The 277,253-nt window shown below is 48.2% G+C and overlaps 4 protein-coding genes, 3 long non-coding RNA genes and 1 other non-coding gene across 21 annotated transcripts; 2 read left to right on the forward strand and 6 right to left on the reverse strand.

The window, feature by feature from the left end:
- Positions 1-18,990: 18,990 nt before the first annotated feature.
- On the reverse strand, positions 18,991-30,957 carry Gm31434. Of its 8 annotated transcripts, none has more exons than XR_871114.2 (3): positions 28,051-30,957; positions 23,998-25,519; positions 18,991-20,459 (listed from the first exon to the last, which is right to left on the reverse strand). It is a non-coding gene; the product is annotated as a predicted gene, 31434 (long non-coding RNA). The 8 variants fall into 8 exon arrangements; XR_001779269.2 differs by lacking the exon at positions 18,991-20,459 and having other exon boundaries at positions 23,991-25,061; positions 25,433-25,519; positions 29,233-30,957; XR_379789.3 differs by lacking the exon at positions 18,991-20,459 and having other exon boundaries at positions 23,991-25,519; positions 28,051-28,181; positions 29,233-30,957.
- Positions 30,958-35,791: 4,834 nt separating this feature from the next.
- Positions 35,792-124,733, forward strand: Slco2a1 (solute carrier organic anion transporter family, member 2a1). Of its 3 annotated transcripts, none has more exons than XM_006511731.4 (14): positions 35,792-37,446; positions 75,416-75,553; positions 78,875-79,037; positions 96,556-96,783; positions 97,876-97,974; positions 98,959-99,095; positions 101,290-101,365; positions 101,879-102,043; positions 103,107-103,296; positions 105,655-105,820; positions 108,180-108,343; positions 111,060-111,124; positions 113,549-113,672; positions 114,361-119,183. In XM_006511731.4, exons 1-14 carry the CDS (start codon positions 37,351-37,353, stop codon positions 114,395-114,397), a joined length of 1,848 nt encoding a protein of 615 aa, XP_006511794.1. In that variant the 5' UTR covers positions 35,792-37,350; the 3' UTR covers positions 114,398-119,183. The 3 variants fall into 3 exon arrangements, 2 of the variants coding, with proteins under 2 accessions (XP_006511794.1, NP_201571.2); NR_157194.1 differs by lacking the exon at positions 103,107-103,296 and adding an exon at positions 124,475-124,733 and having other exon boundaries at positions 37,218-37,446; positions 114,490-114,684; NM_033314.4 differs by having other exon boundaries at positions 37,218-37,446; positions 114,490-116,996.
- Gm22595 lies at positions 51,068-51,197 on the reverse strand. The gene has a single exon (XR_003948509.1). It is a non-coding gene; the product is annotated as a small nucleolar RNA SNORA17 (small nucleolar RNA).
- Positions 124,734-133,234: 8,501 nt separating the features above from the next.
- Positions 133,235-141,998, reverse strand: Gm46128. The gene is made up of 2 exons (XR_001779270.2): positions 141,257-141,998; positions 133,235-133,417 (listed from the first exon to the last, which is right to left on the reverse strand). It is a non-coding gene; the product is annotated as a predicted gene, 46128 (long non-coding RNA).
- Rab6b (RAB6B, member RAS oncogene family) lies at positions 140,398-214,007 on the forward strand. Of its 5 annotated transcripts, none has more exons than NM_173781.4 (8): positions 140,805-140,957; positions 169,113-169,171; positions 189,551-189,604; positions 189,795-189,900; positions 191,273-191,384; positions 192,541-192,634; positions 195,837-195,903; positions 209,913-214,001. In NM_173781.4, exons 1-8 carry the CDS (start codon positions 140,888-140,890, stop codon positions 209,975-209,977), a joined length of 627 nt encoding a protein of 208 aa, NP_776142.1. In that variant the 5' UTR covers positions 140,805-140,887; the 3' UTR covers positions 209,978-214,001. The 5 variants fall into 5 exon arrangements, with proteins under 5 accessions (XP_030100263.1, NP_776142.1, XP_006511800.1 ...); XM_006511737.3 differs by lacking the exon at positions 140,805-140,957 and adding an exon at positions 156,649-156,760 and having other exon boundaries at positions 209,913-214,007; XM_006511736.4 differs by lacking the exon at positions 140,805-140,957 and adding an exon at positions 164,870-165,105 and having other exon boundaries at positions 209,913-214,007.
- On the reverse strand, positions 143,469-161,701 carry Gm51658. Its single transcript, XR_003948080.1, has 3 exons — positions 161,470-161,701; positions 160,920-161,038; positions 143,469-143,955 (listed from the first exon to the last, which is right to left on the reverse strand). It is a non-coding gene; the product is annotated as a predicted gene, 51658 (long non-coding RNA).
- Positions 214,008-216,763: 2,756 nt separating the features above from the next.
- On the reverse strand, positions 216,764-230,796 carry Srprb (signal recognition particle receptor, B subunit). The gene is made up of 7 exons (NM_009275.4): positions 230,643-230,796; positions 230,018-230,112; positions 227,520-227,597; positions 226,269-226,351; positions 220,944-221,080; positions 219,800-219,854; positions 216,764-219,152 (listed from the first exon to the last, which is right to left on the reverse strand). The coding sequence occupies exons 1-7, from the start codon at positions 230,788-230,790 to the stop codon at positions 218,939-218,941; spliced, it is 810 nt and encodes a 269-aa protein (NP_033301.1). The 5' UTR covers positions 230,791-230,796; the 3' UTR covers positions 216,764-218,938.
- A 6,810-nt stretch (positions 230,797-237,606) lies between these two features.
- Trf (transferrin) lies at positions 237,607-259,017 on the reverse strand. The gene is made up of 17 exons (NM_133977.2): positions 258,905-259,017; positions 256,627-256,799; positions 255,569-255,677; positions 254,692-254,868; positions 253,774-253,906; positions 252,315-252,370; positions 251,666-251,844; positions 250,782-250,959; positions 249,624-249,775; positions 248,533-248,623; positions 247,954-247,986; positions 246,094-246,264; positions 244,545-244,674; positions 243,924-243,988; positions 240,543-240,727; positions 239,226-239,409; positions 237,607-237,809 (listed from the first exon to the last, which is right to left on the reverse strand). Exons 1-17 carry the CDS (start codon positions 258,945-258,947, stop codon positions 237,775-237,777), a joined length of 2,094 nt encoding a protein of 697 aa, NP_598738.1. The 5' UTR covers positions 258,948-259,017; the 3' UTR covers positions 237,607-237,774.
- Positions 259,018-277,253: the final 18,236 nt, after the last annotated feature.

Below are 277,253 nucleotides of genomic sequence, written 5' to 3' on the forward strand. Positions count from 1 at the left end.
TGTGAATACATAGAAAGCCCATGGCTGAGTCTGGGAGTCATTGCCTGGGAGAGACAAGGACCACCAGACTTCCTCGTGCCAAGCACACACGACCCTTTTGTATTCAAGGGTCTGAGTACAGGAGATATTGAGGCTAACACTAAAGGACTAGGCCATAGGTCAAATAACTTGCCCCAGTTTCCCCTGAATTTCTCTGGTTTTAGTTCTGAAAGTCCCTGCTCTGGGAACCCCCTCTGTCCTGAATAAACCACAACAGATGGCTTCCTTATTGGAGAAAGAGACCTGGATTGAGGGGTCCTGAGACCCCTCAACCAAGTTGGAGGCAGCTACCTCACCCTTGTCAAACATTCATGTAGCCCAGTGGCTCTCAATCCTTCCTAATGCTTCGACCCTTTAATTACAGGTCCTCATACTGTGGTGACCCACAACCATAAAATTATTTTTGTAATGTAAATATCTGTTTTCTGGTGGTCTTTAGCAACCCCTGTGAAAGGGTCCTTTGGGCCAAAGGGGTCATGATCCACAGGTTGAGAAACACTGACATAGCAGAACAAAACAAACATAGCTATTGTTGCCGAGGGGGCTGGAATTGTCTTGAAGCTAAAGTGGAGCTATCACCTTGAGGAACCAGTGCCTGGTTCCTTTCTCCTGTCTGTGGCTGGAAGCAGACTTAGAAACGGTCTCTGTGGGGTCTAGGGAGATAGTTGTCTGTAAATTGTTTGCTTTGCAAGCACAGGGATTTGAGTTCAACCCCCCAAGCCCCTGTAAACATCTAGTCTTGGTGGTGCACACTTAGGATCTCAGTGTTGGGAGGCAGAGACAGAAAGGTTCCCTGGAGATCACCGGCTAGCCCGTCCAGCACGTGGCAAGATCCAGGCTAATAAGAGACTGTCTCAAAATAAAAGAAAGGTGGATAGCATCTGAGGTATACCAGTGAGGCTGCCCTCTGGCCTTCGCATGCGTGCTTACATGTGTGCATGCCTGTGGACACACACACACACACACACACGGCACATGGATCTTTGGCCTCTTGGTAGCAATATTAACTGGAAAGACAGCCAATCTCTTTCAGGCTGACGGAGGCTAGTATTTTATCAGTAATAATGGTGAGGTATGCATCAGCCTTTAGCTGTTCTGAATTATGGCTTTCAATATAAGAAAAAGCGATCCCTGGAACTGAATTTTCTCATTCTTATTCACTAGGGGTTAGTCATGCCTTCAGAATGGCCAAGTGAGAACCTTGGTATTTGGCAGCCTGGGCTTCAGGCCTCAAGGCAGGAGTAACCATGCCAGACTTGGGTCATTGATGGAGTTTCTCCACTCTGATTATTTCATCATTTTTATGAAATCACAATGTCCTTCCACGGATTATTAAGTGTCCCCAAGATTGCCAAAAAGGAGGCTACTCAGCCAGAAGGTTGTGAGTTGTACTGGGACCTCACTATGTCCCCAACATCTTGAGCTTCCAACTCCCTGCTCTTTTACTAGAAACCAAGGAACAGGCTTGGGTGTGGCTCCTCAGACCCAAGGGGGGGATTTATAACTTGAGTCATGCATTCTAAATCCTATTAGTTGCCTCTGAAGTGTAACTTCACCTTCCAAATAGCACAGTCAACCTCCAAAGCCTGGGTTTTCATCCCTGTGAATGGGAAATGAGTGTAGTCTCCTGTGGCCTATTACACACCCTTTGTTCCCTTTTATTTGACCATCCACTCACATTTCTTCCCCCTCCAATTTCAAGTGCATTTGTTCTGCCCCCACCCTCACTCTCCTGTGGGGATGTGGGACCACTTGTGGCTTGGTACCCTCCTGACACTGCATAGAACCGATTTCCTTCAGAAATGAAGCCATTCCACCATCAATGACCCAAGGTGGTCCCTCTCTTACTACTTAGACACAGCCCAGGGTAGCACCAGGCACAGGACTGCTCACTGGGTCTTTCTCTCCAGAGACCTTATTCTCCAAGACAACACCAAGAGGGCTGAGCAGTGTTTACACTTGAACCCGCTCAGTATAGCTCCCGGAGTGGTGCAGAAGCAGCCTGTCTGCAGGCTCTGACCTCCTGGCGGCTACCGTGTCTCTTCCACTCTTAAGGCTCTGCACAAAGACTTCCAGAGCCTGGGGTGTGCTGGGTACTGGGGAAGGTGGGCGTTGCTGGGTGAAGAAAGTCTGTGGGCAGCCATGATTGACGACTTGCCCACAAAACAGCCTGGCTCCTCGGAGCCTGGAAATTGAAAAAGGACAATTTTTTTTTTTTTAAAATTAAGTGCTTCTTTTCTTTATGCAGTGTACAGCCCGATACAAAACACAAGGCACATCACAGTAAAATGTTATCAGTCTTCTGTTCCCATCCCCCACCCTCATCCTAGTTTCCTACAGATTCGACTCACATCCATGAGAGTGAGGGGTGAAGTAATGGCTGGGAGGCACAGCCTCCTCAGGCATCTTCCTCGTGCAGCCCTTGTGACCACAGCTGACATTTCTCGGTGGTTCAGATAGAAACAGGTAGGTATGAGGTTTTGTTGGAAGAAGCAGGGTCTCACTGGAAAAAAATTGTCTGGAGGTGAAAGGTGATCTTGGGCACTGGTGGGCAGGAATGGCTGCAGCCTGTGAGTTGTCCCATGGGTCTTTAGCACTGCAGCCCTTTCTATTGGGAGATGAAGTAAAAGCCACACAGAGGTCTCAGTTGAGGATGTCTTTGTGATGTGTGCATGTCTTAGTCAGGGTTTCTATTCCTGCACAAAACATCATGACCAAGAAGCAAGTTAGGGAGGAAAGGGTTTATTCAGCATACGCTTTCACACTGCTGTTCATCACCAAAGGAGGTCAGGACTGGAACTCACACAGGGCAGGAACCTGGAGGCAGGAGCTGATGCAGAGGCCATGGAGGGGTGCTGCTTACTGGCTTGCTTCCCCTGGCTTGCTCAGCCTGCTTTTCTATAGAACCCATGACTACCAGCCTAGGGATGGCACCACCCATAATGGGCTAGGCTCTCTCCCCCTTGATCACTAATTGGGAAAATGCCTTACAGCTGTATCTCATGGAGGCCTTTCCTCAAGGGAGGCTCCTTTCTCTGTGATAGCTCCAGCTGTGTCAAGCTGACACACAAAACCAGCCAGTACACTGCGTGACGCTGGTACCTGCTGTCCTGTAAATGGAGTCAGGAAAGCAGATCTTTTCCATCCTGTTAGCACAAAGGCCCAGCACACAGTAGGCATTCTGGAAACCTCTTTCTGCCCATGCCCACAACACAAATACTGCAATCTGGCCAACTATGGGATTGCATCCTTGCCAGTCCTTGCTCAGGAAGCAGGTGTGTGTGTGTGTACTGCTAGGTATGAGGGCTACGGCTGTGGATGACATAATGTCCAGTCCTAGGGAAGCTTCCGTCATGGGGAGGAGTGTGATCAATAGCCAGATAGCTGTGTGTCCGCAGTGCCAGTCCACAAATGGCATAGCAGACCAGGATGCAGAGTAGGGGTACCTGCCATTAATTTCATCAGGAGGGACTAGGTAGGCCTCTGAAGAGGACACGAAGGAGGTGGGTAATGGGCAGGCCATGTCTGGGAGCTGATCCTAACTAAAACCATCCAACCAGAATGGCTGAATGTGCTGGGAGAGGGGGTGGCAAGAGTCTGGGAGCAGGAAAAAGGAACCTGGAGTGCCAGGAGATGGAAGAGCAATGGGGCAGAAGTATGGGGGTACAGGTAGGGCAGAAGTGGGGGGCTGGCTTTACTCTGAGATATGGGAAAGGTCTCAGGGGGCTACAGCATCCCAGGTCAGTGACAGCATCAGACTTGAGGACAAAGCCATTTGCTCTGCAGCTGTGTAGCGGCTGTAGAGGTTGAGGGCAGACACAGAGAAACACTGAAGAAGAGGCCCCAGCAGTGACTGGGCCTGGGGAGGAGAGTGCCTTGGCTAGGGTGACCCTGGATGTAGTGAGGGATGATCTAATATGGGCAAGATCCAGAGGCAAAGCCAGATGGATGTTATGATGAGTAAGATGTGTCTTATCCACCCATCCACCCATCCATCCATCCATCCACCCATTGTGACAGACATTGGTGGGACCTCAGACTTTGCCTTAAGTGCCTGAAGGTACAGGGAACAGCAAGACCAGCCACACTGGTGAGGTCTGGGTTTGACTGAAAGTCTCCACAGCAGTTGCATCTCAGATATCCTGTATATCAGATATTCACATCATGATACATAACAGTAGCAGAATTACAGCTATGAAGTAGCAATGAAATAACTGCATGGTTGGGAGTCACCACAACATGAGGACCTGTATTAAAGGGTCACAGTGTTAGGAAGGTTGAGAGCACTGTTCTACGTCAACTTCAGATCTCCACAGTATGCATATACATGCATGCATGCCATACATGCACGTATTTTACACACACACACACACACACACACACACACGGAAAAGGAAAAAAAATCTCAAAGAATTGGTCAAAGCAGGCTACTTATGTGTGTTCTTTACAGTCTAGAGTCATGATGGGGTCTCTCAGAGGAGAAGAGCAATAGCCCTCCCAACCCCCGTAATTGGGCAGCTGATGTTGCTAGGTAACCAGACTCAAAAATGTGAGCAATAGCCCCTTTCCAGCTCCTCAGTGAAAGATGGACTGTGTAGAGTCCATGAGAGATGAGAGAAGGAACCTGCTCAGGACAGCCAGCACTAAGGGCGATGCTTACATTTTAGCAGGCTCCAATGTTCTTAAGGACACTTCGCCCATGTTGAAAGTAGGTCTGAATTCCTGAACCTTGCAATTGAGACCTGACTGTGAGTTTACAGCAAAAGTCAATACTTAACAAATATAGCACCTGCCAGAATCTATAAACTGCCTTCTGATTCAATATTGAGAAATTTAATTTAAATAGGTCATAAAGAAATGGGGCAAGAACCTGTCAGGAGTCCTGAAAGATCTCTCTCCTCACAGGAGACCCTGTTGATCAGTTAGGTGAATCCTAGATAGTGTAGGGACTTGGTGTTTTCTTCATGAATGTGTCTTGAACCACTGTCAAAGTGTGTGTGTGTGTGTGTGTGTGTGTGTGTGTGTGTGTGTGTGTTGGGGGCAGGGGGTCTTGAAGCTGTGAGGAGGGTTTTTCTGTGGCCATATCAATCATATTGAGAATGAGTGAAATGTCTGTTCTTGACACCTGAGTGTCTGTCCCCTCTGGGAGCAGGGTGCAAATCACATGATCCAATACAAGAGCCTTCAAAGTGACAGCTGCCCTTGGTTAGGGCATTGTTCATCTTGTCACCAAAGCTAATTCTTTTCTACACACCCTCACAAGATCTCTCTGGGTGTCCCAGGGGGATGGCACATAGTCTCTATCCTCAGGGAGTTTGTAGACAAGCAGAGTAACACCTTTAATGAGTAACACCTTTGCCCTTGAGACGCCCACCTCTAGAACTAGATGATAAAGCTACTTTCTCTCTGTGTGTGCAAGGTGTACCCTGAGAGGTGTGTATCTCTTGGGCTCCCTTACAGGGTTGCAGACTGAAGCCACCAGCCCGTCTGGCCATAGACCTTTCTATCTAGATTTAAGACAGAACAAAACAAAACAAACAAACAAACAAAAAGTTGTTTGTTTGTTTTTTTAAATCCATTTTCCTTAGGACCAGCAAGATGGGTGCTTACTGCCAAAGCCTGACAGCATAAGTTCAATGTGTGGGACGCACATGGTAGGAGAAAAGCAATTTGTAACTTCCACATGTGGTACACGTGTGTGGGGGTGGTGGTGGGAGGGGTGCATATGCACCCGCAAGTACACACAGAACAAGCACACACAAATCAATAAATGTAAAAATATAAAAATGAATCTCACTTAGAAGCCTAAGTCAACAGTGGCTTATTAACATAGTTTTATTCAAGGTCTGTCAGAGAACAATAAGGTAGTCTATTAAGTTAACATAGACACTGGAAACCCAGGGGGACAGGAAGCAGGCAGTCTCAGACCAGCCTAGACCTGCAGTGCCTTCCCATGTATTGATTCTCTCTATCTCAGCACTATCAGGTGCCAGGTGCCCCAAAGTCACTGGCTGGCCTGGGCCTTGAAAGACATTTACAGAAGCACTGATCTCTGCCAGACACCAGGAGTGGCAGCCACTTTGTTTAAGTCAAAAATGTTTCCAGACATTTCCCATGTCCTCTTGGGTTACACGATTACCCCAGTCAAGAACCACTGCTCTCTATTTTGAATGAAAAAAAAATGTATTAATAGGGATCTCTCTCTCTCTCCTGCCCCCCTCGTGTGTGTGTGTGTGTGTGTGTGTGTGTGTGTGTGTGTGTGTGTTCACTGTTCCCAACACTCTTGGAATTCCCATGAATTACATAGACATTTTATTCTAAGGTGGGCCTACAACCAACCCACAATACAAGTTATTAAGTTGGTAGTTTTCAATGTACTAAAATTTGTATGTAACACATTTGAGTGGGTGTGTTGTTTTTATTACAATTTTTGAGGAGTAGGAAAATCTTCATGTTAAAAACATTCAAACCAAATGTTGGCACATCCCTTGAAAGCCCTTTGAGAGTCAGCTTGGAGCCAACGGTGCTGGCTTGGATCTGAACATGGTCACAGGTTAGAATGGGAGGGCAGCCTAGCCATTGCCCCTGGGACCCCTTGGCTCTGTCCAATACAGGCCCGAGGAGGAGGAAATTGTATGTACCGGCCTGGGAACCTCTCAGAGGGTTTGGAATTGAAGCAAGGAACTCAAGATTGATTTAGGGTGTGAGCCCAAGGGAAAAACAAGCCCCTGGCCCCGAGCAGCCCTAAGATTGAGCCCGAGATCCTGGTGACGCAGGGCCAGGAGGTTAAGCCCAGAATAATCATAATGAAAACAATCTGTTTGCACCATTGATGTTTCCAGAAATTCTTGGGAGCAAGTCCAAGGTGGAGAACCCCAACCGGAAGTGCTGCTGGTTGGAACTGAGAGGGTAGCGGTGGGACCAAGGGCCAGAAGAGAGCATCTTCCTCTGCTTCCAAGAGCAGGGGCAGGGTGGGAGGGGAGGTGGCAGGCCCAGGGAAGCAGCAGCCAGGGGAGGGGGAAGGGGGTCTGTGAGCTGCAGAAACAACAGCTGGATTTAATGTTCTTGGAAACAGTCCTTTGCTGGAATCAATTTGTTCTTCCTCTTCTGAAATTTCAGGGCTGAATCCTCAGGAAATCTGCCTACAATGAGGTGGGACAGCCGACCACAGGCCACCTACCACCACGTCCAAGGGGATATAAAAGACACTAAAATAAGGCAAAGGTCTGACAGGGCAGCCAACTGTCTGCTTGTATCTCCACAACTTCAAGGGTAGTTCTCAGCAGGAGCCTGGCCTGGGGCTAATGAGGCAGAAAGAGGCCTTGCTTGATCTTAATGGAAGACACCTTTCTCTCCTCCTCACTAGGGCCACTTAGGGGAAATCCCATTCTTGTCCTAGGCTTGATCCATTACCATGTATCAGAACTTTTTTAAAAAATTATTTTTATTCTATATGTGTTGGTGTTTTACCTGCATGTATGTCTGTGTGAAGGTGTCAGAGCTTGGAGTTACAGAGTTGTGAGCTGCCAAGTGGGTGCTGGGTCCTTTGGAAGAGCATTCAGTGCTTTTAGCCACTGAGTCATCTTTCCAGCCCGTGTGTCAGAATTTTGTGCTAAGAAAGACCTTGGAAAGAATATGGTTAGAGGGGTCATTGAGATTTTAGCAAGATGACCTTTCTAGCTACCTGCCCAGGCTTCCTCCTGTCTCCTGGCTCTGTCTTCCTTTAAACCTGCCAAATTCTTCCCAGTAGGAAAGGTTCAGGGCTTCCAAGCTTGACCACCCTGGGTCTCCTTGGAGCCGTGGGTGTGGATCTGTATACATTGGGATTGTGTGGGCTCTAGTGTGTGTGAGTCTCTGCACACTGGAGGACACTCACCTGCTAGTACATATGTAGTGTTAGGCCCTGGAACTAGGGTAAGGCTTAGGGTGGGACTAGACACTGGAGTCTTGGGACTCAGGTTGGTTCCTGGAGGACTTTGGCTGAAGCTGATATTAGATTGAAGGCAGGCCGGTCAGATAAGTCATCCCAGAAAGAATGGCTCAGGGAGGACATTTAGAATGTAACTGGAAGAGGGACTTGGGAGGACACCCAAGGCAAAAGGAGTGAGCCAGGGAGCCAGAAACCAAGAGCACAGTTGGGAAACACCCACTAGTCCTTGCTGTCTGCAGGACTGGGTCTACATGAGGCTCAACAGCCATCTGGCCACCATCTGTTGAGTACCCTCTGTATGTGTAGTGTTGTCCTAGGTTCTAGAGGCCAAGCTGGAGGAGACAGTTGAGAGTTCAGCATGAGTTCCTGCTTTCTGTTTCCCACACACACAGGGACCCTGCTCTGTGGGTTCTAGAAGAAACGAGACATGGTCTATACCCTCTAGGATTCCCTGAGCTCAGGCAAGACTCCATAGGTCCATTACAAAACGGAGTGCAGTGGGATGTGGGAGCTGCCAAGGCAGGTTGTTGGAAATTGTACTTACTTTCTTATCCTAATCTTAATCTGCATACACCAGGGCTGCAGAGCCAGGTCTGTGCATCATTCTACCTGGGAACGAGCATCCAGACTCATGGGATATACACGTATGTTTTCCTTGCCTCCAAGGAAGATTCTCAAAGGATGGCATCCCGAACAGACGCCTGGGCCTCGGTGTGCTCTGGGAGCTCAGTGTTCATATCTCCTTGGGAGAATGTGGGCCTGAGTATCAGAGGGTTTCCATGGAGACCTCTGGCCTGGCCTGGTGTGAGAGTTCCAGCGAAGGGAAGCGAGTGCGGGCAGGGAGGGGACATCGTTTCTGATGCTTCTGTTGCTGCAGTTGGCTCCACCTCCGTCTCTGCCGTGCTTTGCTTTCCAGGTTACTCAGTAACTCTGCACTGAGTCGGGTTGGACTGGGCCAGTGAGAGACCATCCGACTAGTCAGTGAGGAGTGTGGTGGAGCTTCAGGCAGTGTTTCGGGAGAGCAGACCTCTTTTCAAGTGTTACAGCTCTTAGGACAGAAGCTCTTGGATGAACACAGTCGTTCTCACACACCTCTAATCCTTCCAGATAGGATTCTTATATACAGTTTGGGGGTGGGTCAGGGTCTGACAACAGGTTCTTCTCAATGGTTTGGTCTGAGAGCTTTGGGGAAACCTTATTTGCATGTGGGAGGGCTTGGTGCTGCTGACTGATGGCCACACACCTCTCTGCAGGGGGCTATGGGAGGCTGTAGCTGCAACAGGAGCCAGGGGCCCAGGAGTCATGATCGAACACCTTCTATCCAATGCAAGTGGAAATCACCACCCACTGGGTCACCAGGGTTTCAGACCTTTGCTCGACTGGGGACCAGGCTGCCTGTGCACAGTTCACCGCCCCACAGGTGAACAAGACCTAGCACACTAACTTCCCACACTGTGGGTGTTATCAGGTCCCAGGCAAAGAGAAATGCAGCCTACCAGCTCCCTTGCTTCATATCTAATGGCCGGCCGACCCCTTAGGCAGACCTTGGTATCTCCCTAGGATAGCAGGGGAGATGTTTTGAAAACACCTTCCTTTTCCTGCCACCACAAAGTCCTCCACAGGACTTGATAGAGCAGGTTCCACCTTATGGACAAGGCTACAGAGGCTGGGGTGGTAGAGTAGCTATCTCAGGAGCATGCATTGCCACTACTGTCTGCCTCTGGCAACTTCCCCTAAATACAGGTCATATGTGCTGTGCTCCTATGTGACTGACTGACCCATGTCCAAAACCAACTGTGGGGTTTTCTGAAATGTGCTTTGGAGTAGCCAGCAGCTTCAAAGACTCCTGGCAAGGCCCTGCCCAGGAAGCGATGAGCCAGCACTTCCCTGGCTATGTGCTTGTGGCTGACCCTGGCCTCAGGGTCCCTCCCCTCCTCATTAGGGAAGGATGCTGAGGAGGGTGGAGTAGGCTCCGGAGAGAGCCAAAAACCTTCTGGGAACCATCTTAAGGGAAATGGATGCCCCAGAGTGGCTCTGCCCTCCTCTAGACCTTACCCACCCTCGGCTTCAGCAGCATTTGGTGCTGGAAAGAATGGACCTTGGTTCCTGAACCATGCAGAATAAAGAGGTCAGTACATTCCAGGGCTTGGCCTCTCTTCTTCGGTCAAATACTCTAGCAGATGGAAGATCTAGGCCTTGTCCTATCCTTAGATTAATCAGGGAGTTGTCAGGTCTTTCTCTGATGGACAGAGGTGTTGAAGAAGTGCCTCGTGGTGGGAACTGAGGCTAGACCCCCATATCAAATGCTGCTGGGCCCAGGATCACTGCCTGCTCCCAGGGCCCAGCCACATGGGACAAGCTCTTGTTCTAGTCCTGTGGCTCTTAGGACATCTCTAGCTGTTTTGACCTTCTGTCAGGGCACAAGGGTCTTCTTAAGTCCTTACACCCCTGTCCTTGCCTTCTCCTCTTCTAGGATCACCTTCTCACCCATCTTTCTCTTGATGACTCCTACACATTCCCTAGCCCAAGCCCTACCCAACTTTCCCATGATCCTATGTATGCATGGGAGGGTTGGTCCTTGGGTCCCACACTCTGGGTTTCTGCTCTTTTTGTCTTTCTGGAGCTTCATACTCTAGGATAATTCCAGTTAGTTCCCTTTCCTAGACAAACATAGAGTGAAGGTGATAGCCCCACTCTAGGCCTGGGCACTCAGCCCAGGCTGGCTCCGCCCTTTTCTGAGAGGATGGATTCTCTGTCCTTCCAGTTGCGCAGGCCAAAATCCTGGAGTCATCCTGACCCTCCTCCCCTTTCTCTCATAACCCACACCCAGATCCATTAACCAGCCCTGTCAACTTGGCCTTAAAATATGAGCAGAGGCTAATTCATGGAAGCAGGAAGCAGCCTTGTGGTACCTGGAATATGGGGTGAGGGGTGGTGACAGAAAGGCTTAAGGAAACTTTGATGACGTGGAAACCTAACTATCTCAGTAATAGAGATGGTCTCATGGCTGTTATATACATTAATGTATACATTACGCTGGGCTCAATGGTTGCCACTAAGTTGTTGGTTATTTAAATCAGAGGTTCTTCATGACCTCTGCAGTTCTCTGGATAGATCTCTTTCTTCCTCTTGAGCTTGCTGTACTGGCTGGTTTTGTGTGTCGATGTAATAAAAGCTAGAGTCCTCAGGAGAGAAAGGAGCCTTAGTTGAGGAAATGTCCCCATGAGATCCAGCTGTAAGGCATTTTCTCAATTAGTGATCAATGTGGGAGGGCCCGGTCCATTGTGGGTAGTGGCATTCCTGGGCTGGTGATCCTGGATTCTATGAGAAAGCAGGTTGAGCAAGCCATTGGGAACCAAGCCAGTAAGCAGAACCCCTCTTTGACCTCTGCAACAGCTTCTGCCTCCAGGTTCCTGCCCCACTTGAGTTCCTGTTCCGACTTCCTTTGGTAATGAACAGCAATGTGGAAATATAAGGTGAATAAACCCTTTCCTCTCCAACTTGGTTACTGGTCATATTGTTTTGTTGCAGCAATAGAAGCCCTAACTAAGACACTTGCCCACATATAAAGTGGGATCCCCATAGAGTCTTCCAGCCGGGCCATCTGCATTAACCAAGCTTATCATGTCACCCGGAGAGGCTGCAGTGAGTGGGCCGTGTCTGTGTGACTCAGGTCTATCCCAGGACTCATCAGCCCTTCCGGTAAACGTGGTTTAGACCTAGCTAAGGGATTAGTTAGAGATGGGGGTTTGCCAGGGCGCACAGCAAAATCATGCAGGGAAAATAAGGACACTTCCTAGGGTCTCTGCTGCATGGAGCTCTCTTCAGGCTCCCCCAAACCTCTAGAGCTTGGGGAGAGGATCAGGGACTTTCATCAATACCCATATTTGACTGATAGGAAAACAGAGATCATCTGGCAAGTCCAGGCATCATCTGGGTACTGATAGAGCTTATACGGGAATGTAGACTGGTAGATTCTTTCTTTCTTTCTTTCTTTCTTTCTTTCTTTCTTTCTTTCTTTCTTTCTTTCTTTCTTTCTTTTCTTTCTTCCTTCCTTCCTTCCTTCCTTCCCTCCCTCCCTTCTTCCTTCCTTCCTTCCTTCCTTCCTTCCTTCCTTCCTTCCTTCCTTCCTTCCTTTCTTTCTTCCGAGACAGGATACCACAAAGCTGTCCAGGCCTTGAACATGAAATCCTTCTGCCTAGGCCTCCCAAGTAGCTTAAGTGGCAGACCTATGCTACCAGGCCAGGTCAGGCTACTAGATTCCTAAGCTAGTATCAAGTCACTCCTTCCCTGACCCCTGTTTCTTTGTTTGCATAACATCTTTTTTTGCATTGTTTTGTTGCAGCAATAGAAGCCCTAACTAAGACACTTGCCCACATATAAAGTGGGATCCCCATAGAGTCTTCCAGCCAGGCCATCTGCATTAACCAAGCTTATCACGTCACCCTGAGAGGCTGCAGTGGGTGGGCCGTGTCTGTGTGACTCAGGTCTATCCCAGGACTCATCAGCCCTTCCGGTAAACACGTGGTTTCTTTCTAATGTATAACATAATTTACTTATTTATTCCAGGTAGTCTTGCTCCTTGGGAGAAGGTAAGATCCACACGGCTAGAGGTGGGTGTCTGTTCTGTAAACCGAAGAATTCCGAAAACTTAGAATAGCATCTTTCACAGGCCGGGCCCAGAACCAGTCCTTAAATAAATGTCTTAGTCAAAGGTCACTTCTCTGCAGAGCAAGGACTTCTAGACGATTCTATTGCACTCAGTGGTTCACTCCAGCACTAGCTGCTTTATCTCACCCCCCTTAATCCTCTGTTTTTTGACCTCCAAAATATGGTTTCCCAGAATTTTTACAAGTAGTGAGATGCCTAGCAGGGGCCAACTGTAGGGAGAAGGGTCTTTGTTTAGCAAATAAATGTACAAAGCAAAAGCAGGGCAGGCAGAGGAGTGGCGGGCTTGATTTAGGTGTGAAGCCCTCAGATGAGGTATTTTCTTCTCTCCTCGTAGGAAAATGTTCCGGTTTGAGACCCAGGCATTAAAACTGTTCTGCAGTGGGAGAGGATACACGGCACTCAACCCTGGTGACCCTCACTTGCTGGCAGCCAGGTTTGGGGGTCAGCTAGTTCTTTGAGGACCTTTGTCTTCCTCTCTGTGAAATGGGACATGAATGTATTCTCCATTGACTTCAGAACTGATAGGAGGGTGAAAGTGCTCCTGAGAACACTCTATGAGCACTGTGGGGCTGTGCCTGGGGCAGGTGTCTCCAGCTAACAGCAGGCCCACAATGCTGCCTGCCTGGTTTGAACAATGTGCTTGCTGCTTGGGCAAGTCGTGTTCCCTGGAATTCATATGTTGAACTCTAACCCCCCAAGACACTCCACAATGTTTCCATAATTGGAGACAGGGTCGGTCATTAAAGAGCCAGAGAAATTACAGATAGGCCATTAGGATGGAATGTAATCCAACCCCGATGTTCTCCCTGTAGGAAGAGGAGTTTTGACATAGATCTTCACAGCTAATATCAAGATAGAAAGGTGACCATCAGTAACCAAAGAGCAAGAGAGACACCAACACCACTACCATCACAACCACCACCAAGAAACCTGCCCTATCAATACCCTCACCTTTCAGCCTTCCCAAGGCCTAAGCTGTCCAGTCTGTGGTACTTTGTCACAGCCGCCAGGAAACCAGAGGAGGGACTGCCTTACTCTTCTACCATGCAGATCCCCATACCACACATTGCTGCCAACACCCCATCTCCAGGAACCACTCTCCTCCTGGATTCCAGAGTGAGGCAATCGCAAAATCCCTCTTCCTTCCACCTGCCTAAGGTCTTGTGTAGCCACACAGAGCTGTTAGGGTTGGGGACTATTTCTGCACTCAGTGAATGCTGCATCCTGAGGGATGCAGGGACTCTCAGGTCACCCACAGGGGAGGGCAGGGCATGAACCAGCTGCCAGGCCTGTCCTGCTTTCTCTACTCAGTAGGCATCCTTGTTGGGCAGCTTATCTGGACACCCTCTGTTCTGATCTGGGCCTTGACTTAGTCATGAGATGTCACAGTGTCCTCTTATCAGGATTACCCCATCCCCCATTCTGGCCATGAGAGCTCTTTCAACTTCAATAGACAACAATACAGGCTAAAGGCCACAGGAATGAGCTCAATATATCATCACTATTGTGAACATTACTGACATCTTTTTGGAAGAGCGTCCAAATCAAAAGGTGGGGGCAGTAATTGTGAACAACCTAGTAGAAAGGATCTTACTTTCCTTTCAGGATAAGGGGAAAAATAGAAAGAAAACAAGGCCACCCACATACATTCTATTCTTCTCAAAAATCCAGCCCTGCCAGGAGTAGCTATGAGTTTTGGTTCATTGTCATGTGACCATCACTCTGCAGCCCCTGGTCTGTGTCTGTCTCATTATTTGACACAGTCTTGATTTAAGAAAAAGGAGCTGCCAGGATCCAACCTGTCAATTACACTGTCTCCACCCTTTACCCCAAGTTCCCCTGGCTTTCCCTGTGTATCTGTGACACACCCAGGGGTATGTAGGAAGAGTGGATAAAGTCCCAGGCCTACTACCTTGCTCCCACATACTTCCTGAGTCTGAGAACCCTAAATTCAGCTGGGGGGAGGAGCAAGCCCATCAGAACTGGTTGGTGTTCAAATAGCTGCTGTCGCTGGGTAGTGTGCAGAGCCCCTAGGAGGTCTTCTGGGTGTTGGAGGAACATTCAGCTCTCAGATGGATGTCCGGTTCACTCAGGTGGTTTTAATGATGTTTTTCAATCCTTCCATCTTCCTATGTTACATCCCGTCTGCCCTACATCTGGATGTTTTCTTGTAGAGGCAGAGCAATGCTCAGATGTCAAAGTCTATGACCTCTAATCTGTTTGTACAAAAGGTCAGGCTGAAATGGGCTTTTCCTGGCAGTTCCAAGAGTGGATTAGCAGCCTGTGTTTGCCGGTCTTATGGCTGGAACGACCTGGGTAATCCATCTTTCATCCTTCTGTCAGTGTGGATGGCTCCCAGGAAGGGAGATGATGGAGGTGCTGGCCTTGGTCCCCAAATGTCTGAGAACTCTCTAGATGTCCTCCACACCTATGGCTGTCTCAGCAACCCACGCTAGAAATGACAAAAGCAGCCCACAAAATGTTTGGACCTGCCCGTATTTGTTGTGGACGCCATAGCACCCAAGTTCATTGGAATCTATTGCCAGGGACTTTTTCTCCCCAAGTTGCCTCAATAGACAAGGTGGGGGGTGGGCAGAGAAGCAAGCAGGAATGCATGTGTCAAAGATGTCGAGGGAGTTTCCTGGCTGTCGCCACACACTGACTCCTTGTTTCTTTAACAGCTTGGTCTAGTTGGCATTCAGAACCCTATCCTGGAAATCCTAAAATTCTGACTAATTTTGTAAAAAGTGAGAATGTGTTGGCTAGATGAATCTTACAGAGTCAGAAAGATGTACTCTTTCTGAATAAAGAGTACCAGTCATGGTCCAGAGGACCAAACAGTGGCTCTGACCACAGCCGAGGTCTCACTTGAGGAAGAAGCTGGCTGGCGAGACAGGGGGTCACGGGCTCATCTGGGTAGGTGCTTTGCTCTCTTTACTTCAAAGTAGCTCCACGCTGGCTGACCAAATGCTTCTCTCTCTGGGACTGTCTAGTCAGAGACTATCTTAGTTACTTTTCTGTTGCTGTGAAAACCACCATACCCAAGGCAACTTATGGACTCATGGTTTCAGGGAGCTGGAGTTTATGGTGGCTGAGCAAGGTGCTGGGAACACCTGTGAGCTCACATCTGGATCTGAAAGCAGGAGGCAGAATAAACACATAGGCAATGACACAAGAGTTTGGAAACCTCAAAGACTACCCCCAGTGACACAACCCTTCCAACAAGGCCATACCTCCTAATCCTTCCCAAACAGTTCTACTAATTGGGGACCAAATACCCAAAACATATGAGCCTATGGGGGCCATTCTCGTTCAAACCACCACAGGGACAAACAGAATAGAAAACAGAGGAGGTGGGGTGTAGATGGAGGGATGAAAGAGATGCAGAAGTACCAGTAAGTTATGTCCCATGAGTGGCAGATCTGTCAAGACTTAAGTCACAGATCCCAGCCTAGGGGAACAATGAGATAGGCATTATACTCCTATTGGCAGAATCCTTCCCCTAGGCTCCAATAGGTTAGGCTCATATTCCAGAGCTGAACACATTGCTCGTGAGACTTAGAGGAACTCACAAAGCTCTCCGAGTCTCCACAGGCTTCCAACATGGTTGATGGCTGTGGCTTGTCTCCTCAGCTGTAAGACTGTAAAAGACAATGCCCATAGAGTCTCTGGTGCCTTGTCAGAAACCCAGGCAGAGCAAGTGTTTGACAAGCAAAAGCTATCATTATTGTCAACCTGGCCTTAGGATCAACCTCCAACCCCCAAGTCCTTGCTATAGGCACTGCTGATGTTCTGTTTGTTAATGGATCCATTTGTCCAGCCACCCATCCATCTGTCTATCCAAACTTCCTTCTTTTCAAATAAACAGCTTTGATGTGAAGTAACTTGCATGTCTGTGTTTCTTGCATCTTGGAGGAGGCTGTTCAGAATGGAAATAAAAAGAACCTTCTAGGTGCACTGAACCCAGGTTACCACACCACTTAATCCATGTAGCCCTCAGAGGACCTGGGCTTCAAAATGTCTTCAGTATAAACAGGATAGACTATAAATAATGTTGAGAGTGATGCCCTGAAGGCTAGGGTAAGGGACATTTTAAAACAAACTTTGGCAGGGTGCATCTAGGGTCTTGGGGCTTTCTGAAGGAATTCTAGAAGCATACTCAGTGACTTAGTGTTAGTTCAGAGACCATCTACTTGGTGTGTGTGTGTGTGTGTGTGTGTGTGTGTGTGTGTGTGGTGGGTGTGTGAGGGACAGGAATGGTGGGTATATAATATGGATATCCTATGTCCATGGATATCTATGTTTGAGGCTAGGATGGATGAGTTCATGGGTGTCTTCTGGAGAGGGGTGTTATGCAGTTTTATATCTGGGGAGGGATATGTGTGCAGGTAGGGAGGTGTGGGTGAGGGCATCTCCTGTGAGGATGGGCACACTCACATGTGACCATGGGGAGTGTTCCCAGTGTGTGTGTGTGTGTGTGTGTGTGTGTGTACTGCAATCTCTGTGAGTGCCTGGTGAGGGGACAGCTCTGCTTTACCCTCAGGAGCTCCAGCCACCAGGTAAAATGGTGCCGGCCAGGCCACATGGTCACTGGCCATAGAGCTACACTGACAGACTTTACAATGGCCGATTGCACCCAGGAACCAAACTCATTCAGGAACCCGTGCCAAAGTCCAAAAAGGGGGGAGTTCCAATGACTTTCCTGGGATTTCATCTCAAGGGGCACAAAGTGACCTTTGACTCTTACACCTGGCCAAGTTCCTGGTCCCTTCCCTCAGTGAGGGAAGAGAGCCCAGGTTCCTGGTTCCGCCCCACAGCCAGGGAGGGGAAGAGGTTTCACTTTTCTTCTTGTCATTTTCGCTTTCAGACTCTCTTGCTGAAACGCTGAGGAAGAGAAGCCCAGGGCCACCGTGAGCAACGCTGGGTGGAGATGTCCCTGCCTCAGGAACTGGCCTGGTGATCAGCCTGATCCAGCTGACCTGGTAAGACAGGCTATGACCTCACTGAGCATTCTACACTAGCTCTCTGTGCACTTAAGAAAGCAATTTCCAAGAAGAGGTGTAACATGGTATGGACATTATGGCCCAGGCCAGGTGGCTGTCAGACCTAGCACTGAGAAAGGACATTAGCTGCTGGTTGGCCCAACCTCAGGTAAAGGAAGATGCTAGTGTCCAACCTCACATGTTAACATGTGAGTGTCAGGGATTGCGGCCCCCAAGAAAACCTGGCTCCCAGAGATCCCCATCCTGACCTTCAGTAGTCATGTCGTAGAGCCTGTGACTGTGTTCTCATGCCTGGCCAGGTGCTAAGAAGTTGCTGGCCACTCTCAGAGCATCTTATCATACAGGTCACATCTACTCTCTGGTAAATCCACCTTGTGGCATAGGCTATGAAAAACAGAACCAGCCTCCCCAGCTGCCCACAGCTAGTCTCACTGGAGTCTGAGCCTGGCCCTACACTCTGTCTTCCCAGGGTCTGCATCAGATCACATCAGCACACACAGACATAGACACAGATACACAGATGCACAGAGGCACAAACACAGGCACAGACACAGGCATAGACACAAACACACACACACACACACAGGCACAGGCACACAGACACACTTAGACACACACACACACACATACCATAGATATTTCATACACATAAGCACCACACACATACACACACACACTCTCATATACACATACACAGGCACACACACACACACACACTCTCATATACACATACACAGGCACACACACACACACACACCATAGGTATTTCATATCCTAAGATGTCTAGTCTACTCTCGAGCTGCTACCCATCCCTCACGGTCCACCCAAGCTGTTCTTCTCTCTACCCTCTGCTTGTCCTCCTACCCCCAACCCTCCTTTAAAGGCACCCTTTGTTAACAGGCTGTACCAACAAAACATGTCCCGGAGGACTCTTGCCATCCCTCCAGCTGCATCTCAGAGAAAATAAGAATAGGCTTAACTCAGGAGAAATGAAATTCCTGTAAGATCCGCATCTCCTCCCATCAGGCACTTGGCATTGCAACCTCAAAGGCAGAAATCATCACAAATTTTACGTATAGCATCTAGTTCACCAACTTCAACCTTCAATCTGTCCATTCAAATTGCCATTAATCTTTCTACAGAAATACTCCGTATGCCCGAGACAAAATATCAGAACCATGACATCTCCCCTCTGGAATGAATTAAATTAAACTGAGGTTCCCTTAGAGGTCACTTGAGAATAGCTTTCCTGTCTCCTGCTGATCAAAGAAGCTTGACTGGAGTAGATGTTTATCAGTAGCATCTTGGAGATGGCTCAAACAGCCTTTTGTCACTTAGTAAAGGGCCTTCGGGTTTAGTATTTTATTGTCAGGACATTTTGAATTTTAGACCAGCTTTTAGTATAAGCATGAACCCCCCAAAATGGGATAACTTTCATGGTCTGCTATACACAACACAGAACATATGGTTTATCTGAAATTCAAATTGACCTGGCATCAGGTGTCTTATCCAGTGACCTTAAGCTCCTACATCCAATGGCTGTGCTATCAGGCATCAGAGGCTCAGCAAGGGAATCTGTTGCCATAGCAACCACTAAGCTTGTCAATGATTTTCACTGAGGACAGAGCCAGGTTCTTCCTAGCACTCACACCCTCTCCAGGGTTCTAGAAAGTAAGCTTAGCCAATACCCTGGATGCCTGGTCCTGAGGTCACTCTGGTGTCTTTATGTAGCAACTGCAAGCCTGGTAATGCCATAAGCTCACACTTCCAAGTTCCTTCTGTTTTCCTTTCTCTTCTTCCTGTGAACATGTTTTCCAGAAAGAAGGCAAGCTCCATCAAGAGAGTGGTGAAATCAACCATCCAGCGACACTGTGTCTGAGCAAGGGCGACCCCTGTGAACACAGCGGGTATAGCTTCCCCACAAGGCCAGAGTTGGGCTTTGGCTCAGCACCATTCAGGATAACACTCATCTGTAGGTTAAATTACAAAGATTACTCCCTACATCATCTTCAGTGATGCTTCCAGTCTCACTAAGGGCATCAATGAGGATAGGCAGCCAGATTAGTACTCATTGAAAGTGAGGTATTTGCGAGTTTAGATTGATGTTGCTCATCCATCCTGTAAAACATGACATTTTGGGTTGATTTGTTTACTCGTGTAATTGTGAAAGGGCTTTGGCACGTATGCAGCTTCCAAATTCCACAGCTGTGGCAGGGTCTGCTTTGCTTCCCTGCACACACAGGATTTTGGAGACATGCTGACAGCTGGGGTGGACCTGTGAGGGGCTTGGGGGGCTGACTGGCACAGAGCATTGCTGAGAGCTGTCCTTTCCACAGCTTTTAGAACCTCGCCAGACATATATCCTTCAACAGCAGGCTTTGTTGAAACCACAGGCTGGTTAATGCAGAAACCTGCTGGGAGCTTTCTATTCCTTCTCGTCGAGGTTTTCCTTGAACTAGGTCCACTGTTGAGAGATCTTGCGTCTTTAACTTGGGCTGGCAAAGGGTCTGGATTGGGAAGGCAGTGGACAGACCCTACCTTGGGAGATTTGGAGAATGCACACCATGTTCACCGTCCTCAGTGTCTCTGAGGCACTTGGGAATCTTATTGTAGATAGGCAACTTGGGCTGCAACTTTGGATCACACAGTCCAACTTCCGTCCCTGCTAGCTGGACTTGAACAATAGTAGTCGTTGGCCACAGCTATATATGGGAAATCTTCTATGCCCAAAGGCCGTGGAAGTAATATCTCTCAAGGAAAGCCACTCGTTCCATTGTACCGCTTGATGTAAGTTTAGTCTATAGAGGCTGGTGTTTCTGTAGAGGATGATGAATTAAAGCAAGCTAGAAAGAAAGGTTTGGTCCCCACTCCCACATACCCATGCCTTACATCATGACACACTGCAGAGTGAACTGCAGACCACGCTGCTCTGCCGTATCTCTTAGCTATTTTAAGGAACTTGGACGCATCTCCTAGTCTATGGGATGTGGGGGCAATCTGGCTGCCATATCTGTCACCCCATTGATTGACAGGGTGGGTTTGACTGACCTGAGTGGCTAGGCGGGGGTTGCTTTCTTCTCTCACTGTTCCACATATGTCTATCCTGAAGCTATGTGCTTGGTTGAAGAAGATGACCTTCTCTGAAGAGAGGAAGATTGGTCTCTGGTCAAGGGTACCAGTCAAGGGTATACAAGTAGCTGCATTCCCCTGCTAGAACTTCCAAACAACAAGGTCAACCAAGCATGAAAAGAGACACAGCTCTGAGTGGCTCTTCCTCATCATTGCCACTAGGCCAGGAGCTTGATTGCTATGTACTGATGGCCAAATCAACCCTTGAAAAACATATGCATCTCTTTTTATTGGCTCCTTCAATCGTTCATATCTCTGAAGCCCGGGGAATAAGGAGTACCACTTTTTGACTGAGGAATTCACAACGACAGGCGGAGATGCTCACAAGCATCCCCTTGCAGCTTCCTGAGCCTAAGTGTAAAGAGAAGCATCTCACTGGGGGCTCAGCAGAGACATCAGTGGGAAAGATCCGTTTCATTCCAGATAGTCCTGAGGCCCACAGTGAAGGAATTTTAAGTTATGTATTGCTGAGTGACACTGTCTACTGACTCCAAGTGACCCATCCTTTGTTCCCTGGCAAGCCAGACTGCAGGATAAAAGAGAATCTGTTTTATGTCCATTTTGGTCCCTTATGAAAGGGAAGGGTGAAAAGAAGAAAAAAAAAAATCCTACTGAAATGAGAGCAGCCAGGATCACCTTGGATCTGCTGGAGTGGACAGACTGTCCAGGAATGAGCACGCTCATTTACTTGCCCTGAAATTATTTATTGACCACCTTCAGCCAGCTAGGTGATGATGACCCAGGCCCTGCTGCCTCGACATTAAAGTATGGCTGTTTTGAATAATTAAATCAGATCTGGATCTTTGGGAGAAAGCAAAGACCATTTTATTCTAGCATTCACCAAAGAAAATAGCAAATACTTTTAGGCTTCCTCCAGGGAAACGTAATCCCTGCCCCCGCACTTGGTAAAATGTGAGTCCCTGTACCTTCCTTCAGCCCTCTGGGTATCAGCTGCCTTCTTCCTGTGCAGATAGGATCAGCCCTGGGCTGTGGAAAACAGGGCAGGCATTTGGCACGCTCTCGAGGTAAAGCCATGTGCAGACAAAGGCAGAGAAAGGAGCCAGTGACTCGGAGGCTGTGCCCCTAGGGAGCTTTGCTGACCTCTGTGCTGAGGCTGGCCATGAGTTACTTACATCAGCAAATGCCTTTACCTCTTTCCTCTCTGGGGCTGGTATCTTTCTAGGCCTCAGCACAGTATCTGGGGACGGGGCAGAGGGGACTGAGGGGTGCTAGAGAAAAATAAGAACCTAAGCTGGGTGCAATGTACAACACTGTGGGCCTCTGGAAATGTGGCTTTGTGTCCTATTAAAACACACAAGGATGAGGCCTAGAAAAAAATGCAACATGAGGAACCAGCAAGATGGCTCAGTGGGTAAGGGCATCTGCTGCCAGCTCTGACAACCTGCATACCATCCCTGGACCTACTTGGTAAAAAGGGAGAAGCAACAGGTTACACACACACACACACACACACACACACACACACACACACACACAGAGAGAGAGAGAGAGAGAGAGAGAGAGAGAGAGAGGCATACACAGACATACACAGACATACTCAGGCATACACAGATTCAGGCATACATACACAAACACAGAGACACACACACAAACACAGACATATATACAAACACACACACACAAACACAGACCCACTCACAGGCACACACAAAAACACAGACACATGCATAGACACATGCAGAGGCATACACAGACACCTGTACAGGCACACACACACACACGAACACACACACAAACACAAACACATACACAGTCACAGACACACATACATGCATACACCCCCCCCACACACACACACACTTTTTAAAATGCAATGTGTAAGGTCTCTGGGGTAGGGACAGTCACCACCACTCATGCCTTGCACATGACTCATGCCATTCTCTGCTCTCGAGTCACAGCAGAGGTGAGCAAGAGTCAGCTGGGAAATGAGGCAGAGGTGAATCTAGTCACTGAAACAGATCAGTAACAGGGGACTCGCCTTCGTCAGTTAACAGAGAGGGTGAACTGCCCCTCCCACCTAGTCAGCTCCTAGTCCTCTTGTGTGGGCCCTGTAGTACTCATTGACAGTACCCAAAACAGCACGATTTCCTCTAAAATCAGGATGCTGCATTGTGCTTGTAGGACCTGCAGCAACCACAGCAACATCTGCTAACTTATCGGAGCTGCATTGACTCCACCTCAGACCTCCTGAGTTAGGGGCTCCAGGCAGGGCCCAGAGACCTATGTCTGGATAATCTCCAGGAGCTTGTGGTACACACTCAAACATGGAAGCCACTGCTCCCCACATGCCACCTCACTCTGAGGGTTTTACAGTCACCCGGGCCAGGCCACGCAAGCACTGCTGCAGACTAGATCTCAGGTGCAGCCAGGGCTGACAGAGTGATGCTTGCGGGGCCTGGCTGCTACTCTCTAGACTTTCTTCTCGTAATTTTCATTGCAGGGCTACAGGGTGTGGATGGCGGTGGGGGAGAGATGACCGCAGCCTGGGTATACTAGAGATCTAAGGGGCTATCTTCTCTAGAATTCATGACTCCTCTCCTCAGGATCATGGACAAGGAGATCTCGGAACGCTGGACCCATGCCAGAGAAGGGGAACAAACTGGGTTCTCATCATAAATCAATGTTAGGCCTGCTGAGGGCAACAGACTTCATGTTACCTACAAGGCATTGCCTTTGGAATGGGCTGCCCCTAATTGATTTTAGGTCATCTGACACTTAAAAAGAGAGAAGCGTTTGGGCTAGGGTGGGGTGGACAGGTGTCTCCTCTCTTTCATCATCAAGAGTGTGATGCCTCCTGCCTTGGAGCGATGCTTCCTTACCGAGGAAGAAGCACCAAGGCTCATGGAGAAGCCCATGCTCTATGTTCACATGGAGCAGCGAAGCGTGGACTTGCGCTTATCCTCGGTAGGACTTCCAGGGACTGAGTTTGAAGAAGCCAGAAAAGGGGGTGGAATTAGAGGCAGCATGGAGTCCAAAGGTGGGGGCGGGGTCAGAATGGGCCACCTTCTCTACATCTGCAATGCTCCTGAGGAATGTCACTGTCTGGGAATGTCACTTGTACACTTGCCACCTATTCAGTTCCAGCATCATCACTGGCCCAGAAGCCCCTTTATCTGCAGGGGTTACCTCCAGGACCCCTTATAGACTGATCCTTGAAATGGCAGACAGTTTCTAGCTCTACAAATGTACTATACATATACTTACATAGCCACGATGAAGTTTAATTCCTAAATCAGGCACAGGTGACTCACCACGGTGACAGTAGAATGGAGCCGTTGTTACAACAGGTTGTAATGAAAGTCACAGGACTAGCCTCGGTCAAGAGATCCCTGGTCAGTTCATTATTATTTCTATTTCTGTGACAAAATGCCCGACGGAAGCAGCTTAAAGTTATGTGAGTGTTGTCTCTCCCTCCCTGCTGGTGAGATTGTAGAATGGAATGTCTTCCTAAAGAGATGGGGTAAAGGGGGCGAGGCAGGAGCTGTGCTAAAGTCCTGAGGCACTATTAACCTTAAGTAATCTTGAGTAGACGTCATTGAGCCAGGATGGTGCTGCTGAAAAGCAGCCTAAGGAGGAAAGGACTTTGAGGTTTGGTTGGTTGGTTGGCTGGTTATTTGTTTGGTTCACTCATATTTCAGGTTTATGGTGTGTGGTGATAGGGGAGTTACCATGGCAGGGAGCACGAGGCAGCGGATGCATTGCATCCACGGTCAGGAAGCAGCAGTGACTGGTGATGCTTAGCCTGCTTTGACTGTGTACGCAGTCCACGACAGCAGCCCAGAGACTGGTACCTTCCTAGGTACCATCTCAATGAATCCATCCTCATACGATTCCTCACAGGAAGCTGAGGTAGTCCAGGTGACTCCTCCCATGAGGGCCTGAAGCTTTGCCTCCTGGGAAATTCCACATTCTGTGAAGTCAGCAAGCAATATCAACTGTCACAGGGTAGAAAGTCTGGCAGTTCTCTGCGAGTCATTGAGCAACAGGTGGCAGCTGAGCTCGTGGGATATGAAATGAGAAAGGATCTGAGATGTATCAGACATGTTTCATGCACAGTTAACATGACAATATATTGTGTTGTTGTAAAGTTTATGAGAAGTAGAAATAGACTATTATGACACTATAGCCCTTTTTAGGCTATAAGTAGAAACTGTGGTGTATCCTGCATACCGCCTATGAGATGATGGTCCCATGTCCTCAGCAGGGTACGTGCGTTTCTCTTTGTCTGTTCTGAGCTGCAAGGATGGGCTGGTATCTCAGAGTTCCTCCTGTGCAAACAAGAGTCATGATATGTACATAACTGGTGCTCAGCAAATATTTGTGCAAGGAACAAATAAACATGTCACCCAGGAATGTTCTAGAAGGGAGGCAATGTCAGTGTGGACAGCGGCTTGGACTTTGGAATAGGCCAGATTGCAGCTTGAGTTCCAACCCTGCCTCCAATCAGTCCAGTGAAGCAGATCCCATAGTCAGCCTCTTCCAGCCTCAGTCTTCACTCCTACATGAAGGACACGAGGCCCACGGCTTCTCGCCAGCTTGGTTTTAAAGGCAATATACAGCACAGTAGCTATGAAGGCAGGATTAGGTAACATGACCCGTGCTCACCGGGAGCTAACAGGAGTAGCAGACTCTAACTCACCGTCTAAGGGGTGGGCTCCCCTAGGATGCAGAGGATAAATGTGAGGCTTGACAGTCACAGGAGCTAGAGCATCAGCTTGGAGGCTACCTGGGTGTATGGAAGCAACAGAGAGGAGCTGTGACTGCTCCAGAACCACAAAGGAGAGAGAAAGGCAGGACAGGACCTAGAGTGTCCCCTTGACCCCACCTGAGGTGGGGACCCTGGTGATGCTTTCCATTCCAAAACTGGGTAGAGAAGCTGATGCGTGTTCGGGAGACTGCTTCTTCCTCCTCCCCCTCCTCTTCCTCCTCACCCATCTCCTCCTCTCCTTCCTCCTCCTCTCCCCATTCTTTTTATCAAAGCCCATTATGTTTGCTTCATTATACAACAATGCTGCTAAGATTCAAAAGATAAAGAAAAATGAAATTATACAAGAGCAAAAGTCCACTAGATGCAATTATAATCTTTATACCATACTTTACTGTTTCTCCTAGCCTTACATTGCCTGTCATAGCTCACGTGTGGTAGGTGTACATGTGTATTCGTGTGCACATGGATGTGTGAAGGCCAGAGCCCAATGCTGGGTGTCTCCTTCAATCACTCTCCACTTTAGTTTCTGAGATAGGCTCTCATGCTGAAACTGAAGCTCACCAATTCAGCTAGGCTGGCGAGCCCCAGATCTGCCTCTCTCTTTCTCACCAGTGCTAGGACTACAGACACACATACTTCTGCGTCCTCCTGGAACAGCATTTTGAAATCACAAATGGCACATATTATATATGAAATATATAATTTTAGAAATTTAAATCGCATTATTAAAAATATCTAATAAAAATTGTGTGTGGGTGTGTGGGTGTGTATGTGTGTTGGTGTGTATGTGTGTAGTTATGAGGATAACTTGGGGAAGTTCTTCTCTCCTTCTATCATGTGGCTCCCCAGGATTGGACTCGGGTCCTCAAGCTTCATGGCTAACAGTGAGCCATCTTGCCCACCCAAATTGGCCTTTTTATTTGACATCATGATATAGATGTTTTCTTTGTTATTATAACTTTTTTTGTGATAACTTTTAGTCCTGCAGATAGCCTATGGAGCTGTGTTTCTGAACACTTTGGATCCCCTCTTCTCCAGGGGCTGGGAAGTCTTGCCTCTGCCCTGGTAACCTCTCAGCCATGAGTGCTTGAGGCCAGCAGGGTCTAGTGTGTCTGTAGTATGTGAGACCAGAGAGACAATGGCTGTACTCAGAAGACCTGAGAGCCAGGTCACATTGACCTCTCCATGGGACAGGCCAGCCCTTGGCTTCCAGTCTTCTTTGAAATGGGATCAACAACCTGCCTCACAGAGTAAGTGCTAGGCAAGTGAGCTATCAGCTCAGCCCAAATCTTGGTTTATTGGATTTACCAGAACCTTCAGAATCCAGCAGCAGGAAATGCAGCCCAGCAAAACTTAACCATAAAGAGAATTTATTAGCTCACAGAATTGCAAAGTCCAGATACAGTGACCCAGGAGGGACACAGAGCCTGGAGGATATGGCTGTGGGTCTCAGTCATTGTGGTCCCACCTGCCTACCTTTCTTGTCACCCCTTTCTAGGGAACTTTCTCTCCAGTACTCTCCAGACCAACTTCTGTATTAGTCAGGGTTCTCTAGAGTCACAAAACTTATGGGTAGCCTCCATCTAGTAAAGGAATTTGTTGATGACTTACAGTCTGTAGTCCAACTCCCAACAATGGTCAGCAGCAGCTGTGAATGGAAGTCCAAGGATCTAGCAGTTGCTCAGTCCCACAAGGCAAGCAGGAGGAGGAGGAGGAGGAGGAGGAGGAGGAGAAGAAGAAGAAGAAGAAGAAGAAGAAGAAGAAGAAGAAGAAGAAGAAGAAGAAGAAGAAGAAGAAGAAGAAGAAGAAGAAGAAGAAGAAAAGAGAGAGAGGGAGAGGGAGAGGGAAAGGGAGAGGGAGAGAGAGAGGGAGAGGGAGAGAACTGAGGACAGCACTCCCATTCCTGGCATCCCCAAGAGAAACATTGGCCTGTCTGCTTCATTAGAGGTCCCGATGACTAGGCCTGGCCTATGTCCTCCTGCCTCAATTGTCATCCATTCACTTATACCTCCTAACCTGTGAGTGGGTGAGGGTGGTGGTCCCAAGCAGGGTTAGGAGGTGCTTTCATCAAAAGAGAGGAAGACTTGGGGAGGGGCAAATAGTAGCCATGCCCTTCACAGACTACCAGTTCCACTGTGGCTAGAAGGAAGTTCTCAGAGCAGGGAGCCCAGCATCCCCTGTGGGTTTGACAGTCACAATCCTTTGTGATGTGCTCAGAATCTGTCTTGGCCACTCTCTTCCTCTGCCAGCTCTACCCTAACACAGTAAGCATTTTCTCTCGAATGTCCAATGCAAAGAACTGCACCCTCAGTGCCTGTGACCATGAACTGGGAGGAGGGGCCTTCAGTGACCACATCAGGTGACTCACTCCACCTTCACAGATATGGTCCAAGGTGTATTACAGTCCCAGACCCAGCTGAAGTGTCCTGAAACAGGAGGAGGTTGGAACTCTGAGATGGGGCTGGAAATCCCTGTCCAGTCTCAGCGCCCAGGACCTATCTGTGTTCAGCAGGGAACAAAGATGTGCAGGAAGGTACGTCTCCCATCACCTTGTGTGCTTGAGAGGCCAGGAGAGGCAGGTGCTCATTGGATCCACCCAGCTGAGTGTTCTGCAATGGCCTCCTGCTTTCTGCTCTTGTGTGCACTTGGTTGGTCCCTGTCCTGAAGTCTCACAAGTCACCTGGTAGGAAGTCGACCCAAGCAAGGCAGTGAGGATCTAATAATGGCAAAGCAGGGCACCGGTCCCTTCAGAAGTGAGAAAGTCAGGGCCCCACACTAAGGGGGTAGGACCGTGGCAAAGATGCTGAAGGAGGGGAAGGTGGGATGGGTAGCCCAAGGCCCTTCCAGGAATGGAGGACACCACAGATAAAGGGAAAAGAGATTGCAGGCACTGAGGAAAGACTGAGGAACAAAGGTCTGAGAAGAGAGGGGCCCACCTAGATCCAGAGCCAGGGGACAGGGCACAGAAAGGACACCTGCTGCAGAGAGGTCAGGAGCTGATCCAGGTGTTTGTGGGAAATCTAGGAAGTAGGCAAGGATCCTCAGGCCTCCTCATGAGGACTTCTAGGGTTGACACAAGGACAGGAGGGGAAGGTAGGCATTCTGAGAGGACTGAGGAAGCCTGTTGTCAGGAAGAGCTCTCTCCTTTCTGTGTGTCTTTTGTGTGTCTGTTTCTGTCTGTCTGTCTCTCTGTTTTCTGTCTGTCTGCCTGCCTGTCTGTCTGTCTGTCTCTGTCTCTTTTGCATGCATGTGTGTGCATGTCTGTCTGTCTGTCTACATACTGCAGGTAAGACCCACCCTAGCATGGCTGGAGGAAGAATGGAATTTGAGGCTGGTGCAGACTCCTAAGCTCGCCACATGAACTTAGGGAGAAATTATGCCAGCTGTGGAGAACACCTGGGCCTGGAACTACAGCCATCATGGGTTTGGAAGGAGGCTATGCCAGCCGTGGAGAGGACTTGGGTCTAGTCGAGGCAAAAATCAACAAACAAAACAAGTTGGGTGCATCCAGGGAGGGACCAAGAGGACAGCACCTAGAAGACAGCCACAGCTCCAATAATGGTGACCTGAGAGTCCAGCCACAGGAGGGAGTTAAGCGACTTGCTTGAGAATATGGAGGATAGAGCCAAGAAGGTAGCCCCGCTTTGGATCACAAAGCCCAGCACTTAGGGTACGTAGATCCAGGAGGGCAGAATCCTTCTTCAAAACTGGATCAAGGCAGCTTCACTTACCGCACTCTCGGTCAGCTTCAAGATGAATGTGTGACCTTGAGCTGCAGAGCTTCACAAGGAATGTTGGGAACAAAGAAGACCTGAGGACTCCCTGGGAGGTCTTCCGCAGCTGGCTTAGTCAGGTTACGCATCCCACTACACCCCACCCTGGAATGTTGGCCTCGCACTGTGGAGGCCAGAAAGATGTTGCCACTAGGAAGAAGGGATGAACATGCAACAGGAAAGGTGATGTTAAGTGAGAAAAAGATCCCCAGGTGAGTTCATGCCCACTGGACTTTGCCAGTTACTGCTGGTCCTCGGTCCCCAGTCAAAGGGCTTGAGAGGGGAAAAAAAAATCACTATACAATAAGCACATTAAATAATTTTCATCATTCTAACCCAGCAGGTGGTTGAATAACTCCTGTTTGCTGGCACAGCCATTCATGAGACCAGGAAGAAAAGCCCCTATCATGTATAGCAATGCACACAGTAAAGCCCCTATCATGTATAACAATGCACACAGTTAAGATAACAGCTGAAAGCTGCTGTTGCTGGCTTTAGTTTGGTTTCCAGCACCCATGTCTGATGGCTCACGACTGCCTATAACTACAGCCTGGGGAAATCTGTATTGGGAAAGAATTAGGAGAAGTAGAGAATTCAGCAAAATCGTGACACAGAGTGATGGGATTTCAAAAAACCACAACCTTCGCAGCAGAGTTAAACCACTGTAAACCGTTTTTAGAAGACTATCAGGTTCAGATCATCAGCATGTTAGAAACAAGTACCGTGGCAGAGACCAGCCGTAGCTCTCTATTCACTCAGCAGCCTTGGGACAGCAAGACCCGTGGGTCTTCAGTCCTCTTCCTGTGGAGGACTGAGAGAGCATAGAAGCTTGCTGAATGTGTGCCTGCAGAGTGGATCCCTCTACTCACAGGAGTGACAGCCAGCCTGCCTTAGCATGGGCTGGGGCTATGACCTGGCCATGAATGGGCAGTGTGCAGATGGGGCAGGCTAGACCCCCTTCTCCAAGAAAGAGTGAGATCACTGCTAAGGGAGTGATTTCGGGAGATGTGTGGGAGAGGCCTGTGGAAGTTTCTCCTTTCTTTACCAAATGACCCGCTCTGGGTAAGACCAGGAGCTAGCACAACAGAGCCAGATCCTGAAAAAGTCATCGTGAATGACCACTGACATTATCCTAGGGGTGTGTGCCAGGCCCTGGTACATCCCAGAGAAAACGGAGAGCAGCAGGGGGCATGAAACTCTGGGGCTGTGATAGGCCCCACTGGTCACACTGCACTTTCTTGGGGGAGGGGAGGCTGGGGTGTATCTGAGAGCTGAGAGGGGGAGACAATGACAGGTAGGAGGCCTCCAAGGACACCCATGTTGGAGGACCAGAATCTCAGGACAGCAAGAGCAAAAGAGTGGTCTTGTGGCTGGACCATCAGGGCCCACCAATGGCTATAGCTTCCCTTGGACTTTTGTTTAGAGAACTTACCAGGCTGGTTGTGATCGTGGCAGCAGGGTTTACATTTTTTCAGTAGAAGGGAAGGGCTTTCTAAGGGGCAAAGATGGGAGATGCATCCCTCCATGGGCTCAGGACTTGGCTAGCCTATAGCTGTGACCCTCAGACTGTGTGAAGAGCCCCCAAGTGCTCAGACTCTGTACCTGGCTTCCATGTTTCTATTTGGGCTCTGCCACTTAGAAGCTCTGTGACTGACCAAATTATTGTACCTCTCTGTGCCTTAGTTTTTCTAAAAAAAAAAAAAAAAAAAAAAAAAAAAAGTTCATTATGTGTATCTACATGTGTCTGTGTAAGAGTATGAGCATGGGAGTGCAGTTGCTCATGGAGGCTAGAAGAGGGTGCCAGATCCCCCACGCTGTACTTACAGGCAGTTGTGAGCCATCTGACATGGGTGCTGGAGACTAAACTCCAGTCCTCTGCAAAAGCTGCACTTAGGCTTAATCACTGAACCATCTCTCTAGTCCTCTTGCCCCAGTTTCTGCAAATGTAAACCAGAACTACAAAAAAGCGTTATCTTTCCTTGGATTGTTTAGAATATCCAATGAATTTTCCATTGTTGGAAGTATGTGTTAAATAAAGATAGAAAACTGTGTAGGATATCTCATGAGTTGTTGGCCAGGAAGGACCCAATGGTCCTCAAATCAATTCAGGCTATTGCCATTGCTCTTGATTGCCCACTAGAACTAGCTGATAAAGACCATATTGCTGAAGGTATCATATACTTTAGTTGCAGAACATAGAGAAATCAGTCTAAACCTGAACTAGGAGTGTCTTACTGCCAGCTGGTCTCCAGAGGGAAAATGTTCTAAGTGCAGCCCAGGCACTGGAGAAGGAACACTGTCAATGGTCTTATCTTGCTGTGAACCCTGAGAGTTACACCACCAACCAACAGTGCTGTGACTATCATAGAGGTAACCAACCACTTTCTTATTGGTTTGTAGACCTGCTTCACAGGAGGAATTCAAACCAGGTACTCTAAACCTGGTCAAAATCCCACGGCTAGGGAGGTCATAGGCCCTAGAGGGGTACCTGTGACTTTTGTTTTGCTAGGTGGACATGGTGTCAAACTGCCCTGTAGATATCTCTGTTTCTACTAAACATCAGTACTGTTCTCAGCCTTGGTCAGAGAAGCATCTGCACTGATAATAGAGATTCAAATGGCCAAAGTGCTGAGAAGTGACCATTGAGCTCGAAGCACTAAACGGGACAGCCCGAGGGCAAGAAGGAGTACCATAAAATGCTGTCCGTGGCATCATGGACATGGCTTTTGGCATCATGAGCTCACAGCTGTAGCGGCTGCCTGCACAAGACTGGGTCCATCAACATTCCGTCATGGACAAGGGAGGGACTCACAAGGCCCCACCCCTCCCCGAGGAACCATAGGCAATTAATGGTTGCTGAGGCAGAGAGAGTCCTCAGTGGTCTAGCCACTGGTAGGTTGTTCTTGCTCAAGTAAATAACTCTCCACCCATGCTGGTGCAAGCAGCCCTAATTAAATGCAGTGGGTCCCAAAAAAACAAAACAAAACAAAACAAAACAAAACAAAACAAAACAAAACAGCAACACCAGAGAGAAAGGTATGAAAGTAGGAGGAAGGTTGCTGGGAACACGAAGGGGTTACTATGAGGGGGCTGGAAGAGAGGATATGGGGGGGTGGGGAGATGTGGCCAAAGTAAGTGTGTGTATGTGTGTGTGCGCACGTGTGCACAGGTCCCTGTAAAAGAACAAAGAAAAAGCAGTTAAGATAGTGAAACATATACAAGAAAGACTTGTGCCTTTAGCCATCACTCAATTTGACCCAATTATGACCTGTGACTAAAAAAACATCTAGGAACATTGTGCGTTTACACTTGCTCCTTTTTTGAGTTCTCCTGGACCCATAGAATTTGGCCTTCGACCCTATCATCCACTGTTAACACCCTTGCTTGGCTCCGCAGTGCAGGACCTGGCCAGCTCAGTAGCTGCCCCTCAGGTCATACCTTGCTCACAGCATGGACAGTCTTTAGTCTTCCTCTTTGAACATGACCTCTGGTCTCTCCCCACTCCTCTCTCCCCTGGCTTACCGCCTTCTGCTCTGGGTCTATTTCTTGGGCAGATGTTTCTGCAGTCTTTTCTGGATGTCCTTCTCCCCACACTCTCACGGAGAGACTTCATCCTTCCTGGAGGGTTAGCATCACCTCCACCCACCCTTTTCTTGACTTCTGTGTCTATCTGGGACATTGAGTCATCATAGCCGCCCACCAGCTGCCCACTTTAAAAAGAATTTATTTTAATTTTAAAAATTATAATAACACTTTCCCCTTCTACTTCCTCCAACTCTTCCTCTGTTCCCTCTCAAACTCATGGCCTCTTTTGCTTTGTTGTTTTACACACACACACACACACACACACACACACACACACACTATATGTAAATATATAAATGTAAACCCAACTGCTCAGTCCATTTGGTGTTACTTATATGTATATGATTTCAGAGCTGACCACTCCGAATTGGGCAACCAAGTAGAAGGCTCCTCCTTGGGGAAGACAATTTCTCCCACTCTCCGCATTCCTTAGCTGCCAATAATTCTTTGCCTATGGGCGGGGCCCTGTGAGATTCCCTCTCTCTGTGTTAGCACGTCTGTTGCTATCATCCTTGTACAGGTCTTGTTTAGACACCCATATTGTTGGGTATCAAAAATGAAGCTTTCCTTTTGTTTTTAGGAGGCAGTCTCACGGCAGATTTCCCGGTCCTCTGGCTCTCAGATTCAAGTGCTCCGCCACATCTTCCAGAACTTTCCATGAGCCTTCAGTGCAAGAGTTGTGTTGGAGACCTATCCCCTGGGGATCACTTGCTCTTAGTACTTTGACCAGTGGTGGTTTTCTGAAATGGTGTCCGTCTGTTGCACAGATAAGTTTATTTGCTGAGAGACGAGAGCTACAATTATCTGTGGCCATATGGATAAATATTTAGAATCCAGCTGCCCGTCTTTACTTGTATGTAGTTCATACTGGGTAGAGCCTCAGGACACCACTGGCTTCCCCCACCCCCACCCAGGGCTGCTAGTCCTTCTGGGTCCCCTCTGCTGGGAATGAGCATGGCAAACTCATGGCAAATGCTGTGTTGGAGTCCTCACTGACGTGGGTACCACCAGCATGTGAGTGCTGACTCCCTGCAGTATTCCCTGAATTTTTCCTCCCTACCTCTTGCGCAGTCCAAGCTTGTATCGCTGTTTCCGGAACTCTTTCCGGATCATGGGAAATGCAAATCAGCTTAGAGCCCATGCTACTCAGAAATCTTCAATGTATTGTCCCTGAGCTCTCGAGATAAGGCCTCCGTTCTTAGCATGCCAGTTGGTTTTCCAGTCTCTCCCCAGCCTCAAGTATTCCTGTTGTTCCTGGTTGTGTACTCCAGACAGAATGACACCAGGGAGTAGATGTACCCTCCTTCCCTCTATCCCTCCTCCTCATCCTTATTCTTAGGGGGTCACTTGACAGTTACCTCTTCAGATAGTTCCCCAACCTGCTGTCCTGAGTGCATTGGGGCCCCTCTCCTGCATGTTCGTAGCTCCTGTGTGCAAGTCACTCTGTAACATGGCAGAAGCCTCCTCTCTCCCCACACAGACAGAATGGCTTAGCGACCAGGGCCTGCCACTGTGCACTGGGACTGGGCTCTTGTGTTTTTAGCACTAAAAAATATTTCCTGAAACCAAGGGTTGGGAAGTCCAGCAGAGAGATACTGGTGATGCTCTTTTGAGGATGCGGATAGCTCCACGTGGAGACACTCAGTGTTGATACAACAACCTTTCTCTTCTTTTCCCTAGCAGAACTTCAATGTTACCCTGGAGGGCACCATTTGTGTGAAGCTCGTTTCTTAGTATCCTTTGTAGGAGGTTACTCTGTGGTCCAGCCAACAAGATTTAAGGCAAAGTCAGTGTGTGAGAAGTTGCTTCTCGGCTGTGAGCCTGGCCCTTTCCTGTTTCCTGTCTTCTACTTCTTTCCTGGAATAAAGAGAGGAGGCTGGAGGAGGAGCAGCCATCTTGTGACCATGAGCTAGCCCTAGTCATGGGAGCCACATAAGGAACCCTGAGGGTGTCAGGTCATGACCCTCTAACTACCAACAGCCAACCTCTTACAACAGACTGTGTTCCAAGGGAGCTCCTTTTCCCCCAAATCCTGGTGGTTACTCATTCCCTTTGTAGCCCTGCAGGTTCAACTACGATCCCTCTTTTTTGATTCCCCTCCCCCCATCTCAATCTCTTTGTCTCCCCCCTCCTCCTCCCCCTCCTCCTTCCCTTCTCTAGGTTTCTCTGTCTTTCTGCTCTTCCTCGGCTTCTCTCATGGCCAGGTCTGGGCTGCTGGCCATGTTCAGTCTACTGCTTTCTCTCTGTGCTCTGGGCCTTTCCAGATGTCTCTGTCAGTTCTCTCCCTCACATCGACAACAAAAACCTTCCCCTTAACCATACCGTAGAGTATCCATGTTCATACACAGACAAATAAGTCTCACTGGAGTCATTGCGGTCAGACGCCACTGCATTTAGCTGAACTCTCTTGATAACATTTCTGAGTAAGCATTACCCTTGGAGGTGACACACTGGCCGTGATACCAGGCCGAGGGCAAAGTTAAAGGAGCAGGACAGCATCTACACGGGAGAGCTGGATTCTCCCTGGGAGTCTACTAGAAGGATCTACCTGGGAAGGACACGTGTTGAGGAAGAAACTCTAATCACTGAGGCCCCAGGGTGAAATGCAATTGCTGTACTAGATAACTTTAAAAGTGCCTGAGGCTAGAGAGATAGCTGTCAGTAGTGGGCCTGCCTGGCAAGCAGGAGGACCTGAGTTCAATCCCATGTAATCAAAGAGAACAATTATGGCAGCAGGCACTTATAATCACAGGCCTGGGGAGGCAGAGACAGGTGGCTTGCTGGCCAGCCCCAGGTCAATGCCAGGCCAGTGAGTCTGTTTCAAAAACAAGATGGAAGACATCTGAGAAACACGTGGGGCTGTCCTCTGGCCTCCACCCTCCTTCATTCTACACAAGAGTGCTTCATGGCTGGGCTTTGGCATCAGGCAACACTGAGTTCTGGGTCTAGTTCTATTACTTCCTTGCAGTGTGGCTTTGGTCCCTCTAATTGATCCCTCTGGCATCCTTACCTGTAAAGTCCAGATCATCAAAGCAACCCTCTCTCACTTAGATCTAGCACTGGTGGTACAAGAAATCTACATAGCATCAGGCACAATCCACCATGGATGGGGCCTTCTGTGTCCAGTGTACACTGTCACCTCTAACTACCTGTGTCCCACGGTGGTCCAGTGAGCCAGTCTGTCTGTACTTTTCTCTGCAGGTGAACAAAGCAACGAAGAAGTTGCCCACTGTCCAACAGCCTCTGGATTATTGCTGTGTCCAGAGTCCTTGGCCTCGCTTGCTAGTGCGTAGGAAGAAGTCCCCAGACCGACCAGACCAGAGTTGAGAAAACATCAGCCTTCAGAAATAACGAAGCAGTGGGCTCCATCCTTCACCCATATTGTTCTCCATATTGACAGCATCTTTTCCTGGGCTGGGCTGGAAGAGGTGGTTCTGCCCAAGACAATAGAGTAGGAAGCTGGAAGGGCGCCTCCTCCGAACTGCCTCAAGAGCTTTTGCGGGATCTATTTTGTCTTTTTCTGGAAAAGGCTCACCTTCTTTCCCTAAGGTCCCAGTCCAGGAGAGGAAAAAATATCTTGCTCACTCCAGCCTCGCAGAGGAGGTCAGGGTTGGGGCAATCCCTGTCAGACCAGCGCTTCCTTTTGTCCCAACCCCCAGCACTTCAGGCCAGACCCGCTGACACTCGACAGCGCCTGCAGTTTACCTTGGCTCCGGTCCAGTGAGTTTGAGCCCAGCCCTGGGGCGGCCCCCACCTCTCCACCTTGTTACGCCTTCCCACCCTCCTCTGCAGCGCAAAGAGCAGTTTAAATATAAATCAGTCCTCAGCACAAACAGAGCTTGGGCAGCGAGTCTCAGAGCCATCACCGGAACCGAGGGCCCAGGTTTGCGGAGCGAGTGCAGACACGCAGAGCCCTGCTCTGGACAACCCCAAGAGCCACAGAGACTCCTCGCTCCCTTCCATCACCCCGTGCCCCTCGAGTCCACTCTAGCTCCCCACCCCTTCCCCAGTGCCGCGCCCACCTTAAATCCCCAGGTTTCTCCTGGCCTGCAGCCTCCTGCCTCCTCCATACGCGGTCTCCTCTTCCTCGGGGACCCGCCATCTCCCCACACACTACCCCCAACCCTCAACCCTGGCCAGCAGGACCTGATAGGCAGCCAAGGCTCACCCAGCTCGAGTCCCAGAGCCTCTGGGCTTCCGCAGCCGCGACTCCAGGACCCAAGACACCTGCCTGGGGGAGGCGACAGCGGCTGGGCGGGGGCTAGCAGCACCTCTGACACCCGAGGAAGAGAGGGAGGAGAGAGAGCGCGTTTCATCATCGCTGCCACTTATAAAAACTTCTGGGCGCTCACTCTCTCGCTCAGTCTCCACGTCTCGCTCCCCATAGCCCGGCTACCGCCGCTGAAGCCTGAAGCACCCAAGTCCCGCAGAACCTGACCCCGGCCTGTCGCCACCACCTTGGCCCGGTCAGGGGACGTCGCCTCAGTCACGATGGGGCTCCTGCCCAAGCCCGGAGCACGCCAGGGCAGCGGCACCTCCTCGGTCCCAGCCAGACGTTGCTCCCGCTCGGTCTTCAACAACATTAAGGTGAGTAGTGTTGTGAGTAGTGTTCGTGTTCGGGGCAGGAGGGCGGCAGAGTGGGTGACACAACCTAGGACGTCGATGAGGCCAGTCCGGGAGCTCTGGGTTGCACCCGGCTCCCTTCTCTGTCCCCGGTGCCACATCCGTGGGGCCTGGCCCGGCGCGTGAGCGTGAGCGTGAGGGGGCGACACCTCTCTCTCTCTCTCTCTCTCTCTCTCTCTCTCTCTCTCTCTCTCTCTCTCTCTGTGTGTGTGTGTGTGTGTGTGTGTGTGTGTGTGTTGCGCGCATATGCTCATAGGCTCTCGTGGGGAGTAATAATCAGAACAGACGTAACTTTGTAAAGGGGAACTGTCCTGTTCTTCCATGGAGAAAGAACACCTCCAGGGAATTCTGTTGGGTCTCTGCTGTGGGTATGCGCTCTTCCTTAATGAGAAGGGATGCAGAGGAGTTTAGCCAGCACCTTGTGGGCAACAGGCTGTGGGCAGCCTGAGATGCAAGTCAGAGCACAGGCACCTTGTCTCAGTGGATGGTAGAAGCCTGCATTCCTTGCCTGGGTTTTCATCTTTGCAATAGTTGGGAGTCGCAGATTAGATTGCTACCTGGCTGCATAGCTCCCAGCAGTTTTGAGGATTCCCCAGCTCTCCTGGTCTCAAGAAAACAGCAGGCACTCGAGGTTTATGGAGAAAGGCCACCAGAGGTGCCTGTGGCCTGAGAGTTATGAGGAGTTAATAGAAAAAAGAGGAAGCTGTTAGCATGAGAATGCCTTCTTTGGTAAGGGTCAAAAGTAGGGTCCACTTCCCCCAGGTCTTGAAGGACCTGGAATGGTTGCGTCCTCACAATATTTGGGAGAGAGGTTCCTGAAGAAGGTATCTCCTGGAAGGGGCTAGACGACCTTGGTCAGACATCCAGGCGCCCTGGGGTCCGGCAAGCATATGGTGCAGAGAGATTATTTCCCACAATTCCTACCTTAGATGTAATGGGTGCCCAGACCTCACATGGAAGGATTGGAGAAATGTGAACAGGCTATGTGTGTCTAACGGAAAGAGACTGGGGTTTGGGGGGTGGGGTGGGGCAGAGCGAATGCCACCTGCATGTTCTGCCTCAGGCTGTTACTGGTAGAACTGGGGTTCCTCGTGGGGATCCCTCTTTTGTTACTACCACCACCACCACCATGGTTTTAAAGGGCTACCTTGATTTCCCATTGGAATATTCCTAACACAGAAAATTGGAGGTAATTGAAAACAGTCCTCAGATCTCCTCCCCTCTAGCCAGACCTGGATGGGAATTCCATTTATTATTTTGGTTCTACCAATTTAGAGGGACTTGGAGAATTATGGAGATTTTTTTTAAAACTTGCTAATTAGAAGGAAAGGGTGTGTCTAAAGGATGGGTGGTCTCAAAGGAATGGGATTGTGGCAGCACGAGAAGGAGGTCACTCTCATTTTCCCCAAGAATGGAAAGAGAGGTGGCTGTCCCAGGATTCCTGATGGTGAGGGTGACAAGAGTGACTCAGCACCTCCAACCCCTAAGAATAAGTGGGTGGCAGCCATTTCGTTGAAAAATATAAAAATAAGATAAAACCCACATTCATATGCTGAGATTCATGCCTGAGACCTGGACCTAGGCCAGTTGGCCTCAGAAGGGAGAGTCAAGAGCTCTTATCAGTCAAGAGGTTTTGAGTCTGTTAAAACATTTCCTTGGTTGGAGGATAATAAGCATCAGATGACAGGCAATTTGGAGAGCCCCCACCTTAGCCAGGTTCGTCCTGGAGACCCTAGGCACACCTGAGTGGAGATCCTAGCTAAGCTTTTTCTTGCTGGTGACTCTATGCCTGGGCCTTTGCTATTCGAAGGGAGATTTTCTCCTCTTGATAACAGGCTGGGTGATTACCTTATACCTTCCCAGCAAGGGAAAGGTGACACAAGTGACACAAGTGGGGCAGGTGACAAGGGACATCCAGCCCAATAGCTTGTCACTTTGCTGGCATCTTTGTCACTGGGATGGACTGTCAAGAGCGGATGTTGCTATAAACCCATGTGCCACATGATCTGAGGGAGGAGTAGAGTCTGAGAATACAGATCCACGGCCCAGCCCGGCCACACTCACTTCCTGGGTCACTCAGGACAGACACATGGCTCACCTTTCTTGGCCCTCTGGGGTCCTTTTCTGAAAGAGTGGGTGTCATGAATAGTTCCCACCATGCACCTCAGTAAGAATGCCCTAGGGTAAGAGTTAAACTGGGCCTCCCCAGGGTGAGCCCCACTTCTGTAAACAAGGCATCGCATTCGATGTTGTCCAGGAGCTCCGGTTTCAATGTTAGACCAGCTCTGAATGACGCCCTGGTCTCCATCCTTGACACCACACTGTGAGCCTGCACAGGTCAAGCCAGATAGGAGGGTACTGAGGTGGGAGAGTGAGTCCCACCTCTAACCAAGATGCTATTTGTAATTGATACTTACCAACAAAGGCAAACATCCGTTTTCTTCAGTGGAGTGTCCCTGTGAATATCAAACCACACTTCAGAGCAGACCCGTATCCCCGGGGTAGCTGGCCAAGATAAAACAAAACCCATTTTTGTTTGTTTGTTTGTTTGTTTGTTTGTTGTGGGCTTTTTGTTTAGCTTGGGCATTTTTAGCTTATTGTTTTGTTTTGTTTTGATTTTTGTGAGATTTATTTATTTATTTATTTATTTATTTATTTATTTTAAAGCCTACAGCACCCTCTGGTCTCCCAGTAGTAACCAAGCCTTACCCTACTTAGCTTCCAAGATCAGACGAGATTGGGTGCATTCAGGGTGGTATGGTCATAGATGAGTGCTGTTTTGTTTTGTTTTGTTTGAAAGAGAGAGAGAAAGCATAAAGTTGAGTGGTTGGTGAGGTGGAGAGGACCTGGGAGGAGTAGGGGGAGAAAAAACATGATCAAACTATAATATTGGACAAAAGTTGTTAAAAATCTTTAAAAATGATTAAAAGATAGATTTTAAAAACTCAAAATAAAAATTAGAAAAAAACTGGGTGTGGTGGTCTTGTAATCTTAGCATCCAGGAGATAAAGGCAGGAGAACTAGAAGCTTAAGTTATCACTGGCTATAGAGTAAGCTGGAGACAGCCTGGGCTACATGAGACCTGTGAAAGAAAGAAAGAAAAAGAGAGAGAGAGAGAGAGAGAGAGAGAGAGAGAGAGAGAGAAAGGAAGAAAGGAAGGAAGGAAGGAAGAGAGAAAAAAGAAACCATTGTCCCATTAGTTCCATGATGCAGTTATTAGTTATCAATGACAGTTAATAATATTAATCACAATGTCCATAATAATAACAAATAATAGCTAACAGTAATTGAGCTCTATGAATGTACAGACCTTGAGGATCTTGCACGCACATCCCATCTGCTTTACAACTCTAGCAGAGGATAACATTACCAACCTCACTGGTAAGGCAATCAATTCTTCATGGACCAGGAAGGGAGGCAGGGAGAAGCAGGAACAGCTATGGCACAAAGTACTGTCCTCATGAGCACTATCGTCTACGCTGGCTCTATAACTGGCGACAACACAGCCATCACTTAACAGTACTTTCTCCAGGACCAGAAGACATTCAGAAGTGGGTACAGAGGGGACCCAGACATGAATCCCCAATGCTGACCCACTCCTGCCTCTTCTCTCTTCACAAGGCTCCATGAAAGAGCCTTGCACCTATTTATTATTATTATTATTATTATCATCATTATTATTATTATTACATGAAACGGTGCTGGAATTAAAGGTGTGAGGCACCACCATGCAGCCAGGGGAATTTTTACATAGCCTGTGTGTGTGTGTGTGTGTGTGTGTGTGTGTGTGTGTGTGTGTGTGTGTGTGTGTAACAAGTTGATGTGCAGCTATGTGGAGGCCAGAGGACAATCTACAGTATCAGCCTTAGGGACAGCTTCCATCTCCTTTGAGAAAGGGTTTTAAATGGCCTGAAGCTCACTGACTATGGTCAACTAAGCCATGGATCCCTAGCCATGGATCCCTAGGGCTCCCCTGTCTCTACCTACTGCTAGGGTCAAACCCACTCTGTGTCTGGGTAATGTCATTCTTACACAGGTACTAAGGCTAGAACCGGGATCCTCCTGCGCATGCGGCAAGCACTTTATAGGTTGGGAAGTGTTTTGCTTCTGGTTTATTTTGTGGTGCTGTTGAATCCCAAGCCATGAGCCATATAAGAGAGCATTCTACCACTGAGTCACCTCCCAGGCCCTGTGGGGTGAAGATTTATATATCTCCTCCTGCAGGAGACCTCTCTCTCTCAAGATTTATTTATTTTGTCTATATGAGTACACCATTGCTCTCTTCAGACACACCAGAAGAGGGCATTGGATCCCATTACAGATGGTTGTGAGCCACCATGTGGTTGCTGAAAATTGAACTCAGGACCTCTGGAAGAGCAGTCAGTGCTCTTAACCATGGAGCCATCTCTCCAGCCCCCAGGAGACATCTCTTGAGGTTTGGTTTGCAAGAAGATTCTTAGGAATCTCAGAACCTGCTCAAACATCACTGTCAATTAGTCTAGTACAGGCCCAGGACTCTAAATTAAAAGCAGGTTCCCTCGGAGACCCTGGGAGGAGGTAGGCTCTGCTCCTGACTTCTCCTGGCAGCCTCAGACTAATCTGAAGCTCCCTAAAGTGAAACACCATCGTGGAGCTAAGTCGAGGTTCTTCTGAGGCCTTTGACCCCCTCAGCCCTAGTGAGGCATCTTGAGTGCCACTTCTTAGTTTCCAAAATCCAGGGCAGCATGCCAACAATCTAATCCATCCCCAGGAAAACACTCCCACTGGACTCCCTGAATCAGAGAAGAGCTAACGGTGGCTCGCCCACCTCCCTCCAGGGGGCGCATTTCCATAGACTTCAGAACAGTGATCTGTTCTCAGGAGGCTGGCTTGGCAAGTTTATCAGAAGGCAGGGAAGGAAGGATGAGGACTAATGAGTTCTCTGGTATTAGAATACTGGGATTCCTCTCTGGGATGATGTTCTAAGCCCTCTATAGCTTTTCATCTCCCAACACAGAACAAATGAGAGCAAGTTAACATTTCTGAGGGTGCAGAGTCCCTTTCATCTGTCCTGATTGTGACAGGACTTTCTCTTTTTCCAAGCTAGGAGACCCAGCCTGGGCTGTTGGGATGAGGGCACGCTTCTCCTATCTTCTCTTGTCTCAGCATGTAATTTGAGACAAACGGTGTTTGTAGGGGAAAGTTAGAGGTCTCTGACCCTCCTCGTTCTCCCCTTCCCACCCTTGAATTGGTTGTAACCACCTTTTTGTCTGTAGAGACACTGGGTGCACAGTGTCTACTATGTGCCCAATCCCAAGGATGGGGAGGGAGGTACCAAGAAGGCAAGGATAGGGAGACTCAGCGCTGTGTAGATAGAGGATAGGGGATAGAGGATTGCTCTCTGTTTATTATTTTTAGACTCTCTAGAGATGGTTTTCTCAAGGAATGCTGTGAAGAAATGAAGAAATGGGGTGTATGAGTTTGCCCTTCTTCATGCTCTACATGGGTCACCATCACTGGGGGCTCTCTCACAGTGGCCCCATGAGAAAGTCACTTGTGTTGCTTAGTTCCAGGCACAGCTTTATTTGTTTAGAGTCTTTTAGAAAATGGTTTTCAGTTTGAAACGATAACAGATTCTCAACAAAGCTGGTCTTAGAGGTCCTGTGTATCCTACACCCACTCACCCTCAGGGTTCCATGCTATATGACAACAGTAATGACGAAGGATATCAAAAAAGCAGGAAATCACCACTGCTATCTCGTGCACGTACAGTCCGGTCCTGTACTGCTTTATCACAGGTAGATTTGTGCAGACACCACCCATCTGAGGATACAGGTGTGTTTCACCACCCACCGCAGAGAAGTGCCTTGTGCCTGCTCGTTGAGAGTCTCATCCTCTGACCACTGTCCCTAACCCCCAGCACTGTCTAGTGTCCATCTCCAGGATTGTATTATTTCAAGGCTGTTACATACAGGGAAGCATGTAACAGGCGACCTTTTGAAAAACCAGCCGTCTTCATGCAGAATAACGTATTTGCGTTCCAGTCCGTCTAAGCTGTGACACAGATCAGGTGCTGGTTCCTTTAACGGCTGAGTACTACGCCAAGGTGTGGATGTGCTGTGCTTCGTTTACACATGTTCACTTATGGAAGAACGTTTGGCTCATTTCCCACTTGGGACTAGTTCAGATAAATCCACAAGAGTGGTGACGTACAGGCTTCTGTGTGGACATAGCTCGTAATTTCTCTAGGGTGAATGCCGTGGAGTGTTGCTGGGTGGTGTGGTTGTTGAACAATGATACTTTTTTTTTAAAAAAAGATTTATTTATTATTATAAATAAGTACACTGTAGCTGACTTCAGACACACCAGAAGAGGGTGTCAGGTCTCATTATGGGTGGTTGCAGAGATTTGAACTCAGGACCTTCCTTCGGAAGAGCAGTCAGTGCTCTTACCCACTGAGCCACCTCACCAGCCCTGAACAATGATACTTTTTTAAAAAGGATCTTCCTAACTCTTTCCTGGAAGGGTCGTCTCACCTTACACGGGTGTCAGCTGCTTAGCAGTTGGTCAGCTTTTGACATTACCACTCTTTTTTTGTAAAAATTCTAATAGACATGCGGCACCACCTCTTTGTGTCTCGTTCATGTTGTCCTTGTGGCTGGAGAGAGGAAGATTGAGCTTCTTTTCATGTGATCATCGCCCCTTCATGTTGTCGTTTTCCTTTAATGTTGTGTAGCTTTAAGAGCTCACTGGGCACTCCAGTTATAAGTCCTTTGTTGGGTTATTTGGTCTGCAGATTTTGTCTTTGAATCTGTAGGTTGGTTTTTTATTTTTTTTAATCATTTAAAATGGTTTTATAGAGAAAATACTTAATTTTGATGAATTCCAATTATTGGTCTGTGTGTGTGTGTGTGTGTGTGTGTGTGTGTGTGTGTGTGTGTGTGTGTATACACCTGCTCACATGTGAGCACACAGTAGTCAAAGGACCTTAGGTGTTGGTCCTCAACATTCACATTGTTTGAGACAGGGTTTCTTGTTTACTGCTATATACAACTCCAGCCTTTGTTTGTTTGTTTGTTTGTTTTTAAGCTCACGGAGGCAGATTACCCACTACTCACTGTGTAGCTCAGGTTGTCCTGGAATTCCTGATCCTCTTGATTTCTATCTCTGAATCGCTGGGGTACTAAGTATGTACTGCCATGTCTGGCTTACATATATCAGCCTTCAGCAGTTTGGGTCCTCCTCTTGGTGCTACATCTAAGAAGGCTTGCTTCACTGAATCATAAATCTATTGCCTTTCGAGTTGTTCTGTGTAGAGGTGAGGACCGGGTCAAAGCCTTGTCTGTTTTTACCTCTAGATGTTCTTGTGCCACGTCTCTTCTCTCCTAACCTGTCTCCGCGCTCTTGTCCAAAGCCAGTTGGCTGTTCTCCTGTAGGTCTCTTGGTTCTTCGTTTAGCTTCACTGCTACACACCTTCAGGCCCCTCCTTGTATCGCTGTCTGATTATTGTAGCTACGGAGCGAGGCTCGACGAGGGAGGAGCTTGCTTTCACCTGTAACGGTGCAGTTATCAAGCTTGCTAACTCACGGGGCTTCCCTTGCCCTCTGGCTTTTGGCATGATTTCAGGGCAGATTTCAGCAGTGGGGATGAGCTCTCTGTCAGCACCCCTGTCTCCTGCTTGCCTTCTGGTTTCAGCTGTTTGGCATGCTTTTCTCCTTGGACTTTTAGATCTGTGCCTCTAAATCCTTCTCTATGAGGGTGGGAGATGTCTCAGTCTGTAAGGTATTCACCATGCAAGCATGAGAACTTGAGTTCAGAACCCCAGGATACATGTAAAAATCTGGGAGCCATGGCCCAGGCCTCTAATTTCAGTGCTGGGAGGGTAGAGATAGGTTTCCTGAGGCTCCCTGGCCAGCCAGCCCAGCAGAACCCATAAGTTCCAGGTTCAGTAAGAGAATTTGCTTCAAAACTAGAGACTTGCTGTCAACCTCTGGCCTCCACAAGCACATGCATGTGCACTTGCACATACATGTATACACACATGTATACACATGCAATAAATACACTTTTCCTTTATAATCCTAATGACAGCCCTGAAGAGAGGTGTCAACCCAACACCTCCATCTCACAGCTGAGGAAGAAGAGAACTGCACAGGGCCGAGTGCTGAGTAACTGACAAAGCAGGAATGCCCACTCAGCATCTCCCTCCCAAGTCCCCCTTTTCCCGTGACCACAGAAGGACTCTGTCTTCTACTTTCTCTCATCCGTGACCTGCAGGCTTGGGCTCCATGGTCTCAGGGTTCTTTTCCCAATCTCAAATTCTCAGCTCATGCTAGCCATCATGGATTAAGATGAGACTAGGAGCGAGCCAGTTGGATCTGTACTGTGCTTGGAGAGTTTCTGTGGACCCAGTGGAAGCAATGAGATTCTTCCATCAGTGTCCTGCTGGCTTGGGTTGGAGGACCTTGGTGGCCTGGGTCTGCCTTACTGTTGGAAGTTGATTAAATCTTCTCAGGGGTGGAGAGTGAAACTAAGGCAGAAGTCAACTTGGACTTCACTGTGGGGGTGAGGGGGGTGGGCTGATACTGTTGGGGGTGGGCATCTTCATGAGCTGATCTTCCCAGCTCCTTTCCATTCTGGGTCCTGAAGCTCAGCAGTATACCCAAGAGGCTCAGGTCCAGCCCAAGGGTGAAGCAAAGAGAGGGAGCCAAAGGACTTGTGAGGAACTCTTAGAACATTCAATGCGATCAGTATTTGGTGCTAATGCCCAGGACTGCTCTTGGCTTCAAGAGATGTGGTGGACTCTCTTCTCCTATCTTAGGGTTTCTATTGTGGGAATGAAACACCATGACCAAAAAGCAAATTGTGGGAGAAAAGGGTTTATTTGGCTTAGACTTCCATATTCCTGTTCATCACCAAAGGAAGTCAAGACAGGAACTCAAACAAGGCAGGAACCTAGAGGCAGGAGCTGATGCAGAGGTCATGGAGGGATGCTACTTACTGCCTTGACTCCCATGACTTACTCAGCCTGCTTTCTTATAGATCCCAGGATCACCAGCACAGGGATGGAACCATCCATACTGGGCTGGGCCCTTCTCTATTGATCACTAATTAAGAAAATTCCCTAGAGCTGGATCTTATGGAGGCATCTTTTCAGTTAAGGTTCCCTCCTTTCAGATGACACTAGCTTGTGTGTCAAGTTGACATAAGTCTACTTTAGCACACCTCCTTAGAGAATTAATGAGCATCTGGGTCCTGGAGGAGCCTGGGGTCTTCTTGACAAACCACATATGTTCAGCAGGGTGTCACACCAAATGTCCCTGGGATATGGGCTAGCCTAGAGCACCAAGAAACTTGGGTAAGATACAGAGGTCCTCAGAAGGGGTCAACATGGAGGTTCACCTTTGTCACATGCCTCACCTCAAGGCCCTGGGTTCTAAATAATAAATAGGTTTCCACATCCTGGAAGGGCTAGAGAACAATGTATCTGGAGATAGGGCCTGACCTGACTAACCCCAAGAATTAGATTTTTCCCCCTGAAAACCAAATGAATATTATATTTTGTTTCACAAATCATCTATTTCTACAAGTCTGTTCTTGTTCCCCAAATCTTGGAGTAACCTCAACATCCAGGGACCTGTTTTGTGTTTCTCAAACGCAGGGTCCCAGAAGAAGCCCGTCAAATTTGGGGACTACCACCTAGATAGAGCTCAGGAAATAACTACTTTATCTGGCTAGTTCACTCAGTCAGCTTGTTGGCTACAGAGGGACAGACTCTCCACAGTTTAAACAGGATGGGAATGTGGGGTGTGGGTCAGGACATTTGAGCCCAGTGGGACACTGGCAAAGTGGGACCAGTTACAGAATCTGGTGGGGTGCCCCGGGTTGGGGGAAAAGGGCACGTTGGTAGATCGCTACCAACATCTACCAGTAGAAACGACACAGGATTTTCCTGGTGTCTTTTGGTTGCCAAACAGAACCCTAAACAGATCTTAACTGACCACTTTCTCAGTCAGCTTCAAACTGTTCCTTCCTTGCGCCTCGGGTCCTCTTCTTTTTCTTAAACTTACTGTTTTTCTTTGGCTCACAATGCAGGTGGAGGCAATAGCCAGGAGCTGAGCCAGGAGTCTGCAGTTGATTGACTGGTTGTGGGTGAGACCTTTTCTAGCTAGGCACTGCTGTTCTGTCTGGCTCTCCGAGAAGCTCCAAAGTTTCTGAGATGGATTGCCTGTATGTTTGCTGGTTCCCAGCCACCCGAACAAACCACCCCCGTTTGCCCTGGGACACAGGACTTTCAGTTTTAAAACTGGAAATGTTCTAAGGAAATTGAAATAAGTGAGTCAACTTACTGCCTCCCATGTAAGAATAGCTTACGAAAACAAGCTTCTACTCTCTGACTACCAGAGGCAGCAAGGAGGGTCGCAGATGATGTTGCAGGGTAGAAATGAACCCCAGAGGCTCATGGAGGCTTCCAGAGAGCAGCTTATCATGGGCCAGATCTTGTGCCTTGCAAGCCTCATTAGTCTCTCCGATTTACAGGTGAAAGCCTTTCTCCAAGCTTCCTACGCCCATTGTGGATCATGGTTCATGACTAGTCCATTGCGTAGAATCTGTACAGATAAGAATATGGACAGATAAAGCTCCTGGTCTGGGGAGCTATTGAATTTCAGAATTGACTGTGATGTGCAAACTCATCTCCTCAAAGATGCAAAAATGTGCTGATGTCTCTGTCTTTGCTAGCTGGCTCATTCACAGGATAGCCTTCTTCTACAACCCAGGCCCACCTGCCTTGGGGATGGCACCGCTCATGGTGGATGAAGTGCTCCACATCCACCGTCATTAAGACCATCCCTCACAGGCATGACCAAGTAATCCCTCAGTGGGAACTCTCCTCCAAATGACTCTAGGCTTATCAAGTTGATAGCTGAATCTAACTAGGATATAACCTATTATATACTTAATGCATAGGTATATAAGATTTATAAGGAGCAGGGATAGCATTGTTCATACTTGTTTGGTTGGTTGTCTTATTTGTACTATATTTTAGTCTAATTTCGTTTCATTCTTGCATTTTTTCTTTCTTTTCTTTCTTTCCTCCTCTTCCTCCTCCTCCTCCTTCTTTTTGAGACAGTATCTTGCTCTGTGGCCCAGACTGAGCTGAAATTCACTAAGTTAACCTGGTGTACTTTGAACTTGCAATAATCCTCCTGCCTCTGCCTCCCAAGTGTGATTACATACATGAGCCACTGTGCCTGGTCTTGAACATTCAGAGTACTGGCCACAGTTCCAACCCATTCTTAGTAGCCAGTACAAAATTCCTTCCATTTGGACCATGTGCGTGGTGATCCATAAAAAGAAAAAAAAGGACAGATATTCAGCTATGACTATAATTATCAATATATCTGTGCTTTCTGTAAGAGTGCACACCCACAGTGCACACATTTAGTGAGCTAATGTGAACAAAGCTAGGTCTTCCAGAACGCTGACTGATGAAGCCCTTTCCCTATGCCGAGAAGGCAGCCTGTTAATTCCTACTTTATCATGGAGGAAACTAGGAGGAGGCCTATATGAACTGCCACTCACACAAGTGGAGAGCTGAAAGTATCGCTTTCTGGGGGTGCTGTCTTGAGTTTTTCTCCCCTCTACAGCTGCACATTGTCCTCCATAAATCTCCAGTCATTTAGCCAGAGTGGTACCTAGCCATAGCGTCCTACCAGAGATGTGGCAGAGCTAGTGCTGTTTTCTAAGTCAGACATATCGACTGTTGTCCCAGAACTCTAACTTCCTCACGTTTGCCTCTAGATGCACATTTCCTCTTTGGTGTTCAGCCAACACCAACACTCCATCCAGCACAGGACACTTAGATGGAGTGTGGACGTGGGGCTATGTCATGGCTTTAAAAATGTTGATTTCTAAATGAAAGAATTAGTGGAAACCCGATCATTTTCACAGTGTCTTAGGCTGTAACTCATTTGCTTAGAAACTCAAAGGGAAGGACTACTCTATCATCGGAGTGTCAATAAATAAACTGCAAGATGTCTGTGGAATAGTCGCAAATCTATTGTGTGTACATGTCTTGTTGGGAATTGTACTACACATCAATTTTAAAGTTTTTTTTTAACTTCTTATTGATTCTTGTGAACTTCACACCATTCACCCTAGTCCCACTCATCTCCCCATCCCTTCGTACCTGCCCTCTTCCCTTGCAACCTCCCCTGCTACAGAAGCTGTAGTGTGTCCCAGTGTGTCCCAGAGTACACTCTTTCGTCCATACTTATTTATTTGCCAAAGTTCATTGCAATGACTTTTTGGTTTGGTACAAGGCCTCTGACTCCTGCTACTGTATCAATACTGGAACCTCTCTGGAACTCCTCTTAGATATCCTGTTGTTGCTCTGTGTCATGGTGATCCTGTAGTTTTAGATCTGTAGGACTGACCCAGCCATTCATGCACTCCAGCAGTTCATCAATGGGGTAGATGTTGGGGTGGGACAATTCAAAGCCCTGGATCTGGGCCTGAGAGGTACCAGAGCTGGTCAGCCTTCTGGCTCTCCTCCTCTCATTGCCCTTGGAGACAGCTCACCAGCGTCCCCCATATCCAGACCAGCTCGGCTGTGCTGCCCAAGGAGGTGCAGGGCCTGCTCTCCCAAGTGCTGCAGCAGGGGAGGGGCAGGGCCAGATCTCCTGCTCTGATGACCCAGGGCAGCTCTCCTGCTGCCAAAGGTAACAAGGGGTGAGGGAGGGTCATCTCTCCCTAACCAATGTCACTACACAACAGGCAAGGGACGGGGCCAGCTCTCCCATACATGCGCCCTTGGAGCTGGCTCACCCACAACCCTGCTATCAGGGGCAACTCTACTTCGCTGCCCAGGTGAGGTGGAGGGCCCAAGTGCTGCCGCAACATGACCTCCTTTCATGACCCCAGGGGCAGCAATCCCATGAAGCCCAGGTGAGGATAGCGTCAGTTCTACACAACACTCAGACATCAACACGTCCCTGGGTGGTATCCCAGACCAGGGACATCTGCCTAGCTGCTGCAGGGTTACAGACCAAGATGTGCCCTCTCCCTGTGACAGCATAGGCCAGGGCCTTGCTATGGTCCCAGGTGGCACCACCAGCTGCTCACATCAGGTTCCTCATGACCCTTGAGTCTGCAGTTCTGCCTTTCTTCATTGTGCCCACATCCTTCTGTTTCTTGTTCTCTTCCTTTTCTCCACCACTGACTTGCTCCTCTTTGTGGTGTGTGTGCCTGGAGACTCTGAGTATCCGGGGTCACCTCAGGAGTGCTGTGCCCTGATTGTGCATTATGGTGCCAGGCAGGGGTTATCTCGGGCACAGTCTGGCCACTGCTGGACTAGTGGACATCTCGGGCAAGATCCCTGTCCAGGCTTCATGGTGCCAGTCTGGTGGTCATCTTGAGCTCACTCCTCTCCCAGCCTGCCAGAGTGGCCCTTTGCAAGGGTCATCTGTCTCAGGCTCACTGCCACCTGGGACCCTCAGTCCCAGGTGGGATTCTTCTAGTCTCCAGCTCACTCTCCATCCTGGGAGCCCATGTGGTCCTGCCTGGCAGCGGACTGGTGGTCATCTCAGGCTCAATTATTTCAGGAAGTGTTAGGCTACTAATCATTCAGATGTTCATAGGTCAGAACACCAAGCACAGATATAATCTCTTCTTTTTGCCACCTACTGATATGCCTGTGACAGAGCAGCCATGCCTGTCACACCTCTAGGGACAGGGAAGCTTTCTAATGATTTATTTATTTATTTGTATTTTCTGTGCACTGGTGTCTTGCCTGCATGCTTGTCTGTGTGAGGGAGACAGATCCCCTGGACTAGCATGACAGACAGTTGGGAGCCGCCAAATGGGTGCTGGGAATTGAACCCATGTCCTTTGGAAGAACAGCCAAGTGTTTTCAACCACTGAGCCATCTCTCCAGGCCCCAATCTTAATGTTTTAAGAATAAATCAAACAATGGAAAGGAGCTTCTCTGATGTTAAGTAAAATGAGGCAGGATGGACCACCGTATGGACCAAGGGTGTGGATATTTCTGCTAGGGCACACAAAGCAAGGCAGCGCTAAGGAAGAACACCCAGACAGAAGTGGTTCTCCGCTGGGCGGGGACAGGAAAGCCTAGCAACAATGTCCCTTTGTTCTTTATGGATTTGTATGTTCTTTATTGTCCTACAACAAACATGTCCTATATTTATGCTTAGATGAAACTATCAACTCCAGACTCTAAAGTGACATCCACCCTCCACTGCCAGGTGCACCAAGACATTACACTGGTGGTACATGAAATAAAAGCCATGGAGCACAGAAGTGCTGTTTTCCAGGACTCTGAGAGTGGACCAAGGACGCTGCAGGATTGCAGTGAGAGGGATGGGGTTGTCCTGTAGTGTGGTTGCTATTCCCTTTGCATTTTTACGCCTATTATTGCATTCGAGGCTCACTGCTTCCCAGAGGTGGACTCAATTCAGATAATGATACTTGAAGCCTTAAAGAGTGGTAAGAATGCAGAACACTCTCCATTCTGGAAAGATGGGAGACAGGTATATCCAGGAATCCCTCTCCACTCTGCCAGCACCCACTCACAGTGCCCAGCTCAGAGCTTAGGAATCCAGCCCCAAGGGTTGGCCAAACACCTTAGATAGACGAGTCTATCTATCAGATCTGCATCTTGCCCTGTAGGAAGGGCAGCCAAGGGCGAGGCAGCAAGGACAAGAGCTGCCACTGGATCTGCTGAGTACTGACTGGAGGTCTAGTCCTGTGCCTGGGGATTTATGCCTGGGAAGACATGGAAACCATCTTAGTGGGCTTTCCTGTGGCCATGTTAGTAAACCTGGATTGCCTGCCACATTGTTTGTAAGGCTGCACTCTGCAGTTGTTCTAAACAGCAGTGACCTTTGACTCTCTGAGGCCAAGAGTAGTAAGGTTCATTTATTTGTGTGTGTGTGTGTGTGTGTGTGTGTGGTCAGGAGTCACCTGGGGTTTTGTTGTTGTTTTGTTTAAGACAAGGTCTCTCACTGGCTTTGAATTCATTAAGAAGACTACCCTGGATGGCCAGTGTCTTAGGGTTTTACTGCTATGAACAGACACCACAACCAAGGCAAGTCTTATAAAGGACAACATTTAATTGGGCTTGCAGGTTCAGAGAGGTTCAGTCCATTATCATCAAAGCAGGAACATGACAGCATCGAGGGCAGGCATGGTGCAGGAGGAGCTGAGAATTCTACATCTTCATCTGAAGGCTGCTAGCAGAATACTGACTTCCAGGCAGCTAGGATGAGGGTCTTAAGCCCACACTCACAGTGACACACCTACACCCAACAGGGCCACACTAACTACTAGTGTTACTTCCTGGACTGAGCATATACAAACCATCACAGCCAGAAAGCCCCAAAGGTCTGCTTTCTCAGTGATGGGATTACAAATGCACACCAACACGCCCAGCTGCTTCTTCCTTTTGTTCTGAGGATAAGCCCAAGGTCCTCATTACTGACTGAGCTAACTCCCCATCTTCACATTCTTGGTCGATTACTATCAAGCATTGGCTATTCAGTGATGAGTAAAAGCAGAAGAGCTCTGTCCCTCCAGTCAGATAAACAGTGCACAGTTATGCAAATGACAGCAAAGTCACCAGGCATGTCATATAATCGGGGGAGGAAATTGCCTGTTTAAGGTAACAAATATGGTGGATTCTGCTTTACATATCTGGGTCATGGACTGTGAGTTTTAGCGTCATCCTCACTGTCCTCATACAGAATGACTGAGTGGGAAACACCATTAGGAGCAGAAAAAATGTCTCTGCCTCCCAAAGGCTGTGGTTAGATGGCTGGATCATAATAAGTTCTAGTGCATTATGGTTTCCATCAACAAGACAGGCCCATGTAGCACAAAAGACCTCTTAATGAAAACACTTAAAGGTGCTTCATAAAATAAGTAAAATCAGAGTTCCCATGTATAGCTGAGCTTTCGAGAAAGAGAGGGGAGTGGTCAGGTGAGAGAAATGAAGAAGGCACAAAACAGCAGAAACTTGACACACCAGTCACCGCTGTGGGGGACAGATGGGAATGGAGCATAGTGGCTATGAGAGCAGGAAAGAGCCCAAGAGACTGTCTGAGAAGGATGTGGTGTTAGTTACAGTATGGGTACCTAAGATGACATGAGAGGCGGTGGAATCCCATGTATAAGCTACACGGAATTGCCAACTGAGGTACCACATGATGGACAGACTTTATACTATATAAAAGTTAACTCAAATGGATCTGAGACTTAAATATAAGATCCAAAACTATAAAACTCAAAAGAAGACATGGAGATCAAGCTTTATGACACAGAGCTGGGCAAAGCTGTCTTAGATGTGATGCCAAAAGTATAGGCAATATATATTAAAATTGTTAAAAGTTATATGATGTTGAATTTTTAAACATTTCTGAGTGTCAAGCAAGACAGTCAATGGCATCTTAGAAGAGGCAATCTATGGACTGGAGAGATGGCTCAGCGGTTAAGAGCACTGGTTGTTCTTCCAGAGGACCTGGGTTCAATTCCTAGCACCTACATGGCAGCTCACAACTGTCTATTCCCCAGCTCCAGGGGACACTACACCCTTACATAGGCATACGTGCAAGCAAAACATAAAATAAAAATTAAAAACAGAAAATGCAATCTAAGACATGGGAGAAAATACATGCAAATTTATGTGCAGTAAGAATTAATATCTAGGAGCCAGGCATGGTGGCGCACACCTTTAGTCCCAGCACTCAGGAGGCAGAGGCAGGCGGATTTCTGAGTTTGAGGCCAGCCTGGTCTACAAAGTGAGTTCCAGGACAGCCAGGGCTATACAGAGAAACTCTGTCTCAAAAAACAAAACACAAACACAAACAAACAAACAAACAAAAAAGAATTAATATCTAGGACATATAAAAAATTTCTTCAATCCAGCAACAAAGAACAACTGGAACTGTAAACTGAATAAATCCTATTCTTTACTTTGCTTTTGGTTCAGGTACTTTTATCCCAGCAATGGAAAACACACTAGGACATTACAGGAGGAAGATCTGAAAGCAGAGGCTCTAAGCAATAGTTAAACACCCTTGATCATAGCAGCGCTAAGGTAGAAGGAACCCAAGTCTCCACCAATGAATAAACAGACAAGCAAACCAGACATAGCCACAGGGTGGAACATTAGTCAGCCTCAAAAGGAAAGACATTCTCACGCATGCTATAAAATGGACAGACCTGGAGGACGTTCTGCTCAGAGAAGTATGCCAACCACAAAAGAGCAAAGATATGATCTCATTTAAGTGAGGTCTGTAACACGGCTAAATGTATAGATAGGGACCGTGAATGGCAGTTTCCCAGGGTTGGAGGGATGGTGGGAGAATGGGGAACTCCTACCCAATGGGTATTCGTTTCAGCATCACAAGATGAAGTGTCTGAGAGGCAGATGATGGTCATGGTTGCACAGCCTTAAATGTGTGATGCCACAGGAGTTGGTCCTGGAAATGGTCGTGATGGTTGGTAGATTGAAATGTGGTTTTCCTCCATTGGAAATATGTATGGGTGATCAGTAAAACATCACTAGACACAGGCCTCCCAGGGAGGGGAGAATAAAAGGTAGACTTACAAAATGATAATAAAACAAAATGTAATCAAAGGCTGTAGCAACGGAAGGTTGCGGAGGCAAACCCCCTTCGGTGGAGCCTGATATTATAACTAAACCGAGAAAGAACTGCAGCGCATGCAAATGTCCTACCCTCATCATTTCCATTTCAGAGAGTCTCAGGTTGGATTAAAAAAAAGAGAGAGAGAGAGTCAAATTGCTTTTGAAAAGGGACATCCAAGTCAGTGGGATGTGAGGTCACCTACATTGCTTCATGTCCCACCTCTCCCTCCATTCTCAAAGATGGTGGCTTAGCATCTTGAAATCTATCAGCTCACCCTCTCTCCTCTCTCATGAAGACTTTTGTCATTATACACACATGCACACACACACACACGCACATACGCAGCCATGCATCTTGAATAAGCTCCCAATTTAACATCATAGTCACGCCTTCAAATTTCATTTTGCTACATAAGCTAATATAGTCAAAGGTTACACCTGTAACCCCAGCATTTGGGAAGTGGAGGCAAGAGGATCAGGAGTTCAAGGCCAGCCTTGGCTACATAGCAAGCCTGTGCTACGTCAAACCTTGACTCTAAAACTAAATAAATTACCACAAAACCAAAATCCACAAAAATAAACATTAAAACACACAGAAAGTTTGAAAATCAAGGGGCAGAAGATTACCAGGAGACCAAGATGTAAAGATGATTTATCCATTTTTAATAACAAGTACAAGTGCCTATAACAAAAAAGAATGCTAGACTGTGGTATATTTGTAATATTTAAAAATGAATGAGACTCATAGCTACAATGTACCCAGAACAGAGCCCACAAAATCCAGCAAGGAAACAGTGGCAGATGTGACCAGGTGGATGAGAGTATGTATCTCTGAATGTCACTGTCATTTTGTCTCATGAAGCTCAGAGTCACAGCCAGCAGCCAGAGCATGTCCATTGCGGTTCATTTAAATGCAATTTGAAAAAAAAATCCCGGGACAGACTCTAATTGGCTCTGCTGGGTCACATGTGGCCCTCCCAGTGCAGGACACCATACTGGTATTGTCTTCTTGAATCATGGGTCCAACAGGGACCCCTCTAGAACTGTTCTTACAAACAAGGTGGGTGGATAGGGCAATCCAGACCTGCTGTGTTAGGAAGGTGAACAAGTGAAAGAGACGCCAAAGAAGAGGTGCGGTCCTTGGTGCCGTGGGAGACTCCTTGGGTGTCATGGTAAGCAGATTGTTTGAGCAAGGAGCAAAATGAAAGGGGTTCGCCCCCTCTGCACTCTGCAGTCACAGCAGTTCTAGGGAGCCACCAACAAAACCACCACCTTAGAGGAAACCGGAAGTGAGGCTTAGAACACTTCTCAATTGGCTACAGCTCAGCAGTCAGCCAGACGGCTGGCTACGGCGTAATTAATTGGTTAACTGCAATGCCCCTCCCCTCCAAATGTTATTTAACATCCTTTGCTGCGGAGAAAAGGTCCCTCCAGAAAGAGGGCAGTCAGGTACAGGCAAGGGATCTTTCTGAACTGGACTCACACCTGTTTCTTATCGCCGCTGTAACAAATGATCCCAGCCATGATGCTTAAACAAGGACTTACTGTAGGGAAAGCCTTGGAAAATGTGGTGCCAAGTGATTTCCTCACCTTCTTCCACTTCTACAGTCACCTACATTCCTCCATCCTCAAAGATGGCAGCTTAGTGTCTTGAAATCTCTCCCCTCCCCCTTCTCCTTCTTATCTCATAAAGACCCTTGGAATTATATTGCCCACCGCTCTCCATGGATCTTGGATATGCTCCTAATTTAAAATCCTATCCACACCTTCAAATTTCCTTTTTGCACATAAGCTACTACTATGTTCAAAGGTTCTGAGGGCCCCCTTCTAAATAGGGGAAGACATTGTTTTGTCCAATTTGGGGTTACTCAAACTAAAGTCAGTAGAAGGCATTCAACACATATATTAAGATATAGCACAAGGAATTGGCTCACACAATATTGGAGGCAAGCAGTCCAATCACAAACAGGCTCTTAGGATTCACCAACTTGGGACAAAGCTGCTGTCCGTGGTGTGTCTGTGTGTGTCTCTGTGTGTGTGTGTCTCCTGCACACACTTGTCAGTTCTCTTAAGTTTTGTGGTTGATTGGCTTGGGCCAACTCAGATCATACAGGATCATATAGATCATCTTCCTTCCTTCAAGTCAGGCGATTCTGCATTTTAATTACATCTGCAGACCTCGATTGTGTTTGACTAGCCAGAGGCGAGGCTAACCATGCTGGCCCATCCAGTGTACTGTTACAATTAGGACCTGTTGGGGATAGACTGTTGCAGCTCCAGGAGTTGGGGCTACCATGGGAACAGAGGGAATCCCCAGAAGGTAGCGCCTTCTTGAAACTGTTGATTTGAAGAATGCATGCTTGGGGTTGGGGATTTAGCTCAGTGGTAAAGTGCTTGCCTAGCAAGCCCAAGGCCCTGGGTTCGGTCCTCAGCTCCGGAAAAAAGAAAAAAAAAAAAAAAAAAAAAAAAAAAAAAAAACTTTAAAAAAAAAAAAAAAAAAAAAAAGAAGAATGCATGCTTGAGTGAACTGTAAGAAGCCCAGGAGGGGGTGAGCACCTTCCCACAGTTTGAAAAAGCTGTGTCGAGAGAGAGAGAGAGAGAGAGAGAGAGAGAGAGAGAGAGAGAGAGAGAGAGAGAGAGTCTGCTTCCTTCTACACCAACTTTGCCAGGCCACACAGTGAGCGAGCTACCTGTGACTACAGAGATGCCCCTTCCTTCTGTTGCCTTCCCATTGCTAGGTCGCAGGCCCCTGGGGTGCAGACTTGAATGGGCGGGTGGTGGAAGGCCGGTGAGCTCATGTCTGCTGCTCCTGGAACAGGAGGCAGCTGTAGGCGTGAGTGTTTGCTTGGCTTATCTTTTCCCATCTGAAGATGGTCATTGGTGATTCATTCCGGAATCTTGGAGTCTGCGGGGAGAAGTCCCAACCCAAACCAACCAGGTGCAGGTAAAGGGACACCCATCCCCCTGTGTCCCTGCACTTGCCTTCTAGTGTTCTAAGAGAAAAAAATCGGCCTGGGGAGGGGGCTCCCCAACACCCACTGTGCAGGCAGACTCTCAAGAGGATTCCCCATGCCCAGATAGATAGCCCAGAAGCGGGAGAGAAATCTGTAAGTCCCAGCTTCTCACTCCATGAGAAGTTTACATTTTAGCAACTCTGTTCACAAAATGTGTTTGTCCAGAGGTTGAGCTTTGTCACTGGGAAAAAAAAGTTGTCAGGGAAGAAGGACTTAAGGGCTTGGGAGTTCTTCCTTTGACTCGACAGCCATGATTGTCAAAATGGAGTCTATGAGCTGGTGGCACCCTCCACACAAGCCAGCTTATTGTAAAGACAAATTTTCATACCCCATCCCTGACTACTGAATGACTGATGGAAAGACTTCTCGGGTACTTCTGATGTGCTCCAGCGTTCAGTGACATCTCTCGGGCAAGCACATCTTGAGCCCCTGTTGTGCATGCAGAGTGTGCTATGGTTGCTGCTATGAATGTGGTGGTGAAAGTGAACAGCAAGAAGTAATTGGTATTCAACTCCCACGGTTGCCAGGTAACTCGACTGGCTGATTGTAATGGATGGAGGAAATTTGCCTGGCCTCTGAGGTTGATGAGTAAAGGCCTCCCAGAACTTTCTGGTGTGGCTCAGGTAAAGGCCAAGGACTGTAATCTCCTGTCCCAGAGACCTCTCTGTGCAGGGAGACTGGAGTGGGACTGTATTAAAGCAGAACCTCCTTAGCCAGGAGGAACAGCCATGTTGCAATCTGCAGGCTTTCTGGGGGGGGGGAGGGGCTCAAAACACACAGGCTGGGTTCCATAGCAACCTCATTTAAGCCATGGGAAAGGACCAATTGTCTGGGAGGCTGAGGTCAGGAGTTCAAGTTAAATAGTCAAGGTAAGCAGGGATCTGAGAAATGGGCGTTCTCTTCTCTGTATCTACTCCTGGCTGCAGACAGTTTGTGGTGCTAAGAATGCCTGGTGCTCTGAATGAGCCATTCCAGAGATTGTGGGAATCCCTATGGCCATTCCCTTGATGCTCTTTGGGGCCGTGGTGTGAGTGTGGGTTGGGAAGAAGCACCAGGGGGTTGTGGAGACCAGGGTGCCATATTTTTGTGCATGTTACGAAACTCACATCTTCCCGCCCTCCTTTCTTGACCTCTCCATTTGTCTTTTATTTTCTTCTGTCACAACAGCCTAGGACCTGATGAAGCTTTTCTGGGAAAGAACTTGGTCTCAGTTCCGTGGTCTGACTGAAGACCCCTCCCTTTGAGGTTTCATTCAGTTCTGTCATGCTCTCTCTGTGTTGACCTTGAAAATATTGCTTTCTCTTTTTCTGTTGCTCCATAGCTCCCAGCAAAAAGTAACCCACAGTTAAGAAAAGGTTTGGCTTGGCTTATTCTGGATTGAGGGTACAGACTGGCATGGCAGGGCTGGCATGGTGGGAGTGTGCAGGAGCTGGCTTTATGCACCTACAGTCAGGGAGCAGAGAGAAAGAGATAACCATCAATGCTCCATTTTCACTCTGCTTTTGGTTTAGTCTGGGACCCCAGGTAATGGGAGAGAGCTACTTCCATCCTTCATGGTCTTCTCTCTATAGCTCAACCTCCCTGAAAATGCATAGCGATTTGTCTCTTAGGCAATTCTAAGTCTGGGCAAGTTGATAGCCAAGATTAAGAATGTGTGTGTGTGTGTGTGTGTGTGTGTGTGTGTGTGTGTGTGTGTGTATGTATGTTTATATATATATGACATGGCAGCTTTGGGGGAGAGGGGCAAGTAGGGTCCATATTCTGAGAGTGAGCACAGGACTCCAGAGCACCGCTTGGCGACCAGCCCTCCTGAGAAAGCTTCTACTTCTGGGGAGGATCACTTGTGCAGACTTCTACCCATGCAAAGACTAGACCAGAGACTCAGCTTGGAGCACATCCCAAATAGCATTAGAGATCAAGTGGCCCTTGTCTGGCTGCAGATAACCACCTCACACATCAGAGTTTAGATGTGTTAGGGTGTCTGTCAAGTAACTGGGGCTTTGTCCTGTTTTTTTTTTTTTTTTTTTTTTTTTTTTTTTTTTTTTTTTTTTTTTTTTTTGTGCCGCTGTAGCACCACAGCTGTCATGAGGCACCCAGGAGGCTCTAGGTCAAGTAAGCCTTCCACCTTCTTCATGGGGAAAATGGAGTCTGCCAGCGAGGCCCCCCGGCTGCGTCGAGCAGGAGTAAAAGCTAATAAAGATAAAGGAATCAGTCATGGGTGGGGATATAGCTCATCCTAGTACGCACAGGCTCCAGGGCTTGATTCCCAGCATTACCAGAAAAACAATGAAGAAGGAAGGAAGGAAAACAGAATGGAGAAAAGATTTTTTCCCTCCAGCTGGAACGCGCTCAAGGGGCTTCAGTCCTACGGAGCCCAAGAGGGACTTATTTCAATGCAGCCCTGGGTTCCTGTTGTCCACTGGGCTTGAGAATTGCATTCCACACTATCCCCCCACCAGAATGAGAAGTTGAATAATGAGCAGAATTGAAGTCCTCTTGCCCTGGAACCAGTTGCTGGCCTGGCCGGGACCTAGAGGTCACTCCCCGTCAGCCCTGAGCCATCCATTCTCCAATCGTGCCACCAACCATTGACAAGACCAGAGAGAGCTGGTCTTGTCCTTGGTAGGCAGTGGTGCCTGCCCAGCTTTCCTCCCATGCCAGGCCTCTCACCGATGCTTGCTTTCTTTGCCACCCCTGTTCCCTCCTTTCATTCTCTCTACGGGTCCCTCTCCCCTGACCCATCAGCACACTGACCTCTGCGCACCCGCTCCCACCTGTTCCCCCGCAGCCCATTGGCTCCTTCCTCTCACCACCTGCCCTGCCCTGCCCTGCCCATGTTCTGACCTCCTCACTTCCCTCACACCACTCTCTCCGGTGCCCCTTACCACCCCTGGGCCACCTCAGCTCTCAGGCCTTCCCTTGCCAGAATTCCTCTCCCTTGGCTGCTCGCTCGTCCTGGCCGTTGTCCAACTAGAGACTTCCTGCCTTGTCTTCGCAACCTCGCCTGACTGCTTTCCTGCGTTCTGCCCTGTTACATGACAACCTTTGCAGGAGGTCCAGCATGTGTCATACCTGCTTAGAAGTCTTCAGTGATGACCAGATGGAGATGAACTCCTATGGCTCCCCAGGGAGGCAATTGTCACTCACAGTGTAATTTCTTCCTGCCACACCCCTAGAATGTTCCCCAGATTCCTCTGACCCTATCACCGTGTGACAGATGCGCAGCCTGGCTTCCCTGCCACACAGTCACCTACAGGGAAACCTCCTCCATGCCTTTGTCACTTCATTGGTAAAGTCAGACCATCAATGGCAAGCGCATCTCATGAACCACCAGAGGTCATGTGGTAGAACTGCGCTCACAGCCTAAGGCAGAGAAGCATTTCCTTCTCCGGAGGTGTCTGATGCAATGTGGAGATCTGAATGTTGGGTAAGGGCTTCTGTCTCTTCCTAGCATCCTCTTCCTTGCCCAGGGGAGAGAGGGGGCAATCTGCTCTGGCTTGATGAACCTGCTCTGCACAGGACCAAGCTTTCAGGGGACTGATGTCATGTTGAGTAATGGGAGAACGTGTGGAGACTGCCGCTAGTTCTGTGGATCCTCTGGCAGGCTGGGAAGGGGGATATGAGGTGACCATGATAGAGCATGTTGTGTCCCCATGTCAGAACAAGTGTGTCTGGTTGTGAGTACTGATTATGGCGAGGATCCTGACCTGTGATCAGTGAGTGGGGGGAGTGCTCACCTGTGGGTATGGATGTATAGACTCTGCAACACTGTCACCTGGAGAGGGACCTTTACTTAGGATCAGCCAGAGGAGACAGTGTTGACAGTGAGTGGGGCCAGCAATCCACTCAGTGGAGGTAGGCAGGTGTCTGCACACACACACACACACACACACACACACACACACACACACAGGGTCCTCAGGTCCTCTCCTCCATGTTTCTTGTACATCTCATTGGGGACCTACTGAAGCTTTGTTCTCAGACCTCCTCTGTGGCTTCCAGCAAGTATGTTGCAGTTTTTCGGAAGGTCTCCTGGGAGCTGCTGTTGATGAATGAGTGGTGGGTGGACACAGGCTGCCCTGGGCAGGGGTTTTCCTGAATGAAAGTTCTTTCCTGTCCCACCAGGGCGCTGACTCATGTCTGATGGGACTTGCTCCGCTCTTGCCTGGGTACTCCAGGGGCACAGCTTAACACTCTGTTTCTCATGCCCAGAAAAAAAAAATTGACAGCCCTTTGTCTGTCTGCCAAATTAAACCCACAATAAAGACCAAAAGTCAAAACTGAGTCCAAGGCTTCACTTCTCCATAGGGAGATGAGTTTGTTGGGAGCTCTGGGCTAGAAAATGACTGTGGGATTCTGAAGAGACTGAAAGAACCGATCCACAAGAATTGATGACAAAGAAATTTGTCTTTGTCTCTAGAACTTTTAGGGGGAGGCATGGCTACAGGAAAAGGAAACCACCTGCTTCTACCGTGAATTTACAACCTAATTTGACAACTTTGTATTTGTATGCATTTAATGCTAGCTTTTTGGTGTCTGGATAAGAGTGGGCCCCTCACTGACAGTCACTCCTTGCCTTATCCATGGTCTTTAGTGTTCCTGGAGAGGATCGCTTCTTCCTCATGCTTACCCTGCCTCTGTGGTCATTTCCTTCGCGCCCTGCTGCTGTGTGCTGGATGCTGAGAATGGCTAGGGCCCTGAGCCCCAGTGATTGAAATCACACTCTGGGCTCAGTTGCCTGAAGGAACAATGGAGAGCTGTAGCTCAAGGGGCCGTCCTTGACACTAGCCTGCTGAGTTCATGAAGAAAGGAGCTGGAGGCTGGGGGGCAGATCAGGCGGTGAAGAGTTTGTCATGTTAAGCATGAGGAGCTGAGTTCAATCCCCAGAGTCCACACTAGAAAATAACAAGGATTGAGGAATCTGGAGGGGGCAGGGACTCCACAGGAAGACCAACAGAGTCAACTAACCTGGACCCTTGGGGGCTCTCAGAGACTGAACCACCAACCAACGAGCGTACCCAGGCTGGACTATCTCCATCCCCTGCATAGTTGTAGCAGCTGTGCAGTTCCCCCAACAACTGGAGCAGGGACTTACCCTGACTCTGTTGCCTGCCTGTGGATCCTGTTCCCCTAATTGGGCTGCCTTGTCTGGCCTCAGTGGGAGAGGATGTGCCTAGTCCTGCAGTGACTTGAGATGCCCGGGTGGGTTGGCACCCAGTGGAGGACTTCTTTCTCAAAGGTGAAAAGGAGGCGTGGGGGAAGGGGCCGTGTGAAGGTAGGACTGGGATGATGGGGGGCTGTGATCAGGGTGTAAAGTGAGTAAATAAATAAATTTAAAAAAAAAAACAGTAACAAGGCCAGGCATGGGGCACATGCCTTTAATCCCAGCACTCGGGAGGAAGAGGCAGGCGGATTTCTGAGTTCGAGGCCAGCCTGGTCTACAAAGAGTTCCAGGACAGCCAGGGCTATACAGAGAAACCCTGTCTCGAAAAAAACAAAACCAAAACCAACCAACCAAACAAACAAAAAAACAAACAAAAAAACCCCAAAAAACAAAAAATAATAACAAAACCGAGTGTGGATGTGTGGGGTTCTTGTTATCCCAGCACTGAGTGGGAAAGAGCGCAGACGGGAATCCAGAGGCTTGCTGGCCAATCAGCTCATCCTACTTCTCAACTCCAGGTCAGTGGAAGACTCCGTCTCAAAGAAGAGGATGGCAGCTGTCTTAGTTAGGGTTTCGTTGCTGTGAAAAGATACCATGACCAAGGCAACTCTTATAAGGGACATTTATCACCACAGCAACTGAGGTTGTTTTCTGGCCTCCAGACACAGACATGCATACGTATACACAGAGAGAGAGAGACAGACAGACAGACAGAGAGGCTTGTACACAAATGTATACCACATGCACATACACACACGGGCGGTGGCAGGGAAGAGGAAGAGGGAGAGAGGCACACATGCAAACACATGCACATCACGTGCATACTACATGTGCGCGTGCACACACACACACACACACACACACAAGGAAGGAAGAGCCGTCAAAGAAGAAAGCATTTCTCACCATCATTTGTTGCCCCAGCAACTTCACGCTTTCTATTACGGACACACTTCGGCACTGGGTTGTGGCCACTGTGCTGGGAAGCTTAGGCAGAGGGGAAGGCAGATGAGAGTTTGAGTGTGGACAGCGCTGTAGGCTGTGGACTGGGCTCAGATTTTCATCCAAGATGGTGGGAACCCACAGGCTTGTCACTGTCACAGCAGGCTCTGGTCTCCATTTTCAATCATGCTGCCACTTAAAAGTCCCTTCCCACAAAGCCCAAGGGCAAACTGACCCTAGCTCTTGGAACTCAGAAGAGTTTCTACCTTGGAGGTGAGGCAGGTGGCAACTGAAGGGACCCAGAGACCTTTGGGGAAGCTGGTACTGATCTAGTTTTTATTATGGGTCCTTGAACTGTAGCCAGCTCGGGAATCTTTAAGCTGTACTCTTACAACAGATGCATTTTCTGTGCGAATGTACTCCAGTAAGAGCTTTCTCAGAAGACTTCTCTGGCTGTTTAAAGAGTAGATCAGAGCAAGGAAAGAGTAGGTATAGGAAATGAGAATAGGGATGTGTCTATGAGTCAGGGGATGTCACCAGCTGCTGGTGTCAGGGACTGGAGGGGACCAACATAGATGAAAAATGTAACAAAATTTGAGATTTGGCTTGGAGGCACCGAGGGCAAAACCTAGAATCCAGAAAACACTGTTGGAAGGCAGGAATGACGGGGCATGGACTTGATAGGAAATGGGTGGAAATAGGAGAGGCACAGTTGAGAGGAAGTCAGCCTGGGGAGGGAGGGCTTCAGTTAAGCATCCATGCTCCCACAGGTGGGTAAACAAGACACCAAAGGTTGGTACATGTGAAAGCACTGATATACATCCCGGGGACCATCAACATCTGGGGGATAGAGAAGACATCTCTTATCAAGGTTTTACAATAGAAACAGACCTAGAGGAAGTGACATCATGTACTCCAGTGCCCATCCTTGTTGAATTACCTGGTACAGAGGTTCACATCTGTGATCCTGACTCTTGACACTTGGGAGGTAGGAGTTTGAGGCTAGCCTGGGCTATATAGCTAGACCCTATCTCAGACAGAGAGAGTGACAGAGACAGAGACACAAGAGAGAGACGGGTAGGAGGTGGGATAGAAAGGAGAGATGAGGTGGGGGAGTCCTATAGGACTTAGATACTTTTTGGAAAGCCTTATGTGATCGCCAGGTACTGTCAACTTCAGCAAAAACAATCTCTGTAGCACCTCCTTCCTCTGAGCCCTCAGAAGAGTCAACATTGTCACACAATGGAAGAGTAGTATGACTTAGTGTCTGTTGGCTGTTGTCATTTGCCAACTACAATATGAGATGAGCTTGCAAGTTGCCCTGGGCCTTCGTCACCTTCTCCACAGGGTTATGTGAGATTATCTAGGTTTGCAAGCATTTACTGAACATGTACCATGCATTGGCTTACTGATGTGACAGTGAGAGCATGCCTGGAAAAAAAAAAGCAATGGAAACAGATAATAGAGACAAAGATGATGTGACGGCCCCACATGCCCTCCCTCAGAGCTCCCTAGCGGTCATTGCCCACTGATAGGACCATAGGACCCCTCCTTGGAGGGACTCTTGTGAGACTGTCTTTGTATTATAGTTTGCACTTTCTCTATCTGAAAAACTGGCTTCCCTTTGCTTGAAGGCAGGAAGGGATGGGCTTTATCTTCAAATCCTTCCAGGATGTGAGAAAAAATATTGACATCCCATCTTGTTACCAGAACAAAGACGAGGAAGGATATAAAATAGCAACGTTTCCATATTCACAGGGTCTAGATGTCCCTTCCCTGCCATAAATGCATTCAAGGCACGTTGGACAACGGCGGCTTCCTTTCAACCCAACAGGTGACTGCGAGCCAACTTCCCCCAGCACAGGATGGTGCTTGTTCTTCATTAAGGAGTGTTTTCACTGTCTTAAAAGACAACAAAAGCTTTTCAGAATCTCTGGAGAAGAATTCAAGCATATATTGACATGAACACTAGGGATAATTTTATTTCCAAGTGTCTATTTGCCCAGGAAAACGTTCTTCTAGTGAATATGATAAATCCATAGAGTCTCACATGCGTGCATTTAACCTCCCCTCCCCCAGGCGATCTCTCAGCTTGCTCTTCCATGACACCTCGTCACCACCTCCTTGCAGTGGTCTGCCTCACACACTCCTGGGGCTGAGCACCAAGCACAAAGCCCCACCCCCACACCGGGATGGGGGAACCAGAGCATCTCGGAACATCCAGTGCTGGACGCCTTTTAGGGTTCCTAGTGTGGTTTGGGGTCCAGGATTCCCACTGCTTCTCTCCTTTGTGCCCCAGATTTAAAATGAGGATGCAGCATGGAAAGCCACAGGCTTCCTGTCCACAGTGAAGTTCTACATTTTCTTTTACTTCAAAGGACACCCCAGGACCCCATCTTATCAAAGATCCTTTTTAGTGAGATTATAATCCCAGATCCAGATTCCCAAATTGCCTTCTTCCTTCCCTATGAAGAGACAGGAGGTGTCTTATATCTTCCGTGCTCCTCTTTAGACTACTCTGGTACTTTCTTTTTTCTCTTTTCTTTTTTCTTTTCTTTTCTTTTCTTTTCTTTTCTTTTCTTTTCTTTTCTTTCCTTGTCTTGTCTTGCTTTTCTTTTGTCTTGTCTTTCTTTCTTTCTTTTACTTTCTTTCTTTTCCTTCTTCCTTCCTTCCTCCCTCCCCCCCCCTCTTTCTTTCTTTCTTTCTTTCTTTCTTTCTTTCTTTCTTTCTTTCTTTCTTTCTTTCTCTCTTTCTTTCTTTCTCTTCTAAGAACCATCAGGACACAGTGCTTTTCTAGTTCCTAACAATGCTAATGTTCCTGATGCTACCTTGGCTCATTTCTCCTCCAAAGGACATCAACTTTGAGCCCAGGCTGGCTATTTTGAATCTGAGTGTTATCTTGTGTAGACATTCTTCCTGCATGGGAATATACTTGATTTCCTGAATGATTGTGTGACAGAGACACTCCCCACGGGGGCACTGGGCTATGCCCGGCAGAAGGTACAGGAGGCTTAGGCAGGCTCCCTGGCTGTTCCAGGCCTTTCTCCCTAGGTCACATCTTTGTTTTACATCCCACTGTCCCTTTGGAAAGACAGTAATAAGGATTCACCATCCATCTTCCAATTCTCTGGGCCCTCAGGGGGGTCTCAGAGGCACCAACTCAGTCTCTCTCTCTCTCTCTCTCTCTCTCTCTCTCTCTCTGAAATGTCAGATGACTCTGGAAAACATCTTTATCTGTGTTGAATAGGGTACCTTGAACCTAGGACCTCACCGTTCAGCACTTAACCCCTGGTCCACTGCCGGCCAGCAAGGAGGATGAGCTGTGGGCAGGGAAGTTACGTGGGAAGGAGCACACACAGAGTCAGAATCACCATCAGGCCGAGTGCCTGCAATCAGAGGCACACCTTGCTCTGCAAGACTCAGCTAGCGAGATAACAGTGTCATAACCCGAATGTGCTAGGGTTATGAGGGAGGATCTGTTTGTACTTTGGGATTGACAGTTTAGTCCACTGCCCAACATATAATAAATGGTCTCTTAATGGTGTTCTTGACACCACTGTGATTTGAAAAAAGCACACCCATACCACCACGCTGTCCTCCAATTTCAGTAGTGGTCAGTAAACTATATGAGGTAGAGCCAACAGTTTGTTATGAAATAGGCTTTCTCTTAAATGATTCTGCTCCATGATAGGCTGATATAAATGTCTTACCTGGCAAGTGGGAGAAACATAGACATGTAGAGCATTTTCTATTTATGAGAAGTTTATTAAATATGCTTCTTGGAGCCCTTCTTTATTCATTGAGAAAGTAGGGGCACAAGGATGGGAATAGATTGGGTTTGTAATTCAAGACGGTAGACTAAACACATGCTCATTTCTCCTCAGCTCCAACATCCCCATTATGATGAAAACGGTGATTAAGGATGATTAAAAAAAAGGACCAGAAACAGTTAAAAAGGGGGACACACTATGAATGGATGAAAGAACTCAATAATTTCTGTGGCATGGACAATGGTTAGTGGATGGGTCAGACTGGGAGTCACAGACTCTCAGGTCCCTTCAAGGGGTGTTCAGTGGTGGGAAACCTGAAGCCTGCTGCAACTCCAGAGGCAGCAGGGATAGAATCTGTGAGTATTATGAGGTAGAAAGCTGAATTCTTGGGGTGATAGTCAGCAGAGGACAGCCCTTTGCCCAGGGGAAAACCCAAGCGTCCCTTCATTGTGAACCAAGGGCACTATCACCAGGGGGTTTGGGGCACTGGTTCCTGTGGCTTCCAGTTTGTTTGCCACAGAGTGGGGTGGTCTGATAATAATAAAAGACCGGCAGAACTGTGAACAGCTGGGAGGAACAGGGAGAAGGACACATCTAGGTAGCCAAACCCCTATCCACGATGGTGCATGCTCTAAAACGGCAGAGCAAGACGTCCTAGAACAAGCATAGCGGCTTGAGATGTGTGATCAGCAGAAAGCCTGTTCCGTGGACCTGCTAGAGCGGCTAAAGCTGCTTGCCCATAGGTTTGCTACTCTGAGCCCTTCTGTGCTGCTTGAGGTTTTTTTGTTTTTGTTTTTGTTTTTTAAATTTACACGTTGTTGTATAGATGATAAGATGAAGGGGGAAAACAAAACATGTGAAAAAAATGTAAACAGATTTTAATGTTCTGTGTGGAATCTGGTTGACAGAGGCCAGGAGTTCCTTTGGGCTAGAGCTGCGATTGGAAACCCATCTGGTCAAGAATTCCGTTCCTCTACACAGTAGTTAGTATTCCTGACAGCCTAGGCTGTCGTTAGCTCCAGCTTAGAGATGGAAGAGGAAGAGAATGGTCTCTGAGCCCAGGGGTCTATGCTGTTGCTGTTGCTGTTAGGATAGCATCTTTCTCTAGGATCTGGGTCTCCTCCACTAGGCTGTCTAGCCAGCAAGCTCCAGGAATCCTCCCACCTCTGCCATCGCAGTACTGAGGTTTCAAGTGCACACCACTACACCCAGTTCTTTGGGGGTTTTCCCACAGGTTCTGTGGTCTGATTGATTGCTATAAGAAACATCTCACAGACCGAGATATCTCCCAAGTCCTCTCTGAGGTCAGAGAAACTAAAGCAGGCAGCAGAGGACTCAGAGCAGCCCGGGCATACCCAGAAACACCCAACACTCATGTGGCATCAGAGGAATGTTTCTTTATGTCTGTGGCTTTTCCTTCTTCTCTCCTTCCCTCCCTCCTTCCCTCCTTCCCTCCCTCCTTTGGGAAGGACTGCTTCTTCTAGACCACAGACAGCTGCCATCTAGAAACACCGGAAGGCCATCAGCTGATGCCCTGTCAGGCCACTTAAAGCTTTTTATCATGCTAGCCAGCTCCAGTCTGAATTATCCCAGTGAAATCACATCCTAGTGGCCATGAGGGCTCATGAAGGGAAAGTCCTCCCTCCCTGAGAGCTGTGTTCACAAAGTCAGAGCTGGGTGAGAGCAGGAGCAGCCATTACCTGGGGGTCCGTGCGTCAGACCTGCCTGGCAGCTTCAGGGCCAGCCAGTGCTTCTGTGGTCTAATGCCAGTTAGCTATAGCTCCAATGTCTAGACTAGGAAAAAGAACGAGTCAAGAACATGACAATGAAAACTGACCAAACAAAACTGTGTCCCAGGTGTCCTTGACCCTTCCCCATTTATCCTGAGTTCTCAGCAGTCCCTCACCCTGAGTGCTTATGGTACAGTTAGTTGTCCTCCGCATGCCACTGAAACTTGCCTTGGGCCCCAGACCTCTCTCTATCATCATGTGCATCCTCTCAGCCTTCCTTTGGTCTTTTTTAAAAAATATTTTTATTAGGTATTTTCCTCATTTACATTTCCAATGCTATCCCAAAAGTCCCCCATACCCTCCTCCCCTTCCTTTGGTCTTTAAAGGTCACTTCAATTTCTCTGCTTTTTTTCTCCTTTACTCTCCCTGCCACGCCATCCTCATTTGTTAGGACTGAGGAATGGAGCTGTGAGCATGACCTGCACATTTGGATGTCTGAGAGTCTCCCTCATATCCAACCCTGCAAGAAAGGTCCCCAAAAGGGAAGGCCTTTGCTAACTTCCTCTGTGAGATGTACCTGTAAGAGTCTGTCTCTCTGTCTCTGTCTCTGTCTCTGTCTCTGTCTCTGTCTCTGTCTCTCTCTCTCTCTCTCTCTCTCTCTCTCTCCCTCCTTCCCTCCCTTTTTGGAATAGCATGCACACACAAATCTAAATATTTACACGGGTTTTGAACTTTTCAGCATAGAGCCCTTGAGTAAACAAACACTCTCACAATGTTGTCAATGCTCATACTTTAAGACAACAACAAAACCAGAAAACTTTGCGGAATGCCCTTCAAAGGGTCAGGATATTATTTTGAAAACCTTCATGCCTCTGACTCTGTCCTCAAGGGAATTTTCCTTTAGTCAATTTTATTGAGGTCTACTTTGCTTATAATAAAATGCACACACTTTAAGTACAGACTCTACCTGTATAAATATCACTGCTATAAAAATGTAGACGACATCAACCACATCAGAAAGTCCCTGTATTCATAGTTGCAAATTTTTAACTTTTGTGGTTTGGGTTTGGCATTCTCAGGAGCCATTCTGAGTGAGACAAGTAAGCCAGGGGGATAGCTGAACCGTGCTTACAAATTATAGCCACGTCAAAGGGGAATTTTATACATGACAGAGACTGATCATTGCAATGAACCTGCAGTACCCTGGCTTTTCTGACGGCTGAAGCCTCTAGATCCCAGGTTATTGTGACATTTTGAAAACACGATGCTCACCTGCTTCCTCTGAGCCAGATATTGCTTCAAGCCCTGGGGGATAATTTGTTCTAAAACTCTCCAGTCATGTTTTCTCCTGTAAGTCTAGAGCCTGTTGAGGAAATATCAATAAAGAAGAAATCTTGTGTGTTGTACAATCTATAGAAGCAAGAAGTGCCTGCGAACAGAATGAGAATAGAGGGAGGAGATGGAAAGTGGCTGACCGTAGTAATCCTCGGACTGCGTCTTTACCTTTCCTTGTCTTTCTGTGAAGCATTTTGGAGTGTTTTGTTGTTGTTGTTGTTGTTGTTGTTAAATGGAGTTGAGTGGAACACCTAGCTTCTTATAGGTAAAGGGTGGGCCAGGTTCTGGGGACCTCAAGCAAGTAAAGAACTTGCCTCCCAAGCAGAAGGGCCAGAGTGCAATCTCCAGCATCCATGTAAAAAACCATGTGTGGTGCTATGTGCTCGTAAGTCCAGTGCTGAGTTGTAGACACAGTGGATCCCTGGAGTGGATCCCCATGGCCAGCAAGCCTTGCCTAGTCCGCCAGCTCCAGATCCCGGAGAGAGTCGCTGTCTCAAAAAAACAAGGCAGATGGCTCCTGAGGGGTTGACTTCTGCTCTTCATGTGTTATGTGCATAGACACACACACACACACACACACACACACACACACATAGGGGGAATTGGCTTAAACAGAGCTGAGCAGGTCTTTAATGAAGTCTTTGACGTACTAACATAATTGCAGCTTTTCCTGAGGGAAGGCTGTAGGACGCACCAATCTCCAGATATTTTTCTCCTGTAAATCCCACTGGATTTGGCGTGTGTGGAGCAAGGAGTCATTTTTACAGCTCCCTGAATGTAGCACATGCAGCTTCCGCTTCTCATGGCACAGAGCTGAAAGCCACAGAGAAGTTCATGACTAGGGGCAAGGAAGGGAATGAGGTTGGGCAGCTTGTGGGTCCAGCATGGGGCCAAGAATCCCAAACACAGCCCTTGGGTAATCTTTTTGACTAGGGTGTTACAGCTCCTAGGTACTGTGGCTCAGAGTGACCCCATTGGTAGCCAAAGATTCCATGCAGAGCCAGGATCCGAACCTAGGCCTGTTTTACTCCCAAACCCAAACCTGCCTACACCAGGATGGCTGTCCTAAGTGAAGTATAGAGAGGCTGTAACTCAGCAACATGCCCCCACTTCTCCACAGTTAATCTACATGTCCCTTCAAGCCACATACTCTTCAGGGGGCATTTACCACTTTTTCCCCCCACTGGCAGGTGATCGTTTTTTCTTCTCCTGCTAGTTATGAGTGAGTATTTGGTAAGTCAGAGCAGACAAGGACACGGTCTCCTGGTTCTGTCCTCATGAAATGGTATGCAGGGCCAGATGCCTGTGACCCTGGGAGTGGCCCCTTGCAGCAAGCTCTGCCAACCTACCCCTCCATGGCTTCCTCTTTCCCCTGCATTTTCTCCTGTTGTCATAGCCGCACATCCCACCTGTCTTTATCTGCTGCATCCCCTGGAGGATGGGGCTCAGACCCGCATCAGTACCTCTGTCCCAGCATCCATGAGGTACCCAGTCTGGTCACAGCTGCAGTGGCTACTGCTGACGTGGGCATTGCCGCAAAGGGACATGGCAAAGAGATATAGCAGGGTCCTCACTGTAGCCCAGGGGTGAAGATGTGGAAATCCAGCACTTACTGGAAATAGCAAAGGAGTATCTCTCAGGAAAGGCTCTGAGGCAGTTTGTCTCCCACCATCCCCGTCTTCCTCTCAGGAGACAACAGAGGAAGTTGGTAGGAATTACTCACGTCTGCTAATTCATTACTAATTGAAAGGAAGGGAGATGGGTCTTCTCTAAGCTCAACGCTCAGAAGCTAAAGTATACTAACTCTGACCTTGGGTCCCCTTTTCACGTCTGGCCTTGCCTCCTTGGCTTCTGTATTTTATTCCATTTAGAGTTGCTGACCACTCAACTTCTGTGGGAGTCTTTGATCTGGTCCCTTTTCACATATCCTGCAAGACGTCCCTGGCATCACCAATACCATCAGCGACACCTTTATCCTATCTTCACTAAAATTCACTGGCTTAGTTAGCATCACCTGTCAACTTGACATAGCCTAGAATCATCCTCCCCCAGCACCCAAAAAAGAATATTTGTTGAGTAATTGTCTTTATGGAGTTGATCTGTGGGCATATCTGTGAGGGCTTATCTTGATTGTGAATTAATACAGAGAGCTCACCCCATCATGATGGCACCATTCCCCGGGAAGGTGACCCAGTGCTGTGTAAGGAAGCTAGCTCTATAAGAACAAGTCTGAGAAAGCCAGAGAACAATGCTTCTAATGACTTCTGCTTCAAATCCCTGTTTGAATTTCTGCAATGGCCTCAGTTTCTCCATTTTGGAAAACAAACTGGGACAAAAACTCATCTTCAAAGCTGATTTCATCATAATATATTTAAAAATAGGGGTTAGAGAGATGGCTCAGCGGTTAAGAGCACTGGCTGCTCTTCCAGAGGTCCTGAGTTCAATTCCCAACAACCACCATGATGACTCACAACCATCTATAATGGGATCTGATGCCCTCTTCTGGTGTGTCTGAAGATAGCTACAGTGTACTCATATACAAATTACATAACTTTAAAAATATTAAAAATATTCCAGCCAATGAAAGGAAACACAGAAGACACTTTCTGGGAGGCAGGACTGAAGAGATTTCTCTGGCCAGCAGGTTCTCTGCTGCTTCTGGTGAGGAGGGAGCTGGTTGGTGGGGCTCAGAGGCAGGCAGCAGTTTGGAGAGCTATCTATTTCTCTGAGTACGGTGGCCTTCTTGAATATAGAGGCCATGAGTACAGACGGACATGCAGTGAGATCTGGTCTCTGTCAAAGAAGCCTCGAGTTGGCCTTGCCAAGGCTCTGTCCAAGCAGCTAGGTCATTCCACAGGCTGGAGGGAGGCCCCAGCAGCAAGACCAGCTCAGTTTCGGAGGGAAATGACAATGAAGATGGAGACTTAGTTGCTCTTCTCAGACACCGGCCCTTCAGTCCAGAGAATAACTTTAGCAGAGTATGAAACATAACAGCACCCTACCCTTCTCTGGAGGAGAAACACTACCCAAAGGAAACCTTCCAAGCACAACTTAAGGATGTGGGTCTTGTGGCTTGGTGCCTGTTCATGCAGCAGCTGAGATCCCAGGGAGACACAGCCTGGAGCTGAGGACACCATCAAATTCTTCTTCCATATTGCAAGATGATATCTAACCCTGTCTAGTATGGAACTCACATTTGCTCAGTACACACAGGACAAGGCATGTGAGGCCAGCTGGGACACAGTGACAATTAACCTCTGGGCATTTCTCCAAGGCCTTGAGCATTCATCCAGAGGGGAATATGACCAGTCAGAAATTTTCTTGGTAGGAGGTCAAGATAGCCCTGATAAAAGCCCAGTAAGACAGAATGAGGATATTCATTTAAGTAGATGGTAGGAGGACTCTGTCAAACCACCTTCCTAGAGACATAAGAACTTCCTGGGCGGGCTGGAGAGATGGCTCAGTGGGTAAGAGCACCCGACTGCTCTTCCGAAAGTCCGGAGTTCAAATCCCAGCAACCACATGGTGGCTCACAACCATCTGTAATGAGATCTGACTCTCTCTTCTGGAGCATCTGAAGATAGCTACAGTGTACTTACATATAATAAATAAATAAATCTTTAAAAAAAAAAAGAACTTCCTGGGCCTTGGAGGATGGAGGTTATGAGTGAGGACATGCCAGGAGAAGTGGAGCATCCAAACTGAGGCCCAGATTGAGTAGTGAATGACCTTCAGCCCTCTCATGGCACAGCAGGAAGACCAACTAGCAGTTCATGAGAAAATCACGATACGGTTAGGGAGCAACTCAAGGTGGCAAAGGCCCTTGACACTTGTCTAAGGGGGGGACCTTGCTTGGGGATGGCATTTCCCATGGTTTTAGTGGGCTCTTTGTGACAACAGTTATAACTCATTAGGTAGAGTGCTTGCCCTGGTCTGCACAAAGCCTTACGTTCAACCCCCAGCACAGCACAGAAACAGAATGTGGTAGCACAGGCCTGGGAGCTCAGCACAGAGTAGAGGTAGAAGGGTCAGAAGTTCAAGGTCACCTTCAGCTTCAGAGAGAGTTTCAACCCAACTTGGGAGACAAGAGACAGGGTCTCAAAAACCAAACCAAACCAACAACAAAACCTGGGAAATCTGGGAGTGACTAGCACTTTCAGACCATTTGCCATGGGGTGGAATATGTGGTATCTGATAGAGTTTCACCCTCAGAACCATCCATGAAGTGTTTCCATGAAGAGACAGTGCCAACTGTCTCAGAGAGCCCTGGATGGAAGGCTGGGCAGGCACCCGGGACACTGGGCAGAGACCTCACAAGCCTGTCATCTGTCCCCCAGGTCTTCGTGCTTTGTCATGGCCTCCTACAGCTCTGCCAGTTGCTCTACAGTGCCTACTTCAAGAGCAGCCTCACCACTATCGAGAAGCGCTTTGGGCTCTCCAGTTCTTCCTCCGGTCTCATCTCCAGTTTGAATGAGGTGAGTGGGAGGCCCTTTATTTTAAAAGACTTTTAAAATCAGACTTGTGTATTGTATGTGTGAATGTTTTGCCTGTATATATATATATATATATATATATATATATATATATATATATATGTATGTATGTGTGTATGCATGGATGCATAGCAGACAGATGTTTACTGCCTGAGGAGATCAGGAGAAGGCATTGGATCTCCTGGAACTGGAGTTACAGATGGCTGTGAACCACTACGTAGGTGTTGGGATATGAACCTGTGTCTACTGCTAGAGCAGCAAGTGCTATTAAATACTGACCATCTCTCCAGCCCTGAGTGGGACGCTCTTGCCAGGTTAGGTCATTGTATGCACTGACCTAATCTCTGAGAGGTACATAAGAGGGGCAGGGTTTACCTCCTAGTGCAGAAAACCACCCCTAAATTTTGGTCTTTGATTTACTATTGTCCTCATAGACAACGGACGGCAAGGAAACAAACCTTTGCCATTTATGTCACCAAAGCCTGGCCCTGGCCCTTGGATGTATCACAAGTCACCCACAGCTCTTGGTGAATCCAGACATGGCCTCTGGATTCTTCTCACACCATGTTCTAGGCTCCGTGACTAAACAAATGAGATCTAGCATATAGGATAGACCCTCTCTTACAGCAGTCAAGAGGAACCAAAACTATGATTCCCACACCTAAACTTTTATCTGCATCATTAAATGCTGGGAATAAAGCTGTGGTCCAGGAACACATGGAGTTTGTAGGCTGCTGTTGCTGCTGGCGGTGGTGAGTGTGTGTGTGTGTGTGTGTGTGTGTGTGTGTGTGTGTGTGTGTGTGTGGCCAGGGGTGTGTAAAGAGAGTCCAGCCTGGTGCCAGGTTAAGTGAGGGCATCTGAGTGTGTGGTGAGTACAGACCTTCAGACTGAAGCTCCAATCTCAAAGCCTTCCTGGCCCCAGGTGATATGAAAGGACACAGAATGCCTATGGTAGTTCAAAGGCAGGTGAGGGGCTAGAACAGAGAAGCCATGGGTATCTTGGCCTTGGAAAGCAGCAGCTCCTATTATTCACTCTGACATGACATTGAAGGATGAACAGACATGGCGGGTTGGATCCCTAGATCCCTAGATGTTAACCCCTAGTCTTTAGAGCCCTTTGGTTTTGAGACACAGAAGGGCAAAGTGTGTTCATAATGGGCTTTATGTCAGATTGCAAATGTTTAACACCAGCGAGTCGGTGTTAAGCTGTTTTAGAGGCACTCCGGGGGTGAGACCTCAAGTCCTCTCCTTGGCTAGAACAACTGCAGCTTTGAGGTCTAGCAACCCATGGCTTCTGCAGGTGAGCGCAGGCCCACATGCCCCGACCTTTCTTCCTGATTTGTTTTGGACCCCTCCACCATCTGTCATGCACAGACCCTTTCGAGTCAGCTGACAGCTGAAATGGTCCAACACTTTAGTCCACATACAAAAAAATAATAGAGATGCTAAAAGGAAAGAAATGAAACCCAAGAAGCTCAAGAAGAAGCTTTTCCTCTCTCTGCAGAACCCGCTTCAGAATGTTCTAGAACCCTCAGGCTGGAGGGCTCTCTGCTAAAGCCAGGCTGCCTCCGCATACACCTCACACACCCTCACAGCCTCCTGTGTGTGCCGCAGCCTCTGTTTGTTGGTCATGCTCTTTGACACATGTCAATGAGCACCAACTTTGGGCCAGGCACTATCCTAGATGCTAGGGAGGCAGAAAGGAACAGACAGACAGAAAGCTAAGACAAACATGTAGAAATAAATCTCTAGTAGGTAGATGGTAGGCTCCATGAGAAGGTGGCATGGGAGAGGAAGAACATGCAGGGTCAAAGTGGTGGACACAAAGGGACATCCCTTGTAAGGAGCACCAGGAACAGTGTTCCTGATGTCCACACTGAGCAGGACTTGGAAGTGGTATGGTCCTTGTCCTTTGTTTTGAAGAATTTAGCATGGGGATGGGGTGGGTTAGAGTTATTGAGGCAGAAGTCCATTCTTCCAGAAGATTGTTCTAGGACAGTGTAGACAACCCAAAATGGGCCTCCGTGGTTCCGGTTACCTCCTGACTTCATGGATGGAGCTATGACACTTACTGTTTGACTGTCAAGTTCTAGTTTTCTTTCGGTTGCTCTGATAAAGACCATGAACCAAAAGGAACTTGGAAAAGAGAGTATTTATCTCGCTTACACTTCCATCCTAGGTCACCATCACAGGAAGCCAGGGCAGGGACTGAAGCGGGAGCAGAGGCAGAGATCACACAGGAAAGCTGGCTTCCTCCTTCAGCTTGCTTAGATTGCTTTACAACCCAGGACCGCCTGACCAGGGACGGCATCACCCGCAGTAGGCCAGGCCCTCCCACATTAATCATTAATCAAGGTAGATGTCCCACAGACTTGCCTACAGGCCAACTGATAGAGATATTTTCTTGATTGAAGTTTCCTCTGCCCAGATGGCCCGAGTTCGTGTCAAGTTGACAAAAAAAATTAGCCAGCAGAAATTTGACATTGAGAGTAGTAACATGGTGTCTGGGGCCATGCACATTGCTTGGTTGTTATTCTGACGTTCAGTCCAAAGTCCCTGAGTCCATTACTTTGGACCTCATTTAAGTTAGGAGTTTAATTTAAAAATATATGCTACACTAGCAGCCAGCCAGGACTGGAGCTTCCTTGGACTTTTGCCCCAAAAGACTTTTCTAGAAGGGCTAGGGTAAAAGCTTAGTTGGTAAGGTGCTGATCATGCAACCACAAGGGCCCAAGTTGTCCCATCCCTAGAACCTACATTTAAAAAACCAGGTGCAGTAGTGGCATGTGTCTATACTTCCAGAGTTGGGGAGGTAGAGACAAGGGGATCCCTGGAGTCAACCAGCATAGACTATTTGCCTAGCCACTAAGAAACTGTCTGAGAGAGAGAGAGAGAGAGAGAGAGAGCACAGAAGCACACCCACTTGCTAACACACACACCCTACACACACCCACTTGCTAACACACACACCCTACACACACACACACACACACACACACTTAGGTTTGTGTATAGACATCCAATATTTAGATTAGTTCTTTATGCTTTCAGATAATTTTTTGGGGTTGGTCTAAAAACCTGAGGTCGGGATGGGTTTCTGATGGCCAAGGGAAAGCCAATGCCGTGAATCTACAATGTGAGCAAGACCATCTGGGCAAGGCTAGTGTGGCTTTGTCAGGGACTGCACTAAAGCCAGACGGCCCCTTCACTGTCTGTTCTCCCTAGGTGAGCTATGGTAGGTCTCCTCTGGGCTGGAGGAGGGTGGGACCTGGCTCTCACTGCATCCCTTGTCCTCCTCTGCAGATCAGCAACGCTATCCTCATCATCTTCGTCAGCTACTTCGGCAGCCGGGTGAACCGCCCACGGATGATCGGCATAGGGGGTCTCCTCCTGGCTGCAGGGGCCTTTGTCCTCACCCTCCCACACTTCCTGTCAGAACCCTATCAGTACGCGTCGACAACTGCTGGTGAGTGGCTCCGACTCCTGCCTGGAGGAACTGAGGCAGGGTGAGCACGGTGCAGAGCAGATGGTGGTGCTCCTGGGGTTGGGGGTCTCCGCTCTGAGTCACCTTCTTCCCTCTCCCGCTAGAGACTGTCCTTGACTTCAGTAGTTCATTTTCTCTGCAGACTACATCTGAAGTGCAGAACCTATTGAAGCATGCAGAAGCATGAAGTAGCCCAGCTACCTGGTTGTTAAGGATGTGGTTGCTGGCCTTTCTCTGTGAGTCCTTGTGCTTTGTGCCCAAGGCAATCCAAACTCCACCTGCCTAGAACCAGAACCCACGGAGGCTTAGAGAAAAAGAGGACCAGAGTGTGGGACATGATGAAGTTTGGGGGGTAGGGGGGGTCCTGTTTGTTGTACTGTCAATTTCGTTTTAACTAGCATATCGCTTGTATGGTCCTTTTGTACGGTCCACTCGCTGATGCCAGGATATTAGTGGAGTGTAGAAAAAAGTTATAATATGAGGTTTTATGTAACTTCTCCTGGAAAAATATGAACAAATGTCTGTTCACGCCATATAAGACACTACAACAACCCAAATTCTACTCAACTGTAGTTGGTGAATCAATAAATTCATTCAGGTTAATCACAGGAATATAGGTAAGAGATGATAGAAATATGGGTAATTCAAAGGCAGCTACATCTCCAAAAGGCATACCCATCATGGGTGAAGACTCACAAAAGCTGTATGTTTGGAGCCTCCTGGAAAGGTCTAGGTAACTCTAACGAGAGTCTCCTCTTCCCCAGCAACTGATTCCTGCTTTGTATGACCTAGGAGGAAGCTTTGTAAATCTTGTAATTTTCGTGAACTTCTGAGCCATACAAGTTTCTATAGCTCCCTTCATCTTACGAGTTCCCTACTTCCTCTAACCTGAAGAGAAGGTTTCAGTTGGGAAGAAATGGCTGCATCGTAGGTCTTGACAGTTGAAGGTACTCAGATACTATTTCATGTTCCAAGTATCTAAGAAGAGAGAGAAGATGTGGGGGAGGTCTTATCTCCTGACCCTCAGATAGGGGGCTTTTTCTGTGACCCAAACTTCTGCATTTTATTGGGGTGTCTTGTGGCAGAATGAAGTAGACTTTAGAATTTATGTGGTTAAACATGGTATTGATTAGTACTGAAGTATCTATGAAAAGGTAACTTTTCTTTAGTCTTAATTTAAAATTATTTAATTAGCATATATTAATTATACATAATAGGTTTCACTGGGACATTTCCGTACATGTACATGATGTACTTGATCATATTCACGTTCTTTCTCCCACCCTTATTAATCCTGTTTCTTTTCTACTGTTTCGTGTGTGTGTGTGTGTGTGTGTGTGTGTGTGTGTGTGTGTGTGTGTATTTCATTAGGGTTGATTAAAGGAGTGTAAGTGAGGGTTTGTTTATAAGAACATGGGCACCTTACCACAGGCTTTTCCACTGAAGAAAACGTTGCTCTTTTCCCTACCAACCCATCAACTGATTGTAAATTGTTGTTGTTTTAAATTGTTTAGTTTGAACTTTATACAAATTCTAGACAGCTCTTTGTTGATATAAGCTGTACAAATATTTCCTCCCCGTCTCTAACTCATCATGATATCCTTTTTAACAGACTATAAAGCCCTTCCAGAACAGAAAGAGGTTTTAATTTTGACAAAATTCAATTTTTCCTTATTTTTTTCCCTTCCATGACTCATTCTTTCAGTACTGCACTTAGGACCTCTGTCTGACCCCAAGAGAGAGATTTTTCTATGCACTTTCATGGGGTGTCTCCATTTTTTACATTTGCATGTAGACTTACGATCTGAGTTAATCATTTAGTTATAAATGCTCAAGATTTCCCTCTTGTGTATGAATGTCACTTTTCAGCCCAATTTATTACAAAAACTGTCTTTTCAGCATACCATAATTTTGTACCATTATAGCAGATAAATTGTCTTGGGCTAAGGCTGCAGGTCAGTGGTAGAAAGCTGACCCTGAGTTCCACCAACACAGAGAAGAAAGCTGACGGTGTCTGTGGGTTCATCTCTGGACTTCCCTTCCCACCCCATGGATCTGGGTGTCTCCTTTGCCAGTACTGCAGGCCCCTCCCTCCCCTCCCCAGTGTTTTATTACATTTCATATATATATATATATATATATATATACTTTGAGATCTAGTTGTTTATATTCAAAAGAAAACATTTTTTTCTGGAATTTTGATTGGGACTGCATTAAATCCATAATCAACTGGCACACCTGTTGTGTGTAATCCTCTCATTGTTAAATAGTTTGGCTCACTGCTGCCCTGTGTTCACCACTGACTGATGACTGAACAGGCTCTAAGCTGATGAATGCCTTTATCCTCCAGGAGAACATAGTCCCTGGATGCCTCAATGCCCACTGTCTATCACTGCTGCCCAGTGCTGTGGATACTCCTAGCTTCCCCTCCCCACCCTACTCAGTGCTATTAATATTCACCCACAAGGCTAGAGGTTTCTGTGTTCCTATTCTTCTGGGGAGGGAGACTTTAACATACTTTGTTGCTACAATGTTCCCCTATTCCTGAGCTAGATCTTTTGTTGTTACTTTGATGAGTGATAAAATGTCAGAAAAGATCTTCCTTTCGCCCTTGCTCTCTAATTGGTTTAGCTGCAAACAGCCATGAAATGAGTAGTTATCCCTGCTCAGAACTTTAAGGAAAGTGCATCTTTGTCTTTTGGCGATTCTTAATGGACCTTCTCCATCTGTCTCATTATCAGCTCTTTATTTCTAGGCCTCCTGGTTTTAGTCTCTCTAGTTGATCGTTTTCTTCTTTGCTTTGCTATCATAACATGTTTGAATGTGGGCCAATCTGTATCTGTCTGGGAGTTCAGGTTTGTTGGGGGTTGGGAGTTAGTTGTTGGGATGTATAACCAAGATTTTTATGTAATTCTAAAATATGTCAGTCAAAAATGCTTCTGGTTTTCTTCATCCTTCACTCTGGAACTTTTATGTAGATATACACGGCAGTCACCCTCATCTTGTAACCTCACTTTCAGTGGGTTGTCCCTCTGTACCATCTTTTTAGTGATTTCCTTGAAGTACGTCTCCCCATTCTGTGAGTCCCTCTCTAGCTTTGTAAATCAGAACCAAGCCCTTCCATAATGTAAAATTTAAGAGCTGTCACTGTTTTGCTAATTTCTAGGAGATAGGATTTGCTTCCAAATTTTTCAGCCCCAATTTTGTGATTTCTTAATGCTTTTTTACTGACATACATATACATAGGTATGTTTCTTTGATGTCTTCAAGTATTAAAATATATTTATGTATGTAGCCTTTTTTGATATTGTTCCAATAGCTCAAGCTTTAAGAATGTGGCCCTGTCCCCTTCATTTTGTCTGCTTGCTCACGTTCCTTGTGGGTCCTCCCTTTGTATGTTCTATCATGTACCATGGAGCAAACTGTAATAAGTTATATGTGGACAGATTGGGAGTGGATCTGGTTTAATATCCGTTTGTGTACCGAGTGTGCACTATCTGCAGGGATCTAGGGCTCTGACCCAGCTGGAGCAACCAAAGAGCCCCAAGAGTTGCAGTTCTCCGAGAGGGAGTCAAAGAAAGGCAGCTCTTCCACTGCGGATGCTGCCCAGAGTTGGTGGCAGGGGCAGGATGCAGTGGGCAGCTAGGAGCCAAGGTTGGGGTGGGGTTTGGGGGTCACAGGACAGGAGCCAAAGTAAGGCAGCTCTTCCACTGCGGATGCTGCCCAGAGTCGGTGGCAGGGGCAGGATGCAGTGGGCAGCTAGGAGCCAAGGTCGGGGTGGGGTTTGGGGGTCACGGGACAGGAAGTGGCTGAGTTAGCCTTGAGCAGCTTCCAGCGACAAAAGCTTCTAGAGAGAAAACTCTTCCCTAGAGTGTTACAGTTCCATAAGACAGGCACTCTCAGACGATTCGGTGAAATAACTCATGCCCTTTATTCCTTCTGGATAGGATCTTATAATACGGTTTTCGGGGGGGGGGTGGGAACTGACAGTGGGTGCTTCCTATTGTCTTGGTCTGAGATGTTAGGGATGCCTCATCTGCATGTGGAAGGACTTCAGGTGCTGTCCCTGCATGACTGATTGTCACAGTCCTCTCCATGGGGTGTCGTGGAAACCCTGTTCCAGGACAGGAACCTGGCCGGGAGTAGATTTAAACACCTACAGTTCTCAAGTATGATAATTGCCAGGGTTTCTGAATCCACTCCACCTTACCAGGTTTTCTGCCAGGTGGCCCCACAGGGCAGCATCATGCTTTACATCCTCGTGTGGACTTAGTGCTTCAGGACCACCGCTGCTTTGGAGGTACCTTTGTATCAACCTGTTAGCTCAGGATGATACTGCCCTTGTCTTGAGAGAAGTGGGGGGAGGTTATGGCTTGGTGATGAGCGGCAGTGAGGGCCCCGCACTGCAAATGTTCATCCTTAGTTCGATGCAACAGAGCTGTGTGATGTTGGTTGAGGATGGGTGAGCCACCCAGGAACGTGCTGAGCAAGTAACTGATTCCTGTTTGCTTGAACATCAGGCTCTTCTAAAAGTAGATGTAAGGGCCAGAGATGGATCATTTAGAATGGCCGAGGGAGGAAATTCCTCTATGGGTTGTGAGGCCTGTGCTAGAGATGGGTAGTTGGTTTGAATGGGCGTGGGGAGGATTATAAGCAGGAGTGGGAGGGGTCTACAAATGAAGTGTCTACAAGGTTCTGGTACTGTCCCTCCTTCCTCTGGAGCGTCCTAGTCATCTGCATAGGCGTGTCGCAGTCGCAGTCCTTGACTGTTTAAAGGCTGAGCCTTGCTTCAGGAGAGACAAGGACGGAGACAGACCCAAACCTGTGGGTTCTTCCCTGTCCTTTCTCCCCTCTATCTGGGGGGGAGGCATGGAAACCCAGCTCTGATGGAGAGTCAGGCCTTGACCTTTTTGATGCATGAAGACGGGGCTAATGAGATCAGCAAGGGAGCCTGGAGCACTGGGGCCGAAGGGAGGGCACTTTGCCAGACACCACACACCAGGCTGGTCGGCTCCCCGCGGCCTGGGCCCACAGCCCATGGCATTTGCTTTGCACAATGTAGCCACGGGAGGAAAATTAGCGATGGCCTCACTCTGCTCCTTATTAGGGGTGGCTATTCAGATTGAGTGGGACTTTACCACAAAGCCCAGATCACTACCAGCCCAGTCTTAACCCCGATGCTCCTGGCCCAAATCATCTGAGAGACTGTGGAAAGGGCTATTAGAAAGAGCACAGCTTGCCTGACAGGACCACAGTGTGCACAGGCTAGGAGAAGGGGCTGGGCTGTTGTTGCTCCTGTCTGTGCATGTTCTGATTGCAACGAGGGTAGCACTTGCTCTGACAGACACTCAAGCAACATCTGGAAGCGTTCAGGGGTAGACTGCCTTCGGGGTCCACCTTTCTAGGGCCAGGCAATAAGAGGAGGAGGCCCGTGACCCAGGAGTCACTCTGTGTGCTTTGGCTGGGCTATGTACTAGGTGCCGATGCAGTGTGGAAGTATGGTGTTAATATGTTCAGATAAAAATAGTCATTAAGTCTCATTTTGTGGAAGGAATTATGATTTGTGGCTCCACTTCCAATATACTCTTATGGGAACTTCAACTTTGAATTATGTGAGGTCATCAGAGTGGGAGCGACACCCAAATGTGGGTGTGTCTGAACTGTCTTCTGGAGCCAGGCAGTCCTAGGGCTGAAACTAACCATTGAGACTCTCTAATGGGAACTACAGCCTTGAGCCATTTCCTCCTTGCTTTGAGTCTTAGCAAGGTCTAAAGAGAAACACTTCCCCATCATAAGGCTCAGGTGTAGCCCCTCAGAGTCCCCAGTGAGAACACACATTGTGTCCTCTGACAAGTGCTTTGCTGTGGGCTGGGTAGCGTGGGAGGACCTGCAGGTGATCTCTAGTCTTCATGCCTGGTTCTCCAGCACACCCTCATTTGGGTGTATGGTCCCTCTGGATGAGAACTTGGCCTGCTGTTCTGACTAGTTCCCAGAGCACGCTGAATGAAGTTTCATCTGGAGCCTCTTAAAGTCACAGTGTAGGAAAGGCTCGGTCCTCACTCCCATTGGTAGGCAGAGCATGGACTTTGACAGTCCAATCCCATCTCAGCTGCTCTCTTGCCAACTCTTCTTAGGGGAGGCACTCCTCTTTTTTTCTGAACCTTACCTGTAATACAGGAGCAACAATACCTTCCCACTCTGTGTTCCCGGAATAGAAATAGACATGAAGAGCGTGGCTCATGGTGGCTATTGGGGAAACCTACCTCTATTTGCTTGCCTTGCCGTCGCATTTGAAATCTGTAGTCGATCAGTTTCCGCTCCACTCCTCTCTTCATGAGGATTTGCTGATTTCTTCCCCCATGGAGCAAAGCGGCCCCAGCAACGACCATGGGAAATGAAGGGAAACTATGATCTTCAGAGGGGGAAGAAAACTGAAGGAAGGCTGAATGTTGTGGGAAATCACAAAGACCTTTACAACTAATTGCTAATTTAAAAAAGTCCATGCAGGCATTTATGGGTGTTTAGATTTTCTAAATGTCACTGGGGTCCGGAAATGTGCCTTGGCGCCTTTAGAGGCTAGCTACCCAGCCAAAGCCTCCATCCAAGCCCATGTCTAGAAGATACAGGGAGGCTTTTGTGGATGGGAAACAAGCCAGCGTGAGACCGGTTCCCATAGGAGAGAAGAGAGGGGACTTATGGGAATCAGTGTTTGGAAGGACTAGGTGTAACCTGGTGAAAGATTCAGTCTAGTCCTTCCGGAAGTCAGCCTGGAAGACAATGGTTGCTGGGGCAGGAAGTCTCTTGAAGGCTAAGCAGGAAATGAAGGGAAGCGTTGTATTTTGGAAGCAATCAAGAAAAGAAAAGGAAGAAGCCCTTCCTGGTCCTTGATGTCTGAGGCTGTTGGTCCCTAGGCTGTGCTCTTCGTGATGTCCCCAGGAAGATGGGCAGAGGGAAAACACACAAAGCGGAGCCTTGGGACCCAGAGTGACTTCAACCCTTCCTTCCTCGGCTCTCGGCCTCCAGAGCTCAATCCATCTCCTAAGCCTGGAAGGGGCCCAGGCCCGGGGCTCAGACAGAGTCACTCTGGAACACGAGCTCGGGTCTGTGGTAAACACCCAGCTGTGGCATGAAATGGAGATGCTAGAAGCTCCGGGAAATGAGGGGCAGGCTCATGGCGTGCAGGTGGCCCACGTGTGCCTGTGCAGGGTATGTGCAGGGCAGAGCTTCTCTACGGGCCGATGTTGGGTGAGGTAGGGAAGTGGCTGGGCATGCAGAGGAGAGAAAGCTGGTGTGTGGGGGGATGGGTACTGGTGGCAGGAGTGTGTAGACGCAGGGGTGAAGGTAGGGCGGTAGGAGGGTTGTGAGGAGGTGGGAGTATCTGGGAAGGAGGGTGAAGAGAACATACATAAGAAGAAGTGTGTGGGTAGGGATGTGGGGGACAAGCGTGCACGTGATGGGACTCGGGTGGGGTGGCAGTTGGCTGGAGAGCTGAGATAGGGTGTTACTAAAGAGTAAAGGGAGCATGCGTGTTGGGGTGAGTGGGTGGGTAGTCAGTGGTTGCACAGCCTGGCTAATTGGAACTGTTTAATCTGGAAAAAAAGGAAGAAGACAAAAAAACAAACAAATACAAGAAAGGAAAATATCAAAAAAAAAAAAAAAAAACCACATACATGCTATTAACTCAACTAAAAGAAAATCAGTTCCGAACAGATGAGTAGACCAAAAGCAAATGTGATTTGACGTGGACCTTCTTAAAGTCATGGTATAGGAAAGGAGAGGTGTAAACCTGAGGGATGATTGTAGGCACCCAGCTGCTGCACTGAGTGGCAGGGAAGGTCACAACTCTGAGGTTGGTGGGGCAAGCTTCTCCACTGCAGTGGCATGAGAGACAGCCCCTCTCCAGGCACTAGCTCCTGTCCTAGGCTGTCCATGCTCTGGGTCTTTGAGCATTGTAGTGGGTTTGGTCTGATGCTGCTTGTATTCTAATGCGGAATACTGGTTCCTCAAAACGTGGTTGCCCTCCGCCCCACGAGCAGATCCTCATGTGTTCAAGGGATGCCATGTGAACCTTCTCCCCAGTTTCACTGGTCAATAAAAGGCCTGTGATTGGGCAGGGAAGGGAGAAAGGTGAGACTGGAGGTTCAAGAGATAGGGTGGCAGGTAGAAGGGGGAAGGAAGAGGAGGGATATAAGGGAGGAAGAAGCTGCCATGGATCAGAACCGTGTGGCCAAAAGGAACAGCAAGTAACAAGGGCCCTTATAGCTAGGAAATACGTTAGTATAGACCTGCCCAATCTAGGCATATGGCTTATAAATAGAATTTCTGGATTGTGTGTCTTTTATAAGGGCTTATTAGGATTGAAATTTTAACTACATAGCATCTGTGTTGTGGGCAAGTCAGGTGCATTGAAAGCATCCTCCTCGTCCTCCAGTAGGAGGCTAAATGTGGCTGGCTCCTCTCTACCTTCTGGGCCCTTGGGAACTACTTACTATGCAGCCATTTTTCTTGTTCAACAGTGAAGCCAGGTAGTGGGCCTGCTGCAAGTGTCTTTGGAGACAAGCTCCTTCCTGCCCTCCATTGAGTCACTCTTCCTGGATGGTTGGTAGACTCTGTCTCAGTCCTACCTAGGACGGGGGAAGGTCTCCCTAAGAGCTGTCATTCAAGGCAGAGAAGAAAGGCTTTGGGCATCCTAGGAAACAGTCACTATCCCACTGTAGGATGGGGTTTGAAGAAACCGTTAGCCATCACTATAGGAGGTAGTGGACTCCTGAAGGCCCAGGGAGTCAGAAAGGCACCTTCTATTCCTCTTCCTGTACTTGGTGAGGCTATTGACTGCCCAGACACCTCCTGTGACTGAAATACTTGACATGGATGACCCAGGCACACCTAGGCAGTGGGCACCTTTCTCCCACGACCATGCTTGCGCCGTCCATAATCAGAGAAAATGGAAGCTCGGGCATTGAAATAGGGAAAATAACACAACAGTCAACTGACCCACATCCCAGGAACTAGCTGTTAGCAAAGGCTTGTGGGTATTCTGGAATGTTCCAGATATCCCCTTCCTGTCTTCTCCCTAGCCTGGGGTAGAAGAAGTGAGGAGAAGGCTGAGTAGGAAAACTCCCTCCTCCACCACACACCCATCCTTCAAGAGCCCTGGTTATGTCTGGGTTGTATTCCATATCTCCAGAAGCTTTGGTTATAGAAAGCTTTAGTGGCTGAAGTGCTTGAAAACCATATCAGGCCATGGGCAGACATTTTTATTCAAGTACCAGGTAGCAAATATTTCCAGCTTGCCAACCCCAGAGACTATGAACCTGTTTAGCACTGTCCCAGGAACACCAGCTTCCACAGGAGTAGAGACCAAAGTGTCTAGGCGTGTGCTGTAAAACTCACGGGCACAAACAGGGCAGGGATCCATCCGATCCTAGCCTCATTAGTAGTTTCCCAAGCCCTGTGCTACATGGTTCTCCTGGCCTAGGCTTACCCTATCCCTTAGAGCTGAAACCAAGGCTATGAATCCACCAGGCTGCCTTGATGTGCCCAGTCACTCTCTTTCTTAGATATGGTACTATCTCCCATGGGTTCTAGTCCCTCCTAGAATCATCCAGAAAAAGTCTGTTAGTCCCAGCTACAGGAATAGCCACCCCATAGCTGGGCTGAGCCTGCTCTTCCACTGCGGGCTCTTCACTGGACCTCAGATAATAAGGTTGCAGGGCTTCGGGGTCTCCTCAGGAAAAAGACAGAAGTTTCCGCTCTGGATCCGAGGATCCTAAAGCAGGGCTTAAGATGTGGATGTGTGATCAAAATAGCCAGAAACTCAACCCTGAGGATGGTTTTGTTGTTGTTTGGTTTGGTTTGAGACAGGGTTTCTCTGTGTAGCCCTGGCTGTCTTGGAACTTGCTCTGTAGATGGGACTGGCCTTGAACTCAGAGATCTACCTACCTCTCTCTGCCTCCCGAATGCCAGGCCTTGCCTTGCCTATTTACTGTCTAGCTGAAGCCAAGCCTTGTATTTGATCCCTGTAAGAGTCACTCTCCTTGGTTGGAACCCTGCTTTTTTTCCCTTGGGTTTAATTTTTTTTTTTTTTACTTTTCGGCCTTCGGGATGTTTTATCGGCCATTCTCCTGACTCTGTTGTTCTTAGGCCTGCCAGCCATGTCCCCAGGACAGAGCATGAAGAGTGACAGACACATAGCCCTTCTACCTCAGGTATACAGTAAGCTGGTACCCCTGAAGATGCTCCAGATATGGGTCCCCATCTTACCTAGCAGATATAGTGACAGACTTTGTCAACAGGCTGCCTCCAGTCAAGTCATGCCACAGCTTCTGCTGGCTAAAGAGCCTCACTAACAAAGAAAATGTGTGTGGGGGAGGAGGCATGGATGACTTTTGATGAACTGATGTTGGCTCTGCTAACTACTCTGGGTTTTCTTCAAAGAGCTCCCCGGCAGCCTGGGGAATAAATCTGTGAGCAATAACTTCTATTTCACAACAATGAAAGGTGCTAGTGAAGTGCCTATCTCCTTAAATATTAAAGTCGGTGCTGCTAGCTGTCATCATTTTTCTCCCAACCACTAAAGAAATGAGTCTGATGCTCAGGGTGCCTGTGCACTGGCAAAGGCTATAAGGAACTAGGAGAGGGGAGTCTCAGGCCAGCCATATGGCTTGGGATTTTAAGTCTTGCATACAGCAAGCCTGCTCCCTTAGGCCCAGTACAAGTAGTATTATTTTAGAACCCTCCTATGACAAGGGAGGCAGTGTGGGAAGAGAGTTTCAGTCTCAGTGCACACATACATGTGTGCACATACACAGACGTGCCCAACACTAGCACACTCCTTTCCTGTACATGTACGAACTTTTCCAAGAACACACTTTTGCCCTGTGAGTTCTTTGTTGTAATCTGCTATTGCTGGAAACCGCCCTCAGTCTTGCCTGTCACTACTGGAGCCTGTCCCTGAGGAACATGGCCTTATCCATTTGAGTTTCTCCAAGTGATTCATCATTTTGAATGAAAGTAGTTTTATTGGAGGAACTTTGGGTCCTCGATTATGATATACTAATTATTTCTTATAAAATAATGCTTTATAAAACAAAGTTTTATGAATAAGGAGAGCACAAAGTTGTGAAGGAGTGGGAAGGTGGGGATGGACGTGGGAAGAGCTGGGGGGATGGGAGGAGAGTGACTATAATAAAAAATACATTGTATAAAGTTCCCATAGGATCGTAAAATAGTATATTAACTGTTTTTCATTGCAATGACACATAGTGATCACATAAGCATAGCATGTGACATTTCAACCTATGTACACATGTGTGCTGATCTGATTGGAATGGCTGACATACCTTCTATCATGCTAGCCACTTACCATTTCTTTATGTTGGGAACATCATCCCTGCTTCAGCCCTGTCTCATGCCTGCCTGAGTCCATGGGTCACATCTCAGGAAAGTTGACTTCTTGACACAAAATCTCCTATATTGCAAAACCACAGAGAGATCCAGAAGTCAGGACTGGAATTTTGCAGATATAAAACTCAGCGTGAGTCAGGAGGTTGACTCGTGTGCTGCCAGGGTGGGGCTGAGTAACCTCAGGAGGGGTGAAGCCAGCCTGTTCCTAGTTAGCACTGCCCAGTCCTGTAAAGACTAATGGAACCGGACCCCTTGTGTCCTACTGGGGTTAAAGAATGTGCTTTGATGAACTTGTGCCTTCCAGGAGTCTGCCTTGGAGGAGATAGGAAATAGACTAAGCTCCTGTTAATAAAAAAAGTTTCTTTTCCTCCTAAGGAGCCCTGCAGTATAGAGGCAGGCAGCCTTGGGTGAGCAAATGGATTTCAGAGAAGTTCTGTAGTGGCTGCAAAGGGTGCCACTTATCTGTCTTATTTCAGGACTTTTATTATTTTTAAAACGTTGTGTGCGGGGGGGGGGGGGGGGGAAGGGGACTGGAGATATAGAGATGCACACCTTTGATCCCAGCACTCCGGAGACGGATCTCTGTGAGTCTGAGGTCAGCCTGGTCCACAGAGTGAGTTCTAGGACAGCCAGAGCTACAGAGTGAGTCCCTATCTCAAACAAACAAACAAATACACCAACAAAAATGTAGGACTGGAGAGATGGCTCAGTGATTAAGAGGACTTACTCTTGCAAGGATCCAGGTTTGGTTCCCAAAGCCCACATGGTGGCTCATAACCATCCATAACTCCAGTTTCAGGGAAGTCAATGTCGTCTTCTGATCCCTGAGGATACCGCGTGCACATACATGCAGGCAGAACACTCATACATATGAGATAAATAAATCTATAAAAAAATTTAATTTGTATGTGAGGTAACGTGTATGAATGTGTTTGGATGTATGTTCATATGTGCACATATGTCCATGCACACATTTATGTGGAGGCTAGAAGTCAATGTTAGATGATTCTCAGTCATTCTTAGCTGTATTTCTTTGAGACAGCATCTCCCACTGAACCTGGCGCTCGCCTGTTTATCTAGGCTGTAGGCCGTGAGCGCCAGGAATTGGCCCTATCTCTGCCTCCCCAGTGCTGGGATTACAGGTGCACGCTGCCACGCCGGAGCTTCTCTCTGTGTGCTGAGGAGGATCTGAAGTCAGGTCCCCATGTTTGCTCGGCCATCACTTCACTAAGTGAGCCATGTCCCCAGCCACAGTGAGCAGCCGGGAAAGCGCTCAGACTTGAGAAATGAGATACTTGTTGATCCCTTACACGGGCTCAAGCTCTTGGAAAAAGCTAAGAACTTTGCCCCTAGGGAAGAAATGGGAGACTGCAGCCCAGAAAGCCAATCTGTCCTTCTGTCTGTTGAGAACCTGCCTGCAAGGATGGTCCCCTCCAAGGCCTGTTCTTCCCATCTTCCTGCCTCTGCAGTCACATATCTATGATGCCCACCTCATTCATGCTGATTATTTTTGAAAAGAGCTTAACGGTCTTTAAAAAAAAAAAAAAACTAAGACCCTATTTTCACCCAGGGTGTGGTGACCTAGACACCCACTAAAGGGGGTCCATGCCTTGTTCCTAAGCTCCTGCATAAGGCTCCAACTGCTGTCAACCGCCCTGGAGGGCAGGGAGCAGCAGACCTCCTCAGAACATCGTGCCCACTGCTCTTCTCTGTTCCTCGGTGCTCCAGGGTCAGTGCTCACCACCTCCAAGGTAGCCGACTGCTGTTCCTCTGAGATGGCACCCATAGGGAAAGAAGCCCTGCCCTAAGGGCTTTGTTTAACTACTTTTGCTCATACATGTGTGTGTGCATGTACATGTATGCATTCATACATGCATGTGGGGGGGTGGGGGGGAATACATCCGGAGGCCAGAGGTCATCCTGGGTGTTGTTGCTCGCTCAGGAGGGTCATCCACCATATTTTTCGAGACATATTCTCTCACTGGGACTTGGGCTGGCCAATGAGTCTAGGCTGGGTGGCCACATGCCATGTGATCCTCACCTTTCCAACACTGGCGTTACAAGCGTGTGCCCTCATGCTGGGCTTTTTATATTGGTTCCAAAGATCATATTCAGATGTCATGCTTATGAGGGCAAGCACTTTATGAACTCAGCCATCTTCTCAGCTCCAACTACTGTCCCTTTGCACCAGTGTCACAGCTGGATCTGAAGTAGGATTGGGCCCCCATTCAGGACTGGCATCGGGAAGGGCATGTTCTGCAGGGAGATCTTGAATCAATGTGGGAAACAGAATAAAGCCATGGAGAATTTGGAGACTTGGATGTAGTTGGGCCAACTGATTTTTTTATGCATATTTCGAGTAAGATGTATTTCTGACCTGCATATTGACACTTTTAAACTTAATAGTAGTGAAACGATCCCCAGAGACTTTGGTGGCTGAACACTTCGCTGGATGAAACTTCAGGAGGATTTCTGTGGCTTTGGCATACCACGCAATATGGCACATGAAGACTTAATAAGGCAGTCAATGTTTTTACGATCTTTGATGACCATTAAATCTCTCTCTCTCTCTCTCTCTCTCTCTCTCTCTCTCTCTCTCTCTCTCTCTCTCTCACACACACACACACACACACACACACACACACACACAGAGCCTTTGACAGCCAAAGCAGTAACGATGGTTCTCATGAATGTCTGTTTCTGTCAAATAATGAGGACGGATGAAATCTGGAATTAGAGTAAACTTAGAACAAACTCTATTCTCTGGGACTTTTATTTCCCCGGAGAGTCCCTCAAGTCGTCATCCCCTGCCCCCTGCTCCAGTTCACTCCATTCTCCCACCACAGTCCTACCTATTCATACTCATACGACCATGGAGCCCCCGCAAGCCCTGACCCTGAGCACACAGCGACAGCCTCACCTCTTAGAGCTCTAGGCAGTTCTGGCTGAGGATCTTCCTGCCCTTGAACTAGGGCCTTAGTCTACCCAGAAGCTGTATTACAGTGCCCTGTCAGGGTCCTCACCTGTCTTGGGGTGTCCTTGGGGTACTTCCTAAGGCAATCTACCCACCTGCAGTAGCTAGATTGCATACCCCCCTCCCAAACTTCCCTGTGAACTGTGTCCCTCACTTGTGAGTGCTGCGACACCCTGGCTTCCCATTGTGCCCTCTTCTTGGTTCAGAGGCCCCTGGTCTCCAGAGAACTTTTTCCAACACCTCTCCATCCCCCTGCCATGCCAACTCTGAGTTTCCCATTTAACCTTTACTCTCTGTCCTTTGTGTGCTTGGCACTATTTTTTTTTTCCAGTTACGGTGAAATGTGTAACGTGAAGTTTGCCCTTCTACCACTGTAAGATGCGTGCTGGTGGGGCTAAGTCAAAGCCACCCGCCTCCAGGACATTCTTATGTGAATCGATCCTATGCAATGTCTTCATTCGTTTCTCCCTTAGCCCTTGACAAACTCCCTGTCTTTATGATTTCAGCCATTTTAGAAGCCTCCCATTAAGGGAGTCAGGCAGGACTTGGCATTTTGTTTGGCTTCTTTCACTTAGCACAGTGTCCCCAAGGCTCATATATGTTACCATACAGCAGAATTTGCTTCCTCTTTAAATTGAAAAAAGATCCTATTGTATGTACCATGTTTGACTTAATTACCAGGTTGTTTCTATTTCTTGGTTTTCACCAACAATGGTGCCATAAATATGGGAACATTAAGATCTCTTCAGGGCTGAAGAGATTGCTCAATGGTCAAGAGCACTGACTGCTCTGCCAGAGGTCCTGAGTTCACGTCCCAGAAACTACACAGTGGCTCACAACCATCTGTAATGGGATCCGATGCCCTCTTCTGCTGTGTCTGAAGACAGCTACAGTGTACTTATACACATAAAATAAATAAATCTTTTTTTAAAGCGGGGAGGTGGATCTAAAAGAGGAAGAAAAAGAAAAATCCAGCAAGGGCAGTGGCCGTGCACACCTTTGATCCCAGTAGTTGGGAGGCAGAGGCAGGCAGAGGCAGGAGGATCTCTGTGAGTCAGGACAGCCAGGGCTATACAAAGAAACCGTCTTGAAAAACAAAAGCCTCTTCAAGCCTCAGCTTCATCTCGATTATTACGGGACTCATTGCAGAGTGGCTGCAGCCTTTCCAACGCTTCGACAGCAGTGCCCAGGGGTCTCTCCGTCTCAGGATCCTCACCAACACTCGCTGTTTTCCGGCTTTTTGATGCTTGCCATCCTGTGGGACATTACATGCTATCTCATCGCTTCCTGTTTCTGTTGGCAAAGCAATACTGTAGTTGCTTTTTTCTTTTTTTTAAATAACCCAGGGGCCCTTGTGGGTTGGAGACTAGGTAAGGGCCATGCCTTTGTCCCTCTGTCACCTGCATGAGGAAAAGGCCTTCTCTCACAGTCACTAGCCAGATGGCTGGGAGACTAAAGAGGATTTGAATCTTGGTGTGACTGTTTTTCAAGAGGCAGGCTTCACCCACACTGCTAGTCAGAGGATGGTGTCTCAGATAGAGGCACATGCCTTCCGTGACCAAGCAGGCACAGGGACAACTCTTTCTTGGCATTATCATTTGATTTCAGATGGCCTTTAAAATATTCTTGAATAGATAATGCACACCACAGGACACTCACTAAAGGCGACCAAGGCCCCTGTCTCCGTTAAAGTCATCTGCATTCTGTGCCACCAATGAGCCTTGGCTAGTGGTTGTAGTAACAGTTTGGTTTGTTGAGAGGGGTACATGTTATGTGGACCAGGCTGTCCTCTAACTGGTAATCCTTCTGCCTCAGCTCCTTGAGGGCTGAGATCCCTAGTGAGCCCGCCATGCATGGCTTCCCAGAGTACTTGATAGTATCACACCTGGCCTTCGTCCCTCTGTTTTATCTGAGTCTCTCAGTGGCCATTAAAGGAGCCCTTTTGCTGGAAGTTTGCACATGGGTCTAGTCTAGACCCTGGCATTGAGAACAGGAAGTGATGGGATTCGGCCATAGGAGGCCTGTGTGGACGGGGAATGGGGCATCAGGGAAGGCGGAGCCCCTGCTCCTGCCCTACCAACTATTCCATGGCCCCAACCTTTTCTCTCCAGGGGGCTCAGGGGCCCTCTCACTCAGGGCCACATCTCTAGGAAGATCCTAAGTAGGAATTAAACTGATTCCATTCGTGTTAATGAAAACCCCACAGAGGACGGCTGGTGACGTCAGAGGCTTCCATTGGCCAGAATGAAGCAGGAATAAAAGGAATCTGGAAAAGATTCCCTCAAACCCCTCTAGGCCTTGGAAAGCTGACAACGCTGATTGTTTGGTGTGGGGCAAATTGAAAACAGAGGCACAGAAGCAGCTGCCAAGCCTGGCAAAGCCTACAGCCGCAGGAACCACAGTGTCCAAAGGCCATACTGGGATGACTGGAGCCCTCCCAGAAGGGCCTCCAGGGGCAGCCTCGCTCCCCAATCTGTAATATGACAGGGTCTCCAAATCCCCTTGTTTTCAGAGTCTGCCGTTCTTCTCTTGGTCCCGGCCAAAAGGCCCAAGAAGCATTAAGAGTCTATGATTCTGGGGGGCTGCCCAGGTGTGGTCAGGTCCCTAAATACCTTTGGCAGCCAGTCCTTCGCCATGGTGTGGTGCTGGGAGCATTCAGAAGTGAAGGATCAGGGGTCAGGATGCAGGGAAGGCCAGAGCCAAGCCCAGCGGTGACATAGTCCTTTGCTGAGGAGAACTCTGGGTTTAGCCTGTGGATCTCCTCTTCCAGATGGGTGGCGCTTTCCTCCAGGACTGAAATACGGATCCACTATGCTCAACCCTCTGCCAGCACCAGAACAGAGGGAGAAATGGTTGTGCCTTCTCCTTCCTGGGCAGAGCTGCTCCTGGTGCAAGAACCGCCATCCTCCTTGCTCTCGCCTCAGTCTCTGTAGCAAGCAAGTCTTCGGCCAGGCAATCAGAGGACTACTCCTCTAGGACCATGTCCCATTTTCCTAACCCTGGCCCTCTTTCCCTTCCTCTGGGATATGGAAGAAAGGCTAGAACAAGAGCGGGATAGAAGGACAGATGGTGGAGGCGGGCAGCCAGGCTGATGGTGACTACTGGGCATGCTCATTGCAGGAAACAGCAGCCACTTTCAGACCGACCTCTGTCAGAAGCATTTGCCAGGCCTGCTCCCCAGTAAGTGCCACAGCACCGTGCCCGATACCCAGAAGGAGACCAGCAGCATGTGGAGCCTGATGGTGGTCGCTCAGCTGCTGGCCGGCGTTGGGACGGTGCCCATTCAGCCATTTGGGATCTCCTATGTGGACGACTTTGCAGAGCCTACCAACTCGCCTCTGTATATCTGTGAGTCTTAAGCTTCAGCCGGGCTGCGAGGGGTGGGGATCAGGACCTGGTGCAGCACCTGCTAAAGCTCTTGGGGATGAAGTGGGGTCTGATTCACTTGGCCCACAACATGGTGGATGACAAAGACCCATTGTTAATGCCAGTTCTGCTTCCTTCCACTTGGCTGGACCTCAAGTGGCTAACCCAAGTCCCCAGGCTTTTACTTAGAGGACGGCACTAAGATTTTTTGTGTGAGCCTTGTGTTTTGAGGTTAGGTGAGCTGATGTAGATCACCATTTAGCCCTGTTTTGAGCCTTTGACATCACAGCATGATATTGGATTCTATCAAGTTCACACTAGAAAACCATGCAATTGAGGTTTTTTTAAAAAATGCAACAACAACAACAACAACAACAGCATAATGCTTTAAGTTTAAATTTGGTATTGGACCACGTTCACAACTGTCCTGGAGACCATGTGGCCTATGGGCCAGGTGTTAGACACTCTGTAGATCCTCAACAAATTATAGGCTCTTCTAGGTGATATACCAATACTCCGAGTTGTGGACAGGTTAGCATGCATGAAGAAGGTAGCAGATGGCCAACTGGTACCTAATCCCTTCCCTTAGAGAGAAAGCCACATCGAGCTTTCTCAGGGTCACAGCCTGTACCTTTGACTCCACGTGCACCCGTCAGAGCCACCAGCACCGTGCACACACAACACTGTAACTATAACACAGAATCCGCGTGATGCTGTACCCATCCTGGATTTAAACTAATGGAGAGTAAATAAATAAAAGTAGATTTGTGCTCTTGTAAAAAAAAAAAAAAAAAAAGATACCATTGAGGAAAGTTCATTCCAGGCCAGCAGATCTCTCTGGCAGGTGCTGGAGGAGCCGCAGGCTTGGTTCTGCAAGCCTTGGCATCCGGCCCTTCCTTATCTGCAGGAGCTGTAATAGGCTTGGGCTTCAGGAGGAGTTACAGGCATGGGCTTGTTGGTCCCAGGGGACAGCGAGTGGCACCTTAGGAATCTCCTTCAGTTTGGGAGACTAGGGATGCTGAACTCCCCCCAATGCCCCTCACTCGGCTTTTTATCCCTTGCTTTAATTTCCAGCCATCTTATTTGCTATCGCCGTGTTTGGGCCGGCTTTCGGGTACCTGCTGGGCTCAGTCATGCTGAGGATCTTCGTGGACTACGGCAGAGTGGACACGGGTGCGTATGCAGAGGACACTCATTCTTACCTATCACCCCTTTACTGATGCTTCTGGTTTAGCTCCTCCCTTGTGGCTGCCCATAGAGAGCAGCGATGGAGCTCTCAGCCCATGTGGGGCCCTGCCCTGAGGTGCCTGTCACTGAGTGACTGGACACTATTTTGCTACTTTCTTCCTCCTTCTGTGTCCATGTCTGATGTCAAGGAACACAGAGGGGGCTGGAGTGCAGTGGGACAGATTTTCAGGGGATCATTGCTGTTTGTAGAACAGGCAACCCACTTTGTTGATGGCGATGTCCTCCGGCTCCTAAGAATTATGGGACCTCCTTTCTTAGGGCTCCTCAAAAGTAAAGTGTAGCTGGGCGTGGCAGCGCTCGCCTTTAATCCCAGCACTCGGGAAGCAGAGGCAGGCAGATTTTTGAGTTCGAGGCCAGCTTGGTCTACAAAGTGAGTTCCAGGACAGCTAGGGCTCTCCAGAGAAACCTGTCTCAAACAAACAAAACAACCAAACAACAACAGTAAAGTGTTCTCAAGCTTAGTGGTTACGAGTGCAGGTGAGGATGGCAGGCACACAGGTTTGGAATTGACTAATGGACAAGAGATTTGGTCTCCTGATCAGTTAGAGGAAGTCAGATGTGTGTAAGTCTTCCGTTACTGGGATGCTAGAAGAGCCTGTAGAATGGTGGCGGCAAAGTGTGTAGTAGTGTATGAACCATGTCAGCCCTCTGGAGACCAGATCATTTCACCAATTATTCCTGCCAAGAGCTAGAGAGGAAGCACAGCAGTGGGAGGGTTAGCATTTGCCTTCTGTGCAGAGGCTGGGGTGCTCTGGGAAGACCAGAAAGGCCTGGAGAGGGAGAGCTGTCCCACCACTGTGGGAAGAAAGTCAGTAAAACACCCCCCTGAACCAGAGTTCCCTTTCGAGTCAGGTCAGAGAGATCGGGCATTCAGCCAACAGACACTTCTATCCCTCGGTTTCTTCTCAGCTACAGTGAACCTGAGCCCAGGTGACCCTCGGTGGATCGGAGCCTGGTGGCTGGGCCTGCTCATCTCCTCAGGCTTCTTGATCGTCACCTCTTTGCCCTTTTTCTTCTTTCCCCGAGCGATGTCCAGAGGAGCAGAGGTAAGTGTCCCAGGGCCCAGGACTCCATGGATGTAGCCACGTAAGCAATGGACACGGGCTTGGAAAAGAAACAGCTGGGAAGCTGCAGTGGCCTTGGCAAACTGGGGGAAATGAAAAGAGGTCTTAGGACTTAGGGTTCATCAGAGGCTGAGAAGAGGTACCCCTCAGCACCTTCTTATCAGGCTGTCATCTCGAAGACCGGAGGGTTGCAAAGGAACATAGTTTGGAAATCCCTGAGTTCATCTAAGCTGGGCTAAAGAGTTAAGAAGCAATTCACAGTGCTCAATGGGATGTAGAGACAGCGAGACAACTCAATCCTTAGAAAGCCGGCCATGCAAACGTGAGGCCCTGAGCTTAAGCCACACACCGCCTCTTTTTTTTAAAAAAAAAAAAAAGCCAAGCGTGGTGGTATATAATTGCAATCCCAGAGCTGGGGGGGGGGGGGGTCAGATAAATGGAAGTATTCCCTAAGGCTTGATAGCCAGACAGCCTAGGTGGGGAGTTCCAGGCTACTTAAAGACCTCTTTAAAAATCAATATGGGGGCTGGAGAGATGGCTCAGCGGTTAAGAGCACTGACTGCTCTTCCAGAGGTCCTGAGTTCAACCACAGCAACCACATGGTGGCTCACAACCATCTGTAATGGGATCTGATGCCCTCTTCTGGTGCGTCTGAAGACAGCTATAACTATATATTCTTTAAAAAAAAAAAATCAAGATGTGTGGTGCCAGAAGGATGACACCCAAGGAGGTTGGCCCATGACCTCCACGTGGACGCACACATGCATGTACACATGTGGACACACACACACACACAAAAGCTGAGCAGGTAGTGAGGCACAGTTAACTTGGACATTTAGTGGAGTTTACTAAGGTTTGAGCCTGAATGCCTGGTGAGAAGGGGGCGTCCACTCAAGGTGTAAGTGAGGGTGTGGGGCAAGGATGGGCTGAGAAGGAGCGTGTCTGGGACAGGGTTGTATCTGCTAGGGAAAGGAACCTGAAAGATGAGACTAGGAAGCAGCAGAGAGGAGGTTGAGCGGAGCCTTTATGTTACACTAAAGGGTCTCACGTTTTCTCCTGTGGTTTCTGGGCACTGCAGTGACTGTGTGGTCCCATAGTGACAATATGGCAGTTGGCTGAGATTGGGGCTCATGAAAGAATGAAGATTGGAGACCTAAGAGGCTCAAGAGAAAGAAGGAAAACACAGTTGAGGGTCAGGGCAGTGGCCATCAGAGAGATGGGACAAAGTCCTGCCTGGAGCGGTAGTGCACAGACTTGGCTGTGGATAGGCGTTGGAGCTGCTGTTTTGTGTCTATGACTTAAGACAGAAAGGGCCCCACTGTGGGAAATGGAGCTGTGAGCAGAGGTCCAAAGCTTATCCCGGGGAAGCATTTAAGAGGTTATGGGTGTATTTTGATAGGCTAAGAGTTGGACAGCTCTGAGCTTGAAGACTGTTCCACTCGTAAACTTGTTGAATGATGCTAGGCAAGTTGCTTTGTTTTTAAGCTTCCTTTCTTGTAAAGTTCTTGGGAGTAATTAAAGAATCTGTCTGGGAAGGAAGTTGTGAGGGAAGAGGCGATGGATGGAGAGTAATGGGCATGTTGCCCAGAGCAGGAGGGCTCAGTTAATGGGAGCATCAAAAAATGCTTATGGTAAAGCCCTGGCCTCTGTCTATGCAGTGGCTTGGAGAGAGCCGAGGGCTCTGACTGGAGCTGCTAGCTTCAGAGACTGGCGAGGGCACTGAGGTAATGTCCCCAGAATGATTAGAACAGAACCTAGGGTAGGGGTTTCTTCTGGACTGAGTAGAAAGCAGGGTCCCAGAGAGGACACAGAAAGGGGGAGCTGAGAACTGCAGACATCGTAGATCCCTGTGTCCTAGAAGCTAGCCATCTCCAGGATCTGCATATGGGACACAGTGTAGTCATAACGCAGACAAGGGTAGGGTCCAGGATGATGCTTTGGGCATCAGTCATGGGAAAGTCAGATGAAATAATATGCCCATAGGTATAGTGGGAGGCATTGGCACAGATTCACCCTGGCCTCCAGCCAAGGCACCAGGCTCCTGAAAAACACAGGTGGTATCTGCTTCAAGGGAGCATCCTGCAGATGCCCTCCCCCACACACGTGTGGTCCTCACGCCGCTGAGTCAAGGGGCTCAAGGATGGGCCATTAACATCACCATGTTTGCTACCTTCAGAGGTCTGTTATCGCAGAGGAGACCATGAAGATGGAGGAAGACAAGTCAAGAGGCTCCCTGATGGATTTCATTAAACGTAACTGAGCGCCCCAGCAGCCTCGGGTGGGCTGGTTCTGGGAGGCAGCAAGCCAGGTACAGGGTAAAGGGCAACAAGAGACAATAAGTAAGGCCCGTGACTGCCTCACCTCCCTTCAGTTCGGAGGGATCCTGCCAAGGACCCTGGTGACCGGTTCTTTACAGGAACCAGTAAATCCCACTTCAGGCAGAGCCAGTCACCCCCTCTCAAGTCTCCCCTTCTGCTCTCTCTCTCTCTGTCTTCCTATAGTGGTGGAAGTTGTGGGAGGAGACCTTCCCCAGGGTGAGCAGTGTTTCTATTTACCCACCACCAGCATCCTCTTAGTCAGACCACAAGCGTGGTGAGCAGGAATCCAAGGACCCTGGGCTGACTTCTGGGAGTCTGGGTGTCTCTGATTCTGCCCCGAGGAAGAGAGGAAGCTGTCCTTGTGGATGAGTCAGGGTGACGGCAAGGCTCTAGGAAGCCTGTGATGCTCTTGCCAAGGCCTGCCTCCTGACAGCTGTTTGCCCGCAGGGTTCCCCCGCATCTTCCTGAGGCTGCTGATGAACCCACTCTTCATGCTGGTGGTCCTGAGCCAGTGCACCTTCTCCTCAGTCATTGCTGGCCTCTCCACGTTCCTCAACAAGTTCCTGGAGAAGCAGTACGATGCCTCGGCAGCCTATGCCAACTTACTCATTGGTGTGTCAGAGGGCACTGCAGGGCCTGGGTGGTGCCCTAGGGAGGAACTGGGTACTGTACAGTCCATCCAGAGATAACTGAGAGCCAGACCGGATGCAGGCAGGAGACAGGAGGGCTTGCCGGAGAGAAAGAATTTTAAGAGCATTTTTCCTGGTTGGCGATCTAGAGTGATTTTGGCAGGATTCTGAGACTCCTATTCTATTTAGGAGTGGGTGAAGACTAGGGGCTGCTTTCCTTCCCATCAAGAGGGTAGGAATCTGATATCCTCCCAACTGACCTTATCAGGGGTAACAGAGGAGAGAGGGAACATGGAGCTTGAGATATACATAACACCTCTTAGGAGTTGCCTTCTCCAGGAACTTGAGTCTTGGCCCTGTGACACGTCAGCCTCCTTTACACGATGGCAGTGCAGATGCTTAGCCCCCACCCACCCAGACTAATGAACCCAGATTCTGTGGCAGGGGTGCTCGTACTTCTTGCAGTAGATGCTAAGAACCACTAATGGGGGTTCTACCAAGTGCCTAAATGAATAACTGGGCCCCATCTATAGGTGAATTTGACCAAAGATTTGACAAGATAATCAGGGCATGAGATCTGGGGTGACTTCCCTGTTTGCGCTGAAGTCCTGTGTAGCCTTTAGGGATGCTATCATTTCTCCAGCCTTCAGTGTCGGATCAGGGCATCGCCACCCAAGAACGATCTACTTCCTTATTGTTGTCATTGTCTTCTTGTTTTCAATTTGTTTCTTCGAAACAAGTCCTAGAATAGCCCAGGCTGACTCTGAACTTGCTAGGTAGCTGAGGATCACCTGGAATTCCTGATCCCCCTGTCTCCACTTCCCAAGCGCTGGGTTATAGGTGTCAGAAGTTGACTGCCTCTTTGCTTTTTGATCAGGCTAGCCAACCCTCTACTAAAGTAAATTCTCGGGATGTACCCAGCAATCACCCAACAGTTAGTGATATTCGGTAGTCACCCATCGTTTCTTTACGAAGCTGTGCTCCTTCCCTGTGGTTCAGCTCAAGGCTCCCAGGCTGTGCATCCAGCCCCTCTCCTTCTCACCTAGGTGCTGTGAACCTTCCAGCTGCGGCCTTGGGGATGCTGTTTGGAGGAATCCTCATGAAGCGTTTTGTTTTCCCTCTGCAAACCATCCCCCGAGTAGCTGCCACCATCATGACCATCTCCATAATCCTATGTGCCCCTCTCTTCTTTATGGGATGTTCCACACCCGCCGTGGCTGAGGTCTACCCTCCCAGGTAATGGACAGCCGGAATCCAGCCACTGTATGTCTCTCTTCTCTGCCTTTTACCTCCTCCGTCCTGCTCATTTGATCTGATGTCTCACATGGTGACACAGGAAGCCAGGTCTCAAATAGTGTGTTCTATTATGAGATGAGATTAGCCAGCCAGTGGGGTTGGGCTTAGGGTTTGGTTTTGTAAGAAGCCACAGAAGCTAGCCGGCTTAGTGTCTGGATGAGCCTAAGCCATAGAAGCCAGGAAATAAGCAATGGTTAATGCCAGCTCTGAACCAGCTAGAGCTAGAGTCTCACTGAGATGTCGAAGAAAGAGGAGAAGAGACTTGAAAAGGTTTAGAGATGAACAATTAAAATGGCGACACACTGTAAAAAACAAGGGCTGCAGAGGCAGGGGCAGGTCAAAGGACCAGTCTGCTTGCTTAAAGCAGCGTGAGACGTAAGCGTAGGGCAAGCTTTATCTTCAGAAAGAGTGTTACAACCCCATGAGCAAGGAACATGCCACTCCCCACCTCCTCCCCCCTCCCCCACAAACCCACCCCAGGTAACCACCTTGAAACGTTTTCTTTTTTTGAAAGGAAAACATATTTTCTTTATTTATATTTCAAATGTTATCCCCTTTCCTAGTTTCACCCCCTCCTGGAAACCCCTATCCCGTCCCCCCTCCCCTTGTTTCTGTGAGGGTGTTCATAAGGGAAATTGGTCTGAAGTTCTCTTTCTTTGTTTGGTCTTCATGTGGTTTAGGTATAAGAGTAATTGTGGCTTCACAGAATGAATTGGGTAGTGTTCTTTCTGTTTCTATTTTGTGGAATAGTTTGAAGAGTATTGGTCTTGGGTCTTCTTTGACAGTCTGATAGCATTCTCCACTAAATCTATCTGGTCCTGGGCTATTTTGGTTGGGAGACTATTAATGACTGCTATTTCTTTAGGGGTTATGGGACTGTTTAGATGGTTTATCTGATCCTGTTTTAACTTTGGCACCTAGAAAATTGTCCATTTCATCCAGATTTTCCAATTTTGTTGAATATAAGCTTTTGTAGTAGGATCTGATGATTTTTTTGATTTCCATGTCTCCTTTTTCATTTCTGATTTTATTAATTTGGATACTGTCTCTGTGCCCTGTGGTTAGTCTGGTTAAGGGTTTATCTATCTTGTTGATTTTTCTCAAAGAACCAGCTCCTGGTGTTGTTGATTCTTTGAATAGTTCTTTTTGTTTCCATTTGGTTGATTTCAGCCCTGAGTTTGATTATTTCCTGCCGTCTACTCCTCTTGGGTGTATTTGCTTCTTTTTGTTCTAGAGCTTTCAGGTGTGCTGTCCCCGCTGTCGTTGAAACTTTTTCTTGAGGACTTTGCCCAAAACATTTGCAAGATTTGGAGACTCAGAACCTTTTAACCCCAGCATAGTCTCTTTCTCGTGGAGAGCAACATCTCCAAATACACCAACAGCATCAGGCAAAAACATAGTGTGATATGACCTCCTCTGTAGCTGACAGATGACAGAGGAAAGCAGAACAAAAGAGGGGAACATTGCCTCGAGTGAGGGAGTGAGAAACTCACCACCGTTCTGCAGGCTGACTGGGGACCCAGAGAAGCTGGGGACCCAGAGAAACCTGAAAGCTTGGGGTCCTTGAGGTGGTTTTCAGTGGGAGTTTGGTCCCACCTCTGTCACCTGCCTGGCCTGAGTTCTAGATATGACACTCTTTGTTGCTATGAGGAAGTTATCCGTAAACAAAAAGGCCCTTCCATTGTGATGTCCCATAAATGCCAACATCCACTGCTACTGTTTATCAATGCACTACTCAGCCATCAGAACTTCCCCAAAGAAGATCAGTAAGAACAGCCATCGAAATCCACTTCGATGAAGTTCTGGCCCAGGATAGGAAGGCGAATGGACAGACCCAGATCAGTGAATCCATTTGTTTCAGGAGATGAACAGTCTATAAAAACCTCAGTGGCCTCCAAAGGTCTCAGCCAGCACCTAGCTGGGCCATAAGAGAAGGCAAATGTTTCTAATGACTTCACTGTAGCGTAGACCACTTCCTTCAACAGAGCTTCAGGCTGTCAGTCATTTTAACTCTGACAGTGGCATGGGTGTTTTCTGGCTAGACCTTTACAACTGAGTAATGGGTGGGTTTGGGTTCCCAGGGTCAGGAGAATGGAGAGGGCCATGATGTCCAAACCATGGCAGACTCACAGCCGGCTCCCACCGGCTCCGTTCAGATTCTGGGACAGCACTGGCCTAAGACAAACGGGGGTATGCAGGCACATCAGCCAGGCCAGGACCTCGTGCTGGGCTGGAGTGTGGTGCTGTTTCTTGGTCTTGCTTTGTTTGATTCTCTTCTCTTCCTGTCTCGCCTGGCAGCACACCAAGTTCTATACATCCGCAGCCTCCCGCCTGCCGCAGGGACTGCCTGTGCCCAGATTCCGTCTTCCACCCTGTCTGCGGAGACAATGGAGTCGAGTACCTCTCCCCCTGCCATGCTGGCTGCAGCAGCCTCAACGTGAGCTCAGCAGCTTCTAAGCAACCAGTAAGGACAACGACGAAGGGGGTCACAGGGGTCGACAGAACCACATGGAGCTTTGGGGCTCAGTGTGTCACCTCAAAAACCGTTCCTTGGCCGTCAGTATCAGCGTCTTAGCCCCCTCCACCATCTCTCATCCTTCTCTGCCCCGGGGTCATGACCAGATGCCCACAGCCCAAAGTCAGTTAAAGATTGGCTGGAGACCAACGAGTTCATTCTTGGGAACTTGGCAAAACAACAGAAACAAGTCCGAGCAGTCGCTCTCAGCGGAAACTTGTGACTGATACTAATGGCTCCCTGTGGCAGGGGGGAACTTCTGGGTTCTGGGTTCTGGGTTCAGGCCATATTACAGAGTCACATGGCCTGAGAGCAGAGGGTCCCCTGTGACTTGGACCTTAGAGGCCAGTGCTGGGAGCAGCAGTCGTTTCAAGCCCTCCTCTCCCAGGAGTGCCACAGAGTTGGCCTGAAGCCATGAAATTAAGTTCAAATCTAGGATTAGAAACAAAATCTCTCTTCACCTGGTCTTCAAGGCCATGTGTCTCCTTCTTAGACCTAGACCTATGGGGACTTGTCTGACAATATGTGAGGACAGTGACCCCAGGCCTTCTGGGATCAGGAAACAGCAAATGCCTCCTCCAGGTTTGTCTCTTAGTCAGAAATCCATGTGTGCAGCCACCATGTCAACCAAAAGCCCTGGTCTCACAGTTTACATCCAGTCCGATAAATGCACACGATAAATGCTGAGGGACTTCCTGAGGTGACTTACCCTTGAGCAAAGACCAGAAGAATCCTATGGAAACCTGGAAGCCCATTGCACTCGAGGGAAGCACAGGTGCCAGTGCACCAGAGAAGCTGAGGAAAGGCCTGGTCGGCGCTAAGCGACAAGTGTCACAGCTATCGGGACAAGGGATCAACAGGTCCAGAGCTGGGCAGGGCCAGGCAAGCCAGACTTAGGAGGGAGATTATTTCCCCTCTTAACTCCCTCTGATGAGAACAATGGAACGTCTATGTCATTACTATAGGATGCCCCCATAGGAAGAATGCACCTGTGTGTCGGCCATGTGTGTTGGCCATGGGCCAGGCTAGCCCCCACTTACCACCTCTTGCGAGGTCACAGAAAAAAGCTTCCCCTGTCTGTCACTATGGGCAAAGGCCCTTGGCTCTCAGGTAGAGAAGGGTGAGGAGCTAAGACAAGATGGCCCCTTAGTTTGCCTCTTAACTGGAAGAGTGGTGGCTTCTGTGGTTTTCTTATCTTTATTTACTCTCCGCTGACTCATCTACTTCCAGAAATAATCTTGACAAGCTTCCAATAACAGCACAAGTACATCAAGACAAAATCCATTACCATGATAGCAAGGGAAAAAATAATAAATTATAAGGGGGATAAAGTCTTAGTATTTTAAGATCCAGATTGCGGGAGGTTACGGCAATATCGTGTGTTAGGAACTTCTGAGCTTGAGGGCCACAGTCCCACTGACTGACAGAGGGAGGCCTCCTCTAGCTCATTAGTTGGCTCAGCCCCATAACAGCTCTGACACCAACGTCATCATAGGCTGGGCCATCAGCCACTGCAAGGAGGGAAGGCAAAGATGACCAGATGAACGGTGGCCGCCAAATGAGTCGAACAGCAGTGTTGAGCCACATAGAATTATGATGAGGCAGGGTCCTCCTCTGGGGGCTCTTCTTAGGTCAAAGTACACCTCTTCAGTGGGGAGTGCTACAGAGCATTCAAGAGACTCTGTTATTGTTTCCTCTACTCCCGGAACATACCTTCTCCCATAACAACTTGCGCAACCACTAGAGCGGGCTGGACCGGGAGGAGAGCTCCCAGGTTCCAGGCGCTGAGCTGATGAGGGTGCTTTGCCTGGTGATGGGATCTTGGGCATTCAGATGTTGGAAGACTGCAGGAGTTCATCCCATGCTGGACTCTTGGTGAAGACCATTTCTTTCTTTTTTTTATTTTAAAGATTTGTTTATTTATTTTATGCATGTGAGTGCACTGTCACTCTCTTCAGACACACCAGAAGAGGGCATCAGGTCTCATTACAGATGGTTGTGAGCCACCATATGGTTGCTGGGAATTGAACTCAGAACCTCTGGAAGAGCAGTCAGTGCTCTTAACCGCCGAGCCATCTCTCCAGACCGTGAAGACCATTTCTAATGTCCCCAAAGTGAAAGAGCCAGGACCCCATGGGGCACTCTAAAACCCTCATCTGACCTCTTCAGTCTTTGAATCCTAGCTTTTCCTCCATCCCTGGAGGGCTGAAGGGAGGGCAGAGGGATTCGTTCATATTAGAGGGAGGCAGTGTGGATATGTGAAACATACAGAGGTTAAATCATGACGTGGCCCCTCCTGTTCTTCAAGATCTATTTGAACTGTAGCTGTGTGACTGGAGGATCCGCATCGGCCAAGACAGGCTCCTGCCCTACATCCTGTGCACAGCTGCTGCTCCCGTCCATCTTCCTCATCTCCTTTGTGGCACTCATTGCCTGCGTCTCCCACAACCCCCTCTACATGATGGTCCTACGGTGAGTGAAATCTCTGAGCCTCTGGCTGCTGCTTCCACACCCTCTCTTTGACAGTACATCCTGTCTCCTACTCAGAGTCTCTCCTCCCTTAACTGGGGAGTCTTAACAGCAACCTACAAGTGTCTAATGGTGAGAAGACAATAGGTACACTGATGGCAGGAGTTCCCTGTCCCAGGAGGAGCTCCTGGTAGGGAAGCCTGGCCCAGGCTCCTAGTATCCATGAAACATAGGCCCTGTTGGCACCCCCATCTTTATTTGTGGGAAGTTAAATCATAGCCCGGGATGGTGGAACTGTCGAAAGGTTGAGCCGCAGGTTCAAGACAGGCTGTGGGTAAAGATTCACTTGTTCTTCAATATTAAAAGAGGAGAAATCAGCAAGTCAGAAACTGAGGAAAGTTCCAGAAGCAAAGCGAACACTGTGAGAAAGGGCTGAAAACGTGAAATTTGCAGGAGACTGGGGACTCAGTGCTCAGAGTGGAGGGACAAGGGACCAGGAACCAGGGTGGGGTCAAGAGAAGTGTCTGGTTTTTAATAGAGAGCGTTCCCTCTTCTCATTCTACCAAGAAGGAAAATGTAAGAAAAGAAAAAGAAAAAAGAAAAGAAATCTCACCCAAGTTCATCTAACCACCTCCTGCCTGCCTCTCTGACCTCCCATCCAGCCCCATCAGCTTACTTGGAAAGCAGAGAAGGAGAAACACAAAGGTTGAAAACTCCCTATCAGATTAAAAGTCTCTACTTGAGTGTCTTGGGTGTTGCCTGACCTCATGACTCCCAGTTTCCTTGACTATGAAAGGAAGATAGTGATACCCACCTCCAAGTGTGAGTGTGAGCAATTACAAGGTCAATCGCTTCGTAAACAGAAGCTCCTCTGCTGGGCGTGGTGGTGTCATCTATAAATCTAGTGCTTGGAAGTAGGAGAACCAAGAGTTCAAGGTCTTCTTTGCCTAGATAGTAAGTTACAAGCCAGCCTAAGCAATATGAGACCCTACCTTACAAGGTTCTCAATGTTTGAGTAACAATCCCTTTGGGGGTTGACTGACTCTTTCACAGGGGTTGCCTACTACGACCATCAGAAAACACAGAATTTACATTACAATTCATAACATTAGCAAAATTAAAATTAGGAAGTAACAACGAAATAATTTAGTGGTTGGGAGGCTCACCACAGCATAAGGAACTGTATTAAAGGGTCGCAACCTTAGGAAGGTTGAAGACCACTGCCCTACCTCAGAAAAGACATGGGGGCTGGTGTTCTCCATATTGATTAGGACCTATCTCTCCAGAAGGCTAAGCAATGAGGAAGGACCAGCTGCCATGTCAATAATGTAGCTTAGTAACAGAGCACTTGGTTAGCACATGTATTTTACTCTATCCAAGTCTAGTCTCTTTCCATTCATCCCAGAACCTCAAACTACTAAATAGTACCATGAACATTCAGGATTACGTCCTCCCAACTTAGTCAAATCCCTCAGGATACATCTTCATGGATACACCAAGAGATTTGTTTCCCAGGTCATTCCAGATCCATACGTTAGCAATGAAGATTGGCCATCGAAGTCATCCATTATGGATCGGGCCATTGGAGACAAGCTGATACAGAGGGAAAGAACATCCATTCAACTGGAATTCCAGGCACTGTCCACTGGGAGATCCCACATGGTCCCTCTTTCTCCTACTTGAACTCCAAAGAGCCTCCCTTCACTGGGTCATCCCCCTGGGGATGTCTCTCAGATGCCGACTAACTTTGGCAATGGTTGTAAGATAATATGGAATGATCTGGAGGCCACTTTTGAGTTCTTTTCCACTCTGTCCTCGGCTCCAAATTCTTTTCCAAATGATAATCACCCAGCCAGGAGTATGTGGTGTGAAAACGTGGAGAAGCCAGAGTCTGGTCACACAGCAGGCGCTTCTACCACTGCTCTGAGCTCCTCAACCCTGTGTGTCAGATGCCAACCCCCTTTTCACTCTCCAGTTGAGGTGGCAGCTCTCTAGGGAGAGCTGAACCTCTTTACCTGGCTTTGCCATCCCCCTCTTGAAGGAGAAAAGGTAGAAAGCAGGACCACGCACAGAATCCACAGGACCCAATGCAAATGAAACTGTAAAGACTTTGGCTTGTGAATCATTTAAGAACTCCAAGACATACGTAAACCAAAGCTGGGCCTTTCTGACGGCAGCATCCTATGCAGCTATTCAAGTCACACCTTACAAAGCTGGCCCAGGGCAAGGAAATGTTTCAGATCTGCACAGAAGCTGATAGCCCAGGGCCCTCTTTTCCTGGTACAAGATATTCTGTGGGTGTTGTTCAGACCTGCTGTCTAAGCATCCAGCCAGAAATTCCTTTCTACTTGGTCTCTCTTGCCTGCTTTCTTTCCAAGAAGTCTCTGGACAGTCCTGAAAACAATACAGACTATTGGTTCTCAAACCCAAGTTTACATCCAACTCTCCTGGAATATCCACGTTTTTGATAGATGCCAGGCGGAGAATCTGTATTTTGAACGTAGCCTGGGCGGTGCCTCTGATCCAGCAACAGTGCTTTGAGAACGATGGGTATAACAGGCATTCAGCAGATAATGCGCATCATCCATGTGTCTGGTCAGACTCCATGAGGACCAGTGCTGACCTGCTCTGAGTCTTTCTACCCCCTACACCTCATACCCTCCAGGTGATGCTGCAGTCTAGAGTCCTACTGGTGCTAACTTCCTGTTTTCCTTTTCAGTGTGGTGAACCAGGATGAAAAGTCGTTTGCCATTGGAGTACAGTTCTTGTTGATGCGTTTGCTGGGTAGGTGATTTAGGCCCTGGACCGTGGGCATCTAAAAGCCATGTGGGGCGGGGCAGGGTTTGGAGAAGTCCCAGTTCATCTTGGCTGCATATTCCTAACAGCAAGAAGAACCAAACCCTGACAGATGACAGTTTGCCTGATTGCTTGAGATCGGGGAAGATTCTGTCTACAGTATTCAAGCCAAATTTAAATTATGTAAGAAAAAGAAAAGGTCATAGCTGAGAGTGCTGAATACAGAGTTAAAGGCAGGTATTTTTAAATCTGTCTCCAAGAATCCGCCCTAGGAAACAAGACCTTGCATTCCTGCCCTAGACAGAGCAGTTTCTGAGCTGAGCCCTGGCTTCCCTCCCATTTTCCAAACCTCAGTCCTCTGCCACGGTTCAGCAAATGTCTCTTCTGTCAGGGGATCCTGCCTCCAAACCCTGTCTGTCCTCAAGTAGCCTGGAGCCCCCAGCTCAACACTCAAAATACTCAAGCTGTGCATACACATAATCAGCAGAGACCTACAGGGAGAGAGAACTCCCACGGGAGCAGGAGGCATCTGGCTTCCCTGAGTGCAGGGACTGCAGGGAGAGGAGACACACAGTAGGTTCCTTCCCAGCTGGCCAACTCTCATCTGCCCGTTGACATCCATGGCACAGTCATGCATTAGACTGAACCCCAGGCACTGATGTGGAGGTCTTGCTACAATGGATGAACAAAAGTATAAAGATTGAATTTAACAGAGGATCTTTGTACTAAGAATTTCAGGGGTGGGGATTTTGAGGTTCCGGGCAGAAGGACTTGAGTTACTATCAATGTGAGCCTTCCTACTTTAACCACTGACACCCTCTGCATTATTATACAGGGGTGCAGGTCACATCTTGCCCTGCCATGGCTTCCATTAGCCTTCCAGCGTGCGTCATCATCCCAGCTGAAGTCAGATGGGCAGGTGCCTATGCAGGGTCTGAGCCAGCATTTTCAATGGAGTTTCTTAGCCGCAAGCCATTTATCCTATCATGAAGCGTCTCAGTTCCAAAGGACCCTTAACCCTCTAAATGACAACCGTCACATTCCTGGAACCACACAGGGGACACAGGGTATCTTGTCCAGGTTGAGGCTGGTTCATTAGCACAGCTGCTTGTATTTATTTATTTATGACTTACCATCTATAGCTGGTTTATCACTTACTCCAATGCCCTGGCGGGGAAAGAGCCCTGGCATTCCTCCCAGAGGACCTTCTGCCCTGCTTCTATTGGTGACTTAGAGAATGGCCCCTCTGCCCCGCTGCTCCAAGCCCTTGCTGCTTCCTCTTTCCCACCTGAGCTCAGCTAACTCTGTGGACCACAGTTGGAAAACACAGGCCTAGAGGAAATCCACTGGTCACTTAAGAACACAGCTTCACTCTGGGTTAGATGAAAAGACTGCCTATTTATAAACCCCAGCAGGCTCACAGTCACCCACTGAGATGTGGTTGAAAACTCTCCTTGACTTCTTTTCTATTTAGGGATGGGTCACTAGGGCCAGTTTCCAGCCACTGTTCACCTGGAAACTGGAGTGTGAGCAGGGGCTGAGGGGCTGCTCTTGGGAATTTCTCTATGTAGGTAGGGAACAGGACTGGGTTGCCTCTTTCTTCCAGAAACAGGAACTCACAGGGTGCTAGAGTGTCTGGTGTTTTCAGCACCGCGTTTCTGAGAATGGGATGGCCCATCTGCAACGTAAATCCTGGACAAGTCCACCCTGATCCACTGACTGCTGGACAAGTCCACTCTGACCCACTGGCGGCTAGACAAGTCCACCCTGACCCGTTGGCTGCTCACAACGTGGCTAGCACCACTGAGTTTGGTGGGGTTGGGTAGTGGGCATCTAAAATATTCATCACCCAGTAAGGTGTTGTGCCTGCTGGACTTCATCTTAACATTCAGATGCTAGGATGATTTGGCAACCTGTGTTTCTGAGCAAGACGGGGAACTAAAGGTCTCCAAAGGGTGTTGTCCGATCTAGTGGGCTAGTTTGGAGTGGGAGAAGAACGTGGGATTTGAACTTCAGTGAACCCTTGGGTCCTCTTGTTCGCTTGCACTTTATTCCAGTGACTCCACCCACCCACAGAGGCTGGGGGAGTCCTTGGAGGCGTTAGCACTCTCGAGATGGAACTTCTACCTGGGGCCAGCCTTGAGCTTGAGAACAGTGCTGTGTGTCTGAGCTGACTCCAGGTTGAGCCCGTGATTCATTCTGCCCTGAAAGAATGGATTCCCTTTTATCTCCTAAGCCTTCTGGTGAAAGGGGAACTCTTGCTGAGCTTTGCTGCAGCTTTCTGCTTTCCCGAGTCACTGTGATTCCGAGGGCAATGTGTGAACCGTGCCATTGGTGTGGGGGGCTCGGACATCTCTGACTGCAGATCCAAGCCACCCAGACACCCTGAATTCTCTTTCCCTTTGTTGCCAGCCTGGCTGCCATCTCCATCCCTTTATGGCCTGCTCATCGACTCCTCCTGTATCCGGTGGAACTACCTATGCTCAGGGAGACGAGGGGCCTGTGCGTATTATGACAACGATGCTCTTCGAAACAGGTGAGAGCTCCCACATACACAGGTGTCTAGGAGATTAGGTCTGTTGTCCCAGCACGGGGGGGGGGGGGAAAGCCCTTTTTTTAAACCTCATGGATGTGGTGGAGGCTGTCAGCTTTCTAAGGGGCAAAATAGGAGGGAATGTCTCTATAGATTCTGCCATGGACAGAGAGCAGAGGCTACCATAGCAGGCATTTGGGGACCTATAAGGAGCCATTCAGGTGAGGAGACACAGGGTCTGCTTTGAGGTGTCCCCCAAAGTACTGTCCCTCACAAGCCTACTCATAGCAGCAGACAATGGTCACCAAAGTTAAAGGTGTACCTGGAGCCTGAGAGAGATTTCGAATATGGAAAAGATACCAGTCACTCTCCACTGCTCAGAGAATGGGGAACACAGCACGGCGCCCAGGAGAGGTCCAAAGAAGCAGGAGTCCAACCTATGCCTGTGAGCCAAATGCAGCCATCTCTTCTGTTGCTGCCGTTCCATCATCTAGAAATGGTGGAGAAGGTGGGCCTGCAGGGGCTAGAAATACTGAGGACGGATAGAAAAGGCCAGGTTAGAGAAGGCCAGCAGAGAGGCAGCTGAAAGATACAGACCCTCTGGAGACAGCTGGGACAGTAGTGTCACCTCTGGCCATCAGTGATGTCACAGGAGAGCAGAGGATCACTAGCGTCATGTGTCTCTCCACAGTGACCACCTGAGAAGTGACAGCTCGTCACCTGAGTAACGATCTTCACAGCTTCTAGTGAACTGTGAAAACAAAGATCATCTTCCCGCTGCCCCTGGGCCTCACCATACCTGTCTCTTCCTGCCTCATAGGTACCTGGGCCTACAGGTAATCTACAAGGTCTTGGGCACACTGCTGCTCTTCTTCATCAGCTGGAGGGTGAAGAAGAACAGGGAATACAGTCTGCAGGAGAATGCCTCGGGCCTCATCTGACCTTCAGCTGGGACTACTGCCCTGCCCCAGAGACTGGATATCCTACCCCTCCACACCTACCTATATTAACTAATGTTAGCATGCCTTCCTCCTCCTTCCCTCTCTCTCTCCCTCTCTCTTGCGCACACACACACACACACACATACACACATACACACACATGCGCCAGTGCGCGCACAAAAGAGAGAGAGAGAGAGAGTTAGTTCACTCACCCCTTGTCTCACCGGCCTCTTCCTCCTAAAGTCTCCCGCATGGTTCTTAGGGCCTGAAGGGTCCTGAGCTGAATGAGCGCTGGACTGAAGGGTCTAGTTTCTCAGAGTCCTTGGAAGGGATCCTCTCCTCAGCCCTGGGTCTTCCACTGTCCGTACTAAGGCAGCCTCTGTTCTCACCAGTCTCTCAGGAACACTTCAGTGGTGGGAGAAATGGGAGCCTTGACTTCCGTGCCAGGCAGCCCAGCTCCTCTGTCTCTGCCCACACCCAACAGAGAGGCAGGGGAGCAGCAGGTGGTTGTTTCTTAGCAGCTACCACTGGGCTAAGGGAGCTTGGCTGTGGCCGCTTTGCATCTGGCTTCAGTCTAGCATGGAACCCAGGAGGGACCTATCTCCCTTTCCTTTCCCACTTTCTGCCCTCAAGGCTGATTTGGAAACCACCACTTTGGGAAGTATAACCCTCTCTGTATACTACTCCCTGGTGTCAGAGCAGGAACGAAGGAACCAGCAAGGCTAGGTCATCCAAGCACTGTTCCTAGGAACCTGAGGCCTACCCTCAGGTCAGCATGTGCTTCCTTCTGCCTTTCAAACCAACAAAGCCCATGTAAGGAGCCCATGTAAGGAGGACCCAGTCTCCCACCCTCACAGTAGAGACAAGGTCTTTCCCCCTTCAGAGACGCAAATAGCCATCTTTACCATGCCCCGGAAACAAAAGAGTGACCTCACATGGGCTTTGCTGTCTGGACTTCAGCTCATGTGCAGAGGAGTAAAGGCGGTGAATGGGGGGTGTGATCCTGAGATGCAGTCAGACCAAGGAATGGAGCAGAGTGGATGCCACCTGTCACTGTGCCAGATGGCAAGTTGCAGCCCACAAAGAGAGTAGCCGGGTTGACTCGCTTGCAAACACATTGTCTTCGTTGGCATTTTCTCAGCTTTTCCTCACTACCTCTCTGGATGTGGAGGTGGGCTCCTTCTGTGGGCCTGGGCTGGGGGCCACCACTGCCATGCAGTGGAGAGGCAAAGGCAGAGGCCCAGGAATGAGGCCTTTTCTCAACGATTCTGTTTATCAGAGAACTGGCTTGGTGTTTGTCAGGGATGCTGTATGGTTCTCTGAGAGCTCCCCTGGAAAACCTTACCTCCATTCGCATTGGGATTGCTCCCAGAGAGCGCTCGGTGGGCAGCAAGAACATGCTCACACACTTGCCAAGCATATCCAGAACCAAAAAGGCTGGCGGAAAAGATCCTGGTCTGACTGCCCATGCACACCCTGAGGCTCCAGCAGGTTGACTGTGTGCCTGAGCTGGAGATCTGGCTCACCGTGTCCCCGAAGCAGCTAGGCAATTGACATTGCCCTATGTGACATTTAAGTGCCTTTCAGAAATGCCTTATATGGTGAGAAGCCAAATGGTTTATGTCGGCGTGGCAAAGGTCCTGTGAGACTGAAGCCTTCAGGGAGCCTTTGTTACTGGCAGTGTTCTTTCTGAAGCCACCGGGCTCATTTCCACAGATCTTATTAAGGAGGAGGCTCCACACAACCTCACGGGCCAGTTTCAGCATGTGGAACGGTTCTGCTTGGAACCTGATTCTCTGCAACTAACCCTGGGCTTACTCACTGCAGTTTAACCAGATTCTGAAGGCATAGCCTTCCACCAATCTCGCAAACAATGAACGTCAACCTTCCGTTCCCGGAAGATCAGCTGTCCCCACAAGTCTTTATTCTATTATATTGCTATTAATATATTATAATTCTGTTCTGGGTGTAAGTTGGTTGTAAATTTGTGCTGTCCTGGGTCTATCAGAGAACAGACAGAATTTGTGCCTTCTAGACAAAGAAGTAGCCATGCTTTAAACTTTAGAGGCCTGTAGCCAAGGGTGTTAGAGACCATGTTACTCTCAAGCCACCTGCCTGGTGCTGAGCAGGTCCCAGGCATTGCTGGTTGCTGTGTGGGGCCTTGTGCTTTCTGTGCAGACCAATGTCAAAGACTCATGCTCTTGGGAGGCCCAGTCACCGTCCTTGAGTTCATATCCAGAAGTGGGCTCAGTCACAAACACTATAGCCATGAATATCACAGTCATAATTGATCATTTACTACTATTCAGCAAATCTTGCCTCTCAAATGCCAGAGGGGCTTTAAAGATCTCACTTTTTTTTTTCCAATTAAAGAGCAAATTGTCACAGACTTCCATGAGTGTATCATGCTCAAGATTGCTGTTAAAATACAGGAACACCTGGGCTGGAGAGATGGCTCAGTGGTTAAGAGCACTGGCTGCTCTTCCAGAAGTCTTGAGTTCAATTCCCAGCAACCACATGGTGGCTCACAGCCATCTGTAATGGGATCTGATGCCCTCTTCTGGTGTGCAGGTGTACATGCAGATAGAGTACTCATACATCTTTTTAAAATGCAGGAACACAGCCGAGCAGTGGTGGTGCACATCTTTAATCCCAGCCCTTGGGAGGCAGAGGCAGGTGGATTTCTGAGTTCGAGGCCAGCCTGGTCTACAGAGTGAGTTCCAGGACAGCCAGGGCTACACAGAGAGCCAGGCTACACAGAGAGCCCTGTCTTGAAAAACAAAAGAAACAAAAAATGCAGGAACACCCTTCCCAAAGCCTGAGGCCCCTTTCTGTGACTGTAAAAGGAGTCCTGAAATTCCACCTTCCAGGAAGATGAAGGTAACCCCTGAGCCCTGTGTGATGTGGGTCACCCATGCATAGAGCCAAATCCAGGCAAATTGACCGTAAGGATTAACCACCAAAGGTGCCTTTATATGTAAGAAGGTCATAGTAGGTCTTTGATCTCTTCTCCTTGCTTCTCTGTGGAGCTTAGGAACCCTGTAGAGTCTGGCTCGGGGACAGAGTTCCATTCCTGGGCACAGCCAGAGCTATCATTCTCTGCTGCCCCACCCAACCTAGGAAATGCACCATCCAGCCTCACAAAGAAGAAACCAAAGAAACAGGAAATAAAGGGTTTGCCATCCTTTGGAAGGGAGCGATATCTACCAAGTGTCCTTGAGTCCAAAGCCTCTGGCAGGACCCTCGTCCCAGCCTATGATGGGAGCCACACTAGTATGTCTGAAAATGTAGAATCCTAGGCATGTGGAGCATGCCTTTAATCCCCGTACTTGGGAGGCAGAGGCAACTGGGTGTGTGAGAGTTCGAGACCAGCCTGATCTACATGATGAGTTCCAGGACAGCCAGGGCTACATATTGAGACCTTGTCTTAAAAAAAGAGAAAGAAAGAAAGAGAGAGAGAGAGAGAGAGAGAGAGAAAGAAGGGAGGGAGGGAGGGAAGGAGGAAGGAAAGAAAGAAAGAAAGAGAGAGAAAGAGAGAGAGAGAAAGAAAGAAAAAAAAGGAAGGAAGAAAATGAAAATGAAAAAAGAAAAAGAAAAAAAGAAAGAGAAAAAGAAAGGAGAACTCCAAAATCAAGGAAGCAGCCAGCAGAGAGCTTTCACAGAAAGCCCAGGTCTTTCTGGCTGCCCCAAGCCCCTCTCTTCTTATAAGTCATTCTGAAGTTAGGGCAAGCCTTGGGTAATGAGAAGCCCGCCTCTTTTCCCATTGAAGTTCATTGGCTGGTGAGAAGAAAGAGGAGGGATCTCTTTAGGGTTGTGTAGGTTGGGTGATAGAGGTTGGGAGACCAGGTGATGTCTCAATTATTTACATTCTAGTCAAGCATCCCAAGAACATTGTAACTATTCATCAAACAAAATCCAGTGAGCCCTCTGGGTACCACAAGGTAAAGACCAGACGTGGAGAAAAGGGACAGAGAGGAGAAAACTTGGAGAAGCAGAGCCATGAGATTGAAGCACAGACCTTTGGGGAAATGTCCCATCTGGTAACTGCTTATCATGTTCTCGCTTAAGAAACAAAGCCATGTTGTATTTGCCTTCAACACTTTCAAAGATGGAGAGATGCAGCTAAGCTGGGTCCTGAATTACTGTCAACTTGATAGTAAAATATTGTATTACAGCTTCCCAGAGAGATTGGCAGTGGTATGTGTATGTGTGTGTGTGTGTGTGGGGGGGTAATCCTTGCAAATCCAGAAGAAAAAAAATTCCTATCTTTCCCAGCCACAGGGACTAAACATTGGAGGTAAAAATGTCCATTCCCTGCCAAGAAGGCCAGATTTGCTAACCTTTCATCGGTGATTAAATATGTAAACAGGTCCTGGGCAAGCCCTTGGCAAATCATTAATGAGAGAAAGCCTTCCTCTCGTGACAGGCCCGGCCCATTTATCAACCTCCACACCCATTCCCAGCCCTGTTTGGTGGCCACAGGACACAGGGCTCTCTACCTTGACAAAGTCTCTGCTCCTTAGGCACCTGCTACACTTTGATAACAATAATAAAATGTACATAGTTCGCTACAGTTTGCCAAGCCATGCATTTATTTACTGAACTCCTCAAACCACCCAGAAATAGGCTTGGCTAGGCTTCAGTCACATGACACAACACACCTTTATCTCTTGTTTGCACAAAGCCCGTGGCTTGTTTGGGTGACTCTCCAGGGCAGTGGCTTCCAAGGGTGGCTCAGAATGCCAGCTATTTGGACTTGAGGTACCTCTGTTTCATCAATCCACAATTAATGAGGCAGGAAAGGAAGCTAAGAAGGTCTCGCCATGGGAAGCAAGTGTTTTGGCCAGAAGGCGCATAGTCTTTCTGCTCCCAGGCGCTTGGCCAGAACTAGTCTCACGGCATTATCTAACTGCTGTACAGATGGAGAAATATAATCCTCTGTGCTCAGAGAGGAGAGGAGCAGACTTAGGCAAGTGCTAGAATCTTCCACCATGGGGAGTGATTCTAGGTGAACCAATATGCTCTCTGAGACCCTTCAGTCTTGTCAGGCTGTTGGAAGAGGGATGAATACAGTCAGAGGGAGGAAGCATCCACAGCGGATCCCTAGAGGAGAAAAGATGATATCTCAGCAAAGCCAAGGCTGCCTTAGAGATGGAAAAGTGGAGAGGACAGGCCCAGAAGAGGCAGAGCTGATGGATCAGAGGTTTAGAGATGCAGGGTCAGGAAAAAGGTTCTCTTTAGTTGACAAAGACTTAGGCAAAGGATGAGAAGGCGGAGGAGCTAGGGGGGATGACAGTTGATTGAGCATGCCCCCCAAGGGGCGGGGCTTATCTCGAGGGGAGGAGTCTCACCCAGAGCTTCTTCCTGAATGGTGAGGCCATCAGGACCATCACATCGATAAATGAGGTCCCCTCCGGTTGTCAATCACATTTTATTTGTTTGGTAGCTGGTGTGTGCAAGAACCCGCCATGACACATTTCCTGACCTTGCAGCGTGTATACTTTGACCTAGGGTAGGAACTTGACCAAGTGCTGTGGATTCCATTGGGAAATCAGAGAAGGGACCAGGGCTGGTTTCGAGGGTCAAGAGTGTAGGGAGAGAGGACAGCTAAGTTGTGAACAAAGGTAGAAAGGCGAGCAAACCTGTGCACATTCTGAGAATCCCCTGATCAGGGAACCTGAAGGAGAACAGGAGTAAGGCTAGAAGGGTAGGGTCTAGGCTTAGCGGGGGCCCCTTAGGCGTCCTTCGGGACTGGCTTAGACCAGCCCATTCAAAGCCTGGAGAATGGCCTTAGAGACCAGTCAACCAGTCCCAGAAGGGCGTTCCTACCTCAAAATACAGCCCCGGGTCCCTGAGAGGGAACTGCTACACCCCAGAGACCAGAAGAGCCGTCCTCCTGAGCAGCCCCAGCCAAAGTTGGCTCCACTATATGTCCTCTCTCTCTCTCTCTCTCTCTCTCTCTCTCTCTCTCTCTCTCTCTCCTCCCCGCAGTGTGGGAACTGGAGTCCCAGGGGTGTAATTGAAAGCCAAATGGGGCAGCTTATTTGAACAGGTTTTCTGTTCAGGCTCCTAAACTTCTCTTTGCACTGTGGGTTTCTCAGTACAGCATTTCAAATGTATACAGCCCCTAAACCTTAGAAGTCTCAGGTGGGGCAAGCATTTGACTGAATGTTCTTAACTTTCACAAACACCAGCTTACAGAAGAAAAATGGAGGTGGGAGTGGGGTGGGGTGGGGTGGGGTGGGCCCATACTGGGAAAAGGCATTTGAAACTCCAGAACAGCTCCAGAAGTCGGGAGTGAAGATCAGAGAACGCCAGGCCCTTTGTGCTTTGCGCTTCTAGTGAGATGCAATTATCAGACGGGGAGTTTGGAGTGCAACTGGTCTCGCTTCCAGCAGGGTCCAGACCTTATTCTTGCAGTGGCCGGCGCTCCGGGGCACTGCTGTCGTAGTCTGCCACTAGGCGGCGCCGCTCACCAGCGCCGCAGTGAGGCAGCGCCACAGCGGGATCACCGCATGCAGCTTGGCAGAGAGGGCGTTGCTGAGGCCAGGTTGCTCGCTGCTCAGGGCACCCCTCAAATACACCGCCACCCTCTGACACTTCAGGCTCCCCACCCAAGCATTCTTACAGACCCTGTGGGCACTCCCAGGCCCTGCGAACTGGCATGGGTGGTCACTCTGCTCCAACGTGGGGCCCCTCCCATCCTGGGGCTGTCAGCCTCGCCATGATCTTACAGGCTTAAGTATTCAGTGGCTTCAGGGAACTCAGTCACCTTCCACCTCCGCCTTCTAGGTCTCCGGTATTTACCAGTGTACCCCTTGGGCCTCAGGAACGTGCCTCTGAAAGAAATCTCTCATAATCGCAGGCACTGCCCGTCTTCAGAAAAGGTCTCTGTGCCCCAGTCACCTTCTAGGGCATTCGGAAAAGGACTGAGCTCCCTAGGGCCAGGATAAACAAGACTAACAACACTCTTGCTCCTTGGAAGCAAAGGCAGAAGTAGCCAGGAAAGCTTTAGAAACTGACGCACCCTCCTGACCCCCCAGGGTTGGCTGATCAATTCCAGGTTCAGCAGAGCTTGAAGGAGACCTTGACCGACACCAGCATCCCGATGCAGGGGAAACTGGATTCTCCACCTCTTGCCTTAAGCCTCCCTTCCTTGACTTCTCTATGTCACCCATTAGCATTCCAGCCTTAAGTGATTAGGCCAAAATTTTATAAACAAGATGAAGACATATTTTTAAAGCCCGTTCCTGGCAATGTACGACTAACATCATTTCACCGCTTATCGTTCCGTACATTTTATAAATGTAGATGAGAACACAACCACCGTGGCCATTAAAGTGTAAAACAGTGTAACTCCCAGCAACTAGGTGGATATTGGGTTGAGTACAGTCTCTGCCCATTTTACCACCCTGCCCCCTTGGTATAAGTTAACCTAACTTATTCGAAAGCTCAATGTAAATGGTATTTTGCAATCCATCCTAATGTTTTTGAGATCCATTGCTTGTGCCTGTGGTTATTCTTTTTTTTTTTTTTTTAATTGTTCCGTGACACTCTCTTGGTTGAATATGACACAAATTCTGTATCTATCCATCAGGTTATTTAGTTAGATGTCAGGCCATTTTTTTTTTATTATGATGAATAAAATTACTATGGAGATTCGTGAGTGAGTTTTTTGTGAGTTTCCATTTCTGTTGGAGACATGTCCAGAAGTGAAAAAGCAAAGGGATAGCTCATAGGCTATCAGAGATTAACTCTTTCCAAAGTTGAATGGCTTAGCATCTCACTAGCGATGCAGAAGTCTCTTAGTGTTTCCAAAAGGAGCTCTGTTGAGGTTTACGTGGGGTGCAGTCATATCCACACATTCACAGTCTTCTGTCAACTTGTTTGGATAAATGTATGTGTTTATCCTAGACTGCTGTAGCACCACACATGGGCTCATGTACTTGAATATGTACTTGAACCCCCAGTTTGTGGCACTGTCTGGGGAGAGAGCTCAGCCTTGCTGGAAGAAGTGCCCTGGGGAAGCCAATTTTTTCAGCCTCACCCTACTTCCACATCCCTTTCTTTCTACTTCCGGTTGCCACTGAAATATGATTTCTAAGATTTCTCCTCCAGCTCCCAGTCCTGCCCACCTCCCCCCCAAACAGTAATGGACTCTCCCTAGGAAGAGTGAATCAGGCTTCGTATTCACTGAGCTATTACATCATAAGTGGTTTTGTAATTCATATTTTATACTCTTTCACTGTGGATGACCTGAGACACCTGGAAGATCCCTGGTCGTCATCCTCCTTCGCCTTTTTTTTCTTGTCGGTCCTCACATTACCCTTTCAGGGAGTTGTCTTCAAACTCATCAAGTTTTCTTCTGCACCCTGTAAATATATTCTTGCAACCACCCACACATATGTTCATTTTTGTTTTATGTTTCTCAGGGCTAAAAATACTGTTTCTTTTTTTATCACTTCCATAATCTCTCTGCTGAGTCCCGGTTTATTGATTCAGATTGTAGTCAAAGACTGGAAGGTCTTTGAACTATTTATAGGAGCTACCTTCAACTCCCTGTCTGCTCAGGTAGACATCTGGGTCATCTCATACCTTGGCTGCTTTGATTTCTGGACTCTGGCCACATTTCCCTTTTTATTTGCTAGTCTAGTTCTTTTTAATATACCCTGGACATTATGAGTGATGTTCTGTAGAGGCTCCAGATCCCATTATTGTTCCATTTCCCTGATGTTTGGGATGGAACATTAAGGCCTTGCAGATGTGAGTCAGACAATCAGCCATTGACCTTCATACCCAATCCTCTGTTATTATCTCCTAAGGAACCATGGTTCATATATATATATACACACACACACACACACACACACACACACACACACACATATATATATATGACTGATCACTTAGGACAGTGGTTCTCAACTTGAGGATCACGGCCCCTTTGGCAAACCTCGATTTCCAAAAAACATTTACATTATGATTCATAACAACAGCAAAATTGCAGTTATGAAGTTGAAGTAGCAACGAAAACAGTTTTATGGTCAGAGGTCACCACAACATGAGGAACTGTGTGAAAGGGTCACAGCATCAGGAAGGTTGAGGACCGCCGACCTAGGGGATGCTTATTTGATTCACTTTGTCACCAAGAGTCAGCAAACCCTAAGATAGTTATCAGATTACCCAGCCTTCAGATAGTTAACAGATTACCCAGCCTTCAGATAGTTATCAGATTACCCAGCCTTCAGATAGTTAACAGATTACCCAGCCTTCAGATAGTTAACAGATTACCCAGCCTTCAGATAGTTATCAGATTACCCAGCCTTCAGATAGTTAACAGATTACCCAGCCTTCAGATAGTTAACAGATTACCCAGCCTTCAGATAGTTAACAGATTACCCAGCCTTCAGATAGTTAACAGATTACCCAGCCTTCAGATCTGTCTCCCTTCAGGGTCTCCTGCAGGCTTGAATGTAGGGATTTTGAGGCGGGTCTAGAGTTGACACCCAGATGCATCTGTCCGTGCTAGCATCTTAAGGCTTTGAGGTTGTAATGAGACAGGGACTGGAGAAATAGCTGGCATTGGGGTCACAACTGACCACCCTTCTACCTATGGAAGGGAGCTTTCTTTGGGCTCCTACCTGCTTTGTCTTCCTAAAGAGCAGCCAAGAGACACCCAAGAAGACTTTCAGGATCACATACATGATCCACGTGTGTCTGTCTGTTGGACCTGATTCTGTTACATGGATATGCAGATGGACTAGACTAGCCCAAATGCCCACATTCTTCTGTTGCAGGAAATACTAAGCTTATTGAAATAGGAGCTGAACATTTTCCTTTTGTTTTGTTTCTTTGTTTGCCCAGGTACATGAGGATTCACCAAAGGTGAAAGAGCCACACACCGAGTCTTATGTCTCTTCAATGGCTTTGTAGTCACAGTGTCTGAAAATGAGTCACACAGTCGGACCCCGATTGCTTGTCTGCGTTTACAGTTGTCTGAAAGATGGGAAGAAGGTTCTCGAATTCTGCTTTTAATTTGTTGGACTGAAAACCCAAGACCTCAGAAATAGTTTCCTACACAGAGCAAAGTAGCAATAACCATAAAAATGATTGGTCAGTTAAACCTTATTGTTTGCGTTTCCATTGCTTTGATAAAACCCTGGGACAAAGAGCAACTCAGGGAGGAAAGGGTTGATTTTCATCTTACTATCCTCATCGTGATTTATCGCCGGAGGGAAGTCAGAGTAGGAACCTGGAGGTAGGAGCTGATGCAGAGGCCATGGAGAAGTGCTGCTTCCTGGCTTGCTCCCATGCCTTGCTCAACCTGCTCTTTTATAGAAGAACTCAGGACCACCATTCCAGGCCACAATGGGCTGGGCCTTCCTAATCACACTAGTTATAATGCTGCCAATGCATAAACACACGGCATCACAGGTAAATCTTGCAAGTGTTTTGTAGAGTGAAGGCTGAAACACAGAACACAGAAACAACGATTCCAAAAACAGACAAACAGCAAGATGGAAGAGGTTAAATTCAGAGGAAGAAATAATAGTGGCCGGGAGGAGGAAGGAGTGTTGATTGTAGCAATGTTCAATTTCTTGACCTCATGGTGGGTACATTGTGCTGTAATTCATTCCAACGTGCATTCTTACCCCTTGTTCTTTTGTGTATTGAACTTCCCAGTATAAAACATTACAATGCCATGCATATGCCTCAGTTGGACACGATAATAGTTGCCCCATAAGCCCAGGAATTAAACAAAGAATCGTCTTTGAAGTCAAATTCATACCTAATATTTTCTACAGGTTTATTTAATTAGGCGTTTTGATGGATCTCAGATTATAGTCAGCACTCGGGGTTCTATTATATTAATAACATGCTTCAGATTTTGGAAAGAAATGTTTTCATGTTTAAAATGTCCTGAGTAGTGAGCACTCTCCATTGTGGAATTCATTCCCCTTTGTCTCCGTTTATGAAGTTGTTTGAATGTGCACTGCTAAGAGTGCGCTCCAGGGGAGTGCCTGCTCTGAACTTCATTTTCCCTAGACATGGCCTCGAGCCAAAAGTCTGATTTTTTTTTCATACTGAAATCTAAGAGAAAAGTGACATTTCTTCCTTGCGTTCTCAGTCTGCTGTCATGAGGAGGAAACAATTAAGTTGTAACACTAGGCATAATTTATAATTACACACTAGCCTATATTGCTTGAAGCTCATTTGGAACAGAAAATATTACAGTTAGTAGATTTTTAGCCCCAAACATCTTTATCTATTTGCCTCACCTCAACAGAGTGCAGTATTTACTTATTAGATGAAAGCTTAATTATTATTATTACTATATGGCTTAATTTTACACTTGCAAAGTACTTATTCCAAAAACGGTTTGGTTTGTTTCTAAAAAAACAAAAAACAAAAAACAAAAAAGGCTCTATCCATGAGTTTAAAAAAAAAATAACTCATTTAAATATGCTTACCCACATCTCCAAGCTTAAAACCCCTGTTTTCACTCAGCTTTCTATGGGGTTTCCAAGATGGCCGCTCACCCGCCCCACCCCTGGCTGAGGAGACACAAGGAAGGCAGAGGAAGGAGTGTGCCCATCGCCTCTGCTGTGAGGACTGCGAGTCAGGAAGCTCCAAACCACTCTGGTGTTTATCTGTGTTGCCACAGCTTTGGGCTGATAATCTGCCAGGGCTTAGTGGGTCAGAGGTGGGGTGTCAGGTAGAAAGGTGTGATGGTTTTCATCTTGACAGGATCTGGGATCACCTAGGGGACAAGCCTCTGGGCGCAGCTCTGCAGGATCATGTAACCTCTGTGACAGCAAGCAGTTGTGTTGGATTAACTGGTGTGGGAAGACATGGGCATTGAGTGAGCAGCCTCGTTCCCTGGGGTCGGGTCCTGGGCATTGTGAAAAGGAGCAGCTGAGTTGAGTACAAGCTCTCTGCCTCCAGCTGCTGGGTCATCACAGTTCCTTAGTTATCATAAAAGAGATGCCATTTTTATTTTAAAGTGAGTCTGCTATAAATTCTTACCTAATAATAATAATGCTCTTAAGGAGGGAAGTTTACTATTGCTTTGTCTTTCAGTATTGAGGTCAAACCTTGTGTCTTTACCACCGAGCCACACTCATAGCCCCCTCCCCCCCTCCATGCTATTACACTTTTTTACTCCTCAGATACTTAGTTTATAAACTCTGTGATCGGAGCTGAGACGAAAGGATGGACCATCTAGAGACTGCCATATCCAGGGATCCACCCCATAATCAGCTTCCAAATGCAGACACCATTGCATACACTAGCAAGATTTTATCGAAAGGACCCAGATGTAGCTGTCTCTTGTGAGACTATGCCGGGGCCTAGCAAACACAGAAGTGGATGCTCACAGTCAGCTATTGGATGGATCACAGGGCTCCCAATGGAGGAGCTAGAGAAAATACCCAAGGAGCTAAAGGGATCTGCAACCCTATAGGTGGAACAACATTATGAACTAACCAGTACCCCGGAGCTCTTGACTCTAGCTGCATATGTATCAAAAGATGGCCTAGTCGGCCATCACTGGAAAGAGAGGCCCATTGGACACGCAAACTGTATATGCCCCAGTACAGGGAAACGCCAGGGCCAAAAAAATGGGAATGGGTGGGTAGGGAAGTGGAGGGGAGGGTATGGGGGACTTTTGGGATAGCATTGGAAATGTAATTGAGGAAAATATGTAATAAAAATATTAAAAAAAAGAAAAAAATAAACTCTGTGATCAATCACATCAAGACGAGAGGGACCACAACCAAGGATTCCTTGTCGAGTGATTAGAGAACAAATTCAAGACCCTGGCATAAATATGGTGAGGGGCCAGAGAGTTTATAAAGTGTTCCCTTGTACATAATCTTTTTTCCGTAGCAAATATACAAAATAAAGCTAGCACTATAATTGTGGTTTCTACAGCCTCAAAGTGTGTGTGCGCGTGCACGCACTTGTGTGTGTGTTTGCATGGTGATGGTGGTGTGGTGGTGGCAGTATTGGTGGTGGTGGTGTTAGAATGTATGAAACTGAACCCAGGGTCACACTATACACTAGGTAAGCACTACCACTGAGCTGTACCCCCAGCCCAGCCCCCAAAGCCGCAAAATTAATGACTAGATTCCTTCTAGAATTAACAAAGAAGCCTAGAGTTAAAGTGCAGAAAGTTAGAAATCTTAAGAAAACAAACTACTTCCAGGTTATGACATAATTAAAATAAACAAAGAACTAATATTTCCCATTTTGTCTTTTATATAAAGAAACTCAGTGTGTGTTTGTGTAAATGTCTCTTTTATTTCCTCAGATGAAAGGATCAGAAGAGAGCTGTACCCAAGCTATGTGCACACACAAGTTGGGCTGAGCCCAGAGTGTTTGTTTCTCTGTTGTAATTATCCCAAGGCCTAGACCTGGAAGCTTCTAGCCTCCATACAACTTCATTTTCCAAGCTGACTGATTCAATCCAGCTTCTCTTGGCTTCTCACTGAATTTCTCTGTTTGACCTTGTACTAACTTTGGCAATATGTTCTAATCTTCTGGCTCCTTCTCATGTTCTGGCTAGTTCTGTCTTCACCTGTCTAGCTTGTTCTCTCTGCCACCTGTCTTTGTAAAGCAGTCTTGCTAAAACTACCACACACAAACACCATCCACCTTTCTCTCTTGCTGCTCTTAAGTAGCCTCTCTTTCCTGTGCTGGTCTTGTGTGAGCTGGGTGTATCCTATCTCCGACTCATTCTATCAAATCTCTCTCTGGTTCATCACTTTGTCTGCCCCTCAATTAGACATTACTTCCTCAATTAGACGTTACTTTCAAACATAGCTGCTCCTGTCTACAAACTAACCTTACCTTCATTTTGAGTGATTAAATGTGTACACTAAGATCTGTATTCCAACCAGATCACATAGACCTAGAAGGTCCTTGGATGTGCTCCCTTGCCAGAGCAGCCATGTTGCTGGATTAAAATTCCTCTACAGGTGTGTAACAACAACAACTACTACTACTACAACAGCTACAACAGCAGCAGCAGCAGACCTGATTAGTATAAATTATTCACACACTGCAACAATTGGGGTGGAAGTTTCTGCATATGTCAAGCAATGCAGATTTACCTGGTGTTTTGCTGAAGCAAGGCCCATGGGAGGACGCGTGATGTTTGGAGAGAGTATAAATAGGACTCGGTGACAATGACGGTGCCCTTACATAGCTAGCTTTGCAATGCTTCATTGGTCTTGCGTCTTTATCCTCGTTCATCTTCCCTTTGTTGAGAGAGACACAGCAGAGAACTTCTCCTGGTGTCCAGACTGGTCCTGTTCATTCCTCCCTCTGGCTCATGCTGATTCTGTGGAGGCCTGGCTCTTTCTGTTGCTTTTTCTGTGCCACTGCTGCTGATTCATGTTTGGTATCCTGACACTACTGAACTAGACTGCTGGTATCCTGACAAACGAAGATTGGAATCACCCCCCAGAAAACTACTTCTAAACAGGTCCACATCCCTTTATCCTATTAACCTAGAAGGGGGGTCAAAATGTTTGAGAATCCTTATTAGAAGTAGGTTTTTTAAAAAAAAATCTAAGCCTACAGTTGTGGTCTAAAGTGAAGGTTTTGAGTATCAAGTTTCCAAAAGGTGTACTTCTGATGGTTAATTTAGATAGTCAACATAGTTGGATTAATAGATACCTGAGGTATTGAGATACACTTCTGGTTGTGTCTATGAGAACTTTCCTAGAGAGCACTGAAGAGAGATGGCCAGACCTGAATGAGGGCCTCTCAAGATTCGGGGTCCTAGAACAACTAAAAAGAAAAAAAGGAGGAGGAGAAAGAAGAGAAAGAAGAGAAGGAGGAGGAAGAAGAGGAGGAAGAGGAAGAGGAAGACAAGGAAGAGGGGGATGAATAGGAGAAAGAGGAGGAAGAAGAGGAAGAGAAGGGAGGAGAAGAGGGGGAAGAGGAAGAAGAGGAGGAGGAAGAGGAGATCAGTTGAGCACTGGCATTTTCCCTCCACTGTTTTCTGGACCACTGAGAAGCTAAATGGTGAGAGGTCACGGGTGGAGTTATGCTTTGCCTGTCATTCACATTTTGCCTGTCCTGGTAGACTCTATACCCTCAAACCATGAACCAAAAGAAATGAATTTTCTCTCAAGTTGTTTTGTTGTCAGGCATTTGGTCATAGCAACAAGAAAAATAAGTAATACACTAGTTTAAAAATCATGTTGGTCTAGGAAATCAATAACCCGTGTCAACTTATCATTAATATCCCATTAAAGGGGTAATATATTACTTTAAAATAACCCCAAACTTACAAACATAAGGCATTCTTCACAAATGTCTCATACTTTTGTAGCCAATGTATATAAGAGCAATAATTATTATTAAAATATGCATATTGATTCATTTTCAAAAAACTGTTTCTAGTCATTATTTTTGGTTTGTATTATGAAAAGCTGCAAAATAAATGTTTGTTCTTATTTTGCCAGATCATAAATAATTTTCCCTCTTTCTTTGCCATTTCCAAAATAGATAACTTCACACAAGAGTGTAATACCAGGAAGGAGAAAAAAATCCCACTGACATTTTTAACTTTGTTTATTGAATATCTGGCCAACATTTCTTTTGAACTTCTCATCAGTCTGGGTTTTTAAACTCAGTGCTGAAACACTTTCTGGCATGATCAAGCCTAATTTTATTTATAGCTAGCTGAGATTGTTTTTGACATATATAAAATATTCAAAATATTCTTATTTCAGATTCAGTTCAAACATTTAGGCCGCAAGTGGACAATATTTTTCAAACTAATTTGGAAGTCCTCGAACATATGAAAATATCAGATGAAAATATCATATCTCTTACGCTACATGAGTTACTGAAACTTTCAACAGTACCTATAATTTTTCTAACATTTAGATCAATCATTTATGATATTATGAAGAAGGGAATCTACTCTACAGAAATCTTCAGTTAAGAAGATTAATTTTGGCCGGGCAGTAGTGGTACACACCTTTAATCCCAGCACTTAGGAGGCAGAGACAGGCGGATTTCTGAGTTCGAGGCCAGCCTGGTCTACAAAGTGAGTTCCAGGACAGCCAGGGCTACACAGAGAAACCCTGTCTCGAAAAGAAGAAGAAGAAATCTTTTCTAGTCAAAACTACAACTTAGATCTTGGGAAATATATTATATATTTAATTCTAATTTCAGGATAATTCCACTACTTCTTATTACCTGAAATTAGTTTGTTAGCAAGTTCAGCATTAGTTGAAAATATCTACAATTTTTGTCTCATTTGGTTTTGTTTGTTTGTATGATTGTAGTTTTTTAAGACAAGGTTTCTCTGTGTAGGCCTGGCTGTCCTGGAACTTACTCTGTAGACCAGGCTAACCTCAAACTATCAGATCTGCTTGCCTCTGCCTCCTGAGAGCTGGAATCAAATATTTCTCATACACAGGAATTTCGTTTTTGTATGCTGTAGCAAGTTTTAGTTGCTCTCAGTATGACATTTGTACATAACTTCCTCTAATTTTTTAAATTGTGTGTGTGGTGTGTGTGTGTGTGTGTGTGTGTGTGTGTGTGTCTGTGTGTGTGTAACAGAGAGGTCAGTCAACATTGGATGTCTTCCATGATCAACTTCCATTTTACTTTTAAAACAGGTTTCTCACTGAACCTGAAGCTCACCAATTTGGCCAGACTGGTTGTCCAGCAAGCACCAGGAATCTACCTGTCTCCAACCCCTCCACGCTGGGTTTACAGGCATCCGTAGACCATGCCCATCTTTTTGTGGGTGTTAGGATCAAACCCAGGTCCTCACGCTTGCGCAGCCAGCACTGTACAGACCGAGCCATCTCTCCTCCCCTGGTTTCTTTTTCTTTTGTTCTGGTGATAGTACTCTTGTCCCCCTAGATTCTCATTCATACTCTCATTTTATACTTAAAGCTTTTTGCACTCATTCGCTCCTTAATTAATTAACTACTGTGTGTGGTGTGTGTGAGAGCGTGTGTGTTGTATGCGCAGTTACATGTGCCTATGTGTGTCATCTGAAGTCAGAGAATGAGGTCAGGTGTCCCGCTGTCACTCTCCATCTTGAGATTTTTGAGGCAGGGTCTCTCACTGAGAGACCAGGCTGGCTGAAAACAAGCCCGAGTGAGCCTCCTGTCTCTAAACGAACACAGTGAAGGATTTCCAGGCTCAAGTGACCACATCTGGCTTTTCTTTTCTTTTCTTTTCTTTTTTCTTTTTCATTCTTTTTCTTTTTCTTTTTTTTTTTTTTTTTTTTTTTTTTTTTTTTTTTTTGAGACAGGGTTTCTCTGTATAGCCCTGGCTGTCCTGTCCTGGAACTCCCTTTGTAGACCAGGCTGGCCTCGAACTCAGAAATCTGCCTACCTCTATCTCCTCTGCCTCCCAAGTGCTGGGATTAAAGGTGTGCACCACCACCACTCAACCACACCTGGCTTTTTGATGTGGTTTCTCAAGCTTGCCCACAGAGCAAGCTTATTATCCATTAAGCCATTTCCACGGTCCCTAATCTGTTACTTTCTAAACTAGAAAAATAATTTCATTAGTAATTACAACTTATATGAGTCCCACTGTACCTATATTATCTGAATATAATGTTGCACCATTATACTGATGTATAAATATATAAATAAATTCACGCTGAGTCAATCCATTAGCACTGACTAGAAACACGAAGTGCTTATGCATAATTATAGAAAACCCTGTGACACAAGGATATAATGTTACGTAATGCAATATAATTTGTTAGAGCAAATTATAGTCCATAAAAATTATAAAGTTGTGGTTTTTTTTTAAAGTTGTGTTTTAAAAAGAAAATGTCTTATACTGTTTTGGTGTTTAAGTTGTGATATCGCTATTTCATATTGGTGTGGAAAACACACTCTTAGGAAAACAGTCCAGATGCTTCTTCAAGTTAGCATGTGACAGAGAAGTCTAACTCCTGGGCACTCATGCTACTGGCCTGAAGGTGTATATGTATATGTATATGTATATGTATATGTATATGTATATGTACATATATATGTTAACGCCAAGATTGGTACATGTATATTGATGGCAGTTTTATTTATAATTTCCACAAATTGAAATAATAAAACTGTATCATAATTGACAAATAATAAAATATGACAAATAGCATATCTAAATAATGAATTTCTGCTTACAATATAAAGAAATAAACAATTTAGTAATTCCACAAACTGGACACAGCTTAACTAATTTTTCTAAGTGAGATAGAATAGATCCCAAAGGCTATGTATTGAATGCTCCCATTTGTATGACCTTCTGGGAAGCACAAAGCCGTAGGAACAGAAAGCAGGTCAGTAGTGTGTGAGTCTGGAGAGGAGGGATATGTTCAGTGTTATGAGCTAGAGAAGGGACTCCCAGGACGGTTCTTTGTGATGCTGTAATAGTGGGTAAATAACTCAAAATCTGTAGGAATTAGTACAATAAATAGCTTTACTGTATGAAACGTCATGTGAGACTAGGTTATCAAGTGAACCCAGGGTGGGATGCAGGCAGATAGGTGAATCCAGCTCTATTATAATCAGTGGCATAACTACTTCCTATTTTATTTCCCTGTTACTGTGATAAAAATACTCTGATAAAAGCAATGTAAGTGGTAAAAAAAAGTTTGTATTGGCTAGTTTTTTTCTCACCTTGAGCCAAGATGGGTCACGAGGAAGAGGGGTCCCAGGAGAAAAAATGGTTCCATCATATTGACCTGTAGGCAAGTCTGTGTGGGCATTTTCTTGGTTTTCTTGATGTGGGAAAGTCCAACCCACTGTGGTCAGGCCACCCCTGGACAGGTGGTCAAAAAAAAAAAAAAAAAAAAAAAAAAAAAAAAAAAGCAAAGCAAAGCAAAAGAACAATAAGAATCTAGGATCAGCAAACTGTGAAGAGCTAGCCAGTAGTCAATATTCTTCCATGGCCTCTGCTTCAGTTTGTGCCGCCAGGTTCCTGCCCCGACTTCCCTCAACGATGGACTGTAATCTGCAAGGTGAAATAAATCCTGTCCTTCTAAAGTTGCTTTTGGTGATGGTGTTTATTACAGCAATAGAAACCTAACCAGAATGGGCTTCATTTTAGCTCACGATTCCAAGAAAAGTATCCCAAAGGCCAAACAAAAACAAAACCAAAAACAAAACAACAACAACAACAAAAAACCCTCACTCATAGGAAGCTCTAGCTTGTGAAGATTCAAATTCATTTAAAGCAAGAAAGCCCAACTTCAAAGAGTTCCATGCTCCTTGAAAGCAACTGCCTAGGAAAATGTCTCCCCAAGGCCAGCACACAAAAGCCAATGTGGCCGTGTAGTTCAAGGGTACCAGGATCTATCCCAAGCTAGTAGCAGAATCTACAGCGTGGAGAATATAAGATGTAGAGACTCTTGATGAGCAGCGGAGGCCCGGCAGTGTGTAGCAGGGCCGGAGACCCTAAATAGAGGTACTAAAAGGCCATTGTATAGAGTTGTGAAAATTAAGCCCCAGTGTTATGGAGGCCTCCTAGGGTATCAGAGGTCAGAACTAAGGGACATCTGTCAAGGAGATCTGCAGGCATGGAGAGCAGGTGGCCTGGGGGAGACTCTGTGTGTTCTACAGGTGACAGAGTCAGAGGAGTGAAGCGATGGAGCCCTTTGATGCCCAGTTGACTACGTTACCAGCTCCAGATGCTGGATAGGAAGCTGCAGGATCTCCTATTCATCCTGCTGGATTTTAGTTTTGTTTTGGTGTAATTGTACTCTGCTATGCCCTGGTTCTCCCATTTTTAAATATATTTACTCTGTGCCATTATATATTGGAAGTATGAACATTCTTATCATTATTATTTTATAGGAGCTGACAGTTAAAAGACTTTGGACTTTTATTTATTTTTTTAAATTTATCATATGCAAGTACAATGTCTTCAGACACTCCAGAAGATGGCATCAGATTTTGTTATGGATGGCTGTGAGCCACCATGTGGTTGCTGGGATTTGAACTCAGGACCTTTGGAAGAGCAGTCGGCGCTCTTAACCGCTGAGCCATCTCACCAGCCCCGACTTTGGACTTTTAAAATACTGAAGTTATTAAAGACTATGGGGACCTTTAGTGTGGGGATGAGTGCATCTTTCATGGTCTTGAGCCTGTGAGGAAGGGAAATGGAAGGGCATATTAGTTATTTTCCTGTTGCTGTGATAAAACACCATAACCAGACAGACCTGACTCACAAAAAGAAAGAGCTAACTTTGGCCTTCGGTTCCAGAGGAAGAGCCCATAATGACAGAGGAGACATGCAAGGCAGCTGATGGCCGCAGCTGTGGAGAAGGTCACATCTTCAACCACAAGCAGAGAGCAGAAAACCAACTAGAAATGGGACAAGGCTATAAACTCTGAAAGCCTGGGACATCTGACATACTCCTTCCAGCAAGGCTCCATCATCCAATGACTCCATAATTTCCCAACAGCTCCTCCAACCAGGGACCGAACCCCAACTGTGTGAGACTGTGGGGGACATTGCTCACTCAAACCACCACAAAGGTTATGGTTTCAAAGTGATGTGTTTGATCCGCTTCCCCCAAGGCTTACGGAAACCTCGTGGAAGAGGAAGGAGAAAGACTGTAAGGTCCAGAGGCCAAAAAGTGTCTTCTGTATATGTCAGGACCACAGAATTTATAAGCTCAGAGCAGAGCAGCTGTGGTAGTCCACACAAGACTCACACAAGAGAAACGAACAAATAATATCAATATATCAAAAGTGCATTGTTTAGGATGATCAAGGCAACCAATAGACCTCTAGATAGAATACTGGGGGCAGGGAAGAAGACAGCTATAACCTGCCAAAATCTGGAATAGGAGACATATCACTAGACAGTTTATAGAATTAAAAGATTAATAAGGCAACATTACAAATAGTCTCTCTCACACACAAGTTGTGTAGCTTAAGTGGAAAAATTCCTTTAAAGACACTGACTGTTGGTGATCCATCAAGAAAGAGAACAGAGAACTCAAAAAGTCTAATATTTACTGAAGAAACTGAATTGGTATTTTTAAATCTCCCCATAAAGAAAACCAAGAATCAACGGCTTCATTCAATAATTCCATCCAACTTAAAATTGTTTCACTAACAAATTATCTTAGCTGAGCATAGTTGCTCACACTTTTGATCCCAGCACTCGGGAGGCAAACACACGTGGATCTCTGAATCCGAGGCCTGCCTGGTCTATGGAGGACGGCCAGGTCTACACAGAGAAATCCTGTCTTGGAAAACCAAAACTAACAATAATTTTTAAAAGTACATAAAAAGTTTAAATATTTACGTGTGTCTATGTGAGTATATACCTGTGAGTGCCCATGGAGACCAGAAGAGGGAATCAGAGACCACTGGTTCTGGTCATGAGCTGCCTGATGTGGGTGCTCAGAACAGAACTCTGGTCTTTCTGAAGCATGGGAAGTGCTCCTAACCACTGAGTCATCTCTCCAGCCCTTCCGTTCAACATTTAAGAAACAATTCCAATTTTACATAAGCTCCTGCCACAAATGGGTGATGCCCGTGTACTTCCTGGCTCATTTTCTGAGGCCAGCATGACTGTTATCCAAACCAAATGATGATATTAATTTTTGTTGTTGGTTTTGTTTTGTTTTTGCTTTTATTGGATATTTTCTTTATTTACATTTCAAATGTTATCTCCTTTCCTGGTTTCCCCTCTGAAAAACACCCTCTTCCTTATCCCCTCCCCCTGCTCACCAACCCACCCACACCTGCTTCCTGGCCCTGGCATTCCCCTACACTGGGGCATTGAGCCTTCACAGGACCAAGGGCCTCTCCTCCCATTGATGTCTTACTAGGCCATCCTCTGCTACATGTGCAGCTGGAGCCATGAGTCCCACCATGTGTACCCTTTGGTTGGTGGTTTAGTCCCAGGGAGCTCTAAGGGTACTGGTTAGTTCATATTGTTGTTCCTCCTATGGAGCTGCAAACCCTGTCAGCTTCTTAGGTCCTTTCTCTAGCTCCTTCATTGGGGACCCTGTGCTCGGTCCAATGGATGGCTGTGAGCATCCACTTCTGTATTTGTCAGGCACTGAAAATGATGATATTATAAGAGAAGAAAATTGCAGGACAACATCACTCACAATCGTAGACAAAAAAAAAGTGCCAACATTTTAGAATGCCAAATTTAATATATATAAAAGAACAACTTATTATCATTGGGTAAGGTTTATCCAAAGAATGCAAAGAATGCAGGCATCTGTTGTGGGTGAGGGAAGGAAGAAACTACTGTGGTCCACACCATGGCACACCTCTCAGTAGTAATGGAGTAGACTACTGATACAAACAGGAACTCAGAATCTGTCCATGGAGTTATCTCAGGTGAGAAGAAAAAAAAAAAAAAAAACCCAGCCCCCCCCCCCCCCCCGCCCCATGTTCCGTACAATATAATTTCGTTCAGATTCTTGAGTCTAAGGAAATGAAATAGTTCAGTGATTGAGAGTGAGGAAGGGATAGGTGTGAGGAAGGCAGGAGCAGGAGTGTTCCCATGGTGATGGGACTCTTTGTACTTGATTGTCTATATACGGGCTCGACAATGAACTTGATACACAAGATACTACCATGGTGGAAGTGGGTAGGGCAGGTTAGATAAAGTACCCACGGGTCTGACTTTTTTTGCAACTTCTTGTGAACCCATAGTGACTTCCAAATGAAGAGAAATCTGTAGTTATGTTTTTATGTAAATAGCTGTTGGGAGCCGCCCCCACATTCGCCGTCACAAGATGGCGCTGACATCCTGTGTTCTAAGTGGTAAACAAATAATCTGCGCATGTGCCAAGGGTATTTTACGACTACTTGTACTCTGCCTTTCCCGTGAACGTCAGCTCGGCCATGGGCTGCAGCCAATCAGGGAGTGATGCGTCCTAAGCGAAGAATAACTCCTCCTTAAAGGGGACGGGGTTTTCCGCCATTCTCTCTCTCTCTCTCTCTCTCTCTCTCTCTCTCTCTCTCTCTCTCTCTCTCTCTCTCTCGCTGGCATCTCTCTGGCTCTGCGCGCCCTGCGCTCGCTCGCTGCCTAAAGATGTAAACAATAGAGTGCGCTCTGCGCTGGCTCCTAAAGATGTAAATAGAAGGGGCTTTCGCTTTTGGGGCGGAGGGTTTGCGCTCCTAGCTCCTGAAGATGTAAGCAATAAAGTTTTGCCGCAGAAGATTCTGGTCTGTTGTGTTCTTCCTGGCCGGGCGTGAGAACGCGATTAAGAAATAGCCAAGGGCAAATAGCCAAGCCCTTCTTGAAGAACATGAAGAAACATGGGTGGTGGGGTAGCTATATGTTCCGACAGCGATCTTTGGTGTAAAGATAACAACATACATCAGGTTTTAGCCCTTGATGTATTTCCTCTCTGCAGAGCTTTGGAACCTTTCCGCAGGTGCACCAGGAGACAGGTAGAGAACAGTCCTATCTGCACCATTTGCAAAGCAGAAAGAAGGCTGGGTGCTCTTTCCATGGTTAATTTCCTGGCTCTGCTAAGGTACCGTGGTTATGTAAGATGTTATCGTGGGGGCTGTTGGATGAAGAGACACAGAAACTTCCTGTACTATTTTTTGAAACCTCTATGTAGTCTAAAACTATTTCAGGCTTTAAAAACTGGACACATTTTTACTGAAAATGGTTTCAAAATTGGGGCAGACGATGGAATGCTAAGCAGACACGGGAACCAAAGGCTCTGCTCTATGCATCAACAGGAATCTTGGGAGTACAGCGAGAAGGGAAGAGCAAGTCAGAAGACAGGGTTTGAAATATGAATTCAAAAGACTCAAGAGAAATGAAAGTGTTGAGAGTTTGGGTTTTCTGCCTTGGGGAAGGAGGAAAAGGGGGAGGGGATAAAAGAAGAATTAGAAGACAGGTGTGTGTTCACTGCGATATGATGTCTTTCCATGTTCCTCATCCAGAGAACACACTCATCAGGAAGGGCAGAAAGATGCCATGCAGAAGAAACTCTTTCTAGTGAGACTACCAAAAAGAGGCTTATAGTGGCTCTTTTTATCTATCACATGGGAAATGCCTGATATCCCAGGACAGAATAAAGATGATCCCTTCCCCTAAGAGACAAAGGAATGGCAAGGGTAAGGGAGAGACTTGGAAGAGAGCAGAAGCATTCTAAGGTTAGGATTCACATACAGCATGAAGACCATGCTGTGTAGCTCTGCCCAGACTGCAGGAGCCAACCCAGCCGACTGAACCAGTACAGATGAGGAAATGCTGGGTGGAAGGTGTGACACCCCCCAACCCCCTGAATGCCTTGACCTCCACAGGCAGGGAGGGGTGTGGCTTAGGAGTAGTTCTTTCACTGCTGGAGTGTCCAACTTCTAGCTACGGAGACACAACATTGCAATCTACAAACTTCACAATGTAAAACCAGGCAATGGGATCAACAACAATAAACAAAAACTTGCCCCAAAAAATGTAGAAACCCATCCAGTATCTCATAATGTTCTACATAAGATTACAATATTGTGTTGTGCTGAATTCAAAGCTATCCTGCAAGGCATATGGCCTGTGGACAGTGGGTCGGACACACCTGCCAAAACTTTCCTCAGCCCATGCTGGATCCCGAGACAGCAACACACTCGGGGCAAAAGTAGGGTGGAGTCTGAGTTATCTTAGTCTGGTGCCCAATCTGGCATGCTTATATGCTCAGAGGGATGACCTCCGACTCCAGGGACTTCAAACCGAAGAAGACCACAAGAATAGAACAGTTACTCTGATTTGAGAGTAGTTTTAGAGGTTAATTCGAGCATTCAGCAACTGTTTCCTAAACTCTAGGTGAAGTGGAACCTCAGCTGCTTCCATGGAGTTTCCTGTGAGGGCTCAATGTGCGGTGGGAGACTCTAGTGGGTACATTCGGGGTAAATTCATAAGTGTCCCCTGGGAAATCCGTAGGCACGGGTGTGTGTGTGTGTGTGTGTGTGTGTGTGCATTTCACTCCTGGCTTGCTTTGTGTAACATACACTACACATTCCAAACAGTCCCAAACAAACATTCCCTGAATGGCCAGAGAAGGTCAAGACCAGCAAGTGGCTGGAGAGGAAGAGGGGAGGGGCTTTGTAAAGCCTCAATTAACCCGATGCCTTAGAGTGTACTGCTTGGGGACTGCGTTTAACCTTAGTCTGGCGTCTACTCCTTGCTCTCACGCTACTGTGTGTGCCCTGCAAACTTAGAGGTCGCTCTCTTATACTCTTGTAGCTCATTACCCGAATAAACCTAACTAGCAGGGCGCAGGAGTGTGGTTGGGCTGACGGTCTCAGGATCAAAAGAGGCAGGGCATTGTCTTTGGGTTAGTGGAGCTGTCTTCTACCAGGCAGGTTAGGTTTCAAACCCTAGTAGGCATATCCTGTAAGGGTGTCTTCTCTCTCACTGGCCAGCTCCTCTGGGGACAACCACAGATCCCCTCCGCATGAAGAGTCTGAGCCTAGCTAGATAGGAGGTAAGCTAGAGGCCAGCAGGGGCCACCGAGGAGCCATACCCCAGGTCTGAGCCAGGTATCCGCACATCTTCCTACTCACCACCACACCACACACTGACCCTTTCCTATGTTCCCGCCCTGTCTGACCATCTATCTGGGTCTGAGACGGAAGAAGGGAACCGCATTTAGGTGTCAAAGACCAGAAACAAATGTCCTCTTGACCAAGTCCTGTCTTTTTTTTTTCCCCCTAGGTGGGTGGGTGAGACAGAAGCAGCAGGGCAGAGCAAGACGCTCCAAAGAGGGCACCTCTCTTAGGCTCAAGAGGAGGTGGCTCTCCGGAGCCGGCTGCCCGGGTGGGGGCTGGATGGCGCACGCCCCCCAAGCCCCGCAAACCCACGGGCTCCGCATGACATCAGAGGCTTGGGAGCGCGCAGAGCGCAGGCGCGGGCGGAGCAGGCGGGCGGGAGGGGGCGCGTGGCGCTGCTCGGAGAGCGCTCCTCCGCCCAGCTCGGTCCCTGCGCCCCGCTCCGCCCGTGCCTCGCTGCCCGCGCCGAGCTTCGGGCGTCCACAGCGCGCCCGTCGCCCGTGCAGCCAACGCCACCCAGGGCTGCGCCGCGCACCCCGCCTCCTCCCTTTCCGCCGTCGCCGCCGTCGGACACGCAGCCGCAGGCCGGGGCCCGGCCGCAGCTGGGGAGTCAGGGGCGCGCGCAGCCAGCCCTTCCCCCTCCGGCTCCCGCACCGCTCGCCGCCTCCCCTCGCCCTCCTCCTCTCCCCTCCCTGCTCCTTCACCGCTTCCTCCTCCTCCTCCTCCTCCTCGCCCGGCCCCAGCTGCCAGCACCATGTCCGCAGGGGGAGATTTTGGGAACCCGCTGCGAAAATTCAAGTTGGTTTTCCTAGGGGAGCAGAGCGGTGAGTACTCGGCTTATTCTCTCGGCTCGGAGCCGAGTCTTTTCCCCACGCCGCCCATTCAGCCACCCCACTAGGGACCCTCCCAGCCCTGGCTCGCCAAGGCCCTTCCACGCCCCGGTAGAGGAGAGGGATGCAGATGGGGAGATGGGGCTGGCTCGGGTGGGGCCGGGCTGGGGAGGACCAAGGGGGAAAGGAAGAAGGTGGTTCTGGGGGTCAAGGGATGAGGGTGAGTGTGAGATCTGGGTACGGGTACCCGGTGCAGGTGCGTCCGGGAGGACCGAGGGCGGCGGCTGGCTCACCCGCTCTAGGCGCCGGGCTCGCGGGCTCGCTGACTAGCTCGCACTGCGGCACAGGCTGCGGAGCACTGTGCAGGTGTCTGGGTGCCGGCGAGGGTGTGGGCGAAGGGACAGGAGCCTCTCTTGGGAGAACGAGGTGGGGCTGGGAGCTGGTTGCCCCCACCCCAAGGTTGCGCCCGAGGGGCTCCCTGCGGACCCTGCCTGGAATCTAGGGAAAGGACGCGTCCAGCTCTGGAGCAGATTGCTGCTGGGAAATGGGGAACACGACACCTGTCCCTTTTCGAAAAGAGTGGGTGCAAGTGGTAGGGTAACTGGGCACTTAGCTTCTCTGGCTTACATCCGACTGGGCAGAAGGTTCTAGACTCACTGTCCTTCACTAATGTGTTAGCCTCTTTGGGGCTTAGGGGTGTGGATCGTGAGAGTGAAGATTCTTCCCATAGCAGGTGACTTGGGGGATGGTACAGAGGCGTCTCATATCTGTGAGCTTGGCACTGGGCAGAGAAAGGCCTAGGCGACACGCCCTGCCTGGCTTCCCTGCCCCCTCTAGAGAGCATCAGTGGAGCCGGTGGATTCTCCCACCCCCCATCTCCCAGCTCACCGCCCTTCTTGGGGGAGGGGAGGTCACCGTGGCAGCCAGCCAGAGCCTAAGGAGGGGGAGAGTAAGGGTTTCTTTGCTGCCCAGGAGTCTCCCCTCCCAAGTATCTGACACCCAGGTTGGTCCAAGGTGGGAAGCTCAGACAGAAGAGCAGCGACCCCTCTGATACCTGTGGGAAGGAGTACCTCCTTGAGAGCCTCGGTCCAGGAGTCACATAACCAGGGGGTTACAGACATAAGCTGGGCTTCTGAGCATTTCTGCTGGAAGAGAGGGGGATCCCGGGGGGGGGGGGGGCGGGATTCCCAGCTCTAGCTCTGTAAACCAGTTCTGTTAGCTGGTTTGGAGGCCAAGAGGAGGAAGGCCGTGGGAGGACCTGGTGGGCCCAGGCACCGTGCAGCTATGACGTGTGCGTGTGGGCTGTGGAGGTCACATGGCCACCTCCTGTCTGCTGATGCTCAGTACCTGAGCTGGAGGGTTGGGAGCCGGGTGGAAGTCGGGGTTGCCTGTCCCGGAGAGCTGGGTTTGGGACATTTCACATCGTACCCAGCTCAGCTAGGTAGCCAGCTGGATCTGATTCCCTGTGCTTTGTAGATCCCAAGTGTCACAAAGGACACCTCCGTTCCTTGCTGTGTGGAAAGGATTTTGGGAGCACCTCAGCCCTAGGAGGGAGCCTGCAGGTGCACAGCAGCCTTGGGGGGTGGGGGGGGCTCTCAACTGTGTTGTCATTTGCCTGATTCCAGGCCTCCTGGACACTCAGTTTCTGTCTCTGAGTAGTGGGTAGCTGGAAGCAGCCCTTATGCCTCATGTTTCCCCCAGTGCCTGGACTATGCTGGAGTTCAAAGAATATTTGTTAATTCTAAATCTGAACACAGTTCCATAAAGAATCATATGTGGTGAGTTTGAATGAAACTCTGGGCTCCCTTAGCAACTGCTGATGGGTGGAACACACACACACACACACACACACACACACACGCCACCCCCAGTGAGAGTTCTGCCAACCCCTCCAGGTCTGGAGTCACAGAAGTGAGAGACAGCCTTTCCTCACATGCTCATGTGGAGAGAGAGTGGGGAGGTCTTGCCCAGAGACCCACTGTGAGTTGTGAACACTTTGGGAGCAGGAACCCCCACTTCCATTTTCCCGTCTGCCATTTTTAACTAGAGTGTCATTGGGAAATAAGATGACCTTCAATGCGGAAAGCCAAGTCTGGAACCTCTTTGAGAGGATTTATGGGCTCAGTTAGTTGGTTGTGGCCTGGTGGAATGCTTGGCTAATTGGTTAGGGGCAGGATTCATAGGCCCTTGGAACATAATCCATCATTGTGTTATTAGTGAGTTGTTTACCGCGGGTGTACAGAGCTTGTGGTGTCTGTGAGTCTCAGAAGTTATGTGTATTCCGGAGCCTAGTAGGCCGTGGCTGTAACCCCTTCCATCTTACCTCCTGACAGTTTGCATGCCAGCATCCTCTGCAGCCTGTGCTGTGGAGGGCGGCTCCTGACATCTGGTCCAAACCCTACCCAAGCTCTCCCTTCCTGTGTGATCACGGAGACCCCTCACGTTCCATACCAGGGCACTTGAGCCAACTGGAATCCGAGGCCTAAGCTTCCCTATAGAGGCCAGCTAATGGAGATGGGGGAGGGAGGCGATAAAAGAGGTTGAAAGGACACAACCTTCTCCTGATCTCTATTCCTGACATTGTGGTAGCATCCCTCTAGGCTTGTGGACAGAGACAGCTGGATTCTAAAGAGGGGTACCAGGCTTGGAGCAGGCTAAGGTAGGAGATACCCTGGAACAGATAATCATAGGTAGGCATGAGGCCTTCAAAGGTACCGAGGAACTGGTTCAGGTAGGAAGCCTTTGAGTGCCTGCTCTCCGGAACGCGCCTCTCGCCTGTGGACTGTAGTCTGACTGGCAGTGCCTGTGTCACATGGAGTAGGATCCTGGCCAGGTGCTGTGGACTTAGGGTGAGGTGTTTCCTTGCGTCAGGTAGGTCATGCAATGCTGCTGGCCTTCAGGTCGCTGTGTGGCGCCTCCCGATTAGCCCTAACACGGGTGGCAGTGGTGGCGAACCCAAGAGGGTGGTGCACGCCAGACTGGTGTGGAGCATCTGAAAAAGACAGGCAAAGTCTGAGGGAGAGTGGGCCTGCGAGGTGTCCATCTTTCTCCCAAGTTATCAGAGCCTCCCAGGGGATCTGGACCTTACCAGACACATCCTGGTGTGTGTGGTGAGGAGGGAGGGAAGGAAGAGTGGACAGACATGGGGGGAGGGGGGCTGTCTGCTTTCCCGGGCTGAGGCAGTAGGCCATCCGTCTCTATAGGCCTGAGTACAAGGAGTAGGGGTAGATTTCAGAGAAACCCCTCTCTCCTTGGCCCAGCTCTGCAGAAAGTGTAGGTAGAGGCACGCCTGTCAGGAGCGACTCTAACCTTCCGAACGCTACAGCCCTCTAATGCAGTTTCTCGTGTCGTGGTGACTCCCAGCCATAAACGCGTTTTGTTGTTGCTTCATAACTGTAATTTTGCTACTGTTATGAAGAGTAATGTCAATATCTGATATACAGGATAGCTGATACGTGATCCCAAGGAGGTCTCGACTCACAGATTTGAGAATGATGGGATTGCTGGCACCCGGTTGAGACCGTCCTATACATCCTCTTCAGCTAAGGGTTAAGAAACAACTGTCCACAGACTGAGCCCTGTTTCCTGCAACCACCCCATGCAGCACAAACCGTCCTGTCCTAGCTTGGTGGCAAGCCCACTGTCCCTTTTAGAAGCTTTTCTCCTTTCAACTTCCAGGCTTGTCACATGGACACAGCTTTGATTCTTTTAATGAACATTAAAAAAAAAAACCCAAAACCCCACAAAACTGGTTATGTGCAGTCCCATGACGCCTCTTCTGTCTCAGCTAGGTAAGGATTTTAATTTAAGGATTTTAGGGTGAGTTTTAAGCACCCTAAGTGGGTGACCAAAGCACGTTGAGAGGATTGTGTCTGAGTCATCTCGCTCCCTGCTCCCGTCTGTGGGCTGTGCGTGCTCACCGAGGATCTTGATTCGAAAACGATGACATCTTTGATGTGAGAGATTTGCTGATGGCCTGTCAGCAGATTAACAGTGAAGGGAGGTGAGGCAGCTTTGTGTGGTGTTCCTGGCACCTGGCACTCTCTCAGGCCAGATTCTTCTTATCGGGGAGTTGACAGTTGCTTTGTCTTGTTTTGTTTTTCCAGAGAATTGCATCATTATGCCATGGTCATGCCCAAGCACCTGAGATTCTCAAAGGGTTCCCCAACTCCCTTAATATCTCTGAAGAAATATGGAGGTGGAGTAGGGGCTCCTGTACTACCAGAGGTGGGGAAGGACACGGCAGACCAGACCAGATCTCTTGGAGGCTCAGACTCAATCCCCATGGTGTTCTGTGCCTTGCTTTCTCATCTCGGTTTTTTTCCCTCACCTTCTAATTTCTCTCTCCCATCCCTCTCTCTTGGGTGCTAGTACAAGAGAGAGAACCTTGGGCGTTGCGTATAGACCTACAACCCTTGATTTTTTTTCCCTATGTTTAACAAAGTGCGTCGGAATGACACAGACAGTAAGATGAGGCTGTCTGTATTCCTTCTGTTACTATAATGAAACACCCGAGTCAGGCCAGCTTTATAAGGAGAGCAGATTTGTGGAGCTCACACTCTGGAGGGTCAAGGACAGGGTGCTGGCATTGGCTCCATTCTGGTTGAGGCTCTCATAACAGATGACATCATGGTTGGGGAGTGATTCTGAGGGCACGAGGTCATATTACCACAGGAAGTTAGATAACTTCACAATCCTTCCCCAACACTGGCTCCAAGGGATCGAACCCCTCTTAGCAGGTTTTCAGGCTTACTCTTTGGGGGAGGGGTTAGGTGAAGGTCAGGGGCTAGGAAGATGGACAAGGGTCTTACACAGGCCTCACTGGCTTTGAACTCCCTGTGTGAATGGGGATAACCTTGAGTTCTCCTCCTCCTCCACCTCCTGAGTGCCAGGGATTGAATCTAGGGCCTCATGCATGCCAGATGAAGCACCAAATCCCCTGGTCCCGCCTCTTAAAGGACCCGCTGCCACATGAGGACTGAGCCACATCCAGACCAGAGACTTAAAGGTTAACCCTCGAGAGAAAAATGTTGTTATTTATAATCCTCAAATGCTCATAAATCATTTTAAAATAGAACAAAATAACTTCCTGTCCTTTGCTTCCATAGTGCACCCCTAAAACCAGTCTGTGTTGCCCTGACATTGCAGACCATCCTTAACAGACCTGAGAGAAGCGGCCTGTAGGTTACCTCCACCTGGCTCTCCCCACCCAACTTCCGCACCCAGTGCCTTTCACTGTGGCTTGACACAACAGGGCTCCTTGGTCTCAATATGATGACATTGTTGGCCACAACTGTCTGGGGAGCTGAAAGGTTTCGTAGAACAGCAAAACATAAACAGGATTGAACTACTGTGCTGGACACTGTCTGTCTGTCTGTCTGTCTGTCTGTCTGTGGTCCTTTGTTGTTTCTTGCTGTGCAGAAGAGATGATGGAGGAGCCCTTGCTGGAGGTTGCCAAGGAGAAGGACCAGACACGCCCTGAGATGGGCAGCTCTTTTGTTCGAGCCAGAAAGACAAGCTGCTGGGAAACAGCTCCAGGCAGGGCCTGGGACTTGAAGTCCCAAGGGGACTGGGAATGGCAGGCGCTTTGTTTCTAGAGCCAGGGAGCCTCCCCCCCCCCCCCCATGTTGGCTTACTTCGAAGGGCTCCTGAGGAGGTCTGTATTATAGGTCTGGGCTTCAGAAATGAAATTTTCTTCATTATTTCTATAACTTCTGCTTGAAACTTAAGAGCGATCATTTTAAAGAGTAAAATTTTTGTTGAATACTTCTTATCACTTTAATAAAGTAGCTTATTTTTAGAAGAAAAACATATTTATCCTGTTCTCTTGGTAACGAGACCAGTGGGAGTCCAGGTAACTGGGGCTACGTACCTCGGCCTAGCATCGTATCCAGGGAGTGATGTACTCAAGGGACAGGCCTGGGTCCTGAAGAGTACAGCTGACAGTGTGGCCCTGAAGGCAGAGTTGATTCTTTAAAGTGGTCTCCGAGAAATTCACTGAAGGGCTGGTTGCCCGTGTCCTTCCTCTGTGAACCTCAGGTCAATGCCCCGGGCTCTCCAGGGGCACTTTGTACCTTCCTGGTCACTCTGTGATAATCATGCACTGATTGCTATTTTGCGGTTCGTGAGGCTGCGGCTTGGAAAGAGCTGGTCCTGCCTACCATTAGTGTAACAAATTAGAGCTTGGAGTGCCGGGGTTTGGGGGACAGCTGAGTCAGGAGAGTGCCTGCCTTGCCAGCATGAATAGCTAGCCGAGCTTGAGCCCCAAAACTCACAAAAAAAAGTCGAGTGTGGTGGCAGATGCTTTTAATCCCAGCACTGGGGTGGCAGAGGCAGGTGTATCCCTGTGGCTTACCAGCCAGCCAACCTGGTCTACGAGGTGAGCTCAAGGCCTCCGGGTCAATGAGAGACGCTGTTTCATGAACCTTTGGATCAGGTCATTATCCAAGGCAGGGCCAGGAGTGGGGACAGAAGAATATTGAGGACTTAAAAGCAGAGTCTGCCATGAATGAATGACTCAGAACACCTGTACCAAACACTTTGCTAAAGAGGAACCAGTAGATCACCGTGTAGCTCCACTGACCATGAAGGATGCTGGAGCCAACCACAGGGAGGACAGGCTTTGGGGAAGGAGGCAGGCAAGCTCCCCACGAAGGAGGCTGGCAGCCCTGGCATTGTGTGGCAGGCAGTCTGTCTCCCCACACAAGGAATTGCTTACTTTGGATGGCCTGGAGAGAACCAATAGAGAATCAGCCTTCAGCCTACTTCTACTGGGGACATGCTGCTGGGGACTGTTCCCAACAAGGGGAAAACCAGTCAAATGTGGACCAAGCCCTGCTGGGCCTTGTCTTGCTCCTGGGACTGCCGTGTCCTGGAAACACAGATGGTTTTTGCCACCTGTTAAATGAGCCCCTGCTCCACTCTGGCTCCCAAGGCTCCTGGGTACAGTGGTTTCTTAGGCCAGATGTCATTCAGTGCTGGCATTAAGCAAGATGTCAGGCTTATAATGATACTTCAGCCTGGAGATGAGCATGCCGCTGGCGTGAGGTGCTGCGGAGAGGCTCTCCCGATGTGTGCTTTGGTCCATCCTGTACTTCCTGTCACCAGAAGGCACTTCTTCCACATACGGATGGCCTTAGAGGAAGGCAGCAAGGAAGGTACACCTCCCAGGCACTCGGTGCTCAGCACAGGGAGAGAGCCAGAACCAAGGTGGGTGGTAGTGACCTTGCCTAAGCTCCTGCTCCGACCATCACTGTGCCGGACCTCCTGAGTCCTGGGCATCTGGCCCGACTCACCCCCGTCACTTGTCTGGGTGGTGTCTGGGGTGCAGTAGAACCGTGCACACTCGTTCTCCTCAGCTGGCATGACCTTGCTGGAATTTCACAAAGATCAAACGCATGAACACACAGCATGCAGGTAAAGCTCGAGTACCAGCTGGCTTTGTCAATAAAATTGTGACGGAGCCTCCCTCTCCCCCTCCTCACCTTGCAGCTGTTAGGGAAGGAGTAGAGATGCATGAAGCATTTCTGCAGGTAGGCTGCACCTCGCAGCCCCGGGACAGCACATCCCAGTTGACAGCTGCAGAGATGGAGGCTCTGAGAGGAGGGGCTTCTGTGTGCCCAGCAGAGCCCAAAGGCAGACCCCACTCCGCAGGAGAGAGACTCAGGCCTCTGGCTCAGTGCTTGCTTGCTCCTGCTCATCGCCCGCAGAGGCGGGAGGCAGCACTGATATACCAGTTTCCCCACGTGAGGGCTACCCATACCCTCATGAGCACCTCATTCTCACTGGCAGACCACAGGGGCAGAAGCTGCTCTGGTGTGACCTAGACCGTTCAGATCAGCCTAAGGTAAGCGGGAAGAAGCCCTGGTCCTTATAAATAGGAAGCATTAGATTCAGAAGCAGAGCTATGGCTGTGGTCTGCTTGAGCAAGTCGTTTTATGGTGAGTGGGAAAGGCCTGTAGGCATGGGGATGCGGCAGACACAAGGGCCCCCTCTGTGCCAAGGCAGGAGAGGGCTTAGGGCCCCTGAAGAACTGAACAGGTTCAGGGCTGCTGGGACTCTAGTGCCCTGCAGGTGTGGGAGAGTAGCAGGTATAAGGGTTGAACCTACAGAAGATGGCAGGGCCAGCCCGAAGAGGCCTCCTTGCCTTCCCACACTTGGTGTCTGAGCCTTTCCTATAGAGAGTGGTGACCCCTGGAGGCCGGGACAGGGGAGGCCCATGCTCATGGATTAGGAGACAAAGGCAGAGTGTGGCATATTTGAGGGTCCAAGTGACTGACCTGGGGTCAGACAGGGGGCATTTGGGGAAGTGTAAGCCCAGCTTCTGCCTGGCTCTCTGGCCTACTCAGTTGGGTGGGTCTGTTCTCTCAGTTTGGTCTGCAGAGACAAGACTCAAGACAATGAGATGAATGAGGGAGGGACTCCCAGCTTTCTCCATACTGCCCTCAGATGTCCTAGAACCAGCCCCTGGGAGCTCCCCCATCTACACTGCCTCCACAGCAACCTGGGGTCCCTGGATGCTTTGGCCTTGGTGACATGGGTGTGACAGTCTGCAGCAGTCCTTCCAGACTTCCCTCTGCCCGTTGCTCTGGCAGATGTGGCATCTGATGCAGTGACGATCGGGCTCTGATTAGCCTCCTGCCGTTCCTCCTCTTTTGGGGGCCCTTGCCACACACGTCCTTTGCCTTCTCCTGTGCTGCTTTCCTTTAAGGTTAGGAGATTTGGTCGCACAGCGCAGATGAAGAGAAAGTGCTGTTGTCTGCCTTGACGACTGAAACTTAAGCTTAAACTGGCTGCTCCAAAAGCCAAGGTGTTTGAGAGCCAGGGACCAGAGTGAGTGGAGGCAGAGGACTGCCACTCTTGAACCCACCCCTAGCTGAGAAAGAGCAGCCTATTGGGATCAAATGAGAACAGGTTTTCAGATGACCCATGACCTCTGCTCTCTTCCCTTCCTGCCTCAGTAGTCTTCCAATGCAACGGAGCACCGCCTGGTATAGCTTTGGCAGCATGGCTGTAGTTCTGATTGGTTCATTTACAATGACAGCATCTCATAGTGACACTCGCCCCTTTAGCAGCACCAGATCTATCATCTCTGTGGTCAGGGTGGGTGAGGACTCTTCTCTGTGCTGGTGTTCAGCAGGGGAAAGAGGGACAACTTTGGCCCCTTCCAGCCTCCCCTGCAGGTGTGGGAGCTGGAGACCCATCCCTGGTTCTGGAAGAGATTGCTGTAACTGTGACCAGCGCACTAAAGCCAAGTCCCAGGGGACAGTCAGATAAGCTTCTGGCTCACTCTGAGAGTCCCAGTGAAACATCCCACCTTGACCCTGTGGTGAGCAGGAAGTAGGTCATAGGACAGAGCGGTGGAGCCATTTAGGACACGTTTCTCATTTTTTTCCCCTCCTGTCCAGTATAGTGAGCAGCCCCGGAGGGAGCCACAGGTGTAGCCAGAGGGAAGAGAGACCACGGGTGTGCTGAGTCAGGGAGAGTGTGCTTCCTGCTTCCAGCACAGGCCAGGCTCTGCGGCCACACTAGGTGTGCCTTCAGGGCTTGCTGGCTTCCTGTGAGGCTTCCAGAGCCAAGATGCTTGGTGGTTCTAACGATGCTATCCATCCTGGGATTCTGAACAAAGTCCGGTTAAAGACTGGAGGTTCTGTCAAACTGATGCTGATTCCTGGGCTTTGTATGTTGTGACTGTGAAGGGCAAGAAGAGGAGTGGGGCAGCAATGGAAAGGAGGACTCTGCCTGGTGCTCCCTGGAGCACCCCCACTGCCTGAGCACTCCCTGTGTGTGTTGCACCGTGGGGTGATGCTAAGCCTCATCTCTCCCTCCTCCAGGGGTCTGCGCTGCTGCCGCCGTGACCCTGCAGATGTACACTTATCTGGCCACTGTAAGAGAATGCTTCCAAATTGTTTTTAAACCCTCGGCATATCCTGTGTGAAGCCCTAGAACCTGTAAAGTTCTGAATTCTGCCTCACTGGGTTCCCTTCCCCTTCTCTACACCCTACCATAACACTGCAGGCCACTGCCCAGATCACAAGGAGCAGGAGGCCTGACAAGGCACCTGGCCAGTCTCCCGTCCTGAACCTTTCCTAACCACATCAGAAAAATGCCAGAGCCCCACCTGTAGAGCCAGGAAAAGTCTGCTCTTCTCTAGCTCTGAGAACAGAAGAGATGCTAGAGCTGGCATCATCTGGTGTCTTCTGGTTGGGGGGGGCGGGTATGGCATGGGGGTCTGGGCAGAGGGTGACCAGTGCCTGGACCAGTAGACCCTTCAGAGAAATCCTCCATTCTGCCTTCATCCCAGCAGGCTGGGAGAAATATCTGCTGGTTAGGAGAACTTGTTCCAGGGGATCAGTCCAGATCACAGCAGTAGGAAGGGGAAGGGAACCACTTGGTAAGTGGAAGGCAGCCCGTTACTGTGAGCCCCATGTTCTCAGATGTCCTTCTCCTGAGTGCAGATAGGACTTGGGACTTGCTGCTAGCCCGTACAGTATGGCAAAGGTCGCGGGAGGTCACTCATTTAATTGTGTCATTGGGAAAGGTAACAAGATATTTGTCCCTGGATGGTTTCATTTTATTTATTAATTAAAATTTACTCTCTAACAATTCCACATGTGTATGCAGTGTACTTTATTCATAACCACTTACTTTCCCAACTTCAGCCTCCCCCTCCCCCCCTCAGGACCACGCCAGGTGACATCGTCCCCTGCTCGCCACTATATTTTTTTGAGGCAGGGTCTCCCAGTGAACCTGGAGCTCACTGATTGGCTAGATTTGCTGTTCGGTGAGCCCTGGGCAATGTTCTGCCTTTGCCTCCTGTGCTATGATTTATAGGCCACCGATAGCTTTTCACACGGGAGCTGGGGATCCGGTCTCAGATCCTCATGCTGGTGTGGCAAGCCCTTTCTCCACTGAGCCATCTCCCCAGCCCTTCTTGGTTGGTCTATTAGAAAACTGTCCCTCCGTGCTTCGGAGAAATAAGCTGCCATGCTTTGGATAAGTGTGTGTAGAGAGGGGCTGGAAACTGTCTGTGGCTGACCTCGAACAAGAAAGTGTCTCCAGTTTTATAAGCTTGGAGGAGGACTCTAACTTCGGAAGAGAAATACGGTCTGGCAGACACCATGTTTGTGATCCCGTGAGACCCGAAGCAGAAGGTCCTTCAACCCATGTCTGGACTCCTAGCTGGCAGGGACTGAGAGATCATAAAAGTTCACTGTTTCCAGCCATTGTAACAATTACCGATGGCAGTCGGCACACAGAAATAGATAGTTTCTACAGAGGAGAGAAAGATCTTAGGGTGGGGAGATGCCTTTATCAGAGAGGGAGTGGCATTCTCAGGAGGGACCCCTGACCAGCCCTGAGTCAAGCAGCTACCCAGGCCCAACCTGTGAACCCCTGATGTGTGATCTGCTTATGTTCTTCATGTGTTCCTGTCTTAGTCGGGGTTTCTATTCCTGCACAAACATCATGACCAAGAAGCAAGCTGGGGAGGAAAGGGTTTATTCAGCTTACACTTCCACATTGCTGTTCATCACCAAAGGAAGTCAGGACTGGAACTCACGCAGGTCAGGAAGCAGGAGCTGATGCAGAGGCCATGGAGGGATGTTACTTACTGGCTTGCTTCCCCTGGCTTGCTCAGCCTGCTCTCTTATAGAACCCAAGACCACCAGCCCAGGGATGGCACCACCCACAAGGGGCCCTCCCACCCTTGATCACTAATTGAGAAAATGCTTTACAGCTGGATCTCATGGAGGCATTTCCTCAACTGAAGCTCCTTTCTCTGTGATAACTCCAGCTTGTGTCAAGTTGACACACAAAACCAGCCAGCAGAGTTCCCAAATAAACCTTGATTCGTGGCATTGTTCCCTGTCAGATGCAGGACTAGAACATTCTGTAGGGCCTCTGTCATGTCCTTGTGTTCTGACCCCACTCTGATCGATGGCCCTCCCAGGAACCAGGTTTATTGTCCCTTAACCTCTCTGCTGACCCTTGGCACTTCCCATTGCATGTTTACAGTGGAGCCTTAACAAGTGAAGTCTTCCTGGTCTGGTGACACCTTGGTGACCTTGTGTTTTTTATTTTTATTTTTTTCTTTTTGTGATTTTTCAAGACAGGGTTTTTCTTGTGTAGCCCTGGCTGTCCTGGAACTCACTCTGTAGACCAGGTTGGCCTTGAACTCAGAATCTGCCTGCCTCTGTCTCCCAAGTGCTGGGATTAAAGGTGTGTGCTACCACTGCCCGGCGACCTTGTGGTTTCATATCAGCAGCAAGGACAAGAGTAAAAAGAAGAGCTTCGGAGGGTGGGTCTCAGTTGTTCATTGGAAGAGACAGTGCCTGCATGTGGCCCTGGTTAGACAGGTGGCTTCTGAGGGTGATTTCTCCGTTGTGCATTGGAAGAGATGGTGCCTGGATGTGGCTTTAGTTCCGTACCCCCCATTCCTTCCTCTGGCTTCACAACTCTCTGGTAAGATCTGCATCAGAGTCTTCTGTGGTTTGGGCCATTATGGGGCTGCTTTTAGGAATGGCTCCTTAGAGACCTTGAGCTTACAGAGTCAGAAGAAGACTAAACATTTGCTCTGGTTCCCCGTTTCCCCATCCAGTCTAGTGCCGGACAAGCAACCATCTGAGTTCCACAAAACTGGAGGAGACACAGCGATCCTTCCTGTATCCCAGATGGCCGTTATCCACTCACAGGCCCAGGGCCCTGAGGTCTCCAGTGTGTGTTCCTTCCTCATGGTACTTTGGCAGGAGGCCTGCCTCTATGCAGGTGTCTGAGGAGCAGGAGATGGTCAATTTTGTCTGAATGGGAGGTCTAGAAGTTTCTCTCTTGCTCTTTTTTTTTTTTTTTTTTTAAAGATTTATTTATTTATTATATGTAAGTACACTGTAGCTGTCTTCAGACACTCCAGAAGAGGGCGTCAGATCTTGTTACAGGTGGTTGTGAGCCACCATGTGGTTGCTGGGATTTGAACTCCTGACCTTCGGCAGAGCAGTCGGGTGCTCTTACCCACTGAGCCATCTCACCAGCCCTCTCTCTTGCTCTTGTGTTCCCCTTTATAGCTGGCTTGAGCAAGGTAGGCCTGAGCCTCTATCCACCTCCTCCTGGGCCAGCTGAATGTTGAGCTGCTGTGTGAGGGTCTGTAGGAGGACAGGAGAAGAAGCAAGGGCCCACAGAGGCAGCATCAGAAGCAGCCCCCTGTCTGGAGACTAAGAGCATCCCAGTTTGCCTCTTGGCACGATGCTCTACCCCTGTACCACAGTTCCTTTGAGAAGGGAGTAGACTTCTGGGAAGGTGTTTGCCAGCATCGGTCTTCAGGTCCCTTCCACATCCCTGAGCAAGCTTTATCCCATTGTCATGTCAAAGTCGTGACCCTAGTTTGAGGAGCTTTAGGTAGTCAAAAGTCTCTCTGACAACTTAGGATGCATAGCCATCCATGCACTCTGTCCTCCATCTTGCCACCTCACCCCTTTCTTGTATTCCTCAGACTTTTAGCATCCACAGCACCAGCCTTGGGAAGAAAAGGGTGAATATGCCCATTACTTTGCCAACATTATGGCTGGATGAGCCAAGACACCTATTAGATAAGCTATAAGCTTGCAATAGCAGGAACTTACATTATGGCTGGATGAGCCAAGACACCTGTTAGATAAGCCATAAACTTGCAATAGCAGGAACTTCCTAAGGGGGCAGTGGGAATATAGCATTGCTATCTCTCTTCTCTGCAGTATGTTGTGTTCGTGGTGAACCAGTTCTGCACCGCATGGATGTGTGGACACAGTTGGCCTGGAGGGGCTGGCTGGAGTTGGGCTGAGCCTCAGAGCAGTTGAATGGGAGCACATTTGCCCATTGCAGTGTGACTTTTCCTGGGAAGCCCAGGGTTGCTATGGGTACGGTGGATGGGGACCTGCCAGTGTGGTGTGGCTGGCACTCAGATGTTTTTACTTGGCCCCAGAAGGAAGACACCATACCACTCTGAAATTGCTATGAGTGTGCAATGCAATGAGGCAGAAAGGATTCAGACCTGGGTAGGTCAGCTGGGAGTTCTGCAGCCTACAGAGGGTGCCAAGATCTCGGGAGGGTCTTAGAAACCGTGAAGGTGATGTCCTTGATCATCAGTCCCAGTAGCGAGAAGCCCAGGGAAGTCAAGACGTTTCCACATCGACCCATTGTATTGGCCATATATGTGCATACACTGTCTGTATGTGTACTACATACATCTCAAATGTGCATACAGCAGTGGCACCCTGTGATAAGAGCTCCCAGCAGCCACTGACCTGGCTCAGTCCTGTTCGTCTATGAGGCTTGAATAAATGTACAGTAATATTCCAGTTCCTTAGGAAAATTTCATATTCATCAGGGGATATGCAGTCCTTAACAGAGTGAACAGTTCTTTCAGAGGACCCAGGTTTGGTTTCCAGTGCCCACATTGGGTGGCTTATGACTACTCCAGGGGTTCTGATACCCTTACTCTGGCTCCGGGGGTTCTGATACCCTTTTCTGTCCTCCTCAGGTACTTCACTCACTTTGAGTACATGGCCCCTCACATACACGTGTACTGAAACATGTACTTAAAAATAAAATCTTACAATTTTTATATTCAGCAGCACATTTGTTTAATCAGACAGAATGCACCATTTCCTAAATATATCGGGTATCTCAGAGACTGTGTGTATATAAGCATATATGTTACATATTAATATATAATATTTCCCCTTTGCTGTTCATTTTAGCATACTTTTAAGCTTATAAAAAAGTTACAGAAATAATACCAAAGCTTCCCGCCTGCCTTTTACCCAGGACTCCCAATTTTTTAATTTTTACAACTCTCACAGAGTTCTCCAGACTTTTGTGAGATAGATATTTCTCTCTCCATTGAATGTCTGAGGAAGCTGAAACCCAGAGAAGGTGGTAACTGACATAAGATCACACAGCAGACCAGAGGCAGAGGCAAGATTAAAACCCAAGCCCGTTGGTCCTTAGAGCATCTGTGTGAGCAATGAGGCTGTGTGACTCCGTTGACGTCTCCTCTTCTGCCCTGTGTTTCTTTTCTTGTACAGTAGATCTGCGAGCAGTGAGTTATCTCATCTCATCTGTCTTTATCTCACTTACATTTCTGAAATGGTTTTTTTTCCCCCTGGGGGTAGAATCTGGGGCTGCCGATATTTTGAAGATGCCCCTTGCTCACTCTGTCATGGCCACTGGAGCCCTAGGCCAGAGGCCAACTCTGAAGGTTCCAGTGGGCCAGGTCCCTGTCACTTACTCCAAAGAAGGCAGGTGGGATGGCGGAGATGCAGCAAGGAAGGATGTTAGTCAGCACTGCTGTGCGGGGAAGCAGCCTTTGTTAAGCCTGTGCAGTCTGTCTTCTGGGGACGACTCGGGCTTTAGGTTTAAAGAGAGGGAGATTGGGAGATACATAAGTAAGCAGGCTTGGTTAAACTGGTCTAGGTGATTATATCAGTTCTGGCTCTGCCAGCTGACTGAAGTCCTTCAAGGAGGCTTCCAAGGGAAGGGACACTGCAGGCAGGCATTCTGTCCCCAAGGTATCCAGGTGGTGGCAGGTTTAGAGCCGTGAGTGGCTACTTTCTGGTACGTTGTGTTTCATTCACTTTGTTTGGGGTGGGGGAGTAGAGTGTCTTGAACAGAACTTTGACAGGAAGATGTTTTTATCTGCATGCTTTCAGGCTTGAAGAGAGCGAGATACGTCACTGACGTTTGCGCAGACCGCCCCTGAGTAACTAACATGCCTATGTGCAGAGTTAGGCAAAGCCGGAACTTGAGTCGGAGCAGGACCTCACTGTGTAAGAGACCAGCCTACTTCTGCCTCCAGAGGGCTGTTGGGATTAAAGGCGGACACCAGGGTATTCAACTCTGACCAAGTTTAAGACCAAAGAGGAAGATGTGAAAGTGAAGGCTTTTCTCCTGCTTTAGTTTTAGTCTAGTTTTTGCCTCCTGGGGCCAGTGAGGAGCCAAGTTTCTTGGTAAACGCAGTTTCCACCTGCCTGTTGTATCGCTTCAGAGTAACAAGGACTCTCATAGTTCTCTCAGGTTTATTGTTATTTTTGTTTAAATAGTTACCTTTAAAGCCACTTAAATGACAAAAGTCTTGGTATCTGCCCACGATTGTCGATTGTCCTTAACTCTCTTTTGTGTCTGTGTGTTTCTACCTAGTGTCATTTCCTGTATTCCTGAAGAATTTCCCAGAACAGTTTTTGTCATGAGGATCTGCTAGTGATAAATTCTGTTAGCTTTTGTATGTTTTTAGATAGATAGGTAGGTAGATAGATAGATAGATAGATAGATAGATAGATAGATAGATAGATAGATAGATAGATAGATGGATGGATGGATGATAGACAGAGAGGCCTCTTTATCGTGCCATTGCTTTTAAGGATATTGTCCCTAGGTATAGAATCCTACGTTAATATTTAGTGTAAGTTTTTACTTTCAGAACTGTTTTTTTTTTAAACCTTAGGACTGGGAATTGAATCAGGGCCTAGTGAATGTTGAGCACTCCGTTGTCTTCTTGCTTATATCGATTTAGGGAAGAGCTCTGCTGCCCCCTTGTCTTCGCATCTTGGTGTCACCGTCCAGCTGGCTTGAGCACCAGAGGCATGATTGGACAGGTCAGAGTGGAAGGCTGGAGCCTCAGACTTGGAGCAGTAGCCGGAGTCCCATAGGGGATGTGCCCCACCCCCCAGCCCAGGCCCTGTGTATACTTTCAGAGATGTCTTAGGGTTTTGCTGCTGTGAACAGACACCGTGACCAAGGCAAGTCTTTAAAAGACAACCTTTAATTGGGGCTGGCTTACAGGTTCAGAAGTTCAGTCCATTATCATCAAAGCAGGAACATGGCAGTGTCCAGGCAGAGCTGAGAGTTCTACATCTTCATCTGAAGGCTGCTAGTGGAAGACTGACTTCCAGACAGCTAGGGTGAGGGTCTTAAAGCCCATGCCCACAGGGATACACCTACTCCAACAAGGCCACATTTCCAAATAGAGCCATTCCCTGGGCCGAGCACATACAAACTATCACAAGAGGTTTCTGCTAACCACTGGCTCTGTGCAGCTGGGAAATGGAGCTTCTTGGTGGACTCTTCTCCCCCTCCCCTCCCCTCCCCTCCCCTCCCCTCCCCTCCCCTCCCCTCCCCTCCCCTCCCCTTCTCTCTCTCTCTCCCCCTCCCCACTCCTATCTCACACTTCAGCCTTTGAGACCTCCAGTCACAGATAGAGAAGACACTGGACACTGCCCTACAGCTAGCTCCCTGGTATTTTGTTCATGTTGATTCTTTTATAGCTCATCTTTGATAGTGTTTATCACTGTTCGAAAGTTCATTGCTGTTCTCTTCTGTGATGTGCAATCATCTTTGACATCATAGTTTTCACTGCTGGGATTTTGATTTGTGTCTTTAAAAACCTTTTCCTTGTTTCTGTTTAATTTTTTGGACATATGGAATGCAGCAATAACAGTCTCATACGTAATGTTGAAAGACCCTCGTTTCTGGGGAGACTCTTGCTCAAGTCCTGGGATGAGCTGACGCCCCAATAACTCGAGAGAAACCGTTCTTGATGCAATATCACAGGAGGTTTATTTATCAGCATGCTGAGGCTGAGCTCGTAACCCACACAGGGGCAGAGGAGATGACCCCCAGCAGTTGCAGTCGAGGGTTTTTAAAGAATAAACTGCAAGGTGAGGGGAGGATAGGACCACAAAGAATGGGGAAGCTGAGTAAACACTGAAAAATGGGGATGGTGAATTACGGCTCATCTCTCACGGAAAGGTTACAGGCTATCTTTGGCAAACATTCTTGGTCCCTTACACTATGGGTCAGGCACCTGGGTGGGTCACCCAGTGGTCATCATTCTCTCAGGCTGAAGGCGAAAGAACAAAGAACTCCATGCTAGGCTTCGTTTCTAGGGAGTCTAAGAAACACATTGAGTTGGGGGTCTTACAATGTCTTTATCTGCTAATTCTACTGCATCAGTTTGGGTTTGGTTCCAGCTGATTTTTGTCTCTCCTTTTTTTCCCCCCAAAAAAAGATTTATTTATTTATTTACTACATGTAAGCACACTGTAGCTGAGTTCAGACACTCCAGAAGGAGGCTTCAGATCTCAGTATGGATGTTATTGAACCAGCATGTGGTTGCTGGGATTTGAACTCCAGACCTTCAGAAGAGCAGTCAGTGCTCTTACCCGCTGAGCCATCTCACCAGCCTTTCTTCTCTCCTTTTATGTTCCCATTTTCAGGCTTCTTTGCATGCCTGGAGTTTTGGGTTTTTTTTTTTTAAGGTTTTAATTTTTTATATGTATGGGTGTTTTGCCTGCAGGTATGTTTGTGTACCACATGTGTGCCCAGGACCCAGAAGATAGCGTGGAATCCCCTAGAACTACAGTTAAAGATATTTGTGGGTTCTAGGAATTGAACACAGGTTTCCTGGAAGAGCAGACAGTGCTCTTAGCCTCCGCACAACCTCTCCTGGTGATTTTCTTTTTTAAATTGTTCAGGTTTATTAATTAGAAGGTGCCATATCCTGACTCTGTCTTCAACAATTATATTCCAGGCTTCTTTTCTTTCTTTCTTTCTTTCTTTCTTTCTTTCTTTCTTTCTTTTCTTTCTTTCTTTCTTTCTTTCTTTTTTTTTTTTCTTTTGGTTTTTTGAGACAGGGTTTCTCTGTATAGCTCTGGCTGTCCTGGAACTCACTTTGTAGACTAGGCTGGCCTCGAACTCAGAAATCCACCTGCCTCTGCCTCCCGAGTGCTGGGATTAAAGTCGTGTGCCACCATGCCAGTCTTATTTTCGAGAGTTATGAACAATCTTTTTTGGCACAGGGAAGGAATTATCTAAGTAATTAAATAAGGGCGGGTACTCCTGGCACACTGTGGTTCTAAGCCTGAGAATACAACTGTTACCCTCATGCTGGCTACCCCGGCTCTCCTCTGCCTTCCCACCACAGTAAGCAAGCAGCCAGACCTTAGTTCTGTCCTTTGGCTTCAGGACTCTGGGCTGATGGGAGGAAGTGGGACGTCACTAAGATTATGAAGCCCTGGGGTAAGAGGATTCTGCCCACAGCAGTAAAGGAGTCTTTTCTAGAACTTCCATCCCACAGTATATTAAAGTCAATTTGGGTCTTAAAGACCATTTGGCTCAGCCTCAATGGAATACCAATGAGCCAAGGCAAAGCCAAGACGTGTTCAGGGCACATTGGCCAACTTAGGCCTCCATCATTTGACAGGCAGCTCTGGCTGGGTCTTGATGATTGAGCAAGTCACTGTTATATCAATGAACCCATCTCACTCATGAACAGTGCCTTTCTCAGTTCTGGACTGTTTGTCCCACATGTCTGTTGTGGGACACAGTGTCTTTATTTCGGTAACCTGAGGCCTTACTCTGCAGAGCCACCTTCAGGCAAGCCCGTCCTGTGTTTCTAGTTCCTGGTTTCCCTTCTTTAGCCCTTGACCATGTGATGTCCCCTTCCCTTTTGTTGTCCACGTCTTTCAGTCACTCAGTCCTGTACCTACTACCACCCTGTATGCCTCCTGACCTCAGGTGATAGAGGTTGGGGTCGGGGCTCTATGTCATTCCCTGACCTTGAACTGAGAAAGCCTCAGGTCAGAGCTCAAGACCTCTTCCTGATCCTGGCCTGAGGTTGGCTTTGGCTTGTTTTAGTGTCGTAGGGTTAAGGAATGGGACACTCCTGTAGCTCATGCACCCCAAATCATTCATTCTCACAGTGGGGCTGGCCAGGAGTAATGCCCGAGGTCTATTTAGGATTAGGGGAGAAGAAGAAATCTCAGTTAGGTCTGGGTGGGCAGGGATGATTTGGTGTGAAATCTCTTGAGGCTGTGGGGAAGGAGAGATAGAAGCAAAACTAACGGCTTGCGAGCTCCCAGAGGGCTTTGGAGGGTAAAGAATGGACTCAGAAATGTGAAGTACTGCATAGTAGTCTGTGTGGGTACTCACCCCACTTGATGCTGGGTCTCCAGCGCTTGCTTTATAGCCCCCAAGTTTGTACCTTTGACTGGCATCTCCCCATTTCCTCCGACCGTGTGCTCCAGCAATCACCTGCAATTCTTTGTCCTCTGTAGATTGAACATACAGGTGAGACCATGTGGCTGTGCTGTGTCTTTTTGTGTGCACAGTATTGTCATTACAAAAAAAGGGTATCAGTGGCCCATGCACACACATAGGCATGCACGCACACACATATACCACAGGCACACGTATACACATGCCAGGAAGGAAGCTGTGTTGTGATGAATACATCAGCTGGATTAACTGCCATATCCCTGCGTACATATCTATAGAGAGAGGGAGTTCTGTCAGAGCATCACCTCCTATATGTTAACTCTTTATAGCATTGACTCGTCAGCTATGCCTCCGTACACCTGGGGGTGGGGAAAGAATGGCAGCTGGAGAACACACGGATGAGCATCATGCAGGAAGGTGGCAGAGCCCTCCCTCTGGGCAGCCGGAGGCCCGGGTTGGGCACCTTTGGAAGAGTCTCACCTACCTCAGCCCTTGGGCAGCTCTTCCCTCCAATTAACTTTCTACTGAAGGAGGAGCCACTGGAAAAGAAGCAAGACAGCCAAGAGTGTATGTGTAAAATGGGAAACTGAGGCTGGGCCTCCCAAGGCACTGTCTGGTGGCCGTGTGCAGGCTTAGCAATCCATTGTCATTATGTCACAGAGCTTTGAGGAGGGTGTCTGGAAGACTGACCACAGCATACCTCAGGCTCCTAGACAAGGGAAGCAGGCTTGTCTGTAGTATTAGACTTTGTGGGGAACAAGGAACTTTTATTTTGCCCTTCTGGTTTCTGCCTTATCCTGTCTACATGGCTGAAGAGTGGGTTTCTTTTTTATTTGACAGCATTTTATTTTTAATTCTTCTATTAATTCATCATCACTATTGAAATTATGTATATGTGTCCAAGAAGGCCAGAGGTATCAGATCCCCTGGATCTGGAACTGGAGATAAAGGTAGCTGTGAGCCACCGGACATGGGTGCCAGGAACCAAGCTCCGGTCCTCTGCAAGAGCTGTAAGTGCTCTTAACCCTAGAGCCATCGCTCCAGCTCCTGAGAGTTGAATTCTGTGTTGCTAAGCTCTTTCTTTGGATCCCCTGATCGATCCTGCTCTTTCTTGCTCTCACAGAAGGGCTGTAATCCTCAGGGATTGCAATGGCTTCAAGGTCAACACCCAGTCAGGGCCACATAGGAGGCCAGAACTCCCTTCTGTTGGCCTGGATCCCCACTTCTCCAGCCAGCACAGAGGATGGTAATGAAGAGACATCTGAGTCAGGACAAGCTTCCAGAACACTGGGCTTAGAGGAAGTGGGGCTGTGGGGGTGGGGTGGGCGGGGAGACTGAGGCAGGAACACTCAGAAGGGCAGAGGCTCAGGCATGGCCAGCTCTGGCTGGTATGGAAGGGCCTAAGCCACACTTGCCTGCCCCATGCCTTGCTACCCTCAGCCTCCCTCTTTGTCCTGCCCCCCATCCCCTTGTTCCATCTTTACTGGCCCCCTAGTGAGGCCCAGGCAGCTGAGCATCCGCTGGTGGAGGGAATTAACATACTTAATTAAAGTGTCCACGAAGAGCTTTGCATACTTCTTAATTACTGTCTGAGTCTGTGGGGGGAAGGTTTGGAATGGGATTTTTTTTTTCACCTGTTTCCGAATTTAGCTGACAGTGAGCCAGCTGGGCCCTGAGGGCTCAGGTGGGAGCTGTCAACACCGCTTTGAGCTGGGGTGGCAGAGCAGGGTGTGGAGGGGAATCCTGGCCCCAGGCACATTTGCCTTTCCGCAGTCAGAGAGGGCTGGGGTTTCTGTTTCTTTAACCCAGAACAAAAGGAGACAAGACTCAGACAATGGTAGCTGGTGTCTTCTCAGCTCCTCTCCTCCTCATAGGGCCTGAGTGCACACCACACCGCCACGACTGGGCCAATTTCAGGGTGCCTGTTGTGCAGAGGTTTCAGGGGGTGGTGGGGGCATCTTTTGGGAGTGCTATGAAACAGTGACACGGGGTCAGGATGGCCCTGGCCTGTCACTTCCGGTTTCAGGCCCAGGCTGTGAGTGAGCTCTGTCCATCATCAGGAGGACTAGGCTGAATTTTATCTCTGTCCAGTGCTGCAGAGCAGTCAGGGACAGTAACGTGAGCTTGAGTTGATGGCAGGCTGCAGGCCCAGGCTCTTGTAGGTGGCACAGCTTTGGGCAGGCTTTGGCAGATTTTCCATCAAATGATTTCTGCAATGGTTTCTTTTGCCCTCTCACTCCCCGGCCCTAACAGCAGTCTCTCCACCCACATTCACACTCACTTGGAGAGGAGAGTGAGGGGGAGGTGTGTCCTTCACAAAGTGAGACAGCAGCAGGACGTGGGTCTGGAACTCACCATCTATTCAGCTCTCATCCTGTGAGCCAGGCCCAAGCCACACCCAGTGTCCTCATGAGTACTGACTCGGGCATGCCACCCGTGGCACAGTGTGGGTGGATGACGTGAGGTGAAGGGTAACCCCATCACCCAGCCCTCAGATCTTCACCACTCCACACCAAACCAGGTGTCAGCTCCCCTCAGAGAGGATGTGTGCTAGGACCGCCCAGCCCAGTCACAGTGCAGCCCCTCCCTGAAGCTTGGCAGGTCAGGTATTTATGGCGGGGTGTAGCTCCACGTGGCCAGGGCTGTTGCTGGAGAGCAGCCTGCTTCCTCACTAAGAACTGGGCTCACAGGATGAACCTGACATAGTTGGCACCCAGTAGGGGGTCAGCGAATGCTGAAACTTCACTGTTTTCTGCATCTACTTGGAAACCACCAGAGCGTGCACAAGTCACTCTGTCTGGAACTTGTGCTGAGATGGGTCCCAGAGCCTGTGGGAAGCCAGTGGAGTGCATGGACCCCAGGGAGACAGACAGGCAGGTACTGGGAGCGGGCCATCAAGGCTCAGCGTTCAGTCTATCTAGCAGCTGGCAGTAGTGCCGTGGTGTGTGGAAGTGAGCGCCTCACAGCCTGTGGGTATGCGTGAGCCTTGTCCCACAGCTCAGGAGAGAGTTCTGAGAAAATAAGGTTTTGTGGGAAATATGCATAAATCCTTTGCTCGTGAGATTGAATGATTGCTGTAATATTTACTTCCTGGACACAGTGCTTCCTTGTGTGTCCTGGTCGGGTCGTTATTATACCTTCATGGTGCTCAGAATCTAAGCTCAGTACCTGATCGAGCCTTGTTGGCTGGGATTCCAGGGATGGTCACAAAGCCAGGTGACCTGAGACATCCTGTGCTCTCACTTGACTCTGACCTGCCAGGGGTCCTGTCACCTCCTATGTTAGATCACACCCCACTGCCCCTGCGTCCTTCTGAATAGTCCATCTCTCACCAGACTTCAGCCCCACCTCCTGGGTGGCTTCTGTAGCCAGTCTCCTGGAGCAGTGTAAGAGTTCCTTTTAAAAGCTCGGAACTGGCTGGGCGTGGTGGCAGCACTCGGGAGGCAGAGGCAGGCGGATTTCTGAGTTCGAGGCCAGCCTAGTCTACAAAGTGAGTTCCAGGACAGCCAGGGCTACACAGAGAAACCCTGTCTCTGTGTATCTCATGCTGTGGATCAGACCACCCAAAACTCAGCTGCCCAGAGATAGGGAGGGTAGTCACCCGAGTCTCTCGAGTTCATAACTGGAGCAGGACACAGCGGGGTAGGTATTAGCTCTGAACATACAGCATTGTGAGTGCTAGAGTCCTCGGAATGAGAAGGCCCACGCACTCACAGGTGACTTGGGATGGGAGATGTCTCGGTTTCTCGTCACAGGAGCACCAGAGTGGTCTCACCCAGGTGGGCTGGCGTGAGAGCCCAGTTCAGGGTGTATAGACAGGAGCACACTCCTGGCAGGTGATCTGCCCTTTCTCCCCAGTGACACACAGAACCATTTGTGTCCCCAGAGTAGGACCCTCCAGACGCAGCCCCTGACGGATGCCGGGCTTGCATTGTGAGGGCATATGGAGTGGGGACCGTCCCTGTGGTGGGAATGTTGAACCACCATCCCTGGGTACATCCACATCCTGCTGAAGCCTCCTTGGGCGCTCGCGATGCCTTGGATGCTTCAGCTATGGCTGCCACACCCGGCAGCGAAGCCTTCTCATCTGCCCCTTGTAGCTCCACATCCGGTGCCAAAGGTGAGGTTTTGTTTAAATCGATCCTGCAGCTTCATGGAGCTTCCTGTGTCCCTCATGGGAACAGTGTTTTTATTTCTTTCTTCACACACTGTCTGCCTCCATTATTCTCCCCCTCTCCCTCTCTCCCCCTCTCCCTCTCTCCCCCTCTCCCCCTCTCCCTCTCTCCCTCTCTCCCCCTCTCCCTCTCTCCCTCTCTCCCCCTCTCCCTCTCTCCCTCTCTCCCTCCGAATTTGCTAGCTCTTCCCCGCTGCCTTGGGGTCTTGGTCCCACCAGCAGCTTTGCTGACAGACCCCAGGATCTGCTACTTGCCAAGACCTCTCTCCAGGAAGGAGGCAGAGTGGTACTCACTCCTTCACTGCCTGTTCACTTGGAGACCTTGGGCATGGTTTTTTCTTTTCATTAATTAATTAATTAATTCACTTTTCATCCTGATCCCCGCTCCTCTCCCTCCTCTCCTCCCAGTCCCACCCTCAGAAGCCCCCCCACCCCACCCCCGTGGTTACTAACCCACACATCAGACACATCAGTCGCAGCAGGACTAAGCGCATCGTCTCCCACTGAGGCTCAGCTATTAAAAACAAAGATATGGGGCTGGCAAGATGGCTCAGTGGTTAAAAGCACTGACTGCTCTTCCAGAGGTTCTGTGTTCAATTCCCAGCAACCAACCACATGGTGGCTCACAACCATCTGTAATGGGATCCGATGCCCTCTTCCGGAGTGTCTGAAGACAGCTCCACTGTACTCATATGCATTAAATAAATAAATAAATCTTTAAAAGAAATAAAAGAAAGATATGGTGCATCCATATGAAGGCAAATAAATGGAGCTAGAAAATACCATCCTGAGTGAGGTTACCCCAGACCCAGAAAGACACTCATGGTCTGTACTCATAAGTAGATATTAGCCATAAAGTACAGAGTAACCATACTGTAATCCACAGACCTTAAGCTAAGTAACACGGAGGGCTCAAGGGAGGATGTTTGAATCTCACTCAGAGGGGGAAATAGGCATCGGAGATGACTAGAGGGAGGGAACCTGACCTCGGCTATCTTAATGCATAGCATGGAGATGGGGATTCAGGGGTGGGTGGCCTGCTTGTTTCCAGTAAAGCCCAGCCCTGCTGTGCTGCACTGTGTCCTGAGCCTTGCCGCCAGCAGTGCCAGTGCAGTAGAGTGACCTTGAAGGCAGAGCCCGGTGGAAGGCTGGCTCTCTGAAGGGTTCCTGCAGGAATTCAAAGCTGAGGTTCACCAGCATTTCTTGCCCCTCCTCTCATTGCCAATTCTGGTGTGTGCTGACCACCGCCATCCCTCTCAGCACACTGCCCCCCACCCTCGCCATGACCTCTAGTAAGGCCTAATGAGGTCTGTTTCCAGATTCCAGCAACTTCTACCCAGGGCCGTTGTCGAGGACAAGAAAGGGACAGGGCAGGACCTTCTGTCCTCCGGGGTGGGGTGAGGTAGGCCGAGAACTCCCCAAGCATGCCCCACAGGCATGCTGTCCTGTAATGCTGTGGTGGAGGCCAACGCGAGTGAACAGAGGGACTGCCTTATACTCTGCTCAGGCCTCTGGAGGTTCCAGGAGACAGAATGGAGGGGGCCTTTTCCTGCAGTTCCTGGTGTCTGCTAGTGTTTTCAGACTTTGTGTCCAGAGCCAGGCAGTCCAGTCCCTTGCAGACTGTTGAGCCCAGAGACCTCAGAAGCCAGGATCAGGGCAGAGACCCTGCGGTTCCAAACTTGGCCAGCATGGGGCTGCGGAAACAAATTGATCAGAAATAAAGAGCAGGGATAAATGCTCTGGGAAGCATGAGGACCACGGGAAGGATGAGGCGTGCAGGGGTGTCTCCAAGAAAAGAAGCTGGAAAATGTTGAGGGGCTCCCCAACACATCCATACTTCTGACCAACTATTTCTAAATCCAGGGGGTCCCCAGTGCTCCTTAGGTTCAAGAACGGAAACTCAGGAAGCCAGTGGCGGGGGTGAGGGGCAATGGAGAGATGGCTCAGCTGGTCACTTGCCGTGCAGTCATGAAGACCCGAGTTTGGCTCACCAGCATCCACGTTAGAAGCTGGGTGTGGTGATGCTGCACATCTGCAACCACAGCCGTGGAGGGGGGAGGGTGGGAGAGACAGGCAGATCCCTGGAGCTAGCCAGCCTCACCATTCAGTGAGTTCCCACGCAGTATGGCTGTGCCCTCTCCTCACAGAATCACAGCTCTCCCCCTTCAAGGCATATCTCACAACCCAGGAGGCTATGCAGGGCCTGGCTGTCTGGAATTCTTTGGGATTTCAAAAACAGGCAGAGCTGGTTGAGTGTTGTCCATGTGATGGAACTCAGTCCCCAGCCTGCCTTCCTTCCCTGGGGGTTGGACTGACTCTGGGCCCCAGCCCTCTGGTCTTAGGATTGACAGCCCCATCCTGAAGCCACCTAGGGAACCACCACCTCATTAATATAGGCTCAGGTAGAGTGACTAGGGCTTAGGACAAACAGAGATATTCCTGTTGTGCCCCCCCACCCCCCACCTCCGCCCTCAATTCCAATCGCAGCATTTTCCGTCCTCACCCCAAGCCGAGGAAGAGTCAGTTTCTTCATTACACAACCTTAGTGGTGGTGGTTTTGTTTTTCTCCTGTCATTTGTCATTCTGGAAATTACCTCTGCTATCTTAAGTGACCTGACACCTCTTGCTCTTTAGCATTTCCTGTGTATTGTTCCTCTTATGACCTTCTCACTAATTAACATTCTCTGATGTCTTTGTTGTGTTATAACGAGGGAGGTCCAGAGGAGTGGTGACCACCTCAAGGTGGTCATGACCACCTCAAGGTGACACAGCTAGTAAGCGCCCCAGTAGGATTTTCACCTCAGCTGGGCTGGCCATGAGGTCTTCTGGCTGCAGCTCAAACCTAGTCTATCGGACAGGTGACTGCCTCTCCTTGGCCACTGTTGGCTGTCAGGAATGACTACACTTGTCTGTTACGTGCTGTGCACAATAGATTCAAACCCAGCAGAGAGCTTTTCTATGGATCCCATTGGATTGACCGGCATGCCACTAGTCCCAGCCTGGGGATGGCCTGCTAGACAGTGGACAGGGCAGAAAGGCCTTAGGGACCTTTGCCTTCCCTGTCACGGGTACTTATCTCCTGCACTCGCTTCTGAACCTCTCTGGACTGTGGCTGAGTCCTGGTGGGGCAGAGGAGAGAAGAGCTCCGAGTAGTGACCTAACAAATGTCCCTTTATATTATCCTTCCTCCCCTCCCAGATGGCCTGAAGTACAGCAGTTGGCATTCTTGTCACTGCTGTGTCCCAGGGGACCTGCACGGGGTTGTGTCAAAAGCCAAGCCCTGCAGTTTGGGAAATTAGCAGCATTTATGGCTGTCCCAAGAGACTCTTGGCATCTCAGCCAAACTAGCAAGTCTTCAGCTGGGGACATTTCTGCCCCAGTAAGGGAGTTTACGGACTGCAGTTGTCACAGTATTTGGGGGGGTCCTGTTGTCAATTACGTAGTGGGATCTCGAGGTGCTAATGACCCAGCATTGAGCTGGACAGTCAGACACACTCTGTGGGGAATAGGCTTGCCCTTGAGAGACCTGAGAAAGGTCTGCTTCCCTGCCCCTTTCTCACCAGGGTTTAAGTTGAATAAATGGGAATCAAAGAAAGTCTCCCTTGAGCCGATGAGTGGTCAGGTGGTCTATCCAGGGGGGCACAGGCAGCCATGAGAAGAGCATTCTGTTGGGATCTCATGTCAGCTGGGGCCTGGGGTCAGGGCAGACCTGGACTTGGGTGGTAGAGGGTGAAGAAAGGGTAGGCCGCCACCTCCTCCGTGGCAGCCTGGGGACTGACGAGTGTGGCCCCCTAGAGCTCACATCAGCACCTTGGCTTGGGCTCTTTCTCCTGGGGTCTGCTTCTCTGCTTTCTGTGGTTTCTATGAGCCAGCCTTTCAAGTGCGCGTGTTTAGAAGACCCTAGCCATAGGCTGGTCTTACGGCTGAACCTCTCTCTCCTTTCTGCCTTGCAGTCGGGAAGACGTCTCTGATCACGAGGTTCATGTATGACAGCTTCGACAACACCTACCAGGTAAGACTCCCCACTTCCCATGCTCCCCCCCCCCACCTCCCCTGCCTCTGTCTCTGCCTGTGGACCCTGTCTGGAGAGCACTGCCAGCTGTCTCCAGGGAGCATTGAGCTCAGAGTGGGTGGGGCCACTGCAGCTCTCTCAGGCAACTTACCGATTGGAAGGAATGCCATGCCCTTCCTGGTAACCTGGCCTAGGCCGGAAATGAGCTCAGAGTCTAGATGTTGAAAAGGAAACTTTTATTTTTTAAGGGAGAAATATCAAAACCAGAGAAGGGATCTTTTGAAGAGGCAGGTTGGAAGCATTACAGAGTTTGGTTATGTCAAGGGGCAGGCCGAAGAGGATAAGATGAAGTGCAGGGGCAGTTGGAGAGGGTGCAGCTCAGGAGTGGTCACACTGGCTGGACTTGACATACACATAACCCAGACAGACCACGCACGGACTGTCACACACGCTCAGTCCGCCCTCATCCCCTGCTGCTGAAGCACACGCTGCCACAGAGAGGCGTGGACGCTTAGTTGACCCTGCCCTGTGTGGTCAGGAGACTGGGCATAAAGACATCTGTGGAGCCTGGTTTGGGAATGGTAGCCTGGGCTCAGTCACAGGCCCATAGGTGACCCCAAACCGAATTCATGAGGGGCAGAGACATATCTGTTTGGTATCAGTGGTGGTGGTGGACAGGGCAGGCAGTACACGTGAGTTTCCTCACAGCTAAAGCATTTTGCCAAAGTTGTTATCCCTACCACCACCTTGGACTGTCTGTCCACAGTTAGTTCACCAGTTCATTTCTCTAGGCTAGGGTCCTGTGAGATACTAGCTCCCAGACAATGTTAGTAGCTGTTACTTGGCAAAGGGAGTGTGTGGTTTCACAAGCAGAGCTGGGTTGTTTAGACTGGGGGGGGGTGGTGGGGGGAATGAGGGTGGGAGTGGAAGGGGACTGCTCTCGCTCAGCACTGAATCTCAGGGCTCCCCCTCAGCCCAGGGCTTCAGTCTGCTGAAAGCAGATGCAGTGGTTGTTTGAATGTAGAATCCCTTTGTCAACACATTCTCAAGGACAAGTATTTATAGATTCACTGGGGCAGCTGTTCCAAGGTGCCGCTCTCCCCGCTGCTGGGTGTGGAGCAGCCCACGAGTCTCCGATGCTTGTCCGTCCGTCAGTGCCCTAGTGCAGTCACCCTTGTCTCAGATGTCCTCTGAGGACCCCCTTTCTGTTTCCCTCAAGTTCTTATTCCACTCTGCAATGGGTGGACTGAAATCCTATATCACGTGGACTCCAGAGGGATTGCCTACGGGGAAGGACAGGAGACTCTGGGTGCGTCAGAGGGTGTACGTGGCTTTGGGACATTGATGCCGGTCATACTGTTGTGTCCTCCCCCAAGCCAGGACTTTGCGTCACTTTGGTCTGACTGTGGAGCAGAGGTGACATCCCTAACAGACTCCCCTCCTGAAAGAAAGATGAAATTTCAAGACCTGTAAGTCATATAAAGTACTCAGAAATTGCTGGTTGTTTGTGAGCCTAGAGGCTGCCTGGGGCTGAAAATAAAGAAAAACAAACCTGGGTATGCCACATAGTTAAAACATTCCTGGGAACAGCTTAACCTATAAGATAAAGAAGACTGTGAGGACAAGCAGGGCTATCTTGTCTGGGTCAACACCACCTGGCCGGAACCTCCCCTCTGTCTACTGCTCCTTGACGCCGGGTAAAGTCATACATCAACTGGTTGCTATGTGAACAAAGATAAGCCCCCAGCCCACAGAAACAAAGTCCTGATGCCCTTTTGCTGACATGTAATCTTTCTGTTAATGTTTAAATAAGCCAATAGTGTGTCTCTATGCTGAATTCCACACCCCTAAGCCCCTTACCCCATAAAAACCCCTAGCTTCTGAGCCTCGTGGCCGACATCCGTTATCTCCTGTGTGGGATGCATGTCGGTCCGGAGCTCCATAATTAAACGTCCTCATGTATTTACATCAAGATGGTTGTCTGTTCGTGATTCTTGGGTGCACGCCGAATCGGGAGTTGAGTGGGGGTTTCCCCACTAGGTTCTAACACTCCTAAAGTCTCCTTGTGCTCTGTGTGTGCACATGCACACGTGTGAATGTGTGCACCTGCGCACATGCTTGTGTTTTTATTAGTTGACTTTTCCCTTTTTGACACAGAGACTCCTGTGGCTCCAGCTGGCCTTGACTCTTCTGGGTAGCTAAGAATGACAGTGATCTCTGGCTATTTCTGACTACTGCTTGATTTTTTTTTAGCGATCTTCCTGTTTTTCCTATGGCACCGCATTGAGATTCTTAGCAGCAGTGGACAAATTACCTTTGAAATTTTATCTCCCTTCTTCCCACTGTCACCCTCATTGCCTGACGCTTGTCACTCAAATCAGGCTTTACTTGTTCCTGTCACTGTGTGGTGGCTGGCGATGGCCTAGCCTGGACATCAGCTCCTGTCACTGTCCCAGCTCCGCTCGCTCTGCTCTGAAAATTCTTCCAATGCCTGAAGCGTGGCAAATGTTTGCCCTGAGAACAGAGCCCCACCTCTTGCATCAGTTCCCATGAGCCTTTGGCTGTAGCGTGTGATCCTGAAAGCTAGTTGGGCCCCTCAAGTCTAGGGCTACTCCTCTGCCCTTCTGGTTCTCACCTGTGTTTTGGGATGTGCCAAGTCCAGGATCTTCTTGGAGACATCACTGTACAAGGCCTGGCTGAAGATGGTGCCACAGGTACCTACGGGCACAGTAATGGCTGCTTGCCTCAGTTGACTGGTGCCATCAGACTGAGCGCCTCCCAGGACCACTGTCATGGTGAGTCAACGGAGATCACAGAACAGATCCGATGCCGCTCTCCCCATGCGTGGGAGAATTGTCTGACTCGGTTTCTTTACATCACCAGGTGGAAATCCTTTCCTTAAGCCCTTTAGAGCAGTAATTAGGCTGAGAGGCTGGGCTCTGCTTCTCTCCGTCATTCATACACACACACACACACACACACACACACACAAAGACATACACACACACATATACACATACAAAGACATATATATAAACACACAAAGACATATACACACAGACACACAAAGACATACACACACATATACACACAGACACATATATACACTCACATATACACACAAAGACATAAATACACAGATACACAAAGACATACACACACATACATATACACACATAGGTACACACAAAGACATACACAGACACACAGACACACACAAACTCACACACAAAGACATACACACAGATACATACACAGACACACACATACAAACAAAGACATATGCATAAACACAAAGATACACACACACAGACATATATACACAAAGACACACAGATACACAAACACACACACACACACACACACACACACAGACATACACACACACAGACACATGATTGCTTGTTAATCCTCTGGAGATGGAGGAGGACAGACTTTGTTTATTTTCTTTTTCTGAGCATAGCAGCAGAGGTGTATGGGAAATAGATAAGTCCCCAGGGACCCGAGAAGATGAAATGTATTTTCTCTCAGGCTGTCCCACTGCACAGGAGCCGTGCTTGTCACCCTCCCACCAATATCCTGTCTGTCCCAGCAGCAGTACAGCATGGCAGAGTCTAGGCCCACTCAGTCAGCTCCCAGGACAGTGTTCCCTCTCTCTCCTCATGGCTCCAGACCCTGTGCTCCCCTCCCATTCACTCATCCTGACAAAAGACAGCTGTGTGCTGTAGTACATGGCCTGACAGAAGGTAGCAGAAGGCAGCCTGGCCCACCCTCAGCGGGGCACAGAGGGCAGGGCCTATCCTCAGCCACGGCCAGTGCCACCTTGATGTAGAGCTGAGTGTGCAAGAGGCCCCAAAGGGCCACCATGCGGCCCTGAGTATGGTAGGCTGGGGTCCTCAGCTGAACCTCTCAGAAGGTTCTGTTTGTGGCCCTGGTGAGCTGGCACTTCTACAGCCCTGGGGGACCTTTGAGAAGCATGTCTTCGTTCTCTACTTACCTGGCAGTTACACACATACACACACACACACACACACACACACACACCCCTTATTCTCCGCTAACACATGTACTCTAGTCTCTCACCGCCCTGCCTAATCACACCATACAAACTGATTCACTTATACAGTTTTCACTTGGTGGAAAACCAAGTCTCAAGCAGAGGAAATTTTGTCTGTGGTGATTCCTTCATGTAAAACCCCAGCTAAGAGGTAGTATGTTTTGTAATGTGGTAGCATGATGCGGCGGAAGTGGGTGCCTTAGCGGGCCCATGTTGAGGTACCCCCACCAAGGTACCAGCCAGACAATGGGTCTAGTATAAAATGAAGTTTATTTGGGGCATGAGAGGAGGCTGTGGAGAGGGGGTGGAGGCAGAGAAAGAGGACAGAGAAGAACAGAAAGAGAGGAGAGAAAGAAGGGAAGAGGCCAGCAGAGAACATGCAGGGAGAGAGAAAGGAGGAGAGGACAGAAGCGGGAAGAGAGGTCACACAGTCTTTTTATAGCCAGCTGGGCTCATACCTGGCTGTTCCTAGGTAACTGTTGGGCAGAGCCTAGAAGAAATGCTAACGAGGTTTTCTTAAAACTCTATCTAGGGAAAAAAAAAATCTGGGCATATCTTGTAATAAGAGGTGGTTCTTGCTGTGCGCTCCCCCACCCATACCAGCACATACCCAGGAAACCCCTGTGGGCCCTGGGAGGGTCAGCTGTGTGAAGGAGCCCTGCTAAAGGGAGGTGTGGTCCTCTGAAGGTCACTCCTGGCCGAGGCTCTCCAGGGTGCTCTTTCCAGCCTGCAAAGCTGGCAGCTCAGGCCTTAGCGTCTTAGAGAACTGAGAGGTGGTAAGAACTTAACACTGAGGACCCATGGCCCCTCCTGTCATCCACACCAAGTTAGAACAGCACAGATCTAATGGGCTGCCTCAGGGAGAGAGGCGCCCACAGGCCAGGAGGGCTCTTCTCAGAGGACACTTGTGAGATGGGAAGGTGTTTCAGACTCTGAAGGGGGTTCCTAAGAAGCAAATGCTGGTCTTTCTGGCAGGCTCAGATCTCCTGAGATCTCTTGCCGGCAGCTGATCCTCGAGCCATGGCAGTCTGTTCTGCCCTGAGGCTTCCCACACTCAGTCTTGGGGCCGCCGCCACAGCAAATTACCACACACTGAGTAGCTTCAAAGGAACAGGAGTGTATTCTGTCCTCACCTTCCTGGGGGCCTGAGGGTGGAACACATACAAGAGAGCCCTGAGCTTTTGGGGGTTGGGGGGAGGGCATTCTCCTTGCTGTTGGCTTCTAGTGGCCTCAGATGCTCTTTGTCATAGGGCTTCAAGATTTCCATCTGGCCGCCCTCTTCATGAGATCTGAGTAGATAAGGTGGATGGATAGGTGTGGATTCTCATCTGGGCCCTTGAAGTGGACGCAGCATGCATCTGTATGCATCTGTATGCATCTGTATGCATCTGTATGCATCTGCACTCGGGGAGAGGCTCCTAGTCACGTCACCTCACGTGGTGCCTGAAGCCTTGGATTTTTATTTCTGTCTCCTGCCTTGTCCTGATTACGTGCTCTTGCCGTGGCCACAGAGACTTCTCCCTGACACAGTGCGGTAACTGGCCTCTTACCTGACAAGCGATGCTTCCTCTTCAAGGTGAATACATATATGCTTGTACACACATACACTCACATGCAGATACATACATGTGCACACACATACACTCTCACACGTGCCTGTGCACACACACGCACACATACATATGCATACACATGGCACACACCAGCACACACACATTTATGCAGTGCGCACACACACACACACACACATATACGCCAGCCTTTCCTGAATACTGAATAAAGCTTCTGCGTGCACTCGTGCCTCTCTCCGCTGTGGCTGCATCAAATCCTCCTCCTCTCCTATCGGCTCCACTCTTGTCTTCCGGTGGCCTTCCTGCCCACTCCAGCAGCCATCAGTCGCTGGCTTGTCTGGCCCACACACCCTAGGGACCACGTCACTAACACTGTTTTTCACAGGCTCAGACACTACTGGAGGGGAGGGTGAATGGGCAAAGACTTGGTTGACCACAGTGATACTTCTCATGATGTGAGCACCATGACCACCCAGGGACCAGGTAGCAAGGTGTTTTCTGTATTAGTATTATGATGAACAGAGCCAATTACATGTATGCACGTATGTATATGAATATATGTTATTGTACACGTACACACACGATTACAAATTGGACAGCCATTCTTCATAGAGAAGAAAGTAACCACGGGACAGATTGTGACCTTGAAAAGCCAGGTGCCTGCCCTGTGACCTTGGGAGCCAGCATCTCCTCCTCCAGGGCACTAACTGAGCAGCTGTCATTGGCTGGCAGTGACCCGGCCCTACCTGTTCCCAAGAGGCTGTGAGCTCCTCTCTACAAAGCAACCACTTTCTTGGCTGAGTCTTTAAGTTTACCAGGCTCATTTGCATGCTAATTTGCATAACTTTACCCAGATACTTCGGTCTGGTGGTTGGCTGTGCCTGAGAGAACAGCAGAGTCATTGTCAGGGGCTTGTCATGCCCAGCTGCTTTCTGCCATTTACGGATGCTTCTCTCCAGCGCCGGCCGGCCGGGCTCAAAAAGAAGACGCACGCACATACTTGCCTTTTCATTCTCTTCCCCTGAAGAAATAAATGCTGGCGTCAATTTATGCTAATTGCCATGCAGATTTCCTCCGGTAGACTTTATTGCTGTATCTTGTCAGAATGTGGATGCAAATTTATATTTCATAATAAATGCACAGAGCTAAGAAGATTTCAACAAGTGCCGTAGGGAATATCTTGCTCAGAGATCTTCTTGCTCGGATGTGCTGGTGGAAGGTCTGTGCAGAGGAATGCAAGTACGCCACCGTCGACACCCCTGTCGATACTGTGTAATGCCACACTCAAAGGAAGATAACCGTTGGGAGGAAATCTGTGCTTCTTAATATTCTTTGCATGTGTAAAATAAAGTGGCTGCTATTTTTCATAGTCAGTGAGTGCCGTTTGCCAGCGCAAAAGAATAAATTAGCATTGCCAGGTTCGGGGCCACGTATAACAGTAGACTACACCTCCGTTTCCTTCAGAGAAGACATCACGCAATACAGGCAGAGAAGGCACAGCTGTGTGAGGGGATCACGGGGCTTCTAGACTGACAGAGGACTCCCAGGCACATGCCTGTTTGTATCTCTTGATATCTCATCCCCTGTGGGCATCTACCATCGGAAATGATTTGTTTCATACCTCATAAGATAAAGAATAGAAAAGCTACCTTGACTATAACTCCTTGGCACAGTGAAAGAGCGGCGTGCCTCTCCTCGGCTCCACCTTCCTGAACCTTTGCTGAAGCCCTGGGAATCCCAGATCCTTGGGATGTCGATGAAGAATAGGACAGCAAAGGTTCCTGAGGGGCTGGGGGTGGGGGTGGGGGTCTGACAGATTAGGAAAGAAACAGTTCCTGTCTCTCCACTGCAGGATTCAACAGAGCCTTTAATGTGCCAGGAGAGTCACTCACTTGCTTGCTGTTTCTGCTCATCCTGAGCAGAGACTCCGAGGCCATACCGCATAACCAGACAGACACCGGGCAGTCTCCATGGCTTGGCTGTGCCGCTTTGCCTGGAGAGCCCTGGGTCAGCTGGTTCCTGGTAACAATTGCTCATTTCTGTTGACATAGCATATGACAGAATGAAGTGCCTTCACAGAGTCTTAACTCCTTTGGTCCAACAGTCCTTAGAGGGAGCTCTGGGATCTTCATTTGAGAGGTGAGGGGGTTGGGGGCTAGGGCTAGGCTGGGGGCTAATTGGACTCCTTAGTTCAGTATGCACGAGAGCTTGGGTCTTCAGTTATGGGGCACCTGTAAATCCCAGCACAGGGAGGTAGAAGTGTGAGGATAAGAAGCTCAAAGCCACCCCCAGCAACAAGCTAAAGGCCAACTTGGGAGCTGGGGTACAGTAGATCCTTTCACAAGGCAGAAAAACAAGATAAATAAATAAGCGCAAAGAGCAACAAAGAAAATCCCACTGGCGCCCACTGGACACATGACCCACTACTGATGGCATGTTGGCCTCTCTGGGGCCAGCTGTAGCCTGTCCTGAGTGGCCCTGATATACACAGCCTGAGTGCGCTCCCTTTCCAAAGAACCCGTGAGGGTTCCTCATCACCTGGGCCGCAGGGCAGCGCTGGGGCTGTGTGTATCAGAAATCCTGGCATTAATCCTGGAATAACACACACACACACACACACACACACACACACACACACACACACTCTCATACTCATACCAGTCTCACGCACCCATTCATGCCTTTGTACAAATACAGTGTAAACTTGAGTGTGTTCCATTCCCACGCACATATAAACACACATCCACCAATGCATAACTCTCCTGTGTGACCTGTGTTGACCCCTGAGAGGAGGCTGGTCCAGAGGAGTCACCAAGGATCCCTGGGCCTAGCCGAATAGTTAGTTGTTCTTGCTATCTGGTGTCTCCTTCCTCCAATGTTCACCTGAAGTGGGAGTGTCCTTCATGACCAAGACTGCAGGTGCAAAGGAAAAAAAAAAACTAGCTCTGCAAGCGAGGGCACTGGGCTAAGTGTGGCAGAAATACCGCCTGGGGCTCAACATTTGATCCCAGGTTTCCTGGTGGACAGGAGAAACTATATGCTTGGGTCTTGTAAATATAAATACAAGAAGTGTTCAGGTTTGTGTTCTGATCAGATGTTGCTACCCTGTAAACTAACCCACATCACCCACAGGCTGGTGTGTTTGGATGCTGGGTCACCAGCTGGTAGGGATGTTTGGGGAAGTTGTGAGATTATATTTAGACGACGAGATGTAGTGGAGGAAGTGTGTCTGGGGAAGGCAGAGCTGCAGTGGATTCCGTTTATGGCCTGCCTCCAGTCCTGATCCTCTGTGGTGGAAACAGCCTCACGCTCCCACCCGCCATGGGCAGGAGCTGCTCTCACCTCCCCTAAAGCCATCAAAATAGAGCCTTCCTCCTGTCAGTTCTTTCTGTCAGGTATTCTGTCTCAGCAACAGAATAGTCCCCAGTGTCTAGGGTTTCCTGGGGCCAGCCTACAGAGATGTACACACATGAAGTGGCTTGGCAGGTAGACTGGCTGGTAGTAGTGTGAACGGCGAGGTGGACTCCTCACGTGGGCAGTCTGTGCTTCTGACTCACCGGCCTCTAAAATGTGCTGCCCGCCTACCCGCCTCACTTCCTGCTGGCACCATATTGTACTGTGTAGACAAACACCTGAGACCCGTGGCCTCCACAGTCAGAGCTGACACAGGTCAGAGCCTGTAGGGTGGTACTGAATAACAATTCAACAGTGCTCTCAGACAGAGCCCAGGAGCTCCACACACTGTGCTCCGGCCATCCCACCTCCTGCCTTGTGGGAATGCCCATCAGTCTGGATCTAGCGTTGTGGCTCTCCACTTGGGCAGTATGAGTGATGGTCTGGTACTGCCTGCTTTCACTAGTTGGTGTGGTGTGGTTGCGGCTAACTTTCTGTAGTCTGCTCCAAAAGAGTCAGCCTATATTAGCTACTTTTCCACGAGTATCACCAAGCACCCAACAGAAACAGCCTAATGTAGAAAAGGTTGATTTGGGCGTGTGATTTCAGAGATGTCAGTCAGTCATGGTAGAGAACAGAGCAAAGCAGTTTGCATCATGGTGACCAAAAAGCAGAGAGTCGGAGCATGCAAGCAAGGGTCTGGATAAGGACACACTAGTGACTTACTTCCTCCAACTAGCCCCCATCTCGTATGCCTTACTATGTCCCAATAATGCCATTGTCTTAATGAACCCATCAAAGGATTGCGCCATTGATCAGACCAGAGCTCTCATGATTTAATTGTCTCTGGAAATGCCATTACACACAAGGGCGGGTAGACAGATAGACAGACAGACAGATGGAGAAGTACATTATTTATCTCCTAGGTGTTTCTCAGTTTGTTTGTTTGTTTGTTTATCATCCAAAGGCTTATGTTTTGAATGCTTATTCCCCAGCCCGTGGCACTATTTTAAGAGACTGTGTGATTTTTAAGAGGTGGGACTCTATCTGGTAGAAGTAAGACACTGGGGGTGGGAGGGTGGACCCTTGAAGATTATGCCCAACCCCTTCTTCCTATGTTGCTCTCCTTTTCCCGGCCTGCTGTGATGTGAACAGCTTTGGCCACATTCTGCTACTGCCAGATAGCCTTCCCAAGCAGGTGGGACCAAACATCCATGGACTGAACTCTTTGAACTGTAAGCCAGAAGAAAGTCATCCCATCCTTGAGTTCTTATTTCCATTGAGTATTTTGGCTGCAGTGATTCAAGAGTCTATACTAATCTACTTAATAAACTTAACCACCATACCTGGGCAGTGGTGGTGCACGCCTTTAATCCCAGCACTTGGGAGACAGAGGCAGGCAGATTTCTATGTTCGAGGCCACAGAGTGAGTTCCAGGACAGCCAAGGCTATACAGAGAAACCCTGTCTCAAAATGAAAACCAACCCCCCCCCAAAAAAAAAAAAAACAAAAAAAAGCCAAACTTAGCCATCACTCAGCGCACAAAGGCCATCTTTATGTCCTCATCTGAAGCCATGTCCTAGTAGCAGAGAAGGTGTGGGGTGGTCCTTGTCACCCTGCTGACTCACTATCACACCCTGGGAAAGTCATGTCTCTAGTCTGAACCTCTAGTTTGTCATCTGCTGAGTGAATATATGTTCACCCATATACCGGCTACTCCACTTGTTAAAACCTGCCTCAGCCACGCACACAGCCTTTCTACATCTGTCCACATTCGCTAAGTCTGACCTGTCCTGAGTATCATCCACATACCCTGCCCCGGAGCCTGCTCCTTCCCCTTGCATATCTTCCAGATATACACAACAGTTCTGTGTATCTTTCTTACATCTGTCCCATCTACCAGCCAGGATGATCTTTCTAGAGTGCCGGCTATTAGGAAGTCCTTCTGAAGTTTCACTTCATCCAGTTCCCTGGCTTCCTCAAGTCCCCTACAGCAGCCATTGGCCCCAACTGTTTTCCATTTTCTGAAAGAACTACCTGGCTTCATTCTTCAGGGTGCTCTCTCCTACAACACTCTCTTTACTGCCTTTACCTGTGTACTGACCCTCTCCTGTGCCCGTAGTCCTTGCAGAAGACCCAGGTCCTGTCACCACCATTTCCTTTCAGGCTAAGGATCGTCTTTAACATAGACTCTTTGTCCCCGTTCATTTAAAAGGTGCTTTTAGTTTATCTGCACATGAACATTTTTTGCTGGGTTTTAAATTCTAGCTCCACTTGCTATCTGTCATCATTATCTTCCCTGCTCTTCCATCCTCGGGTACCAGGTGCCATTTTCCTCTGGCTGGTCTCAAGATTGTATCTTTGGTTTGGTCCTCATTGATTTGACTCTGATTTTTAAAAGCTTTTCTGGGCTGGAGAGATGGCTCAGTGGTTAAGAGCACTGACTGCTCTCCCAAAGGTCCTGAGTTCAAATCCCAGCAACCACATGGTGGCTCACAACCATCCATAATGAGATCCAACTCCCTCTTCTGGAGTGTCTGAAGACAGCTATAGTGTACTTACATATAATAAATAAATAAAATATTTTTTTAAAAAAAGCTTTTCTGTACTTCTTGTCAATTGTGGTGGCTTCATGTTCTGTCCTTCACGTTGTGTTCTAGTTGGTATGATATTATATACTTGTGTATGCCTATGTGTGTACTGTACATGTTCTTGTGTGTGTGAATGTGTGTGTGTGTGTATGTGTGTGAAGAGGTACATTTCTCATGGCACGTGTGTGGACATGAGAAGACAACTTGTGGAATTAGTTTTCCCATTTCTACCATGAGGGTTCCTGGGCCAAACTGAGGTGGTCAGGCTTGGCAGCAAGCACCTTTACCTGCTAAGCCGTCTTGCTGAACTTGCCCATCTCTGTCTTTGTTATGAACATAACCTTCTGTAGTTGGGCATAATAAATATTGGTTATCTTAAAATATTTCTTCCTACTTTCAATGTCCGAATCATCTCAGGATTGATCCTCATTTTCCTTGTGTATGGCTTGCGTTTTCCTGTCACCTCATGTGTCTACTCGGTTGAGATTACATCCTGCGCGCGCGCGCGTGTGTGTGTGTGTGTGTGTGTGTGTGTGTGTGTGTGTGTGTGTGTGTCTGTCTGGATTCTGGTTGCAGCTTTGAGTCCTGCTGGTTCTTTGTTTTAAACCCTGATTCTCAGCTCTGTCCCCTGTGCTGGGCAACAACCCTCTCTTCCATCTGTAGTCTTGTTTTGCTTCTGGCCTTGGGCAGATTGCTTGGGATCTTCTCTGGCCATCCAGTATTGGACAGCATTTCTATAGAGACTTCAGAGCCCCTTCTGTGGCTTTCTCATGTCTAGGATTTTTCTGTACTTCTCGTCAATTGTGGTGGCTTCACGTTCTGTCCTCTCGTGTTCCAGTTGGTATGACTGACTGGGTTTCTTCATGAGTCTGAGTTTTTACCAGCACTTCCTGGTGCCTTCCTCGCCTGTTTTTTCTAGTTGATTCAGAGTTAATAGCATCAATCATCCAGAGGGCTAGATGACCTCGGATGATGAGAACCAGAGTCCACCTCACTCCTCCAAGATGCTTCTCCTATCCCCACTATTCCCCGACTTCTGCCTACTGGAAGGTCCTATGTACTGAGGTCTTGCGTATCCACTCCACATATCCATCAGACACCGAGCAAGCCAGGCCTGCTGCTCTGACCTTCATCCCTTCCACGCTGGCTCTTCCTCTCCATTTGCTGTGAGTGACAGTTTCTGTATGTGTCTTCTCCTCCAAGTAGGAAGATCCTTAGGGGCAGGGACTGGGGATTTTTTTTTTTACAACACACAGTAGGTACTCAAGGGTGAAGTGAAGTGGTTTGACTTAATTATTTACACCATCTGCCACGAAGAAGCTGCCCAGGGAAGACCATGACTGCCACCTTCTCTGAAAATCTGGCCTCCGTGGGAGACACAGGCTCCAGCTGGCAGCGGTGTGGGCCAGCTGCTGAGACTCATGTCTGGGAAATACATGGTGCCCAGGAGCTAGAGCTATGTTCTGGTCATGGAGACCCAGCCAAGTCTCTCTTTCAAGCCCTTTTCCCTATGTCCTTTGAGGGCTCACTTTATTTATTTCTACTAAAATGCAAATGAACTCTCTCTTAAGAGGGCTCTGCAGAGCTGTTATGGCCAATGATTACCGCTTTCTGACAGTCGGGAGCCAGACAGGATTTGACTCCAGGGAAACACAGTGACAGCTTGGAAAATGGACTTCTAGAAGCCGCAGGACTACAGCTCAACAGCCCAAAGCAGAGCCTTTGACGTCCGGGAGAGCTGGATTCAGATCTCAGGTCTGCTACCCAGCCTGGGTGACAGACCTTGGTTCGGAGTGAGCCTGGTTCCTTCCCTGTGCATAGCAACTCATCCACTGGTGTTATCTCCATCTCCCCCACCCTCTTGTTATCAGTCTGTGGCCCTGGAGAGCACAGCCTCCTCAGAGCTGGATCACAGCACAGAGCAGTTTATCTGCACGCTTCGCTGAGCAAGTCACTGCTCTGAGAACTTGTCTGTGATTCTGACACGCAGAGCCTGTGCTTGTGTCTACCTGAGTGGGCCCAGGAGTCGCAGTGTTTAAGGAAGCTCCTGGGGTGACACTGAAGCACATGATCCACATGGTACATGCTAAAACCCCCCACATGGTTGACCAGAGGCAGAGATTAGGGAGTCTGAGACATTTCCTATTTGGTAGAGAAGGTATTGAATAGCCTCTGGGCTATCCCAAGTGTTGATAATCTGATTTGCGGAGAAGCATCTCAAATTCATAAGTACTGATTATGGAAGAACATTTCACAGGAGGGACAGCATCAGGAAAGAGATGCAGAAGCTGACATGGGAAGGGCCTGTAGACTGACTCAGTGGGTAAAGGTGCTTGCTGCCAAGCCCGGTGACCTGAATTTGGTCTCCAGATACATGTGGTGGAGGACCAGCTCCAGCAAACTGTCCCCTGACTTCCACACAAAAGCCATGCATGCATGCATGCACACACACATACAAAGTGAACAAAAACATGCAGAGAAACATGTGTCTTAGTTAGGGCTTTATTGCTGTGAACAGACACCATGATCAAGGACAACATTTCATTGGGGCTGGCTCACAGGTTCAGAGGTTCAGTCCATTATCATCAAGGCAGGAGCATGGCAGCATCGTGGTGCAGGAGGAGCTGAGAGTTCATCTTCATCTGAAGGCTGCTAGAAGACTGACTTCCAGACAGCTAGGACAATGGTATTAAAGACCACGCCCACAGTGACATACTTTTTCCAACAAGGCCACACCTCCTAATAGTGCCACTCTCTGGCCCAAGCCTGTACATGACATGTGAATTCTAAACAGCATTATTCCTTGGTATAAAGTCAAGCTGGTTATGAGGAGTACAAGGTTATAAAAAGCCAGTGGTGACTCTTGAACAGTCAACCACAGGTGCTTAGACTGTTTCCTGGGAGCTGTAAGGAGGAACAAAGTCAGGATGTGTGTGTGTGTGTGTGTGTGTGTGTGTGTGTGTGTGTGTAATATTTATATTGTATATAAATATATAATACATATTATATATATTATTAGTTTTGTTTCTTAAGATTCATTTATCTTTATTTCATGGTTGAGTGGTTTGCCCCCATGTAAGAAAATGCACCATATATGTGAAGTGCTGGTGGAGACCAGAAGAGGCCATTAGATTCCCCAGAACTGCTGCAGACCCTCTGGGCCCTTTGTCTGCGTGGAACGGGTCTCTCTAGTCGCGGGTAGGCAAAGCATCGAATGAATTGACAGACAGATGCACACAGGAGAGGTTGTGTAGAATCTGAATGTAATGTCAAATCCAGCATCAGACTTTTTATACAGAAGACAATAAGGAAGTTGGGTGACATTCCTGCACGGTAAAAAGAGGTTACTGGATTCTTACATAAAACAGAGGAATGCAAACACAGAAGGTCTAACAGGAACCACCTGGGATAGAATTCATTGTTAACAACTGGGATCAACAAGGGCTCCACCTAAGATTCACTTAATCTTAGAAGCCCAGGGTCAAGGGCTTCGTGCCCTTGCCATAGTTCCTATTTTAGTCTATTGTATAGTCCACCTTCCCCTTAGGCCATTGTAAATACGTGTGTGTGTGTGTGTGTGTGTGTGTGTGTGTGTGTGTGTGTGTGTGTGTGTGTGTGTGTGTGTGTGTGTGTGTGTGTGTGTATGGGTGTAACTCAGCTATAGTCTTAGAAGCCAGGTGTGAGGTCTTTACTCTTCTAGGGCAAGGGCTTTCACACCCAAGTCATGGTTCTAACTAGGGAGTTCCTTTCTAGCTAACCATCTCATGAATAATGCAATACTCTAAAACCATAGCCCGATCTACTTCCTAAACCATTGTAAATTCCTGTATATGGGTGCGACTTGGCTTTTATTCTAAGTGATAGTGTAATACCAGAGGCTATTTCTGGATGTCACTGAATAGCAATATTCTTACTGAACTTCTAGCCCATGGTCTTGCTCAAGGACGTTCTAAGACTGTTGGAACACTGGCGGAAGGCTTTAGCTATGTCAGAATTCAATCTTAAAAAGCACTTATAATAGGATAATACTAAAAGAGAGCACGTGGATCCGTACACTAGACTAACTCGGGAATGGAAAATTAATGTATGGGTTAGAGAGAACGCCAGACTCCAGGAGTGTTTCCGTGAAACTCTTCCGCCTCATGAGTAGCTTCCAAACCTCTCGGCTTGTCAAACTGACTCAACCGGAGTGCGTGGCATAGAACAAGCTCTATGGAGAGTTGTAAGCTGCCCTGTGGGTGCTAGGAACTTAACCTGGGTCCTTCCCAAGAGCAGCCAGTGTAATTAACTGCAGAGCCACCTCTCCATATCCCTAATGTCATTGGTTTTAAACTCAAAACTAACCTTGCCTGCCACATGAAGGTTGCTTATGGGGCAGTGGTGAGGACAGGGAACCCAGGGAAGATGCTACTGAGGTTACTCCCGTGGGAGGTTCAGTCTGCACGAGGGAGCAGTGAGATCGGTGAGAAGGGGTGAGGATGGGAGCAGGTGAAACCACAAGAGGTGGCACCGTCATCTCTGCCTTCCCTCACCCCTGTCTTGATGGTTTCAGAATGTCCTCAGAGTTCTTGAGACTCATTCCCACATCTATTTTCTTCTTTTAAAGCCTAGCTATTTGTGTCATCTAGGGGTCTGTTCCTCTTGAGGTTTTTTTTTTTTTCCTCAATTATGATTCAAATTTCTTCTTTGCATAGGTGGTCTGTTTTTATTTTGTGGACAGGATAATTTAAATGCATAGCTTTCTTTGCTTCCCCAGAGACTTTAATCCCTTCATTGTTCACCAGCTTGTGGTCTCTCTTACGTGCTTGTACATTGTTGTTTCTTGAATTTTTTTTCTAAAAATCAGAATAGCCTGATCCAATCTGCTCAGCTCTCAACAAAAGAAAAACAGTGACATCAGAGCTTAAGAGCAAAGATGGCTCAGACACCCAGAGGTGATGCCCATGCTGTGCTGTACAGATGTAAGAAGATACACATTAGTTGAATGAATTACATTTTTTATGTTGTTGTGATTAAGTTACCTGACAGAAACAGTTTATGGAAAGAAAGAGTTTTGGTTTTTTTTTGGGGGGGGGGGTTGTTTTTTTTGTTTTTGTTTTGTTTTGTTTTTTGTTTTTTTTTTTGGCTCATGGTTTCAGAAGAGTTCAGTCCTCATGGCAGGGAAGACACAGCAGGGTTCACAGCAGTGCCAGCTTGTGGTGGGAGCTCCTCAGACCACAGTAGACCCTGAAGCAGAGAGAGCAAGAACCAGCTATAACCTGGGGTCCGTGTCAGACACCCACCCTAAATGTCCTGTCTCCACCAGCTAGGTCCTGCTTCCCAAAGGTTCCAAACTCTCTCCAAAGAACACCACCAGCTGCAGAACAAACACTCAAAACCTAAACCTGTGAGAGACTTCCAGTCAAGCCATAACATTCCATCTTGGTTGCCAAAGGCTCACGGCCATCTTAAAAGACAAAGACACACTTATTCCAATTTTAAGACGTTCTCACAGTCTCAACATTGACCAATAGTCTAAGTCCAAAGTCTCCACTGATGGTCAAAACAGTCTGTGGTCTCCTGGAAATAAGAATGTGTTCAAGATTAGAAAAAAAATAGGAGACCAAAAGCCAACAGGGGAAACACTTAAGTCTTCTACCTCCGTGTCCAGAATCTGGGCACATCATTTGGTCTCACACAGAGATGTTCCTTAAAAATCTAGGTGCTAGTCTCTGTGACCCCATAATTTACATTCTGCACACCTGAAAACTAGCACCAGATAGGTAAGTCAAAAGTCAGCTGCCGCAGGGACCCCTTCGATTATGGCTGCTTTTGGCTTCTGAGTACCTGAGAAGCTGAACCAAAACCTAGAAAACCATCTTCTTAGGTGGCCCCTTCCCATCGGAGCACCTTGGTGACTCTTCAAAATACATTCACCTTCTGAAGGAAAGTATTTTAAGTGATTAATTGATTCGTCTTCTATTTCATACCCTGGAGCCCTCAGAATGGGGACAGATTCTCAGCTCACCTGCTCTGTTGCCCCCGTGCCAGGTGAGCATCAGTAGCATGCCGTGACCCCTAGTCTCTTATCCACAGCTTTAAACATCTTCTCCTTTCTTTCAGGGCCAAATTACACATCTTGAAACTTCTCTGCATTTTGCCCCCAGTCTCACTGTGAAGGTAGCTAAAAGTAACCAGCCAGAACCATACTGGTAGCAGGTTGACCTCTGTCTGGGTTGCTTTGCATTTTCTCCATTACCTTTGAAGTAGTCCACCACCTCACTCAAAATTTCAGGTCATGGGTAGAATGTAAATAAATTCTTTGTCAGATTCCAGTGGCCTCTAGAAGCCAGTGACCAGTGGAGTCCTTGTTTTGCCCAGAGATCACGTGGGTATGGTCTTTGCTGCTCATATTGTTGTTAGTGTTTGATCCTCCAAGTTCTCAAGGGAACAGTGGATCTGGGGCCTTAGAGTCCACATGGTTAAACTGTTGCAAGCCAGTTTCAAAGGCTTAGAAACCACCTGGTAAGATTAGCCATCTGAATGTTGCCACTTTGCTGGGATCCGCTCTCTGCTTCTCACTTTAGCATGGTTCTGAGAGAAACAACTTGAAGAAAACACTCTTTCTGGCTCGTGGTTTTTCAAAGGGCTTCAGTCTATCCAGCAGTAGCAGCATGAAGTAGAGGCACCTCACGCCACTGAGGCAGATCAGGAAAGAGCGAGGACAGAGGCTTTGTGTAACCTTCAAAGCCTGCCCCCACCCAACTGCTTCTACAAGGTATGTCCCATTCTGAAAGGTTCCACCGCTCTCCAAGTTAACACTGTCAGCTGGAGAACAAGCATTCAAAACACGAACCTATGGGATGTTTCAGATTGGAACGGCCAGAATGAGTCTGAGAGAGTGACAGCTATGCGATTAGGGATGGCTCTTAGGTAGTAGCTTGAAGATCAGATAGAGGTGGGAGGCAGCTGTGGGGAGAGGAAGTTGGTCCCTCTCGGCGTTGGCTCATTGCTGTCTCCTTGGTCAGTCTGTTTCGTGAGGCTTAATAGAGATATAGTCTGTGGCTCAGTGAGCTTTAACGATGATAAAAGTCACTGGGCTACGTGTTGCTGCGGCTTGATCCAGTGGCATGACTCCTCGTCATATTATCTAATGATCTCTCTCTGCGCCATGGCAGCGAAGTGTCTTACATGTGCACACAATGGGGGAAAAGGATTGTCGCCGTTACAGTAACATCCCTGTCGCCACCCAGCTGCCGACCTTAGGGGATAGGATTTTCCATGGTCCTTCACTCTGTTGATCCAGGTTAGTTACGCCGTACTGACGGCGGCTTGAACAAAGTAGAAAATGAGATCTCTGTTACTTGTAGTACTGCCGAGGTGACTCTCTTCACAGTCCAGGAGTCAGGCTCCGTTGAAGTCTTCCTGCCCTCTGGTCCTCAGCTGGACGAGCCACGATCACCCGCCCCACGAGTCTGCATTCCACGCAGTGGGAAAGGGGGCAGCTTAGTGGGGCGCACTAACCCAGGAAGGGCTCATTCCGGATGATCATCACCTACACATCCTGCGATCAGAACTCAGCCACCCTGCAGCCAAGGCTTCTGGGAAACATGGCCTTTGACTGGGGCAGCTCAGTTGTGCATTTTCTAAATTCTGTATTGAGGGATGCTGGCAGCCTCTGCCTCTGATCCTGAGCCCAGGCATCTGGTCTTGCTTCAGGGGTCACTAAAGAAGGAGTCTGGTGTCTTCAAGGATCCTGTGGCACATAGAAAAGTTGACATTTCTGCCTGCTTGGCATATTCCTGGTCTTCGAGCGCGCATCAGTTTTAGACTTAGTTCTCATGGCTGTGGTAGGCACTTGGGGAAGTCAGGCAGGAAGCTGGAAGCAGGAGTTGAAGCAGAGGCCATGGAGGAACACTGCTTACAGGCTTGCTCCTCAAGGCTTGCTCAGCCTGCTTGCTTGTAGCATCTAGAACCACATGCTCAGGGCCTTCCTGCATCAGCCATGTATCAGGAAAATGCCTCCCACAGACGTGTCCACAGGCTAGTCTAGTCAGGTGGAGCCAGCTGAGAGCCCCTCTTTCTGCAAACCTTTCTGTATTACAAGAAGATGATTCTAGGCACAGGGTGGAGCACGCGACTGGAGCCATGCCCTGGATGTCTAGCTGTGTCTGAGGGTTCGTTATCACTTAGTGGTGTTTGCTCTGTTTCACACCGACAGTATCTTGGCTCCTGCTTGTAGACATGGGGTGCAGGTAAGGACCAGAGAGGTTGTCTACTAGGACAGAAGAGGTGCCAGGTGGCACAGGAGTGTGGGTGACATCCCTTGGCTTGGCAGCATGAGGAGCAAAAGAGCTCTTTGGGCTTCAGGCATTGTGGATGGTCCACAGTACCCCATCCAAGGCAGGGCACGATGCTCTCTGTCCCCATGCAGTGACAAATCCTACCCAACCCTGCCTCCCCGAGAACAATGCCGAACTGAAGTCCAAGTCCAAGGGAGAGTCTAGGAGCTCAGGGGATGCTGGAGGCAGGTGGGGACTGCTTCCTGTGCCCCATGCTCTCTCACCCTTCTAGAGGCACCGTTCTCTCTCTCTGCGTAGAACATGCTCTGCAAACAAAAACCTGATCTCACCATCATTTGCTCAATCTCCTTCCTCAGTGGAGGGACTTGGCTTGAGTGTCCCCTCTGTTGTCTGTGCCATTTCCTGGGGTCCCTGGCCTTCTGGCTCCTTTGTGTGATTCCTTTTTCATGTTGACCTTTTGGTGTTGGTTTCTTTTTTTTAAACAGGCAACCATCGGGATTGACTTCTTGTCAAAAACCATGTACTTGGAAGACCGTACGGTGAGTTCCTGGTCTTAGAACTGGAGGACAAGGAGGGCATTGTCGGGCTTGTTCCCTAGAGCCCTCACTTGAGCACTCTTGGGAGTCTCTGCCAAGACCAGGAGGGAGCTAGCAGTGCCATCATCGTGGGGTCTGGGCTTCCAACCCCCTCTACCACTCCTCTACCGATGCCTCTGTTTGGGCCTTGTAGGTTCGACTGCAGCTCTGGGACACTGCTGGGCAAGAGAGGTTCCGCAGCCTGATCCCCAGCTACATCCGAGACTCCACGGTGGCTGTGGTGGTATATGACATTACTAGTAAGTTGGAGTCTGTGTTGGAAGGAGGGGGCTCTTAGGACCCAGTGTGACCCTGACCAGACCTGTGTGTGTGTGAATGTGTACGCCAGCGTGTGTTCAGTGTGGGGTAGTGTGTTATCTTAAACTGTAGTGGATTCATCAGTGTCCTTCAAACTCCTGTGACAGATTCGACTGCATAATACAGGGTTGATCCTGCTTGGGGCACGGGCCCCCCGGGGTGGGGGAAATGGCAGGTGTTCACAGGGTTAGCTCTCTGTGTCCTCCCTGGCCCTGGCTGGCATGTGTGTGCCAGCTTTCCCCAGGCATCTCTCGAGGCAGTCCCTCTTGTATACACGGTTTTTGAAAGGGCTGCACAGACTCAGTGGGGGACCAGACATTGGGGCAGGCCTTATGCAGAGCCCAGGTACCCCCAAATCATCCAGAGCAAAGATTCTCAACCTGTGGGCTGACACTCTTCTAGGATCAAATGACTCTTTCACGGGGATGGCATACCAGATATTCTCCGTATCAGATACTTACATTGCAGTTCATAACAGTAGCAGAGTTACAGTTTATGAATTTGTTACTGTAGCAACAAAAATAGATTTATGGTTGGGGCTCACCACAACATGGGCAACTGTGTTAAAGAGTCATTGCATTGGGAAAGATGAGGACCACTGAGCTAGAGATGAGCAACTGTGTTAAAGAGTCATAGCACTGGGAAGATTGAGAACCACTGACCTAGAGGAACACACCTGGGAAGCCCCAGGCTTTACTCCCAGAGTGCTCTGAGGACCCTGACATCACATGCGGTTGTGCACGCCTCACTGCCCAGTTCTGCCTTGCCCCTCTGTCTACCTCCTCCTCTCTGAGCATATGCTCCTTACACCCCCTAGTGAGGTGGGAGTTGTGTCACAGGCTGGGGAGAGCAGCCACCTCCCCCCCACCCCCAGGTGCTGAATTTGGATGTCTGAGGGAGATGACCCTGAACACAGGTGACTTGCTTCTGTGTTGATATGCCTCTAGGGGGCGCTTTATCTGCCTACCCTTCCCTGCAGGGTTGCAGGTTCTCTTCCCCAGCTAGCCTGGCCTTCCTCAGGCTCCTCTGAACATCACTTTGGGGGGACACCATTTCCTAGGGGCCGCCATATGCTCCCTTCACAGGTCCGCGGCTCGGCCAGGCCATGGCCAGCTGTGACTCTTGCGTGGTCTCTAGAGTCACTGTTCTGTGTAGAAATTGTGACAGCCTAGCTTCCTAGGTACGGTGACTTCTCTCCCTAGGGTGGCTGAGCAGTGCTGGAGGTTCTCCCAGTATCACAGGGTAGGAGGCCATCTTTCCTTCTGACCCCTCCGGGGACCTCATTCCCACTCTGTTCCCACTTTCTGCCTCCAGATCTCAACTCCTTCCAGCAGACTTCTAAATGGATTGATGACGTCAGGACGGAGAGGGGCAGTGACGTGATCATCATGCTTGTGGGTAACAAGACGGATCTGGCTGATAAGAGGTAGGCAAGCACTGGAGTGTGGAGGTGCTATGACTAACGGGCCCATGCTTCCTCGCCCCTCTGTGGCTGTTCCTGCCCAGGTCTGAGATGACAGGGCAGCGAGGCTGATCTCCACGCACAGGGCCCCCGACACGCCTGTTAGCCCCCATACACTGCAGGCTTCTCATCTCTGATTTTCCTCAGCTCAGCAAAGGCAGGGCAGGGCCTGTCTGCACAGGCATTTCTATCATGGTCCCAAAGTAGCCTGTGACACAGCTTCTGTCCCTGGGAAATCCTGGCGTTGACATGTGAGGTCCTCAGGTATGAGCCTGAATTATGTCAGCCGAGTACCGACTTTGTCCCCTGCCCATGCATCCTGGTTTATGGCTGGATCTGGGCATGGAGTATTTTTGGAAAAGGTTTCTCCGTAGCTGTCCCCTGATGTCACTGCCCATTAAGGTGTCATTAGCATATATGTCCGCTCTTGGAACCCTGTGCTAACTGGGACAGAAAAGCCGTGTGTCGCGGTTTCTAATAAAGCATGTGGCTTCTTGCAGCAGCCCTGCCGAGGGGGGAGGGAAATGGTCTCCTCTGCAGAGCAGTATGGGCCAAGGCGAGCTACTTTTAATTTTGGTGTTTGCATTAGGAAATGGGGGCTGAGGCTTCACTCCAAGAAAGGCTGCATGTGTCCAGGAGATCCTGTTCTAACGACTGCTGAGAAAGCCGTAGGGGGCGTGGCTCAGTCGCAGAGCGCTCGCCTTTCCAAGTGTGAAGCTCAGCATCATAAAGCCAGGCATGGTGGCATATCCTACAGTCCCTGCTCTAGGGAGGGACATATCATACTGAATCAGTAGTTCAGTGTCATTCGTTGTTACATCACAAATCCAAGGCCAGCCTGGGCTACATAGGTAAAAGGTAGAAGGTAGCCTTGCTTCCTAGTTCAGAAGATGTGGGAAAATGTGGAAAAGACTTGGGGTTCTCTGTGCCCAGGTGCCACATTCTTGCTAGACAGACTATAGCAGGCCTCCTGGCAGGGACCCCTGGGCAGGAAACCTGTCTTCACGGCTGACCAATGGGCCTGGCAGTCCCTACAGTTCTTTATCGCAGGCTGCCTCCTCTACTTCTGCCAGGGGTTGCCTCTCTGCCCCCTGATTTTCCTTCTCCCCTTCATTTCCAGGCAGATAACCATCGAGGAAGGAGAACAGCGGGCCAAAGAACTGAGCGTCATGTTCATCGAGACCAGCGCGAAGACTGGCTACAACGTGAAGCAGGTTAGGATACAGCTGGCTTGCTCGGGACTGGAGGCCCTCCCCTGAGGTCTTCCTTGCTCTGAGTGGCTAGCGACTAGGATGGGGCAGACAGCCAGTGCATATACTTATAGCTCTGGGCAGTGGGGGATGGCACTGGCTTCCAGCGCTGGTAAAGCTGGTGGCGTGGGGGGTGGGGGAGGCACTCCGCTAGGGAGCCGCGCAGACCCTGTCAGTCACTAGTCTGTCTCCTCAGCCATCATCAGGTGTGGGTCCCTGGAGCAGCGTGTGTGAATGAAAGTCCAGCATGGACTTCCACCTGGCTGAGGAAGCTGTGGTTCTTAGCATCTCATTTCACTTCACATGCAAATGTAGGATGTTGAATCTGATCGACACGTTGGGCTTATGTCTTGTACTTGGCAAGAACCCGGGGCCATGAAGGGTAACTCAGAAATGGAGCAAAGAGACTCCCTTGGCAGTCGGGAATCATGGGAGGGAGCCAAGGTGTGGCTGGGACCCACAGGACCAGAGTAGTTGGTGGGCGGAGCTTAGCAGCTCAGCCGACCTGGGCTTCAGAAAAATCCCACAGGTATTGTGACTGCTCCCTCATCTGTAACCAGCTCTTCAGTGATGAATACTGACAGCCAGACAGCCTCAGTGTTAGCAGTGAGTCCTGTGACTGTCCCACTGGCAGAACTTCACAGTATGACAGGGATCCCACACTTCACAGTACTGGATCTCAGCATCCCACTAGCCGTTAGACCACCTGTAATCCTGATGTGAACATGTATGTTTGTAAGGAGACACGGATGTCAGCGTGGCTCAGATTTATGATCCTTAAATATTTGGGAAGTTTTATTCAGAAGCAAACGGTTTCCTTTATCATCCATTATAACTTGACTACATCTGAAAAAAACGAGTCCACCGGCTTCAGCAGTGTGAAAGGAACCCATGGCTCAAACAAGGTGAAGAACCCCTGTCTCGGAGCAGGAGGAGGGTGGTAGCAAGGAGGAAGGACATCCTAGGCAGGGCTGATGGGCGTAGAGCCTGGCAGCAAGGTGCCCGTAGCACGGGGAGGGACCCTGAGTAAGGAACGTGGCTTGATGCCGCCGTGTCTGCTGCGGCCCTCGACTGACTTCCCAGGCATACCTGGGCACCACTTGGCTTTTGAGAGAGAGTGATGGTTCACTTCATATTGATAGTGCTGAGATTAAGGTTGACAAAGGAGCTAGAAAGGACAAAGTAGGAGGGGCACTGTGGCCATATTAGGGAACCCCCGGCCCCAGCTTCCGGAACCCAGTGCCCAATTGGAGGGCCCTTCAGCTCCATTCACTCCAGCCCTTTCCAAGCCTCTGTATCAGATGTGAGCCTAACCACCTCAGAGAGGAGAAAAAGAGGCGGGGGTGGGGTGGGTGGTGAGGCCGCTGCTCTTTGGGTCCAATGACATCATGGGAAATCGAAGCCGAGGACAGTATCAGGCATCCATAGAGCAGGAGGCATCTTCAACCTGCTGGGCCAAGGTGAGACTGGTCCCTTCCCCCATCCTGGAATGATCTGGAATCTGAGCAAGGGTTTGAGCAAGAGTTAAGTCTGGTGGGTTTGAGCTGCTATTGCAATTGCTACAGGCTATGCAGCTCACAGGTAACGGAACCTTCTTCCTCCCTGCTCTGAAGGCTGAGGACTCCAAGATGAATGCGCTGGGAGATCCAGTGCCTTGCGGACTCTGCTCCCTCATATTTGGCACCTTCCAGTTGTTTCCTCACATGAAAGGAACGTGAAGGCTCCCTCAGCTTCTCTTCCAGTCAGGAGGGCTCCTTAAGGCAACACCTCCTCACACCGCCTTGCTAGGAGTTAGATTTTTTTTTTTTCATTTGTTTAGTTGGTTTTGTTGTTCGTTTGGTTGGTTTGCTTTTCAGTTTTTCGAGACAGGGTTTCTCTGCATAGCCCTGGCTGTCCTGGAACTTACTCTGTAGACCAGGCTGGCCACAAGCTCACAGAGTGCTGGTGTTAGAGACATACACCACCACTGCCTGGCCAGGAGTTAGGTTTTAACTTATGAACTTGGGGGAGACCCAGACATCCAGCCAGGCTTAGAATCTTCTGTGCTCTTGGCTTCTGCTTGTACTTGTTACTTTCAAGATGTCACCTCTGCCACTGTCCATCTATTAGGTGCCCCTGATACCTTCTGTCCTCGTGCACACTCAATTAGGTAGACTTGCACGTCGACCCACACTCCACATGCTTGCTTCTCCCACACCCACTTTCTCATATACACGCAGAAACATGGCATTTACCATGATACACACACATACATACACACTTACACCCAAAAACACACTTAACTTTTTATACCCACTCTACAAACAATATCAGGCATACCACGCATAGCACACGCATGTAGCACACCACATTGACACAAATTTTCACATCCTTCACTGTGGCTATGGCCCTGGCTCCCAGGATCTGTGTCCCTGGGGAGAGTCGTTTGTCTTACGTAAGGCTAGAAACTGGTTTTCTACACCTAGTCCCCATGTGAGAGTGATGGACAGACACCCACTGAAGGGCCTGCTTCCTGTGGCCTGGATGATTTCTGTAGCAGAGCAGGTCCCTTGCAGTCACCCTCATGACCCCTGCTGACTGCCTGTGGGCCAGCCTGCCTCTAGGAAGAGCCCCAGCTTTGCTGTATGTGTGGACATGTGTTTGTGTGCAGGTGTGTGTGGGCATGCATGTGTTTACTTACACCTGTGGCGGTCACAGGTTAACTTCTGGTGTCATTCCTCAGGTGTCATCCACCTTATACTTTGAGATAGGGTCTTCGACTTTACCTGAAGTGTACCAGTTCAGCTAGCCAGGGAGCCCTGGGAACCTGTCTTTGTCACTCCATCACTAGAATTATAAGTGTGTGCGGCTACATGCAGCTTTTTACGTGGATTCTGGGGACTGGATTTGAGTCCTCTTGCTTGTGTGGCAAGCACTTTGTCTCCCTAGCCCCTGTTCCCTCTTCCTATTAACATCCTGAGTCGCTCCAGGACCAACATTGAGAGGGGCTATGGTGATGGCAGAGGACTTAGAACAGGCCTGCACTCTGGGGCAGTCAGTGGGCAGTCAGTGGACAGACAGGCCACCAATCCTCAGGCTCCGTACACGAGGAGAGCAGTACAGGGGGAGACCAGGAGAGGGAAGGAGGGGGACTGGGCAGGCCTCACCCTGCATCTCCTGCCTGCAGCTCTTCCGACGTGTGGCGTCAGCTCTGCCCGGCATGGAGAATGTCCAGGAGAAGAGCAAAGAAGGGAGTATCCTTTTCCTTTATCATGTGAGTGAAAAGATGGCTCCCCAAGCCCGCGAGTCGTTTAGTTCAGTAAGCAGATGAAGACCACCTTGCCTCTGTCGCAGCCCTCCCTGGTCTGATGCAGAGAGCCGGGCCACCTCTTTCAGTAGCCAGATGGGCTCCACGTTCTCTGAGCTCCAAACCTTCTCTAACCAAGGCTGCCTCTTCTTTCTTAGCAGTGAGGAGAGACAAGGGCTGTGCAGCAGTGGGGGATTGGAGGGTGGTGGCTCTGTGTTGCTTTGTAGTGAACACTGCGTGTGTTTCCTGAGTCCCCTGGAGATCCCAGACAAGGAAGCTTCCATGCAATGAGCACTTGATTTCAACCTGCCAATGCTTCCTCCATCTGCCCACTGCTCTGTGGGGAAAGCTTGCCCAACACTCATCCAGTATAACTAAAAACCTCGCTTACACCCAGATGATGAATCTGAGGTGCGTAGAGCAATCCAAGGCCCGCTGTGTGTGTGTAAGTCAGGGAATTAGCCTTTACACTGAGACTTCCTGCATATCTACCCCTACTCCGTCCTGGAGGGTTGTCTCTCAAGGATCCCAGCGAGGCAGAGATTAGTAGCGCTGTAGGTGGCTGAGGACATTGCCCACAAGCAGGCTTTCTTTGAAGTTTATCAGATGGCCCTACCTGAGCAAAAACCCACCTGCAGAGTCAAGAAAGGAGCAGGACCGATGGGAAGCCAAGAGGTGTAGTGACCCTGTGCCCACTGGGAGGGACAGATAGCCTGCTTTTATCCTGTCCACTCCAAAGGCAAAGCTGACATACTAGCATGCATGGCGGTCATTCATTCATGTTCTCCCCGAGGCCCCGGTGGCACTCCATGCAGGATTCACAGTTGGGTCCCCCAGGCTCCCACTTCAGCATGACAACTAACGTGGCGTCCTAGTGAACCTAGCGACCCGCCCAGCTTTAGGGAGAAGAGCGCTGGGCAGATGGCAAGCAGATCACACAGGGCACTGTTTGCCCAGCTGTGGGGTGCCCCCATCTGGCAGATGCAGCCATCCGTACCACTCCCAGGTGCTCATGGCTGGAGCCTCCTATGAGGCAAGACTGGAGCAGCCTGGAGCAGACTCTATAGACAGCCCAGCAGGGGACAGGTGGAAGCAGCTGCCACCTCAGCTTGGTGCTGAGCCAGCACTTGTGTTGACTGATGGTTCAAACCCAGATCCTGTCATGATGTGTTAGGGATCATGCTTGGGATTGCATCAACATGAGGAACAAGCACACAGAAGTGCCACTTGGTGATATATGAACGGTTCTCATGTGGCCTTACTCCTTGGACTGGTGTTGGGGGGGGGGGTGCAGAGCTTCTGTCTTCTGCTTCCAGGTCCCTAGAGGGTGTCTGCACTTCACATCTGCTCTGCACAGGAAGCCTGCCCAGGGCCTGTCTAGCAGGTCCCCTTACCCACCCTCCAGCGCTTGATCTCTCAACAAAGTTGAGCTAAGGGACCACAGAAAGATAGGGCCACAGCCCTTTGCTGTATCCACACACACAGGGCACTCCTTTCTGGAACAAGGGTTTCGTGTGCCAAATAATGACAGTAACTTGGCAGTAACTAATAGATTTCTCCACCAACGAAATGAACCAATTCAAGCCAGATCAAAAGTGTAAAGGCAGGTTTATTGAGAGGCAGCTGTCCGACGAGGCACACTTGGAGGTCAGTAAAGTCACACGTCCAGGCTAAAGCAAGGGAGTTATGTGGGTTTTAGGCACAGAGTGATGACGTGTGAGCTAGGAGCTGGGATTATGCCTGTGTAAAGTAGAGAAGCTGTGTGGGCACTCACTGTGCGTGGCTGGAAACAGAGACAGGGAGAGGGGTTGTGTTAGCCTGGAATTTTCCTCTTGCAGGGCCGGGTTGGGGGAAGAACAAATGGGGTTTCTTAGCTTGTGCAAGGGATATGCAGGGGCTCCAACCAACCTTCCTGACCTCTTTGGGTAGAAGGAAGGGCACTGATTCAGAGCTACATCCTGCTGCAGAGGGAGAGAGTCGGGAGTCAGTGGGTCCGAGTTCCTCGGCAGGTATGAGTGCAGAAGGATTTGGTTGACAGTTACTCGGGAAACTTTGAGAATCCGTTCTGGGAGAAAGCGGAGGATGCAAGGTGCTAGGAGGAAAAAAATAGATTAATACCACGGCCCTGTGAACGGGGCTAGCTAGGTGCAGAGTGAAGACTGCCAGGAAGAATAAAACGGAGACTACCCTGGTTGTCTTGGCAGGGTTCTTCAGAGTTTGTGAGGTGACTCAATGTTAGCCTCTACTAGGCCAGGTTTGCTGGCATAACAACATTCTTTTCCCAGGGACATACAGGTGCCTCCTGAGGGATGAGCCTGCTGTGAGGAGGACCAATGCTCCTCACAGGTTTTGCATGGCCACGTGAATTGATCTCATGCTGGAGGAGTGGCCACCAAGTTGTTGATGGGCTTTTGGGGACAGTCAGACACCTCTCTGATCTCAGCCACCTGTATCCCATGCCCCCCGCAGTGGAGGTCACAGCAGCAATACCTGTTACTACTGTGATCTGTGTGGGCAGAGGGCACCTGAGATTGGAAAGAGCTGGTAGGATAGGAGAGCGTGGCTGTGTCAGCCTTTCCATAAAGCATCTGGTTCGGTACTGGTGTCATTGGGATACACAGAGAGGAAGGATCACCAGGAGGCAAGCTTTTTGCTATAGAGCCGCTGCACCGAAGAATCCCCTGCTGTGCCTGGGGAAAAAAACAAAGTTGTGTTAGTAGTATTGCAAAGGGAGCCAGGTCCAGAGTAGCAGAAATGGAAGTGAGTGTCTGGAAGAGGAGTGCGGCTTGTATAGTGATAGCCTTTGGTTGGAGGGTCAGCCCTTGGCCTCACGAAGGGACCAGCAAGGGAACTGCTCTCAGAAGAGCGCAGCCCAGAGCAGCCCAGAGAGAGCAGTTGTTGTTGTCAAAGACTTTAGAGAGGTTAAGTAGGATTGCTCCCTCCTGGATGAGGCCCAGCCAGGGGAAAGGTTCATTTTCTTTAGTTTTTACCTGGGGTTGGGAGGAGTCTCTCGGGTGTGATTGGAGGGACTCCTGTTGTGGTGTGGTCTTGGTGAGGTTTGCCGGGAGCTGGAGGGAAGAGGGTCTGGATGTCGGGTCTCCAGATTTCTCTCTGTTCACATGGTTACGAGGATGTTTCGCTCTGATAGACTTGGCTTATTACCCCGAGCCCAGCGGTCATTCCAAGGATCTCAGACGCTAATATAGCTGTAGTTTAGTGGGGAATATCCAGCCACTGGGCAGGCTCATCCCTGTCCATGCTCTCAGCAGCTTTCTTGTCTGCACCCTCCTCGGATGTTCATTTTACAAGGGCCCCATGAGCAACCCCCTTGTTCTTTGACCCTTTGGGAATGACAAACTTCCTCCATCTGGTGGTCGTGGGTAAAGCATTCATAGAGGAGCAATACTCCCTGTGCATTTAAAGAAAGATCTGGGATGGAAATACCATCTTGGCACCCCTTAGAAGGACAGTCTGTTTGGCCCGCGATGTCGTTGTGGGTTTCACCGGCTTGATCGCAGAACATGGAAGCAACAGCAGTATGTTGGAGCTGATTTGGTCTCACCTAGCTGGACAACCAGGCAGGGGTGTCTCGGTGTCTGGCACCTGTGGCAGCAGAGAAAGGGTGTGACCCAGGAAAAGGAAGAGGCAAATAGAGTGAATGTTGTCACGTTTGACCATTCAGACCTGGTTTTGAGAATCCCTGTAGAACCTGAGAGCGGTGGGTGCCAACTGCTAAACAGACCAGCCATCTTGGGCTGGGGCCTTTTTGAGCCGAGATAGATGGTGCCAACACTGATATCCTAGGAGTTTGGCAGCTGAGGGAGTGGTGATTACCATGTAGAGTCCGATCCACTGGAGCTCTAAAGATTTGGAAGACAGTTGTTTGAGAAGCACCTGGTCCCCTGACCCCGGGAAAGGGACAGGGGTGGGCAGTGGCTGAGTCTGCTGATATTGGGGTAGGGAGATAGTTGTCAGTGTGTGAGCCGATAAGGGAGCACGGGAGGGATAGGGTAAGTAGCTGGGGGAGTCCGGGCCCGCGGATGTTGGTTGAGGAGAAACAGCCTTCCGTGCATGAGCTCAGAAGGACTGAGGCGCGTAGGAGAATGTGGGGTAGCTCAGAGGTGAGAACACTTGGGAGAAGGGAAGGCCAGGGTAACCTGGGCTCAGGTGAGAGTTCTGAGTTGTTTGATAAGGCTCTCTCTACCTTTCTCAATGACTGGGTGGCACGGAATGTGAGATTTTCGGGTTCAAGGCATCCCTGGCATGCAAAACTGAGCTCCTGTGTCCCAGGAGCTGTCACATCCGCTGCTCCCCTGGAGGTGGGGAGCATTTGGATCCACCCTGTAAAAGTGTCAACGAGGGTTAGGAGACGGCAGAGTCTTTTCTGGGCAGACATGTGTGTGAAGTCAGTTTGCCAGTCTTGTCCTGGTTGGTGTCCTTGGAGCTGGTGCAGGGTCTGGCGTATCTGGAGAGCCCCCTGTGAGTTTGTCTTGGCACATGTTTGACCGGAAGGATGAGGCTGTAAAATATGGGCTCAAAGGTCAGTGGAGTCAGTGGGGAGGGGCAGCTTTAGAAATGGGAACAGAGCCTTGGGTCTGATGTGTAGGCTCTGGTGGATGTCTGAGATAATAGAAGGTGCCAATTTGAGGGGGAGAATAAAGCTGTTATTTAGGCAAAGCCATCCATCTTTTGTCTGTGTGGCCCCTTTGTTAAGGAATCTGGCTTTATCCTCCATCTGACACTGAGGTTTGTAGGAAGATCGTAGGAAGAGGATGTGCCCCGTGCGTCTGTAGGAGCTAGGAGCCAGACCTCAGACCACTGAGTCAGCCCTGGAATTATCCACAGGCTCTGGATCTGTGGAGGTCTGGTCCCTCCCTTACTCCTGCGCTGACTTATGGCCACCTCTGCAGGGAGTTGGAGGGCTCCAAAAGCTTGGCTATAAGGGGACCACCCATGGTGTCAAGGAACCCCCTTTCCTTCCATAGGACAGAGGGGCTGTGAGCTACAAGAAAGGCTTACTTTGAGTCAGCATTGGCTCATTGTCCTTTGTCAACATGGAGTGCCCTGGTTAGAGCAATGAGTTCAGCCTTTTGTGAAGAGAGGTTCCACTGCGAGATGGTTCGACTCAGTCATTTCAGCTGAGGTGACCACCGCGTATGCCGTCTGGTGGGTCCTGAGTTATCTCTAAGGGAACTTCCATCCACAAAAAGGGTGAGTTGTGGGTCTGTGAGAGGCTGGTCTGGGAGGCTGGGTTGGGGTGAGCGTAGGTCCTCCACAGCTCTAAGCAAGAGTGGGAAGGCACATGGAGGAGGGTGGACCAGGAGGAACAGCTGCTGGGTGTAGAGCAGGGCTAGGGGCCAAGGTGACCTGGGAGTTTCCCAGGAATAACAGATAAAAGGGTTGGGCCCATGAGGGTCTGAGGAGAGAGAAAGAAGGGTGGCTCAGGAGATCAGAGAGGCAGCGGGTAGAGTATACAGTAATAGGCTGGAGTAAGGTGATCTTGAGTGAGTTCAGCCATTGCTGTTAGGTCTCGCAGACATGGCTGCCATCGCACACAGTAGGGTCCAGTTGTTTAGATAGCAGAGCAGTGGCTGGGGGGACTGGAGAGATGGCTCAGCGGTTAAGAGCACTGACTGCTCTTCCGAAGGTCCTGAGTTCAAATCCCAGCAACCACATGGTGGCTCACAACTATCTGTGATGGGATTTGATGCCCTCTTCTGGTGTGTCCGAAGAGAGCTACAGTGTACTCATATGTATTAAATAAATAAATCTTTAAAGAAGAAGAGGAGGAGGAGGAAGAGCAATCAATGGCTCAGTGAGAGGGCCCAGTGGGTTGGACTAGGGCCCCAGCCCCTCGTCAGTAAAGAGGTGATAGGACTGAGTAGAGTCTGAAAAGGCCAAGACTGAGGCTGCTAAAAAGGCATCTCAGAGAGTAGGGAAAATGATGGTGAGCTATAGCTGAGTGGGTGAGGGGCCCACTGGGGGCCCCCTTGACTGCCTGGTATAGTGGCTTAGCCATATTAGCTAAATATGGGAATCCAGGGTCTAAAGAATCCAACCAAGTCCAAAAATGAAAGAATATGATCTGCCATAGTTTGGGGCTATAGATCTCTCAGAACCCGCGCTTGTTGAGGGTCTTAGAGCCTCGGCTAAGTTGAACACCAAGTATATATTACAGTGGGAGAGCATAGTTGAGCTTTAGATGGGGAGACTTGATCCCGGGTAGACAAGGTAGTTTAGAAACAAGAAGTTGGCCGTCTGGGACAAAGACAGGGAGGGGCTACAAAGTAATAGGTCATCTACATACTGAAGACGTGTATTTAGCATTAAGGTCTAAGGAGAGAGCCAGGCAGTGGTGGCACACACCTTTAATCCCAGCACCTGGTAGGCACTGGAGGGCTTACGGAGAGGGAGAATGGAAGAGTTGCAAGTCCTATAGGGATCAGAAGTCCCTGACACGCGAGGTGAGTATTGATGGACTTGAGACAGTGACGATGGGGCTCAGAAGTGGGGAGCTGGGGTCTGAAAGGGGAAAGAAGAGGGGTAAAACTAGGACCGGCTGGTGGGGCGGAGCGATTACCAGGGTGGAGATATACCATACTTGGGGGTCAACAGGGTCTGGTAGAGTACATCCAGGGTAGTCTGGCGTAGGGATCTGTGAGGCAACCAAAGGAAGAAGAAGATGAGAGTGGGGAGAGGTTGTGGGGATTCAGAGAAGTGGCTGAGGATATTGTGGTCAAGTAAAGGCACAGGGCAGACAGGCATGACTAGGAAAGAATGTGTAAAAAATGGTCAGCCAAGGATATAGGAAAGTGGCATAGTCGGCATGAAAGGAGGGGATCCCATCCATCCTCATAGCAGAAACTGATGAAGGAACAGCGGGATCCGAGTGGGAGGTCAAGACAGAGAAGGTAGCCCCATGTCCACCCGGAAGGTCATGGCACATTACCCTAGGATCTGCAAGAGTGACAGGAGCCCTCGAGTCTGGGTGCCATCAATCCTGTGCCAGGCCGAGGAGCCCTAAGGCAGGAAGAGTTTGTGCTACCTGCACTGATGGCTCTGGACCTTCGTGACCTGGCCCAGAGGACAAGCCCACACTGGGGCATTCTGACTTCCAGTGGTAGGGCAGTGAGCAGACAGCATGGGTTGCTGAGGGCTGGGGCAGTTGTGGGATCAGTGGCTTTGCTGGCCGCATTTGAAACAGGCCCTTGTTGGAGTTGACATTGACGGGATGGGGTCTGCGGGATTGCCAGTGGCCTCAGGTCAGTTGCCAAGTCTTAGGCTTGGAGTGCAACCTTTTGCTGTAGCTGAGCCTGTCGGGAAGACTCAGTTGCCTCCCCTTGGGCATCGAATACCTTAAAAGCCATCTTTACCAATTCCTGTACGGGGGTTTGGGAACTATCTTCAGTCTCTCCCCGCCCCCTCCGAATATCTGAAGATGACTGGGAAATAAAATGGGTAGCCAGGACTGTAGCCCCTGCCGGGGAGGCCTGGTCAAGGCAGATGTGTAGACCATGGTTTGTTGTAACCAGTTTTTTAATGGCCAGGATTTCATTAGCTTCCTGTGTAATTTTGCAGAGATTGCCAAAAGTCAACAATCTTATTTGAGACCATTTCCATTCCCTGAAGGAGACAATGGACCGTACTCTAATCGGTGGTCAATGTGACCTGGCTAATAATTCCACTTAGGCTCTGTGGTCAGCACCGTTGTGTCACTCACAGGGACTGTATTGTCCACTAGGTGGCCCTGGTCTGCATACTGTCTGCCTGCAGCCTGAACCTGTCCATGTTCCTCAGGAGTGAGGGTAGAGCCTGAATGACATAAAGATCGTGGAGTTAGGTCATAGTCCTGACAAAGGAAGCAGAACTCTTTAATATAGGCAGATGGGATGGCAGAGAAGGGGCCTCTCCACTTTTCAGTCTGGGAGAAGTCTTGAAGGGAGAAAGGAACATGAACTCCCACAGCTGTTTCTGCTCCGGCCACCTCCTGGGAGGGCAGAAGAGCTTTGGAGTATTGAGACTGCATAGGAGAGGCTACAGGGGAGGGTTCAGGGGAAGTGAGCCAGGGAGTGCATGGGGATCAGGGTGTGGGTTGACCCCTAGGTGGAGCCTGTGTTGGTAATGAAGGAGGAGGGACAATGGGAGGAGAGAGGAGGGGAGGGACAAGGGGGACAAGAGTTAGGGGGAGGAAGTTAATTGTCCTTGGCTTTTGTCTCAGAGGGAGGGGAAGAAAAAGGGGTGGGTACCAGGGAGAAGGCTAGCCAATAGGCGGGTTATCAATGGTGTAGGAAGGAGGAAGGAAGGAGGAAGGAGCAGGTATAGGGAGGAAGGTTGGCCAATAGACTCAAGCTTATGGTGCTATAGGAGTGGGAGTAGTAGACAGGGCTGGGGAAGGGGTTGGTGTGCCCATGATTCAAGTGGTCCCGCCAGGGTAAAGGGTGTCTTGTAGTCCAAGTCCCCAGATGAATGTGTGTCTGGAGGTGTCACAGCCTTGGCCAACAAGACTTGAGCCATTGAACACTGACTACAGAAGGGCGGAAGTGCAGTTCCCAAAACATTTGTACATAGGGGAGCTCAGGCCATCTGTCCATATGCCAGCAGAAAATTTCAAGATCATGAAGGATGTTAAGTCAGTAGTACCTCCTGGTGGCCATTTGGACTCACTGTCCAAGGCGTATTGTGGCCAAGCCACAGAATGAAGAGGAACTTAGGGTCCAAGACAGCCCCAACTTGGATAAATTGCATAACCGCCACCACATGGGCTACTGAAGATTGGGTTTAAACTTGGCGTTGTCTTCTCCCGGACTTGCCAATGATGCAGCGACCCATATGATAGACTGGGATCGAAGAGTGTGGGGTGGAGAAACCTTGGAAAGGACGTCTCTGAATCCAAGGCCTCCCTAGAACAAAACGAATCCAAAGCCTGCCTGGAACAAAGACTGAGTCTTTGCTCTGAATGGACAGGCTTGTCCTGGCTCGGCCGAGACTTGTCAGGGGATCCCTAGCTTGGTCCTGAACCTGGAAGAGGCACCCGGTACCTGTTAGGCTGTGGCTGGGAAGTGGCTCTCATTGAGTAGAGAGAGGGAGAGAAGTGGTCCCCACATGGCCTGAGGCCTGACCCACTGGACTGGGGGCCCAGCTTCTCCCAATTCTTCAGAATCATAATAGGTTTCTCCACCAACGAAATGAACCAATTCAAGCCAACTCAAAAGTATAAAGGCGGGCTTATTAAGAGGCAGCTCTCCAATCTCATAGGTGGAGGTCAGTGAAGACACACATCAGTCAGGGCTAAAGCAAGGGGAGTTTAGGGGCACAGGGAGATGATGTGTGAGCTAAGAGCTGGGATTATGCCTGTATAAGGTAAAGCATATTAGCCCAGAATTTTCTTCTTGCAGGTAGGGTTGGAGGGAAAAGAGCAAACAGGGTTTCTTAGCTTATGCAAGGGATAACCAGGGGCTCTAACCAAATAGTAACCATGTGTCCCAAGGAGAGAGTGTTAGGATTAGGCATTGGGGGTACCTTGGTGGGTCTGGGCCAAGGTGTGCTGCTAAGAGATCACTCTACATAGCAGACCTCACACACAAGAGGTTTATGGGAGAGGGGAGGTAAAAGGCCATCTTGGAGTTGAGATATAAGAAACAGACAGAGAGACTGGGAAACAGAATTAACAAGACACACAGAGAGAGGAAGATCAGGGATGGCTTGAGACTTAAAGGGTGTGTGTGTGTCACATAGGGGAAATAAGCAGCCATAGGACGGTAGAAATGCACCACACCTGGCCACAGCGGGCAATGACATAAGCTACTAGCTCTGAGTTGCTGAAGGACAAGCTGGTGGGGCTCCTGATTTATAGTATTCCTCCTTCTTGTTTATTATAAAAGGCAAGAAAAGAGGAAGGGGTCGTGGTAAGGTGGCAATGGGGGTGCCTATGCTTTTTAGACTGCTCCCTGCTATCTCAGAGCATGGATATCTTTGGGGACCCAAGAAAACTGGGGTGCTGGCCAACTCCTGAGAGTGCTGGCCATTTCCCTAGCTGTGTAGGCTCTGTGGGACCATCTGGGGCTAGCAAAGTGCAGGCCTAGTTGAAGCAGTCTGTGAGGCTGGACCACCTGGGGCCAGCCACTTTCAAGCTATCCTAGATGCTGACTTTGAGTTAACATGGGGACCTGGCAGGATGCTGGGACAGATACATGCAGGAGAAAATCTTTTCTTAGGTGTACATTTGAAACTTTTAGACCCAGGGTCCTGGTAGTTGGGAGAGGGGAGTCCCCAAAACCAAGGAAAGGGGATCCCACCGTCAGAAATAAGTGGACAGTAGGCAGGTAGGGGAACAGGCTGTTGACTGACAGTACTTATCTGGAGTCCATTCACCAGGAGAGAAGGATTCATCCTATTCCCTGAAGCTTACGAGAACTTAAATTTACAAAAAGAAAGAAGTTTTAGGCATGTTACCATTGCCACTGTTTGTAATCTACATTGAAATCCATATTGTAGAGAACAGACTCGCCTTTCTGTCATAGTAGAAGCTCAGGATATGATTCTGGGAGGACAAGCTGGGGGAGGGCAGGGACCTTCTGTGGAGCAGCAAGGCCAACACACACTTGATCTTGATATTCAGTACAAGTACAGACCATGAAAGAGGGGCTTCCTCCCTCTGTCCGGAAGACTGGATGTATCTATCAGACAGACAGTTTTATCAGCGCAATAAAAAGCACCTGTAAGTCTATACTTAGAAGACAGCCATAGGAAATCTAAAACCTTGAGCTTGTGACTGTTATAAAAGCAGTAGTGCTTTTCCAGAGCTAGATTGATAGCTTATTAGAACTGCATTGACTCGGGTTAAAACTCTGGGTTTTTGAAGTCTGAATACAACCATAGCACAGCAAAGGAAAGAAATCTGAAGCATTTTTTTTTAATATATACCTTGTTACTTTCTTACGCCTTTACAAATTGCATTTACATGCCTTAGAAACACCTCCTCAGACCCTCAGACATTTGCTTAGATCCTCAGAGCTTAAGCTTTAAACTTCACACCTTTTGTTCCTACCCAGCCGTCGACTGAGAACAGTCCTCGGAAAGCAGAAATAGTGGAAAGTTACACTGGACTCTATCTTGTGAGTTTGACTCTTTTCTGAGTCTGGTAACAAGGCACACTGGGTCTCAACCCAGTAGGAGCTCTAGGACAGTGAAGCCTGGGGCCTGATTTTTACACCTGAAGACAACTGAGCAGCGACTGAAGCCTTGGTTGCTGCTGTTAACAATTTACCAAGCTGTCACTAGCCGAGTCCTTGGTGCCAGAGCTCTGAAAAGGATAGATTTCATTTGAGTTAAGTAGGAAGTAAGGCCACGTAGCTTCCGAATCAATTAAAAATGACAGAGACTTACCAGCTACCTGGACAGTCACCCTAGGGTGTCTCTGTGGTCATTGGGGACAGAGGTCTCAGGGCTGTGTCAGACTTCACCTGCCAGGCTCAGAAGGTCCTGACAGATTGTCCTGTGGAGTAAGAACTTCGGGGGGCACTTGCCTACCTTGTCTAGGCAAAGGAAGGCAATCTGCTCCCTAGTGTCTTACTTGTCCTCAGGTTGGACAGTAGCATCCTAGCAGCAGTAGAAGTGAGGGGCAGTTTTGGGCCCAGTGTCCAGCCTTGCCACATTTAAAGCAAGCTCCAAGTGAAGGTTCTTCTGTGCCCATCATCTTCTTTGAAGGAGCTTAGGGGTGCTGCCAGGAGCTGTCATAGCATGTCTCTCTAGCATGAAAACCTTTTTTAAAATTATTATTAATTTACAATGCCATATTTTGCAGATCTCTGAAGCATTTGAGGACCATCTATTAGTATAAATGATTTAGTGGTCAAAGGTTCTCCGAGAGGCATCGCAAAGGGGAGTGAGGAGGTAAATGACACAATTCCCATGGTGACATAAAGGGGGAGGTCCAAGGCCTAAGGTATCCCAAGGACTTAGGCACAAGTTGAACAGTGGGTCACCTCACACAGTTCTAGGACCAGGGCTAAAAGCCCAAGGAGGCACGGGATGCCTGGTACCAGGACTTTCTAATGAAGCCAGAAGATGAAAACCATACTCAAAAACAAAGCGTCATCCAATGGGAGTGATCAGGGGTGGGTTGCTCTGCCAGAGACTCTGCCAGTGGACAGGAGGTATAGCTCCCAGTTGAGTATATACTTGATGTGTCTGAGGCCCTGGGTTCCAGCCTCAGTCCGAGTAAGTAAATAAACCAACTCCAGGTGGGAAGGTCACGTAGCTGTGGGGTTCTCCCAGGCCCCTCAGCCTCCTGTAAGGATGATGGGTGAAGTCTGATGCTGAAGTTAGGTGGCACGTCCACTGGACCTCAAGCAGTGCTAGGGACAGAGTTCACTGCGACCTGAAGAGGCTCCACAAAGGAACCTGGCTTAGAATGAGGCCACTTAGAGGCAGAGATAGGGAGGGGGCCTGAATGGGGCAAGGCTGTGTGCGGTACTTCTAGATGGAATCTGTTGAGGAAGGGGACAGTCTTGATTGCTGGGACCTCCATGTATGGTAGGGGGGCAAGGATCATCAAACCAGAGCTGATTCATGGGAAAAGACTGGATGCTAGTATGAGAGATCTTGGATGCTGTGCCTCTGCTCCAGGCGATGGGTGTCACTGAGCCGGCTTAGGGATGCCATTCTGCTGAGCAAGGGGTGAGGTGGCTCAGAGGGGCACCTGGGAAAGATGAGAAGACCCCAGTGAGGCCTGTGCTCGGGACCAGCAGTGAAAGCCAGGACCTGGAGTGTCCTGGGATCAGTGGGGACCACCACAGAACCACAGTTAGCAGAGACTAGCATCACGGTGGTCTAGGAAGCGTTTGTAGAGATGTAGGGAGCAGAGGAAAAGGACCATGGGATGGGAGAGGGCAAAGCTGAGCTGAGGGGGAGGGGGAAGGAAGCAAGTTTACTTATGTGTACTCTCCAGTGGCATCAGGCATGTGGGGGTAAGTACACACACACATACCAGCAAGGTAGCACTGTATGTTTTTCTGTAAGCACACATACAAGATAGAAGGTAGGGAGAAAAATCAAACTGAAAATATATACCGTGCTGTGTGATTGACAGAAAGCATAAAATACTGGCTGCAAGCCAAGTAAAACAGCCAAGGCAAAGAGACAATGAAATTCAGGGTATGTTATGCCAAAAGAACCTCATATGTTACCCCCAAAGACGGGACACAGAGACATCCTTAGAATGCTAGCAGCAAGCTCCATTGCCACCCCACCCCACTCAGCCCAGCCAAGGATCTGGGTGGGGCTGGAGAGCATCCAAGGGCTTGGTGCACAGTAGTGGTGAGATGTCCTGGCTGGAGGCAACGCTAAAGTCTTGTACAATCAGTTAGTCTGGGTTTGTAGCCAGAGATGATGGGAAGGTACAGGCTGCCCTGCACTTTGCATCCGCTCCTCTGGTGTTCTTGGCAAGTGTGATTCAGCCCCCAGCCCCCAGAATGCTGTAGAAAGGGGCTGTTTAGTCCGTGGATGCAGCTTCTCACTGTAACGGCCTTGAGAAGTAAGGACCACCACCTCACATCCTCCTGTACTTTATGATATGGACACTCAATTCTGATCCTGGCCAGGGGACTCTTCCCTCCCAGGCGCTTTGGGGGAGGGCCAGCCGTTAACCAGCTGGTTGCTAACCATCTATTGCTAGATGCTGGAGTTGAAGCACAGTTTATCTGTCACCGGAGGAAGCTTCTAGCCAGACTCTGCCTGGCCTCTCTCTGTGTGGTGTTGATAGTGAGATCACAGCCCGGTTCACACTGGGTCGACAGTTTTGAGGGGCGGGGTGCAGGCAGGTAGAGACAGGAGAGAAACGGGTGGGAAGCAGTTCCTTCCTACTCCAGCCGAGCGAAGAGCTGAGGCTGTGGGTTTGCAGAGAGAGAGCATGGCGTCTTGGTGAGCGGCACTTCTTCCTTAGCCCGCCTCCTACAGTGATTGACATCAAGCTGGACAAGCCTCAGGAGCCCCCGGCCAGCGAGGGCGGCTGCTCCTGTTAATGCACCGCCCACTCGGCTTCCTCAGCGCCACTCACTTGTTTTGCCTCCTATAGCTTCCTAACGGGGTGGGAACTGAGTTTATCAAGACTGGAGGATCTTTCTTTTCTCTCTCTCTCTCTCTCTAGGAGTAGGGTGGGACATGGGGAGGGAGGCTGGGCATCAGGGACCACGTCACTCTTAACAGCTGTTACCTAAACAACTATTTTTTGGTTTGGTTGTAATATATTGTACTTTATTAAGATTGCCAAAAACTGTTAAAATTTAAAAAAAAAATTTAAATCATGTGTATACAACTTTTTGCCAGATTAGAAAAGTAGTCATTTTTATTTGAAAGAAGTGCTTTTTTGTTTGTTTGTTTTTGTATATTTGTAAACTTACAGAGAACCTCTCCACACACTTCTTCCTTCCTGTTCTCTTGGAACTGTGTGTCACCTCTATTTTCCTCCTACCCCCGCCCCCCCCAGCCCAGAAAATTAAAGCAATTAACTGAACAGTAGTAATTACATTCTAGTTCTGGGTCACATGGCCCAAACCAACCAAACCCGCACTCCACAGTCAAATCCAACTTTAATCTAACAAAACAGCCTCTGAGGGGGTATTGTCGAGTTCTTCCCTGGCAGAGTGGGACACATTGGCAGGCCCCTGAGAGGAGATGAAGGCCCGTGGACTGTAGATTCAGCAGCAGCTCCTTGGCTGCTTCCGCCTCTTCTCCTTCCCTGAAAAAAATAACCATAGAGCCAGAAAGCACAGGCAACAGTGTGTTCTCTGGGCTGACCCGGTGACAGACAGCAAGAAGTTACTGGAAGGATGGGGTGCGCTTGGCAGCTGAGGGCTGAGGCAGTGTGTAATCTACTGGCCCAACCATTGACACACATGGTTAGGCTGACTCGCCAACTCAATGTGTGATGCTGGGTGGCTCAGGGACACTGAAGCCTAGGGCACCTGCCATCACTGCAACTACCATTGAGGAAGTGAGAGGAGTCGGCCATGACTCCGGACACTCCATGTTGTCAGACCCTTGGATACTAATCTTGCCGAACGTTGTTCTGGAAAAGCTGATTCCTTGATGTGTCCTCACCTCTGGCGTGGTACGTTTGAAATCTTTGTATGAATACCTTTGGGAGTGTTGGCAGCTGCACTGCACGCATCTTGGAGTCACTGTGGGGTTTCCAGAAGGCTGCTGCCCCAGGGTACTGCAACTTGCCCCCCAGCAGGCTGTCCTTGCTATTTCCACTCATTCCCCAGACTGAAGACCTTCAGAGTCTCTTAGCAGAGTGCTCTTCTCAAAGCAGAATAGCTCTTATATTCTAAACGCTCCCGGACTCACTGCCCCTGTCTGCCTTTGGGCAGGCCTGGGGCAGTGACTCTAATCAGAGCAGCCTAGCCCCATAGCATTGGCTCTTCTTTCAGACTGCTGGTGGGCAGAGTGAATTGCCTCCACAAGGCAGAACTCCAACAAGGAGGTTGGGATGAATTATGGAATCTCTCAAAGAATGAGTTCAAAATGGCAGCCTGTGTGGCAGGGCTGATTCTGTGAGTGGGCCCGTCATGCGACTCCATCCTGGGAGACTGTGTCAAAGCCGGTTCTGATGATGAAGAGAGGAAGCAGGACCGCCCTGGGTACCTCCTCCAGAAGGCAAGGACCAATGTACGAGCATAATCGAAACGTCACGTGTTTAGTTTTTATATGTGTGTACATAATTATACATAGAGATAGACTTGTGTATACACCCTTCGCGCGCACACATACACACACTCACATCCTCACATATACATGTGCTCAGTGTATATCCTCGTCTCTCCCGCTCACAACTTGGAACTTACATTGTGATTCCGGTTTTTGGAAGTTCAAAAGTATGCAGTGTATTGAAATAAGAAATAACTCAATATTGTCAAATAACTTGTGGTTGTCTTGCCTTCAATAAAATAGTGCATAGATGTGTTAAACTACAAGCAAAAGTAGTCCACAGAACTACCTTTACCACTGCTTTTTGTACCTGTGTGCACAGGTGTGCATGCCGTCGTGGGCCAGTGTCCCCCACTGTGGACACCCCACCCATGTGGTGCTTGTTGGAAGAAAGCATACTTAGCCCGTGGTGACAGCAGCCTGGTTGGCAGTGAGGGGCTTTGCTGGTGGCCTCTGGCAGAGCCCCACTGACAGCACTCTCTACTGGCTTTCACTGAATGAATGTAGGGTGAATTTTAACCTTCTGGACACTGAATAACCTTTCTTGTATTCCTGTAACTCGAATTAGAAAATCCGTTCACTTCTCTTGTGCACACAGTCTAAGACATCATGGCCTGCTACTAGAAACAGCAGGTACCATGGCAGATGCCATTTCTGGTCGATCTGGCCTAAGGAGCCCTGCCTTCCTAGCTTGTACACAAAACCCCCTCCTTGAGTTTAGACTCTCCCAGCCCTGCGGCCCCTGAGAATTAGGGTTCTGCCCCATTGCTCCCCCACTCCAGAGGTGCCCTGGCCTTATTTCCTCAGCCAAGCTACCCATCTCCTTCCCAAAAGGCAATCAAGGCAGCCAGGCCCCAACAGAACTAACTGTAGTGGACCTGGGCTTTCCCCCTGACCGCCACCACCATCCTACTTGTACGTAGGATCCAATCAGGTTCTCATAAAGACATCCTGAAATTATCTGTGCCCCCATCTTTGCTAAATTCAGATCAGTCAGAGGACAAAATGGAGGGTTCCTCTTAGGGCATGATCCCAATGTCGTAATTCAGTTCCTCTCTCTGGACACTGCCTGGCCTGGCAGATGGGCATGGCCCTCCTCCTTTTCTTTAAGAGACTTGAAAGAGAGTTGTCAGCAAAACTGTGAGCAGTGCAGAGATTGTGAAAGGGCAGGTAGTGTAAGTAGTATTGTTGTGGAGTCAGAGGTTAGAATGCTGGGTGGTTAGAGCCTTGCTGCTGCCAGTCACTGCTCCCCGTTGCCATCTTTAAACATTTCGCAATATCTCAAGATCCAGGAAGGCATGGCCATGTCAGTTCAATGTCTCAGGCAACAAAGACAAGGGTTGCAAGGTGGTAGCTAGGAATATAGACGCCTGGGCCTAGTCTCTGTAACCCAGTGGCTAACCAGTGTCAGAGATCTAAGCAGGGCTGGCTTCAGCCTCCTGTAGGCAGGGCAGTTTATCCCTTTTCCATATGGATGGGGGAGAGGCTGTCAGCAAAGTGGCTGAAGAGAGCTAAGTTAGAGCTACCCAAGAGCCAGCCAGCAGGAGTCTGTGTCAAATGCTCAGGGCTCGATGCTCACTAGTTTCTAAACTACCTCTCCCCCAAGAATGGGAGGCACCATCACCTTGCCACAGCACTGGGAGCCAAACCCTTCCTGTTTCACGGGTGGGAGAACCAGAACAGAAAAGGTCACCTGCAAGCCAGAGAGGATCAGAACTAGTGTTGGCATTCTTGATCCGTTGCTGACCTTGCGGTGTCCAGACAGGACTGCTGTGCTAGCGTCCCTTAAGCCATCTCTACTCCATGGCTAGTACCTAAGGGTCTTCCCAGCCTGGCTAGCTAGAGAGAAGATAGGTGCATTTTGGGCTCTCACTGTAAAGAAGAGTGGTCCCCAAATCTACTTGCATTGTCTTGTGTACACACACACACACACACACACACACACCCCAGTAGTCAGGGTACCCTTTTAATTTTTGTTTGAAATCAACTTCTTCACTGTTTGGAAATCTTGCAGTTTCAATGTGCACACTCCTTGGACTCCAGACCCTGTCTGATTGATACTCTCTGCAGGGTATAATTATCAGGAAATCCACGCAGCGGGAGTTCAGATGGGCCCTTCAGGAGGCAGGAAGCCTCCATAGCAACGAAGGCCAGCCTGCCATTGTGATGTGTTGACTTCTCACCTCACCTGTCCTTTAAAGTGAGGAGCAGAGGGCGGCATTTCTATCTGTACTGGGCTCAGAAGGCACAGTGGCCATATTGACTTTACATTCAACTGTGTAATATGTGGAAAAGACTCAGCATGTTGGTCAAACAATAAACTGTCCTAATTCTCGACACAAAGCTCCTTGTTGACTCTTTCTAAGTGGTGTCGTTATATATTGGGGCTTAAAAGCGGGTTTCCTCAAAAGCCCATCCTCTCCTGTCTGGGTGGTCTATCACCTCCACAGAGCCCTTCCCTCTTGTCATTGCTCACCTGGGCTTTCCACCAGTTCTAAAAGAAAACTATGGACTAGTGAGATTGTGTTCACAAGCCTTCCTTACCTGTCTGGGAAGCTCCGGGAGGGACCAGGACTTGGGAGTGTATTTACCATCTGTCTTAGTCAGGGTTTCTATTCCTGCACAAACATGACCAAGAAGCAAGCTGGGGAGGAAAGGGCTTATTCGGCTTACCCTTCCATACTGCTGTTCATCACCAAAGGAAGTCAGGACTGGAACTCAAGCAGGTCAGGGAGCAGGAGCTGATGCAGAGGCCATGGAGGGATGTTCTTTACTGGCTTGCTTCTCCTGGCTTGCTCAGCCTGCTCTCTTATAGAACCCAAGACTACCAGGCCAGAGATGGTCCCACCCACAAGGGGCCTTTCCCCCTTGATCACTAATTGAGGAAATGCCTTAGAGTTGGATCTCATGGAGGCATTTCCTCAACTGAAGCTCCTTTCTCTGTGATAACTCCAGCTGTGTCAAGTTGACACAAAACTAGCCAGTACACCGTCACTCCCACACTCTACTTGACATGGCCAGGGATTAGGAGGACAGAATGCAGGGAGGAACTAGGTTTCCTATCCTCTTGGTTTCCAGACTATCATTTAAAAGGTAAGAACGGAAGAGTAATTCTGATTACCTTTAAAATGACGCCAACTGTGACCACCCGCAGCTTCTCCCACACCAGTTAGGGAACAGTCTCTGAGAGGTTCCTCAGATCTGGACAACCTCCAACCTAGCTGTTGCCCTCAGCCAAGCTGGCTCTCAGAACAATTCCTCAGAGTGCTGGAAGTGCCACTCTTCAAGTATAATAATAAACGATTCTGAAAATTCTGGAACACTCCAGTTTGCCGTAATTAGAAGCTCTGACTGTCCCTGCCGCTGCCTTAGATGGGCATCTAGTCTTAAGGTGCGAGGCGAGCAGGTGCAGGAATGGTGAAGGGTAGAAGGCTGAGAGCCTGAGAAAATGACTATGTGGCCTAGAGAGTAAAAACAGCCAGTCCTTCCCCAGCACAGTAGTGGCGGGGCCACAAGGCTTCACGATACTGAGAGAATGGTTGTTCTCTTCAAGTGAGGTGTGAGCACGGCTGCTCAAAGTTCCGGAAGACTTGAGGAGGTACTCCAGACGGGTACACGAAATGACACTGACTGCTCTGCAATAAAGTGCAATATGGCAAAGTCAGGGCTACTGGGTGACTTTCCTAATCACTGCAAGAGTGGCCACTGTTTGTTAAGCTCAGATTTATAGATTTCAGGGAAACCTTGTAGCCTTGAAAAATACACACACACACACACACACACACACACACACACACACACACACACACACACACACCCTGAATGCGTACACAAATACACATCTTTTTTCCAGGTCAGTAGAACTAGGTATCTACAGGAAGAGAAACAGCCTACCCAGGACCCCATGTAGCACAGGGCAGCGGGCAGCAGAGACGGGGTAAGAGTGGACTGAGCCAGCTGAACTTTGGCAAGTCTTTAAGAAGCAGATGGAAGCAGCAGGCTCTGGATGGAATGACGCCAGCAGGACACGGTTGTAGTTGCCGGTTAACCTTACTCAGATGGACCCGGTGGCTGAGGCAGCAGCACATTCCTTGCTACCTGCACCAACGTCCTGGGTTCCCAAATGAAAGCCTGATATCTTAAAATGCCTCGAGCAGCTCAATGGCTGGGCTACTCCCAAGCCTCCACAGAGCTAACACCTCCCCTGATATTCATGAGTTATTGCTTATTAAAATCTGTGTTTTATCTTTGCTGCCCCCTAGACCCAGTTGGGGGTTGGGGGGCCTGGGGCCACTCTTCCCCAGCTCTCACGTGATTGGTATGCTCTTTTCTGCACCTCAGGCCTGGGCCTTACTTCTTTCCTAGCATGGCCACTATATCTTCCTCCTCCTCCCATGTTCAAAGAACCCAGCTGCCTGCAATGGCATAGACTTTTTAAATTTCCTTTAAAGCAAATACCATCATTTCTCCTTTCTACCCTTAAAAACAATTAAATCGATTTTTATCCATTCTCCCTTCTGTGGAGATTAACATCTCTGTGGTTACATATGTCACCTTTCTCGTATAACTTGAATTAACGTCTTTTTTATGTATTTAACTTTAATTAAAATTTCCATTTTTGTATGGACCTATATTTAGGCTTATCTTTTTAAAACAATTTTATTTTTTATTTAGGCTTGTCTTTAGCCTGTCTTGTCTCAGCAGAAGCTTTTAGTATCTGTGGCTTAAGCTCTCTTTGTAGCAGCCCAGAACAGGAGTTTCTGGCTGAATCTTTAGCCCACTGCCCATGACCCTGGGTCAGCCTGGGTGTGTCCTAGCCTTGAGCCACAAGCCCCAGAATCATGTGTGCCAAACTAGCATGAAGCAAAACCTTAGTTTTGAACCTTGGGGAGGAACCACATGACTCAGCTCAGCTCAGAAACATTCTCCTTGCCTCATAATCTTAAAGGGAGGCATGTGTATTCTTGGGAATCTCTAACTTTTAAAAGTGAGTGTAAGTCCCACATTGGGTGACACCGGTTGTCAATTTTACTCAAATCTACGAGCGCGCTTGATACCTACACCAACATTCTGGGTTCCCAAATAAAAGACACACACATAGCCTTATATTTTATTGTGCCTGAAATAGCTCAATGGCTGGGCCACTGCCTCCCCTCCCCTCTGATAGAACAGCTCACGTCAGGAGGTGCTGGAGGCCCTGGGAAGCAGTGGCAGGGGCCAAGGCCTCCCGAGAGACCACAAGGCACCTAGCAGTGAGAAGCTGCTTCTGCCGTGGCTCCATGGAAGAGTCCAGACATAGAATCTTTGCTGCGGCTGCCTGTTTAGAGCTGGCTTTTACAGCAGCCCACAGCAAAGCCAGACCCATGCGTTCCAGGTAGGCATTCTACTAACCTGGTTCCCAGCCCTGCACAGCTTACCTTTTGCTCAGGACACAGGCTATAAATAAATAAATAACATTTATCCTTGCTCTCCATCCTTGTCACTTTTTTGATGTACTGATTCTCCCACTAAGTAAAATCACTTTATTATGCAGACAAAAGGGAGGCCAGCGAACACATTTTCTAACTGAAAGGTTTTTTTGATGAGCACCTACTGTGATGTGAACGTCCTTCATCGTGCCCTTCCCATTTGTCCGTGACCAACATGAACAGCAGTGTGCAAAGGGCAGTAAGAATCCTAGCAGCAATACTGCCTCCCAGTGAGAACTGAGTCATCTCATGGCTTATCTGTCCTGTGCTGTGCTGTATCTGTCTCATACACCATAAGCAAGGCCAGTAGATATTTTAGGAGTGGGGAGCTGAGTACTTGATGGGAATCATGGTCTGGGACTCTATTATCAGCCCAGGTGACCCACAGGGAGGCCATGTGTCAGCAGGCAGAGGCTTGGGCTGGTCTGCACAGAGAACACCTGTGTGTTTATCCTGTCCCTCTCACTGGTCCAGGCCAGCCCAGAGCGCCACACATATTCCCTGAGCACTGCACCTGAGTCAATGCTCTGCCTGTCTCTTTAGTGTGGCTTTAGTGAAGCCTGACTCTGAGTGTGAGACGAGACCAAGAGTCTCATATATGCAGCGATCTGTAGGCTCAGTAACCTGGAGCTGGGGTTCAATTCTAGCTCAGGTTCCCACTTGTACTCATCATTTGACTCAATGCTTTCAGTATAGTCATTTATCAAGATACCAGTCATTTATAAAAGCAATGAGAACACAAATGTTGAAGACAGCATCACTTTAAAAAGGTAACATTTTTTAAAGCATCATGAATAAATATGTATTTAAAATGCACAGTGGACATCTTCAGTTTGTATTGTTCCATAGCACTCTAGCTGGGGTGACACAACAGGAGCTGATCAAGTAGCACAGGGGACAGCCTGGGCTCACGCACGCCCGAGGCAGCAGTGTGCTGTCTCCCTGCTCTCCCCAGTGGAGCCTCTAGAACACTAACCTAGGAGTGTCTGGGGATTTGGCTCCTAGAGCCACCTTGTGAGGGTGACTCTTCGGGGTTGCGGCAGCTTTTGAACCTAGGGTGGTGTGGGGATGGTCACCGAGCCCGTGAAGGACACACTGTCAGCTAGGGTGGTGTGGGATGGTCACCGAGCCCATGAAGGACACACTGTCAGCTAGGGTGGTGTGGGATGGTCACCGAGCCTGTGAAGGACACACTGTCAGCTAGGGTGGTGTGGGATGGTCACCGAGCCCGTGAAGGACACACTGTCAGCTAGGGTGGTGTGGGATGGTCACCGAGCCCGTGAAGGACACACTGTCAGCTAGGGTGGTGTGGGATGGTCACTGAGCCCGTGAAGGACACACTGTCAGCTGTGCCTGTGGCTTTGAAGCTGTCTTCACTGTAGACCTTCACACCCCAGACTCCACTAAGAACTGACACTGTATTATGCCTACACCAGGGGCAACTGCAAGTTCACTTATTCCACAAGCAGGCAGATCTGGTCCCAGGAAAAGGGACCAACACAGAGGCAGGAGACAAGGACTTCTCAGATGCGACCCTACTCTCAAAGCGATGCCCTCTCTGTTATGTCTCACACTAACATGATGCTACACCTAACACCTAGCAAAGGGAGAAAGAATATGGGAATTAAGAAAGGACTAGCTGAGAAAGGAGCTGACGGGGGTGGGGTGGGGGTGGTACAATTGTTTCAAGAACTCAAGAAATGCTTCAACGACATGCCCCCTCTTTATCAGTCCACACCACCACCGCCCTTTCTCAAACTGCAGGGTCAGTCTCACATGACCAACGCTTGTGGCCAGCGATGCTCCTCAGGCAATCTTGGCCAGCCACTTCTCCAAGTCCTGGATGTCAGCAGAGCCAGTGTCCCCTCGTCCACCCTTGGCACTACACTCCAGGAACTCCACTTTGAGTGGCAACTGGGAAAATTCAAATTCTTTGCCTTTCTTCCCCAACTGAGCAGGTGCGGTGCTGGAACTGTCCAGTGTGCTGGGAGCCGCGGACCGGGTGACTCGTAAGGTGTTGCTGGGGGCAAAGGGAGAAAAGTCAGACGCAACAAAGCCCAAAATCCTATGAGCTCCTAAATCAAAGGGATAGCACCAGTCGGTATTGACACTGCTGGCTTGTCCTTTATGTCCATGGATCACTGTTTCAGACAGACACCAGTGGGTTAGGAGACCCAGGTCACACCAGCTCTTTGAAGCCTCTACCTACTTCTAAGCTCTCCTGAATGGCCCCACTGTATTATAAAACTCATGGTTTTGAAACTTCAGAAAGGGTAGATAGGGAGCCTTGGCTATGAAGCTCACACATCCACAGACTTCCGTCTCATCTGTCCTGTATCTGTAAGCAGGAAAACCTTCCCAAACTGTCACTGTGCTGCCAGCCGCTGGCCCTGTAGAGCACACAGGCAGCATGCTTGCTGCCTTCCTGCTGGGGACATTTCATAAATACTACATCTGACTAAATTTACAAGCAGGGCATGGTGCCACACACCTTTCCCTAATTTGTGAAAAACCTTAAATGGCTATAAACACCCACGTCTTTTATAATTCTAATAATCCCTTTAACACATATTCCATACTACCCCAGCTACAACTCTGATCACTCGATCCTAAGCTGCGAATGGACTCCGACGGTCAGGACGCCACCCGGAGCACAGCCCCACTTACAGCTCCTTCTCAAGCTGCTGCTGGATCAACTTCGCTGATTTTGCCATTGCGATATCTGGGAAGGAAAAGAAGAGCATTATTCTAGTTTAAACCAGGATCTGTCTCCTCCCTGGACTTCCAGCACAGAAAGAAAATTCCCAATTATACCAACTAGTTCACCCCACATTCCTTTGTTGAAACACTTTTTATCATTATTCCTTTCTGTCACAGTAAATGCTGTATTTGCAGGTTTTTAAAAAATGTTTTAAAACATAAAATACAACAAAATATTGTTTTAGTGCTAATGACCTTAAAACTAACCAAGCTTAAGTTTCCCACACCTTACAAGCCCTTCAATATGTAACCTGTCCTGTCCATTGAAAGAAAGCAAGCATACGTGAACCATGACTGACATCTGAGGAGAACTTTCAACACAACACCACATTAACCCTTAAGAAAAGATGATGGCTAGGGCTAGAGATGGCCCAGGGGTTACAGCACTGGCTGCTCTTCCAGAGGACCAGGGTTCAAGTACCAGAACCTGCATGGCCAACTCACAACTGTCCCAGCAGATCCAAAGCCCTCTTCTAATCTTCTCAGGCACCGGGTATGCCTGAGGTTCAGCCCTGCACACCCCCCCCCCCCCCCCGCCCCACATACACACAAAACAAAAATACTTTTACAAAAGATGCTAAGAGCTGCACCATTCATCAGGTATTAGGAAATGTAGCCGTGAAGGAGTTCCCGAGGACCAACTCCTGACGTTACTCCGCCTGGCCACAGAGCTGATGCCCAGCCAACCTGACTGTGAGCGCTGGGGTAAGAGGGAACAGTGGCGCAGCCTGTCTGGAAGGAGAGGCCCAATAATCCCCCCAGAACCGATAGTACTCGGTCTCACAAATTAACATTTGGAAAAGTAAGATAATTTATCTTTAAAAAGCACTGTATCATGAAAAAGATATAATATCAACAGAGCCCCCAGCTGCCAGTCCTTGGGACAACCTGGTAAAAGACCAGGAAAGTAATAGAAACAATTTTCAGATTTAATCCCTTAATTAATGCTTAATTCCAGCCCTTTCCCCATGCTCAGAAATAACAACGGCGGGTAAATGAACTAATTCCCAACAGCAATCCTCAACGGTTGGCTGCCTTTGCCAGGAAGCACCTTGCTTATTGCAGGCTATTAATAAGGACGGTGAGTTCTTCAGAGCCATGCTGTCGATGAGGACCTGGTACAGAAATTCGGCCACATCTTTCACCTCCCGCTGGAACGCCGCACTGTCCACCACAAACACCACAGCCCTGCAGGGACAGTTAAAGGGAAGGACACATGAGCACACACGGCAGGCAGGAGCCACAAGACAGACCCCTGGTTTCTCCACTCAGCCCTCCACCACAGCACACATGCACGCATGCATGCTTTGATTTAAGTAAAAAAAGAAAACAAAAACAAAACATGAAGAAGCTAAAAGGACACAAGAAATGACTTGGGCTTTCAAGGGTCAGAAAACCATCTGACAGATCTAGGCGATGAACACAGGGCAGAATGTACCCACAGTGGGAGAACAAAGAGGGAGACAAAAGAAAGATGTAAAAATCTCGAGAAGAGCACAAAGGCAGGGTGAACGGGGGAGGCCAGGCCAGAGGGGAAGGGATGAGGACACTGCCCTGTGAAGCTTGTGCTGTGAAGACTACTGGGGCCTAAGTGGAAGACAGAACACTCTTGAGGGAACTCAAGGATTGTGACTATGTGGGACCTGACCTCAGACACAGCAGTGACACCATCAAGTACCAGAGGTACTGCACGGGAGCCTCAGACATCAGGTCCTGGGGCAGAGAATGTGCAGTGGCTAACAGGGTCTGGACAACTGGACCAAACCTTACCCAAAGCCTCCAACTCTAAGGCAGTGAAATGGAGGCTGTGGTTAGAAAATAGTTTTAAAGACGTTAAAACACCCGGTCTCCAATGGCTGTAGCTATGGGGCATAAGTGGACACTCCCTTGGAATAAGAGCCCTAAGCAAGAGATTATATAAAAATTGGGGGCTGGAGAGATGGCTCAGAGTTCTTCCAGAGTCCTGAGTTCAATTCCCAGCAACTACATGGTGGCTCCCAACCATCTGTAATGGGATCCGATGCCTTCTTCTAGTGTGTCTGAAGACAGCAACAGTGTAGTCATACAAATAAAATAAATAAAACTTTAAGGAAAAAAAAAGTTAAGAAAACAATTTTGGACCATATTCATCATCAACCCCCGATGGTGCTAACAAATGAGGAGAGCGGTGTGGAGCTGGCCGCTCACGCCCTACACTAACAAAGACTACCAGTCTCATCGATGGCACCCATTCTCTTAGAGGAGGAGTTCTGGATCAAAACAGAAATTAAAATATGCAATTATAAAAGAGATTAACCAGCACCCCCAAAACTGGACTTTAGAGCAATCTACAAAGCACATGTTTATGGGCTGGACATGTAGCTCAGTTAGCAGAGTGCTTGCATAGTAGAATATATATATATACATATGGATGTATATGTATATGTATATGTGTATGTATATGTATCCATCCCATCCCACCCAGCATTGAACCAAAGTGATCACCTGTAATCCTAGCACTGAGGAGGTAGAGGCAGGAGATCAAAAACTCAAGTTCATTTTTGGTTGAACAGTGAGTTCAAGGTCAGGCTGAGCTACATGAAATTCTGCCTCCAAAAAAAATCATAATGTATGTTTAAAATTATTTTAGAGAATAATACTAGAAGCAAGTAAAAAGAAATGGGTGGAGTTTTAAAGGGTATTTTAAAAAAGAACACATTATAAAAATAGTAAATAAAATTAGCAACACAGTGGAAACTAAACAGGTTCTCTCAGCTGAAAAGAACACGGCAAACTAGGCAGCGGATCTGAGGGGCTAACACTCTGAGGGGCAACACTCGAGAGAGAAGGATGTGTCAGATAAACTACGCAAGAGCTAGGGCAGAGAGAACGGCCCATGCTGTGACAAATGAGGCAGCAGGCACAGGGTCGGATGAATCTGGCTTGATGTTTAGGCTAATCTTTCTCTTGAGGCTCTTCTACCTGTAAATATCCACTTGTGCCTTGTAGCGGCGAGGCATGGAGACCGGGTGTTTCAGTTTCTTTGGAATTCCGTTCCAGCTACGGTCTCCATTAGATTACCTTTGAGTGGCAAGCTGTGCACAGGGTGACTGGTCCAGCTGCCCCCCAGGGCCTGCACTTAACAGATGATAACACCCTTCTGTGTAGGGTGCTACACTTGAATTCCAAATACCAGAAACCCAAAGACAGATGCCTCAGAGGGAAATGACAGTTACACTGGCACTCTGTAAGAGCAGATGTGGAGTCGGCGGTCTCCAGGGACCACTCGGAGCTGCTACCCAGGACCTCACATGCAACTAAGACCAAGGACCATGAAAAAAAAAGAGGCCAAATAAAGGTTGCTTTCCGTGAAAGACAGCCAACAACTTCACGACACACTCATCCTCTAGAAACATTTCTAGCAGATACTCTGAGGAAAACAGAACCTGAAAGGAAGGAGCAAAATTTGGCAAAGAGCAAAGAAATCAAACATCAGGGAGCCTCAAAACACAGGTGCTTGTCATGGTTTATAAAAAAGAAATGGGTCCTGGTTAGATACTGTTTTTTGTTTTTTAAAATGGGGCAGGAATCCACAGAAAGAAAATATAATATACTTTGAAATCCCTAGATGGAAAAACAATCTTAGGTCACAAGGAAGAATTTTTTTTTTAAATGTCACATTGGGGTCATGGTAAGAGTTCTTGTTGCTCTTGTAGAGGACCCAGGTTAGGTTCCCAGCACCCACATCAGGCAGCTCACTACTGCTTGTAACTGCAGTCCAGGGGGCCCAGCGTCATGTTCTGGTCCTTTGGGTACCTGCACACACACAGTGCACAAACAAGAACAGGGGCATGCACCTAAATTTTAAAAAGAAATCTTAAAAAGAAAAATGTCATATACCATAGTAAAAGTGTTTTCGATTTAACAGTTTTATGACTGAATGAAGTTTGTTAACTTAGGTTTTTTTTTTTTTTTTTTTTTTTTGGTTTTTCAAGACAGGGTTTCTCTGTGTAGCCCTGGCTGTCCTGGAACTCACTTTGTAAATAGATCAGGCTGGCCTCGAACTCAGAAATCCGCCTGCCTCTGCCTCCCGAGTGCTGGGATTAAAGGTGTGCACCATCACACCCGGCTTATTAACTTAGTTTTATCTTTATATGCTGAATATTCTATTTATCCAAAATACTTGGAAAAAAGTGTAATTATACTATAAACTCTAAAATATTTGCAAGTGACAATGGAAAAAAATTTTTTAAAAAGCTGTTCTTGAGACACTCTGACAAATTAATACAAATACAAATTTTCCTTACTTTTCTTAACAATGTTAGACAGCAAACATGAAGAAAGCATTTAAAACTACAACATACAAATTTTAGGAAAGAATTTAAAAATCAATGACATGAGGACTTACACTAAAAATAGTTCTTGAGGTATCAATTTAGTGTGATTTAAGAACAGACATGCAGCCTCTAGCTTTTGGCTGGGTTATACGAGGGAGATAGTGAGGAAGGTCTCTATACGGTTGTTCCTATGAAGTGGACAGCTCCATACCCACCAGCAGAAAAGCACCTAGTAAACTATTAGCTCCATAGCTGCTTGCACTACTGCAGGGGTGAGGGGACCTCTCTGTGCCACGTGGTACTGTGGCACTCTGTTCTGCTGCACTTCTGATCCAGACTCTGGTTAGCATCTGGGCCAGACCCAGGACGTGAGTACAGCTACTGGTGCTTCACAGGACTCAAGCCAGGCCTTTCTGAGGATACCAGCTGTGTGCTAGCCATGCAAACTAACAGTTATGCCAAAGAACTCCAGCTAGCATGCCTGAAGGCTTAAGAATCTACAATAAGAGCCGAGCATGGTAGAGCACACTGTTAGTGCCAGGAACCAAGAGTCAGGAGGCAGTAGCAGGCAGATCTCTGAGTTGGAGGCTAGCCTGATCAACTGAGGGAGTTCCAGGATAGCCAGGGCTACACAGAGAAACCCTGTCTCAAACCCTGACCCCCCAAAAAGAATCTACTATGAGAGAAATATAACAAAGCGAAGCAAACAATAAACCCCTTTGTCCTGCTATCATCAGTAATTCTGAATGTCAGATTCGTCCCTGTGGGGTCAAAAGGCATGATTCTGCGTAGAAAAATGGGGCAGAGTCAGGTGCTGGCGGGCTTTCCATTTTCATTTGTACTCGATTTCCAATCCAAACACGGGAGGTAAAGCCCAATAGAGCCAAGCCTTTCTTTGGGCAACTCCCAGCAGCTCAACTTCAAGACAATTAGAAATCAATCTCTTACAGTTTTTTGGACAATGCTAGCATTTATATGCTAAAAAAGAAACAAACAAACAAACACACATACACAAGGGAATTTCTTATTGATGACCAAAAATAAATAAATAAATAAATAAATAAATAAATAAATAAATAAGGTGAAAAGAAGGTAAGAGGAAAGAAAGCCTTGCTAGTTATGGTGACACATACCTGTAATCCCAACACTTGCAAATTCAAGGTTCTTTGTTTGGCTATATAGCAAGTTCAAGGTCAACCTGCAGTACCTGAGACTCTATCTTGAAAAGCCAAAACCAAGCAGGTGGACAGGAAAGAAAAGCCACTTAGTTTGTATAAGCCAGGAGGCTGGAATGGAAAAAGCTTACAGTTCAGGGCCAGCCTGGGCTACATGGGCTAGAGAGATACTGCCACCTTATCAAAACAAAAGAAAAAGCCAGGCGTGGTGGCGCACGCCTTTAATCCCAGCACTCGGGAGGCAGAGGCAGGCGGATTTCTAAGTTCGAGGCCAGCCTGGTCTACAAAGTGAGCTCCAGGACAGCCAGGGCTATACAGAGAAACCCTGTCTCGAACCCCCCCCCCCCCCAAAAAAAGAAAGAAAACCAAAAAGAGTATGATTAATGTTTTGAGTTTAGTATCTTCTGGGATCCATCCTAGCCTTACAATTTCCTTTTCCAGATTGTAATAGCCTTAACATGTCATTAAATCTATTTTCAGAGTCAGTGGCTAGAGAGATGGCTCAACAGTTCAGAGTGTGTTCTGCTCTTGCAGAGGATCTGAGTTCAGTTCCCATGTTGGGAAGTTACAACCAACTGTAACCCCAGCTCCAGGGGATCCAACACCCTCCCTTCCTATGCTGTACCTCACACAAGTGCACATACCCTGCCCCACATACACATAGTTGAAGTTTAATCATGCTAGTAGAGTGACACCCCCTGCGCAATCTGAAAAGCCAGCCTTAAGCAGGCTCCTACGTCTTCCGAGTTCTAGCACCCCAGAAATGGCCACTCCAAGGTTCATCCCATACCAGTGTCAAAAGTCTTGGCAGAGGAACCAGCGTGAGCGTGCGCATGGACGCAGTGCAGACTTGAAGGGACCCATGTCACTTCATCCCTGACTTACCTAGCTGAAGACTTAAAGCGATCTAAGAGCTGAAACCTCAAGCTCTCATGCCCGGGGAGGTCGATCAGAGTCAGGCTGTTACCCTGAGGACAGCAAGAGTGACATCACATCACCATTCGGTCCAGCTCCAGGTTCACATAGCATAGATCTTCACCATCAGATCAGCACACTGGAGCTGAGCTCATGAATCAAGCAAATGTTTACTGCAGGCAGCAAGTCAGATGGATTTCTGTTGAGGATGTCTTAATAGTAAACACAGGTGAAGGAAGGGTAGTGGCTTGCCTAGTATATGTGAGGCACAGAAAAAAAGTTTTAATCCCAGCACTCGGGAGGCAGAGGCAGAAGGATTTCTGAGTTCGAGGCCAGCCTGGTCTACAGAGTGAGTTCCAGGACAGCCGGAGCTATACAGAGAAACCCTGTCTCAAAAACAAACAAACAAATAAATAAATAAATTTTTTAAATTAAAAAAAAAGGCACTAGACATTAACAAGGCTCTGGGTAATAAAAATCTAACTATGGGACGGCTTCTAAAGAGAAGTCTGGCTAGCAGAGGCAGAAAAAGACAACTACTTTTAGCCAAATGATTGTCCTGTGTCTACATACTGCCTCCTTATACCCGAAAAAGACCCAGTACTTACTGAACCTCATAGTAATGTTGGACAGACAGAACCTAAAAATAAAATGTCTTATACCCTGTACGTAAGTTACGAGGATGGGTGGGCAGGACTAAATCTGCTACCTATATTATCGAGGGCAGATCTGTTTGTTATACAGAATATGTTCTACGTAAAATGAAGCTACACAAAAGGTACCTACATCTTCAGACTACTCCATCCAAGAAGGTTCTTCCTTGACAAGCCACAGTGCCCCAGTAAGCTTTGTTAACTTGACACAGCTTCCAGCCATGCAAGAGAAGCCTCAACAGAAGTCCCTCCATGAGACTGGCCTGTGTGCATGTCTATGGGTCATTTTCTTGAGTCCAATGTGGGAGGCGCCATGTTTAGGCAGGTAGTCCGGAGCTATGAAGAAATCTAGCTAAGTGAACTGAAGAGTGAACCAGCAAGCAGCATTTCTGCATGGCTTCTGCTGCCAGGACCCTGCCCTGAATTCCCTTAACAATGAACTACATCCCGGGAGTGTAAACAGATTAAATCCTTTCCTCCCCAAGTTGCTTTGGGTCAGCAACACACATGACAGTAGAACTTAGTAAAGAAGAGTGTCAGATTCTAGAACATTCCAGATACCTCTTACCCTGTTATTGTTGACTTTGTATATGGCAGAACTATCGGTAATGGAAGTCTGTGTGTCTCTGTACTGGCCAGTTAGCAACTGTAAACAAAACAAAACCAAGACAGACAAATCAGGGTAAGCGAGTTACAATAACACTGAATGCAATGTAAAAAATGACATTTTCATTCTGTGGAGAGTAAGGTCAAATGAACGAATGCTACTTGAAACAGCTGAAAACGATCATACTGCTTTATTTTTAACTTGTAGAATAGTGATTAATTACAGCCGGGCAGTGATGGCACACGCCTTTAATCCCAGCACTCGGGAAGCAGAGGCAGGCGGATTTTTGAGTTCGAGGCCAGCCTGGTCTACAGAGTGAGTTCCAGGACAGCCAGGGCTACACAGAGAAACCCTGTCTCGAAAAACCAAATAATAATAATAATTAATTACAAGCTTTATTCCTTCTTTTTGCAGTGCCATCAGAAAGTGGCACCCTGGGCCCAACATTATTAGTATTATTTTTAAACAACAGCAAGGGGCCAAATTACTGACCTGTAAAGATTTTAGGCACCAAAACCAACTCAAGGCCTCAGGAGATGTTCAGTGGACATAACACTTCCTGTGTAACCTTGATGACCTAAGTTCAGCCCCTCTGAACCCACATAAACCCAGATCTAGTAGTACACACATTCACAAGCCCAGTACTCCTATGGGGAAAATGGGAGGGAGACAGGACAATCTCCAGAAATTCATACTAGCTTGCCTGGCACAGCAATGAGAGAAGACCAACACTTCTGGTCCTCTGACCTCCACAGATGTGCCAAGGCTCACACGTACCAGCCCTTACACACATGAATGAACACACACACACAATTAAAATAATAATAGCTATTACTACTACTACTACTACTATTATTATTATTTATACCCTCCAAAGGAAGAGGGTAAATTCTCCATAGTAAAACATGTTCAGTTAAAATACACTGGCTTACATAAAACTAAGTGTTAGTAAAGGGAGGCCTCTCTAGCTTAAGACTGTCGAAGGAGGGTAATTTTTGTCATGATTGTGATAATGCTGGATTGCTCAGAACTAGCCATGCTGGGACTATTTTAAGTCACAGAAATCAGCAAAAGTTATTGGGCTTCCTTTATCCTTTATTGATTGTTTAAAGAAAGAATAAGAACGCAAGCTACACTTAAGAATATATGTCTATCCAGGCAGTGGTGGCACAGGCCTTTAATCCCAGCACTTAGGAGGCAGAGGCAGGTGGATTTCTGAGTTCAAGACCAGCCTGGTCTACAGAGTGAGTTCCAGGACAGCCAGGGCTATACAGAGAAACCCTGTCTGGAAAAAAACAAAATCAAACAAACAAACAAAAAAATGTATGTCCATAACCATTATATTCTGAGTAGCCCAAGAAACTGGTAATGCATTTTTTAACAGGTGTATGTACACTGAAGGTTGGTTGATGTCGGGAGTCCTTAATCTTTCTCCACCTTATTTATTTACTGTTTTTGCTTTTTTTTTTTTTTTTTTTTCCCTGACATAGGGTTTCTCTGTGCAGCTCTGGCTGTCCTGGAACTCATTCTACAGACCAAGCTGGCCTCAAACTTGAAGAGATCCTCCTACTTCTGCCTCCCAAGTGTTGGCTTTAAAGGCATGGACCACCACCACACAGCCAGCCACCTTTTGTGAGGCTGTGGTCTCTCACTGAACCCGGGGAGAAAACCAACTAGCATGGGTGGTGGTGAGCCAAGGAATTCCAGGGATCCATACCTCCTAGGCCCTGGGATTGCTGACAAGAACTTCTGGACCTGGCTTTCACGTATGTGCCACCGATCCAAACTCAGACCCTCATTTTTTTGCCAGGCAAGAAAACAGACTGAGTCACCTCCCCATCCCCAGACCACGTATTCTAACAGCATCGTGTGTGTATGTGTGTGTGTGTGTGTGTGTGTGTGTGTTTTTACAGGTTTTCCTAGAGTCTTTTTTATATAACTCCCAGGGGGCTGGAGAGATAGCTCAGTGGTTAAGAGCACCGACTGCTCTTCCGAAGGTCCTGAGTTCAAATCCCAGCAACCACATGGTGGCTCACAACCATCTGTAATGAGATCTGACTCCCTCTTCTGGTGCATCTGAAGACAGCTACAGTGTACTTAGATATAATAATAAATAAATCTTAAAAAAAAAAAAAGAATTAACTCCCAGGGCTGGAGACTCAACTAAGTTGGATAAGATCCCATCCTGCTTCTAGCAAAGGGACCTGAATTCAATTCCCAGCACCCACATCAGGCAGCTTTGAAGACCGACTCTACAAAATCTGACACATCTGGCCTCTACAGGTACAGGCACTCATGTGCATATACCCACACACATACATATAATTAAAAAGAAAAAAAAATATTTTTAAAAACATGTCCTAAACTTGCTGTACCAAATAAACTGCAAGATGACAGGGCTACGGAAATGCCTTACCCATCCCTCTTAAGTCTAACCGAGGTGAAAATCAAAGCATTACCCTGACAAACAGCAACGTTTTCCCAGAGTCACAGAGACCAACGAAGAGAACAGCTCTCTGACTGCTCTTTCGGCTCCAGATGAACTTCCAGAACACTGCAGAGAAGAGAAAGGCAGCCTTCATTTTCTAAAGACATTATTAGTAGGCATTTACGACAAAAAAACAAAGCGTCCATCTGGACTACTTTCATTGTCACACGGATTAGAGTCAGTTTTGTTAGGAACTCACGGAGCGCCAGCCACTATCAACTGTAAACCTTTTCACGTCTATTTCCCTCATCCAAATGTGGAGACTAAAAGTATACACAGAATGATGGATCTGGGAAAAATTAGTGGCTTGCTACATTTGATTGGTGGATTTCTACTCTACCTTAGTACCCCAGTATCTCAGAGCCCAGTTCAGACACAAGTGGCTCAAAGTTGGAATGAACGATGGCGGCCGCAGCGCTCAAGCGCACAGGGCCGCCTCATGTAAGTCCTGTCCCAAGACCCAGGTCACTTCAGCGTCCCCTTTCCACACTGCTGGGTCTGGAAGACGAGTAGTAGAAGAGGGAACGCAGCCGTCCGCCTCCCTGGCCTGCGGCGCCGAGCCACCCTGCCCTCGCCGTGAATGCCGGCCGCCTCACCCAGCGTCAGCAGCACCGCCAGGAGAGCCACCGCCACGGAGAGCAGCGTCGGATCCCTCTGCTGCAGCTCCTGTCGTAAGGAGTCGAGGTAAGGCTGGAAGGCGCCACCGGCGCCATCGCCAACTCGCCGGGTGTTCGCCGAAGCCATGAAAGAGGTGTGTAGTCTTCCCGGGCCGCCAAAGTTACGTGGCTCTAGGCTCCACGCCGTGGTGGGGCGCGGGGCATCACGGGAGTTGTAGTCCCTTAGGGGTATCTCGGCTAAGTGCCTGATGGGAGTTGGAGTTTTTTGGTTTCTACAACCCAGTTAGCGAGTGTATTCATATCGGCATGCTTTGAGACATGTATAGCTTTGTGGAATTTTTTTTCTTTGCATTTTAATTTTTTATCTTTGGAGAATTTCATAAATGAATATGATGTCTTTTGGTCAAACCCACCCCTCTACTCCCATTTCATTTCGATTTTTGAAAGAATGATGACTTTTAGCAAAATTAACGGCTACAAAACTTCATTTGAGGGTGAGGATTTCTACTCGGCCGTTACATGGGATGAAATTTATGAGAGATTTTACCACAGTATGATGTGACCGAAGATGTGATGGAGTCACAGAGAATCCACAAAGACACATCAAGTCCTTTATGAGGTCAGAGAAAAGTAGCTAGAGATGGACCTGAATCTTGGAGGATGCATTAACCTATACCGGCAACTAAAGAAAACAGAAAAAGACGCACGGAAGAGAAGCTTGAGTAAAAGCCAATGACATGTGGGAAACTCGGGAATTCTGTGTCCTGCATTGACACGTCCAGCACGGAAAAAAATGACTGCATTTTAAAAAGCAATCAGGAAAATCAGTGCTCGGGAGGATGTGGAGGTGTCGACGATAGATTGATCATTCCCACCCAAAGGAAGCAGGCCTACTCAACCAGGTAGGCCATTTGAGAGGCCCAGAGTAGACAACATTTTTCAGTTTCTCAAGAGGACTTATTTATAAAAGATCTTCATGGGAACTCTTCTACTTAAGATTTCATCGGGTAATCGAAACATTTAAAAAAAAATGTGAGCTTCAATTTAAAAATATCTCTGCGAGTCAGAAGTGGCCAAGCCTCGAGGGCCATTTGCAGCCTCTGTCATTAAGTAGCTGTCATTATTTTAAAGTATTTAAGTACAGGTCTGCCTGGGAGATGACAGGAAAAGTCGATGTCACTTAAAGGCTAAACAAATTCATTAAAATGTCGCACTGCCACATAAAACCCCAACTCCTGCAGGTACCAGGAAGAGAGGAAATGAGACATTCCCTTCCTCTCTAGTGTGGCAGTGAGTGATTGGGTAGGAAATGAAACAAAGATGTTAAAGTTTGAGTTTGGAAGGTTCGCAATGTGATTTCGATTTCCATACATCCTCAAAAGGCAGAGGGCAGGTGAGAAGAAGCCCACTCGAGAGGGCCACTCCGTTGGCCTTACCATCGCCAGATACTGAGTCGCTGGCTACAGGCTATGTATAAGAATGATTAGATTGTCCATGGAAGCAAAAGTGGCAGAAAGGCAGCTGGAAAAGTTTGTAGGAATCAGACCTGGGAGTGGTTTTGTGTGCTATGCTGAAGAACTCAGAGTTTACTCATAGTATAACAATAAGCTGAAGGTGACATGGATAATTGGCAGATCTGTGGAGAACTGTGACTGGAGAGAGAAAAGACTGAGGCTGGGGGAATCAATGGGAGTCTCTTGTCGTATTTAGGCAAAAGATACTTGGAGTCTAACACAGGATAAAAGTGTGAAATCCGGGGCTAGAGAGATGGCTCAGTGGTTAAGAGCACTGGTTGCTCTTCCAGAGGTCCTGAGTTCAGTTCCCAGCAACCACATCAGGTGGCTCACAGCCATCTGTAATGGGATCTGATGCCCTCTTCTGGTGTGTCTGCAGACAGCTACAGTGTGCTCACATACATTAAATAAATAAATAAACAAACAAACACTGAAAGTGTGAAATACAGGGTAAAATTTCTGAGATATTTAGAAGTTAAAATATGTAGGTTGTAATGACTATAAAATATATAGTTGCTGTTGTTCTATTACTGTGAAAAGACACCATGACCAATACAGAAGAAAGCATTTAATTGGGAGCTTTTTTGTTTGTTTGTTTTTTTGAGACAGGGTTTCTCTGTGTAGCCCTGGCTGCCCTGGAACTCACTCCGTAGACCAGGCTGGCCTCGAACTCAGAAATCCACCTGCCTCTGCCTCCCGAGTGCTGGGATTAAAGGCATGCACCACCACCGCCTGGCAGAAGAAAGCATAGAAAGCATTTAATCGAGAGCTTCCTTATATTTCAGAGGCTGAGTTCATGAGTGTCGCAGTAGGGGATGTGGCAGCAGGCAGGCATGGCACTGACACAGTAGCTAAGAGCCTACATCCTGATTCAGAGGCAGAGAATAAGAAACTGGGCCTGGTGTGGGTGTTCAAAACTTCAAAGCTCACTCCAGTGACACACCTCCTCCAACAAGGCCACACCTCCTAATCCTTCCCAAACAGTTTCACCAACTGGGGACCAAGCGTTCAAATGTATGAAGCTATGGAGATGTTCTCATTCAAACCACAACACAGCCTAACCTACACAGTAAATTCCTTGGCTACATAGTGTGAGATTTTGTATCATCCTTTGTTTTGGTAAATCTCCATCCCAAATATACCCCGGCGATGAAAACACAACACAGTTAATATGAATACATGCTGTGCACCTAGGTTGGGCAGATCTACCACTACACTACCATCTTCCACATCTATGAGACCCCTTAGAACTTGCAGTTTCTCCAGGCCATGTGCTTCTGCTCTGCTTTTCTTCTTCCTCCTCCTCTACGTCCTCTCCCTCTTCCATTTTCTTCTTCTCTCTCCCACCTTTCACTCCACCTTCCCTTTTATCTGCCCAATCATCAGCTCTTCTTTATTTTACAAATTAAGGTGGGAAGCAGGTTTACAGGAAATCACCTGAGTGCTGACTCATTCCTTGTTCGCAGCCCCTCACAGGAGAATGGAATTAATATCAAATATAATTAGCCCCAGGGCTATTCACAACCATCCTTTCTAACAAAAAAAAAGTTGTTGGACGAAAGATTGTTGTCATCATATGTAAAAAGAAAATTGCGTACCTATATGTATACAAACACATACACAAAATAAAAATTAATATTTAAAAAATGACTTGAAGAGACATTTTTTCCCACATGTTGCAAACTATCAGGAGGAATGTGAAGTGTGCTTAATGTCTTTAGCCAGTGAGAAAATGAAAATGGAAACTGCTATGAGATACTACCTGATACTCATTAAGATAGTCACTATTAAAAAAGTCAGAAATATACCAAACAGTGCTGAGAGGAAAGGGAAATCTGTTACACTGTTGGTGGGAATGTAGCTTACTACAGCCATTATGGAAGACAGCATAAAGGTTTCTTAAGTTAAACAAAAAAAGAACGGGTGGTAATGAACCCTGAAATCCTAAGTACTCGGGAGGTGAAGGCAGAAGGGTCAGGAGCTCAAGGGCATCATTGGCTGCACAGCAAGTTCGAGGCCAGTTTGGATAAAATGAGAACGTGTCTTAAAATGCACACACACACAAATACGGATGTTCGCATGCACCATTTGTGGGTTTAGGGACCCACAGAGGTCAGAAGAGGCATTGGATCCTCTGGAAATGGAATTAGAGAGATTTGTAAATATTTTATTTTAATGATGCATGTATGTGTAGGCGTGGGGGGTGTGTGTGTGAGTCTGTACATGTGAGGGTGCAGGCTGTGGGCTCTCATGTGAGTCCTGAGGTTTGTAAATGCTCTCAGATGCTGAGCCGCTTCTCTGGCCCTCCTCGGGTCTTCAATACTTTTTTATAAAAAAAGTATAACTTAAATTTTTAAAAATATTTTGTTTTAATTATGCATGTACGTATGGGCATGTGTGTCTGGATGACTTTGTGCCTGTGAGTGCAGTACCCAGAGAGTCCAAAGGAAGGTGTTGGATCCCATGAGTTTGAATTTCAGGTGGTTGCAATAGTGTAGATGCCAGGATCTGAATCCCCCACACCCTCTACAAAAGTGGCATATGTTCATAAGTGCTGAGTCATCTCTAAATTCTAAGAGCGGCTTGCCTAGTATATGTGAGGCACAGAAAAAAAGTTTTGAGGCAGGCAGTGGTGAAGCACGCCTTTAATCCCAGCACTCGGGAGGCAGAGGCAGATGGATTTCTGAGTTCGAGGCCAGCCTGCTCTACAAAGTGAGTTCCAGGGCAGCCAGGGCTACACAGAGAAACCCTGTCTCGAAAAACCAAAAAAAAGTTGCTGTGTCATCGTACTGTTGATGGGCCCTAGAAAGTCCTGTTATGGATGCTCCCTCTAGGTTTGTCTGTTTGTTCGTTGGCTTTATTTAGTTTGTGATGCTGAGGAGCAAACAGAGCAAGTAATGTCACTGAGCTATTCCTGTAGCCCCTGCCTTTGATTGGTGGAGTTTCTGATTTCTGTAATATTCTAAACTGTAGATCCACAGGTTGTAGTGAAGGGACAATATGAACCCCGTTTGTCCTCATTTTGAGGACCAGGCCTGATTAAAAAAAAAAAAAAAAAAGCCATAAGGCACCAGCTTCGGGAAGAGACTCTAAGTATCAGAAACTAGGCCATAAGACAGCAGCTCTAGGAACAGACCATAAAACCCAGAACAAGATCATAAAAGCCCCTCCCAAAGAACAGCCTGGGATAACCACAAAACGGGGAAATATCTCAGAATGAGCGATCTGTGCTGGACAGCCCTATTTTATGGTTGGACACTCATCCATAGGAATGTAGACCACTGACCACCTGTAACCTCTAGCTCACCTGTAACCCACCAGTGAAATCTTACATTACCTAATCCTTCCAGAGAGTTTCCTGCCCCCTCTAAGAAGGCCTGCATGCCTTTATCTAGGTTCGACATTTCAAAGACTGGTTGACCTCTTCATGCTGGCTGCCTCTGCAGAATAAATGCTCTTTTGTTTTTGCATACTGAGTCTGGGGTCTTCCTTCAGCGGTTTTCAGACCCTTACATAAGGAGGTGTAGATGGAGGATGCTGGAGACTTGGGTCTCAAGTATAAATATGAGTACCCCAAAGTTGTTGGCATTGCTAGAAGGGAATCTGAAAAGAGAGGGGAACGCTGGGTCCAGAGGAGAATTCTTAAGATACCCAGATTGGTAGGATAAGCTCAGGTCATGAGTGAACACAGAGAGATGGGAATCAAAGAGAATGACCATGTCAGAGAGGGAAAACCATCCTAAGAAAGGGAGGGTAGTTGGGCGTGGTGGCGCAAGCCTTTAATCCCAGCACTTGGGAGGCAGAGGCAGATGGATTTCTGAGTTCGAGGCCAGCCTGCTCTACAAAGTGAGTTCCAGGACAGCCAGGGCTACACAGCCTGTCTCGAAAAACAAAACAAAACAAACAAATAAGAAAGGAAGGAAGAAAGAAAGAGAGAGAAAGAGAGAAAGAAAGAGAGAAAGAGAAAGAGAGAGAGAAAGAGAGAGAGGAGAGAAAGAGAAAGAGAGAAAGAGAGAAAGAGAAAGAGAAGAGAGAAAAGAGAAAAGAAAGAAAGAAAGAAAGAAAGAAAGAAAGAAAGAAAGAAAGAAAGAAAGAAAGAAAGAAAAGGAGGGTAGACTCCCTCATGGAAAAGCTGGCGAGTAGCAGCAACTTCTGTCAGGGTGAGACTGTAGAGCCGATGACTAGTCTCTGTTTGTTCAGCCAACTGCTTATTACTAATACATGGGGAGAAGGAGACGTAGAGCCTGAACCTTCCAGGAAAGTTGGCTGAGGAGTGGAGGCATGGGGGTAGAAATTAGACAGGGAATCTGTCTAAAAGTCACTGTCAGTGTTAATGCTGAGCTCTTGAGCCATCCTTCTATAAAGTACTCTTTTTAATGTTCATTTCGTACAAATTAGCCAAGGCCTTGTAGGGTGGAACTTTCTGATTTCCTAGCATGGGCCCTTACTGACTTAGCGGACTGCAAAGCTAGCCTGAATACCTGCCGCCTACAGGACTGTAACACTAGAGGGCGCCATAGACATGCCCGCCCTCCGCAGCTCCTCCCCACCCTCACATCCTATACACCAAAGCTCCCAACACTTCTTCGACCAGCACTCGAAGAGCTTCCCCTCGCCTGCCCATGACGTCTGCCCATGACGTCTAGCTGACTGGTGAGAAAGAACCTCGCCCACGGACTGACAACCAATTGTTTGCAATATTGTCGGGCTCGCAGGGAGATTTTTTTTTTTTTACGCAAAGCTGATTCAGATTTGGTTTTGGACCATGGCTGTTCCATCGCAATGAATTAATACAAGTTCTGTCAACTTTCTCAGTACTCACTAGGGCATCTATTTGTAACAAATTCTTCTTTCTGGCATGTGCACATGTGCACATACGTACGTGTGTGGTCATACAGTTTTTTTGTTTTTTGTTTTTGTTTGTGGGTTTTTTTGTTTTGTTTTGTTTTGTTTTTTGTTTGTATTTTCGAGACAGGGTTTCTCTGTGTAGCCTTGGCTGTCCTGGAACTCACTCTGTAGACCGGGCTCGCTTCGAACTCAGAAATCCTCCTGCCTCCCAAGTGCTGGGATTAAAGGCGTGCGCCACCACGCCCGGCTAAGATTCTTATTTTTGATCTTTTATTTTATGTGTATGTGGTTGTGTGAGCTTATGTGCCTCACATGAATGCAGGATCTTGCGGAGCAAAAGAGGCATCGGATCCCATGGAACTGGAGATACAGACAACTGTGAGCCACCATGTGGTTGCTGGGAATTGAACTCAGGACCTCTGGGAGAGCAGCCTGTGCTCTTAACCTCTGAGCCATCTCTCCAGCCCCAACTACCTGAATCTTGAGCTCAGGAGACAAGGTTCAGTTTATATGATATTTAGTCAGATTGTACAAAGAAATCCTGGTGAAAATATCTAGAAAAGAATGGAGTTTGGGAAATATAAAGTCAGCAGTCGTTTTTATTTTGTGCTCTGTGTATGTGGTAAGGCACAGCAGCGAAGACTACACCAGTTAGCCCCAACCCCTCAGGGCATGAAGACCAAGAGAAGCCCATGGGCCACGGGAGGGAGCATCTGTCTCCACCACAGTGGCAACCCACCTCTTGGATTTTAATGTTTGTGGAAAGTGCAGGCTTCCAGGAGTCCTGGGGAGAGAAGAAAGATATAGGACATTGAGAATACTCTTACTTTTATGAGCTGTTTAGCAGAATGAAAGGAACCTGAATGGGCAATTCAGTATCACATAAATTGTGCCAAGGCTCATTGTTCTGCTAGACTCATGCATGCTGTGCCCCATCCCTCCCATCCCTGCTTCCCTACACAGCTCCTGAGCCTCCCACGGGGAGGGCTCCACACAAGGATAGAGAAGCTGTCATGTGACTTTCCTGCCCTACAGGCATCCCCAACTTTGCTTTTAACCAGTGAGGCTCTGAACTTGAATTCACATAAGGAGAAGCCGCCTAGGAAGGCCCTTCTTCCCTGAGAATGCGAGGCAGATGGTAGCTGGCAGTCCCCAGCAACGTCTGAGCTGGGTCTAAGGATGGAGTGGAGAAAAACAAAGCTAGACTGGTGTTCTCTGGAGCATACAGGTAAGGGAAATATTAACTTGGATTCTGTCACACTAAACCTCAACAATCACATTGCTCACACTAGAATTCCATGTGGCAACTTGTAAAACACATATATAGCATAGCTTGGCACAGTGCAGCACAGTGTAGTATAGTATAGTATATTGTCTCCGACCGTCAGATCTAGGGATTAAACTCAGGTCATCTAGCTTGTGCCACGGGCTCTTTTCCCCACTGAGCCATCTTACCAATCCACATGGGGCAACCTTGAAAGGGCCATCACCCCAGAGCAGCACAGTCTCCGAGGCTGTATCTCCAGCACAATAACTTAAATGAAGGCCAAGACTCACCTCCAAACTCCAGTGGGAGACTCACCACTGTATATCCCATGCACCCCCTCGCACTTTACAAATGTTTTCAGGTGTCCCCGCTAATCCCCAAACAGATGGTAAAATATATTTTATCCTATTTCAATTCCTGGAATATGGCATTGCAGATGCTGCTTAGCAACTTCCTAGCTAGCCAGAACTTATCATTATTGAAGTTCCCTAGAACAGAGCTGTCTAAAAGGATGTTCTATGAACAGAGCTGTCTAAAAGGATGCTCTGTGATAATTCTTCTTGCTATGGCTACTTTCAATTAAAATTGTAGCTGGGTGGAGTGAGGATATGATATCTAGATTTAATCCAGCTGTCACCTGAACTTGCTCTGTCACACCTTGCTAGCCATTGCCATATTGGACAGGGACCTCTAATAAGTTCAGTGCCCCTTTTTATCTTCTTAGGAATTGTGTGCATATAATTCGTCCACTGCCTTAGTATCCTGGGTCTGCGACCCCTTAACAATATGTGCATATAACCCACGTGGTTGTATATGCTAGGTTTTGCCTTGCTCACGTGGCTGTTTCCTAAGGGTTTGAGTTCTTGTAACTACCATTCCAGCACCCATCGCTGGGTTTCTCTGCGACCTCTCCACAGGGTTCATTCTACTTACGTGAGGTTGAGCACTTCCTCATGTTACCGACAGATTGCATGTACTCCGCTCCTAAGTATTTTTCAGGTGTGGTACCCTCTGGAAGTTTAACGAAACATTTGGTGTCATCCCTGAACAGAAGGTCCTTGGTGGTGGACTTGAACAAACAGAAATTGCCGGTGCAGTCACTTCCCCCAAATAAAGTCTGTCAAATGAGCAGAAAATAGACGTGAACCTATGTCTCGGACTGGAAACACCTGCAGGAAACTGAAAGGTCCAAGCCAGCCCTGGGAACAACAGAAAGCTACAGAAGATATTTATAATTGACATGGCATTTTTTTAAAAATCGACACAAGAAACAGAGGTATAAAACGCTGTAGAAAGGTTAAACATTTCACATTGAGTTTCTTTAAATATTTGGTAATGCTGCTATGAAACTGTTAGTGATTGTAAGACTGCTTGACTCAAATCTAATGTCAAACTAGAAACACCACTGAAGATTATCATAGGCTTTGGAAGGAACTTTTCAAAGTATGCTAGCCTATTTCTTTTAAAACTAATGACAAATTAAAAGGCAGGCAGCTATACCAGAAGGAAGGGTAATTTGTGTGTGTGTGTGTGTGTGTGTGTGTGTAGAGTGGCCCTAGGGATAAAGTGTTCCAGTGGCCCCTGTACTCGCTGCCCCCCAAGGCTGGCCCTGACAGGATTTTTCTGAGAGTAAGAGTCTTGTATTTTCCAGACTGTTAAGAATATGGTGCAACTGATACAAGCAAGAGAAGGAGTAGTCAATTCCGGTCCTTAAGACTCATACGAAGGAACATTAGAAATTGTTTTCAGAAAAACATTCTCGAGGAAAATAAAGTCCCGAGTCAAGATCCAGATGAGCTGGAAGGCAGATTCTAGGCTCGGAGGGGTTATGGGTCAAGTGGGAATTTGTCTGTCCTGACTAGGAGTTCCACAGGAGCAGAGCCAGGTCTGAGGAATCCAGTCCCAGCTAGCACACTGTGTGCCCTCCCTGTAAACACACATTCCCTAAGACGTGTGCATGCACCACTTTATTTATTTATTTTTTTGTTAACTTAGAAACATGTGTGTATGTGGTATTATTTCCATTTAATACGTGAAGAAACCGAACGTGGACATTTTAAGCCATGTGCCTAAGATGGCGTGGACCGAAAGCTGCCGAGCTGAGATTTGAACTCAGATATTCTGATCCACGGTCTGTAGAGTCCAAATTCTAGTTTTTAGAAAGGAAATGCTCACTCCGGAGCTCCGTTTAACTCCGAATAGCCTGCCCCTGCTAGGAATAAACGGTAGCAGACCCTGGGTAGTTCATACCTCCTGGCTAGTCAGTACAGCCTTAACCCGGGCTGCCTTCTCTTTTCGTGAGACCACAACATGGTTTGGAGCTTGGGCCAGGTGGCAGCTGGCAAAATCTTTCACAGGCTTCCTGGTGCCATCAGGGCAGAGCAACTCGAAGTCTTCCTGCTTCAGATTCTTAGCCCATTCGGCAGGGTTCTTTCCTGGGTAGAGAAAAGGGGTGGATCCGCCAGGTGGAACCGTTGTAGTCACTGGGATGTCACTGACCCACAGGTGTATGGAAGGCGTGTGCCTTCTGTCCAGCACAAGCCCATGTTTAAGGTTATGGTGGTGTTAGGAGGAGAGGATGGTCGTGTTCATTACAGGTAGCACTCGATTCACAAGAGCTTTTTAGTGACCACTCTCCTCTGACCTGCCCTCTCAGCCAAATGAAAAAAGAGCCACAAGCCAGGCAGTGGTGGTGCTCGCCTCTAATACCAGGACTTGGGAGGCAGAGGCAGGTGGATTTCTGAGTTCGAGGGGCCAGCCTGGTCTACAGAGTGAGTTCCAGGACAGCCAGGGCTACACAGAGAAACCCTGTCTTGAAAACAACAACAACAGCAACAATAACAAAACAAAACAAAAAGAAAAGAAAAGAAAACAAAGAAAGAAAAAAAAAAAGCCATGTTCTATGGGTGGTTTTTTTTTAAAGAAAAAGAAAAAAAACTTCTATTAAATTCCAATGCTAAACAACAACAATGCATTTATTTAAATAAATAAATAAATAAATAAAGCAAGCAAGCAAGCAAGCAAGCCAGGTGTGCTAATGCATGCCTTTAATCTTAGCACTTGGAAGGCAGAAACAAATGGATCTCTGTGAATGTGGGGCCAGCTGGTCTACACAGTGAATTCTAGGTTAACGGGAGATACAGAGTGAAGCCTGTCTCAGACAAAATCCCGAGACCTTCTGTACTTCTAGCTCCATCAAGGAGCGGGGAGAAGGTGGTGCTCTAAGGCAGTTTCCCCGCCTCTGTGCTGCCCTCTCAGCTCTCCAAACGGAAGACCCGCCCGGAAGACGCTCTCATATCGATACTCATCGATATTTTCAGTTTGACTTCATGCTAGTCCCAGGAGCTAATGTCCTATCTCAGCTGCTTACTTAATCTTTTCTGCATTCTCTTTGCAACAGTTAACCAACCGAACAGTCGATTTAAAGACCTCCGCCCTTTCGGAGGTTTTCCGCGGTTCCTCCGGGCATTTTTTATTGCCAGTTTTCATTTCTCGCTCATAAAGCGGGATCGTGACCTCTCTCGATTCATTCACTGTCCGCTCAGCTTTTCCCGTAATTGAACAAATACTGTGTGAGACCAGCGTTATCATATTTTAAAATTATTCCCTCACAAACTAAACACCCTCACTTCTGCGTTCCTTTACTCCCAATGTTTTCTCTGGCACCAAGCCTGGAAATCACAAGTTGTGCTTCCACGCATGCGCCTTGTCCTCATTTACCTATATACAAGTCTGTGTGATGTTACAAGCCTACATTTTTTTTCTTAGCAGTAGATCTTAACACATATGAACTTCTGTAGCTCTCAGCTACTTATATGCGTCACAGTTTCTTCTGCACCATTATGCAAATCAAGGTAATTCTTTAAAATCATTGGATCTTATTCTATAGTGTGACAATAACACAGTGTTTTTAAACCATTCCTCCATTAATAGATATTTGGAGTAATTATACTTTTTTTTTTTTTGCCACTACGGTAATGATGAGTGTCTATTGAATATGAATGTGCTTATGTAGATGTAGAACAGTTAATTCAGCTTAATTTTAATATAATCAAATTGCTTCCACCACCCTACGTGGTAAAGACTTGATTAAGCATGATCCAGGCCTTGGGTTAATTTCCAAGTACTAAGGTGGGCTGATGGAGGGACAATGGGAGGGACTGGCAGAGGATTATAACAAGGTTCTCTAGAGACAGAAGCTATGGAAAGAGAACTAGGAAGGGCTTGCATTTGTGCCAACTGAGCTTGTCGTGCCAGCATCCTGTGCATAAAAATAGCAGCTTGTCAGTCTGAGGAGCTGAGGAGATGGAAGGTCAGGTCTCCTACAGCAACTGTAACCAGGAGGTTACAGGTGTTGGAGCCTTTATGAAGAGTGGAGAGTCAAGGCCTAGAAATCAAAGACTTACTCAGAAAAGCACAGAAGAAATCAAAGGTGACAAAGAACCAAGACCAGGATGACACTTGGGTGGCATGAAAGAAAGCCTTTAAAGAAAGTTTAAAAATCATGTGGGGAACAAGGGAGGGAGAGAAGGGAGAGAGAAAGGGGGGACTGAGAGAGAGGGGAGAGGGAGGAAGAGAGAGAACAAGGTAGGAAGAGGGGAGAGAGGGAGGAAGGGATAGAGAGAGGAAAGGAGAAGGAGAGGAGGAGGGAGAGAGAGGTAGGGAGAGAGAAAGAGATAAGCAGAGGGGAGAGAAAGAGAGAGGGAGGGAAAGGGGAAAGAGGAAGGGAGAGAGAGGTGGGAAGGGGAGAGAGAAAATGTGTGTGTGTGTGTGTAAGAGAGAGAGAGAGAGAGAGAGAGAGAGAGAGAACACAATCAAATCAGTTCGTTAAATAAATTCTTAGTGTCTTCTGAGTGCAGTCTCAGGTGCTGGGAGGATAAAGAGGAAGAGAAAGAGCCCAGTGATTGCCCACAGCCAAAGTGCACACAGATACTTTGTAGCCACATAGACAGAAGATTCTCAGCAGAGTGGGTGTGCCGCCTGGGAAGGCGTCTCAGAAGAGCTGGTGCCGAGAGACAGTCCATCCTACATCAGTTGCCCAAGGCAGTGAAGAGAACAGACCTGAGAGCTGACAGGGCAGTGGTTAATGGCCGGAACGGCAGTTCCTCAGGAGCCCTTGGTGACATACAAGGCCTGGCGTGCTCATCCTTCCTGATACTCAAGCCCATCTTCCCAACCTTGCCATCCCACCTCATTCCTTAGCTAGCATTCCATGGCCCGCAAGAGCTATCTCTTCATCGTTTATCTAGTCTGGGTTGCATCATGGATTCTTACTTTAATCTATGGTTTGCCATCTGTTACTGTTAACATTAGTTTCATGTCCAACATTTCCAGACATGGCACTGGGAGATGCTATACACTGGCTCCCTGTGCTGTATCCCATCCTCCTTTGCACACGGCAGTGCAAGCAGCTTCCCACGCATATTCACCCTGCCCCAGCCTTGCAGGGACCCTTGCCATAGGGATCACTGCAGAGCAATTGCTTCTCTCTCCATTGAACATACAAGTTGAGAATTAGAACTCTCGAGCCTGACGGTTTCTGCACAGCTCCTATGGAGCCATCCCTGAGTCTCAGCAAATCCCAGTGACCCAGATTCTGGAGGGAACCAACAGAAGAGAGCGCACACATACCTTCGGTGTTATCCAGGACAGTCTGGTGTTTCACAAAGGCTACATCTCCTTTCTCAACGAGACACCTGAACAGGTCCAGATTTGGAGAAGAGAGAAGACAGGAGGTCAGACTGGCACCTGTCATTCAGAGGCACCTTGGGGATTCAGGTTGGTCACCTGATGTCATCAAGTGTTAGGGCCACTCGTTCTATCACTCAACAACATGCAGAATAAGGAAAGCAAAAGGCCCCAAGTTGCTGTGCAGTCAGTCCCACAAGCTCAGCTCCACACACCATGCTTTTTTTTTTCTTTATTCTTTGTGGGTGCGAGAGGAAGGCGTATATGCACGTTCATGTGAGTATGTGTGCATGTGCACATGTGTACATGTGTGCAGAGGTCAGAAGTCAACATTGGACATCTGCCTTTATCATTCCCCACCTTACTGTTTGAGACATACATGGTCTCTCCCTGAGCCTGGAGCGCCTCAGTTTGGCTAAGCTGGTGGCTAGTGAGCTCCAGAGACCCACTTGTTTCTCCTCCATCCCACACTCGCAAGTGCTGAGGTTAAAGACATATATTCGTGCTTGGTTTTTATGTGGATTTTAGATATCCAACTCTGTGTGTGTGTGTTGGAAAACTCACCTGAAAGCCCCTGTGTAACCATTATATTCCTCTTTGTTGTTCGGAGCACATTTGAGTGGGCCAATACACAGGTCACAGAGGGTGGAATTCTTCTCATACCCGGGAGCGCAGCCTTGACTGAAAAATTCATCTGGACAGAAGAACAAGAAAATGTCAGCTTTGTGTGTGTGTGTGTGTGTGTGTGTGTGTGTGTGTGTGTTAATTCTAGTGGCTTACCTAACCCCTGACAGGCTATGAAATAATTCACTCTGCAACCTGCCACCCACCAACCCAGAACCACCCAGACTATAGGTCTTTGGAGGAAACTTCTCAAGGTTGGGAAAGGATTTTGTGAGCATTCCACTTCAGGGTAAAGGAGACCCCTGGAGGACTGTGATGGTACCATCTCTAGCCTGTAGAATGAAGAAATGGAATTTCTAAGGTTGTACCATTCTTTCTTTCTTTGTGAGTTTCCCCTTCCCTGCCATTCATTAGAAGAGCTACACTACACCTCAGAAATCAAGAGAGGGATAGGAGACAGCCTCTGCCCATCAGCTGCTTCTATGGATGTGAAAATATAAGGAGGCTCAGGGAAGCAAGTTCAGGAGCCTGTGCTTTCTGCCTGTCACCCCAGGTGTCCTTTGTTTCTGAGACAGCAGAGCATCTCTGTGCAGAAATGTGTCCCCATCTCCCCTCCCTGCATATTCTAAGGTCGCAGAGTTCATAGTCATGTTTACAGTTCTATCATTTTTAAGGAGTTGCCCAAATTTAGAGGCATCAGGAAAGAAGATCTGAGGAAGCCAATATGAAGCAAAGCCATGGCCAAAATTTTCTGTTGGGATCTTCTACTCAGAAACATAAGGAGATAGAAACAGCCTCAGGTAGAGGACATAGTCAACTGAAGAATCCTCAGGGCTGAGCAGGGACTCGGTGAGATGACCAACACCTTAAGGGACCCAGGAAACGGCAGCCCACATAGTCATATCACAGAACCCTGATGGCAGAGATTGCTTGATATCCACCCAATGTCTGTTTCCCTTTGTTCCTCCGTAACAAAAATCTAATTTGGTTTATAGTAGGTACATGTAGGTAGGTGTCTGACAGGACACCTAAGTTCTGCACAATGGCAAGTTATATGCAAATAATTGCTTTCAAGTCCAGAAGGCTCTTTTCAAGCACTGACCATAGTGGGTGTAAATTTCCACTTGTTCTCCTTGCCTGAATTGTGACTGCCCAGGCAAGGTTGCTTTGAACATGGAAGTACTATGATGGAAATCGTGGACCGGAAAGAAGGAGAAGCTCTCAAGACCTTATCAGCCGTGGACTGCTCACCTCTGATCTCCATCATGGGAGAGGCAACTAAATGTATATCTACTGACGCCATCATTTGCCACTGAGACAATCATCCTGACTCCATGGCTCAGCTCCGCACCCCTCCTAGCTTTTTTTGCTATTTCCTTGAGGTTCATTTTTGTGAAACTCACTTTTATGAACCCTGAGCCCACCGCCTCCCTCAGGACCCTGTTTTTCTGCACGGCTCCTCCCAAGCTGCCTTCCCAGCTCTGCTCACCGAATTTGCAGTGGTTGATCCTGTTGTACAGCATGCCCATAGGGATGTTCCAACCAGCGGTTCTGTCTACCCCAGTGTGGCAGGACTTCTTGCCTTTCAGGTTGTTCCAGGTGATGCTAGTGTCCGATGCCTTCACCACAGCCACGGCATAATACCCTTTAGGAAAGATACCTGAAAAGAACAATTAATATCGCTGGGGCCTCCCAAAGTATCTGCTTCCAACAGAAGCCACTGTCTCCCTAGGACAGCGAGGATGTCCTAAATAGCATTGTGTCGTGAAAGGAATTCCACAACATCTAACTCCGGTGAAGAACAGGACAGTCTTGCAGGAAGAATCTTAAAAGCAAAGTACTAAGATCACATGGTGCCCCGTGATTATGTCCATATTAAAAATGCTTTGATGTATTGATTTAAAAATAAAATAATGGGCTCAGGAAATGACTTGGTTGGTAAAGTTCTTGCCATGTAAGCAGTTCGGTCCCCAGAACTGATGTAAGATAAAAGCCAGGCATGGTGGCATGTGCTTATAATCTCATTACTAGGAAGATGGGTACAGACAAATTCCTGGGCCTTACTAGTAAGCCAGCTTAACTTACTCCAGACCAACAAAGATCCCATCTCATAAAACAAAGTGGATGACTTCTGAGAAATTCCACTTGACGTTGACTTCTGACCTCTACATGCCCCATCACAAGTGTGCACATGTGCCCACATATACATGTATACACATAAAATAGCAAATATTAACATATAATCATTAGGAAGAAGGCTAACATACAGCCCTTACCTGTATGCATAAGGTTATTGAAGTTAAAAGCCAGTAACTCACTTTCCAAATTATTAAATCAAAGACATGGGTACAGAAAAGTTAATGGAACTCTGGCATTTTGTATATGAACATGTATTGGGGTTAATCAGGCCAGATTCCCTCTGATAATAAGAATATGATTTTATACCAGGATAAACATAAAAAAGGAAATACCAACAACACATTGGTTGTAATTTTCTATAGCACAAATGTGACCTCAGTTGGGGCTGGAACACCTGTGATTCTGTTTTCTGTTTTAATTAATTCAATATACTTTCTCCAATTGAAAACAATCTGTGGAATAATAATGGCTCCTTCTAGATATGCTAAAAACTGGGAGGTTAAGTTTAGCTGCAGGGACAAGACTACAGAATTGTACACTCATAGTTCTGTGGAATACAACCTAAGGAGACTGAACACTAGGACTCAGGGTCACTTTGGCATTTGAATTCCTGTTTGCTCTGGTGCCATCTTTTCAGATCCACTCCTAATCAAAGCCTTAGTAAGAGATGGGCTAGTCTGGTTTCCTGGGCCCAGCCTGGATGGAATTCCATGCACTTAGACATCAGCATTTTGAAGTGCTCCATTCAGTCCTGCAAGGACTACATAGACAAGGTCTGTGCTAACTCTCATCTAAAACTCTGAAGACTTCATAGGATTCAAAATGGTAGGAAGCAATGGGAAGAACCTAGATTGTCCCCAGGATCAGTTGACAGGGGCAAGAAATCCTAGCTTTGTCAACAGATGTTCTAGTTACTGCTTTGTTCAAAGATTTGTTTGGAGACCATTCATAAATTCTCAACCCTTGGGTTCCCTCATGCATCCTTATAGAGACAATACCTACATATTAACAGGAGATGAGTAACCCTGTATCTGAGTCACCACACACACACACACACACACACACACACACTCCTGATCAATTACTATTCTTTCATCTCACTTTGCCTTCTAAAATTGGCTTTCTCCATTGACTTATAAATTTGCCTAACCACTTCTCCCAACAATGAGAATTTACCTTCCTGTGCCCGAGATTACCCGTTTCAACTCACCTTGTTGTGATGGGATGGCACAATTAGAGCTCTCTGAAAGAGAATCAAGAAACCATTAAACATTTATGTATAGGATAGAAAACCCACACCTTTCTCATGAGGCAACTAAAACTAAGAGGCATGGATAAGACCACACACACCTCTGATTTACAATAATGTCAAGACTCTCCAGATGTTGAGAGTTCACCTGGCTGTTGACCTCTGGGACTCATTCACAAACTGCATTTCAAGTGTCTTGCTCACTGTGTACCAAGCCCACAGTGGGATGTTGACTGAACTTATTTGTCCTGCTACAAGGTAGCAGGAAAAGTGAGCCTTCTGGATATCGCAAGACTTTCCAGACTTCCTATATGTCCTCTGTAATTGGATCCTTTTTATACCAGAAATCTCATCTCAGGGACTGAGGATCCCACCACTCTCATCCTTTAAGATGACTGTGGAGATTCTAGGTGAGGGCGTCTCAGAGACTGAGAAAAAGCTCATGCAAGGAGCATTTTATGGTGGCTGTGGGATAAATTGGGCTGTGATTCTCCTTCTACCATGGCTCAGAAAGAACACAGAGGCACTGTCCTCACTCACCGTAGTACTCTGCCATGACAGGCACTAGACCACACTGGCCTGCAATGTAGGCATGTCCTCCATCCAAAGTCATGGCGTCCGCTTCTCCGTTCTGCAAAGACACAGGAAGACACAGCAAATGAAGAGTTGCTATTTCCTGTGCCACCTGCCCTTTTAGACTGGCCTCTTGAAGGCCCCTCTCAGCCCAAGTTATAAAGCCAAGGGCAACAGTAGATGTTGGTACCGGACCCCTGATGATCAGTCAGGCACGCCCAGATGTTAGTGTATTTTTATATAAACTCTGGTTCTGTGTTAGCAAGCTTTGTATGAAGTTGGTTTGATTTTTCTTGCCTTGACTCAGACAAAACAAGAAAATGGTCTGTAGCTAAAAGAATGTAGTATCTGAAAATGTAGATAGAAGAATGGGGTTCGCAGTCAGTTTTGCTTTCTGATAGATATCTTAGAAAGCACAAAAGAGTCAACTCAAAGAATAGGCAACTGGAGAGGCTCCATAGAGCACAGAACAGAGGCAGGGGTGTGAGAGCTTGGAGCTTCCTTGCCCTCTCCAAGGCTGCCACCCTGCAGAACCTCAGTGTATTCTCTGAGGCAGAAACGCCAGGGTTCGAAAGACACAAGAAAGGCTCACAAGACACGATGAGGTGCTAAGGTGGGGTGTGCTAAGCAACCCACACAGCACACTCTCAAGAAGAGGGTTTTCTCTGAGTCACGGTGATGACAAGGGGTGCTGTTTTTCTTCGTTCTCGGGCTCAGGATTTAGAAAATTCTCTACAGGCAATTTAAAAATGCTATCTCGATCAATGAAGTGAACATGTACTTGCTTGCGAAATCAAAACGGAGCCCTTTCCACACTCCCCAGGGCACATCCTGAGCCCAAAAGGCACTCTTGTCATGGTCCAGTGTCCTTTGACAGGAGATGGCTCAGTTTACCCTTCTACTGCGCTAATGTAAAGGGCATCCTTCAGAGCTGAACTCAAACCATGAGAGCAAGGAGTCTGGAAAGGGGATTTCCATGCAAGAGTTACACTTGCTAACTCAGCGGGCCAGCAGGCCATAGTGTTGGGGACCCACCCTGAGAGGCAGGAGACACGTACCACAATCTTTTCAATGCAGTCCTCAGTGGTCTCTGCTGACTCACACTCTATCTTTCCCTCACTGATGATGCTCCACTCGTCACACTTGGTTCTCTCCAGGTGACTCAGTGCACACCACTTCACTGGCGAGTTGTCGATCGAGCCCTCCGGGCCTGTGGTACCAGAAGAAGAGCCGGGGCTCAGGTAAGAAAGGCTGCAGCAGCTGTCTGGTAGATGTCAATGCTGCTAAGTGCTTTATGGAAATGATGAGCTAAATAAACAGATCCCACCAAGGAACTCCTAATCGTCTAGGGAAGCAGATGGGACACAGCCCAACTGTAGTTGATTTCATTTAAGTTCAGCTTTTCTTCCGAGGTAAGATTTAGTTTTCTTTAATTTTAATCACGTGGGGTGCGTGTGTGCGTATGTGCGTGCATGCATGCGTAAGTGCATGAATGTGTGTGTGTGTGTGTGTATGTATGTTTGTACATGTTAGTACAAGTACCCTCAGAGGTTTGACTTTGGTTTTCACTACTGTAGGACTTTGATTTTTTTTTTGTTGCTGTTTTTCATTCTTTCATTTTGTATTTATCTGTTCAGTAGTGTGACTATCTCTCAAACATTTGTCCTCTCCCTGACCTGAAATTCCTTCCCCAAACAGCAGAGTCTAGTATGTGTTTATAAGTTAGGCACCCAGCCGAGTCTGTGGCTGGTTGTCTAATACATACCTACTGAGTGAATAAATTATTAGGCAAACCCCCAGTCCTCCAGTGAAACCCAGGGCCAGATCAAACTCCCTGCATCTCCAGCTTTCATTACGCCCATGTTGACCACAATATTGGCAAGAGATATACAGTCTGCAGAAACATGGAGTTATTTACTTTCTAATAGTCTAATTGGCTTCATAAAGGGCAGGGGGCTACCCTAATTTTTGCAGAGGAATGATACTAGTATGAACCCAGGTCATTTTAAATGTGACCAGCCTTTAAAGCACTTGGTGACCTCTGGGTCCTCTCATGGTTGATGCCAGCCAGCATCAGTCTAGCCCTAGGCTCACAAACAGGATGGAAATGAGAACAGCAGGAGAAGCTGTCAGTCCCCAGAAAGACCATGGCTGCTTCTTGACCTTACCAGGTTCCCCACATTCCTGGGGTCACCTAGTTTTCCCTGAATACTTACACACGCCTTCCTGCTGATTCCGAATGGCAGTGACATAGTTATGGCCAAGGTACAGCCTGTAGTCCATCCTTGGGGGGACCCTTAACAGCCCAAAGGCAGAATCTTTAAACAGCAGGTCTTTCCCAAGAGGAGAGCTGAACAGTTGGAAGTCTTTTGATTTGCCTTTGCCAAAGTGTTCCTGTTTCCAGAAGGAAAAACAACAACAACAAAAACAAAACAAAACAAAACAAAAAAACTATAAAAACAGTGGAGTGAACAGGGAATTAGGGAGGTTAAAAAGAAGAACAAGAACTGAAGAGAACAAGAGAAACTTCAGGAAACTGATCTTAAAAGTGTGGGAAACTTGGAGGTACCAGGAGAGAAGTTATTCGGGCATGTTCTCCATCACCCAGCGCCTCTTTGTCCGGGATCCTGTAAGGACCATCCCACATTCCCTCTCCCTGTCTGCCTGAGTAGTTAAGTGAGAACTAGCTGAGAACAAGTGAATCTAGTGCAGAGGCTGGCATGAGTAGGCTTGACCAGAGGAAACTGTGTTAACCGACCTCAGCCAAGAGGCAGGGGAAGTCAGTTCCTCTGCAGTCTGGGTGTGTGCGCGTGTGCCTCTGTGTGTGTGTGTGTGTGTGTGTGTGTGCGTGCACGCGCGCGTGAGCGAGTGTGACGGAGATTCTCTTTCCTTCTGGGATTCTCTCTGGGCCTTGAGGGCCTAATTCAGATGGAAAGGGTATCATTGGTCAAAAAGGTGGTGGATGTTGATACCAGAGGAGACACTGGCTACTCTATGAGGATGCTGGAGAGGTTGGTGACCCGGCTGTCTTAGTGTGTCCAGATGTCAAAGAGATCTCTGCACAGAGCGGTAAGCAGGACAGAGGATGGCGGTAAAATACCTGTGCCACTTTGAGAATCTCCCAGATCAAGTCTTCCTTGCCATTGTTTTTTCGAGCCACAACAGCATGAGAAGGGATCCGAGCCAGGTAGCAATCCTCATACTGATCCACTGGCTTGCGGGTATTGTCAAGGCAGAGCAGTTCATATTGGTCCCTGTCAGCCTTCTCCGGCAAGACCTCTAAGGAGGGAAAGTTCAGTGAGCCTGTGGCAGGCTGAACCCCTCCCCATTTTTGAAGTCCTGTTAGCATTGAAAGCATGAACTGAAAGGTCTAGAGGGATCTCTGAGGGTCAAGGAATATGCAGGAAGGTGAGCCTATGACCAGTTAAAGACACAGAGGCTTCTGTAGGCCAGTGAAGCAATGGTTGCCCCCATCCCCTGACTCCAAGCTCAGCAAGACTACTGACAGGCAAGGTCAGCCAGGCCAACCTCCAACCCTTGGCTGTGACACTTCTTCCCTAGAGGGAGAGCCATTGTGTGGTTTGAGTGTTGGAAAGAGACCCATGAATCTTGGTAGAGACCCCCAAAGTACCTTCCTCTGCATATATAGAGACTCAAGCAGCGGGAGAGAGACCCTGCATGCTCAGGTCTGGCCACTAGCCATGAAAAGGATGACAAGGAACCGGCCAGAGTCTTTCCCCATCACTCACCAAATATGGTTGTGTGCTTGACAAAGGCCACATCCCCACCGCCATCTTTCAGACACCTGTGGGAAAGAAGCCCATGAACAAGGAGTCCCAGAAGGTGGACCCTGCTCCTGGTCCAGATCACACTGTCACCTTTCAGACAAGGCCTGAGGCTGAGTGGCCCTCATAGTGGAGACAGCTCTCTAGGGTGGGATGCTGACATCCACAGTACCACTGGGATGGGGGATGTGCTCACGTACCCCAAAGTGGCTGACAGGAGGTGAAAATAATGTAAAAATCTTCAGATCCTTAGTATGGAAGATGACAGTATTTCTACCCTGGCTATGTGGATTTCAGGGTATCAGAAGACAAAAAAGAGAGAGCAAGAAATTGGGCATAAATGACACAAAATCCTATTCCTAAGAGGCTACTTGCAATTGATGCTGGCTTCAGAAAATCAGGGTTGTTTGTTTGTTTGTTTGTTTCAAGATAGTGTTTCTCTGTGTAGCCTAGCTGTCCTGGAACTCACTTTGTAGACCAGGCTGGCCTTGAACTCAGAAATCTGCCTGCCTCTGCCTCCCAAGTGCTAGGATTAAAGGCGTGTGCCACCACTGCCTGGCGAAAATCAGTTGTTTTTGTTTTGTTTTGTTTTGTTTTTGTTTTTTGTTTTTTTAAGGGAGTATATCAACCATATTTCAGGACCAGTCTCATGCCCAGGAGTAGTTGGCCAACACACACACACACAGAGGACTTCATGTTTTGTTTTGTTTTCCCCTGTGTACTTTTGGTTTGGTTTAATCTTCAGTGTTGGTGTGTGTGTGTAAGAAGGTATGGGGGTGCAGTGTCCTCTGGTATGGTGATAGAGACCCAGGGGTAACTTAGGCAGAGCTGGGTGGTAAGAAGCCAGAGAAACCTCTGTAGACTTAAAGACAGATGGTCCATCTGTAGCATCATTCCAGGAGAACAAAGGCCCAAGAGGGACCGGCACAGCGCCTCATTGTCCTTACCAACCCAAGGCTCATGGAGCCATAATAGAGGCTCACATGCCCTGCCTCCCTCAGAGTATTTTATGTCCACTGGACAGTTTTATATATGATTAAAATATATTATATGTAAAAACATAATTTAAAAAGCCACATGTACTGCTGGGGTGGTGCGGGGCAGCGTCTAGTATCCTGAGCATGGTCTACTGTGAGGCACTCGGGGTATGTAGGTCCCTTCAGATGCTACCCAGCCCACTGAGAGGAGACGCCAGCCAGATGCGGAAGCTCTGAGGAGAGAGGACTGCCAGAACAGGGCTTGAACTTTGACATCAGATGGAAGGGGACATAGGTTACCTTGGCCTTGAGAGCCCCAGGTTGTAACCCCGCCTTCCTGGGAGGACCTTAAGCCACCTGCATGCTTTTAGGTAGGTTGGCTCAGCAAAGAGCCCCCATTTGAGGACTTTTGGCACTGGCCACCACAGAGTGTCAATTCCACTCACTTGAATGCGCCTACGTAGCCAAAGAATGGTTGAGTGGAGGAGCAGCCACAGCCTGGGCACAGTTGACACAGTTTGGGGAAGGCCACTGGATCTGCACAGGGGACACAACTGCCCGAGAAGAAACTGGACACAGCTGCTCGATACAAAGAAATGGACAAGGCATAATAAGCATAATGCCATCACCCAGCCTGGGCTGGTGAAGGAAGGCAGAGGCACAGTCCCTGCCCAGCACAGTCCCTGCCCAGCCTTTCATGTACTAAGCAGGGTTTCTAGACAGGAATAAGTTAACCCCTGCTCTTCAGTTACCCTCCCGGGGACACAAGCAGTACTTCTTGCTAAACAAGGCTTGCCCTAGACTTTGCCCACTCTGTTTCCAGGTTTTTTTTTGTTTTTGTTTTTTTCAAGACAGGGTTTCTCTGTGTAGCCCTGGCTGTCCAGGAACTCACTCCGTAGACCAGGCTGGCCTCGAACTCAGAAAGCCACCTGCCTCTGCCTCCCAAGTGCTGGGATTAAAGGTGTGAGCCACCACTGCCAGGCTCCAGATCTTTCAAAGGGTGCCTCTGGGGGCTGTAGTACAGCCTAGAGAGGTGCAGGACAACCTTATGACCAGCAGGTGGAACCAAAGCATCCTTTAACGGAGCAGAGGTGTGTGTGGTGGTGGGGGTGATGGGGGTTGAGGGTGTGTGAGGGACTGAAGTGAATATGGAAATCCACTGTGGACCCACCTGCCCTTTCATTCCTCCTCAGGTCAGCCTCTGCAGGGGTGTTGGGAGCTCACAACAACAAGAAGGTTCAAGTTGCCACTTCTAATTGTTTCCCTCTTCCTCCACTTCCTTGGAGTTCAGCCTACCTGCCTGACTAACCAGGACTGTGTGGCCCCAGCAGTACAGGATATTCAGAATAGAAATGGCGGCTTACCTTTCTCAAGAGGACTGCGGGGCTCCGACAGCTTACAGAAGAGCAAGCCAATGGGGATGACCCAGCCTGCAGACCTTCCCAGGCCTGTGTGGCAGGACTTCTTGCCTTCGAGCTGGTTCAGCTGGAAGTCTGTTCCCTTCTTTACCACAGCCACAGCGTAGTAGTAGGTCTGTGGATCTGAAAGGGGACAATGTGGAGGGAGGACTTTGACATGGCCCAGAGAAGCACTGCTTGTCAGTGCTCTGTCCTGATGAAGGAGAGAGAGAGACCCAGGGGTAACTTAGGCAGAGCTGGGTGGTAAGAAGCCAGAGAAACCTCTGTAGACTTAAAGACAGATGGTCCATCCGGGAAAACAAAGGCTCAAGAGGCATCGGCACATGGGTCATGAGCGCCTCATTCTCCTTACCAAGCCAAGGCACCAGGAACATGTGAGAGCCACAACAGAGGCATTCTCTGTCTCCCTCAAAGTATTTTACATCCTCTAATATGGTGACAGGGACCACCAGAGCTATCTCAGAAGAGCTTCTTGGACTGCTAAGCTCCCTCCGGGCACTATAGGGGTGGGTTTTCTCTTGTCCATGGCGCCTGAGGCTCTGGGGAGCTTGGACACTTCCCCAGATCCAGTGAAGGCCAAGCTGGACCCCAGCCTGCTCTCCATTGAGGATGCCTGACTCAGAAGGTCCATACCAGCCTCCAACCAGCCCAAAGTCCTCAAGATGTCTCCATGTGTGCCCGGAGGGCTAGAAGATCTCATTCCCCATGGACTCCCCAAAGAAAAGGCTTCCTAGCGTTTCTAATGTCGGCTACCTGCCTACAGAATGAGATTTAACATCTACTAAACCACGGTCCCCCTCCTGGGTATTCTGGGAGAACTCACGTTCCACTGATCCATAAAACTCCGCCGCCACGGGCTTCAGGTTGTTCGGAGTCAGGCCGGCATCGTACACCCAACCCCCATCCAAGGTCATAGCATCGGCTTCACTTGCCTAGAAGAGAGCGAGTCCCAAAGACTTATTGCAAGGAAGGCTTCCCTACACCAGAACAAGTGGGAAGGACCTGGCAGCGCTCCATGGGTCTCGGGCTAGAAAATCCCAAGCACAAGCACATCCAGCCCTGCCGGTTTGGGTTGATTCCATCTAGAGGAAGAAATGGAGTCTTTTTTTTCCTCACTTTTCCCTGATGATGTGCCCAGTACCTGGACAAAATGCGGATTTACCCATCGGCAGTGGTCGAGGCTTGGTCTGGCAGGCTTGGTAGGGGGGAAGGGTCTCTCCCTCTTCAGAGGTGGGCACTGCTATTATACCAGAGGCTCTGGCATGGTTGTAGTGGAGCACCCAGGGTCTGTGGGTGGCTGGGTTCTTATATCTGTTTCCATGCTCGGCCACACAGTGGGGTTTGTCATTCAGAGACCCTCGTGTTTTGAGAGTCCCTGTAAGCTCCTCTGTGGGTGCTGTCATGGAGGTGAAAACCCTGAAGGTGCTGTCTTTGTTTTTTTTTTTTTTTAAAGATTTATTTATTATTATATCTAAGCACACTGTAGCTGTCTTCAGATGCACCAGAAAAGGGTGTCAGATCTCATTACGGATGGTTGTGAGCCACCATGTGGTTGCTGGGATTTGAACTCAGGACCTTCAGAAGCCCATCTCACTAGCCCAGAAGGTGCTAGTCTTAACACTGAAAAGCTTACTGCTTTTCCCTATAGTCCTGGGCCCCTGAAACAGTAGGAGCTAGCATGCCATGGCCACCTACGTGTGCGGCCACACCCGGATGGACAGGAGAATTCAAGCCTTGGAATGATCCTCTTCCTGCCACTCTTGGTATAATTGTCTACTTGGACACCTGACAGTCCCCACCCCCCAGTTCAATTTTTTTTTTTCCACAAGTGAGTCAAACCAGAGGCGTATAGGGGCTACCGTTCCCGGCAGCAGGACTTACAGAAATGGCCTTGATGCAATCCGGATAGGAGGTTTTCTTCACACAGGCAAGCCGGGGGCCATCAGGCGGAAGGACGGTCTTCATGTGGTCACGGAAGCTGATGCACTTGGTATTCTCGTGCTCTGACACTGCGCACCATTTGACCGTTTTGTCAGGGACAGCCAGACACAGCCCTGCAGGAGAGAAGGCGGAGGCATAAAGGACCCGCTCCCCGTGCCTGGGGAGAGAACGCACCACTTTACGAAGGGTCTTAATGGCCACCTCTCCTCTGTTCCACCCTCCTCTCATCCCTGGTGGCAGTCATGACAGAGCACAGGGCTCTGCTGCACTCCGATCCTGGGAACAGATGAATCCGTTCGCCCCAACGGTCTGCCATGTTCCCACCTAACCCTGGGCTGCTTAGAGAGATGCTGGGGTAGCTGAAGGTGACAACCTGCTCTTCTTTTGCCTTGGCTGAAGGTCCACATCAAAATGTGAACTTCAGTGGGCAAACACCATCCTCAGCCACCTTCAGACAAGGCTCTAGACACCAACTCTAGGAAAGGCATACCGTCTTTTAGAAATGAGAAAGCTGGCCTTGGGGGAGGAAGCAGGTTTGTCCTACGTCATCATGTTTGTTAGCAGCCCAGACACTAGGTCTGATGGCCAGGCCCCAGGGGAAGATAACGATCTTAGAAGCTTTGCGTCTCTCTGAGCGACAGTTTGATCACGAGTTCACCTGTGATACTCTTCAGCTGTCTTCTGTTGAGAAAAGGCTAGGAACTCCCTTCTATGCAGCAGGCTTCTGTTTCTACCAAACCTTCCCTGGATGCTTTACCCCCTTTGGGCCGCCATTTAGAGAATCAGCTGAAGACAATTACGTGTATCACGATGTGTGTATGTGCTTATATAATCGGGCTCCCATGTGGTGTGTGCATGTGCAGATGGGAACACATGGGGGGTGGGGGTGGGGGACAAAGGGCAACGTGCGGTGTCTCCCGCTATTACTCTCTGCCTGATTTTTTTGGAGACAGTGTCTTTCACTGAATCTGAGCCTTGCTGGTTCCACTAGATTGTCTGGCCAGAAAGTCCCTGGGATCTTCCTGTGTTTGCTTCCCCAGGGCACTGTGGGTTCCCTGGGATCTTCCTGTGTCTGCTTCCCCAGGGCACTGCGGTACCCAGCTTTTTACATGGTTGCTGGGGTTCTGAATTTAGGTCCTGGTGTTTGCATGCTAAGCATCTGCCCAGTTGTACCATCTCCCCAGCTGGGTCACCACTGAAATCCACACGATGGAGAGATGCCGTCTGTGGGACCTGGCACTCCTAGCTCTTGTCACATCCCTTCCCTTTCGGGCAATTCAGCAGGGCTGACTTACTGACTCAGCAAGCCCACAAATCACTAAGCATGGATCGGGGTGGGTGAGGCCAATGGACCTCAGGATGGATGAGGAAGGACAACAGGGAGACTGATCGTCCCCAGCTCCTTCCCTTTAGTTCACCGTGGCCAGAGGGATAGACGACCTCTCTAGCCTCTTCAAACTAGTTCGTCTAACTTGTAAATTTTGACCTTGGTCCGGTGTCACTGTGCATAGCCACACAAGGTGTCCTGAGCTAACAAGCACGGAAGCCTGTTTCAGGCTGACAGTTGTTAGGGATGACAAATCACTCAAACTAGACAGCCCCAACACTGTGACAAATGCTAACTACAGTCCAACTGGAGCAGGCATTTGGGTCTTTGAGACCCCCCCCCCCTCTGGTGAGGAGTCAGCAGGATGCAGGACTGGGACCTGTGACCTCACCCTCACCTGACCCTCCCAGGCATGTGCGGTAACAAGCAAGACCCGTCGCAGGAGAAATACAGGTATGATTTGAACCCCAGAATTCTGGCTTCAAATCCCACACCCTAGTCTAAGCCACCAGCGCCAAAGGCATCCAAGGAGGCATCAGACAAAGGAGAGATAGCAGGATTAGATCTCAGGAAGTTGTGACTACCACACCATGCTGTTTGGACTATACTGAGGCCCCGGGATAGCGCCTGGGTAAACTGGTTAAAAGTTTTCTAACATCGCGTATACCATATCTTCAAATTACTGGACATAGGGGAGACAGCGTGATGAGGATAGTGAAAGGTAGAGACTGAATCAGAGCCCCAGATGCATGTGGATCCACGTTGTTCCTACGCTATGGAAGATGAAGATACCACAGAGAAGAAGCAAGGGGCTGGAAGCTGGGACTTCCAGCTTTAGCTCCTAAGGGTTGCATACATAGCCAGCCAGTCATCCCCTGCACGCACACTCACCCAGGGCAGCGCAGGCCAGCAGGGCACCCACGGTGAGCCTCATCCTCTCGGTGTGTGTGTGGCGAGGAGCGGGGAGTACAGACCGACCCGCTTCTGCGCCGCCTGCCCGTGGCCCGCTCGCCTTTATGCACGGAGGGAGGGGGCCGGCTGGGCGCAATCTTTGACCTCTTGTGTTTGCGCAGTCCAATTGCCCAATCACCCCGCATCCACCCCCTTCCTTTCTTGCCCTGATGATCACCTCATTTCCTGAGCTGTGGGACAGAACTGCGCATGGAATCCACTACCACGACAATCACACACACACACACACACACACACACACACACACACTCACTCAAAAAGCCTGTGTTTAGAAGGAAGCTAAAAGCAGAACCCACTCTTTGTTATCACTGCCTGGAGCAGCATGGTACAGCTGCTTGGGCGGGAGTGGCTTGCTCCCGGGTGCCAGGGCTTCTACTTGCCAACAGCTTCATCAACCTTATAGGGGGGCGGGGGGGGAGACTGAGGCTTGAGCGGAAGGGAAACTGCCTAGGACGGCAGACTAGAACCGGAGAAGGAACCTAACTGGGAAACTTGGCTCAGGTCAGAGAGGCAGCACGCCATGATCCCAGCAACAGTCCGGGGGCAGCTCTCCCTCCCTCTATCCCTGCCAGGCCTGGCCTGCTCTGGAGCTGAAAGCTTCCTGCCCTTGAGCTTCTGGTGAGACAATCCGGGCTAGAAACAGTCACAGGGACAAGAAACTCTCTCCCACTGCCAGGAAGTGGTCAAACTGTGAGGCTCAGAACAAAGGGCCAGTGTAAGCATAAAGAGGATGCTTCCTTTTTTTTGTTGTTGTTATTTTATTTATTTACATTTCAAATGTTATCCTCCTCTGAAAAAAACGCTCTATCCCATTCCCCTTCCCCTGCTTCTATGAGGGTGCTCCCCCACCTCTCACCCCCTCCACCCCAACTTATCTACCCACTCCTGCCTCACCTTCCTAGCATCCCCTTACACTGGGGCATCCATCCACAGGACCAAGGGGCTCTCCTTCTATTGATGCCATTAATAAGGCCATCCTCTCCTACATATGCAGCTGGAGCCATGGGACGGTCCTTCCATGTGTACTCTTTGGTTGGTGGTTTAGTCCCTGGGAGCTGGGGGGGGGTGTCTGGTTGGTTGATATTGTTGTTCTTCCTATGGGTTTGCAAACCCCTTCAGCTCCTTCAGTCCTTGGCCTAACTCCTCCATTGGGGTGCTAGTCTGATGGTTGGCTTTGAGCATCCACCAGTCTGATGGTTGGCTTTGGCTTCCTTGGCATCCTGATACCCCTGATTAAGTAGTCACCAAACTGCTTTGACTGCATTCATCACAGAAACGTTTCGCTTGCACCCTCCATACGTGCCGCCGTTTCAACTCTCACTAGAGTTGTGCATTTCAATCCTGTACATGGACTGGAAGATTCTGAAATGATGAAGTCAAAAAAAAATGGGCATTTGAAAATGTCCCTCTGGGTATATCACCAAGTGTACTATCCCAGGCTCCATATACACTCAGGGAAAGGTCAAGGCGAATCACCAAGGGAATTTAGGGTTTTCAACAACCGTTTCTTACTGGATTTAATCAGGGTCCTGTCCTCTCTGGTCCTTGGTTTCCTTGTCAAGTCTGCAGGATGTTGACGCTCTGATTTCAGGCTGCGGAAAGAGCCCGGTGAAGCTCTCAGCACATCTCGGCCATAGGTATTCAAGAGGAGCCGTGGGTGACCAGAAGCTCTCTGGTGTGGAATTAAACACACAACTGGGGACATGTGCAGATGTGTCTTGGGCCACCAAGAACACTGAACGTCATGGCGCCAGCCTCTCATCTTCACATCTCCTGTAGACATTCACAGACCTGGGCCTCCCGTGCAAGCATGTGGCATGTACATCCCCATGGCTAGCCGGGTCCTGTCAACCCCTCAGAAGAGTAGCAGACACAGGACTCTGTTGCTGTCCTTCTCCTGTGCAAGAACTGGTAGCCTGGACGTCTGTAGCAGGAGCAGGAAGGTGATGTGGGTCTGATTCTCTGTTTAGTTGACAGAGAGGAGCTCAGGCCAGACTTGGTCGGTCAACATGCTAATTTGGCTGCTTTGGTTTTTGTGCACTGGCACTTATGAACCCAAACACAAAGTGACTTTTCCCATTGTAATCCCAGTCTCTGACAGGAATGTTTTAAAGGTACGTGTGTGTATGTCCTGGGATGGTTAGAGAGAAAGTTGTGGTATGTCCAAGGGCAAGCACACATGTGTCATATGTCACAGTGCGAAGGTCAAAGGACAACTTCCAAGAGTCAGCTCTGTTCTTCCACTGTGGAGGAAGGTTCTGGAGATCAAATTCAAGTTATCAGGTTGAAACTGGTTAGCCTGCTGAGCCATCTCAGCCCAAAGGTCAAATGTTCTAACCTAACACACCCATGTAACTGGACATATGAAAAACTTAAACATGGAAACAAAACTGCCAAAAAACCAGGACAGGGACAGAGTGTCGCAAGCATTCAGAACTCCTTTCCTTTGTCAGTCATTTGCTGAGAGGACCCCCATCTCCCCCCAGGCCCCTCAGAAGCTTCATATCACATGTTCCTGTCTGGCCTGTGGACCCAGGCGAGGAAACAGGGCCAACCCACACGCTGAGCACCAGTGCTGGCTGGCTAATCTTTTGCAATAGCAGAAAGTATCACTGGGCCATTACAATAAATGGTGTCCCTGAGAAAGGAGCACTTTGGAGACCATCGGTTTATAGCAGGGACACTGGGCAATATGTACATCACTAATGAGGAAGAGAAGCCACAGTTGCTCTGTGCTCTGTCCCCCTGACCCTCTTGGGGGTCCTTATGCAGGAAGGCTATATTCCCACTGCCACCCCACAGCCGGCGTTAGGATGGAGTCTGGATTCACTGGACACCTGGAGGCAGGAGACACCCAGCAGAGCGATAGATACACATCCAGCGGATGCCTTGGTTAGGCCCTGCAGCGAGCTTGCAGGGGCTGCCAGGAAGCAGGAAGCAGGGGGGAGGGGCGTTGTGAGGTGTTGAACGTATAACACAAACTTAGGGAAGTTCAGAGGAGGGCATGGAATACAACTAGAAAGTGACTCTCCCTGCCTCATCCTCTCCCATGGACACATAATGAGTCTACCTCAAGCTATTCCTCCAGCCACAGGCTTATTAGCAAAGTGTCTGGCCTCACTGGGTCCTCACCAGACCAGCCACCTCAAGGTCTTACTTCAGAAGGATCCCCTGAGTTCAATCCCAGAGGGGCGCATAGCCCATGGAGAAAGTTCCAGTTTGACATCAGTATCTAGAGCTACCGTGTCATCCACACATACCTGGTAGAGAGGTCCGTGCCATTGGGTCTTAATCAGGAGAAGCCCCGTGTCTGCCATTCTTCAGACAATGTTTCCTTTTGAGGTGTACGTGTGGATACAACCCTGGTTATATTGACTGCTCAGGCCTATGTGTCTCCGTAGGAATGGATGTGTTGGGATGGGAAGTTGGCATCACAGTGCTCTGTGTTCTTGGGGGCTGCAAACATCTGTGTCTGTGTCTTCACTTGTGTGTTTAATTATTCTAAACCAGAGACCCTCTGGATACTCACTGTCCCCCTGAGCACCTCACCAATGGCTGAGACTTTCAGCGGGGCTTCACCGATCTCTCACTACAGCCCCGGGATTGGTGCTTACGAACCTCCGTCTAGATATGAGAAAGAACCACAAAGGGATGTGGTAATGCCAGCATACAAAATCAGACACACTGGTTGTAGGTGAACTTCTCAACCAGGGACACAGCTTTTTCCAGCAAAGCAGGACTTACAGAGGCCGAGAAGGCTCATCTTTGGTCACACTGAGAAGGTTACAGGCAAGGATGGCCTCCAGCTCTGCCTTTTTTTTTTTTTCTTTCCCACAGCCATTCCCTCACCTCAACCACCTCTGCTGCCAGTTCTGCCCTGGTCAGCCTGGGAAAGGAATGAGTGCCGGGCCACAGAACATCCGATGGGGGCTGCCTAGATTGTGCCCTGTTGAAAGGAAGCGTGGTTTTAGCCTCTTGCACGTTCCAGACTCTGTTCTGGGGCAAGAGTCTGTGGAGTTGATCGACAGATGACGTCAGCATCTGTGCTTCCAGACTTATCCAGTCTGTTAAAACGAGGTCTCCTAGTTCACAAGCTTTGGGAGTACAACTCAGAACTCCTAATGTTAGCCTTCTTCAGACCACAGGGGCTTAATATTTGATATCTCTATTTAGAAAGAGAACAAGAGGAGAGGAGGGGGCAGATGGGAAGGGGAGAGGCCAAGAGGGGAGTTAAAGGGGGCTTCTTGTTTCATGCCAACCTACAGGAGGCCGCAGTCATGTACCACAAAGAGAGTAGAACCTCTCATTTCAACAACAGAGCTGACTTTCTGGTAGAAACAACTGAACTTGTGTCTACGTGCAGGGGAGTTTGGGGTGCTGCCCGGAATGGGGTAGGCAGGAAGGCAGTGGGCCTCTGAACCAATATTTGCTGTTTACAAATGTTGCTCAATTTTCATAGAAACTGAGCAAACAAAGAACTTCTGTCTGCTTCAAGCATTCCTCCCTCCCTCCCTTCCTCCACCCAGTGCAGTGTCCTCTGACCCACCGCCAGAGCCTTCTCTGAAATCTCAGTCTCAGCAGTCTTGGGGAAGTAGTAACCTGGAACCCCTCCCCACCCCCAAGGCCTGTCACTGCCAGCCTGCTGGGTCCCAGAGAGTATGTGAGGCAGGTGGAAACTGGGGCAGGGCCTCGATGGGAAACTGGCGTTCAGATGTGGCAAGCAACACTGTTTCCCTGTCTCTTCCTCCCTCTGTCTACCCTCCCTCTCAGAAGTCCGAAGACAATGGAAGGCTTTTATTCTTTTCACAGCCAAGAGCACACATAGTAGCATTCTCGTAAACAGTAACAGTCCACTGCCAGGTGGGCTGAATTCAATCCAACATTTAAGAAAAACTGCAACAGTCTTACACAGGCTTCCTGGGAACTAAGTCTAGGAAAGTCCGAACTAATGTTTTGAGGACAGAATGTATACTTTGAAAGGAAAAAAAAATCAATAAATATATCACAACAAATACAAAATATCTTCTGAGAACACAGATGCAAAAATGCTATGCAAAAAAAATTTCATAGCTGGGCAGTGGTGGCATATGCCTTTAATCCCAGCACTTGGGAGGCAGAGGCAGGAGGATTTCGAGGCCAGCTTAGTCTACACAGTGAGTTCCAGGACAGCCAGGGCTACACAGAGAAACCCTGTCTTGAAAAACAACAACAACAACAACAAAAATCACAAGTAGGGTTGAGAAGTGGCTTGGTTGGTAGAGTGCTCGCTTAGTGTGGCCGAGGCCCTGGATTTGATCCCTAGCAATGCATAAATGTGGGCTTGGACACACACCAGTAAACCTACTATTCATGTTAACCTTGGCTACAAAATGAGTACCAGGCCAGCCTGGCCCGTACAGGAATATCTAAAAAAAAGTCACAAAGAGGATCCACTAAAATATAGCAAAGATAATAAACAGTTACTCTCAATTTGACTCCTCCAGGAATGCAAATTATCTTTTGAAGCATCAATGTAATTGAATAAATTAGTATAATTGTGGAGGAAATTAATAACCACATCTATCACTATCAGAGCATCATTTGATATAGCTTAACATCCACACTTAATGAAAGATCTTAGCAAACTTGCTCCTGGATTTGATGAAGGGTATTTAATAGAGATCTACAGATATCCTGCTTTGTGGTGGAATGTGACATGAAAGCTTTCTCTTTGAGAGCAAGAACAATACTAAAACATCTACTGCTATCATCTCCGCTGAACGTATTAGTGGCGGCAGGTCTGAGCCAGACCTCTAGGCAAGAAAAAGAAATAGGAAGCAAAATGACTGAAAAGAAGAAACAAACAAAACCTCTTATTTTTATAGATGGCTTAATTGCATATGTATAAAATTCTAAATACATTTATTTTGCTTTGTAGGATAAATGGGCTAAGAAACATCAGAATGGAAGGTAAATTATACAAACGCAACTCATTGCTATATACAAAATCTAAAAACGAAAGAATTCTACCTAAAGGACAAACAGAGGCATCGGGATTGCCTTGCACAGAATGATTAAGTCAGTGAGGAAAATAAACTTGAAGTGAGCGGGAAAACTAAAGTGTGCAGCGTCAGAGCCAGAATTAGGAAAGTCGTCGCTTCTCTCCAAACTGGTCTGTAGATGGGGGTGGGGCATATTGGGAGTTAGAGGTTTAATCCGGGATGGGGCATGAGAACAGGGCCTAGGAGGAAGTGATGGGTAGTTAAACTAAGGGTGTGTGGAAAACGCTATGTAGAACGACTACTTTGTAAGCCAATTGAAAACACATGACTTTCTAACAAGGAGTTTGGGAACAGGCACCCTGCTTTGGTGGACAATGCTTCTCTCCAGATGATGGCTGCTATTAAATGAAGATCTCATTGCCAAGTGTGGGATCCCTCTCGATGAATTATTTGGTCAAAAAAATAAAAATCCCCCAAAACAGCACGGGCTGTTGCCATTGCTTTTGATCGTACACCATAACCAGCTGGTAAGACCCTCCTGCTGAAAATATTTTGGTTTCAGGACATAGAGAAAATAAGCTGAAATTGGCCTGAAAACTGTCTTCCTGCTGGCTAGCTTTCACTGTGCTGGAGGGTGCTACAAAGGCCACTGGGGGACGAAAAGTCATCAGTGTGGCTTACCTAGCAGTGAACCCTGAATGCTCCAATATTGACCCACTAGGCAAGATGCACCCCTAGTGTAATGGTGCCATTAAGGTTATGGTGGTAACCAGCTCCTTTCAGATTGGTTTGAAGCCTCCACCGAAGGGAATTCACTCTTCATGTTGTAAACGTGGTCCAAGGGTCAGAAGGTTGCAGGCTATCGTGGGGCATACACTGCTGCTGCTTTCCTACATGAACATGTCAAGCTGTCTTTTAAGGCCTGCGAGATGGCTCATCAATCAAAGGTGCTTGCAGCCTGACAACAGGAGTTTGATCCCCAGGACCCAACCGGTGCAAGGAGAGAATCAGCTCCTACAAGCTGCCCCCTGAGCATCACAGGCAAGACTTAGAATGCACATTTACACACACACACACACACACACACACACACACACACACACACACACACACACACACTGGATGGATGAATGAATGAATGAATGAATGAATGAATGAAATTTTAGAAATTAAAAAGCAGAGCCTTGCCTTCTAAACAGTGATGGTTATCCCCAAAGGTTAGTTAGTGCTGCTCTCTCCCTTGGTCAGAAAAGCCTCTTGGTACGCGGAGCAGCAGTGAATACAGAGACTCACAGCTGATTAAAGTGCTGAGCGTATGGGACTGTTGAGTGGTCAGCCCCAAATAGGACATTTATATCAATCCCTCCCTCAAGGCTTAGGGAAAATGGTGAAACGGCCTAGACTGTAGTAGCCAACCACTGGAGAGGGGAGGCTGCGAAACACTGTCTCCTGGAGATGACATGGCTGCTGCTCTCATGAACTCACCAAAACTGTGGGTACCTGTGTGCCAGCAGCATCAGTCAACTCCCCAACAGCCAGCACTAGTTAGACTCGATGTGTCACAAAATAACAGTAATAATAACCCTAACACCAATAGAAGACGTGAGGGTGAGGATATGTTGGGGGTGGTGTCCGTGCTGTGCTGTGGGCAGGGGAGTGGGAGAGAGGAGGTTGGAGATTGATATTATCAGATACACTGTATACCTGTATGGGATTGCCAAAGAATAAATAAAAGAGATTACTTTAAAAATGACTTATAGATTCCAGCACGTGAAATGTTTGCATGTCTTTGATATAAAATGACCATATATTTCCACAGGTCACATACAAATACAAAAGTCTCCATGCGTTTGCTGGTTGTACAAGGCAAGGCATACAAGATAAGAATAGATTGCATTTAGGGCTTTTTTTTTTCTGACCTCCTTGCCCAACCCTGCACCAAGATCTATAGTATAACCAATTCAGGTGGTGATGGTGCATATAGTAACATAAGTTGTTTCTAGAGTGCTCTTGTACTAAAGGCAGTGAACAAAAAAGACACAGTCAACCACACACCCTTTCAAAAAATATTTTGTATACTTTCTGAGATTATAATTACATTATTCCACCCTTCCCTTTCCTCTCTCCAAACTTTCCAATGTACCCTTCCTTGCTCTCTTTCAAATTCATGGCGTCTTTTTTTCATTGATTGTTGTTACATATATACCTGTGTATTCACCTGTATTCCTAAACACACACATACAGGCTGCCTAGCCTGTATAATGTTACTTGTGTATGTTTTCAGAGCTGGCTGAACATTTGGTATTTGATAACCAGTTGGTGTGCTCTTCCCTGGGGAAGGCTATTTCTCCTGCTCTCAGCAATCCTTGGAGCCTAGAGCTCTTTGTATAAGGTTGAGGCCTTGTGTGAGCATGTCTCTTGTTCTTGTCCTTGTTTGGCTCACTCAAGCTCGTTCTTAAGGGTGTGTACCTACACATCACCGCAATGGCTAGTCGCTATTCTCACTCCCACTTCCTACATTAAGAAGGAAAATAAACTTTAGATTTTACTTCTGGGGTTTGAAGTCCCTTTCAGATACTTTCCCTTCCTTCACATGAGAGTTTTCAAATATCCACAAAAGTGAGTCAGTAACATAGGAAACGCCCACAGACAACCCCCAGTTCCAACAATGCTCAGTGTTTTGTCTATTTTCTTTCACCCGTCTTCCCCCTTCCCCCCTCCTTTTTTTTTCTGAAGTGACAATTATCTTATTTCCCCCAGTATGCGATATATCTTTAACACACAGGAAATTTTGCATAACACTACTGACATCTATAGAAATTGATGTTGATGCTCTATTACCATCTATTTGCTACTCTCCAACATGACTTTGTTATTTCTTTGTTATTTGTGTCTGCATGTGTGCACATGTGCTCGCTTGCAAGTATGGAGGCCAGAGGACAATTTTCAGAGTTGTTCCTCTCCTTCCACTGTGGATCTTGAGGTTGGACTCAGGTTGTCAGACACAAAGGGAAGGTCTCCTAGTTGCTGAATGGTCACCAGCTCCCTTATTGCTCAGTCAATCTACAAATGTCTATGCGGGTCTAAAAGCAAATTAAACTAGGAGCTCAAAGTAGATCCTAAATGGGTTCTACATGCTACGTGAGGTCTATCGAGATCTGCATGCTACATGAGGGCTATCCCAGAGTCTCTTTTGCTCTAAAGTGATCACCTACATTTTATGCTGTTTACTTCAATAAAGTATCTGAAAGGGACTTCAAAGAAACCAGATCTTTGTCCCGCAGAATTTCCAGTGTTCCGGATTTGGCTGAGCTGTATCACGCTGGTGGGATTTAGCGTGCTCTTTTGTATTTGACAGCTATTTCTGGGGAGAGTTCCTTGACCTGGGTTTTTCTGAGATTACCTCATCATGAGACTTTGATTTCCTGATTCTGGCAACTACCTAGAAGAGGTGACATTGTATCACATGGCACAGGCTGCCATGGTGACTTGTTGCCTTGCTGTGTGGTTAACTGTTTCTTGGTGAGGGTATCTGGTAGGTTTTACCACCGAGCCCTGTTTTCAATTAGTAAGAAGTCTCCAAAGAAATACTTAGAGACTATTTCACATTTTTCTCCTAGTAGGATTTTTGCCCGCTGGTCTTAGCATTCAGTGGTGATTCTTGCCAGAATGACTTGGTCCTGCACCGATAACCAAATGTTGACACTCTGATCCTCTCATTCCCTCTAGATTCATTGATGAGCATCGTAAAGTAAGGAAAAGCCTCCCCTTCACACATTTATCTATCATTTAGATCAGTGTGGGCTCATGGGTTCCGATTTTATGCTGTAGATTATAACCCAGAACATCACTAGTCACTTTATTTGTCTCTCAAGGATAGTTGCTTTGTTTATATATACTTACTTAGTCATTTCACACCTGCATGTGTATATTTGTGAGCACCCGTGTGCTGTGGCAGTGTGTGGAGATCAGACGACAGTGTGGATTCCTGGGGCTGAGCTAGGACTATCAGGCTTAGTGGCAAGTGCATTTACCCACCAAGCCATCCCTCCAACCCTTGTCTTCTCATTATCACCCCTCTGTTGCCAGGACAGACTGTGTCCTCTAAAAAAAAAAAGCCCCATCAATCAAGTCCACCTTGTGTTTTCTCTGCACCGTCTCCGGGGTTTGTGTTTATGGAACCAAAAACTCCATGGAGACTTAATTAACCTTGTAGTGGAGAATGGTGTTCAGAAGTGCATTCTGAGAGCCTGCTGCTGAGGACTCATAGACCACAAGACTCTTCTGCACACACAGCTAGGATGCACATGTATGTGTGTGTGTTTGTGTGCACCCGCTTGTAAGTACACACATAGCTGTACCTATTTTGCATTCTGTGTGTGTGTGTGCCTTCTCACTGTTTCTGTCTTCCTCTCTGGCAACCATGAGTTCACACTGACTGACTGAGCGAGCCCCAGTTAAACCACAGTATGCATTCTAGCTTTCTTCTCTCCATCATTGCAGGGAGAGCTCAATGCAATTGAACCATAACCCACCATCTATCTAGATGTCTCCTTCCCCGTCCTATCAGTGAGAACTGGGTACTCCCATCCCCCCATCTCACTCTCCTTTCTCTTTGCTTCTGTGCATCATTATTCTCCTTATCCTCCAGGTCCCTTCACAGCCTCAGGCTCTTATGTGCTTCAGTCTCAGCCACTCCAGGAGAAGAGAAGAGAGGAGAGGAGGGGAGGGGAGGGGAGAGAAGGGGAGGGCAGGGGAAGGGAGGAGAGGAGAATGGATCCAATTTTATTGTTTTTTGTTTATTTCCAGTAAAAGGACAAGAGAAGGAGAGGGAAAGGGAGGAGAGAGAGGAAGACTATCTTTTCTCCACAGTACCCAGAGGACTGTGAAGAGCAGAGCAGAGCCTCGCAGAACCTTCCAGTGAAACAAAGCTTTGACTCCTTTCCACCCATCCAGTCATTCTGCTGCGGTCAACTAGGAGAGACCAGAGCTGTATGTGAAAGCCCAAGACTTTCATTCTGCAATGGAGGAGCTGCTAAGAAGTTCCTTTCCTAGTCCAGTACAACCCAGCCAGGCTCTACCTAACTCAAAAGCCAACTAGAGAGGCCACTGACCCCGGAATTGAGTGGACTCTGTCAAGTCTCATGTGTAAAGGAACAAAAGTCCCTGACCAAAGCGGGGCCTGCAGGAATGCAGGTCTTCTGTGGCATGCTGTTTACCAGACATCTGGACAGACCTGCAAAAGGTGAGGTTAGAGTCCAGGGTCACAGTTTAATGTCCCACAGTATGGCAGATTTGGGAAGGAAATGCAAAACAGTGACAGAGACACCACATCTGTCACAGAAACTTCTTCAGTCCCCAATTCCAGGGATTCCTCTCCCAGGGGACAAAGTAGGAAGCTTTGGCCTGGAAAGGAAGGCAGGGTATTCTGAGAACTATAAAGTAGGCCAGAGAACTAGATGGCAAAGAGTCTGGAGTTTCAAACACTGGGAGATTCTCAAATAGAGAAGTTGGCTTGCAGAAGAAGAGTCAGTCCCAGATCCTGATTTGTAGAAGGTCTTCACAGATGCCATCCTGATAGAAGAGGAACTATTCAAACATTGGAGGAAGTCCTAGCAGGAAAGACAAGATGGGGACAAGAGGTCACATCGTGGTCCTCCCTGCTAAAGGCACCCTTAAGTCTCCAGCGACTTAAGTGACTTGATCATATAAATGAAGACCTGTAGGGTAGATTATGAACTAAGCAAGTTAGTTAAGCCCCTCCCTCCTGTGGCTGCTCCTCATCCAGTAGGAGGATTGGATTAGTAATGCCTATCCTAGCCAGTTGGAGAGATTAGTAATGCCTACCCTAGCCAGCTGGAGAGATTAGTAATGCCTACCCTAGCTGACTGGAGACATGGCTAATAAGTTGGTAAAGTGCTTGCCGAGCTGACATGAAGACCAGAGTTCAGATCCCGGCACCCATATAAACAGCCAGGTGTGGCTGCTTACAGCTGTGATCCCAGCACTGGAGAGCAGAGACAGAGGGTTGTCGGGCCTCACTTGCTAGCCAGACTAGCTGAATTGGTGAACTACAAGCTCAGTGAGAGACTCTTGTTTTAAAAATATAAGGTGGAGAATGATGAGGGAGACACCCAACATTGATCTATGGCCTCTACACACATACATGTGCACAGCAGCTACATACATACATGCATACATACATACACACACACACTCACAATGTGCATGCATGTAATCCTATCACTTGGGAAGTAGAGACAGCAGAATCAAGAGTACCAACCTAGTCTTAGCTATATAACAAGTTTGAGGCTATCCTGGGATACATAAGACCCTGTTGTGTGTGCGTATGAGTGTGTGTGTGTGTGTGTGTGTGTGTGTGTGTGTGTGTGTTTTGCCTAGTTAATAGAGGATCTAAATTAGTGAGGTGTCTGATATGGGTACTAGAAAATGAACTAAGGTCCTCTGGAATCTTAATCACTGAGCCATCTCTCCAACCCCGTTTTATTCTTATTTTTAATTATATGGTAGAGGCAGAGGGTTTTCATGTGAGCTAAGGCAACCACAGAGGTCAGAGGTGCCAGATCTCAGGATATGTTAATAATTGACCTAATACAGTGTTGATATATTGCTATTTTTTAAAAATTTTGTCTATAATCTGACCAATATTCAGCACCCCCCCCCTTAAGTCCTTTAGGTACAGTCTTCAGAACTTAGCTCCTCAGGTCCAATTTCTTGTTTTGGTGGTTATTTTTATTATTGTTAGGGTTTTTTTGCTTGTTTTTTGAGACAGGTTCTTAGTATGTATCCCTGGCTAGCCTGTACCTCACTTCGTAGACTAGGATGGCATTAAACTCACAACCACTCAACTACTTCTTCCTCCTGAGTACTCACCTCTCAGGTTCCATTTTATCGGGGAACCTTTTAAAAGGTGCTGATCAATAGATCCTAGGCAGTGCACGCTAGAAGACTTAGCTAGGAGTTGTTTGTGTGTCTGTATACAAATTACTGGTGACCTCCATCTATACATCTAACCTGGGCTGAGTACCATCTTGTGCCATCCAAGGAGTAATAAAACATATAAAGACTCTACTTCAATCCTAGGCCACAAAACAAGGTATCTAAAAACAGGCAAGCTTTTTACTCTTAAGCCCCACTATCCCATTAGTGATAGAAATGCAAATATCTTCCCTGTTATGACAGCTACTGACCTTGCTAGTGAGATGCTGGCTCTGAGCTGACAGGTGGCAATCATGATCCCCTCCATTACTACTGGGCCTGTCAGCAAGACACAGGTAGGGAGAGAGCATCTACTATAACAACCTCACTTCACAGATTAAAAAAAACAAAAAACAGAAAACTGGAGCCAGGCAGTGGATATAGCTGGTCCACTGCCCAGTAGAGCAAGGACACAGGAGCCTAGAACTGGGCTGGTGCCCTGAGATGTCCCCTTTGTCTTGTTCCTGGAAAGTACCTCTCATTTCCCCCAGGTTTATTTCAGAATTTAATTCTCCCTGTTAGTTCGTCAAGAGATGTTAAGACTCGGACTTTCAGGTGGACTCATAGGCAGGTGACCAGATAAACTGAGCAGAGTCCAAGGCTCCCAGGGCCAAGGCAAACAGAACACTGGCCCCTCTGCTGTTCCTACAGCCTATGCTGTTGTTGAATGTCCCTACTTGCCATGGAAAAAGAGGACCGAAGTCCACCTTCCTTCCCGGCTTGTCCAAATTAAGCCTCTGACCTGTACAAATTCCCAGACATACAAGCCATCAGTGTCAACTGTTGGTTTCTTCAACTAAATGGCCTTATCCTTTTTAGTTGTCAGGAATGTTACTCATGGACAAATCTTTAATCACTATATAACTACTCTGTATGCGCAATTTAACAAAACCTACCAGCCTTTCAGCTTAGCACCTAAAATGAACTAACAAGCCCCTATTCCCATTCTCCTCCATGAGGAAGGAAGGGAGAAGTCTCGGGAGACCCACTGAATTTGAGACACAGATGCCAGAAGCTATATACAAAGGTGTGTGTGTGTGTGTGTGTGTGTGTGTGTGTGTGTGTGTGTGTCTGTCTGTCTGTCTGTCTGTCTGTCTGCATGAGTGTGGGTGTGTGTGAGACAAAGGTGAGCCTCAGATTTTAGTAATCCTCGATAGGATCCATCAATTGGTATTCAATATGTCAAAAATCTCCACTGCTTTTACCAAGATCTTAGGTTTGGGAGAAGTTGAAGACACTCGACAGTGGTTCCCAGTGCCAATAAAAGACACCAGTGAAGCCTGGCGTGGTGGCGCATGCCTTTAATCCCAGCACTCGGGAGGCAGAGGCAGGCAGATTTCTGAGTTCGAGGCCAGCCTGGTCTACAAAGTGAGTTCCAGGACAGCCAGGACTACACAGAGAAACCCTGTCTCAAAAACACCAAAAAAAAAAAAAAAAAAAAAAAAAGACGCCAGTGGAACCAAAGCTCAAGATCTTGCCCCAGTTCTGTGTCACTTAGGACCACAAGGTTGACTTTCCTGGTGGAGCAAATGGTAGCAGAAACTGAGTCAATATTGTCTAAGGCTTTGGTTCATAGCCTGGAGATTTTGTAGCAAGTGAAACTCTGAAGGAGAATCTTCTAGAACCCGTAGCATAAAAGACTGGCGTGTCTGTGACTTCCTGGGGCAGTCTTTAGGGAGATGGCATAAGACCCAGAAAGAGTAATTCCCCTGCTCCAGAAACTACCTGAGCCTGACTTAGTCAGGGTTTCTATTGTTGTGATAAACACCATGACTAAAAGCAACTTGGAAGGGAAGGGGTTTATGCCACTTACATTTCTAAATCACGATCCATCAATAAGGGAAGTAGGGCAGAAACTCAAGGCAGGAACATGGAGGCAGGAACGGAAGCAGAGGCTGTGGAGGAGTGATGCTTACTGGCTTTCTCTTTATGGCCTGCTCAGCTTACTTTCTTTTTTTCTTTTTCTTTTTCTTTTTCTTTTTCTTTTTCGTTTTCTTTTTCTTTTTCTTTTTCTTTTTCTTTTTCTTTTTCTTTTTCTTTTTCTTTTTCTTTTTCTTTTTCTTTTTCTTTTTCTTTTCCTTTTCCTTTTCCTTTTCCTTTTCCTTTTCTTTCTTTCTTTCTTTCTTTCTTTCTTTCTTTCTTTTTTTTTTTCGAGACAGCGTTTCTCTGTGTAGCTCTGGCTGTCCTGAAACTCACTTTGTAGACCAGGCTGGCCTCAAACTCAGAAATCCGCCTGCCTCTGCCTCCCGAGTGCTGGGATTAAAGGCATGAGCCACCACGCCCAGCTTCAGCTTGCTTTCTTATAAGCACCCAGGACCCACCAGCCCAGAGATGGCACCATCCACAGGGAGCTGGGCCCTCCCACGTGAGTCATAAGTCAAAGCAATACACAACAGGCTTGCCCCCAAGCAATTTAGTGGGAGCATTTTCTCTGTTGAAGTTCCCTCTTCCCAAATGACTCTAGCTTGAGTCAAGTTGACATGGAATTAGTCAGCATAGCCTGAGATCTTTCTGCTACCTCTCTGGGGACTGAATTATAGGCTGGGGAACGATCTGACCCATAGTCTTCCAATGTTTACATCGGCTCTGATAGTTGAATGATTTGGAAAAGAAAACCCCGTGTCTAGGGTTGACTAGATAAGGACCTTGAGGCTGGAGCTCAGAAGTTGGGAGAACTTTTGGAGGATTCTATCTTGAAGCCATCGATTCCTTCCAGTTCTCCAAACCAGGCTAAACCATGGCTTTGGCTGCAGCTTCTCAAAGCTGAAGTGCTCCATTTTGTGGATTTCTGGCCCAGGAATCTTCACCATAATGTATGAAGTTAAAACTGCCGGCTTTGGAGCAAGGAAATTGGAATGAATTTGAATATAAAACTCTACTAGAGGGGGACTGAAGAGATGTCTTGGTAGCAGTTAAGAGCACTGACTGCCCTTCCAGGGGACTCAGGTTCAATTCCCAGAACTCACATGGTGGCTCACAACTATCGGTAACTCCAGTCTCAGGCCATCCAATATCCTCTTCTTGTTTCTGCAGGTTCCAGACATGTATGTGGTGAACACACATACATAGTAGCAAAATACTCATGCACATTTTCTTCTTCTTCTTTTTTTCTTTTAAGATTTATTTATTTATTACATGTAAGTACACTGTAGCTGTCTTCAGACATCCCAGAACAGGGCATCAGATCTCATTACGGATGGTTGTGAGCCATCATGTGGTTGCTGGGATTTGAACTCAGAACCTTCGGAAGAGCAGTTGGCACTCTTAACCGCTGAGCCATCTCTCCAGCCCTCATACACATTTTCTAAAGCTTCTAGAAATGTTTATAGGAAATAGATGAAACTGGAGAGTGATAGGTTAAACTAAACTCGGACAAAAAATCACGTTTTCTCCTATATCTAGATTATAGATTTTTAATGTATCTGTGTATTTGGATGGACGAGTGTGTGGTGTGGGGTGTGTGTGTAAGTATGGTGCCTGTCAAGGCCAGAAGAGGGTGCTGGATCCCCAGTACTGGAGTAACATGCATTGTGAGTAACTCTCTGTGGGTGTTGTGATTGAAATTCTGTCTCGTGACTGAACAGCAAGCACTCTTACCTGCTGTTCTGTCTCCCCAGCCCTGCTGCTTCTTTCTTACCTTATACGTTTTTCTTTGTTATAGTCACCGTTTTCTCTAAATCCTCAGATGTGTTTATAACAACTCTTTCTGGAGTTGTCTGGAGACCAACACAAGACTGGTACATGGAACCGTGCTGATAAAGGTGCCTGCTCCTGGGTGTGTAGTCTCCAAAACTGAGATAACAAATCCCCTTTCTTTTTTTTTAAATATTTTATTTGCATTACATTTATTTTTAAATTTTATGCATTTGTATTCATTTACATAGCTTCTCCGTCCTCCCTCTAACCTCTTCAAATCCCAGATTCTTTTCATGGGCCCTTTACTTAATATTATTGCATATATATGTGTGTGAATAAATATATAAGTACCATCTTCTGAGTCCATTTAATGTTGCTCGTATATATGTTCTTTAGGGCTGATCACTGGTATTGGAGAACAAGTTAGGGGACTCATCTCTCTAGAAGAATAATTCTTCTCTCAGTACCCATTAATTTCCTATAGCTCTTCATCTAGGCGCTAAGTCCCAGATTTCCACCACCAGCATTAATGTGCCATCTAGTTGTTGTCTTTGCCCTGGTCCTGCTTAGGCAGTCATAAATGTTGACATTTCACGAGTACAGCTTCCCTGTCATATAGAAGACACATATGGAAGGTATAGTCTTAAAGATGCTTGTTCTTCCTCTGGTTCTTATAGTCTTTGCCCTCTCTTCTTCAATGTTCCCCAAGCCTTCAGTGTGGGGGTCATGTTGTAACTGTATCAACTGGGGATGGGCTCCTCACAGTCAGTTGTTCTGTTCAGGTTGACCAGTTGTAGCTTCCTGCAGTGGTCTCTATCCACTGCAAAAGGAAGCTTCTTTGATGGGGAGGAGGAACTATATGTGGGTATATGGAGAATTATTTAGAATGTAGTGCTGGTCTAGTTAAAGTGGCTGTCATAGGTTCTCTAAGAACCAGAACCTCACTAGCCTTGTGTATTTGGCTAGATTTCCAGCACCAGGCATGAATGCCCTCATTGCTTTGTCTAACAAGAAAAGATCATGCTGGAGCAATGGCTCATCAGGAGCTGCTCTTGCAAAGAACCCAACTTCTGACGCTCACAACTGCCTGCACTCCAGGTCCAGGATGTCTGCTGATCTCCTCCTCGTCTCTGTGGGCACTGCATTCACTCGTGCAAGCCCACTCCCACTCACACATGTGACACGTAATTTTTAAATTCTTTTGAAATTAAATCTTTTAAAAAGGTTATTGTTTGAATTCCCTCATCTCTGGGTTTTAAACGTGCTTTGGTTGGTAGACCTCGCTCCTGACTTTTTAACAGTTCAATGATTCCTTGCATATCTGAAGATTTTTTTAGTTAAGATGCAACTAGGTGAGTTGCCCTGGCAAGTACTTAAATTTTGGTTGCCTTGGCCTCATGGTCTTGGATCTTGTGTTGGAGCATAGTTAAGATGCCCACAGACCAGTGGGGTCCTTTCAGGGCAGTGCCAGCTCCACTGGAGGCTGGAAGGAGTAACCTCCAATCAATGGCCATTTAAAATGTTCGTGTGTATGTGCCTGTGTCTCTGTGGGTTTATGTTCACCATATGTGTGCAGGGACCTGCAGAGGCTAGAGGGTGTTGGATCCTGAGGAACTGGAATTACAGGTGCTTGTAAGCTGCCTGAAGTAGGT

This window comes from Mus musculus, chromosome 9 (assembly GCF_000001635.26).
Source record: "Mus musculus strain C57BL/6J chromosome 9, GRCm38.p6 C57BL/6J".
In the NCBI taxonomy this organism is placed as follows: domain Eukaryota; kingdom Metazoa; phylum Chordata; class Mammalia; order Rodentia; family Muridae; genus Mus; species Mus musculus.

Excerpts from the sequence above, each read along its gene's own strand:
- Slco2a1 (NM_033314.4), top strand. The coding sequence starts at position 37,351 with ATGGGGCTCCTGCCCAAGCCCGGAGCACGCCAGGGCAGCGGCACCTCC. Across the intron at positions 79,038-96,555 it reads GTACGCGTCGACAACTGCTG|GAAACAGCAGCCACTTTCAG; the intron begins GTGAGTGGCTCC and ends TGCTCATTGCAG. Across the intron at positions 111,125-113,548 it reads CTTGTTGATGCGTTTGCTGG|CCTGGCTGCCATCTCCATCC; the intron begins GTAGGTGATTTA and ends CTTTGTTGCCAG.
- Rab6b (XM_006511736.4), top strand. The coding sequence starts at position 164,958 with ATGTTGAACCACCATCCCTGGGTACATCCACATCCTGCTGAAGCCTCC. Across the intron at positions 165,106-169,112 it reads CTCCACATCCGGTGCCAAAG|TCGGGAAGACGTCTCTGATC; the intron begins GTGAGGTTTTGT and ends TCTGCCTTGCAG. Across the intron at positions 191,385-192,540 it reads ACGGATCTGGCTGATAAGAG|GCAGATAACCATCGAGGAAG; the intron begins GTAGGCAAGCAC and ends CTTCATTTCCAG.
- Srprb (NM_009275.4), bottom strand. The coding sequence starts at position 230,790 with ATGGCTTCGGCGAACACCCGGCGAGTTGGCGATGGCGCCGGTGGCGCC. Across the intron at positions 226,352-227,519 it reads ACAAAGTCAACAATAACAGG|GGTAACAGCCTGACTCTGAT; the intron begins GTAAGAGGTATC and ends TGCTGTCCTCAG. Across the intron at positions 219,855-220,943 it reads AATAGCCTGCAATAAGCAAG|ATATCGCAATGGCAAAATCA; the intron begins GTGCTTCCTGGC and ends TTTCCTTCCCAG.
- Trf (NM_133977.2), bottom strand. The coding sequence starts at position 258,947 with ATGAGGCTCACCGTGGGTGCCCTGCTGGCCTGCGCTGCCCTGG. Across the intron at positions 256,800-258,904 it reads GCTGGCCTGCGCTGCCCTGG|GGCTGTGTCTGGCTGTCCCT; the intron begins GTGAGTGTGCGT and ends TCTCTCCTGCAG. Across the intron at positions 253,907-254,691 it reads CCGCAGTCCTCTTGAGAAAG|CTGTGTCCAGTTTCTTCTCG; the intron begins GTAAGCCGCCAT and ends TGTATCGAGCAG.